The sequence below is a fragment of the Psittacula echo genome, assembly GCF_963264785.1.
Source record: "Psittacula echo genome assembly, chromosome: 4".
In the NCBI taxonomy this organism is placed as follows: Eukaryota; Metazoa; Chordata; class Aves; order Psittaciformes; family Psittacidae; genus Psittacula; species Psittacula echo.
In genome coordinates, this window is record NC_137738.1 from 12,570,873 (window position 1) to 12,859,230 (window position 288,358).

At 42.0% G+C, this 288,358-nt stretch overlaps 6 protein-coding genes across 20 annotated transcripts; 3 read left to right on the top strand and 3 right to left on the bottom strand.

Moving 5' to 3' along the window:
• Positions 1–7,878: 7,878 nt before the first annotated feature.
• DISP1 (dispatched RND transporter family member 1) lies at positions 7,879–64,672 on the bottom strand (the record flags this gene model as incomplete). Its single annotated transcript, XM_080616051.1, has 9 exons — positions 64,620–64,672; positions 40,783–41,319; positions 29,853–29,918; positions 25,084–25,113; positions 20,738–20,861; positions 19,354–19,481; positions 18,829–18,926; positions 16,300–16,397; positions 7,879–11,523 (listed from the first exon to the last, which is right to left on the bottom strand). Exons 1-9 carry the CDS (start codon positions 64,625–64,627, stop codon positions 7,879–7,881), a joined length of 4,734 nt encoding a protein of 1,577 aa, XP_080472177.1. The 5' UTR covers positions 64,628–64,672.
• Positions 64,673–105,151: 40,479 nt separating this feature from the next.
• On the bottom strand, positions 105,152–131,899 carry BROX (BRO1 domain and CAAX motif containing). 6 transcript variants are annotated; one of them, XR_013956751.1, is made up of 15 exons: positions 131,759–131,899; positions 130,149–130,280; positions 129,436–129,542; positions 127,891–127,987; positions 126,160–126,255; positions 125,444–125,516; positions 124,997–125,102; positions 124,469–124,558; positions 123,565–123,650; positions 118,427–118,508; positions 117,261–117,411; positions 115,841–116,000; positions 113,871–115,360; positions 111,087–112,450; positions 105,152–110,437 (listed from the first exon to the last, which is right to left on the bottom strand). XR_013956751.1 is itself a non-coding variant. In XM_080617042.1 (13 exons), the coding sequence occupies exons 2-13, from the start codon at positions 130,247–130,249 to the stop codon at positions 115,274–115,276; spliced, it is 1,236 nt and encodes a 411-aa protein (XP_080473168.1). In that variant the 5' UTR covers positions 130,250–130,280; positions 131,759–131,899; the 3' UTR covers positions 110,637–115,273. The 6 variants fall into 6 exon arrangements, 1 of the variants encoding a protein (XP_080473168.1); XR_013956752.1 differs by having other exon boundaries at positions 111,087–115,360; XR_013956753.1 differs by lacking the exon at positions 131,759–131,899 and adding an exon at positions 131,307–131,464 and having other exon boundaries at positions 111,087–115,360.
• Positions 131,900–132,098: 199 nt separating this feature from the next.
• Positions 132,099–160,803, top strand: AIDA (axin interactor, dorsalization associated). Of its 3 annotated transcripts, XM_080617043.1 has the most exons (11): positions 132,099–132,225; positions 136,058–136,127; positions 142,740–142,793; positions 144,942–144,996; positions 150,299–150,362; positions 150,791–150,897; positions 152,586–152,597; positions 155,525–155,647; positions 158,185–158,307; positions 158,773–158,890; positions 159,663–160,803. In XM_080617043.1, exons 1-11 carry the CDS (start codon positions 132,116–132,118, stop codon positions 159,757–159,759), a joined length of 933 nt encoding a protein of 310 aa, XP_080473169.1. In that variant the 5' UTR covers positions 132,099–132,115; the 3' UTR covers positions 159,760–160,803. The 3 variants fall into 3 exon arrangements, with proteins under 3 accessions (XP_080473169.1, XP_080473171.1, XP_080473170.1); XM_080617045.1 differs by lacking the exon at positions 158,185–158,307; XM_080617044.1 differs by lacking the exon at positions 152,586–152,597.
• On the bottom strand, positions 155,762–194,255 carry MIA3 (MIA SH3 domain ER export factor 3). 8 transcript variants are annotated; one of them, XM_080617040.1, is made up of 30 exons: positions 191,282–194,255; positions 191,146–191,204; positions 189,763–189,896; positions 184,558–184,644; positions 180,611–183,560; positions 179,402–179,686; positions 177,825–177,937; positions 176,569–176,700; positions 174,771–174,792; positions 172,569–172,657; positions 172,341–172,418; positions 172,135–172,245; positions 171,175–171,246; positions 170,875–170,979; positions 170,011–170,133; positions 169,774–169,897; positions 169,227–169,282; positions 168,521–168,611; positions 168,249–168,387; positions 166,626–166,727; positions 166,464–166,524; positions 166,305–166,340; positions 166,146–166,213; positions 165,774–165,871; positions 165,527–165,658; positions 165,351–165,419; positions 165,153–165,229; positions 164,938–165,009; positions 164,168–164,318; positions 163,221–163,794 (listed from the first exon to the last, which is right to left on the bottom strand). In XM_080617040.1, the coding sequence occupies exons 3-30, from the start codon at positions 189,889–189,891 to the stop codon at positions 163,487–163,489; spliced, it is 5,880 nt and encodes a 1,959-aa protein (XP_080473166.1). In that variant the 5' UTR covers positions 189,892–189,896; positions 191,146–191,204; positions 191,282–194,255; the 3' UTR covers positions 163,221–163,486. The 8 variants fall into 8 exon arrangements, 7 of the variants coding, with proteins under 7 accessions (XP_080473167.1, XP_080473165.1, XP_080473166.1 ...); XM_080617039.1 differs by lacking the exons at positions 191,146–191,204; positions 191,282–194,255 and adding an exon at positions 190,627–191,130 and having other exon boundaries at positions 161,701–163,361; XM_080617038.1 differs by having other exon boundaries at positions 191,146–194,255.
• Positions 194,256–194,409: 154 nt separating this feature from the next.
• On the top strand, positions 194,410–207,507 carry TAF1A (TATA-box binding protein associated factor, RNA polymerase I subunit A; the record flags this gene model as incomplete). The annotated part of the gene is given in 12 exon segments (XM_080615011.1): positions 194,410–194,605; positions 195,943–196,112; positions 197,309–197,422; positions 198,632–198,830; positions 199,566–199,696; positions 200,385–200,543; positions 201,602–201,668; positions 202,869–202,989; positions 204,680–204,840; positions 206,340–206,457; positions 206,459–206,479; positions 207,360–207,507. Coding segments are annotated over 12 exon segments (1,542 nt in total). The 5' UTR covers positions 194,410–194,472.
• A 3,866-nt stretch (positions 207,508–211,373) lies between these two features.
• Positions 211,374–225,158, top strand: HHIPL2 (HHIP like 2; the record flags this gene model as incomplete). Its single annotated transcript, XM_080615584.1, has 9 exons — positions 211,374–211,757; positions 214,660–215,312; positions 215,964–216,107; positions 216,776–217,107; positions 218,350–218,476; positions 219,118–219,263; positions 220,801–220,882; positions 223,811–223,893; positions 224,684–225,158. The coding sequence occupies 9 exons, from the start codon at positions 211,374–211,376 to the stop codon at positions 225,052–225,054; spliced, it is 2,322 nt and encodes a 773-aa protein (XP_080471710.1). The 3' UTR covers positions 225,055–225,158.
• Positions 225,159–288,358: the final 63,200 nt, after the last annotated feature.

The following is a 288,358-nucleotide window of genomic DNA, read 5'->3' on the forward strand; positions in this document are numbered from 1 at the left end:
ATCAAGTGTATTTTGCTTCTGTTTTACTATTACAAAGTGTTTTGCGGTTTTTCTTCCCCCAGTTATCTCAAACAGTTTTAAACCTAGCTGTAGGTACTTTGAATCATCTGTGCATCCAGGCCTAGCATTTCAAATTCATTATTTTAAAGGCATCATGAAATACTAAATATGATAAATGAAAAGAGAGTTAATATGTCCCTATTGTGTTGAACCATTTATAAAAAAATGGAAGTCATAACAGTATTAAACATCAGTTTATAATAATAGCAGTTTAAGACTTGGGCATATTATTCTAGATTTTATATATTTAAAATAAATATGAACTTAAACATAAGAGCATAGTGTTTCTTGGAGAGCACCAAAAAACAGAAGCAGATCAGGCTACTTTTTACACTTAACTTGGGTGAAGTGAAAGACCAAACAATCAGTTTGAATGTCAGTAACTTCATAGCTATAAAAATCCAAGGAGCTGCTGGAAGTGCTCACTGAAACACTTGCATCATTTATCAGCAGTTCTGGCTAACCAGGAAGGTCCCAGCTGACTGGAGGTTAGCAAATAGGATGCCCATCCACAAGAAAGGCTGGAAGGAGAATCTGGGGAACTATAGTCCTGTCATTCTGACTTCTATGCCAGGGAAGATTGTGGAGCAGATCATCTTGAGTGCCACCACATGTGGCACATACAAGACAACCAGGTGACCGGGTCCAGCTAGCATGGGTTTGCAAAAGGCAGTCCTGCTTGTCTAACGTGATCTCCTATGACAAGGTGACCCGTTCAGCGGATGAGTAAAACGCTGTGGATGTTGTCTGGCTAGACTTTAGTAAAGCCTTTGACACTGTTTCCCACAGCATCCTCCTGGAGAAACATGACTTGGACGGGTGTGCTGTTAGCAGGGTAAAAAACTGGCTGGTTGGCCAGGCCCAAAGAGTGGTGGTGAATGGACTGGACTTGATGATCTTACAGGTCTTTTCCAACCTAAACAGTTTCTATGATTCTATGATTTATTACAGCTTCATGGAATGTGTCCCTTTCAAAAACCACTGATTTCAAATACATGGAAGTTTACAATTCCCTAATTAAACATCAACCATCTTTTATATGCTATTGTTTGCAACTCTGTTTCATGCTCATTATTCTAAGATCACAAAAGTTATGGTAGTCTCAAATATTATGGTTTATACACATTTTCAAGACATTTACTCTGTCTGTATCATGTACAAGAGATATCAGAGGACAGTTTCATGAACTGTCAGTCAACAACACTGTGTTGTTCACCTGAGACATATTAAGCTAGGTGGATTTAGAAGTCCTTATAGAACTGAGAAAGTAGCAGAGCTTACCTCCTGGGAAGCCACTGTACTTTAGTTTTATGCTGTTTTGCTTAATACTTCCTGAATTATTTCTTCTTACATTTCATTGTGTGAAGTTAACGCTACACAAAAGAAGGTGAGAGTCAATCATTGTCTATCATTCATGTTACAAAATTCATAACACCCATCTTTGTAAAGATTACACTCTTCCAGTGCTACGCCAAATAAATACCTTCAATCATGTAACTACCTACATCTTGAAGTATTCAAACTAGTGACAGTGTAAAAGAGTACTTTCTGTTTCTGCCGTGTTAGTAGTGTAATACTGCTGTGAAGTGCTAAAAAGCCGACATATTATACCCCCCAAATGTTAATAAAGCTAATAAGAAAGGATCAAAGAGATTATGCTACAGAACTACACAAGCTGTATTTCAAAACCTTAAGACAAAGGGGAATCAACAAAAGGAGAGGAAAGCCTGCTATATGCAGTTTTATGACTACATGAAATGCAGAGAAAATTGGCTACCTCTAGTGTATATTAGTGTCAAATTAAGCTACATTTGGCACTTAACAGATCCAGTACTCTGTCAGGAAAGAAATCATGCTGTTAGGGCATCAAAGAAAAGCCCAGAATTTTAAGGTCAGATGGGACAAAACCCTACCTAAGAACAGAGTAGAAGAAAGGGTGAATAAGGGGTTTTGACAGCTTTGCTGCTAAGACAGCCATGAGTTCAAGTTCTGTCAGATTGAAAAGAGAGTATGTTAGGAAAAATGTTTGATGTTCAGCCAAGCCTGATCAGATCACTTGGAAAATATTTGGGAAAATACTATCCCATATTATAAAATAGATAATTAAAACATTTTTAAAAGATAGGTTTAAAATTATATATTTAAAAAGACTATTTTTGTAAGAAAAAGTGAGAGTACCTAACCTTTTACTTCAGGATGGCACCAACAGAACTTTCCACTCAAAGCACTGTTAAACTCATCTTTCTGTGCTGTCAATCTTTTCAGTGCTGAGTTCACTCAGCTCTCAGTTGCCAATTTCTGTTCATTTTTACCTGGGCTTTAAGGACATCCATGGCTTCTCTCTTTGAAAATGGATTTAGGGCCAAACACTAAAGCATACTAGGAATTATGAGCCAAGAATTCAGCAGTTGCGATATCCCTCTTATATCAACACAGCTCCAGTAATTCCAATTAACTTACTTTTGATTTATACCATTAGAGTTGAATTATTGTCCCAGTGAGCAACACACAGAAGGTGTTTTTTTAGTCCAAAATGAAGAACTTCACCAGTGAGGGAAAGGGAGAAGATGTGGCTGATGCAGCTACTGTCCTTTGTTCCCCGCATGCCACAGGTACCTGGCTGCTCCTCTGTCACCTTCTGAGCACTGCTGTTACAACAAGGTGATTTCAAGTGACCTGGTGCTAGGGGTGGGTGAGGGCAGACACCTCATCAGTCATCCAAAACCAAGCTGTCCTCACGAGTCTTTCATCTGACCTGAAAATGACTTCAAATACATATAAACTCACTAATAATCTCAGTACGTCATCCATCTTTAAACTATGACATTTCCTAACTAATACTTTAAAAATATTATTGTATGCAGAAGACATGGCTTAGGTAAGGGTCTGACATTAATCATTTTATATTTTAGTCACACTGTTTTCCAAGGATCAGGGGACTGTAATATCATCAGCTTTACTAAAGAGTCAGTTATGAATAATCTGCTCCTTTCCTAAGCCACAGAGAAATGTGCTACAATTGCTATTGAGATAAATCTACAGGCAATTTTGGTTAAGGCTTTACAAGGATTTAAGAAAGTTTGTTTAGGCCTCAAAGCAAAGCCACCCATCTGCTCTAAAGACTCATTGCTGGAAGAGTTCAGCTTCTAACACTACCATCATTGTAGCCAGCAAGAGAGCAAGTGTTATCCTTACTGCTTTTAAGACAACAAATCAGCACCAGTTTTAATTAACAGCTTGAGAACTAAACCTATGAAATATATCTATCCATTTGTGAGTAAAGTGACATTTATCAAACTCTAAACAAATGGAATCCAAACCCAAGTTGGATATATTATATTATATATACCTTTCATACTTTTCAGGAATTAATCAAAGTTCCATGTCTCCAGGAAGCACCTGAGTCTACGCAACCTTCTAAAGTGGAGACCTTAGAATACAAGCTGCCAAGTAAAGGGAAACAGCAAAGCCAAGAGTCTTTGGTGTGTAAGACTACTTAGTATTCAGAAGTTATAGCAAGGTAGGACCTAAAAACAGCAGCCTCTCTGAGCTGTGCATGATCTATTTTACAGCCTCCTCAGACCTTAGAGACCTTACTCTGATAGAGTGAACTGGTGAGATACAGAGGCGGGGTAACTGATGTCAGACTGATACAACATAGAGAATATAGAGCCAAAGGGTAACAACATTGAAGTGAAGGTAGCTCTGCAATAGCGACACTGGATCCAAATTGAGGAGTCTGTGGAGATCTTTTCTGAACTCAGTAAAGTTATTGCCTTTCTTCCAGCTTCTCTTACTTACGCAGACTGAGCTTTCTTTGCAAAGGCCAGTGTTTTGTCACACTGTGGGAATATGCAATACTTAGTAGGATGGTATCCCAATGTACCATTGTAAATCAAATCAAATGCTAGATGCATAGGCTCTTCAGATATTAACAGCAGAAGTAAAATTTAATATAGCTTGCCAGCATGTGGAAAGAATTTAAGGTCCAATTCAATGAAGTCAGTGTGATTTTGGCCTGAATCACCCATCTGCTCCCTATATTAAGTAGTATAACATTCTCTATATAAATAAAATAAATTTGATTTTGATGATGTTTGACATTTCTTACAGAGCTCAACTTTTTGTCATTTGTCAACCTGTATTTTTAGAGCTCTCTTGGACTGACTGCCAGGGCTCCATCTGGCAAAATTAGAAGTGTTCCTAACCCAAAGCATTTGAAAGGATTTCTCCTACATTAATTAAAAAAAGAAAAATTCAATTAAAATGATTGTAGGTGATTGGAAAAAGCCGGATTTTAATTTTCTTGTAACACACAATGAAACAGTACCTTAAAAAACCTTTTTACATTTACTATACCAGTTACCTACCCAACCACCAGTACCTTGTATGAGGTACCTGCATTCAGAGTGATTATATATTGAGCTTAGTGTAATATTTTAAAAGACTTTTTGTAAATTATTGTACTTTTTTTTGTTAAACTAATCACTGTATCACCCACACTATGTGATTGGAATCTGAAAAACACAAGCTGTAAGGACAATACAGACAGCCAAGGTATCTAATACATTAAATATAACTTCTTTTCCCTGGGTGAAGTGAATTTGAAGGAGTTCATTTCAGATGCAAGTCCCACTCCCAGAAGATTCTAGTTTGTATACTATATTCCTGAAGAAAACATACTAGCAACTTCAGAGCCACAAACAGATCTCTGTCTTCCTACATAAAGTCTTTCTTCCTTTGGATAATCAAAGAGGTGTCACCTTTAAGGCTCACTTCACATACAAGTCACAGTAAAGTCTTCCTTAGACCTTGAAAAGGCATAAAGCTCGTCTGTCATGTGCCAAGCTACAGGTTATCACTGCCAGAACAGTTACCAAACATCCTGCCCAATTTGGTAAATAACCCAGCATGGGTTATCCATAGAAATAAAGCTCTGCATCTTCTAAAGCCAGGACCATATCGCTTCATGAAGGAAGTACTAGCCAGCACCAGTGGTAGGGGCCCTTACCCTAAGTGGGCAGCCTACAAGAGAAGCGCTACACTTAGCACTACACAAGAAACACAAACACCCAGATTCACTATGTGAGTCCAGTGCAAGGGAGGACCTCAATGACAGCAAATCAGTTAATGGAAATTAGAGTATTCTAGAACCATCAGCTTCCCTTGGGACTTGGCAATCATTGGCAAGTCTCGGAGAGGCGTCTCAGTAGGATCTAATGATCCTTGTTAAAACTTCCTGGAATGGAACGGGATCCCGGCTCTTCACACTTCCTTCTACCATTAAATTGTATTTTTTTCCTCTCATGAGTTTTCTGGGGATAGAGTAATGTATAGCCTTACCAGCCTTCAACTGTCACTGGAACCATCTCCTCTTTTCCACTCTCCAGGAGCTGCATTGGTTTGGATTAGAGAGTCTCTGCATGACTGGACAGAGATGCAGCACACACTCGGTGCTACATACTAAGTATTAACTATTTCAATAATGGCTCCTTGTCCAGCTAAGTGATTTGGAAAGAATAAAGCAGTTAGCAGGGAAACAATGGCAAAAGTCTCAAAGAGCAAATACACCAGTGGTACTGTTCACTAGCCAAGTACGCTAGCCAAGTACTAGCTCATCTTAATCTTTTCTAGGAGTACATTACATCACAACTCCTTATCTGCCCCATTTTTTTTCCACTGTATCAACCTTTAAGAACATATAAATCATAATGAAAATACAATAGTAATCACTATCACTTACCTCAGCATAATAAAATCAGTTATTAATTTTAGCAGTCGAAAGGGGCTTCCTTATACAAAATGCAGTTATGGAAAACTGGCTTAGAAAAAACCTCACTTTTGAGCTCATCAGCTCAAAATGTCCTGTGCTCTGTAAATGTGTTAGCTGGGGACCTCCCCTAAGGCCCATGCCTCAAAGGCACAGCTGTGAATGACAGCTGATGTGCCAGGCACTACATAAGCATTACACATTGCTTTAGCAAGGTCTGACTGCAGGTCAATTAAACTATCATAACATCGCTTTTATTTCAGGAGGATTTATTGCTTAGTATGCTACACACACCCCTCACAGAAACTGCGCTCAAGCAGGTGCAGTGGTCAGGAAGAAAGTTGGACAACAGCAACAGCCCAGTTTCTTTCTTATGCCTTTTAATTTCTTTGGATTGCTAGCACTGCAAGTCTTAGCGCTTTATAATTAATGGCCTCTATGGTGTTGAAAGTAAAACCTTGACTCATTTACAAACATTTAGAAAGAAACTGGCTCTAAACTGAGTTATGAATTTTAAAAGAATTTAGTGAGTTTTATTTTGTATCTAAGAAAGAATGCTACTCTTCTGAAACCATGTAAAACTATTTTAGGCTTTTATATAGATTTCAACTTCTTACTCTACTCCAGTCACTGGGATATATAAGCACTAACATCACTACTTCCAGGGAAACCAAAATGGTTTGTTGTACGATACTAACCTACATCCCTTCAACATGGACATTACAACAGAAAAAGGCAGGCTGTTCCTCCAGTGATTCATAGGACACTGAGTACATGATACCACATCAGCCCATAAAATCTATCTTCTGTTATCTGTGTATTGTAAATCAACATAATCAGCATAACTAAAGGATTATATGAAGAGAGATTTGTCATTAGGGTGCATAGCAATTATGCCATACTACACAATTCCAGCTCTCAAATCCACTCTCCCTGAATGATGAGACCAGCAAGCGTTCCCACGACCAAACCATAGCTGTCATTTGACTAAACCCTGCAGTTAACACAAACACAATGTCAGAAATCCAATGTCTTGGTTACATAGTTTAGTTCAGGATTTTTAACTACATCTTGGAACTTCCGTGGGTAAGAAAACTCAGAGAACAATATTTTATGTATTTGAGGCTTTGAATTGACTTAATCTGATACTACTGACAGTAACTCTAGAACATGTGCTTTAACTATGCCTTCCTCCACAGCAGATTTACTTCTAATTTCCGTACTTTGTGGGGGAAATGTTCTGTGCTGCAAGGCCCAATTTTGTAACTCCTGATTTTATATACATACATGTGTCATACACATGAATTACACTTTTTATGTCATCACTGAGAAGTAAATAATGTTAACTTACTATGTTTCCACCTATATTCTCTGGTATTTAACGGTAAAGACTAGACAGGAACTGGCAGAAAGGGCAGTTTAAAATGTTTTACTGCACTATATACACAGATATGCAACAAGTACCCTTGACATCCAAAAGCTTTTCTTTAGATTTTGTTAGGCTAAATATTTGAAAGCAATTCCCCAAACAGGCTACCCTGCAGAGCTGGTCTTTCAGACAATCAGGATTGTCTGAACACAGTCACAGTCCTGCTGCTGGTTCAAGGCACGCACAAGCCTGCCAGGGCAGCGGTAGAATAAAGGTAAATAACGTACTCTGAAAAGGTGGCAATCTCAGCCCACCCCAAACATTATCAACCTCACAAGCCCTGGGGAAAAAGAAACGCTCCCTTTTCTGGGAGAGTTTCTTTGTCATGCTTTATTTCTTGAGATGGTTTATAAGGAGAACTCGAACTCTAACGCCCTGGGTCAAAAACTAAATTAAGCATAATCCATCTTATGAGCTACAGCAAAAAAAACATTTGGGACAACATGAGGTTTTACTACATGTAATGGCTTTATGAAATGTATAAATGTTACTGTTCTATAAAATACATGTTTCATTCCAAAATGCAAATTGTAATTCATATTTATTCAGGATTTGCCTTTTTGGTGTTTTAAACTTCCTTTTCAAAAGAAAGACACAGGATTCCCAAATTAAAGATTTATTATAGTGTTTTTATTAACAAACTTTCATTGGAAAGTTCTGGGCGCATTAACATAGGAGGCACATTGGCTTCGATGTTTGGCATTTGACAGTCAACAGAATTGCACTTCACTGTGATAGCCTTGCTACAGCAGTGGGGATTTTCACGGCAACCCTCGTAGCGAGCCTCTCTCACTGACCTGTTCAGCAGATGGTTTTTATCATTTTGGTCAGCCTTCAAAACCCGGTCATTCTGCAAAGAACACTGATCTGTCTTGCTCTCAGCTTTCTTTTTTTGCTTTGACAGAGAGGCTTTCTTGCTTTCAACCCCGTTCGCTTCTGTACCACCCTTTTCATCACACTTGTCTGCCTGCTGACAGAATCCCTTTTGGTTATTTAATACACTGTTCTCACATTCAGAGCAACGCACTATCAGAGGTCCTGCATTGTGGCAGACAAACTGGGAGGAGCTCATTACCTTTGGAACAGTTCTAAGGTTCTCCTCTGGGTTTGGATGAGCTTGTGACTCTGTCCTATTTATTCTTTGATGTGCCTGGAACTGTTGCATGGACTGGAGGAAAAAGTTTTTAGGCAGAGAGCTCTGCGTCATCGTTCTTTTGAGCCTTCCCTGAAGGCAACTGCAGTGGAGGACATGCTGGACCGGATGCACATAACCTTCAGCAGCCTGCTGTAAAGCATTTATAGGAGCTATGGAGCTTTGGATCTGTACAGATCCCTGTGAAGGAGAACACTGGTAACAGAAGGCATCGCTTAACTGTTGGCAGGAGTGTGGACTCCACTTCACTGCCACTTGCTTATATGCATCAGGACAGCTACACTGCCTGTTTTGAGAGAAAATTGGGCATATGGTGTGTTGGTCAATAGATGTCTGTAGCAGAGCTGAACTAGCAACATTTTTTATGCTTTTGCTCACTTCACTATTATAGGTTGAATGCATAGGCATACATGTGTTTTGGGGCCTGCTGCTGAAGAGCTCAGAGCAGATACGAGTTTCTTCATAGGCCACTTTCTCTGCAGGGTTACAAATACCAGTTTGTGATGCCAGAGGCTCAAGCTCATAGTGCTCATGCTCCATTTCTGGCTTTTGACTTCTGGAGTCCAGCTGATACTTGCTAATGGGATGTGATTTATTTTGCCCTCTGCCTCCTTGGCCTCCTGAAAAGGTCTGAGAGAAGGCATTACACCGCAGTTTTTTTGGTAGTGGGATCTGGCCACAAGTGCCCTGGGGTCCAAGGCATCGGCACATGCACTGGAAGAAAAACGTTGCGAAAGCCCAACTAATGCACATTATAAGCATCATGAAAGTGCCAAGTTGCGTGTACGCCAGCACTGTAGAGGGCATCATCATTGCTCCAGCTACAAATGTAGTCAATGCAGCCATTGCAATAGCAGAACCCATACGGCTTAAAGAAAAAATTACTTTTCCCTCTCGGTCAGGGTCAGGGGCTAAGCGATAAGCCACTCCATAATGAACAGCAAAGTCTACAGATAAGCCGACAGCCACCGAAATAGTGACGGATTCTAACACATTTAGCTCCCATCCAAGGAGAACCAGAGAACCTACAGTGACAAAAATAGTTCCAGCTATTGAAACTATTGCATAAAGGCTTATAATTACGTTCCAAGTTGTAAGAAGCATTACACTAAATGCAACAGCAACTGAAAGACCCATGGCAATCAGAGTACCATCAGAAAGACTGTCCTGAAGATCATAAAATTCAAGGTTACTCACAAACCAACCATTGCTAAGACCTTCTGGAGCAGAACTAAGCTCACTCGAAATCCACGAGTCCACCTCCTTGTAGAACTGATGCATTTTCTCATATGCCAGGGTGAAGAGGTAGGTGCTTTGGAACTCCAACACCACTGCCCTGATGGTGTCATTTAGGTCAAAACGAGGCCCTGGCGTTTTACTATCTAAGTGGTACCCTGTGCTTCTTTCTAGCTCCATTATAGCTCTCTTGATACATAATTCAAAAACTTCTTGTTTGTAAGGAAAGCTCCAGTGGCTGCAGCACGGGTAAAGAGATGGTTCATCGCAGTCTTGATTTTCCATCCACTGCTTAAATGTTTCGATGAAGCAGCTTGTGAAGTCTTGTTCTTCAGTCTGATAATAAAACGTTTGATTTCTTAGCTTCTGACAGAAACGCAAAATCCAAACCTGTGAAGCTGGGCTAGCAATATTAAAACTGCTATCTAGCTGCAGCTTTCCTTTACTTTTAGGGTTTAAAGGGTCACCATTATCCTCAGGGGTGACACCCCAGATTACTGTTATTGGCATGTGAAGCTCTTCTCCATGGTGGACACGTTCAAACATAAAAAGCTTTTTGTATTCTGCATCGTATCGTTCGAATGGGTGAGAAGATCTAAATACCTGAAACTCTGAGAGCTCCAGTGATGGTAATTTCATCTTTGGATTTACACACACAATATATGCTCCACCAATTGTTAAGGCAAGGAACCAGAAAAGCCAAATGTATCGAAATCTGATAACAATGCATGGCAAAACTTTCTCAAAAAATATCCTAGATGCTTCTGAAACTGAAAAAATAATCTTGTGGAACATTTGGCACAACACTGTCCAGCAGTTTTTGTTGTTGTATACCCTCTGCTGAGGTTTCTTAAAGCAACTGAAAATATTGAGAAGGTATCGTTCATGTAATACAACTACAGCAGGTAACCATGTAACCATCAGAACATAATTCACCAAAATAGCAGTGCCAGCATAAACACCAAAACACCTGATTGCTGTGATATTGCTGACATAATTAGCATAGAAGGCAGCAGCGGTAGTAAAACTCGTGACAAACATGGAAAGAGCAGCGTGCTGCAATGTGATGCTCACCGTCTCAGAGGTTCCAGCATGAGGTTTATCAAATTTTGTGTAGTTCCAAACGTCACATAAGACAAAAGCATCATCTGCTCCAATCCCAACAAGAATAATCAATGCCGTGAGATTCATGAATGGGAAAAACTCAAAATTAAATACTACCCGATAGAGAAAGTAAGAAATAATCAAGGAACTAATTATTGCAAACATAGTCATCAGAGTGATAAACATGGACTTCGTGTATACACACATAACTAATAAAACAATTACAATGGCTATAGCAGGATACACAGTATCCATCAACAGGTAATCTTGAAACAACCTATGTTTTATTCCAAACTCAATCCCTGTGACGGTTGTTACACCATCGGAAGCATTCCAGTTCTCAAAGTTATCTAGGTAAATGCTCATCATGCTTTCCCCTTTCTCAGTTGGAGAGAAGAGCATGCTGTATTTTAAAGCTGGTAAGACATAGTCAGCTGTCTTTGGGCTTAGAAAATCCTTGTCCACTAGGTAGTGAAGGATCTGGTAAACAGCGTTGTACTTGGTACATTTGCGAGGCACGTTTGTACACTTGAGTTGGTCCTTCCTTTTGGCATTCATATCCCAGCAGTCCGGCCCCAGAGTTCCATTGTAGTAGTATTTGGCACATGTGCGAAGCAGCTTTAGGGTGTGAGAGACATCCCGTTCTACTATTTTTTGACATGATGACCTGTTATTTAGAATAGCAATATAGTTGCCCAGTGTCCAGCTGGGACAGCATGAAGCAGCAGTGGCTCTCTGGCAGAGATCACCAAACTGGGAATGGGATCTGATCTGTATAAAGACAGGCAGGGCAAAAAAATCCAGTTTAAAGCAACAGTCTGAATTATTAGAAACATTCATCCACCAAGCAAATAAAACATTCCAAAGTGATGAAAATTCACCTTATGGTCCTTTTGTGTTAACATTTTAAGTTCTTACCTCCACCCACACTGGTTTTGATCAGTATCCTCTTGCATGCAGCAGACTAAAGCAGCAGTACCTCAGTACACTTACTTGTCACAGCAGCATAACATTGGCAGAAGCGTTAGGAATATTGTAATTCTTTTGTTTGAAGATGCACTGAGGTCTTGGGGTTTTTTCCCCAAGACTGAAGACTAGTAATTCTCTTTTATTATCTCATGTTGTAAGTCTGAAAATAAACAGCAATGAAGCTTCATTCTGCTTGGAATCATATACTGAACTACCTAGGACAGTCAGGGACTTACTATCCAGAAAGACGTGACGATTTTATAACAACTTCCTCATCTGACTTTAGGCACCCCAAAATAATCCCTACTGCACCACAACAACGGTCATGCCTCTGAAAACTACATCCACCATGGAACAAAGTCCCATGAGTTGACTCGGGAGCAAAGTGGAGGAATTCGCAGCAGCAGCAAGGCCAGAGGAGTCTCAGGGACAAGGGCAGGCAGGGAACAGAGCTGGGCCATGGGGAACAACTGCTTGTTGTCAGCTCAGGGGACTGCCCAAAGCCTAGGAACTCCTACCCGAGCTTTACAGAAATGACGGCAATTTTAACACTTTGGTTAAGGACTCTTCTTAGCTAAATGAGAGTTAATCCCTTACATGGATACTCTTCTTTCACAGATTCAGTTGAATATTCCAGATTCAACTGAAGCCAGTAGAGCATGACTTAAGTAAATACTCATAAGGCAAAACTGAAAGTATCTATAAAATCGAACTAAAACTCTTAAGTAACAAGGTTAGGTCAAGAAAGTTTTCCCAAGCTGGGAAAACTCAATCTTGATAGGGCACAGGGAATAGAAGCCTTAAAAGCCAGAACTTTTGGCTTTTTATACATGACAAATTAGAATTAATCCTTCAAATAGACGTGTGTAAAATTTCAGTCTTAATCAGGTTACATAGAATGAATACATATTAATACACTCACATTAATAAAGCCATGTGCTTAAGAGCTTACAGGAGTGAGCCCTGAAATCATTATCTATGTGTTTTAAATGTAGCTGGTTTAAAATATACCACTTTGGGGTTTTTTTGTTTGCTTGGGGTTGTTTTTTTGTTACAAAATTGCACAATCATTCATAATGCAGACAAAAAGCCTGCACTTAGGGATTCTCACAGCGGTTCTAAAAGCTTTAATATGGACTTGAATCTTGTCACCTGGTTTCTGAACAATAACAAACTGGCATTCCAAAAACACAGGATAATTCACATTTGATTGTTTCCAGATAAAAACACTAACACATGCAAGCTCAGGAAAAACTGAACAACCTACTAAATAAAAGGAAGCACTGGAATAGCGTATCTGTATTTTTCATGGCACATTTCCAGGTTAATCCTAGGAGGATATAATAGGCAAATTGGGAGGAAAGGATTGTATTGTCTTCTCTATGTATTCAAGTTCAAGATGGGACAATGAGGTTTATATGCTGTTCTCCAACACTTGCTGCAGGCCATAAACATTCACATTCATCAGTAAAGTAGCTGTTGCCAAAGATAAAGTAACATGAGCTGGCAGCTGGAAATTAGAAATTAAAATACAAAATTTAGCTCTGTATAGCTCATTAAAACACTATGTAAAATGCTAATATATTGTAGCACTGGGCTTTGTTGGTGATCCAAAGGAACTGAAAAGGCCATTTTGCTTTTGCCAGACTTGGCCTGCCACTGGCAACGTTTTCATTTATTTTGGATCCAGTAAGGAGAGTAAGTTGTGCAACCTGTGCACATGCTGGATCTGTGGGCAGCTCTGCCCAAATGGATCCACACTGTGTAAATCACAAACAACATGGGTTTGGGGAAGCAGTCAGAGATCATTTACAGTCTTTGAAGTTTATAAAATAACTGTTTACAGTTTATAGGGAAAACATTCTACAATTAACAGGAAGGAAAAAAAAGGGCTCTTCTTATCCAAGTAGTAAAAAATTAGAACACTTCCTTTAGCTATTTGGTATATAAAGTTTCCATGAAGATTATAGGACTACCATATGCTGAGCAGCTGCAGGATGGAGCCCCTAAGTGTCAGTAAAACCTACAGTTAAAGTAGTTACAAGCAGATGGGAATACAATTAACACACGTGGGATATACTGTTAGCTCATGCTAAAGCAAATACTAGTCGGTGCTGAAATCCTGTTTATCATCAGAAAAATGCTAAAATTCTATAGTTTATATTTCCAGAAAATAGCTTCTAATCTTCCTGGCTTGGAATACAGAAAGCTTTGTCACTTACTTCAACACAATAGGGTTCCTACACAGGCATGAATTTAACCACAAACTACAGCCAGAAGAGACTAGAGTGTCACCCAAGTCATCAGTTTCTTCTGATAGCTTCTGATTGCAGTGCAAGTCAGCATTCTCTCTAGGACTGGCTTCAAAAGAGGGGCACATCACAGCACTTCACAGAGTCATATGATCAATTAATGAGTTTAAAAAGTGTTAGAGGTGCTTAGGAATTGTTAGAAAGCGTGACAATTGTTTAAACATGGCACTTTGAAGTAACAAGCATTTAAAAAAAATTAATGAAAGAAGATTCAGCCCTTTCTTATCCCTGAGTATCTAATTTCTATTATAAATTTACATACACAGAACTACAAGTGAGAAACTTAACCATATCCATTTGCTTTGTCTACTAGCTAAAAATCAACACTGCTATCATGATGCACTGTCATTCTGCTCAGATGAGATGTTCAATTACTACGTTCTTAAGTCAATTCCAGGAAAGATCCACAGAAACATGTGCAACAATCCCCTCTATAAATATGCACAAAACTGTGGGTGTAGCTGAAGTAGCCAACACTTAATTTTCTGAAGTGTTCTTTTTTCAAAGTAAGAGCTATTTTTACGTCTACAAGAAGCGTGGTGCTTGGTTTGGTTTTTCTTTTCTCAAGAATTTTCATCCTTCCTCAGAAAATAACGTACTTCAAATGTATTTGAAAAAATACATCATTATCAAAATGTGCAAATAGGGAGGAAAATCCCCAAAATTCCTCAGGAGTAATGTATCCATTAAAAAGATGATTATTCAGAGGTAATTAACTCTTCATTCTGTTATAGAGAAGTATTTTATTATTCATTGCTTTGCAATGATCTATACTACCTGGGATTTACCTGCACCAGCTGTCTATGTGACTAAACTTCTATGGTCAAATGCAGAGATAACTCAATTTTTACCCTTGTAAAAGGTTATTCTCCACTGTATCTCCTGATTGAAGTGCCGATATGATTACCCCTCGTTCAGTTCATTCAAACTGAGCCGGGTTAGTTTAAATACTGTACTTTGCTCACCTGGCTCATTCTGACTGAAAGAGATGAAGGATAATCACATGAGCCATCCTGCCGGTGCAATAATCTCCGATGGGGAAATAAGGAACATTTCCTGAGCATGTGAGGACAAAAACACTTACAGCAACAGAGGCTAACCAGGACAAAATGCCTGTGAGCAGACTGCCAAGGGAAATCCGTTACAGAATGTTTCACTACAGCTCAACATTTTAAGCAAGCAAATGCCAGCTGTTAAGGAAAACAGTCTGGGAATTCGCTATATTAATACAGTTGTCTAAAAGGGCAATGATAAACAAAGCTGATAATGAAAATATTCAACATGAAATAAAAGTGGTATAATATGAAGCTGTTTCTTTTTGTTTGGGAGGAGAAAAAAACCTGGAAATAATCAGATCATTATTAATAGAAGAAAATGACATTGCTTTATCTCCATGCAAAGTCACCAGTTCACACAAATTTATGGTTACTCAGCAGCTCAAAGGAATTCATTCCAGCAAGTGACAAGCTTATATTTTATAAATACACTATCTGAATGCTTATTTTATTTTAACTTTTGTCAGTTAGCTTCCATCAGTTGAAACCAGACATTGATTTCAATCAGAGTACTCAACTATCTTCTAACACATGTAAGAGAAGCTACGTCAGCTCAGAAGCTGGCTATTACAATAGTTATTTTGACTACACAAGGTACTGAGTACAAGGAAAGCCAAGAAAAATAATAACAGGGCCAGACAGACACGGCCAAAATGTCTCCTTTAATTTTCTCAGTTTTAAAGAGAAAATTAATATTACCCTGAAAGTATCACTATTAACACATGATTAGCTGGGCTATATTTCTAGCTCCTATATCCATGTTCCTCTCATGTCCATCTGATAATCTATTCTCTTTCAACCTAAAGAAAAAGAAAATGCTGAGTGACCAACTGGGTATCAGAGAAAACTGCATGTGCTATGAGGATGCAGCATGAAAAGATGAATTATTTGCTGGGAAACAAGAAGAAAAATCCATGGAATAATATTCTAAGAGGGAACACACAGCACAAGTTAAGGCAGTTCTTCCTGCAACACTCTTCCACCTATTCTGGTTGTAATTAGTAGCAAAACCAAATAAATTCCCTTGTACAGTTTGTTTTACAATTGAAAGTTGTTTAACTTTGTCTGCATGCTGACTGACCATTCAAGAAGGATGTGAACAGTGTGAAGTCCTCTCATATGCTACCAGATGGCAACGGGCAACAAAACAAAGTTTCAAATATGCGCTTCATATCTGCAAGTTAAACAAATGAAATGCCATGTTCACTTACCCTCAAGTTATCTACATTGCACATTGACTTAATTGCATTCAGATTCCATAAATTCTCTCCTGCTGTTGATGTAAACACCACTCGTGAATAGCGATCACCTGCAATTACAGGATGGGGGGGTTACAAACTATTTGGGTGTGCCTGGCATCAAGGACTGAGACAAAATCCCACCATTCAAATGACACAGACAAAATCTTTGTCAGATCATGGGAATCCACCTCCTTTTCAAGACGAGCTGTTTATCTGCAAGACTCAGTCCACATGAAAGTTTCAGTTTCGTTAACATGCTTATAGTAAATATTGCATCTTCAATTCTTTATATCACTTAGGAGCTCTATTCAAGCCAACTATCTTCTGAAATATGACAGACAAATAAAAATCAAATGATCTAATCAGCGAACTATGAAATTCTTGGCACAGCATAATGGCAGCACACAGATAATAGTAATCAAAGGCTGATTTAGTAAGTCATTTAGGAATATAAATAATAATTATAAAGCTGTTTCTACAAGAATGCTTTTGCTTTAGAAGCAAATGACTGCAGTGGAAGTTGTGATATCCTTGAGGCGATTTTAAGGAATTCTACAGTTTAGATACATACAGCTTAAATTACAAATTAAATCACATTTATTGGAAGACAGCTTTTAGGAAAGGAAATAATTACTTAGTGGCTGTGAAATCTTTATGAATAGCTAACAGGGGAAACATATATACAAACACAACTATGCAGTACTATGTAACACAATATGGTACTTCGAGTTAAGAAATATTATCACATTAATTACAATATGCCCAAAAACCCAAAGGGCTGAATTTTTCCTCCTGCTGTGAATGTGCAGAATTTTTGCCTTTCACAAGACTGTAATGAAGACTCAAGGGAAGTGCTTTATGATCTCTGACCATGCTTTAGGATCAAGGAAACAGAAATCTACAGATTCTGGAGGCAGGCAAAGATAGATATCAAGAATGATAAAAATGGGTCAAGAGGAAATCAACTATTTTCCCTACATAAAGGACTGGCAAACTTTCCCCATAGAATCACAACTCCTTCATGACTGCCACAACTGAGACTACACAGAAACTGTAGTGGAAAGAATGAGAATGAGACTACACAGAAACAGCGGGCAGGAGAAAAAGGAGTTAATTCTGTGGCAAGTTTCTGTTAATGCTCAGTAGAGTTTCAAGTACATTTCCTCTTCCTCACATAAGATATGCTCAGTCTAATTTGGTTCTGCTCACAGGAGCACAAATTAGGACCTTGCTCACATCCTCTCACTTAGATTTAAGACTATACTGTAATCGAAAAAAAAAGAAAACCAACACCACCATAAATCTGTTTTCCACCCTTGTTTTTACTGGTCCTTGCTCATTCAGATCAAGTAATATAAACAAGTAATTCCACAATTATGTTTTTGTGCTGTTATCAGTCCTCACATATTGGAACAGCAGCAAAGGAGCCCAGGTCAATATATGAATAAAGGCAAGATCTCCATCTGTTAATGCATGCTCTCTGCCAGAACAGGACTTATCAAAGTTTTGCAGTATGCCTTGGAAAAAGGCAACAAAGACTTCTTTTTTTTGTCCTCTAGTTTAATTTAGACAGCTTCATAAGCCCTCACTAGTTTAAGGTGGTTTACTTTGTATTTATTCTTGGTTGTTTAAGGGTGTATGTTATTTGGGGGTTTTGTGCTTTTTTGGGGCTTTGTTTGCTCTTTTTTGCTAAATAAACTCCTCAATTCTGTGCAAGACATGACCTGGGGATGTCTTCTTATGTCTTTCCATATTCAGAAAAAGTATTTTGATTTAGGTTTTTTATAAGTAAGTTAATGGCAGAGATTTAACATGACTTCTTCCCTGGTGTGAATTAAGTGTATATACTGTATATAAATGTATATATATATATATATAATAATTATATATATATAATATATATATAATATATATTATATATAAAATATATATAATATATATAATAAATTATATATATAATATAAATGTGTATATGTATAATATATATTTAATATATTTATATTTAATAAATTTATAATTATATATAATAATATATAAATAATATATAATATAAATAATATAATAATTTATAATTATATTTAATAAATTTATATTTATATTTATAAATATTTATACATATATAATATGTATATAAATGTATATGTATATAATATATATATAAAAATATATATATAGTGTATATAAATGTATATACTACCTCTGTAGTCGTATACAAACATCCCTTTTACAACGATCACATTATCAGTAACTAATAAACGAATCTTTACAGGAAATGCAACCACTTAAAGGATGCATTTTCAGTTGCTTCCTCGGAAGACCCAACAGAACACTGCATTTCAACCCCATTTCTTCAGATTTTTGCACTCAGAAAGAAGGTGCTTGTTGTTTTACACTAAACATAAAATATTTTCCTAATAACATATACAATATACAGAAAAGTGCAGAAATCACTCAACTGATAGAAGTTTTTAGCCTTCCTTACATCCCTACTCCACTTACTTGGAATATCACAAAAAAACGTATCCTTGTGGAAGTTCCAGTCTGCTTGCCTTTTCTCTCTTTCATAGTGATCATCTGACCATCTGTCATCTTGATGACTGAAAAAAGAACAAATAGCAAAGGGATTATTAATAGAAAGAGGATCCAAACAAGTCACACATCTCAATAGTTCTTATATATGAGAAGATGTATTTTTACCAACATGACTTTGGTATACAACTACTGGAACATTCATAGCATTTTCTGTTTAAATTAGAGACTTCAAAGGAAATATGATTGAGCTCAGTAGTGAAAATACCCATAATTCAAAGAGAAAACTAAAGTAATACATTTTTTTTTAAGAGCTGACAACAGCACATATCTATTTCCATGTGAAAGGCTTTAAGAATTGTGGATTATCAGATTCAATATTTATTGAAATCAGTGGCAGTATATATATTAATGTCAGAGGGTTCTGGAGCAAGAACTACGTACACACCAAAAAACCCCAATAAAATAAAATACAGTTTTAATACAAATTCTTACCTCTTAGCTTGTTCATCTGCATACTTAAAAGGATAGTTTGCAAGTGTTGCTTTGTATCCTGTGTTTTTCACCATATTGTTCCATGTGACTAATCTCTGTCCTATGGCCGTCCCTCTTGGCTCAAAACCCTAAGAGAAGAGCATCACAAAATTCCATTAATACTTTTCATTCTTTAGCTCAAATGAGAAAGTGGAAACATGATCAAAGTGATGGATAGTTTTCATTATGAAGCATAGTTACTCCAGATGTCTACTTTCAAAGGTAAAATGCTTTCTGACAGGTCAGGAAAAATAATGACCAACTGTACAGGGTGACAAGGGATTAAGAATTCTTGCACGTACTGCTACTCTCCCTGAAAAGTAATGATGATTTAGTCTACCAAATGTTCAACACTTAGTTTTCAGAGCAAGGGCATTGTAGAGAGTCTTTTTCTGTATCTCAATTAGCAACCTTTAATGATTAAATATGATTAAAAGCACTCAAATATGTCTTCTCTATTTCTCTAAGAATAAGGCAAATCTTGAAGTAATTTTGAAAGTGACTGAAGCAATTTTAATAACTCCGCTGTTTTCAAGAAATATCCTTTACATATGGATATGTACAGATATACCCCACGATAATGTAAGTAACAGTAACTTATAGGGACAGTGTATTTTGATTTGAGGATAATAATTAAATACAGTATTTTCAATAAAAGTCCCAAAACCTACTCATGTGTAAGATAGCTCATGAAAAGAAATGAGCACAGTAGAATCTGATAAAAGAATCTGATAAAAGTCACTTTGAGTCTTTTAATATGGATATCATTTCATCCTCAGAAGGCACGCTGAATCCCCTTTTCCATAACAGATCCTGCCCTTCACTTTTTGAAACCTGATTTAGAACGTATTGTACTGTGTTATGTTGTACATCTAAAACTGGGATGAATTTGGATTACTTATCTACAGCAGCTCTGTTGAAGGACATATGACCTTTCAATAGCAAAATGCAGAAGGAATTTAAAACAATGGATAACATCCCCCTGATGGCAGCTGCATCTTCGTATCACAGTGAGCTGTTCCAATGTCAAGATTGAATACTTATTTTTTTAATTAGAAGAATTACAAGGCTCTTTAACAACTCATTTCTTTCATGGGTTCATTAGGCAGAACTTGCTTCTGCAAGCTTACTACTGGTTGAATGTCTCTGGAAATTCATTCCCAAACAGATTCACAGTGCAGGGAACCTTTTCAGGCATATTAATGATGAGTTATTTTCCTCAGGGCAGATATCAAGAGCACTGTACCAATTGCTGTACTTGCATCTACTGTTTACTGCTATCACTGAAGAAACAGCAAACCAGAAAATACTTATTTGACAGTACAATTCATTAGTATTTACCTACCAGCAATGGATCAGAGAAATCTGGAAGATCTGGAACTAATATTCCAACCAGTGCACACACCACTATTAACACAGTACACATGCCCAGGACCACCACCGGCCAGTCTGCTATCAGTGCAGCATAGCTACATGGAGAGGAACAGAGAAAGAGATGTTACACAACTAAGAGTTATACACAGAACTAATCCATGCCTGTCTAAAGAACCGTGTTGAAACACTGACCTGCTTTCTTTGTTATACTTCCAGGAAATTAAGCTAGCTATCATAAATGGATGGAAACCATTTGGAAACAATTTATTTCTACCCCTTTATTTTACTTCATAGAATCACAGAATAGTTTGGGTTGGAAAGGATCTTAAGATCATCTAGTTCCAACCCCCCTGCCATGGGCAGGGACACCTCCCACTAAACCATGTCACCCAATGCCTCATCCAACCTGGCCTTGAACACCACCAAGGATGGAGCATTCACAACCTCCCTGGGCAACCCATTCCAGTGCCTCACCACCCTAACAGTAAAGAATTTCAAAAGAACACCCCAACACTTTCAATCAAGTCTCCCTAATTAAACTTTCTATTGTGATATAGGAAAGCTTCTCATATCAGACTGTTCTTTTTCCCCCTAGGAATTCTGACAAAAATGTAGGCTTTATCCTAGATTTAATTTGTGCTGCTACTGAGATGATTAACTATGAGCTACTGAAACAGCTATTTCTGTTGTTTAGTGCATGTTCAGCATTTAAGACTGTCATAGCAGTGATTTACATAAAATGCTTTTACATTAAAAAATGGAAAAAAAAGGGCATACATATGTGAAGTGAAAAATGTTTAAGACTAAACACACTTTTTTGTATGAATACTTTTTCCTTAACTTTATACTTAGCTTTTAGGATGGATATTAACCATGGTTCTGGGTCACTAGAAAATAGACACTTTGTTCAAGATTTAATGATAGAAAACTTCAGTTTCTTCTTTGAAAGCTTAAGCTTAAGAATATCAAAGAGAAGAAAAAATCATTTTGAAAGTAGAGCCCAATAGAAAACATTTCTTCTATATTTAAAAGTCATTAAAAAAAAAACAACTCAAACCCTAAATACCAAAGGTCCATAAAATCCATCGTGTTCAAAGGCACAATGGAGTTGCGACATGATACATAAACTACTCAGCACTAATTTAATCTTCTAGTATAAGTCATATCCTTGGATTTTAACTCTTAGTTAATTTTAAACTTTAAGAGTGAAAGACTTTTTATATGTAAATCTAATTTTCATCATTCTCATAAAATATTTTTATTTTATAAAAATAAAATATTTATTTTATTAGTTAAATTGATAGCAAAGTAGCAGAAAATAAAAATGAAACCCAGAAATCTTAATTCCTGGATAATTCCTCTTACACTAAAGACTTGAATTCACAGAGTTCATGTTTCAAGGGCAACACTGTCTAATCTGGGGGGCAAAGAGAGTATAGAAAGTCCATCAAGTTTAAGAGGCATTAGCAAAATAATTACAGGCTATGAATCATTCAATACCGATACAGTGTGTCTCTGTACACACTAAATATAGAGCAAAAAGACCTATGCTCTTATTTCCTCCTCAACTCACATGCAACGTAACATGACAGTTTATAGCAGAGTGCTCCTGCACTTATTTCTACTGTCTTACAAGGTTATGGTTATTTTCTGTTCAGAGCAACTCATTATCTACACACAGTTGAATTATTGGCTGTACAGCAATTTTCTGTCCCATTGCTAAGAAGGGAGGTAATGCCCAGATCCTCACTGTAGCAACAGCGTCCTCATTTTCCAACTGTAAAAGCAACGGCAGTGAGCCAGCTTGTTGCTGACTTGCCCTTGCATGTGGAAACAGGTATGTCTAGGAGTCCAAGAACAGCTTTAAGGAGCAAGGAAATGCAAAGAGCTGGGTGCACCTCAATTTCCCATTAGGGTACATGTGGAATAATTCTTATGTTCTCACACAAGAGGTTAATTAGTAAAAGCTTGAAAAGTAATCTGAAGTGTAAGTTTTTATTAAACTGAATCACAAAGAGGCAACTTGCCAAATGAGCAATTGTACAAAGTAAAAGTGAAGGGAAGTAAATGACCTAATAGAATTTTCCTATTTATAGGACTAAATGTTTTCCTAAACACCAAGCTCGATGGGCTAGCTATTATAGACATTTGCTCTGAAGTCATAAAAATTACACCCAAAATATTTATTTTCCTATTCATCACTAGTGCCAGATTTATCACTTTGACATGTTGCCTCTACACCTCCATTTTCAGCTTGGCAGACCTTACACTGGTTAAATTCTTCACTATGTCCTAGGTGAGGTGTTTAAGATGTTAACAAAGCACAGACAGAAAATAGTGCTTGTTTACACCTGCACATTTGTCCTATTTCTTGTACCACATACTGCAAAGCCGACCTGGGCTAGATCACCAAAAAGGACTAAACATGGCACATTTTAATGTTGTCTGAGCATCATTTGGTGCTGCTGAGGGCTCTGGCTCAAACCAAGTTGCCTAGAGCCAGCCTCGACCCCAACTCACCGTAACAGGCAAAACAGATGGCAATGATTTGATTTTTCACCCATTAAAAAGCTATAAAACGAGTTCAGTTACTTTTTATTTTCTGTGAAAAGTAAGCCACTGCCCTGAGTCGGGTTCTGTGTAAATGACCACTTGCCTGAAAATGTCTTGAGTCCAAAGGAAAATGCTTAAATCACTTCCTCAGACAAGGAATCACATTCAGAAAGGGCATCCTTAGTGCTAAGCACTTTCCTAAATCAGGATAACACCCCCTGCTTTTTGGTGCCTAATTAAAACTACAGTTGGGTAATAAACTGGACATATGGCTACACAAACACATTATTTTCCTTTTTCCTCCAAACTGAATAATGAATTCTCAGTAACTATGACACTGACTGAAATCTCTTCTATTTCATTGCTTTCAATCCAGTTGTTATAATATTATGGTAACATTATTTCAAGCTGCCTTGTACCATTAAAATGCACATAGTTTTCATTCATTGCTTTCCTCCTGGTGTTTTTCACATACCTGAAAAAGGTTTGGGTTTGTTTTTTTCCTTTATCATGTTTTAAATAATTAAAAATGCTTAGGAGATACAGTAAGTGATTCAATCTATAGTTATCTCACCCATTTAGCACCACTAAAAGACTAGTTTCAAGAAATTTGCCCCAGGGTGATCTAAGACCTCAGATACCATCTTCAAAAGGAGAAGGTAAAAAAAAAGATAGTGTTTGCTTTTGCTTCCCAGGAAGGAACAGCATAACATGTGGATAGTGTTAAACTTTTCAATTCAGTACTTACATGCAGAAATATTCAGGTTAAACCACTACCTAGTGTCACATAAAGAGACAGAAACATACCGTATATTATGAAATGATTGCTATGATCTACAGTTATTTGTATGACTGAATTCATATTAACAAACAGATTTATGTAACTCAAAACAGTATTTAGCAAACAGGCCTGTTCCTTACTGAAAGCAAATCCTAAAGGTGGATTATGTTTCTAATGTATTTTCACTTGAAATGGTTTCCTATTGGTTGCTATTACTGATGCACTAATAGCTTCAGCTAAGTTGCTCTGTTTTCTATGACTCTGCTATTCTTCAGAGCATATACAGTCCAAGTCATTGCTCATGATTGCACGGGGTTTCTGGCTTTAGGAACGATGAACGACCATTTCAATGCAATCTTCTGAACTTTTCTGTAAGGTTGTATTATCATTACTAAAGACACAGCCAAGCTGCTTCTCAGAATAACCCCTAATCGAAAAGGTACTGAGTCACAGAGCTTTTACGCTTGTGCAGAAAGTGTACATGCACACAGAGAATGGGAGATTGTGATTAAAAATGTCGTAAACTATTTGAAAACAAGGAACACTGAAATCAGCGGAGATTTTAAAATCCTGTCACAGTGTGGACAGGATTTTATGGAGACATGTAGTCTCTTTGGCAACCTCCGACGCCCCCAGGAGTCACAGATGTGTGCTTAGGGATGTTAAAAGTGCTTGTCATCCCTGGCTCCTTCTTTCAGTGTTTATTTAGGGACCCCACTGCAGATCAAGTCTTCTAAATGTTGTTTGAACTTGCTGATGCTATCTGCCTCCACAATCTCCTGTGGCAGTTTCAGAAATCCACTACCCACTGCATAAGGAAATACATTCTCCTTTTTAAAACTGCTTTCTTTTGATTGCCTACTATCTCCCTCGAACGTTCCTTATTCTTGCATTGTGTGTAACACAAGTAACAGCTTTGCTATCAGCTCATTTACTGCCTTTATCATTCCAAAACCCTCACATGTGACAGTATTAGACCTCACCTTTTTGGTAACTTGAATGGTCTGGCTGGCCTGGAAGGAGGAAAAAAAAGAGAGTAATTGAAAATGCATGAAATATACATGCACATGATCAGTTAATTCTTCCCATACATGGATAAGCAAATAGATTATAAAAACCAGACACTTTAAGATGTGAATTAAATGGCATACACTAGTATTCAATTTAGCCTTTGTCCTCAAAAAGCTGGCAAGACAAACAGTTGTTGGGAAGGACTAATATGTGATCAATAAAGCTGTGGGGACAATGCAGGTGCTTTCTCAATGTATCTTCTTGTATATTCACTGTTTCCACAGCTCTCACAGCCCCTTCTGCATGCAAAAATCTTAGTAAATGGGTTTTAAATCTCTTCAAGCCTTACTGTCTTTCAATTATGCCTCTGTAACTATGTGACAAAACAAATATTCTCAGCACAATGTGAAACCTGGTTTACACAGAACTATCAAAAGTTAACTTTGACTAATTTGGATTACCCAAAAGGGGTAAAAATACCAAACACAACCATTCCCCATCCTCCCCTTTTCCCCATCAAACCCAAACTACATTTCCCTCTGCTTCCTCCACCTGCAAAATATATTCAGTGCTGAACAAATGATGATGATTAAGTTCTTCAAAGTTCGGGAGGGTTAAAGGTCACACCTGCTATCAAACTGTTTTGTTTCGCAAAGCATGCATTAAAAACCCCTGTGTACACCCAGCTGAATTCCAGCAGTGTAACCAATCCCTTGCAGCTGTTGTGATGACTCTATTATACTGGTCAATAGGAAAAAGTTATCCCTGAAAACTATGCACCCCCCCCAAATTCTTTAGTTATGCTCTAAAATACAGAAATGCATGGCAAAACCGGATCTTTCCCACTTAATTAATGCTGCTGTATCTAATTTTTGAAGTATTACACTTTCTTGTAGCCAGTTTAAATAACATCACACCAAAAATGTCTAGACCAGAATTAAAAACCATCCTCATCAGTTTTCATGAGAAAGAAATGGTGAATTCCATTATTTTGCTGGGACAAAAGCCAAGTTGATCTGGGTATTAAATTACCTCCATGCTTCGTTCTCACAAGTTTGATAGCGGAAAGTGACAATCATAGTTGTTTGTGATGGGACTAGCACAACCAAGTTATTACATAAATTACAGTCACTGATTAAAATCTAATCTATGCTCCAAGGGGGGAGAAGGGAAGGGGGAAGAAAAGGACAGGATCTATTCTTAAGCCATTTACTGCAAGTCTCAGTGCCTATTCAACAGATTCTTTGCTTTATCCCGTCCTTTCATAATAGCAGAGTTTAGACTGAGCATTGTACAATCAGGAACTACATAAAGAAAAGAGAAACAGACTGGTCAAAACCCCTAGATGTTTCTCTACACGTACCTGGTTGTCCAGCATCTTTCTATGCAATATGGTGAAAAGGAAAAGTGGTGTTTTTACAAAGTGTTGTTATAACACCTGAAAGTTTTCTGTAGGAAATAACAGTATCAGGAGGATGGACCAGGGCACTGGTTTGGACTGGACTATGATAGCTCTAACACACACCATTCCAGCCTAAATAAGCACTTACAACCTCAGCATTTCTACCAATATTTTGAACAACGAGGTAATAGAAAACATTTGTGCCTTTATGCAAATATCAACTTCAATAGAGGCAGTTCACATACATAAAAAATTCTTATTGTTTTACATATTTTCCAACCTGAGAAAGATGATGACTAGTGCTCTGGCTTCCTGAGGGAACACGCTGTGGCCATTCGGCCACATCCTGCCTTTAGGTTCTCAATGAAGACAAAGTTCCCTTTCAGTTACAGCACAGAAGGAGTTTTCTGATGAGAGTCAATAGATCGGCATGGGTGTAACACGGGAGTTTGCTGCTGATTTCAAGAATCACAGTGGAAAGCAAGTCCTACAACCTTCATGTCACCGGGACATTACATGGCACGAAGCCACGTTTCACGAACGTATTCCTCAGCATGGGATCATTCCAAATGAATTTAACAGTTAATAATAAAAATTTTGGATGGTTTACTGCTTTTGCAGTGCATTTGTTTCATTAACCTAATGCATTTCAGGGCAATACAAAGCTGAATGTGTCAGAGAACAATAAGAGTATCTAGATATTCCAAGACACTCTTTTGCAGTCTTTCTTCACAAACCTCATTTGTGAGAAAGGTAACTATCCCTATTCGCGTCACACTACAAGGAATAAATGCTAGCTGCTTCCTCAGCAGGTGCAAGAAACCCTGCAGAAGGTAGCCATGAAACAGGAAATTAGGAGAACAGGCCATGTTTCGGAGCATATTTTGAAGATTTCTCTACCTGTGTTAGCAGCTACCAATAACCTGAAAGGTTGAAAGAGATACCAATATGATTTTGAATAGGCATATTCCTGCCTACACCAATAGTAACTTCTTTTTTAAGTCTGTTAAAAATACACTCCAAAACATTTGTACTAACTTAACCAAAGAATACCTTCCTAAAACATTTTAAATTCCTATTGTTACTCCTTATATTGCCCTGTTTGATTTCTCATTTACTTCATGCTACTTATATGGAATTAATTTCTATATTTCACAGTGTGCAGATGTAGAGACTGGAGCTCAGATGTAGAAGTACTTTTCCCATCGTTTTCCCTGGAGGACCAACAAACCTGTTGAACTTTGGACTAAAATTACAGCCTCTGGGGTTACTGCCCTGACATCAGGCAGCACAGAAGCACTGCCTGGGACTGTTGTGCCCTGTTCTAAGGTGTAAGGAAATAACTAACAGCATCACGGATAAGTCTGACATTGTCATTACAGGTGCTTCTCCTGACAGGTGCCATCTCCCAGCTGGAACCAGCACTCATTGAGGAAGTGCTGCTCTTCCTCATGCCGTTGGTGCCACCGAGCTGTTTATTATGAACCCCCAGCTGACTGGACCAGAAGCATCTTAAAAAGACACGCACCACCCTTTGCAACCGTGTTCCCTACTTTGTTGCAGGAACTGGTCTCAGATGAAAACATACTTCTGATAAACATCATCCCTGAGCAAATCCAGTTGAGATCCAGGCTCACTGACATGAGAACATGAACAGTGAAACCAGCTAGAACTGCAGGGCTCAAACCCAGGTGCACTGAAATGGTCACAGACAGAAACTCGACAGAGTAGGAAAAGCCCAGTTTCCAAACAATCACTCAGAGAAAACTAACTGGTCAGGTGGCCAGTCTCCTGCATTTTGGCACTGAGCTGCACAAAACCTGAAAACCAATGCATTGCTCACAGCTGTTTATCGTAATGTACTTGTCATGGGGCTGTAAAGCAAACACTAACAGTACGGCAGATAAAGCAGCAGCAGAAGCAATTATGACAACTACTCCAGCAAAACAGGGGATGGAGTAAATGAGAACTGTAGATGTTGCAGCAGACCTGTAACACCTTCAGTTTCTGGCAGCATGGACAAACACTTGACAGTTGTGTATAATCTTAATTCTACTTTCCTCCTGCAGATATTCATAAGAGGGATGTATTATTTCTCTTGATACCAGTAACATTACATCCATAAAAAAACAGAGACTATTTGTGAAATAGTTTACTCTTTAGGACACAGACTGTATCTTCTTTCTGAAGCACTGTGTACGCCACAGGTGTCTAAACATACTGATACAAAAATAATATAGCAGAAAACCTTATTTTGCACTCTTACTTTTCACTTATTCACTGGAGTAAAAAATGTTAAATTACACTAAATACCTGTACTTACTGGGGAAGGGGGGAATCAATATAAAGACTCCCCTGTCGAAGGATTATGAGGTGTTTAACCTCAATGCTTTACTTTGCCAGAGGGAAACTATTCCCTTTGTTGGTGGATCTAGTTACAAGAAGCGATAAAACATAGCTTTTTGTCATTCTAACACTCAAGGGTAAGCTAAATCCCTGCAGCATAGAATGGGATACGCATCATACTGTACATCTTCCATTAGAACATACAATACAAACTAAATCCTTGGAGAGGAAGAAAATTCTCATGTTTTCAGAATGTCACTGACCCATAAGAACAGTTTGAATTGCTCTCAAATATCAAGCTAGCTTTTGCTGCTATATCGGATATAACACCCATGTACTTTATCGTTCTAACAATCACTGCAATCACTCAGACAAATCCAACAGATTAAGTTGCCAAAAAACCTTTTACAAGCCTCCCAACTTCATTTTTTTTTTTGCTATGTGTAGTTTTCCTTGATTCTTATCATAAGCTCTCTAGATGTTTTTAAACATAGTGTTTATTCTAGTTGTCTGCACTCAGCTTTACTTCTTTACATCTTTAAAGAACCAGACAACCCACAGCAGAAGGATGTTATAAAGATGACAGAAAATTCAATTTCATAAGTTGCCTTTTTTTAAGGTTTTATTGAAAGCAAGAAAAATGCAAAGAATTTTCTTGTTCTCTCCCACTTAAAATGTTAGGGAACAATCCAAAAGGAATTTTTTATCTCTAGATTATCAGGGTGAGATAATCTGGGACTAACTGCTATTTCATCCCATTACAGAGCGTGAAATCTCAGTGTTGCAGCTTTGCTTAACCTTATATTTAAGAATTATTTCTGCTAAGACTATTCTTTGGCATAAAATTAAGCAAAATGAAAGTCTTTGTAGTAGAAAGATCAAAAATCAGTATGCTATTTGACATATATATTATAGATGTCAATGCTCATTTTTATAGTTGAGATATCAAGCTTTAGAAAGGTTCTTGTCTGCTTTTCTTGTATTCTTACCTACCTCTTCAGTTCCACCTGAGGTTCTGCTCTATGTTCACAGGAAGTATGAGCAAATAACATTGCCTTTCTGCAAGGAAAACAATTGTAAGGAAGTTGTTAACAATAATAAAATCATTGTCCAAGTGATTCTTGCTCTATCTGATTTAAATGTAGCATGAAAGTGTATGCTTTATTGACCGACGGCATGCACACTGGGTAAGACCAGACTCCTTGAGCACCAGTGGCAAACTATACACTCAACTAAGCCAAGGTCTTGCTCACTTACTTTCTGCTCTGAAATCAATATTAAAAGAGGCAGTTTTGAAGTCTCCCAGTGACAGACTTCTGACTTGTGCCAGCATACAACAGGATAATATGTTTCCATCAAGTCAACAGAAAAGGTGAATGCAATCCTATTGACATCCTATACACAGGTATTTTCATTTGGAAGTTATTTTGATAAATTTAGTATCAGGGCTGGGAGGAAAGTCCATGAAAAGCAGCCAAGGATTTTGGCCTTGTCTAGTTTTGTACAGTCACAGAATGGTTTGGGTTGGAAGGGACCTTAAAGATCACCTAGTTCCAACCCCCAATTTAGTTTGGAGACAAAGAGGCTGAGGTGTGACCTCACTGTTCTCTACAGCTCAGGAGGGTACGTGGAAAGGAAGGTGCCGAGTTCTCTCCCTAGTATCCAGTGACAGGACATGCAGGAATGGTTTAAAGCTGTGCCACGGGAAGCTTAGACTGGACATTAGCAAGCATTTCTTTTCTGAGAGAGTGGTCAAACACTGGAACAGGCTTCTTAGAAAGCAGGTTGATGCCCTAAACCTGTCAGTGTTCAAGAGGTAACTGGACAATACCCTTAACATACTTCAACTTGGTCAACCCCAAATTGATAAGGCAGTTTGACTAGACAATAGGTCCCTTCCAACTGAAATAGGATTTTCTCTTCTATCCCAGTATAATTTACTATATGCTAAAATTAAAACTTCTGTAAATTTATAATATACAGATAATGAAATTGAAATGCTCCTATAAACATCTTCAGAATTTGTTGGGTTTCTTCCCCACCTCTCCTTTTCCTCACTGCTCCATATGGATGGTTTACATGCAGAAGCCCTGGATTTACTTGCCAAGTCTTCAGTTTAAGGTACCCTAGAAAACAATTTTCCCAATACTGACTCCTAATGCCTTCTCTCTCATCATCAACAACTGCCTAAATATTATTAACTATGAGGAAAGCTCTTTTTCTCAAGAGCACCTACTTGGTTCACTTGTCTTGAAGGGGAAGTAAATCATCTTCTTGGTACGAAGTATTGACAGTGTGTGTAGAAGCCAAGTAACATACACCCTAATTTTCTTGCATTCTTCTTTCCCTAAACTTTTCTTCAATGAGTGTAGCCACTTATAAACACAGTTTTCAAACTGTCAAATAAGAAAACTGCCATCACACATACTCAAATTGGATTGTCCCAGCTTTAAATGACAAAGTTTATACATAATATAAAATCTATTCTTCTTCAAAAAGCTTAACTGAAGCAAAATATATATATATATATTCCTTTAAGTTCTGAAGTACTGAGGGCAGGACCACTTATAGCACTGCTTGGCAAGTTAAACAAAAGTTCTGAACTATTCAAGACAATAAAAGAGGGTTAGTAAAATACCACCATGAATCATTACTTGAAAACAAGCCAACAGCTAATTTGGAGCAGACTAATATTATTTCAAGATCCTTTACAAGTCTAAAACTATCAGGCTTTTTTCTTTTCTTGGTAATTACAGTGAAATTAATAAATATGTTCTGGGATTTAAATGACGACTAGAGAAGTTTTCAGCATTTTTATTAGCAAAAAGTTCTTTCCTTAGAAATATTTTATTTCAAAGCTGTTTTATTACACTTCCCAGTTGAATGGAGCAACACAAGGTCATGGCCACATCTTGTATTTCTCTGACAGACAGGAAATTAACATGACCCAAGAAATCACAACATACACACCAGAAAACCTCCATCCCATGATACCAAAGAGAACAAAAGAGATATATGAAAGTGCCTACTTCTATCAAGGTATTTCGCCACAGAGGCTGAAATCCATGCTTTTATAGGCATTAATGATTGACATTAAGCATATGTAAGTTTTACTCTGGACTAGGGAGACTTCAGACTGTCATATATCATAATTCAAGTGGTACATGCTTCAGTCTTCCTTCCTGTGCAGATGTAAGAATTTGTGAATGTAAGTCACCAGGGGGTTTATTTTTGCTCTCAGAAAACCTCCTTTAACTAGAGGCCTTTTCCCGAAGCTAGACTACAAGCCCTTCCAATTGCTCCAAATTATTCTACTGACTATGGGGACAAACACTAGTTTTTATCTTTTTACATATTTAAACTCTTACAGCAAATGAAAACACAGTTACTTAAGCAATTTTGTTCTAAATTCAGCAAAGTGTTTCACTTCAAACCTATCTTTTGGTGTTGAGCTGCTGTTCCAATGCCTGTGAATGTAGTCATTTAGAATGTCACAATTTTTTAAATTATATAAACCAAGTGTATATTCAACACAATTAGAAGATTTAAAAGGATTTAGTCAGCAGCTGTGCAAAGAAGGTTCTCTAGTTTATGCTGACACCGATGAAAAACTACATATATAATGCAACATCACCCTCTGAACCTCTCAGATTAAATTTGTTGTGTTTGCTCGGTAAGCAAGCAAAAAAGGGAATATTTACTGAACATTTCAAGCTTTTCAGTGTTGTAGCTGAGGCACTAGACAGGCACTGTAAGATTAAACAGACCATTAAACAGATATAATAAAATCAAAACCGTAAACCAAAGTTCATCCATTTGACTGAATGAACTAAACAGCCTAAAAACTGCAAACGTAATGCAAGGATTTTGTGGAAAGGTATCCCATTAATATCACTGAAAGTACTGGAAAAGCCGAAGCAGTGATGCATGAGAGCTTTTCTAGTCCAGTACATTCAGCTCTTCATCATTTTATTAAAAACCAAAACCTAATTTCCAAATAGACAGACCAAGCCTTCTGAAACATGACCAGGATTTGTACCTGTAACTTCCCTCACCTGTACTGTTAGTGGTATCATCTCATTTCTATTTTCATTGATAGTCAAGTCTTTAAGAGACTTCTTTATTCAGCAGACACCCAGGGCAGAAATCTCACAGCAACCTTAGTGCAGCAAAATTAATGCCAAATTGCTCAGGCACCCTCTGTATTTCCCTCTTGCATTGTATTTAGGGTTTGTTTTGGTTTGCACATCAATTATTACTTACCAAGAGATGAAAACAACATTGAAATATCAGAAAGGAAGGATGAGTGATTTTGGAAGGAGCTAGAGACACGGATAACAACAGAAACTTACAAAGAGCTTTCCAAAGTTGACATCCCTCACTTTGCACTTTCCCCCCCGCCATCAAAAGGAAGACTGGAAACTTTTCAGAAGTAGGAATATCCAAATATTTCAAACCCCATCTAAGAGTGCTGAAACAGGTCACTGGCAACATTTCGTTCAGACATTTGATCTTTCTTCTCTAGTGTTGTCTTGTTTCACATTTGAACCTTATCACAACCTACTATTAAAAGTGTAAGAGAACAACTACTCATGGGCAAAACACTCAAACAAGCTGCCATCCTTTTGGCTGTTGTATGGGGGGGGTTTTGAGAAATACATGTATATAAATGCTCAGTTTTAAGTCATCTCAAACCTCACACGGATCAGACCTTTTCAAGAAGGAACACAGCTCATGCTGGTTTTCCAGTCAATTTAAGTACAAAAGAAAGGATGATGTTTTACCACTTCCCTCACATTATCAGCTTTAGCTCTTCTGAAGACTGTACTTCAAAGGCCCTGCAGATTGGTAGTTAAGTACTAGCTCTTCTGTTGTTCAAGGAAAGGTGAGGGATGCAGGGCATGGGAAATCCATCTTCAAGCACATGCAGAACCTGGACTTTGTAAGTGGCAGAGACTAAAGGTCAAAAGAGGGCCAGGCTGGTACTCAGCCACCCTCAGACCAGAGTAGGAACCTTCCAAGTCCCTTTTCCATATTGCAAAACTGCTTGCTTCAAAGCAATCTGAAGTCTAGACAACTATTAATGCTTAATGAGAACAATTAAAAGCCTGCAAAGATCCCCTGGACTGCTTAGTGACTGAGGTTGGGTTTAAGTGCACTTAATATTTTGCTAGGCACATTATTTTTAATTTGGCCAGCCACTGAATTATAAATAGCATTTTTTATTTGTATCCTGGTCTCTGCACATCAGCCCTTTACTTTCAGCTCTGTGCAAGACTAATGGAAAGTGCAGTGTGGTGTTTGCACAGCAAACAATGCACAATAATTACCATGGGAAGAGTAAATGATTTAATAAAACCAGAAGAAAATGCTGCTAAAGGTATCACACTGAGGGATAACACAAGACTAAAAGTAAAAAGGAAGCAAGATGACTAAAATTGCGAAAGCACAGCTCTAATTACTGACTGCCATGAAGAATTATTTCCAGGAATCAAAAAGAACCAGTTCATTTGTTTGGTCACGGGGAGAGCTCTTCCTCCACATCTGCGCAACAGAGAATCCCACATTTGGACTCAGATTGAGAAGGAAGCATAAGAATGTTACACATTCCCTTTCCTTAACTACATCAAAATCCCCAAGTATGACACCGGGCTGTTCATGTTGTGACACAAAAGGGACCATCTAGATTGTGATCATCTAGCGCCTCCAGCCTTGCCATTTCGGGAAGCTATTAGCTAAGGAATTCCTATTTTAGCAAGGAATATATAGCTTAAATGAGAATAGAGCCAGAATTTGTATTGTTTCCATACAAATTACCAATATGCAGGAACTCCTGCTCTACAGCACGAATCAAGATATCTGCAATATTCTGAACACTGAATCATAGAACACCAAGTTGGACGGGACCTCCAGGATCATCTGAACCAGCCCTGAAACCATAGTAACAGCTTTTGCCTTTTAGTGGCTCAAGGTTGATACAAAGTTTCAGAAACAACCTTCAAAAATCTGACCTAAGCAGTTTCGTTTTTAAAGATACCTACTTTTAATCCTCCTAGAGGAAGGAGCAAGTCTCTTATTTATAGCACAGTACATGCATGTGTTTCGTACAAAGGACATTAGGATACATTTCATATAAAAAGCAAACCCAAAAGTACCTTTTAATGCATCAAATACAGAAGAAGCTAACAACTTTCAAAAGAGAAAATATTGAGACAGGTGGGAACTGCTTTGTTTAAAAAACTCCACATAGTTCTTGTGGAGCTAATGTTGCTGAAATGAGAATATCTGAAAATATTACATACACGTGTATATGCATAATCAGCTCTGCAAGCCATGCAGAATGTACTAGATAACAGTTATCCTTTTCCTGGAATCAAGCAGGGAGCTGTTTCATAACAAAGTCTTGTTATTAGGATTGGTATTTGGCAAACATTCCCTTGCTTTTTGAAAAAAACAAGGGCTTTTTCTTTCTTACTGGTTCTAATCTTTATACCAAGTAACTAGAAGGAAAATATAAAGAAGCATCTATAATGTAAGAGGCAGCAATGATGCTGCCTTCACTTCACAGCTTTTCATTTCTGAAGATCTCCTTTTTGAAGTATTAATTAAAGTGTAAGCATTCAAGTCTATCTGCAATGCTGTTTAAACAGTCTGCGGCACAGAACTCTCTCTGAGATACAGCAGAACTCAGAATCCCAGAACCAGCAGATAAATCTGAAATGCCAAAACAGTTCAAAAGAAGGCTTAAATCTAACTGAAAGGAAGATGCACAGTAAGTCTGGATGTATTAATGCTTTACCAGACTCTACAGCACTAGGGGTTTTGCCTTGCATAGAAAAGAAATTGGTCTAGCGGGCAAAAACTTTGAATCCAGCAATTCAAACTATCAAAGCTTTAGGACATAAAACTTCCAAATGAGGCTGATGGGGGACGAGGAACAATTCACATATATCCTGAAATCTTAAATTTTAGTCAAGCTGATGGTTCTGTGAGGCTTTAAACTGATTGTGTTTCCGTGTTCTAGCTTGAGATGACGGCATGATCATGGTGAGATTATTCTATCCCACACGTCCTTTTGTTCTGTCCTTTTTACCAAAGATCATTCCAATGCTTTTCAGAACAGTTGTTTTTACTTATCTGCTTCAGCTAAAAGCATTAACAGCACAGTCTTGAAATGTAAATAATGGTAGGTGATACAGAGCAGGTCTCCTCTGAGCAAAGAGTATTTGTATGAATTTACTGGTTCGATACTGCAGCAGCACAAGCACTACAGGCGTTGGCAGTTTAGAGCAGCTTCCTTTTCAGCAGCAGCATCCACCGGTTCTTTCGCAGCTCCCTGACCTCTTTCTCCCCTACCTTTTGTCTCCAAGTCCGTGGGTCTAAATTGTATCACCAAAGAGAGATCCCAGAAGAGCTGGCACCAAGATTAGTAAGGACACAAGTAGCTTTTAACTGGTGTTTTCCCATTTCACATACAAGCCTGACAGAAGCAGTTCAATTTGGTACCACAGACAACAGCTATGCACAGCACTGTTACCCCATGCTTTCCACAACCCTGAGATGACTTACTAAAAAATGTCTGCACATTCTTCCTCTTCAAAATGCACTTATTATGCACAATGCTCTATTTACATGCATACATGCCTATATAAAGAACAGATTTTGAAAAATACCAGGAATGTTTTTAAGAGTTTTCTGGTTTTACATTTCTTTACTGCAGTATTCAGTTCTGCTAAAATATGCAGCCCTTCATTACTTGTTTTATCCTCCTTTCATCCCACTAAACATGCTGGTGGGCTGCACAGTTTTACTCTTCCCTAGTGACTCCGAACTTGGTGTTTCCAGTTGTCAAGCATCAGTCTTCATTCTTCTTCCACTTCTTCAGACTAACAGTCTTACTTGGTTCTCCTTTCTCATTTCCGCTGTCTACCTGGTGAAGGTTGCAGATGAACATAGAAGCAGACAGCAGCAAAGCAGGGATAATAACTACCACCTTCCAGTGCCTCTAAGCCCCACAGTTTTCTAGACACACATAAGTGCATTCAGACAAAAAGGGTTTCTTCAGCATGAGTCCTCCAAAGAGACAGGGTAGAAAAATAATCTTCCAATAGTACCTGAAAAGAAGAACTAATCATGCCATGCTCCAAACAGGTAAGTTTAGAAACTGAAGTAAGAGAGCAAATCAAGTCCCTGGATAATTACATTCTGATACGGAGAGACAGCTGGAGTTTCTCGAGGAGTATTTGTGAGGTCAAGATATTATGCCCACTAAAAAAAGAGGTATGAATATGTCTGAATGAACCACATCTTAAATACGTGCACAAAGCAACAGAGAGAACTTTGCTCAAGATCTTCCAGCCTTACAAAATCATCTACAGATGAATCTACATCAAAATCATTACAACCAACAGCTGATGTATTTTACCTACTTTTACAATAGAATTTCTTGCCACAATCACTTTGTAAACCACCAACCATTACAAATATTTTCTTTTGTGCTACAAAGCCCTTTTCACCAATCTAAAAAAGGTATCAGTTGCCCAGACATTCAAGCTATGGTGTGGAGATGACAGTTGCATATAATTTAGTTTAAACTTCAAAGCTGAACACATTGCAAAATTCCAGATCCAGCCAGCTTTAAGAGGATAGGACAAGTGTGGCATTATTTCAATCTGTCTTCTTTATATACGCCAATCTGCAATGATATACCAGAGCCACATTCCTTTAATATTAGGTCACTGACAAACGTTAAGCCTTGGGCTTCAAAACCTGACAAAACCTGTCGTGCTGAAACAATTGGTTACCTGCCCAGAGCTGTAAGCATTAGTGATACAGTTTGCAGAAAGCATTCACCCCCCTCTATCTAATCACATCTCCCCCCCCCCCTTAAACTTACAACAACATTTGAATGCATTTTTTAAAAACAAAGAACCAAAATGGAAGCCAGTTTCACTACACACTGAACTTCATGTATCGTATGAGAACCTGCATTTTAAATAACCCTGTTAAAACATGCACGTGTTAGAAAACTGGATGATTTCCAATCAGCCTCATAAGAAAAGTATCTGGAGAAGAAGCTGTTGTGCAGATTATAGGCTCAAAATGTAATAAAACTAGAGTGCGGAACAAAGATGATGTAAAAATATCACACCAGGAAGCTTTACTCTTTCTGTGTATAGAAAGTTACCTGAGCATGTAAAGAATTAATACATATTTATCACCTATTCTCTTCAGCACTGCAAAGTAACAGTGAGACAGTTTGCTTCTTCCTAAGCATGTATGAATTTACCTGCAAGCTACATCCACTCACTCCCTGTTTTTACCATCTACCAACATGTCTCATTGACAGTGGCACCTCAGACAAACTAGATTCACAATTGTCGTGGTTTAAGCCCCGGCTGTAAATTAGAACCACGCAGTCTACTTCCCCCCCACCCCCCAGAGGGACGGGGAGGAGAATCGAAAGAATGCAACTCCCACGGGTTGAGATAAGACCAGTTTAATAACTAAGGTATAACACAAATCACTACTGCTGCCACCAATAATAATAATGATAAAGGAAATAACAAGCAAGAGAATACAACCGCTCACCAACCAGTACCTCACCCCCACCCTGCCATGATCCAGCCCTTCTGGGAACTCTCAGTTCTACCTCCTGGGCATGACGTGCTGTGGTATGGAATACCTCTTTGGCTAGCCTGGGTCAGGTGTCCTGTCCCCGCTTCCTCCCGGCCCCCCCTCCTCCCTGGCAGAGCATGAGACTCACAAAGTCCTTGGTCAGGATAAACATTCTGACCAGCAACTGAAAACATCGGCTTTATCAGTATTATTCCCAGGCCAAAAGTCAAAACACAGCACTGCACCAGTAGAAAAAATGACTGCTACTGCTAAACCAGGACAACAATGCAACAGGACACCATTACATTAGACATGCCTTGTATACTATACAGAGGGGAAAAAAAAGATGTCTTTGGTTCCATGCTGATTACATAAGTGATACAGTCAAATGCATGCATTGTCCACTAATGCAGCCATGGCCAGTTTAAGGAGTTGAAAGTCCAGCTTCCCCAATGGGATCAGACTCCTATTTAATACATATTTAGAGCTAAAAGAACAAGTAATGGCTACCAGAAGCTGCGTGGCTTTTAGAAGAGGGACTTGTTTGATTTGCTGACCTATGAGCCATATTGCAAGTATCGTCTGACTGAGAAAATTCATGGCCTTATCTAGACGCAAGTCCAGAAATTAAACAGTAACCACTTGATAGGAATATGTAGAGTCACCTAATGCCTACAGTTGAGTAACTAAGTACAGATGCTTTAAAGGTGAGACTGTATCCTCATTTTGACTGCTAATAGTAAGATGAAGATTTATCATAAATCATTACTTAATTTCTGAACATTTATGTACAAATGCACACCATGGTAAGGAAGTGCAAGATGAAAAAAGGTGTCTTGGCTTAAGATCCCAGTTCAAACAAAGTCTTTGTATTTACGAAGTGCTATGGAAAATATTATTTTACTATATCTGTTCTTTTTTTCTAGAGTAAGCACAGAAATCCAGATTCTGGATCATATTTGTTCCCTCCCTTAAGATTGTGGAATACAGATGAAGTTTAACAGTCCTGGTGCACAGGGAATAAAACAGTGAAATCAGTGCACCCATTCTGACAGTCTGAAAAGCATGACTGATTCTGTAATGGCTCAACATCCTGCATACCTTTGCATGCAAAATTATATGAGAGTTATCATCTTTACTTAACATTTAAACAAGTATGGGGTAGAAAAAACATGTCTGATCATAAGCAGTTGCAGCAACTGAGAAGATTTTTTCCATTTTCTGGCAGAGAGAAGCTGATCTGCACATTGTATCATTATCCTTATTTTCATCTGCTTTCACCTCAAGGAAAAAGCTTTATTCGCTTTGACTTTTTCCACATTACATATTTGTCCCAGACTGATACCCTCAGAAGTTTAAAATTAGTTCATACATTTCATCAAGATAAAATGGTTAAAACTGACTAAGATATACTCAGAACTCCAAGGTTCCAGGCAAGGATGCAGATGTCGGCTGACAGGGAGAACGGTAGATTTTATTACCCTCATGAAAATTCATCCAGTTTGGCCCAATAGCAACCCAGGAAAAAATAACCCTGCATAAAAGCTTAGAAGTGTCTTACTGCAACAGGGAAATTTGGATTTTAGACATTGTCTCTTGAACTGACCGCTTTTGCCCAGGATCTGCTGGATGCAGAAGATTATGACTGTTACTCCTTATAGCTGGGACTACAGTCACTGGAACGCCAAAGGTAGCGAACAGATAAAAGAGGCAAGTTCATACAAAGTGGAGGATAGAAAGGATTAAAACCTGGAACAATCCAGAATTTCTCAATCTGAGCACAACTTTGAAGTTCAGCAGATACATACACTGAGAAGACATGGAGACAACTCACTGAACCAGCTGACCTGACAAAGAAAAACCACCTCATAATCAGAATTATTGGAAGTGTTTTTCAACACATCTTTTTGAGGAAGTATGAGGTTTGAATAGACTACACAGAAATAGCAGTTGTGCCAGAGTTTTCTCAGTTATCTCTGTATTGGTTTGTTTTACACAAATATAGATGCACCCTATGTCTTGTAAAAGAGTCACTGAGCTTCCAAACTACCCCCAAGAAGAAAAAACATCCTTCCCCCCCACCCCAAAAGAGCTGATTCACTTTAGGACTATTCATGTGGCCCAGCAGAACTAGTTCCCCGACCAGGTTTCTCCAGAAAAGAAAAAAGGTGGTAATACAGCACAGATTAACTTGTGAAAACACTGGGGAAGAAATTTGGTTCATCTTCTGCTTGGGGAAGAAAATGAAATAGTTCTGGAAAAGGTTACCCACACCGAGAACTAACAAATAAGACAGTCTGCTTACCTTATCCTGGCTACATGTTGCTGCACAGGCTGATGCTGAAAATGGTCAGGCCACTGATGGTGAAGGCAGAAGGATGGGGAAGGCTGAAGACAGCAGGCAGGCTGATATATGGGGGTGTGTTTTTGGCAAATAGATGCTGAATACTCAGTATGTGGCTGCATGCAGCATGAAGTCATAGGAGATGGTGCTGAGCTGCCAATCATTGAATGACATTCTTGCTTGTTATTATGGCTACTTAAAGAGTGATGGTATGGACAAGGGTGGCAGCACTGTGACAACATCTGCTGAGTTCTTTGGTTGTCTAAAGGCAGAAAGGATGGCTTGATTGTACCATTAAGTTGGAGGCAGCCATTTGGACTCGCTTTTGCTCTTGGTGTTTCCTTGGATGGGAGTTGTTGGGCCGTGATGTCTCCATCAGAAGCTGCAACAATACCTGGGCCAGTAGCGTTTGACAAGATGCTGCCATTACTCAGAACCACCGAGTCACTGACGTTGCTCATAGCCATGCTCCAAGTTCTCAATGGATACGCAGCGTTTCTGAAGAAACAAATAAAGCAAAGTTTACAGAACTGTGGTGTTTTCAGATGCTTAGAAATAACTTCAGATTAAAGTGAGTAAAGCTCCTCTCTCATCTTCACCTTTCACAAGACAAGGAAATAGAAAGGAGTCATTCACACACTGCCAGGAATGTTTTGAAGGACTTTCATTTGTTTAACAAAAAGTTAAGAGTGAAGTTGCATAAATGCTCAGTGAATAAACCAAGGCGTAAGTCAAATTAATAGACACTTGACAGTCTCTGGGTCACAGCTAACAAGTAATGACTGAGATGCATGGGAACAAGAGTTAGTAACAGCCTCTAGTTATGAAAACAGATTTTGATATAACCTGTGTACCCATCCACACCTTGCACTGCAATTTGCCTGTGTGCTTTGAAAGCCAGCAGGAGACAGGACCACACAGTAGAGGTTGTTTAATAATCATTAATGTGCTGGTTTCAGTAACCTCCCTTCCCATCTCAAATTTCTATTGAAAACGAGACATATTTGTATTTCGGAAGGAATTACTTTAAAATGCCTTATTTAAATAACTCAAGCCACTCCAGCAGACATCTGTCACAACTTCTGGAGGGTGGACTACGGTTTTAGCAGAAGCTCAAAATGAATTGTTACAAACACTAAACACAACCATGTTCTTCCCAAGCTTCAAAATAAATAAACTCAGGATTCAATGATGGCTGATCGAGAAACTCACGCTTCTGAGTGACACGTATTCCAAAGGTAGTTAAGAAATGCACTGTGCTGTAAATAAAGGATATTAAAGATTTTCTTCCAAAGGCTTGCCTTTTTCAAGCAGAATGTAAATATGTGAAAAACTATTAACACTGGAAGGGTGACTGAGGAGCTTGGCTCAAAATCAGAACTCATCTGAAGCGCTTGCAGCAGCAAATTTCCCCCCTGTTAATTGTAATCACGTTTTAATAAATAAGTTGGAGATTATTATTTTGATAAATAAGACGAAAGGTCAAACATCACGCTCAGATAGGAATTTACTTCCCAAGTTACATGGTGGGGGGGCAGGGAAGAGGAGAAAGAACACTAATTATGTGCTATTTAGAAGAATAAATTAACTCTTGCTTTAAAAAGTCAGTTAATTACAACTGCTTTGGCTAACTTAATGCTACCTTTTTAACACTGAATTTAAGCAATTTAATTGCTTACTGAATTTAATCATTCCTAGCCCAAATTGCAAGGCTTGCATTGCAGACACCAAACTTCACAGAAAGACAACATACAGATTAAAAGAGGTAAGCGAGGAAGTTTCTAACTCGTTTTCTTCCCCAATACCTTTGCTGAGTGCTCAGAGAGCTAAGCCTGCCCAGCCAGCTGAGCTATTTAATTACCTGAATGCCAATTCTGAGCAGAAAGTGCTTTGCAGAGAGGAATGCTGCCCCCGGCAGCACCCCTCTCCACGCAGCATCTCTCCTAGACATAGCTAAATCCTTCACTTCTGAAGTGAAGATTAATCCTCTGCTATTTGTTCCAGATCATGTGCAGAGCCAGATGCCCTGCATTTAGATAACTGCTCAGAACATGAGAATATGCTGCTCAACGAGTGTATTCTTTCCAGCCTTCAATTCCACACATTCCCGCCGGGTACCCCCTACCCTGGCCCAGGCAAGTCAAGCCCATGGAGGACTCTCTGCTGAGCACAGAGAGTGAATTCAAGTGGCTGGCTAAACTTTGCTTCAGTCTGAAGGACACATTAGTTGTGTGAAATACCACTGTGTTTGAACAGGCTGTTTCCCTGTCGCACTGTAGGCAGCTTCAAAGCCTGCTGAAGTGGACAGAGCAAGAGCTGGACATTAAGGCAGAGAAAGCTCCTCTTGAGGCATCTGGCAGCATTTTGGGAATTTCTGGCTGCTTGTTTCTATATTTGGGATAGACTGCACAGTGATGCTGTTACATTCTGGTTTCTAAGTTAGTCTGACACATCTGTATCACTTGAAACTGCTGTACACTCAAAGTTACTGTCCTGCAGACTACTATTGTACCTGAAAACTAGGTAGGGAAATACTCCAAATACCTCATCCCCTTCAAGAAGGCAGATGCACCATCCTTTTGCTTTAAGCCCAGGACATCTGCAGCGTGCAGCCATTGAGATAACAGGACATAATTTTTAGTAGCTGTTTCAAATCGGTTTATAAAGGAAACCACACATTTACATGCAAAGCACACATGTGCCGAACAGAGATGTAAGCACACAGAAGCTGGGCAATCCCAGCACAGACATAGAGGCTTGGGACCTTCAGTGCATCTGTGCCCCTCATGAACACCAACATGGGAATTAGAACTTCTGTTCCAGTCAGCCTCCATTTAATATGATCAAAGACAAAATGCTGTATTCCCAATAAATGCAGTATCTACCTACATGCCTTTTCAGTTTCAACAGAGCGTTCAGAAAGGCTCATCAGAAACTAGTAAATTCAAAGAAAAGCCAAGGATCATCATCATCCCTACCACAACATATAATTCTGCCTTTGTTCTCCTGCTGAACAAGGCTATTCATGAACAATTTCAAGCTACAAAAATATTAACAGATCAAGCTGATTCTCTCTTTCAAAGCCTTGAGAAACTATTGAGTTCTGTCTATTTTCATGGAGTCTTTGAGCAAGGCAATGGAAGCACATGCTTATCTTGAAGCTCTTTCAATGCCATATTAAAGATAGACAAACTACGCTGCGTACTTCAAGTAGCCATCTGATTCAGTATTTTATTCAGCCACCACTAAGAACTGGGACTCAAGCTAATTCTTAAGAATGAGTTGGGATGTACATTTGTGTTTGGTTTGGTAGCTTTCCTTTAAACAGATGCTAGATGAGATTCAGAGCAGCCCTGTGGAGAAGGACTTGGGGGTGTTGGTCAATGAAAAAATGAACATGAGCCGGCAGTGTGCACTCGCAGCCCAGAAAGCCAACCGTACCCGGGGCTGTGTCAAGAGGAGCGTGACCAGCAGGTCCAAGGAGGTGATCCTGCCCCTCTACTCTGCTCTCGTGAGACCTCACTTGGAGCATTGTGTGCAGTTCTGGTGTCCTCAACATAAAAAGGGCACGGAACTGCTGGAACAAGTGCAGAGGAGGGCCATGAGGATGATCAGGGGACTGGAGCACCTCCCGTATGGAGACAGGCTGAGAAAGTTGGGGCTGTTCAGCCTGGAGAAGAGAAGGCTGCGTGGAGACCTCATAGCAGCCTTCCAGTATCTGAAGGGGGCCTACAAGGATGCTGGGGATGGACTCTTCATCAGGGACTGTAGTGACAGGACAAGGGGTAAAGGGTTCAAACTGAAACAGGGGAAGTTTAGATTGGATATAAGGAAGAAATTCTTTACTGAGAGGGTGGTGAGGCACTGGAATGGGTTGCCCAGGGAGGTTGTGAATGCTCCATCCCTGGCAGTGTTCAAGGCCAGGTTGGATGAGGCCTTGGGTGACATGGTTTAGTGTGGGGTGTCCCTACCCAAGGCAGGGGGGTTGGAACTAGATGATCTCAAGGTTCCTTCCAACCCTAACTATTCTATGATTCTATGTCACTTGACAAGTCTAATGTCATCTGAGTTTTGTTTCACTCACATTTGAGGGTGTTAAAAATTAAGTACTTGTGTCTCTCTACAATCAACTGCAATTCCATTGACAGCAAAACTTCACCTGTAGCTGTTACACCAAAATACGTTCTTAGGTTATATTCTTATCTCTCTGCTGTATTTTGACTCCTCTGGCATAACTGCAGCGACTGGGAACTTGCTAAGAAATGTACTAATGGCCCAAGGCAATAACTGAGAATCCCTCCTCTAGAGGATGCACAAATAAGCTGGTTAAAATGCAACAAGTAAAAGCACAGATTTTAATAACACATGGATGTGGGAAATCAAAGAATTTTTTCATCATGAAAAAACATGATGAGAAACATCTAAAAATAAGAATATTTGAAAATACAGTCTTTGAGAATTCTGAATTCTTTCAGTGTTGACATTTATTTTTGCTGCATTCCTCAGCCTGTGTTAGTATCTGCTATTCTCCAATTGGGAACAGCAAACTCTCAATTGAGTGAGATTTTTCAGGCTTATACCAATTTCTACCTGAAGGCTTTGAAGAAGTGGACAGGTATTCTGAATAATGAGGCTGTAAATAATACAGGGTTTAATACAGGCAGCCCTACTAAACAGAAGTTTAAAAACAATTAGAAAAAGTACTCACCTACATGTTTAATACATCACACTTAGGTAGTTACCTCTCTAAGCTGGACACAAGGCATTTCAAACATTAACATCTATTTAGAAATGATGCCAGCTGGACTGCTAAGGAAACTAGCATCATCTTTCGTTATTGCATGCTTGTTAAGGGTAACTGCTAAGAACGCACATTAGCCACATGGTTCAAAATGACAGCTTGGAGGAGTGTCATATCTGGAAATTACCTTGGTCTGCAGAGGCAATGGTTTCATGGAGTAATCCCCCTATTGTTTGTGGGGCAAACAATGAACACAGCTTACTCAGCAGACATCTGCCATCTGCTGCAGCAAATAAAGTAATGCCGTACCACACTGAAACTATGATGGATTTGGTGTTCCCCAACTAGCCTGTTCTTCTTAGACTTGGATTAAGTTCACCTGGTCCTCTTGCTGCAACTGAAAGATTAAAAACCCCCATGTTAAAACCCCATTGGTTCAACAAATCCCATCTGGACTCATAAGGCCTGCAATTGCAACTCATTGAGGTGCAAATTCAAGAGGGAATGATGTAGTGGAAATTTAGTATAAACTAGTGTATTAGTACAGATAATCCATAGATCTTCGAAGATGACAGAGAACAGCTAACTGTTGAGGGGCCTTTTTACCATATAAGAAAACAAACAAACAAAAATCTATACCTTGCACTAAACCAAACCTAAGCTGGTTATAAGACTTCACATGTACCATTTAATAGAGGACAAAACTCACATTTCATTTAAAATGCTATCCTAAAGCATCACGCCACTCAGCCAGCTGAACCAGCTTTCCAGAGTCATGGTTCTGAGATGAACATGATGTCTGAAATAACAAAAGTCTTTTCATGTCAAAAGTTCATCTAAACCAGCTGGATTCTAAAAGTAGTGCATTCTTGAAATAAGCAACACTTAACAATCCCAGTGCTACCTATTAAGTCTCCTTCCAGATGAAATATTATAATGGCCTTGTAGTCCCTTAAGACGCTGAAGCTTTTCATCATGGCAAATGGTCTCAGCGTGTAAACTCAGTTAAATCCGCTCTGGGCTGTTTGCTGTGCCAACCAGTGCACAGCCACTCTTAAGGAGGGTTTTCTCCTCCTTCACATCACCGAAATTCTTTGCATCTTTGCTATTTCTCAGTGCTCGCAGGAGTAGCAGGTGGTGCCTGGTGGTTGATACTGGGTTTTATGGGAGACATCTAGTTATCTACCACTGCAATGGTCTTTAGCAAGTCAAACAGCTTTTTCATGTTTTATGGTTGTTGAGCTCTATTTTGGCTCTCAGCTAGGCATTTTTCAAATTCTCTACCTCTTACCCCTATGTGTTCGTATGCGGTGCTTGGTTTCTCTCAATAGCCTGGTTCCTGCTTTTCCATCTCAGCTCTTAACCACTGGGTCTTCCCTGAAAAGCTTTCACTACACAAAACACAGCTGCCTACCAGAACAAGCCTTCCCTGCCCTTTCCATTTCTTTTTCAGGTATTATAGTGTGTTTTAAATGTGTGTATTTCACCTCTAAGAAGATTCTAGAATTCTTACTTCATCAGCACAGAAGTTTACCTGATCTGTTTATTAATGCAGCCATTTTGCTTTGAGGACTGATGACATGTAGCTCCTGTTTTTGAGAAACGCCATGAGGGTCAGTTTATTTTCTGCACAGTCCATAAATACTCATTTTCCCAACTAATGTCATCCTATTAACAAGCAGATTTTCAGCAATCTAAGTACTTGCACCACACATTAGTAGTTAGAAGACAATTTAAGAAGCAGAAGAGGTTTGCAGAAGAGGAATTTCCCCCCTTCCTTCATTTTGTTCCTAGAGTTTCAAGAGCTGTTGTAGCCCCTCCATCCTTCTGAGCAGCCTCAGAACTTGAGCGGCTGCCCCATCCTGCACCCCAGACAACATGAGTTCATTTCCTGTGTCGCAGGCTTGCTGGGGAATTGCAGTTCCTGTGACAGGGAGTTTCCACATGTCACCATGCCAGGACCACAGCTCATGCTGCAGATGGGCACCAGTGAACCAGTGCTGCCAAAAGCTGGCACATGAACTGACCCACCAGCAGCAGCTGTGAGGTGAGGGAGCTGGGAAAGACTGAGAAGGGTGGGGAAAACAGAACATCAGAAATAGATTTTGCTTTGCTTTTAAGCTAAAGTTACTTCTGGCACAAACAGTAAAACAACAGCAGACCATTTGCAGGGCTTTGACTAAAGAAATCAATAGCAGTGCTTTAACTACAAAGTCTTTTCAAAGTCACAATTCCCAATAAGTAATTAAACTATAGATAGAAACAACAACAAGGAGCCCTGAAAATTCTCTTCCGGAAGTTTTGTACCAGCCTAAAATTCTATGAAAAGGCATCTATATATGTGGGGGAAATGGAAAGGAAAAAAAAAGAACAAACAACAAAAAGAGCTTCAAACACTCTGAATTTTGGAATGAGATACAGCTACAAGCAGAAGTGATTGAACAAAACATACTACAAGAAATAACATGCATGTCTCTTGGGAGCAGGTATATCTCGGCACAGTTTAAGAGCATGGAAAGCCGGTAAAAAAAAACCCAAACATTTCTTACAACTGCAACTGTCATCACACTAAATCTTATTTACACAACTTGCTGCCTTTCCATTATCATATGAAAGGCATTTAAGTTTCTGTAATTGCAAATATTCGGGTCCAAAATAGTTCTAATCCTGCTCACACAGAGGGAGGAAACCCAAAATATGTCTCTTACTGGATGTAAAAGGAGTTATTCGTATTGAAAGTTCCACAGACTTTGACTTCATCACACTGTGGGATGAACATCTAAAGTATTACAGTTGTAGAGGGACACACAAGCACTTCTTGAGGACACAGCTCCAGCTATGCCCACCATCATCCTGGCCATGTCAGCCTTATCAATGAGGTTAAGAAACCTCTGGACCAGTGTTTTGAATCAGATTTCTGGTTTCTGTCCAAATTTAAAAGCTACATTTGAACCTCTTTAAAGAATCTATTACTAATAATTGCACTTTTTTCTTCATATTTTAATAGAAGCCCTAACAATTTTACAACTACTGTATATTAAACAAGCAAAGCTCTTGGCGGGAACGCGGGCTCAAGTCAGGCAGCTCACACCTAGCTGGTAAGCAGAGCGTTCTTCACCTTGAGCTACAAAAGACACAGCAGAGCAGTTCACACGAGCAGCCCAACAATCATTTTCTTTGAAAGCTAAACATGCCATAACTGATTTCTTTCCCTCCCGCTTCATGTCTCATGTAGGTTTTACGTCCCCCGTCTGCTGAGCCAAAAGATAAACTTCATATACCACTTGAATAACAGCACATCTGTTGAAATAGCTGGCTTGCCACTCCGGGGGGTGTTTTTCTTTCTCACCAGGCTCTTCAGCTCAAGGAGGGTCCTGCTCTAAGCTCTCCGGCATTTCTACCCAGCTGCACTCTTTTACAAGCCCAGGACCCTCCTTGCATTACAAAGTAACATCTCAGTGTAAATAAATCGAAGGTACACAACAGTCTTAAACCCCGCAGCTAACGCTCGCTGAAAGCCTGAGCTGCTGCAGCTGTAACCTAAAGCACACCACGGGAGCGCACGGCCAGATTTGAAACGATCCAACACAAGGAACCTAGTTCTCAACGCTTACCAGAGATGATCAGCTCGAGGGAGAAAGCAGCCCCCTTCTCATCCAGGTATCCCCCCCACCCACTGGCGGGGGGAGCTGCCCGCTCTTCCCGCAGCCACCAGCAACCGGGCTCGCTTCGCCGCTCGCCCAACTCCGGCGCCGAGAGAGGAGCACTGAGCCGAGCCGAGCCCGCCCCTCCCCACGGCAGGTCAGGGAGCTGGCAGCGCCCCGCCGACTCCTCCCCACTGATGCGAGAGCCCCGAGGCGCTCCCCGCCCTCGGTTCCAGCCCTCTTTGATCCGCTTGGGTTGAGGCTGATGTGGAGATGAGCGCCGCGCTCTGCCCGCGCCCCCTGCCACTCACCATGCCTCAGCTTCACCGCGCATCCTTAGGCAGAAAGCGCAAGCAAGCGGCAGCACCTCGCCACCAGCGTTTGTGAAATATGAAGAGCTGAGGAAGGCGGGACACTCAAAACAGCACCAAGTGTCATTTGGAGCGTTTTTTAAACTCACCTCGGGCCTCGTTAGTTCCAGGCAACGCGTCTCGCTCCCCAATCCCAAGCTCTTCCTTCATCCTTTGGTTGTCAGGCATTTCTTACAGAATACCTCTGACACTCCAACAGCAACAAAGAAAATTAATTGAAAAAATCGGGCTTTTCCCCCATCAGGTTTTATGATATTTGTACCTTACATGCCTTTTCTTGAGCTTCCTTCACATTCAAGCACTTGAGAACCCAGTAGTCCAAAAGTAAACTTATCCACACACTCCTCTGATGCAAACTGAATTACTACAGACTGTTCATGCAAAAAGCTGAAAACTGCCTGGTCACTTACAAGCCAAAATGAAACAACAGATTGCCAAAGTCTGGGGATATGTGAACCATCAATTGTAGGACCCCAGAAATAAAGTGACAGGTTGAGTTTTGGAAGAGCTCAGTGTTAAGGTGGGGAATGCTGTCCTCACTCTGCTCACAAAGCTGTATTATGAGGAACTTACAAAACTATTAGCAGGGGAAATGCTACAAGCAGCTCTCGGTCTGCTCTGCCAGGGTATGCTCGAAGAAACTGCTAAAGGAACATGCTCACAAGCCTCGTGCCTTTGGAAGCTGACTCCTGGTTTTTCCTCAGCTCTGGGTACCTTAGATGCAAACCTCAGAACTGGCATCTTCCTGGGGCACATCTTATAAACCAGATCTGAAGCAGATCACAACCCACCTGAGATTGGCCTTTCAGAAGAGCTCTCCTTCCCCTCTGCTGAAACACAGGAGCTCTGATTTCAGGGTCAGGATGAACTTGTAGCAAAAGGAATCTCTCATCTACATGCATCCTTACTCCTTGTAAAGCAAAACAAGTCTTACCAAAGGGAACTCTGTTTCCCTCAGTGCGACCTTAGAATTATTCATCCTGACTCTGGTCTAAGTTTTTACGCACAGCAGCTCTTCCTGCTTACCGGATCTGGTCTCTAACAGGTGGTGAAGGACTGTGCTGCTTCTCCACATCTAAGGGGAAACATTACTTTATTAAACCACTGTTCCCTGCCTTTCCCACTTAGCTTCAACTGGAAAATGTCACTTTTCCAGGCATCGGCTGCCCTGTCTCCACCTCCCACATGCCATCGGCATCCTCCCTAGAACAACATTTTTCTAACACTGATAGGCTCTCTACCAGAAACCTTGCTTTCCATCCCACAGTTCTTACACAAGAAACTCAGATACATGCACTGAACAAACAGGAGTACTACAAAGCAGATAACGTTCAACCATAACTCAAAATGGAAGCAGGACTACAATATGATAACTCACTTTCTGAACAGCTGAAACACAGAATAAGCCCAGAAGTGTCACAACAACAATCTCAAAGCTACTTTTCCAAAGACACTCTACGTATATTTGAAAAACCTATCCACTAATAAAAGCGTTCATTAAATATGTAAATGTGACTGTATACCAGGTACTGCATCACTTCTATTTACTAACTACCTCAAAGAGGTGGCGAGAGGCATATACCTCACTGCTCTGATCCCTAGGAGGAAAACGGCTATCAAAAGCTAAAGGATTAGAGTTTATTAAAGCTCTCAGATTATATGCACTGCATAAAATAGTATTTCTCTGTCTTAGCACATCAACTTACTGGACGATAGTAAAATGAATGTATAATGTACATTCATAGGTTATGCTTAATAAAATGATTCCTGTGCAAATTATATAATGTATCATGTATTTGAGTTACAGATTTGTGTGAATTACCGCTTTTCAGTATCTGAGGGGCAATCTTGGCACTGTGAGTGCTACCCTCTGTCCGTGCACACTCCTGGTTTGGACACCTCCACCACGCAGCCTTTCACATCCCCTTCATTCAACTTTGAATGTTGCTACTCATCCCACTGTTTATCTCCAGCAGTATCAGTCAAATACTGATTTCTTTATTTGTAACTGATCAGGAAACAGGACTGAGCACTGCAGCACATGGAGCACAGGTACAGGAACAAGGGCAAGGCGGAAAAAAATGGAAGAATTTAGGCTGATTCAAGGCAGATCAGGATGTCAAATCTAATCTGTAGAAACCTCAAAGAGATAAATGAGTTAACATTCTGCTCTATCTACCACCTGGAAATGCACATGTGCAGAGAATCTGCAGGACAGCTGTGTTACTAATTCAGCCTTGGCTTAAGTCAGTACAATCCCTCATCCACCAGAAAGTTCCACCTACCTACGAATCTAGCAATGCATTTTCCAAGTGACAGTATTTCTATCATAAAGAAAACAAACTCTCAAAGCTTCATTAGGCATTAAAGGGGAAATGAGCAGAATAAAATTTGACCACTGTGAAGATTAATTATTATTTTTAGATTGCAGTGCTTACTGAAAAGTTTGTGATTTGAACTTCAAGGCCTTGAAGAGAGATGTGCTACTCTGGGCAAAAGTACTCTGCACGTTCTGATCAAAGAGGAATCCTTTGAACTTAGAGAAATCAGCAAAGCATCTTTGATCAACTTCTGACAATAAGCAGCTTTTTAAGTGAGATTTTAAAATATTTTTCATAATATACTTAATAAAACCAAGTAGTAGTAAAAATACTAATATAGTTTGCAGAATTCTATATACAATCCTTGAGGGGCAGGAGCCCAGAACACCTGTTATAGAATCATAGAATACGATAACTAAATCAGAGATTCAAGTAAATCAGTTTGTATAATGTTGTCATGGTTTAAGAAGATGAGACTAAAAAATTGAAGCTTATATTCATATTTACAAAGTACAACTGACATACTCTGTTGTAGTGTATGAAGTCTGACCATTCTCTTTCTTTAAGTGAGGTATCAAGAGTTGCAGCTCTTGGCCATGATCCTTTCATAGCCTTTCCTAAACTGGAGTTACCCCAGGCCATGCTATCAAGAGCCAACCACTTCTGCAGACTTTGGCTGCCCACCTTCAAGAGCTGCTCCCAAGCTACCACCCTTCCAATGATATCAGCATAACATTCTCTGAGCCTTTTCTTGGCTTGGACTCTCGGAGCTTAATATTATGTTAATCACAGATTCCTCTTGTCACAGCAGTGTCTTTTAAGGAGAAAGAGAGATTTAGAAGAAGCTGAAGGACTTTGACAGTGTTGAACACTAATGGGAGAGCTGGTGACAGGTTTGGTGCTCTAGGGACAGACTGATGCTGAAATACTATTCAAATGCTCAGGGAAGAAGTGCAGAGGCTTTTGAAACCCTTGAAGGCCAGACAGGGTACCAGAGGTGCTGCAGAAGTTCTGCTGAATTGTAATGAAATGGGGAGAATAAGGGAATATGGACTAGAAGTAAAGAGCTGAGAGGTTAAAATGACAGAATGAGTTCTGTACATGGCACGTTTTATAGCTACATTGAATTTTTATTACAATTCCTATCCACCTACAGAATTTCCTGACTGGTGGTTTTTCCTTGGACGCAATATTCTCTACTACATCTTAGCTGCTAGAGTGCCATACTCACAGTAGGAAATTTACCAAATGACATGCAAATGACATACAAATAATGCAGTAGGAGAAACATGCTAAGGACCAACCATTTATTTACTGCTTTTTGCACTACAGTGTAGTTTTGTGCTGCATTTCAGGTAATACTGAGATAGTGACAGCTACTTTAATTATTCAGGGGCACACAGGGCCCATAGTGGAATCTTCCAGATTCTAGTAGTACACGGGACATGCCAGGAGCACAGTATTGAGGAAGTTAATTGGATTGAATCAGCTTGATCCATCAGAGATTGCTAAGTCTAGACCACCACTGACTGTGTCACACCTGATAATTCTTCAAGAGACAGCCAAGTGCCTCTATGGTGCTCTTGGGTCCAGAAATACTTGTTTCCACTCATCCAGACTTTATCACAAAATCTTTCATAACAGATATCCTCAAGAAAGGCTGAGAGTTAAGTGCGTAGAGAGGCTGAAAAAAGCTTTAAGCCTTACAAAGCAGTTTCCTCCAGCACTAGTGAGAGGGGAAATGTTAAGACACTATTGCTGATCATGCTCTATTTGGAGTTTTTTAGATAAACAGAGGACTCCTGGCTTGCAATTGGGAAATTTTAACTCTCCACACTACATTCAATAAAACAGATACCAACACATTCTTTTAATATTCTGGAAAATGGATGTTTAAGGTCACATCATCTTAAATATCACTGAAAGTCAAAGCACAGAAATCAATTTCAGAGGGCAAAGAGGGTCTTTTATTGTTCATGAAGTGCCTAGAACAATGGCCTCTCAGTCCCAAGTGTAATTAAAGAGCCAGTTCACTATGATATCGCAAACAACTACATCAGGATTCTAAACTCTTTCCTTTATTGATTGCTTAAAAAGCTCTATGTATGATAGTGACATTTTCCAGTCTTCTCCCACAACTGAAGAGACACACTCCAGCAGTATTTGCCTAACTTTTTTCATTGAGGTTTAAACTAGGTCATGTGAAGGTTGAGGTGTATGAAATATAAGACCATCTTGGTTTATCTACTTACACAACAGAAATACTAACATCAATTTAATGATTTCTTTTCAGTGAAGATCTAATCCAGACAACATTTATTTCGCACGTTTCCAAAGCACATGTACTCTGAATTGAAATATATATTTTAAGGGTCCACAGTAACTCAAATCCCACATAAGACTCAAAAAGCTATTAAGTTTAAAAATCCCCCACATTGGAAGCAATTATTTACATTGCTAAAATAAAAAGTTATGTATTCATCATGAAAACCAGAAAAAAAACCCAGATGTGATACTCTGCAAAATACTTTAATATGGAAAGTTAAGATGGTTTTATTAGCATCTAAACCAGTTTTCAGATATTAATATGAAGAAAACCTGTTAAAAGTACAAATAAATGTGGAAGCAGAATTGAAGATACCTACTTTTGATTTAGCCACAGCTCGCAATGTTCTGAAGGAATGTTTAATAGCTTGTCTTCAGCTGTAGCAGTTTTATTCTTCTCCAAACCCAGCGCTCCAATAATAAGTTACATTAAAATGCAGCTGCATAAACATGTTTACACACAGTTACATTTTCTCATTCACATTCCTTTCTCACAGGTGTACCTTTTCCACTACGAATTAACTACACTTAAGTATATCTTATGTAAGCGCACACATGTATAATGTCACTTGTAAAATAGTCCAGACTGACCAGAGGGAAAAACTAACAGAATGCTTTATCTGAGCATAAAATAAACAAGTGACATAAAACCCAGTAATTCCATCACTTGCATAACACCAGCACTTAAATTACAACCACCATCCTGACGTTATAGTGAACGCAACTATTGCAGTCTATTTTTCTTCCAACTAAAGGAGAAATGCACTTTAACAACATGGATATAGGAACAACTATATTAACTCGTCTGTAATCAAAGAAACAGCAAAAAACTGCATTTCTACCATCATCTGGAGGAGTTCATCTAGCAAAAGTCCAGAAAACACAACTACCACTGTTTATTTCAACCAGAGAAGCAAAGAAAAAGTCAGTTTTTCAGATTCATATTCACAGCTCAGGAACAAAGTCTTGAAATGTAAGGGATTCTTTGAAAACACTAAGGTATCAATGACTTTTAAGGTAGGGACCATTGTTTTGCACCTCATTTCAGGGAAATTAATAATGTAATACCAATGTTTATTGCAACTGCTCAAATACTGCCATATAGTATGTTTGCAATATAAACAGTTATGTGCAAAATAAACATGTATGTTGCATGCATCAGGAAACCATTCATTTTGTTGTTCATTTCATTCATGTTCACAGTGAAGAAAGAAGGTTCTTGCTAGTCTTTTAAGAGCAAATTAAGCAACAACTGTAGTTCTGAAGCATTTGTTCTACCTATTGCAAGTTCAACCTTCAACCTGGTGCTATTCGTTTGGCTTAGTAAAAGTAACAGGAGAAAGCCCCCTAGCAGCTGCTTAATTATTCATTTTCCTAAAGGATTTTCAAAATTAACTGCTTTAAATCTTCAAATAATGCATGAAAGAGCTTCCCCCCTTTTGTGTACAACCCACATCACACCTTCACCTTTCTTCATTAGGATAGTGAAACAAGCACCAAAGCTAATCTTTTTTTCTTCAGAAAAAGAAAGACCCAAGTGTTTGGAGTAAGCAAGCAATGCTAGATCCCACAGAGGAGCTTTTATTTGGTGTGAGCTTTCCTGACACACTAAGGAAGGCCTGACAGACAAGGCAAGAGAAAATGCTATTTGAGCCCAAACTCAGTGTTTGCTCACTAGGCTGCCTGCCTGCCAGAGGGTTACCCAAACGCGGCTCCTGCAATGGGAAGTCAATCTTTTTTAGCTGTCTCTTAGCAAACAGATGCAAGCCTGGGAATTTCTCATACATTCAGATAAACCAAGAACCAGACCTTTCAGAGCATCAACCTCCACGGCCTTAGAAGATGGCAGATTTCTCTGGACCCTCTGATTTCACACTGTTTAGACTAAACTACAGTTATTGTGTCTCATAAGCAAGTCACATCATTTCCAAAGTTCTTCGCTAAAGTAAGCTTGATACGTGTCTGGTTTATGTGCTAGTCTAAGTCAAAAACCTTGACACAAGTCTAAACTATGAAACACCTATGTAGTATTCCCCATCATGTTTGGGTTTGGGGTTTAACACTATCACTGCCCTTTTTGTATTATGCCTACAGATACTGAAGTGTATTTTCTCAAAAACCTGATTTGGCATTTTCGGCCACATAGTTCTGAGCTATATTCTTGTTAGTACCAAACTGTGGCTCTATACCTTCCCGATCAGTTCTCAAATTAAAACAACCTTTGGAAAAGCACAGCAGATACAGAAACTGCATTACAGTTGTATTACAAACCCAGATACATTATTTCTCCACATGAGGTCCATTTAACAAACCGAAGTTTTATATTGAAGGTGTCCAGTATTGACCAAATGTCTAAGACTATGTACTTGAAGGCTTTTCAAATGTGATGAGATTTCCATTTAGTAAGTACAGTTGGATAGCTACTTAAAGATCAAATTCAAGACCAGACCTCAATCAGATTACTTCTGTTACAGTCTGTGACGTATGTAGCAAATTCAGTCAGACAATAACATCTTTTCCTGTCACTACAGCCTACCTATTTTGTATGTCCTATACATGCTGTTTCTAGGAGATCTGTTGGAACACAATTTCGTTCTCTACTGGTCACGTGAACTGTAGTATCAGGTTACTCTCTTCACATAAGAATTAAGGAACTTGAAGAGGCTCATGTGCTGTAATGTATTTAGGAGTACAGTTTCTTTCCATACCCAGGATTTGTGGATCATGAAGCATTCCAGGACTCTGAAGCAGCAGGACTGACACCAGTCTGCACAGGAAGCCAGGCTATGGGAACTGAGAGAACACTAGTCACTTTAGGTCATTACAGAGTAAAAGCATGAAGATATTTTTTCATATCCTGGCAAAGTGAGTGCCTGGGTAGATGCCAGCAGCACCCCAGCTGTACAGTTAGCACCAGTAAACCACCTCTGTATCAGGGACAGGCGTAGAGCAGCTGCAGAAGGCTTCTGGCAGCCCTGCGGCTGCAGCAGCTGCACAGCCATTCCATGGCTAGGAGAAAGCCATGGTTTGGTCCCTTCGCAATTCCCTCCCTTCCAACTCACTTAATTGGGCCGTGTACCTGTTCCAGGGCACGGGCACTGATAATTTTAATAAAGCTAAGAAATCGCTTTACTACCAGGCCATTGAACCTTTATAGCAGTGTTCAGATATTAAAAGCTGAATATTCTTTTTACTATTTTAAATCTTACTTAACAGAACAGCCTTGTTTAGTCTACAGTATTTAACAGTCACCAGCCAAATACTATTTTAATGAGCAATGCACACATAAGATACTGACCTTCCCAGCAAGAACTCGCAGCCCAATCAGCTATTGAAAGCAAAAAGCAGCCGCAGATAGATTGTTCTGTTTGTCAGAATATATTCATCCTTGCATATGCCCTTTCCAAAACAACTCTGATATAAATCTACCAGCAAGAAAATCTTCCCCAAAGAGTTTGCTTTAGAGACAAAGATAAATTAAAAATAAGCTAACCTTGAGGAAAGCATCCCAATCAATTTTGGATGACTGGTTCTTCATGCTTGCATGATGTATCTGCTACACTTTTTCCTCACAGTGAACAAAAAAGTATGCCATCGATCTGGTGGCAGTACTCAAAGCCAAATGCATACAACGTTATTGCTAGGCACTAGAAAAGACTAATATCCACCAGTGTTCTTCCTGCCTTTCCCGTACAACTGAGTGAGAGATGTGGGGCAGGAGCAGCAATAGCAGTATTTGTGCATGGTGAGTGGAAACTGGTGACCCTCAGCTCCTTGGTTACTGGCATATTACAAGCCAGGGGTGAGAGCAAGCTGTGCATTTCAAGGGGAAGGGGGCAGGGAAGAAGGAAGAGAAAGGAACCTGGAATGCTTGGCCGAGGTCAGAGGACAAGGCATTTCAAAGCTAGGCGATAATTTTAAGAGGCAAGTGTGTTGTCACGCGAGCATGTGCTAAAACGCTCACCCACACACTTCCTCCTCATACATTAGTTTTAATCCCAATAAAATTTCCCAACTTCAGCTCACCACATACCTGCACAAGCTTGTTTGCTGGCTGAAGGATGGCCACCATAACAGGCAAGAACAACCAGCAGGCATGTGGAGATGTGCTTCTTTTAGAGGCACTGATGATTTCACTCTGTTTAGGAGAGTGTATGTGCGTAATGTGTATATTATAACATACTGTAAAAGCAACAGGCTTTAAAGTTGATATTAGCACAAAGTAGAAGGTTATTAAAAATGTGCTTAAGAAAAAAAACATACTACATAGAACATAACTAAAATGTAAACTGCAAATCAAAGGGATAAGATGATGCATAATTTCTTGGTGTAAGTTTTCTATAAAAGAAGTTATTGCTGAGCTAGTTTAGAATTCTCACGAAATACCCAAAGCAGAAACAAAGGGCTGTGTTTGAAATGCTTACAAACTGAAATGCCAGTCTCCTACATACAGGAACTTCTTTCATTAGGACAAGATGGAGACGAACTCGGTGATTAGCATTCTAATTCAATACTAAAACATAGCAGGGTACAATTGGTAAAGCCATTGAAGGCACTTTCCCAGGTTTCTTGCTTTCTTGGTGAATGACTGCACTTCTTTCAGAGCTAAACAAGTCAACGCTTCCACAATGCCATTATCTTTTATGACTTTCTTCACAAGTACTGCATTACTAACCTACTTGGATGGCTACTGGAAATACTGAGCAGAGCATGACTGGAACGGTGATGCTTCTTGTGCACAGAGCACATCTAAAACATACCAGCCACCATGAGCTAGCTTGCAAAGTGCAGGTAAACACATGAGCAACAGCAAACAAAGCTGTACTCCATTCAAATGGCATGGGAGAAACGTGGCTGCCTTCAGATGGAGGGAAAGCAAGGAAAACTGCTGTGTATTACCGCATTCTGCACAGTACTTAGTAAAGCCTCCTGACTTCAAATATAAAAGAACAGCCAGATCCTGTTAAATATACTACTCACCCTCCTTACATTTAAAGATGGAAAGAAATACTTCCCTCAGGAAAGGGGGCCCCAGCTCATAATTTCTGGATTAAACCCATTACTATTAGCTACAGAATGAAATTATTAGTGACAGGTTCACTGAATTACCCCTTTACAGAGGTCACTAGAGCTTCCTAGAAACCTAAAACTGCCATTGTAAATTTAGCTAATAATAAGTGAGTTTTTTAAACCATCACAATTAGAGGTAAACACAATAAAGAACCTGGTTTAATACCCTAAATTTAGTCATACACTGAAGTACAATTCATTTGCATTTTCTTCACTTCGAAGTTATAAACTGGGCAGCACACGACTGCTGGCATGCACCACTATTGCATCAACCTTTTATATCCACAGATGTGGATGGAGAATTTCGATTGACTTTCAATATGCTCATTTCTGTTAAAACTGTAACAGAAACCAAGAATCATTTCTGGCAAGTACATAAACCCTAGCTGGATGAGCACATTTAAACTAAGATCAACCAGAGGCTTAAAATAGGATTAAACAGAAGCTTTCACCATGCGAAATTCTGATATGAAATTAACCAATTTCATAAATATGAAGGATCTGGGGAAAAGAAAAACAAACCAAACCAACCACCAAACAAGAAACTACATGCACAAAAATCTTACTTTCATTCCACGCTTATTACTGTCATTTTAAAGCTTCACTCAATTATTTACAAAGAACCTTAGACAGAAATTGCTTAAGCCACTATTTTATAGGCTATGTTTAGTTCTGTTTAAGCTTCCAAAACTGCTAATAAACTCTTGTACTGCTTAGTGTAAAATACACAGTCCTTGAAGTACAGCCTGTGTTTCCCCCCTCCCAGGTAAGTGACCTCATCATTGCATTACAAAGTCCTGTTTCTCTTGCTTGTGCTTTCCCTCACTCTGGTCCTGTAAAGTTTGTGTTCCTAGTTGTACAACGGATGCCTTTGATCCCAATCTAGTGAACAGTTGAGCAGTTAAGAGACCACTGCTTGGTGAGAAACCTGAGCCTGAAATCCTTCAGATGGATTTCAGCATAAAATCCAAGTCTTCCTTTCTTTGGAGTTATCATACAGTTGTTCAGCAATTACATCAAAGCATTGCAAGGCATTTGTAGACACTTCCTTCACTGCTATTGCAGAGGCACTTGGACACTGGGGCATACAGAACCTGCACTGGGCATAGCCTCTGCTCTACAACACACCAGTACACCTTGCTGCTTGGACTGGAGCAAGGACTGTTGGCCAGGCTCTCTCCACTCCTCCTCATGCATCCAGGGCCTTCATCCCTGTTGTCTCTCCTTAAGTTCTGATCTACTTTGTCAGATGTTACTCTAAGAACTTCTACAAGTAATGACACTCTACCCTAGCTAAAAACATTTTGGAATCTCTATTTTTAAACAGGGTAAAATAAACACTTTTAATTCTGCTGGTTCATAAGGAACAAACTGGTAAAATGGTGCTATTGCCAAATTACTGGAGGAGAAATGGAACATCCCACAAAATGGTCCTGGTGAATCTTCCGTGGGTGTCACTGGTCACAATTGAGCCATGTTCAGTAGTACTGTACAGTACTGTACTGTAGCACTGTACCTACCAAAGTTCTTATGGTCCCACAAGCCTTAAATAGATTTAAGCTGTGCTCTGTTATGATTTATTTTACCAGTAACAGACAATGATGTAAAACACTGGAAAAAAAGTGCTTGATTTATCAACTGTGAGATTCAATATCATCTGATATTGAAAAATATCAGGCACATCTGCTTCAGAACAATGCTGGCAAACACCTCTTCTCTGCTGCGCCAGCTCCTGCATCACTGTGCTACAGAGTTAGACCGCATTGTTCAGTTACCTCCTGGCATTGGGTTTGCCTCTTCAGATATCTAAGGTTGAACAGATAATCTTATTGAAATAAGATTTTCTTTGAATTGTTTGAATTTGCAGAGTACTCTCAGTAAGAGTAAGTGAAGAGGGGACAGGCACTTAAATACTGAAGTGTTTGCCACCCCACAAATGAAACTTCAAGATAACTAATATCCACATAGGTAGGTAACCAAAATACTGAGAAATTCACAAGAAAACTCAGGCACTCAAGTGCTGGAGTGGTCTAAATTATCTCCAAATACTCTTACACTATATTTCACTAGTACATTTCACTACAGTTCATATGTTCTGTGGGTCCCTTTGCAGCAACTGTCACCTAAATCTGAAGTTTCTGCCAGGCTGTGAGACACTAGGTGATCTGGAATGCAAACTGCGTCAAGGGCTGTGCTGAATTACCTGCCATCTGGAAGCCATAAAAATCAAAATTATATGAAGAGTAACAAAAAATACTATTAAAACATGATGGGGATGGTAAAGTTTGACAGCCTTCCAATAGAACTAACTGGAAACTTGCCTTGTCAGATGACCCATAGAGCAAGGTGAGAGTGAGCTGAGAGCCCTGAGGTATCAGATAAGGCTACCCAGCAGGGTCTCCTACCTGTGGAGATAAATGCCCTGGAGAGAAACTATTTCCTTCTACAATGAAATGCAGAATTTTGGGGTTTAACTTTTAAATGGGATTAAAAAGAAAAAAAATCACCTTTCAAACACTGAAATTCATTGAAAAGCACAGCTCCCTTTCTTCAGTCAACTCTATATGGTTCCTCTCTGAAGAACAAAGCACTGTTCAAAATTAAGTTAAAGGATTATTTGGAGATATCTTGCATAAACACAAGCCAAGTATCAGCTTAAGTTACTATAATGGTCTTTATATAGGCTCGTAAGTCACACGGCAAATTTTGGCAGAAACAGACTTCAGTCTTTGGAACATCCACATTTAGGTATTTGAACAGAGTGCCAAAAATCTCCCAAAGATAAGTGAAATCCATGAGGAAAACTGGTTTTAATATCCGAAGAGTTACTCAACCTGAACTGAATTTATCAAGATAAAGAATACATTTTCCTTACTATTCTGAGGACAGACATCTTTTTCTTCTCAATATCTAACAGCTGTTGCAAACAACAGATGCTGGAAGTTCTCCAAGAGATTCTACAAAAGAATCTTTTATAGATTAAACTATTTAGCAACCTGTACACCAGCATTTCTATAATGAAATCAATTTCTATGCCTTGGTCTTAATTTCAGTTTACTTTACATATGCATCCAACGCGGAGCCTCTAACCTTTACATTCAAGACGTTTTCATACCAGCAGCAGTCTTACGTAAAAAGACTTGCTCCCTTCAGAGTGCTAATCTTTGCTTAGTGAAATACCAGTTCCTGCAACCTGTCATAAACTGACTGAACAACAACATAGTCCAGTCTGGCAGAATAAGCAAAAACACCTAAACAAGAACTAAAAAGGCCACCTTTGCAAAACTGAGACTTCTTGTCTGTGAAACTGGGTAATTTATTCTACATCAAACAGTTCTGCTTATTCCTTAATCCAAAAACGAAAATTGTAACCTTTCACCAAATCACTAAAAACCTTTTATTTTTCTTTCCACTCACCAGTTTAAGCCAAGCATGTCTCAGTATTGAATCCCAAACTTTAATTTCCTTCTACTTCTGCTATTGTTATGCCAGCACTTCTAAATATTTACCCTTCCCAGATTCCTAACATGGAAGGAGCAGAGGTTCTTTTGTAGTGCAGATGATTTGCACAGACCCCAAGTAGTGGAGAAATTCTCACGCTTTCATGGCAGGGAACTGGATTTAAGGGACACTTCGGTCATGACAGGGTAAAGTAATCTTTACTAAATTTAAACTGAAGGGGCTTTCTAACACAGAGAGATTATGCACATGCCTTCCTCATGCACAATGATAAACATTAAAGGTACTACTAAACATTCCTTAGGAAACTGCAGATCTACATTTGTCATAAAGCACAGATGTGATTAAATTGCATCTCTATCTGGAAACATTTAGCACTAAGCTGTTGAAAAGCTATTTCACTGTATATGCCACTTCAGTTTATCTTCCAAAAAATTAGACTGCTGTTATAGATAAGGATTCAGTAAAAGCTTAATCAAAAAACCTAAGGAAACACAAACAAAATGCAAGCATTAAACAACATGAAAAAGGGAATTAAGTGCCGCTTTTATGGCTAGTGAATGTTTTGGAGTCTCCACAGGGAGAACTTAGCCACTAATACGTAGCAAAGGGGAAAAACCAGTTTGGCATCACATGCATTCAGCAAAGTATCAACAAGAGAAATGCTTCATATACTATTTATTTATCAAATCAACCATATAGTCTAAGAAGCCACAGAAAATCTAAAGGAAATGCAAACACAGAAGATAGTGTGGAGTGATCCGAGACAAAAGCAGTTTTCCTTTTCTCCTTTGTTTTGTAAGCACAGACTGAGTTCAAATTCTCCTACTTAACAGAAATCTGTTGCTAAGGCATTTATTCCTCCTATTGCAACAGAACAGCCAGAAGGCCAATTAAAACCTGCTAAAGCCATTGATCATGCTATCTCTAGCTGAAGCTGTGAAGAAAAGTATCATTGTAATAGTCTTTATTCTAAAGTTGTCAAATTATGTACTCTAACTAGAAGGAAATCCTTCCAGAAAAATCTTTTTGAGCACTGAGCCTCTTTTGTTATCAAAGCAAACATTCCTTTGTATGTATATTCCATCTGATAAAATGGGATTTCCCCCTTCTGGCTGCTGGAAACTTGGGGGATAAGAATCTAAATGAGATCATCATCCCCATATAGTGCAGAATTCTTTAAGAATCTGTACAAGTGTATGTAGTAATTGACAGAGGAATATAATGCAACTTCAAATAAGAACAGTTTCCTGCACAGTGGGGATGCACACCTCCTCATTATCCAGCTTGGAACGCTACACAGGCAAAGTGGAACCAAAAAAAAAAAAAGCAGAGGCTGCCAAAATCTGCTTTTCAGTCTAAGGCAGAAATATAATTACAAATAGTTCATAATTCCGATAAAAGCAGGAAAAAAATAAAGTACAATAATTCAAAAGGTTTGGTTGTTACCACCAAACCCATTTCACACAGCTTTGCCAGTCTATCAGTAACTCTTTATGCTCCAGTTAAACCATTTCTCTGTCTTTTATATGGACTTCTGCTTCTTTCTCATTTTCTGACTCTATTTTTATATTTATCTCTTCTTTTCCTGATTTTTCTTAATTACAAAATCTTCTGAATCAGCAGAACCAGAAACCCAGAAGATTAATTTCCAGAAGCAGCAGTCTAGATAGGAAAGGAGAAATGTCTGCCTCTGTCCTGTAGGCAGTCCTGCTGTGTGGAATACCTATCAGCATAAACACTATTCATCACTGCAAGAAGTTTAGATGTGCAGAACAGTTTTCGCATATAACCAAGAGGTTTCTGTGGGTACACAGGTTCTACAGACTCCATTAACCCAGTTTCACCTTTTAACCATAGCACTGACCTGCACATCTGCACTTCCCACAACCCTCAAGTGTCAGGCACCATAAAGATGAGTTTTCCAATTCAGGCTGAGGTTATTTCAAAGCTGTTTATCTCCTAAGGGAAATAGCTGGAAAATGAAATCAGAAATTTTGTTCATGAGATTAGTGAGAAACTGTAATATTCAGAGCTGTCATTAATTCGGTTTTACAGACTGACTTCACCAAGAAAATATTTCAGAAAACCCTTTCTAAATGATTCTTACTGGTAATTAACAATACAGTTACACTTCAGCCAACTACTTTAAAGTCTCAAAAGACCACTGAACAAACACCAGCTATTTATCACCAAAGGCCCTATCTTTACAAAAGAAAATGCTAAAAAACAGCGCTAGAACTTTAAACCCCTGGAAAATAACTGTGGATACTGACAAGTTGTAGGCACTTCTTTTCCTTAAACTTCTTTTTGTATCTATAAAAGCTGCTTTAGAAGTCATAAGAAGAAAAAGAATTTGAAAACAACTCTTTACCATTTAAAAATCTTAGCTGAACAGTTAGAGGCCTGTCCTACATGCTTCCTGAAGGGATGAGGGCATAATTACCCAACCCCATCTGCAATGGGATCTGTGGTAAGTCAAGAGCACCAGAATTCAAAACAACTGATGTTCATGAAACACTTCAAATGCTCTATCTCTTCTGATCATCTAAACCCCACATGCATCATGAAACTGGCTTACAAAGCAGGTAAGCCAAGGTGTGCTGTATGAATTTGGAATTGCCACATACTTTAACGTGTTTCTAACAGTATTTAAGAAACTATTCTATAAGCTTGACTTCATATTCTTTCAACTAGAAGTAGTGAGAAACAAAAAGGAGAATAAAATAAACCTTAATACCATCAACAGCCATACTACACATACTGTATATAATAGAGTGGGTGGTGTGTTTCCTGTAGCCTGGTTCTGGGATGTAAATACAACACATTGGTTACTATGTATTTGCCTGAAATCAGAAATTAAGACATTATTAGTATCTTGAAGAACAATGACAGAAAAGTGAAAGAAAACTAGCAGGAAAAACGATATCAAATATGGGCTCTCAATTTACCTAGTTCATGAGCAAGCTATAGAACGTAGTTGTTCTTATCAAAACTATAAGGAGAAAAAACCCCATGCTTCCTAATGGCATTACTGGATTTTGTCATTTTTTCTAAGCTGTTAATGAAACCAATACTAACCAGCTATAATGAATATGACGACTTTTCAGGGTTATAATGAGACTTCAGTATTTTTAGGCTTAACAGATACCAAACAATGGAAAATATTTCCAAAGATAAGTTTAATCACTACAATCACAGAATCAAAAATGGTTTGGCTTGGAAGACACCTTAATGATCACCTATTTCCAACCCCTGGCCATGGGCAAGGACACCTTCCACTAGAGCAGGTTGCTCCAAGCCCTGTCCAACCTGGCCTTGAACACTGCCAGGGATGGGGCAGCCAGAGCTTCTCTGGGCAACCTGTGCCAGCACCTCAGCACCCTCACAGGGAAGAATTTCTTCCTAATGTCTGATCTAAATCTCCTCTCTTCCAGATGCCCCAGGTAACACAGTTTCTGGCTTCAGAACTAGTAATAACCAGAAAGTTTTAAAAAGCTGAAAGAAATCTGACCTTTCCATAATCTCTTAACTGCAGTAACAAAAGGTTAAACACTACTGGAGACTGAGTCAAGCTCTTTCAAACTCTTTGTTTTACCAAATTCTGTGTTTTCCCATTTATCTGGTTTAAAAGATATATTTTAACTAAATCTGACTTAAAAGCAAAGAGATAAGGCAGCTAGTTAAGATGGAAAACTATAGTAGTGCCAACGCCACGTGGATATGCATCAAAGAAACACGTTGCTAACAGCATCCTTAAGCTAGAAAAGCAGTTCTAAAGAACAGACAAGGTTAATTTGCACAGTAAAGAAGTCTTGGAATGGGAAAAGTATATATATTTATATAGTTAGCAGTTCTGTATATAAGTAACATCCAGAAAACAAGCCATAGATACAAGCTGTTCCAAACAGTTAAATGCCTGATATTCTCATGAATCTTGTCCTCTCCAACACAGACTGTGTTATGTCAACTCTGAAGAGCAGAGGCAAAATGGAACAGGAGCAGAAAGGTACCTGGAAAGAGGTGATAGCCCAGCTCTAGGCAGAATGATGCCACTCCGAAAGGCACTGCATAAGGAGGAAAGCAAGTTGAAATAGCTTTGAGTTTCTCGTCAAGATAAGATTTTGGTGATGCTGAAAATAATTCTCAAAGGGAAACTGAAAAAAAAAAACCCACAAAACCAATCAACTCCAAACTAGATTAAAAAAAGAGAATGCGTTCACCAAAAAAGATGCAAATACTTACTGCACTTTTCTTCCATCCATCACTACAACACATGACACTATGTCCAGATTTCCTACAATCTAAATTTTAATCAATGCTTTAATTGTTACTAGCAGCTAGAAAAGATGGCACCTTCTGGACGTGGCCTAGTCACCTTGAACACAAATGAGCTGACAACTGTAACAGCAGCATTCCTAGTACAGAATGACTTAAAACCATGAATTCCCTGAGCCTGCACAAAGCAACCTTTTCCTTCCTTACCCAGCCAGTGTGACTCATGAGAAACAGCTGACTGAATGCAGAGTGAAGTCTCCACTGGAAACCAGGCCCATGTGTTAGATTTGATGTACTTCAGGGAAGTGAAAAACTTCATTATAACATTCCAAACAGGTTTCCAGGAACAGCGGCTCACTGAATTAGAGGCTAAAGGAAGAGGTGTTGTCAGTTGTAGCAGCATCAGAAAGAAAAACAGGAACATATTTCCTGGGGTTTTTTAAATTGCACTTCAAGAGCTATAGTTACTAATAGCTGCTCCAAGCTGTAAAAACTGCAACCTCAGAGGGCAGAAGTCAAAGCAACCCTGCTGATTTTCCCCGGATTACTCACACAATTAATAAGATCATTTGGGAGGCAGCCTTGAGGTTATCAGAAATCTCTCCTCATATGCCCACAGTAAACTTTTGCAGCATTTTTGTTTACAGCTCTTTAATGAACTGCAGCACTGAAGCAGAAATCCTCTTGCCTGCTAGGAGGTCGTGCTGGAATGCAGCCTGGGTATCTACATATGTCATGTTTGCAATAGCAAAGTTAGGAAAACATGAAGCGGATAAATCTTTAGTCATTTTTCAGTACACAGTTCTAAAGTATCTGTATAAAAATGTATTCACCACTAAAGAAATAAATCACAAAACTTATATACTAATATTATTACTGATAATATAAACAGATTTCCTAATTATTCATGAGGTAATTGAACAGAACATTGCCTTGACATGCCATAGAAACTGCTCCTTTTTAAACTACTTTGTAAAGCAATAGCTATAGAAACATAGCATGGTTAGGGTTGGAAAGCACATTAAGTTCACCTAGTTAAAAGCCCCTGCCATGGGCAGGGACATGCCACCCAAGGCTCTGTCCAACCTGGCCTTGAACACTGCCAGGAATGGAGCATTCACCACTTCTTTGGGCAACCTGAGCCAGAGCCTCACAACCCTCACAGTAAAGAACTTCTTCCTTATATCTGACCTGGACTTCGCCTGTTTCAGTTTAAACCCATCACCCCTTGTCCTATCGCTACAGTCTCTAATGAAGACTCTCTCTACAGCATCGTTATAGGCCCCTGTCCTGGTTTAGCAGTAGCAGTCATTTTTTCTCCTTCTTAGTAGCTGGTGCAGCTCTGTGGTTTTGACTTTCGGCCTGGGAATAGTACTGATAAAATCGATGTTTTCAGTTGTTGGTCAGAATGTTTACTCTGATCAAGGACTTTGTGAGTCTCATGCTCTGCCAAGGAGGGGGGGGAAGCCAGGAGGAAGCAGAGACAGGACACCTGACCCAAACTAGCCAAAGAGGTATTCCATACCACAGCACGTCATGCCCAGGAGGTAGAACTGAGAGTTCCCGGAAGGGCTAGATCGCTGCGGGGTGAGCGCGAGGTATCGGTCAGTGAGGTGTTGTATTCTCTTCCCTTGTTATTTCCTTTATCATTATTATTATTGATGGTAGCAGCAGTGGTTTGTGTTATACCTTAGTTACTAAACTGTTTTTATCTCAACCCGTGGGAGTTGCATTCTTTCGATTCTCCTCCCTGTCCCTCCAGGAGCTGGGGGAAGAAAGGCGGGGGGGGGGGGAAGTAGACCGCGTGGTTCTAATTTACGGCCTGGGCTTAAACCACGACAGCCTCCTTCAGATACTGGAAAGCTGCTATGGGGTCTCCACGCAGCCTTCTCTTCTCCAGGCTGAACAGCCCCAGCTTTCTCAGCCTATCTTCATACGGGAGGTAGAAATAGTCCAGACAATGAAAGTTCCATAGCTGAACTGAGCCCTGCTATTTTCATGTGCTTCAACACATGAAAAATCCTAAATCTCAGTGTAACTGAATGGAGGCTATGCTACAGATTCTTGTCAAGGAAAGAATCATAGGGTTTTAGCTACAGGCATGTCTTTACTACATTACATTTAGGGTTTTAGCCCAACCACTGCCACTATTTGTGCACAGGTATGTCAGATTCTGAGCACCTGGTTTGATGAAGTCCTCCACATTACCACCTATACAGAAACAAAACAGCCACCAATTTGGACACCACCTCTCTGCATCAAACATATGGCTTGACAGCCAGGAGCTCAGACATCGCTGTGAATTTGTGATGGAAAGTCAGCAGGAGACAACCAGAACTGGGACGCCAACTACAGCACAGTCTTTCAACATGGCCACAAGAATAAGTGGAACTGAATAGACATCAGCCAAATAAAAATGAAAATACTCATGACAAAGCAGGATCTCAACTTGCTCTTAATGTGACAGGCTCAGACAACCAACCAGTATTGCTGGAAGTGTGCATTAGGAAGTGTTATGCATTTGAAAGTAAATCTGGTTTTTTTGCCTTTTGTACAAATGTTCTGAGAAGGAAAGGACTTGAAGAGGGTGAATTGGCCAAAGAACCAGAGTAACACTACAGGAGAGCAGAGAGACCAAACATCATCATCAGGCTTAAGCCACAACATCTGGCAAAGATATAGGCTGGGAATAGTAACAATAAAATACCCAAAACTTACTGTCCTCCTTAAAAGAAAAGCCAAAAAGAGGCAAATTCCCCAAAGCAGCCTGCCATACATAAGAAGTTGACTTAACTTTGTTATCAACTTGAGAGAAATCACAGTATTTGTTGAAGGATTTTGCTCATTTAATCAGTGCAATCATTGGAGATTTAAGATTATCAGATATTCACTGTCACAGCTTGGAAGAGTGTTTTGCAATATTTGACTTCACACATCCCAGGCAATCCAAAATGGATTTCAAAGAAGCAGAAAAATTAAGGGTCTTTAGCCAGTTACATCTGTTCTACTTGAAAATGTAGGAGCAGAACAAATCCAGCACATCAAGAGATAGGGGTAGCACAGAGATACATGCAAATACGCTTAACTTCTGAAATGGAAAAGTTAAGTCTGACTATGCAGTGGGGTTGTGTGTATCAACTGCTGTACATGGAAGTTGCCTGTTAACATGGCAAACTTACTGACCATCTCAACACGCCTGTTTTTCTTCCATATTAGAAACAGCCTTAACACACTGAAACATCTTAATTCATGACTCTCCCCATAGGACATGTAGTTTTAAGAAACCCCAGGACATCACTGTGGTCTGCTATCTAGGTACTGCTGATTCACTGGTCACACGCATGTGTTGCAAAGACTGCTGTCACATGCAACATTCTGCATCCAAGTGCAGCAGCTTATTTGTGTTGGCATGAAGTTCTGCCCACTCTTGACTGATTATGCTTTTTGCACAGGAAAAGCTTAAGATGAGTTTTAGAAATTCCTTTGTCAGGACAGATTCTCCCTCCCCTTCCCCTTTTCCAACCAGTTTTGGGGAACAAGGGGAGAGAAGGAGAAAGAAAGCTTTTAATAAAGTCTGAGAACAGAGAAACATGGGCACATATAAGTCAAATTAACAGTTAACTACACAATTTGTCCCCAGAAATTTAAGAACAAAGGGTATCTGTTGCTTCGCCTGTAGTGCTACATCACCCAACTAGGAAAGGTTCACATCCTACCCTGGAAGCGACCCATTGATTTCAGTCCAATTCTAACAGCAGCTCTTGGCCCCATTCTTCTAACATGTTCTCTCTATCATTGGTAGCATGAACTGAATTTGCCATCTGAATAGGATGGGAACAGCAGTTTGCCTGCCTGCAGAACACTGCTGCCTTCAGCTACCTTTAGCTGTTCAGTACAGCCGTTCTTCTATTTGTATAGTGCTTTATAAGTTTGAGCAGCAAAGTGTCAGCTGGAACACCTAACTAGTGGGACAGATGTACACTGGCTTGTGGTATCAATCGCAGTAAGGATGAAGCTGATGAGTAGCTGGTTGTAAGTCACATAGGTTATGAAAGAAAACCACTGTCTTGGAGAAGTCACTTAAAGCAGTAAGATGAGAGGGTAACTTCCATTACCTGGAAATAACAGTCACGGCAATTGTCTCATCTGTCAACCTTGAGAAAACAGACAAAAAGATCTTAAACTATGAAAAGCAGGGTCTGTCCTGGAGTTACAGGGACTGGCATAACGGAAGCACAAGGTAGAAATGGGATTTTTCCTATCTCAAAAGCCTTATGGCTGGAAGCATCTGGAGGCATCTGTTAGCTTTATTACAGGGGATTTTGTTGGCCTGAAGTGCTTTTGAGCACTAGGTGCCTAGAAATAGCATAACTTCTCTCTGAAAGGAGGAGAGTTTGGGGTTGTAGTCATTTTCTTCACAAACTTAGTTAATTATTCACCCAAACCAGTCATATCAATAGAGTTTCAATGGAGAACTCCCATACTCTTCTGCTACTTTTGAGCCAGCCACAGAGCTACAAGTATAACTTCTCCCTCCTGTTATCCATGGAGTCCAACTACTATTAGCCCAGCATCTGTATCAGTCCTTGACATTTCCCTGCAATGCCCTCTACAAACAGAGCTTATAATGATTTTAGTACTACTTTATTGGCAACCCTCCCTTAGTTTGTCTGAAACAACTAAAATCTAACTTCTGCATTTCCCGGACGATGACTTGTCAGAATTAGGTTCAACTTCAGAGTTTCAGACCAAGATGTAATTTTTACATAACAAGATTAGTAGGAATTATCAACATTCTCTCCAAAATGTAACTGGTTTGTATTTATTATTTCATTTACAGTATATTTAAGGAACAATTTTCAAGTCTCATAAACAACAAAGCGAAAGAGAACAGTATTTACCCTCTGTATTTAAGTGTAGATATTACCGAAAAAACCAGAGCAGTTATCAACAAGTAGCTACTTAAATATTTAAAATTCTGAATATTAAAAACAAGAAAAAAATTAAAGTGGCTTTTTCACCTGAAAACAAGGATTGAGAATTTATAACAGACCAAAACACTAAACATACTGCATGCAGAATGGTTCAGAAAGTAACTATACAGCTTGGAGATTAGGAGTAAGGGATGAAGCTCTCTAACATGATCTAGTTGATAGCCAGCTTCAGGCAGCATCCACTAAAAAATAAAGTTACCAGACAACTTTTTCCCTGCTCATGTAAATCAAATGGACAGCTTAATTTCAGAACTGACAGTCTCAATGAGTCAAGAATTTGGAGGCACATGGGAGCCTCTTTCCATTGCACTAAACCATCAAGGGTTTATATATTTTTTATTAATAGAAGCCTCATTTCTCCAGTGTAGAGTGCTTTTACTCAGAAGAAACCTCAGGAGCAGTGGGAAGGAAGCAGACTTGCCTCTAAAAATGGCCTGCAGTTATTTCAGCATACCTTGAAGATTACCACCAGGTCAGAAGACTCCTGAGCATATCCCAAAGCCTCTACTACACATTTTGTGCTGGGTGCAGAAAGCTGTATGAATAAGCAGTGTGAGGAACTGTACGTGCCATGCTGACCTTGCCAACTACATGAATATAAAATACTTCACACTCAGTACCCAAAATGAACTTAAATCTGTACAAGGTAAGTAATCAAAAGGCACATGTGCAAGTTGATAGCGGATTTCTTACACTCTTAAAACCCGGTTTATGTCACGAATATGGTCTCACGTTTGTATATTCTTTAGGTAGAAAATTAACTAGTACAAACTATTTGCGCTCATTTGCAAAGATGACATTTCTGCAAAGGATATTTGGAGAAAGAGATCAGAACAAAGTTGCTCATTCTCAGTATCAGAATATCATGCCACTTAACGCTTTCTGAATTAAGAAAAATTTGGTTTCATAGAAGAATAAAGTTTGGATGAAAGTTAATAAGCAGGACCTGGACTCAAAATAGACTCTGAACTGATGAGCCTCACGAGGGAAGGAAGGAATCTCAGTGTAAATTTCTATGTGGCGCTGTGCTTGGAATTTCAAAAAGGTAATTGAGTATAGACCGCTTCAAAGTGGGACATGTCTATACTGATCACTGGAACTGGAGGGTTGCAGAAGGGGAAAGGCAGTACTTCAAACAGCATTTGAATAAAATATGGATTTTTTTAAAAGCTGTACCCTACAAGAAACATAACAACAGACTGACAGAATATTTGAGCAGGTCTGCTTTGCTTTTGTTTTCCAGTTAACATGATTTATGCCCATACACAAATATTTCTTTCAAGCAGAATTTAGCTGTTAGCTCCAAATACCTTAACATAATCAGAATGGTTTTAAACATTAGTTATGCCACGGTTCCTAATCCTTCTTGCAAACTATAAACCCAGTTTGTGTGCTCTCTAGGTGACCTGAACTTGTCCTGTTTGAATTCAGAAGTATCTAATCTCCCCTGCTCCTCACATCATACATGATACTGCCTTCGTTGATACATGTGTGCCGACATCTCAGCTTCTTTCCTCTGTCTGCTAATTTTCCACTCGCAAACTCCAAGCTTTTGTAGACAACCAAGAGAAAACACTGCTCTGTGCCACACATGTATTACATTGCCTGGATTGCCCTGAACATTGATTATTTCTAATAAACTCTTCCTTCACTGACTCCCTCAAAAAAGATTTCCAAGCCAAAACTCCTATTCACAAAAGCTAAGCTGTCAATGCATTAATTTCATCCAGTTTGTCTGGTGCAGACGTGAGACTTACACCATTCCTTCCCTTCAATGTGCAAGCACAAGTGAAACAAGTGTTTGATCACAGTATCAGAGAAAAGAATTGGCGACTGGGCTTCAAGTTACCTGATGTTGTAAAACAGTAGCTAACACAAGCAGTAGGGCAGCTGACCACTATTTTTGTCAAAAAGGAGTTGCAGTTATTATAGAAGATCCAGGTTGGTTTACAAGGAAAGGGAAAATTCAGTTGTCTTTAACCTAAAAATAAATTCCTACTTTTCAGGTTGTTGTTTTCAGGGGTTTTTAATAAACCTGCAATTCTTAATTTATAATTGACTATACCCCAATGCCCAAACAGATACATTTGCATTCAAAATACATTTTGTGGACTGGTGTGCACGGGCTCAGTGAACTGAAACTTTTCCTGAGATGATATCAGCCAGTTGCACATAAGATGCACTGTCAGAACTAGGAGTACCTGACGAAAGCCGTGGCTCCCTCTCTGGAGGCCTAGGCAGAAGGCAGTATTTCACTTGTAGGATAGAACACACATAAAGCAAAATAACAGACCTGTCTTTTACAACAGAAAGTGATTTTGATAGATGACCAAATAGGTCACACCTTCAAATAACCACACAAGATTCAGAGTGAGGGTTTTTTGTTTGTTTTTAAAATGCAAATATACACACTCCTTTACAGCCATAATTCAGTCAATGAGCTTCAGAGAAAATATGCCCTATTCTGCTGATTTGCAAACTGACAACACATGCTAGCATTATGCACACCACAATAAAAGAGCATGCTGCCTGCTCAGATGAACATCTCTTCCTGCACATGTACACATATGGAAGCAGCTGCTGCCACTAAATATCTTGTAGAGCTGAAACACATCTGAGAAACTGTTCCATTCCCCAGGCAGGATATGCTCTTATGGACTGCAAAGCTGGACAGGGTAGAAAGTAAATGCAAGTAGTGAGGTGGCATGTCATCTCCCCACCCCAGCCCATAAGCAGCTATGAAAGATACTCATACAACTTTGGGAAATTAAAGGACTAATACAAACATCACCTTCTCTTCTAACTGGTAAGCTAAGCAGCAATACTAAGTGCAAACTTTGATTTCACAGCACAGCACAGCACAAGCAAACACCGGGCTTCTTGCACTAAGCCATTAAAACATACAGTTTGCCCACCAGGCTGCTGTAGGAGTAGGCAAAAAAAAGTAGTGTTTGCAATGCTGGCTTATACTGAAAAAACAAGGAGGTGGAAGGATGAGGTAATGGAAAGAGGGAAAGCAGTTTATCACTCCACTCACTCTCCCCTTGTAGTAGAGGGCTTTGAGCACGTAGGAACAGCAGAGGACTATGTTCCTACTCATGACCTTGCTTTGAAAAAGTACAGTACAAAGTCCTGAAAAGTAACAGAGAAGCCGAGTGGAGGCAGAAATCTGGCATTCCAGCACTCCCACTTGCAGCTTCACGGCAGACTGATGGCTGTTTCACAGCCTGATCTGCTCTTCTTTCCATGAACCAAGAATGCTTAAAAAATTTTAACTTCATCTCTGCTTAATGTCTCAGGTTAAAATCTTGCTTCTGGAATCTTTAATGTCATCAATGACAGTAACAGACCATTGAAAGGGCATGTTTAATAAGAAAAAGAAAACCAAGAATCTCCTTGCTCCGGAAGATAAGCCAGAATTCATTTTCTTGGGCATTTTAGAGACAGTTTAGTTTGGTTTCTGTGGTTTTAGAAAGATGTGAATCCATAATAAGAGAAATTACATGTAAATCAGTGCAGATATTACATATTGCTGGTCGGCCCAGTGAAAGAAGCTGTGTGGAGACCTCAGAGCAGCTTCCAGTATCTGAAGAGGGCCTACGAGGATGTCAGAGAGGCAGTTTTCATCAGGGACTGTAACAACAGGACAAGGGATAAAGGGATAAAAACTTAAACAGGGGAAGTTCAAGTTACATATAAGGAAGAAGTTCTTCACTTGTGAGGGTGGTGAGGCACTGGAACAGGTTGCCCAAAGAAGTGATAAATGTTCCATCCCTGGCAGTGTTCAAGGCCAGGTCTAGTTTGAGGAATCCCTGCCTATGGCAAGGGATTCAACTAGACAATCTTCAGGTCCTCTCCAACCCAAACCATTCTACGATTTATCAGGTCATGAGAAACTACTAGCAACTGTACTAAAGCATACTTATTTATGGATTAGAAAAGGCACGACTGCTTTCTGTAGCTCATGAAATCATCTCTCCTGTAGAAATTGGCTACAATAATACACATTGCTGTATATATTGCTGTATATATAAGTGTAGGTATTTACATTTCTGTGACTGAAATATAAGAATGATTGTGCTGAACCAATCCCCACGATAATGGATTTCTCAATCTTCATAAGTGACAAAATACCTGAGTCTTCAAAGAGAAGTATGACTGCTACAAGGATGGACAACTCTGCAGGGAATGTTTTCCCTAGAAGTTATTTAAGTTCATAACTATGACAGGGGGTTTTATCATTCGAGTGAAGTTTCGCATTTGGAGCCCATGCTATATTTTTAAGTTAAGTTTCAGCTATGGCAGAGGCCCTGTTTTTCCAACATCAATTCTGCAGCCATATAGCCAAATTTTCTGATTTTATCTCAGAATCCATATCATAGTTCCAAGAACTGAAATGTCTGCATTACTATAAAGCAAGTAAATTTGTAGACGTGGTTCATGTTGGACACTGCCTTCCCTATCATAGTACTGCTTTGTGATTAAATGATTACAGCTGCCATAGCAGACACAAAGAACACACAGCATATCAACACAGATGGATATAGACAGGCAGTCTCTCTGCACAACCTGTGCCAGTATTTGATCATCCTAACAGTGAAAGTAGGGGGTTTTCCCTCACATTTAAATGGAATTTCTTGTATTTTAATTGGTGCCCACTGCCTCTTGTCCTTTCACTGGACTGGGATGAAAACAGCAAGAGAGCCAGAAATGAAAACTGCTATTCAGAAGGAGTTGTGAAACACAGTAAGCTGTCAGACCAGGGAGGGAAAAGATTGCTCTAATCGTAGGTACTATCGTATTGTTTTCTTTGGAAATGTAGAAGGTAAATATTTCTAGCCTGCAATTCAGTCACTGTCCCTTTAAAGATGTTAACTGGGTACTGTGATCATGCAAAGCAGGAAAGCACATACATGCAAGTCTTATTTGCAAGTTTTACGCCGTGTTCTGTCACCTAAAAACCCCATACGTTTTCCATTTCTCCAGAGAAACCCTGCCAGTATCTTCACTCACACAGCTGTGGTTTGCCTTTCAAAGGAAAAAAAGGTTTAATGCTAAATTTCAACTAAGTGTTCCTACAGCCATCTCCAGACTTCACTCCATTACTTACCCAAGTAACAAAGCAAATAGAAGAAGAAAAAAACACAAACAAGAAGCCAAATCAACAATTCCATGAATCACAGGGAAACTGCTTTGCTTCCAAGGACTTGATCAATGTTTAAATTAGGCACAGATATAAAGGCACACCCTCCGCTACTGCAGGACCTCATCCACCACAGCTTCTACCCAACTTCCATCCCACCCAAGGACATCCAGTAGATTTTCACCTCCGCAGTAGGGAGCATATACATTTGTACCTGTATTTTAAATCATTTAATTGTTCTACCTGCTTTGTAACAGATCAGATATGACAATTATTAAAAGAAAAATAAGACAAAAGATTCACTAAAAAAATAATTTGCTTCCTCACCTTTTAAATGTAATTAATTCAACTATTCTGCTTCCAGTTCTTTAGAGATACTAATGGCTCATTTGATCAGCTCTCATTTAGAGAGCCAATTACAATACTGGTAAAATGCATCTTTAATGCAACAGCCACCTGAGACATCTTCATTGTTGTTCTCGATTGATTCCTCAGGTCCTTCTCTCAAAGGAAAGTTCTTGTCAGTGTTGCAGCATCTTTCTCTAAGCTCCTGCTTTTATTCTTTCTGCCAGCATCCAAGAAACCAACTCCCAATCACAAAATTTCCATCTAACCTTCATCCCAACTCTCCCTAGTAAAATAACACTCTTGTCATTCTAAGACTTTCCCTGAAAGCACAGGGAGAGGAGGGGAACATCTATATCAAAAGACAATGAGGTTGCTGAAATTACATTCATTGCAAAGAAAAGGAGTGCATCATATGCATATGGATATATCATATATGGATATATGCATATGCATATATCATATGCATATGGAGAATAACTGCACAGGGAAGTTAGTCAGAATTGGGAATTTCAGTTTTCATTGTCTCAAAGAGTTAAGAAGTCTCACATGAATGTGAGAAGTCTCATGAATATGAGACTTGCATGTTATACTCCCACCTGATATTGTTTCCCCCTCAGCTGCCTGCTTCTTATGTGTTTGCATACAGCACCTTTAATTTCTTCCCCATACTTCATTCCCTATGAGCAAGATGCAGCTGGATGAAGCCATCAAGCACTTGGCATGTGGAAACCACAAAGAAGAGGAAAGACAGCAAAAAGCCTTATTACAGCCAGATGATATCGCTATTACTGGAGCTCCATGCTCAGGAGTCTCATTAGAAAGAATACTGTTCCCAGTTGCAACGTAACAGTGGAGAGAAATACAACAGAAGTAAAGCAAGTTGTCTGCTCGTGACAAGAGAACCTTCAATAAAAATCTAAATTGGGCATCATCACAAGTTTGAAATTAATCAGCCTTTAGGAATTTACTGCCACATGATGCTAAACAGGGAATACAGTAAGATTTAGTGCACTGCAAATTTTTATGGTTGACAAGAACATTTAGCTGCTCATAATATTAACACCAATGGAAAGACTATTGGAAGAGAGATAAAAATCTGATGCTTAAGACATTAAGCTTTTCATGTCTCTGGCTCAAACCATTACAAATAACTTCACCCTTTCTAAGGTTGTAAAATTCCTTATTATAAGATCCCTGCCCCATCAACTCTGGTACTCTTCAACCCCTGAACTTAGCTGCTTCTACTGGCAAAGATCACAGAAACACATTCTGACTCAAAGGTAGGCCTGACATGCCAGGGCTGGTGCAGAGACAAGGCTATTACACTGGCTCAGCTGTAGTGTGCAACTTCACCCCCAGCACAGAAAGCATTTGGCTGCTTGCTAAAACATTTGTCTTAATACTGTCTTTGAAAATGATTAGCACTGACTAGGTCCTTGACAATGTCAACAGCTAAACTTATCCATGGTGTGCCATTAAGCTGAGGCTGCCCCAGGAAATAGATTCTCCCAACGACCTATCATAGCACTTTCCACAGACCCTGAAGTTTCTAGCAGTAGCTGATGTGAGATGACACAGTAAGCAGCCAGACTACACGCCAAATTCAACCCAGCCATTTCTATATTGTTTAAATGCTGAGGACAGAACTTATTTTCTGTCTCTACTTCTCCCTAGACCTCATAGAAGGGTTTGGCTTGGAAGGGACCTTAAATCTCATCCAGTTCCAACCCCCCGCCATAGGCAGGGACACCTTCCACTAGACCAAGTTGCTCCAAGCCCCATTCCAACCTGGCCTTGAACACTACCAGGGATGGGGCAGCCACAGCTTCTCTGGGCAACCTGTGCCAGCGCCTCAGCAGCCTCACAGAGAAGAGTTTCTTCCTAATGTTTAATCTCAATCCCCTCTCTGTCAGCTTAAACCCATTTCCCCTTGTCCTGTTCCTAGAGGCCCTTGTCAATAGTCCCTCTGCAGATCTCTTCTCATCCCCTTTAGGCACTGGGAGCTGCTCTAAGGTCTTCCCGGAACCTTCTCTTCTCCAGGCTGAACAAGCCCAGCTCTCTCAGCCTGTCTCCAAAGCAGAGGTGCTCCAGCCCTTGCAGCATCTTCATGGCCTCCTCTGGACTTGCTTGAGCAGGTGCACATTCCTCTTGTGTTGGGCACCCCAGCGCAGAACACAGTATCCTATATACTTCATTTTTCCTAAACTTGCCTTTTCTCCAGCTTTTTAATGGTGCACTCTCTTTGTTCCTGCTTATTTTGTTCCTCTACACTTGCAAGACCATTGTTCCTCTTATACATGCCCAGCATTCTGACAGACCTTGTTCAATTAAGGATTTGACGTTTTTCAGCCTGCTCACTACTATTAATTCTTAGTTCTCTGCCATCTCTATCTCATCTCTACTCAAACTACCAGAATATGAAATCAAAGTAGTGAATAAATTGGTACAGCAAAGAGGTTACTGGACAGCTCTGTCCTGTACTAATAAGCCTTCTCATGCCCTAAGCTAGATCTGATGTTTCTTTTCATGTTAGTATCATCACTAACTTAATATGTACTTTCAGTATCAAGATCATGGTGCTACCAACATACAATTAGTGCTGCCAAAAATCTTCAGCTCAGGAAAGGTATCTGCAGTTTAAACAAGGAGAGAGTAAAAATCTTCATCTCTATTATGATCTTGTGGTCAGATAATTATTACACGCCCTAGCAAAAAGAACTTAAATTTGGATTTCTAACCAGTAGCTAAAGGTACCAAAGTAAACATGTAGCTGCAGCTATTTATATCTTTTGCTAGAAGTGCTAGTTCTCATTAGCCTAAATCCCTATCAATTTTTAGTAGCCCAAATGAAGTAATCTTGTCTTTTTCCAATTGCCACTTAACCCCAAATCACCTATAAGGGAATAAAAAGAAAAATAAACTCAAAATACAAACACCAAACCCTACGATTACTCTGATAAGCACCACTGTTGGCACTCATGTACCCAGGCCAAGCAGTGACCACAAGAATCCAGCTTGGACATGATGAAGGCCTGGATATCCAGTCCTTGGCTTCCCAGCTGACCCCTGATCTCCCAGAAGGTTTCAACAACTTCAGCAAGTTTTCCATTTTACACTATTGTGACTCCAGCACAATGCAGAATAAGCATTCCTTATCTTACAGCACTTCAACGGCCTCCAGCTTCACTCATGAATGTAAAGCTATGGATTGATAGTTTATTTGTCAAAGCTCAAGTCCATGTGCTAGGTTTTATCAGATTTCATTGCCAGCATCTCCCAAGACCAACTCAAATAGTTTCCCCAAAAAGTATTTTTTAAAATTAGATCTTTAAAGCAACATGTAACTTCTTTGCCTTAGAAGCAGGACCACTTTTTGTACAAGTTTAGGATACTAAAAACCCATCTAAAAGCACACCAATTCCTTGAGTGGTAGATTCTTTATTAATACAAGTTTTAAAGTTCCAAATTGTATCTTTTCCTAAATAAGTGCAACAGCTCTTTAACAAAGCAGCAAATCGCAGCACAGCATGAATACTTTTGCTGTCCCCTTTTAGCAGATAATTTGATTTTACTGTAACTACCTTTTCACTGCTGCTCCCCTCTCAAAGCTTTCCCGTTTCGTAACACTCTGGAAACCCAACATCTTGCTTTGCAACAGCCTCGAAAGCCTGGCCTATGGCCAACTTGCAACTGATACTACAGTTTAAATACCTTCCCAGCAAAGTTGCACAAACTTCAAAATACTCCGGGCTCAGTCATTAAAATGTTTTTGTTTCAGTTACAGCACTAATGAAAACCAAATGTCTACATTTATTTTAGTTAGCTTAATGGTCCAGGGGCTTTAATTTAAGAGAAAGGTCTGAACCAAGCCTCATTTACCCAACCAACCAGACTGGCAGTACAACATTGTTCAGAGATATGGGTAATACTTTAAAGGGATTTCATTATATATGAGTGTTTCGGCCACAGATTCAATTAAAGAGGCCCAATTAATTGCCTCAATTTGATCCTTCTTCTCTAAAGTCCTCAATTATAGTGCACCCAAGCCTATGCACTTTTAGCTGCAAGTTTACAAGGTTCAATTTGCAAACTGATTTGACACAAAATTAATGCTACACTACAGGATAAGCTACTGCAAACTGGATGGCTTTACTGCCCAGATCAGGTACACAATAGCAGATCCTGTCTGAAGTTTAAGGCTTCACAAAGTGCGTGCTTGTAAAGGATTTCACTGTGTTATGCAAGTGTATCTCTCAGTGAAGACATATGCCACATTCAGCGAACATAGGAATATTCTGGGTGGGAACTGTAGCATACTAAATGAAATGCTTCATACAAAGCTGTCTTTCAGCCAAGAGTCATGACATTCTGCTGCTGGTTTAATCCATACCCTCTACAATTAAGCCAGCAAATTCTTTGCTGGTTTTCTACAGGCTTAGCAATCTATAATGAACTGATGTTTCAGCAACATTTTACCCCTAAATTCATTTTAGAATGCTTTGTGCATACGTCTCCACAGCAAAAAATATCAGAGTTCTGCTAAAACATAATAAACACAGGCTGACACAAATATCTACATTTTCAATGACAACATTGTTGACCATAGTCTGTATCTCAAGATATTTGGAGTATGCACCACCTGTTTCCAACCAGCATTCAAACTGTTCAACTGCACCATTCATAGCAGCTGGTAAAAAGTCTAAAATATCAGGGAAAAGAAATAAAAGGTTAACAACAGCTCTGTAGGACTGAGGCAAGCCAGAATCTTGCTTAATATGAGTCATTATAATACATCCAATGCTCTAATAATGTGTATTTGCACTCCTCAGCATTCCCTTTAAGAACATTATAACTCAAAAGTTATCAGTTTCTGTCTGCAAGAATGCCAGCATCTGTAACAAGTATTCCTAGGGCAGGAGAGCAAGCAAGCTCTGTGCACGTCTTGTACACACTTCAGAAATCCGTAGCAAAAACTTCCAAAGTACTCATCCCCAACATGTATATTCATACTATTTAGCCAGGAACATATAAAACGGAGCAAATAACCTGCTTGAGAGGCAATACCAAGCACACAAATGCCAACTCAAAATGAAAAACTGAGATTCAGTCACTTAAAATCATTTATTCCCTAAAATATTTAAAAGCCTGATACATAGCAAGAAATTCAAGGTTATAGAGCATTGATCACCCAGGGAGTAGGCTTTATAACATCAATTCTAAAAACATTGCCACTTCTTTGGAAAATGTCAAGTTTACTTACGAGCACTGACATTCCTGCCATGCTTTCAAAAGTACGTAAACCTCTCCCTGTGTAGAAATCCTTCTTTCCAGCATCTCAAGACATAGAAAAGAGTAACTTTTCATACCTTTATTTTAGAGTTTCATGGAAACATCACACATTTACAGTCATTCAATCAATTTTGCTATTTAAGAGGTTCCTTCTACAGAAATTAGAGGAGAATTCTAGTACTAAAAAGCTGATAAATGGTTTTTCTGTTAATCCCTGAAGGAATACAGGAAAAAGTGATCCTGCAAACTGCCACACTGAAGTTTCACAAAAAACCACCCAACATAAAAGGCATTCAAGGCCTTGGTCACAACTTTGAGGTTTATAGAAGATTGACATCACATCAAGAGAACCAGAAGCAAAGAATTCTTTCTCTAAGTTTCAGCTAAACTATCTTTAAAAGCAACAGCCAACATGATTAAACAGTTCAGGTATTTAAACGTGAATGAAGAAGTACGAGAATAATAATTTCTTATTCCTCTATCTTTTGTAAATGCACACATCTGCTCTTCAGCACTTTAAGAAAGAATCAAAACATCATGTTTATCCCCGTAAAGGAAAGAACTATATAAGAGAGAAACGACTGAGCAGTATGAATTCAACCACGCCCTTCAAGAAACTAACTATAAAAATACCATTTCTCAGTATGAATTTTCTCAAACCTGGCAGCCTTACACAACAGTCACATACAGAGGTCTGGCCAGCAAAGAGGTCCTCTGTTGATATTTCAAAGACAAGAATGCCTTCGCTTATTAAACTGAGCCTACCTACACATCTTAATTCATCCTAGGCATCCAGCACAGGAGATTAATAAAGAGCATGTGGATCAAACAAGCAATACCCCCAGAGATCAAGAATAACAAAGCTCTGCAACAACACTGGAAAGAAATTCCCTTTATCATGTGCTGTTTGCACAAAGCAGCATAGAAGTATGAATTGTGAGCTCTCAGAAGACTCCCACATCCCATCTGCACACAAGGAGAACTTCTAAGTTTCAAATCTAACCCATGGTTTGAGACAACTCCTCAGAAGTGAACCTACTAAACAGTAATACACGTTCTTTCCTCTCTCAGGAAAATAATCACATCAAAAGCATATTAAGGAGAAACAACAATACTGAAGAATTAAAAGTTTCATAAATTAGAATATTAAGACTGATTTTTATGGCTCATAGAACAAGCATAAGAACAAGGTGGCCGCTCAGTATTAACGCACTCAAGAAGAGCAGTCCCTTGAATAAGGACTTTTGGAACAAGGGAACAACATTCTGGGGGGTGTTGTCCACATGCCCCCTTCCCCTTTTCCCTCCCCACGACACTAACATTGAGGCAATTTCTCCTTGTGCATTAAGGGTTAATCAAAAAACATTTAATAGGGATTGCTCCATGAATATTTAGGATCTTAATGTCAGTCTTGGAAGCTAGCTGTTGAGTGAGGCCAAGAGGATTGATGGAAAATGAGGTAATCCAGCAGATGTATATAGCGCTTTGGGCTGCCTTGGGCTGTTTTGCCTGTCACCAACCCAAGTGACTTTTCCGCCTACAGCAGAATTTCCAAGTATAGAAAACAAAGTGACTCTTACCTAGAAATCTACTTGGAAAGTAGGCTTGAACTACCATGAATACAGACCAACCCAAGAGCTTTTGGTCACTGATGATCACCAGCAGAGAAACAGTTTGGTATTGTTAGGAAAACCCCTGGTACAATGAAATAAGCACAGACTGCAAAAGGCATTCATCCCTGAGCAGTGGCATTTATACCATCCTGCTCAATTTGTGGTATATGGGCTATATTAGAGACAGCAAGACGAGCCATCTCAGGCCTCAAAACCCAAAGCTAGAAATATGTGTTTCTCAGTGATTCCAGTCATGATTCTCACAACTCCATTTAATCCCAGACCTGTAACAGTAGCCTCTTTAAATCCATGCTCACTTTCTTCCCAAAAACATTGAACTTATGTCGAAGACTAAAGCTTGCCTCACTGTCTTGCAAGATAAAGGTTCCCTCCGTAACACACTTGTGACTGCATGTCTGGCTACGAAGAACCACTCAACTGAACTGAACGGTTCAGCAAGTACAGGATGTCTGCTTCAGATTCTGAATGGAAAAACAAGATGTTTACTGGTGGTGGCTGCTAAGTGATATTTATCTTCCATGAACCATTCAAGATATTTTGCACTACATCTAGCAAAGCAATGAAAGAGCTCTTGTATTTCACAGGCATAGTTTGTAACATTAAATATAGAAGAAACTCCTTTGTAGAGACATTTCAGGTTTGTGAAACACAAGGCACAAGACTATCACACTTTTGTCAAAATACCTTTAATAAACTTTACATGTGAGAACTTTAAAACAAGGTTTGACAGTAGAGCTAGTAAGGGAAGTGACTGGTTCACAGCACTGTGCTACACAAGATATTCAGAAAGAAGATCATTCAGAAAGAAGTCTCTTCCCTGCTCAAGAAACCTGCCTTTGATTATGAAGTGGGAGGGGACAGAGCCATTGTGGCTGTGGAGTTCTAGGAGTAAGTTGATCTCAGCACGTACATAAGGCTTAGTTTTACCAAGAAAACTGCCAATTGTTTCTTTTGCCCCATTAAAAGTACTCATCTATCTTTTATGGAGCTGCTTCTTTTAACAGGTGTTTTCCTTCCTTACTCATCTTTCTCTTTCCACATGAGGATATTCACCTTTTCATTCTTTCCCATTATGTTGCCTCTTGACTTTTGGCTTATTTGACAAAAAAACTAACCATGTGTCCTGCAGCAGTTGTTTGCCTTGTCCATTAGGACTGCACAGTTTAAAATAAGACAGATAGGGTTCATTTTCTTCAGCTGTCAAATATGCCTACTCATGCTTCTTCCAATGTGCCCTGGGAAAAGAGTAAGTTAATGTTTGAATTCTTGCTTTAGCTGTATACTTTTTCTAGTGGTTACTTAACAGCAGAGTCAGGTGTGCTGTGCAGATAGTTCACATGAGCTTGAAAGTCAGCAGTCCATATATCTGAATTAAGATTTGAGAGGTTACATAAACATATTCATCTTTGTAATCCTTAGTTTAGAAGGGAAGAAAAGTAAATGAGTAGTTAGAAAGGAGCAAAGCAGATGGTTCAGAAGGCAGAGAACTGACAGAAACATACTTTAAGTGTTGTTTTCATGTAAGTAATCTCTCCTGGGCATTCGATCAATGTATGCAGAAGTTTTATGGTTTAATTTCCTTGTTATGACAGCCCTTAGCCAGCTAAAATTCACTATCCTCTTTTCCCAGCTCATGAGAAGTCAAGGATCTTTCCTTGCCTCATGAAGAGGCATAAAATGTAGCAGGTTTTGCAGTGGTAATGCTGCATTCCTCAATTCCTGGGTGCTGCAATAATGCATGTACATTGTCTACTTATTTGAATGCTGATTGACAGGACTCCAAAGTACTGTAGGGCACACAAATCAGCAGGGTCATTTTAATGCAGAGAAGGAAAACAACAGCAACCTGAACAACCAACAAGCTAGTATAAAGATATACACATGAACATCTCTGCATTAATTCATTCCAAAGTGACCTTAATCCATTTTGAAAGCAGAATTTACATCCACTGGCCAGTTAACTCCCAATGAGTACAGCATCATTTAGATGCAGAACATTCATTTGAACATAGCTAGTAGGAACCTTCTCTACCTCATTCCTCTGTAAACAAACATTAAAAACCTGACATATCCATGGCAACTTGTGCTGTGGAAACAAGAATTCAACACAACCTTCTCAAAAATTAAGCCAGTTCCTTAACCAAGAATTCACTGAAAGAACTATAAACCCTGTGGGGTGACACTGGAATAATAAATTTCAATGCAGACATCACTGGAGGCCTCACTTCAAACCCACACCTGCAGGAAGAAGCCTGCAGGGATTTCAGGCTGATGTTTATAAAAGGTATTTCATTGCCCTAAAGCCACCCCAAACCCTTTCACTCTTCAACACTGCTGGTTTGTGGGATCAGAACAACATCATAGTAGTGTGGCCCCCAGCCTCTTAAGGAACTTAAATCCATCGGCTAGGTGTGTTGCTATAACAATGCTAAAAACCAAATCAGTTTACACTGATGAAGTCTCATTTAGAGGAGCTATATAGTAAACTGAACTGGGATTCCAATAGAATTCAATCTCTGCAAGCTTTTCGAACTCTTATAACAAGCAGAGCCAAACAACTACACCAGCCATCTGAAATCTTTAGGGAAGGAGCTATCTTCAGTAGTAGTGGGGAAGGAAAAAAAGGCAAAAGAAGAAAACAAGAGGCTGCATTTTCCATATACACGCACCAGGGAAAATATGACAGTACATTCTACTGTGATCAGGATTTTTAACCTGTCAAAATTTTAAATGGTTGTTCTTTAACCTGAACATACTGTACAAGAAGTCCAACACAACCTAAAAATCCACAAATTTAAACCTTGGGCTTACATACTAACTTTTAATGCAGAAAGATACATATCTGAGAATTTTCATCTCTGTAGCTAAAGACAAAAATTACTCCTTACAACATTACATTCTGCGTGTGGAAAAGAGGGCTAGGAATTCAACATGCCCTTCAGCAAATCATTAATTCAACATCATATCTAAGATTCAGATGCTGGCAGTTCTGTCTTCCAGGCCCAAATTCCTGCTACCAGACTACATTGCCTCTTCCTCATGCATCTTAATCGCCAGGTTTAAGAGCATGCAAGATAAAGGCTGGTATCTGCTAATGCAGGAATGTTTGATTTTATATCTTCATTCTAACTTGGAGTCATGAGCAAAGCAGTCTCAAATCTCAGAATCTGATCTGAAATTTACCGTGGTGTTGAAGAATCCAATTTCTCCCTTGTCCCCAAAGCAATTTAAATGAAGCTGTGAAAGAAAGATGACTCTGGATTCGTAGCCACCAGTATACACTCAATGTATACCAACTGGAAGATATTTACAGTCATGAAATAAAAATGAGCCAGAAGGCATATAAAGGTATTTCTCCCTTCTCCACTGCAATATTACTTCCCTTTGAAGAGCAGGGAGTGGAAATGAGTACAGATGTGCAATTCAGATAGCAAGACTCATTAGCACAAAATGAGAAGGTGATTAACATGGGCCCAATGCTATTAACAGCTTTGATACCTTTTTAATTTGTATGCCTCTGCTTTCTACAAACCCTTCTAGGATTTTCTAATATTCTAATGCCTGGAAAGGAGCTCCACAAATCAGCTAATACTGCCCCTAAGGACTGGGAGAGAAAAGCACAGTCTAGACACAGTTAATCTGTGCCTTGTACAGCATTCTAAAAACGGAAATATCACAGTCTTCCCAAGCAACCTGTTTCAGTGGTTCAGAGTTTTAATCCAGTGCCCATTTACATCATCTTTGTTGCAATTTAAGCAAGTTACCAGTGATTCTGTCAGAGCAGCTAGAGCTAAAAACTCTCTCCTCTCTATCTCACCTGAAGTCAACTCTTTTTTCTCCCTGTAACCTTCTGCTCTTTAAGGCAAACAGTTCTAAATCTTTCTATAAATAAAATAATCACTTTCCTCTGGACTCTCTCAAAGTACTTGCAGCAATTCCTATCTTGGTACCTTCTGCTGCTAATATTGCATAGCCTTAACCTTTCACTTAAGTCAAAATTAGTGACAGAACCCTGGGAAGCCCATTCAGACCATGCATCCTCTAATCTAACAGTGATTCACAAAAGTGTTTAAGGTTTTTCCACCAACTTGATGGTGTTTAGAGGAATAATTCCTTGCTTTTCATACAGGAAAAAGTCATTATAATAGCTCATTAAACTAGGAACCTATTTATTTCTCCCAAATAAGACTGGATATCATGTCATGAAAGGAGATTTGACTGCTTGTGAATTTCATTTTGAGAAAACCCACGTTTATGTTTATTCAACACCTTTGTACTTGAATAGCTTACAAATAGTTTGTACTGGTTACAATGCTTTTGCACATGGTCTCCAGTTCTCTAGTGGTTCTTTTCCACCTGCCCCCAGACACAGTTACTGGTTTGGCTTCTTCCCCTCTTTTAAGAGCTTTATCTGTTTACACAAAAACTGATAACAGTTCTGAGACAAGGAACCAAGTGAAGCAAAATAATCTGCTTCTCAAATTAGCACTTTTATAAGTGTTCTTCACTATTTTCCTTATCTAAAGAAAGTCCCTACACTTCTTTTTCTGGGGTCAGGTATAACTGCAGCTTATCCTGCAGTAAAGATAAATCTGAAGCAACAAGCGCACTAAACAGTTTTCTCGGCACCGTTCACCATACATAAACTCTTCTAGAAGTACAGTATCTTAATTGTAGTAGGCATAAAAAGATGCTTTTAGTATCAAACGTGCACGAACAGAGAGAGGAAGAGCTGGCCCTGTAGAAAAACCTCTTGAGACAGAAGCACACTAATGTGAACAGCTTGCTGTACAGTATAACACCTTTGTATCCTGCATTGCTACTACTTAACCATATTTGCCTTTTAATCTTTATTCTACAATTGTTTAACATAACTTTGTCTCAGTGACATAAGTTTGTCTCAGTGTAAATCTTAACCAAATTTACAGAAAGAAAGCCATCCCTTAATCAAAGTGTGAAGACAAGAATGTTAACTATTTTCCTCAGAAAAGGTTTATCCAAATCTTGTCCCAAAAGGTTGCAACAAATGATTTCTTTCAATATTTTCACCAATCAGCTCTTTTGTTAGTTGTCTGCACCCTAATTTACTAAACACATTCAACAGCCCAGTTTGGTAAACTTGGGAAGCTAGCTAAGCAAGTAGTTTTCTGCTGGCATAGCACTTTGTGTAGTCTTATGCCATGAACTCATAGGCAGAAAGCAGGCCCCCGTTACTGGGTTTGCAATGCTGTAGTATTAAGTTCTGATTCCTCTTTCCCAACAAGTGCCATCACCCTCATCTAGAGCATTACCCACAGTGAGAGCACAGCTGCTGCATGTGGCAGGCACATCTAACTAAAACTACTTGATACCATTAATTATAGACAGTCTCTCAGGAAGCTGGTATATACAAGTCTAAGCCCCCCAAAAGAAGGTAACTGAGAAAGGAAACTAAGCTGTGAAATAAAGTTGCTGCACCAGTTCCAACCACCCCACCTGCTGTTCTCCATGCGATAACCACAAGTGCTTGTTTTGGTCCATGTTTTACTACACTAAATAGTATATTGACAGATGACCCAGAAGCAGCTCACACATAAGAGATAACTCCATCTTATTGAGAACTACCAAATATTTACTTTGTTCAATCACTTACTGCATTTCTGTTCCCTACTCTGCCCCAGTCATTCTGCTTAGAGCTGTAACACAATGGAGAAAACGCAAACATGAATACAAGTTTCCAGTAAAGGAAAAAAAGATACCACAGAACATCCTCTTAACAGGGTTGACAAAAGAGCTGGCATTAAGCCCTGAAGAGCAACACAGTCTAATCATTTTGGGATATCATTCAGACCCACTGTTACCAGTTTACTTACCTTGGAACCTCTGATACTAAGGCAGTGACCACCAGACCCTTTCCTGCAACGGAGAGTGAAATACTGAAAGGTCAAGTAGACAAGAGAGAGCTCTGCTAATTACTGTTGGACCTTAAAAGCAGGAAGAAGCCTCAGTGTCTCCTAATCCCATTATTACAGCTTCAGTTTGTGGGTTTGACAGATTTAGCAGCCTAAGTTCTAAATGCAGCAAGGAACTCTGAACAGTAATCAAATTGGTTTGGGGGTTAGAGGAAAAGATGCCAGTTTAAGAAAAACCAAAGACATGTTTGGCACAAGCAAATGGATGCTAGTTTCTCCTGCCTAGATAGTAAATAAATAGAAATTCATATACTTCTGAAAGTCTGTAACTTCTTTATTGTATGTTACTGATAAATCCATGGCAAAGATTAGTTAGAGCTTTGCAAAGATTTTGAAAAGCTATGAAGAGAGGGATAAGCCTACCCTAATCCATCCACCATCACACATCAGTGATCAAAATCTATTTGCAAAAGAAATCATATTAAAATCTCTCCATTCCCCCAGAAAGCTGTTTGGGTTGTAGAACTCAACCATATCCAAGGCAGTAACAAACAGCCATGTGACCCTCTCGTGGAAAGGCCATGGAAAGAAAATAAATCTGTCTGGAGTTTGTGTTGGCCAAGGCAAATCAATATACTTAGTCATAACTCACCAGCACCACTTACAAAGCAAGTAATTGTTTTCCCACTAACGCCATCTCTACCAGTTTTTAACAGAGAACAAGGTGCCAAAGCACTGAGTTTGCAGCAGATCTTAAACTGGCTTTACTTGACATCAGATGAAGCAGAGAAAAACTTTACTGATGCAACAGTTCAGCAGCTACATGATAAGAAAAAGCCAGTTACGGTTCACAGTCAATCACAACACTGCTTTCTTCAGCTGTCTTCATGTATAAACGTTATTACCCAATGGCACATTTACAAATATTACACTCCAAACCCCTTGATACAAATCTTATTCATTTTGTAAAGTTTCACTGGCAAAGAAAACCCATGACGACTAATTCATGCCCCAAAAATTTCTAGCACTATTCAGGATATTAGACTTTATTGTCTCAGAAGTGAGTTCTAAACTATGTTAATGATCTTATTTTTAGTTTTAATAATGATTTGGGGTTTAATTCCATTATGTTTTTATAAAGGTACCAGCATGACATACATTTCACATGATTTAACTTCAAAGGGATCAGATTAAGTTACTGAATTCTTGCAATACCTACTCCAGTTTTTTTATGGTATTAAAAGAAGCTATCAACAATAAGTGAGAACATATGTTTAAGACTAGGGTAAAGTTTATTCCAAGAGGCAAAAATTCCCTTCAGTTTTATAGAATTATTTTGAACAGCATACGTATTAAAGAAAGTATTTTAGCTTACTTACATATTCAAACTCTGTGGCCCAGCACTCTGGAATTTTCTAAGCCCAAAACATCATAACTGCAGCAATCTTTAATTAATTACTTAGTTCTCAAAATCCCCCTCTTCCTTCCTCCAATGAAAAGATATCTCTGCATCACCCAGTGTTGTATGCAACTTCAACAACTCCCGCCCAACAAGGGTGTTTTAATATTTGGTACTTTTACCTTTAGAAATGGATCCTCTCTGCTCTGTTATGGAGCATACTAAACCTTTCTGTTTACTTCCAGCAAAGACAAAGGGCAGAAAATTCCTCAGAAAGGCTTTTAAGTTCACATCAAGCCTAGAAGAACCTTCAGTCCAAGTCTCTCAAGCACCTACCGTGTGCTTATTACGACTAATAGGAAAGTTCAAAACTCTGAAGATCACAAATGAGGCCTTGCACATAAAAGGAACCAGACTCCCAATCCCCCAGCTTTAATTCCAGCACTACCCTGAAGCACAAGTGTAATCTGAGCTGTATCATTCCACTCACATTCCAGGTAGAATGGATTTTGTGTTTACAAAATGTGTCTTCTCAAACCTCACTACTGATGGTCCATCCATAAATGTTTAATCATGAAAGGCAGCCTGAACACGTACCAATGGCGAATGCATCTTCCTTAAGCTAAAACATAGAAAAATCCTTATGTTACACATACAACTAAATATGCCATTTTAAAGAAGTCTTAAAGAGAAGTGCCTTGAAAGAACCAATTTCTTAAGTTACTCATTTTAATGTCTAAAATACTTTTAAAGTATGCTCATTGATTAGACAGGTCCAAGTCACAGGAAGATGATACTGCTGTACTTATTCAAACCTGAAACAATGCTCATCCATACTCTCTTCAAGCATTAGGAAAAACAACAAATGTGATGCTTCAAAAAAGCAAGCCAGAAGCATGATATTAGCTGTGGTAATAAACCTTACTGCCTTTGAGATTTACTCCTTGGTACAGCTCCAACAGGCATGTCTTATCACATGTGAGGATGGCAACGGCATAGAGAAATACCAGGAAGTCTAAAACAAGGCTGTTTACAGCCCTTGACCAACCTTGGTTAAATAAAGGCAGAAGATAAGGAATTAAAGCTCTAGGGGAGGCAGAGATTCTGGACAATCCAGAAATAACAATAGTTTAACTTCTAAACACTACGGCTCTGCACAAGAAAGCAATACTGCTGAGCATGCAGGCTTCACCCAGGAAAAATAAACTGTTTCCAGATGCCAAGGCAAACATTTTCTCCTATTAAAGCACTTCCCATTTTATCTGCATGTCAAGCTCATTAACAAAGAGATACTATACAAGACTCAAACACAATATCCATTTGCTAATAGTTATGGCTTAAATTAGTAATTGTTATTAATTTGTGCTCTACAGCACAAGTTATGTTATAGTATAGACAGCACAAGAGTGTTTTTATCATGCTGCATTTGTCTGTTTCTACAAAACCAACAATGCTACCAATTAAGATACACAGCAAGATCATTCTTCAGAGACTTGATCACAGAAAGCTAATGTTGTTTCAAGTCATATGTTGACTGTACCAACCCACCAGAAAGCAAGTTTTTCACCTCTCCCACATAGGATAAAGATGGGAGGTAGGAACAAAACCAGGGAGTGCAGAAGTGTGTTTAATTCACAGCTTCTGCAAACTGAGCATCCTGTGACCACCACTCTGGGTTCTGCACCACTGAGGACAACCAGCATGTCACTTTTCCATGTCCCACATGAGGCTACCTGTACCTCTCACTGTGGGCTACGTGCCTTAAGCGGTCTCCCTACCACAAGTCCCCCAGTTCCCTACCTCAGCACCCAGGTTTTCCCCTCCCAGGGACAGGCTTCACATGCTTTGATACTCATTTCCATCCAACAAACAAAAAACCAACCAAAACGCCTTTCACCTTTATAAAACTGCTTCACACACCGCTCAGGGTTTCCCAACCAAGGAATCCTCACTGTTATTGGAGCTTTCATCAACTCAGCTGGACTGTGCTCTTTGCTGCCCAGAACATTCCTCAAAAGCTCTTAACTTATTGGATTGGCTGTTCCAAAAAATTACATGGGGCAGAGGGGAATCACTTTTTTGACTACTACAAGCCTCAAAAATCAGAATTCATATGGAAAACTCATGTGGCTGTTCTATTAAAGCCAAGCCACATGCAACAGCAGCACTGGTGTATCACACCTCAAGAAGAGATCCCCTTACAAGGGTAAGTTACTGTAACAGGGATCTCATTTGTACAGGAAAGCTAAAAAGTATTTTGCTTTCAACAAAACACTCATCTGTTAATAGCAATTTGCATTAAAAACTTCAGGATCAGACAAGCAATAGTTACAGATTTTGACTAGTCTAGCATTAGCCTCACTGAATGTATGATTTAGAGGCTACAGCCTACTCTTACACCAAAATGAAAGCAACCTGCTTTCTTAGGGCAGAAAAGCAACCTGCTTTTCTTCCTTTAAATATAAGAACATTTTCACACCTTCCAATATTGTTTAATTTTTGCTGCACTTCACACCAAAGCCCAGATGACTTTGTAAAAACCATTCACAGGAAGTCACACTAAACTCAGAAATACCATATGGTCGCTGAACAAGAAAATAGCCAAAGCAAATAAATGCCATTGATCACTTTCAAGAGAGATAGTTGTAAGGCTTGCTAATTATTTGAGGTGCTTATTATGGATTTCAAAGTTTGGAAGTAATTCTATACTTCTATCCAAGCCAGTAAATCAATCATCTCTGTTAAAGGCTTAGAGAAAAAGTAAAGCTTATTGCTCAAATCTACGGTCAACATATGAGAAACATTACTATGAAAGCCATTTAGAAAGCCTCCTCATGGGAAAGGGTAACATTATGAGAACTAAGTGTTTTCACATGTTCTTTTACCTTTGTTCTTTTATAGTCTTATTTTTCACCTCTTCTACGGCAAGATTTTTTTGGAGGCTACTAATCTGAATTCCATCTCTTTCTTCTCCAGGCCCCTTAGGACTGCTCTCCCCCATCAATGTCTTTTGTTCCTGCTACAGTAATTCTCCAATCAGTCAAAAATAGTTTCACATGGCATTCTCCAACAGAGTTGGAATCTGCAGTGGTAGCAGATTTGGAAAGGAGTGAGAAAGAAATAATTTGAAGGGGGAAACCCCTCTGTTCTCAGCAGTGTTGTAAGCTTGTCTGATGAAAAATGGAGAACAAACTTTATCCTGAAGTCGTAACTCTCACATATTACTAAGCAAGAGAAGGCTTCAAACTGAAGCTAAGGTGCTGCTCTATATACAGGAAAGCCCAGACACCGACACTGTTCTCTCCCATGTTCCATGAAGGCAAACAGTCGCCACTGCCGCCCTATGTATTCTAAACAACCTCAACTCTGCTACAATGAGTTCAAAAGCAGGGTAAAAAAAATTGCAATGACTGGGGCTTCCATTTATTCCCTACACACAGACAATGCCCTCCAAAAGGGGGAAAAAAATCCCTTCATCTCAAGTTATGCTACAAAGTCTCAGACCCTAACGGAGTCTTCCATATTTTGCACCACTAAACTACCCAGTCCCAATTTCAACATCCACCTGCTTTTAACTGACATACACGTTTAAGCTTCTAATCTCACAGTAACTGACTGTGTCCTCAACCTAGGCTATTATATTACTACAGGATATTACTCACTTCGCTGTAAAGGAGGAAATAAATCTTTCTGCAGAATTTGATTTTCCTTTCTATTTAATGACTTCAAAAATATCTCTTACTACAATCATGGTGCAGTTCAACCATTCTATGTCTGAACACTAGAATATTAGTGTTAAAGGCTGTTCTGTTTTGTTACTGCAAGCTTAACATTTAAAGATCACTACTTATGCAAACGAAAAAAAAAGACTCTGGATGTTTGTCTGCCTCTTTAATTTATATCTCAGTTCACTTGTACATTCAGCACAGCAGCATCCCAATACTAGCTGCAGTTTCTGGGAGCTACTGAAAAACTGAAAAAGTACAAGTAATTTATTTTACATTCATGGTAAAATAAATAGAACTTGTCAACATTATAAACATTGTAACATACTGTGAATGTTTATAAGCATTGCTGTTTGAGTCAACAATTTAGTGATTACAAACATAAATATTTGCCACAAGAGTCTATAAAAGCCAATGTTTTAAGTATTTATATTTTCCTAATACACATTTCGCCATTACAAACATTTTCACACCCCCTTGTATGTTTCACACTATATCTCTTCCACTTCCATCACTGCAGGCTACTCGCTTCAGACTCTTACCCTCTGCACCATAAAGAAATCCCATCTTCCTCCCAGTCTTTATCTGTCCCAGCTGCTATCTTGCACCTTTATTCCCATGCAATTCCACTAGACAACACTTCTAAAGCTGAGCACATTTGTAAGCCCACTGACAATCTGGATGCCTTATCCTAAGTTACAGGTTTAGATAGTCTATAACAAGCTGCTTGCAATTCTGATCAGACCGCTTTTGTTCATTTAAAGCACGCATACACTACAGACACGCTTTGAGTAACTATAGGTTTTCATCCCTCCCTTGAAAAGAGCTGGCTCTCTTTTGCTGACATACAACGTGAACCATCAAACCATTCTGCAAAACCCTATTTTTCACTCTTATCCAGAAGCTGAGAACACAGACAGAGTGCCCTACTGCCTTCCTCACGGAAGTGTTTCCAATTAAACTTCTAATATCCTCTCCTCTTCTACTGGGAAAAGGATGGGAAGAGACCAGCAACTGAGCTATCTGGAAGCAGGTACAGTGACAACTGGCTGCAAAGGCTGCAGATGCCATCACTAGAAACACGGTAACTTTATTTGCACTGAATCCAGAAAACTGAAGGTTTGTACACTACTCATCACATACATGCCTCCGGACAGACCTCTGCCTTAAGGGTCTCACCAATGCACCTCCAGTGTTTGCCACCACCACCACTGGAAGCAAGGCTTCAGCAGCTATCAGAGTACTGGTTGTGCAGGCAGAAGTCAGGAGTTAACCACCTCTCAATTTGTTGAGACAAAGGGTGCCACAAGTTCGACTGCCTGTGAACCTTATGGTCTCACAATCTTTGCTCTTAACAGTTAAACTAGGCAACTACAAAAAGTGTATGCCTGAACAAAGACCAAAAGCCGATGAAAGGCTGGTCATGATTCAGAACTAAAAAAGTTGAGTATCTGAACACCTTTTTTAAGAAACAAAGAAAGAAAGACCCCAGCTCCCACTGAAATAAACACAAAAATCAGAAGTGGAGGTAAATAATTATTTTTTACATATTTTACATAATGTTTTAAAACAAAGCTCAGAGGACAGAAGGGCATCGCCGGCTGCCCAGCGGCTAAGGCGCCGTGACCGGCCGCTCAGCTCCGCCCCAACGAGAGCTCATCCCTCCACCGCGGAGAGGACGCCGGAACCCGGGGGTCCGCACCCTCGGGAGCAATACCCGAGACGAGGGGATTTCTCTCCTGTGCACAACCACCTCCTCCCCCGACCTGCTCCAAAGCGCAGGAGGCAGGGGGCCACCTCCCGCACAGAGACGGGGCGGGGGCCCGCCTGCCCTATGGGGCTGCAGGCGGCGAGGAGCCGTTCCGGCGTGAGCCCGGCGGAGGAGAGGCGAAAGGGCAGCCGGCCGTGCTGAGGGGCCCGCCTGCCCGCCGGAGCCGGCTGCGGCTGACGCGGCCGGTACCGCCCTCCCGCCGCGGGGGCCGCACACCTCAGCGGCGGCAGCGCGGAGAGACCGCCCCGCTGGGCCCGCCCGCCCCGGCGGGCTCCTCTCACCTCACGACCTGGGGCGGGCGTGGAAAGCTGCTGTCCCGCCCCGCGGTGCGTACCTGACGACTGCTGCCGGCGGCGCGGTCCCGGAGGCGGCTGCCCGTTGTTGTGGCCCGGCTGGCGGCAGGAAGCGAGCAGCCCCCGCAACGGCGGCGTCTCCACCGTGGCGCAGTTACCATGGGACGGACGCCCTCTCCCTCCGGAAGTCACCGCCGGGAGGGCGGGGAGCGGCGCCATCTTGAGTGCGGCGAGCGGCGTCTGACTTCCGCCATCTTGAGCGTGGCGCGGCCACAGGGCTCTGACGCCTTGTCTCTTGTCAGTCCCTGTCTTCCTGGGTGCAGGGTCCATCCCTGGGCTCTATACCAGTGAGCTCCGGAGGTGCTACGAATGGAGGTTGTCTAAAACTCACCGAAGAACGACAGCCTAAACACATAGTTTCAAAGAGGTATAAACAGAGGAAAAGTCGTATCTGGGGTTGAAATGACTCTCTTCAGTGTGAGAAAATCACAGTATGGAAAAGTGGAATGAGCGTAATGCTACCAGTGGAAAATACGTGGTGTTTTTACCTGGAGGAATTAAGTAAAGAAACTCAATATGGCTCACTCAGCAGCCATCCTGTAGCTTGAGGTGGCCATAGAGGGTCTGTGGCACCACAGCGGGACAGGGAGCATGGTGGAGGGAGAGGAGCACAATGGCAGCCCAGTTTGGCTCCTCAGCCTCACCATGGCTCCAGCAGCCAGGAAAACCTTGATCTTAAAAAGAAATGTTACTACTGTATATAAAATTACACATACAAAACAATATTATATCTGGGTGGATAAATCCAGCGCTGAAATTCTAGGAAAACCTTGCTACGGCCGTAACTGTACCATCTTGTGCATATGCTTTAGCTTTTAGTTACATGACTGCATACCATTTTGTGCCAAAGGACCTGTGCCTCATTAGTGCACAGAATGGGCTGAAATATGGTTGTGTTGTTACTCAGAGACATGGTTTCCTCACCTTTGAGCACTTGCTTTTGTTGTTAGAATAAAAGTGCAACTTTAAAAACTAGAATAAAACACTGGATAATCTGCAGTGATCCCTTTTACAAGCCAAACTGTTACACTTTCATGCCATTACAAGGGTAATTCGCTCTGTAAAAGTCACTCTGAAGCACATTAAGCACTGATGGGTCAGGCTATCGGAAGTTTGAAAGTCAGAGCCTGCAGCCTGAGTCAGAGACCAGCCCCCTCCCTTCCTCCTCATTCTTCCTCTAGGGTTCACTTGGCATGGTTTTTATTAAAGGCTTGCTTTAATCTTGAGCTCTGACTCAGACCTCATCCTAAACGCTAGCGGCATGTCTCCTGTATCAGCACAAGAGCTTGCGTTTGGTCAGACAGGGGTAGGATCAGAGCATGAAGTGCTCTGAAGTTGATGTTTTTAACTCCGTCAAATCCGGCACTAGAGACACACTTGGGGAGCACAGTGGTGAATGGGAAAGAGCACACGAACTTTATAGGAGGTTTCTCTTCTACAACGCAGCATAAGCAAGCGTTAGTGAAGCTCCAGCCCATCTGGCTGCAGAGGGACTTTGCTTCCAGGCCTTGTTGCTTTGTATCATGTTCTGCCACCTCATTTCTAATTGTGCCGATTTCTTCTATCGGCTCAAGCAACTACTGAGTCATGTAATATAGACTCTGTAATTCCTGTGAAACTTCCTAGTTTTTTTCACAAAATACATCTTCATATATCATTTATATATCATATAAATATATATCATTTATGCTTCAGTGATCCTCCACTGAAGCACACGAACCACAAGAAATGTAAAGTACCTGTGTTGCCACGCCACAGCTCCTGTCTTCCAGTGCCATCTAGTGCTCTCGGGTGGAAGAGATGCTGTAACTAACGGAATTTCTCTTCATCAGATCGATTTTATATAGAATCATAGAATAGTTAGGGTTGGAAAGGACATAATTAACACCTTTTGGAATTGATAGATGCCACTGATAGAAGGTATATTTGTAAATTAATAAAATAGTTCTTTATAAAAAAATCTAGAGATACAGCAGTTCCTGTTTTCATTTTATAGCATTAAATTCCAACACAGATCTCTCATGTTATAGAATCATAGAATACTTTTGGTTTGAAAGCACATTAAGATCATTCCGTTCCAACCCTCTGCCATGGTCAGGTTAAAGACCCTCATGTTTGTCTCTTTAAGTTTACTACTTTGCTAGAACCTGTTGCCCACGACTCTGGGGCAACATTGAAAGCAACAGCACTCACAAATAAAACATATACATATGTATATCTCAGTGATTATGGTTATGCTGTTCTCTGTAACTAATTAGATTGCTTCAGAAAGTAGTGGTCACCAAAAAAATAAATAGTACTGAAATATTTTATCACCGTGCTTCATTTTCACCTCTCCCAAAAAAGGAGTGACCATCCGGATCACAGTCCAGTCAAAGTTACACTTGCAAAGTAAAACTGCAAGGCTTGGAGCAAGAGATCTTTCAGTCCAACTACAAAAAGGAGCAAGGTCACTTTTGAAACAAGAGACCAAAAATGGGGGATTATCCAGAGAAAATCTGCCTTCAGTTTCTTATCTTTTCTCCCTTGATGACTGTCTTTGCAGTAACTTCTAGTTCTTATTCTCATTCCCAGTCCACGATCAGCAATTAAATAGCTCATAACCATTGAAACACCCTTGGCTGGCTGTTACTACTTAAAAGTAGTAAACTTAAGAGACAAACATGAGGGTCTTTAAAGATCTCCCTATATTACTGTGAAGAAAGTGTTTAGTGCTAGTACAGATAATTCTCCCTTGAAGATCTGAGATTCTAAGTTAACATACAAACACTGAGCAGCAAATACAATAAAAGGAATATGAATACTGAATTTTATGCAGTGGCTTTGTGTGTACTCAGGTGCTTCTACGTTTAACAAGCCTTATCCTCCTTACCTGGTCATGCAAATTGGAAACTCACTATTCTCTGAATTAGTGCAGCTCAAAAGGGAACAAAGCAAGCTGCTCAGCTGCTTTCATTCCAGGGAAATTTTAATTTAATTAGAGCAATTTCAGCTCACACTTCTGGCAGCTGTGTTTATCACACTTGCTTCAAAGGATAGGAATTGGCATTGACTGACATTAGCATCAAAGCTCATTTATTCACCCGCCCACATCCTACCAGCGCTTCTGAGTTTGCCTGTTTATTTATCACTGTAATAACACCACAGTAAATAAGATTTCATTTCAGAGCATAAATGGTTTTTGTCAAAGCATTTAGCACAGACTTCTTATAATGTCACAGTAGAGCCCCTCATTGCAGGTTTGATGAAAAAGCAGCTAGCTCTTCTTCAGAAGAGATGTTTTAAATGTTGAACAAGGACATAGACTGGGATCCAGAATTTCTTTCTTTTTTGTTAACAACTAGGAAATATGTGTCTTTCAGCAGGGAGAGGAAGTGCTGGAAACTACCTGTCATCCCTTACGCTGCAGAAGACTACCCGAGTCCAAAGCCAGATGGGTCAGGGGGGTTTTGGCCTTGGGGGTTAGGGGAAACCATCCGGTACTGAAGACTCAGCTCTCTGTTTCACAGCTGCTTTGTCCTTGCCAGCTCATACAGAGGCATGAGTGCTGCCTGTTCAGGAGCATACAACTTTCTATCATCTCTGGTGAAGTACAAGTACGTTCTTGCTATTAAAAAACACCTTTTATTTCATATTTTTGCAGCACCTGGCAAAACAAGACTTGATCCCCACTTGGAACTGATGGAGCACAGGAATGAGGTAGACAGATCATGGCTCAGTTGCCTCTTTTGGAGGTACATCAAACCAGACACCAGAGGCATCGGCTACGAAGAATCTGCTGCCTACATTGCAACCTCAGCCCTGGGGTGACAGAGAGAAGTCGTTAGGCTGTGGCCCCATGGGCTTACTCTATAGTTATCATCAGTAGTTTGCATAGAGTCATGCTTGTTCATGGGTGACAAAATACAAGTAAGAGCAGCACTGCAAGCAAAGGGACGGTGTGGGCATTTTCTGCCTTGTGGCGGTGAAACATCAAAACTGGTGATGGAAATGGTTGTTCCTTCCCAAAGGTTTATCGTGCTACAAGCAGAACAGTAGTCTCCCCTAGACAGTGTTACCAGCACTGGCCACAGCTGACAGAAAAAGATCAGAGCCCTCACTTAAAGACATCATTCAGAACGTGAACAAGGAACTATAAGTTGTCTCTCCAGTAGGAGAACTCGAATTTCAAAAACCAAGGAAAACAGATGAGAGAATGACTAATGGGAATAAATTTCACTGCTTTCACTCCAGCATTAGTTTATCAAATCCTGGGGCTTAATAGCAGAATTCTCGTCAGACAACAGTTTTGTATAATGGAAATCATTTAAGTTTCGGTATTTCATTCAGCAGTGCGGAGAAGCCTGTAGAGTTTGCCATCTTAGCTGGAACATTTATTGATGCTGACCACAGGTTTATACAGGAGGAGTTGAAAGGTGAAGAATTCAACTCTCCAGTGATGAAATTAGGAAGAAACAGAAATGCCAATGAAATGAGACACTCGGCAGCCTGTGAGAAAGTGATGGAAAATTCACAGCTTTCAATCACCTTCAGCACTCGTTATGCAGAAAGAGGCTGAGCTCCCAGTTTTGCTCGGAGGTTATGTCACTTCCAATCTTCACTGTGAGACTCAAGCGTGGTTTACAGTGGCAATTTGCATGTAGATGAATGAAACATCTGCTTTCAGTGATTGTTTTTCTGAAAGTTGGTTTTCACTAGTTGAGAAAGAAAACAGCTTTTGGGGGGAGAATATTACTCCTGTAAAAAATTCTCATGCTCTCAACCATTTCAATCAGTCTAACCTTTTTCTTTTTAAAAGGAAAATAAAATTAGGGTATCACACACAACAGAGCAGCCCTGATTGCATTTTCAACTGACAGCCCAGGGACTGGAAAACTTTGTTTGTTCCATTTAGCCATCCAGAAACCACACAGGCCCATGCAAAACCAGATTTTGGACATGCTTTTTCTCAACTGTCAGGAAACTCTTAGGGAAAAGCATAATTTAGACATCTCTTCAAAAGTATTGTCCAGAAAACATGTCTTGCATAGTACTTTCTATAATCCATTCTTCCAGATGTTCTTCTCTCTTTCTTCATTTGTACAAGTAATCGAAGGAGTGCAACAAAGAGTAGCTTAGGACAATACTCAATACCTCATAAGGAGATTACTGAAGCAGAATAACAAATAGGGTAAATAGATTCTTCTTTTATTAGCTTGGTTGATCTATAAAGCCAGTTTACCTTCTTATGAATACCGACTGACACTTTGCAAGACTATTTATAAATACCAGAGTATTCCACTATAATTACCCAAGCAGTAAGTTTTCCATATTCAGAAATGACCAGCTAATAACAGATCCATCAGAAAATAAGAGCTTCAGTTAAATGAGAACCAGATGACAGAAGCTCCAACTATCTCCTTAGCTCATATAAAGGAGAAGATGCCATAAAGGCCATGTTCTTCCTCACAAAACTCCTTTTTCTCTTCAGTGACTTTGTTTCTTATTCTCCAGTGAGCATTAAAATCCTGCTGTGCTGGGCAAAGGGAGGAGATGTGTTACACCGTGGCCTGATAGCAGTTCGTTCATAGCCTTAAATTACTTTAATCAGAGATACATTGGAACAGCAACATTAACTATTTAGTAGTTGAGACATTTTGGATCACAATCTGAAACTTCATTAATATTTGCAAAAGCACTTTGGGAGAAACCCACTGTATCCTTAACTGATCTGTCTTCAACACCCTAAGGTAGCTTTTTAAAATAAGAATCCATGTAATTTCTCTGAGAGGTCTCTCCACCATCTCCATGGTCCTGAAGACAACACAGTTAAACATGCATTGGCTAAAAGGCAACTAATTTAGGTTACCTTCTGTTAGGAGCACTTAAAAAATCATAGTTGTCCCAGTGCTTCTAGTTACCTTGAGCATAGAGGCTCCATCACATACAGCTGATTTATGGCTGTAGCTTATGTGGTGAAGTAATAACAAGACATTTGCAATACCAGAAGCCACAAAACATAGCTCAAATAAATCCTGAAAAGCAACAATGTGGAAACACCATCCGTAAATCTGCTGTTATGTTTTAGAAATGGAACAGTTTTGCTGTAGCAGCAGAAGGCTGCAAGAAGTCAGTGTTAGAGCAGGATGGGTGAGCTGCATTCACCTCTGGCTCATGTTTCAAGCAGAGTCCCAACTGCAAAGCTTCCTGTGCTACTCTTTTCCTCTCTTGCTCCTTCCCCTATGCAAGCATGACAAAATGCTATTAAATAGGTTTATGTATCAAAAAAATCAAATTTAAAACTGTTAAAGAGAAATAAGAATAGCATTTGATGAGCAAGAATCAAGCTCAAATAGAAGAGCTCGGAATATGCTGCCAGGGCTGCACTACCATTTTTCCGTATCCCTTCTTAAAGTAGACAGTCACTTTAAAGAACAAACTGGCACAAGCTGGTACTTCAGCCCTTCAGGGAAGTTGCGTTGCGCCTAAATTGCAAGAGCTCATGCCTGGTTAATCCCTAAAGTTAAAATTCTGTGTAAAACTAACTAATTAGAACTTGAAATACAAGTTTAGACAGTTTCAACCACTTTTGTGGTCCCTTCACTTATAGGCATTCTTCAGCAATGTGGAGTGAATTTAAAATGAGTTTGCAATCTTCTAGCCTCACATTTAAACAAATCCCGTCTTTTCTGTAGAATTTTATTACTAGAAAAACTCGACTTCCTCACAGTTCTCATCCGTCCTTAGTTACAAATTTCACCTGGTTGATATCTCTGCAGGGTTTCCTCAAGAAGCACTGGGGCATGGCTTTCATCAGCTAAATGTCCAGTACAAGAACCATTGTCACCTCCATCAATAACCTGTCTTTCTGCATAACAAAACAGGGCAGGTTATTTTCTTCTTGGCAGGAATTAGTAAGGGATAATTGGAGTTACATTACATTGTTCAGCTGGATCACCCAACAGCCAGCAACACTAATAAAACCAGGAGCGCTGCAACAGAGCGATGCACTTTAGAGACCTTCAATGAGCTGGTGACAGAAAAACACCTTATAAGTTGGTTTTGGGGAGGGGTTTTGTATCACTCATAATTCCCAAGATTTTTCTGTGGTTAGACAAAGTTTTGTAAGGTGCTCCTCTATTTCAAAAGATTTTAAGATTCTCTATTTCTTAAAATTTTTCCTTAGGAGGCACTGCTAACCCAATACTCTGGCTCCAGAACTGGGGCCAGTATTTGTCCCCAAAGCCTAGACCAACATTGATTTCTGGTTCTGCTCCTGAACTGACAGAAGTCAACAATCTGGCCGTGCACCCACATCATTTTTGCCATGCACCTCCGCCTCATCAGTTTGGGGAATAAAATTCCTAAGGTTGTCTTGACTTCTTGATTGTTCACTTTCATATATCATTTACAATCAAAATCCAGCTTAAACGTGGCAACTTCACAATGTACAGTCCAGGAGGACTGGTGTGTGTAATAGGACACATAAACTAACAATCATACACAAAACTTTACTAAAGCTTTCAAATAGCTTTAAGTAAAACAGTAAATAAAGTATTACAGAGCCAAATTTGGTTCAACAGTAGATTGTTCAGGGCTGAAATCAGCTTTTAACATCTTCTGTGGCATAAAGCATAATAGCAGAGTTAAAATAAGGCCTGATGAAGCATATCCTCTCCATTCTCCTAAGCAAGATACAGAATCACAGAATCCCAAGGGTTGGAAGGGACCTCAAAAGATCATCTAGTCCAACCCCCCTGCAAGAGCAGGGTAACCTAGAGTACATCACACAGGAACTTGTCCAGCCGGGCCTTGAATATCTCCAGATCTTATTTAGCTGGTGACAAAGAGGTGGTCACTGGTTCAGCTTTTGCTGTACCTCTGAACATTTGCCCAGGACCCAAATACACAAGTTCAAAGTTAGGACACATGCTTTGGAGGTTTCTTCATTATATTTTTTCATTAAATGCACTATTTATGTTGAATAATTGAAAAGGGATGGTATACACTGTGCTCATGTATCATTTTCCCCCTGTAAGTACCCTTCTTATTAGTCGGAGAGAGAGGACTTTGGAGCATTGCCTGTGGAGCTGGTCAGGATTGCAGGGCAAGGAAAGCTGTTGTCTATAGGACCCCATCCTCAGTCATGGAGAGCTTGGAATATGTGAATGAGGAGTCTGAGGAATGAGAAGGAACAAAAGATGGGTTTACAACAAATGCAGCTGAAGGGTGACACAGAGAGTTCGACACCATGGCAGCCCCTGCCTTACAGCTTCCATAGGATGCCTGTGTGAATCCTGGCAGCTCATAGCTGCATGATGGGTGCTTGCTGTGCTCTGGTTCCAAACACTTGCCATCCTTTGGCAAGAGTGTTGACCATTCTCAGTCTCTACAGACGCACGCAATAGGAACACTACCCACAGTGTAGCATGCTAAGTATCCCGTGATGTTTCCAGCTGGATACTCTAAGTTAGTCTGCTGACAATCTTGACTCCTGTCTTTATTCTGTAAAAAATTACATTGCAGAGCATTCAAATACTTATCTATCAGCTCTCCTCAAGAACCCAGGAGATGAACAAGTCCCCATTCTGTACTACATTCCCATGTTGCGCAGCAAATAAAGGAGGACAGACTGCACAGATATATCAAATACACTGAAAATAGACCATGCTGTCTTGAATGAGTAAATATTCCATGTGTGAAGTCTTCTAGAAAAGTGGTGCATGACCTTGTAATTAAAGCCTGTCATGCTGCATAAGGACAGGGGACTGAATTAAGCCTTTATGGAGCTATTCATACTTTTTTGCTTAACTGATTTTGCCACCATAAGTTGCTTTTTGATGTCTAACTGCAATGTAATAATTTTTATTTATAATCAATACATCACACAGTACTAAACAAAAATTAACCTAAGCATCTGACATAATGCTGTATATGGAGATGTGATGTTTATGTGATGTTTACGTGATGTTTAACACCACTGGCAGCAAAAAGTACATTTAATGTGAGAGGATGGAATAGCATCAAGTAGCTTCATGTTCTTCAAAATCAGAAAGGTCAGCCATGGCTCTGATCTTTCTTAGGAAATTAACTACTATTTCACTCTCAGCACAGGGGGAAAAACTGAGCAGGGCTCTGCCTTGGACATTTATACTTAGTATTTTCATCAGTGAATGTGTTGGTGCAATACATGTATCTGCAAATATATTTTTGCAAACAGCTAAGAGTATCATAGAAAATAAGAATAAACTCAAAAGAATTTCTATAAAACTAATAGAATCATAGAATAGTTAGGGTGGAAAGGACCTTAAGATCATCTAGTTCCAACTCCCCTGCCAGGATGTAAGGAAATCTGCCCTTAGACAAGATGGGAAACAGCTGCTTAGGTAGCAGATCTGCACTACTCTGTCTTGGTGAGGCCCAGCTGGAGGCTTCTGTTCTGTTTTGGCCATGACAGCATTTGAAAAGCGTGTGGAGAAATGAGAGAAAGTCCAGAGGACAGTAGTAAGAATAAGTAAATAGCTCAGGAACTAAGACTAAGGCAGAAAGATGCAAAGGAGTGGTGGTGTTTAGTCTACAGATGGAAAAACTAAGGGGAGGCACAGCAACAGTCAAGTACAGGAAAAGGTCATGAAAGACAAAAGGATAGCTTGTCAATAGGGTAAGAGAGGAACCTGAAATGCAGACAGCATAGTCTATATGAAATAAAGAAAACTCTATTAGTGAAAGGATTCAGGAACATTACAACCACTACCTGAGGAGCTGATGCAGTTACCATTACAAAATGGTCCATCCTCAATTAGAACCATCCTATTCTGATTCTTCTGCAAGTGCTCTCTGCCACACTGGTCTAACTGTGAAGGTTGCACAAAATTCATAACATACCCGATATACTACGCCCTGGTTGTTACTGACCTGTGTGATAATCAGGTTTTTCTGTTGCTTTCAAATTGCTCTTTTGCTCACACTAAGGCTGGCTCTAGGTATTCAAAACCAAAGGGAGATGCTCTGGAACAGAGCAGCTGCTGGGACAAAAGGCAAGAGATTGTCTGAGTTTACCAGTGTTCCATGGCCTTGGCAGTGACCTTTATGGAAAGGTAGTTGCTCACCTGGTCTCAGAGCATGCATGGGCTCCTAGATGTCCCCATTTAAGTAATGACAAAGATGTCCTTTTCAGCATAACCTCATTAAATTATGTACCTTGTTACAGCTCTTCCCATTGTAAAGCTGCAATACCACTACTGGGAGCACACTCTTTGTGCTCTGCAGCCATCCAGAGAGCTGCTGCCTGGACCAACTTCACGTTGTTGACCAAAAACCATAAACTTGCAGCAAAATATAAACCCTGCTGACCCTTAGTGGCCATAACTTCACTATATACTATGGGATTTTATTGTTTTCTTTATAAATTCAAGAGTACTCTTGTCCTGGTGCTGTTATGCACCGTATTATAGTTTTGTGGGGTGGAGGAAAGGTATTGACTAACCTGCTGAGGGCAAAAACTGAGGAAGTACTGTCAGCAGAGAACAGGATCTGGGTATCACAAACAAAATACCTGACCTTAAGATTTTGCAGCAATTCAACAGAGCAAGTGCAATCTTAGATCTAGGAGCTACCAAAATTGACACTGTAAACTGAAGGTGAGTCATTCCTTGGGACAGAAAGATTGGAGGCATGAAGCAAAATGATTAGAGACCACTACATGGCTCTAACAGACAGATGTGATCCTTGGAGACACCAGAAGGTGCATGTCTGGTTCTGACAGGGAAGACTCAACACGCTCTGCTAGTGAGGCTTCATCTAGAATATTAGAGACAAGTCTGGCTTTGAGAGCCAGGCAACAGGAATTTGAATATGCAAGTAATGCTGCAGGGTGACCAGGGGAACTGAAACCCTCTTTTATGAGAGGAACTTAAAGATTGACAGGAGCTGCCACAAAGCTGACTGGGTAAACACACTGACCAAGAAGGATACCCCCTTAGCCAGAGTCCTGAGACATCCCTGAGAAGCTCAGTGGACACCTCTATGATGAGAAATAGTTGGCTGGAGAGAAGAAACGCTGACTGGTGCAGGACAAAGAAATTGTGATCATGAACTGACCTTCCAGGAAAGCAGGAGTCAGCAACAGCTATTCTGGGAACTGATATTCTGCGCCCACTTAGATATCGACACCAAAAAAGTACAGTAACTCACTCATTACCTACCTAAAATGAGCTTATCTGCAAGAGATCTCCCAGACTGCAGTCAGATCACGCTAAATGCTACAAAACACAGACCAGAATGACAGCTTTTCACCCAAATGGTTCATGTTTCCATTATAAGCCAACTGACAGTAAACAGATGTTCACCACCACAGCAGAAGACAAGCAGAAGACAAGACAACTCTAAGGCTGACTCCACAGCTCTCAAAAGCACAGGCCCATCTCACACGCTCCTGACACTCCTCAGGCCACCCCAGCAGCAGCAGTGGATCTCTGTCAGTCAATCCCACTGAACCACTCTGGCCTCTGCCAGGACATCAGTAGCTCTGTCCTAACTGGCATTCAGTTGCTTGAAGATTCCATATGCTGCAACAGTAATGAACAGCCATCCCACCACTTGTCTTCATCTGAACTTCCAAACTACTGTGCATTTTACAGCTCTGCTTCTACATTACCTGTTTATTAAACAATCAACAGACCACATTTGGTATCCCTGTGCTTCTTCAAACTGTTTCTTCACAGAAAACTTAATCCAGGTTTTCTAAAATGCTCACTACCAGGTATGTCTGGTGAGGTGGAAAGTTGAGCTGCGTAAGACAGAATCTTCTGTGTGTATGTTTATACCAGCTGCCTGTGAGAACTAAGGCAAAAGAATAAGGTTTGCTGTGGTTTTAGAAAGGCAAGTCATTTAAGACAGAAAGCCTGTGCTGTCAGAGGAGTTCCCACACCCCCCACACAGCTGAAAAGTGCAAGAATGCCAGCTTGCATCAATCTCAGGAAAAAGCGCTGTAAGATTTGAGATTGAGTTCGAAATCTGAGCAACATCATCAGCCCAGATGACATGAATGTGCTTGTCACAGAAGTGTGAGACAAACAACTTATCTAGGCTTCCCATCAGCTTTGATCTGTCTGAACTCACAGTTTAGAGAAAAAATCCTGCAGACTTTTCCTCCAACAGGATAACACCACTGAGCCTTGCATTTTCCAAAGCTACCGATAACAAATGAGTATAGGACTTGCTACTCGGAATCTGTTTTCACCGTCAGAAAGCCAAATCTCGCTTTGTTATGGCTTCAACAGAAAACTTGCAGGCACAAACCAAAGCAAGCCGTGTGCAGACATCTATATACAATCTGTAAAGGCAGTTATAAAACTGGTCTGAAGTGTCCACTCATCCTCTTTATTCCAATGCTGTTAGCTATAAGCATCATTGGTGGTTATTTCACTCTCATTCAAATGCACAAGAAAATAAGGAAAGCAATAAAGCACGGAATTCTAGGGGTTTTTCCGTGTCACTTAGAAAGTGAAGGCATAAAAAGCAGCCTGCAAGGGACTAGAAAAAGCCCACAATAAGATAGATAGGTCTTTTTCAAGGAGTTGGTTGGCTTCCTTAAGTCCAAAGTGTTCCAAGGAACTCATCAGCTGTTTTCAAACCAACATGAGGGAAACTGTGGGTCTTCAGGAGTTCCCAACAGACAACAATGACTTTGTGTGAATTGGTAACCTGTTTCAGAGTAAATCTGTTTCAGCAGAGACTGCTGCTGCTAAGATTACTGTCTTTATGGAGGAAAGAAAAACAAGAATCCAGTCCAGCAGCTACATGCTAAAATCGTGAACCCTCTCCAGATGCTTGGTTGGCTCCATGGTTGAAGGGATGAGTCTGGTGTCAGGCAAAAAATCCTGTGAATTAGAAACACTTTAGTTTCTAAACTGGTGAGGAAAATGTGTCAGAAAGTTGCTATCCAGGACATTGTCAGATTCCCAATTCTATGCTCAAATTGTCCAGTCTTCACATCCCTATAACATGATTTGGAATGATCAAAATTAAGGAAAAGATAGTTTTAGACAGCCAAACTACTGTACTCTGAGGTCTATGTATAAACTGAAATCCTTTAAATCACTAGGAAGGAGCAAAAGTATCACAGAATTAGTTACAGACTTCTACTGAAGTCACAACCTGCATGAATGAAACACCTCCTCTGTAACTTTTTTCAATGGACCTTGTTGAGGGAGAAAGATTTATTTTAGAAAGAAACAGTTATCAGAGTCCAACAGAGGCTATTTATTTCTGCTAGAAACTGTGCTAAAGTTTGAGGGGCTAAAAGACATTACATGTATTGTATTTACACTACAAATGGAACAAGTCAACCAAGCACCTGAATATGGAAAGAGATGTTTCCAACAAATCCTATGTTCCCACTTGCTGGCAATGTAGAGGAGTGATCAGCAAGTAACTTCCCAAATAACCCCTTCACGGAGCATACAGACTATCTCAGTGTCACAGAGCTTTGGAAGCACTAGGAGTTTGTACAGGCACAGGAAATCATACCTAAGTACTTTAAAAACCAGAAGTTTGGAAATTCCATCTTTTCTCCTCCTGCTCCATGACTTGAAGTGCTTCGTTGTAGCTACTACTTCCATATGCACTCAATTCACATATCTTCCTCACTTAAGTCCTCCTTTGGCATACTGCAAGGACAGAGTACTCTATAATCATTAAATTTGCATTAAATTGGAGAAAGCAACATTCAAGATAAACCCTTTTATGTTAAATTTAAATGACAAAACTAAACCCGAGACATTGAGATTGTTTATTTTAAGTGGTATTCTGAAACTCGTGGTTAAACACAAATTTGCAAACTATGAAGCTTAAGATTGCATGGTGACTGCACAAAATAAGGCTGCGTGGTCAGTCTTGGAGCCGATACCACTGAAGTCTGATTATTGGGAGCACAGGATGGCTTCAAGGTTGTAATCCATGAAGGCAGCAAAAGAGGCAGGCCTTCCTACATCAAAAGCTAATCAAGGGTCCCCTTAGTTACCATGAGACGTTTGTTGAAGCTGAGAGCACCAGCATCAGGGAAAGATCTGAATGAAAGCAGAGGTCATTGTGGAAAAGCTTTTCTTTATACTGCACTCAGAACCTGGAGACAGGTACCCACTGCAGGGGCTCTTCCATGCCAGTCATACTCGCTGTGCTTTATTCCTCACTCAACTGGGCCAGTTAGAAGGAAAAAGAAAGAAGAAACCCCAAAGCAGCTCATGCTGCTATGACAATTTAGCAATGATCTTTAGAGGCAGATTACTTTTTTTTTGGAGATAATTAATAAGCATGAGCAGGATTTGTGTTAATGCTGAAACAGTTTAGACACAGGGACGGGATGAAATCTATCACCCCAGAGACAGAAAACTTCCATTTCTGTGCATTGACATGGAAGGCAGATGAACTATGGCCTCCTCTCGTGTTCCCCCAATACTAAAGGTAAAGATCTGCTTCATGAGTTTGTTCTATACACAGACAATTAACAGTACATTTTAGTAATGTTTCCCATAAAAAGTCTTACCAATAGCACAGTACTGAAATCAGTGCAACAAAATCAAAATGACAGGAAGGAATATTTACAACCACATTGTATCGTTCCAAAACTGCAAGACCAGAACTCTCTAAAGTGCAAAGTTGTCTATATTCTACACAGATACAGGGATCTGCTTTCTTGCTTATAGTATGAACCACCACCACCATTACAGACACACCACATATGCATGCTGAACACTGAAGTGACCAAACGTCATCCTTAGGCTGACAGGCAAAAACTCCTCTACTGCATCCAGTGGGAGGCAGACATCAGCATCCAAGGGGCAAATTTAGTCCCTCCATTGTTGGAGTGTCACATGCTGGATGGAGATCAACTACTGTAAACCAGGAACACGAAACAAGGAGGAAGTATATTTAAATACATGAAGAAAGGTTATTTGAATAGAAAACTTACAAAGACCTCAATAGTTTGTTTTATAGCAGATTAAAAGGCAATCACTGCATTTTTTTAAAGCACAAAATAGAGGGCCCAGCACTCCGTAATTTATTTAGCTGCAGTTTTGTCCTAGTTCAGACTGGACACAAATCTTTAAGGACTATTTATACCAACAAGATTTGCAGGTTTAGCCATGAGAGCCTCTGAAACCAGAGAGAGGCCATAAAACCAGGCTCTTGCAGCATTAGAGCATTAAAAAGTCACCATTCAAAATACCTAATTTTTAAAGATTAGTAAAGGAAATCATAACAGAAGGAATATGGCTGTTACATTTCCAGATTAGCTGGAACTTCCAGTCTATTCACCCATATTCCTAAATATATTGGGCAGTTAATCTACATAGTATTTACAATTACTCTTGCCACTAACCAACAAAACCCAAAGAGAAAACTGCTCATTGACACACAGCTCTCTATACTTTGCAAACTAAACTGTCTCCAGTTTCTTATTTTGGGACAAAATTATCCAATGTTTGCTATAGGACTTTACCTACAAGTAAACAAAGTTTGCCTTGAAAAGCAACACATGTCAAGTGAGTTAGTTTGTTCCATTAGTCTATTTTTAAACTACTACATCATATTTACTGAAACAGCTACGGCATAAGAGGTTACACAGCTAGGCTTAAGTAATGCCATAATCTGACATAATCCACTTGGTTATGTCCCAAACTATTTACAATGAACTTGATTCAAACAAACCACTTGGTTCAAAAAAGAGTCCAAAGAATTAGAAGTCCATAAAACTAACCTTTCCTAAGAAGTTGTTTGGGAATGATTTAGACATGATCAGTTCATTTTGTTTTAAGATATTCATATATTGAATTATACCCATGGGCAAAAGCCTCATTGGAAATGAGTCGCAGGACCTACATGTGTAGCAGACGGGAGGGAAAATGAGGGGAGGAGGGAAACTGGCATCTTAGTCTACCTAGAGGAAATTAATTACATTGAGACAGGTACACATTAACATGTATAAGCATTTGAAAAACAGTGAGCAACTATAAAATCATGATTATGAAACTGAGTTAACTGTATCTTGAGCCTTAAAGGGGGCAGGCTAAGCAAATGGTGATGACTACAGCTTTAAACGTTTTCAGAACTGAAATCTGTATAAGCAAAGTAGCTCCACTTTCCATTCTGGCAAAACCTAAGCTGGTCTCTTAACAATACAAGAAGACTAAAAAGTCAGTGGATGAAGCTATGAACAGAGATAAATAACTCTTCATAAACCATATTCCAGGGCCCTGTGCAGCATCAGAAGAAATGGATCAATTTTAGATATAAATTCTTCTTGATACTCACCATCTTCTACCCACCCAAGCCCTTGCAGAACAGAAACTTCTTCCAAAGCAATCCAGCTGATTTTACACTTATTTTGTGTGCAAAACTGGCTGGAAGAAAAATCCATCACTGGACACAATGAGTTCTGCATTTGGTTCACCTATGCCAGGCAGCATTAAGAGCCTCTGTGCCTTTTGCAGCAACAAATTCTGCATTTTGGTCCATTATCTCATGAAGAGTCTTGAGTTTCCTATTAATCTCCTCAAATGCTTTTGTTCCATGTGCCTTCAAGGAGCTACAATCCTGGCTGCTAAGCTAACTTACTCTAAGTCCTATAAAGGATTTCAAACAGAATTACACCACAGTGGAAGATGAACCAAGCCAAACAGCACCAAGAGAGGAATGTGTTTACAGTATAGTTCCTGGTAAGTGCATATGCTGTCATGTTTTGTTGAAACAGGAGCATTTGCAGGCTGTTCAGTTTCTTTCTCAGGTAAAGTGAAGTGCAGCAACTGCTACCCGAGACTGCAAGGTCCCACTTCAATGCATGCATCAGTCATTTGTGTTTGCAGCACACCAGAAAGCTGTGTTTTTGTTGACATGGGTGTTTTGCAGTGCTCAGCACTAAAGAATGTTATCACATTTTCCACAGAAGGCAGAAATGGAAGAAGAAAGTTCTACAAAACACTTTCTTTCTCAGTCTTGACTGAGCTTTGCCTTTAAGCACATTCATATTACTCGCTGCATCACTTTCATATACACTTTGATATGAAAGGATTTTAACTTAAGGACAGACAAGCTAAAGTACCTTACTACAAATTCTCATACAAGAACCCTAATCTGTAGAGGAAAGAACAGATACTAATCATTTCAGAAGAATATAAATTGTGCTCCACTTACACAGAACTTAAGGCTAAGTCCTGTGAAATACTACAGGGGTGTTACAAATCAAACCCGGATTTTCTTCCCTCACTCCAATTAAGTGAATCTGAACATGACAGTGTGATGAGCTTGAATGGCAAAACCTGGACAAATAGAACTGTTCATGCAAACTTTTGTTTGCACAATTTAACATTATATAGCATATAATTTAATGGAAACATCCTCAAGTGTTACAATCGTGATACTTCCTTTGTTATTTGTGGGTAGAAACTAAACCCACAAAAAGAAACTCTCTAGAGGCACAATAGGAACATTTAAGCCCATTCATTCAATGATATCCCACTAAACCCCAAAATATGTCAGATATAAATAAACTCCTAGAAATCCACCACATTCTCAAGCAAGATCGATGCACACTAACAAAAGTAAATTAAATTAGTCTTCTAAATTAAAAAAGAAGGATCAGAAAAAGGGAGATCAGAACTAAAGCCCCAGAGTCCCATTAATACAGCTTCAAAGTGAATTCATAGCACTTATGGCACTTAAGAAATCTGGCATCCACTGTCTTTTTGAGGCTTTATATCTGGTTCCTTCAGAGGTTTTACTTCTTCATCTGGTTTTGGTTTAGCCTGCAAACAAGAATAAAAAAGCCCTAAATACCACAAGTACAAACCACTGTGCCTGCTCAGTATTTATGCACAGCTAACTTTACATATTCTAATTTAATAGCTGCCTCTATTTTCGAGGCTGAAGGCTTTGAGCAAGCCTTGAAAAAGACACATATTCTCTATTTCAGCATCCTTACATGAATCTTTTTCTAAAACAGAACCTTCTATAGCACTCACTCCCGTAACATTCCAGCATCTTATACACCTTTAAGAATTTCCTCCTATTCAGGACTTAGAAAACAATGACCCCTCATTTCCAGATGCTGACAGTGTGGCAGAAGTTAACTGACTTGTCTCCTGGCACAGTGAAAATGTGAGCTCAGGTGGTTGCCTTGTGTTTATACCCGTAGCTGGGGAATGTTGCTGAAAAGCAAACCAGTAAAACTCTGTGTTAGACACAGAATAAAGGTAACAAGAAAACAGTACATGAGATTATCTTACAGCGTCATCCTTTGGCCTCTTGGTGAGATCAAATGCCGCGAGTGTTTCAGGAGTCCAGTGTGCGTTCAAGGCAGGGAATTCAAAAGGAACAGGCTCTACTAAGCCGTAGTTTGCTTTCAGTTCCAGCTGGGGAGCTTCTGCTGGCACCTTCTGAAAATAGCTGTCATAGAACACAGCAGTATAGTTGAAACACAGTGCACCATCTCTGCAAGCCTTGTCTGCAGTTCTAAAGAAGAACAATCTGGGTTTTTACAGTGACCATCACTGTCGCTTTCTTTCTTTAGTAAGGTACTGTCCAACATGCATTCTGTCAGCGAGATTCAGAAGAACAAAAGCAATCCCTTCTTGGTATTGTTCATCCCCTCATAACCACGTGGGGTTTTTCCTACTTGATAACCATTATTCCCAGCATTTTGATGAGAAAAACACCTTTTGTTCCAAAAGACCTTAAAAAACATAAGAGTCATATAACACCAGGTTGGAAGGAACCGCAAGGATCATCTGGTCCAGCCTTTTGAGGCAAAGCACGACCTAGACCTGATGTCCCAGCACCCTGAGCAGCTGAATGTTAAAAGGAGGATTTAAAATACTTCCCAAGGAAGATGAAGAGGATGGTTCTTTCCCTCAACCACCCTTAATGTGCCAAAGCGCATAATAGCAACACCACTGCAACACCCACAAAGACTTGGTACAACACAAAGACTGAATGAGGGTATAAAATTCAATACTTAACAACTATTTTTGTTTAGTCAATTTCCCTATTATGCAGGTCTTTAAATACCATAACAAGGGAAATAACAAAACTATTACGGAATACTAAATCACAAGAGGAGGGGAAGGGAGAAAGAAATGAGCAAAAGAATTCTAAAGCCAAGCTAATCTTGCTATTTTAAACTGCTTCCAAACTCTTTTTGGAAAGGGTATTAACTAACAGAAAGCCCTATTCACAATAGTAATTATACTTAGCCTAGTAAAGCTCCTAGCATCCTAAAGCATGTTCTTCACTGAAAGCATGTGTTTGCTTCCCTATAGCAAAGCAGAAGCAGCTAAGTCTCTTCTTCATTTCCTTTCTGTCCTCTTTTGCCTGCTAGGTCCCAGCAGCTGGGAAGAGAACATTAGAGCAACACAACAACCTCTGCAGGACTCTCTCTGGTGTAGAAGGAAATGAACCAAAGCAGCTGAGGAATGAAGGAAGAAAACCACTTAACCTCTCTGTGTCAGTCCAACCTACCCTGCTGAACTGGCACAGAACACAGAAAGTGACAACACAGACCCATAGCAAATCTGCTTTAAGTTACATGTCATGCCCTAAAGAAATGTAAGAACTGGAGAGTAGAATTTACCATCCTATCTTGACATAAAGGCAAATGAGGTAATAGCAGTTCATATAGAGCCCTGCACCAAACCATAAATTACTTACATGAACCCATTCTCTCTCTGGCATTTTTCTAGTGTGTTCTTAATCAAACTTCCCAGTTTCCTAAAGAAGAGATGTCCAGAAGGTTTGGCAGTAGTCCCAGGCCCTTTGGTTTCTCCATACTCTTTGCACAATGCTTCAGCCTTGGCAAAAACTTTGCAAGAAAGAAATGTAATAAAAATCATTTACATGACTCTATTAAATCAGGGGTCTGATCTACAGTGCTTCAGTTTTAGGAGATACCAGAATCCATTTAGGCTTTTTGCTTCTTAGAAACAAAAATAAACTAGCTCAAAGGCAGCACTTTCAGCCAAGGTTTACTGTGTCCAAAAAGCGACCAGGAACAGGAAAAAACAAGAGATAGCTTTTTGGGTAGGAAGATGCAGGAAAGCATTCTTCCACATGAGGCAAAATGCAACAATAAGCCCAAGAACTGTGCCACATGGTAGGGAAAAAGAGAGGGAATGAAGGTGATGCCCCAAAATAAACAGCACTCAATATGGAGTGGGCAAGGAAACACTCTACTGTGAAGAACAGGCATAGTAAAACCCACGCTATTTGGTTTACTGCAAGTAATCCAACTTAACTGCTTCTAATAAATTCTTTATTTATTTTTAAGATTAATATTAAAGGTTTCTCATGTGATGATTTGAGCATTTTTTATACAACATGGTAAAGCTATGCAGTGCAGGCTGTTGGGGTAGCAACAGCTTTGAAAAGACATTGAGCTACTGCTAACTTCTCTTAATCTACCTTTCAAAGAAACAGAAAGGAAGTAAGCTACTGAAACCTGTTTAAAACCAAATAATCATGATCTAGATTTACTATTTAATGTAAGACAGAGCAACTTCCACAGCAGAAAAGGCTGCAGTAACTTAACAACCATCAATACCAGACAAGTGATTCTCATGCTGCACTGCAGGCAGCTCAGAGCCAGTCTCTAACAGGCTGAGAAGTGAAGATGATATTTTCTGGAGCACTGTTATGAACAACAGTCTTTGGCAAGACACACGAAAGAATACATTGTCTCCATTCAAAATCATGCTGGATTTTCATCAGGTGATAGATAAAAACCTTAAGTTTATAGGAGACCAAAATAAACATGATACAGCAAAATAAACCAGGCATGTCACCATTAGATCCTATAATCCAGTCTCAATCACACTTACATTTCTCTGATTCCTGCAGAGATCTGATTGCTTCCCCGCATTTATCACTCGCCAGTAGAGTTTGACCATGGTAACAATATGCCTAATGGGAGAGGACAAAATCATTACCAGCACTACAAGGTACTTCCTGCACTGATTCACTTCTGCTCTTTACTTCAGAGTTGCAACTCTTTGAAGCTGCCATTCCCTGCAGATAGCTGACAATTTGGGATTGCAAATCAAAGCAGCATTCACTGAACAATGCATTCAACATAAACACCATGAGGTAGGTATGGAGCAAGCCGTGTCAAGTCTAGATGAGAGTCTTTGAGCTGTTTTCACAGTATCACAGTATGCTAGAGATTGGAAGGGACCTCAAGAGATCATCTAGTCCAATCCCCCTGCCAGAGCAGGAACACCTAGATGAGGTTACACAGGAATGTGTCCAGGCAGGTTTTGAATGTCTCCAGAGAAGGAGACTCCACAACCCCCCCGGGCAGCCTGTTCCAGTGTTCTGTCACCCTCACTGAGAAGAAGTTTCTTCTCAAGTTTAAGTGGAACCTCTTGTGTTCCAGTTTGTACCCATTACCCCTTGTCCTATCATTGTTTGCCACTGAGAAGAGCCTGGCTCCATCCTCATGACACTCCCCCTTTATATATTTATATACACTAATAAGGTCCCCCCGCAGTCTCCTCTTCTCCAAACTATAGAGACCCAGCTCCCTCAGCCTTTCCTCATAAGGGAGATGCTCCACTCCCTTAATCATCTTTGTTGCCCTGCGCTGGACTCTCTCCAGCAGGTCCCTGTCCTTCTTGAACTGAGGGGCCCAGAACTGGACACAATATTCCAGGTGCGGTCTCACCAGGGCAGAGTAGAGGGGAAGGAGGACCTCTCTCGACCTACTGACCACCCCCCTTCTAATACACCCCAGGATGCCATTGGCCTTCTTGGCCACAAGGGCACAGTGTTGGCTCATGGTCATGCTGCCGTCCACCAGGACCCCCAGGTCCCTCTCCCCTACACTGCTCTCTAACAGGTTGTTCCCCAACCTATACTGGAACCTGGGGTTGTTCCTGCCCAGATGCAGGACTCTACACTTTCCCTTGTTATATTTCATCAAGTTACTCCCTGCCCAACTCTCCAGCCTGTCCAGGTCCCGCTGGATGGCAGCACAGCCTTCTGGCGTGTCAGCCACTCCTCCCAGCTTAGTGTCATCAGCAAACTTGCTGACAGTACACTCAATTCCCTCATCTAGGTCATTGATGAATATATTAAATAATACTGGTCCCAGTACTGACCCTTGAGGCACTCCACTAGATACAGGCCTCCAACTGGACTCCGCCCCATTGACCACAACTCTCTGGCTTCTCTCCTTCAGCCAGTTTGCAATCCACCTCACCACCTGATCATCCAGACCACACTTCCTCAATTTAGCTGTGAGGATGCTGTGGGAGACTGTGTCAAATGCTTTGCTGAAGTCAAGGTAGACCACATCCACCTCTCTGCCATCATCCATCCACCGTGTTATTTCCTCATAAAAGGCTATGAGGTTGGTCAAGCATGACTTCCCCTTGGTAAAACCATGTTGACTGCCCCTAATGACCCTCTTATCCTTGATATGCCTTGAGATGGCACCAAGGATAAGGTGCTCCATCACTTTCCCAGGGATGGAGGTGAGGCTGACCGGTCTATAGTTACCCGGGTCCTCCTTCTTGCCCTTTTTGAAGACTGGAGTGACATTTGCTTTCCTCCAGTCCTCAGGCACCTCTCCCATTTCCCAAGACTTGGTAAAGATGATGGAGAGTGGTCCAGCAATGACTTCAGCCAGCTCCCTCAGTACCCGGGGGTGCATCCCATCTGGACCCATGGATTTATGGATGTCCAGATTACTCAACTGGTCTCTAACCCATTCCTCATCGACTAAGGCAAACTGCTCCTTTGACCTGACTTCATCTGAGGTCTCAGGGGTACAGGGCTCTTCAGGACTGCCTCTGGCAGAGTAGACAGAGACAAAGAAGGCATTCAGTAACTCTGCCATCTCTGTATCTTCTGTCACCAGGGCCCCCATCCTGTTCATCAGTGGGCCTACATTGCCTCTGGTGTTAGTTTTATCTGCCATGCATTTGAAAAAGCTCTTTCTGCTGTCTTTGATCCCTCTCACCAGATTTAATTCTAAGGAGGCCTTAGCCATCCTAGCTGCCTTCCTACATCCTCTTAGCAGCAGCCTTACATTCCTCCCAAGTGGCCAGCCCCATCTTCCATGATCTGTAAACTCTCCTCTTCCATTTGAGCATACCCAGCAGTTCCTTATTTAGCCACGCAGGTCTCCTGGCCCTCTTCCTTGACTGTCGGGATGCTCTGCTCTTGAGCTTGGAATAAGCAATTCTTGAATGTCAACCAACTATCTTGGGCCCCTTTACCTTCAAGCAGCCTTGCCCATGGGATTTCCCCTAGCAATTGCTTGAAAAGGTCAAAGTTTGCCCTGCTAAAGTCCAGGGTTGCAATTCTACTTGCTATTCTACTGGTCCTAGCACACAAGATCCTGAATTCCACTATCTCGTGGTCGCTGCAACTAAGGCAGCCCTCAACCTTTACTGCTTCGACCAGACCCTCCTTGTTAGTGAGGATGAGATCCAGCAGCGCTCCTCTCCTGGTTGGCTCTTCCACCATTTGCATGAGGAAGTTATCATCCATACACTGGAGGAACCTCCTGGACTGTGGCTGGGTTGCTGAGTATCCTTCCAGCAAACATCAGGGAAGTTAAAATCCCTCACGACGACCACGGCCTGTGACTGTGAGCCCGCTCTCAGCTGCCTGTAGAAGGCCTCGTCAACTTCCTCACCCTGATCTGGTGGCCTGTAACAGACACCCACAACAGTATCACCCCTGCCAGCCTGCCCCTTAATTTTCACCCACAGACTCTCAACTCACTCATCATCTGTCCCTGGACAGAACTCAGTACACTGCAGCTGCTCTCGCACATAAAGAGCAACCCCACCACCCCGCCTGGCTGGCCTGTCTTTCCTGAAAAGGACATAGCCATCTATGACCACGTTCCAGTCATGTGAGCTGTCCCACCACGTCTCTGTAATTGCCACCAAATCATAATCTACTGACCGAACACAGGTTTCTAACTCCTCCTGCTTATTTCCCATGCTGCACGCATTGGTGTATAGGCATTTCAAGGAGCGAGCTGAGCTCACCGATTCCACCCTAGGATTATAGGAGGCCTCCCAGTCTTCATCAGTTCTAGAGTGCTGCCCCACTGGGGCAAGCCCAGTTACAACCCCATGCCCCTTCGAATCTAGTTTAAAGCTCTCCAAATGAGCCCTGCTAATTCATGCCCCAGCATCCTTTTGCCTCTGTGAGTTAAACCTTTCCCACGTGCCATCATCCGGACTGGAGCCTTATAAAACCAGCTGTTATCAAAGAACCCAAAGCCCTGCCTAAAGCACCAGTCTCGTAGCCAATTGTTTACGGACTGAATTTTCCCATCCCGTCCCACATCATCACTGGAAGATGGAAGGAGTGAGGAGAAGATCACTTGAGCCCCAGACTCTTTCACCATTCGCCCCAAGGCCCTGTAGTCTTTCTTCATCCCCCTCAGGCTGCGGGAAGCAGCTTCCCCCCCACCTGTCTGGAAGACCAGCAGCAGGTAGTAGTCTGTCGGGTGCACCAGGCTGGGGAGCGCCCTGGTGATATCCCTGATCCGGGCTCCAGGCAGACTACACACTTCCCTATGATGAGGGTCAACTCTGCATATCGGGCTCTCTGTTCCTCTCAGAAGGGAATCGCCCACTACAATGACCCTTCTTACTTTCTTATCAGAGGCAGTCTTGAGGTGCGAAGTCGACCGCCTTTTCCTATGTGACCTTGTAGGCGGGCCTTGCACCACATCCTCACTTACCTCTCCTTCAAGATCCAGGGCCTCAAACCTATTACAGAGGGGCACCTGGGGAAGCAGGGCAGGAAGGGAGGAGGGTTGCCCACGATGCCGAACTGGAACTTGCTTCCAACCCTCATCGTCTTTTTGGTCCCCTACCTCTATCAAAAACCACTAGTATACGGTCTAGTTCAAACCTCCTTCTTGTTGTATCAATGTGCACCATAATCCTGGTGTAACAGTTGGACTTGATGATCTCAAAGGTATTTCCAACCTAGTTGATTCTATGGTTCTATCAAGCCCCATCCCAGAAAGAGGATGAACCCCACTCAAGTTTATAAAGCAAAGACTAAAAACAACCTGAACAGTCAAAAACCAAACCTGCAACAAACATCACTGATCCAGAAGCAATGAAGCATACTGCTGCTTGAGATATTTTGCCACAGTCCAAATAACTTTTCCAGCCCAAAAAGTCCCATTCCTTTATACTTACACTTGAATATAGTACTGTATTCCAGTGAGAACAGAACTGCCTTTTTTCTATTATCAGGAATTGTTGAATTTAAATACTAAATACCATTGGTAAAGGAACAATTCCATGAACTAATGCCTACCTTGCATTCCTTCCTTTAATTAGTCTGTTCTCACAGTATTGCAAGTGTTACCTAAACCTACCATCACCCATATTATAAATTGAAAAGAAAGGAAAAGTACCACAGCTCTGAGCCTCCCTCACCTCTCAAACTTGCTAGTAAGGCAAGCAGCTTTGAGCTACAGGTTCAGTTATGTAAGAAAAAGACAACTGTGTTAACAGCTTGGTTTGGGCCTTTATTACAGCATGAAAGAGTTGGGTTACAGGTTGTGGCAGGCAACAAGAAATAAAAGGCAAACTGAGCAGCTGATGATCCCAGGAGAGGCACTGCACTTGCTAAGAGATCAGTCACTCTCATAGGGACAGCACTTGGAATGGTACCTAACATTGCTTAATGCATTTTCATTCAGGGCATTCAAAAAATGATCAGTTAGATTGTGATGCAGACAATGGAACAGCAGTATTACACTCAACCTGAACTGCTTCACTTAACAATATGGGATCACAATTAATTCCACATTGCAGTAACTTCACTTGGTTCCACAAACCACTTCAAAGGCCATCAACACTGCCTCATCTCCCTTCACAGCATAGAAAGTCAAGGCAACACTTCAGCCCCCATTCCCTATCCAGTCCTTAGGACAACATCAAAAGCTGTGACAGCCATCAAGCAAAGTACTTACATAGGCCATATAGAAACTGTTCTTCAAGTTTAAGTACTTCCTCCATTTTCCTGCATAGGTAGCATCCAAAGTGGATAATGTTTGATCTATAACACAAATGTCAAGTTATTCTTTAAGACATTTCCAAAAAGAAAAAAATCACACACACCCCCAAAGACCAGAATTCTTTAACTCAGCAACAGATCTTAACTATAAAGTTGCCAGCAACAAGTGACATAAATTACTTCTGCAAAAACACCGAGAAGCTATATGAAAAACCAAAGGCATGCAGTTTGTTGAGCTACCATGCAGTTGTCCTTATAATCTCTGAAACTGCCATCTACTAAGTTTGGAAGGCTAATTCTCCTAAGTATTTTTAGGCAGCATTTCAAAGCTTGCTCCTAGTTTAATTTCAAGTAGTGACTTATAAAAGCCTACATATGCTACAATATTCCATCTCTTATATTGACTCCCATATTTCTGCACTGTTCCTACTTGCCTCAGTAAGGCCACAGATCAGCTCACTCACCTGGAAGTATGTACATAATTAACCTGCTTTACACACACTTTACAGTCTGCATCATCATGTGCTGCCCAAAGGTAGCTGAAACACACTCCATTTACATCAAGCCACTTGTTCACAGCTATTACATATCCTCAAGACATTACTCAGTCTTCTGTCTCCCCTCACTAACATTTCCTGCCACAGGCTACAGAAAAGGATTTCCCTAAAACCAAAATGCCTTATCAAGATATATCTGTTACACTGATAACTGAAGCCTTAAATGGGCTAAATAGAAGCTAAATACACAAAGCATGTCCACTGAGAAACAGTGTTCATATCACAACTGATGGGCGGGTAAAGTATGTCTGCTGGCAACAATGCATAAACCAGGTCACTAAGGATACAAACCAAGGGACTCACCAGCTTTTTGGTAGAAGTTAGCTGTTTCATAAGCAAGAGCAGCTATTAGTCCTGGATTATGCTTCAGTTCAATAGCCCGAGCAATTGTCACTGAAAAAAGAAGTTTCATAGCAGAGTATTAAAGTTTAATTGAAGATGTCACATCAGAGCAGAGGTATTCAGTGTTTTAAACCCCCTGCACAAGCAGAAAACAAGTATTGTGCAGTCAAGCAAACTGCAGAATAAAGACAGATTGTTTCTTGGATAGAATGGTGGTGAAGAAACTGCAGGAAAGGAAAAACGAAGAGGGAAGGAATGTCACACACAAGTTCTTCCAAACTGGTTACATGTGTAATATCAGACTGATTTTTGGCAGCTTCCTCCTATAATTGTAACTGAAGTTTCTTTAAAAGCAACCCACCCCACTAAGCCACAGTACTTCAGGAGAATTAAAAACAGGCATTGCTGCCAAGCAGACTTCATGAGACACCAAAGTAACCCACAAAGACTGTCACTTCCCATCCCCAACAAATGCAGATTTGAAGATACCTTCTTGAGCTTCAGCTTGGCATTGGATGATGTATGAGTCAATAAGTCGAGCTTCTAAATCTCTTCCCTTTTCTACAGGTGTAATCAGTTTTGGAATGTGACTTTCCTAAGGACAAAGCAAGTCCCAAGGTTAGTTTAGGCTTAATACCACAGCTGCCAATGCAAAGCAAGTCCCTTATTCCTGCACGGATGTGACACTGAGTGAAGGTCCCAAGAGAGATGGCTGCACTGTGTATGTGCTATTGGGCATTACTCTTCCACTGCCATTGGGAAAGAGTAGCAAGGCATGCTGTGCAACCACTCAATCCTTTTTTTTCTTGTATCATTCAGACAGTCTGAGCTATTTGTTTATTCTGTAACCTTGTCAGAAGAGCAAATGCTTTTCTAAGACAAAGTCAAGTACTTGGAAACAACTTACAGAACAGACAGCAAAGACAGTTTTTCTACCTTCAAGTGTTTAAAGATCCCAGCTGCTATCTTCAGGCTTCTGTGAACATCTTTTGCTTCATCTTCTGTTATACTAAGAACACAGAATAAATGGATGCAATCTTAGTTAGAAAGGACCTCTAGGTGCCATTTAGTCCCACCTCCCACTTTTGGAGAACTACAGACAACAGTAGATCAGGTCAGTTATGGCTTTGGCTAGATGAATCCCTCACAAATGGAGAGCCCACTGACTCTCCAAGTAACCTGTCCTGCTGCTGCGCTACCCTCATGGTAAAGAAGTTTTTTTACAGTGTCCCATCACTAAATAATCAAATAGAACTCACTTGAAAAAAGAAATGTAAGACCTTCTAATGACTTTCAAGTTAAAGGTAACCTCAAGTGTTAAAAAGCAAAAGCTTTAGAACTCTGTAGGGCTAAAAGTCAGCAGAGCTGTAATTCTGAGAATCCTTATTTTGTGCCTGGACACTCACAGCGGGACTGATGAAGGGTTTACTCACAACTGACGCTTTCTCTATACCACAGTCACTTTGTTCACAGATGCAAGAAGGGATAGAAGTGCACTTGGACATTACAGCACATGAATGAAGGCCAGCTGCCTCCTCGAACTCCTACTGTTTCAGACAGACTTGCACTACAACAGTCAAAACTCAGAACCTGCTAATTTTTGGGGTGGAATATTGCTGCAATGGAATTACTAAGAAAAGAAAAACACTTACTCTTCTTTTCCAGCGAGTCTTGATGCATATTTTGTGTACCACAGAGCCACATTAAATCCCATGGAAACCAGTTCAAACACTGCATCCTGCTGGGCACTACAGAAAGACAACACCCCCCCCCCCCAAACAATTAAATGCTTTCCATTTTGTTCTGACAAGCTCTCTCTGCTGATAGGTCACACAAACATAAATCAATGTTTCTCTCCATAAAACACTTTCCACTTACAAAGTCAACAGTTTTGCACTTGCTGAACTGCCTAAAAGGGACTTCAGTTTTTACTTATTCCCTTTAAGAGCTCAATCTCCCACATTCAGATGCCTCCCCTTCCCATTTGGGAACTTTTACTTTAAAACAGTAACTTGAGAGTGCTTAGCTTTGGGTGTGGCTGACATTTTTCCATTATTTTTTTCCTTAAATTGCACATTCTGTGGAAAGCCTTGCTCTGGAATGTCTCCTTTAAACTTGCAGCTCCTGAGCTAATAAGTCAGTCTATTACATCTCCCTCGAATGAATGTTACTGCAAGTATTTATGTAACTGCAGTCGAACAGCATGTGCAAATAGCAGGGAGTTTCAGAAGCTAAAAACATGGTCTGTGGAAAGAGTGAACTTCCAATCACAAGCTCAGGATAGCTTAGGAACTAGTAAACTTTAAAAAGAAAGGTGTGGGAGTGGGAAGAATCATGCTGGCAAAAGGACAAGTGCATGTGGCGATGAGAAAATCAGGAGAGAGCCCTAATCAACAGATTGTCTTTCAAAGGGAATGAAAGCTTTGAGGAAGTTGAGCATTTATTCTAGATAAAGCTTGACAAATTTGTAAGTGTGGTTACACAACACACTTGCCTACAATAGCAAGAGTGAACTGAATAACCCAGGAGGTTATAGATCTGTATCCCTACTTAAAACAGAAGCTCTGTGTGTTTGTACCAGGAGCACATGTACTATGAGCTTCAGAGGACAAGAACAAAATGAGATCTTTGGCAATGTACTTAAAAAAAACTCAGCAGATAATGGTCAGGCAATAGTGCCAAATGGAAGTTTTAAACTGTAGTAATCTGTGTTACCATATACAATTCACTAATACTCTTAAGGTCGTTTTTTGTACTGCTCTAGCTATCTGTAGATATAGTTTGTAGATCAACTGAGACACAACAGACCCTTCTATCACAATCACATATCACCAAAATCTTTATTTTATTATTATCATGCATTTGGGGCCTATAAGGATGCTGGAGAGGACTTCATCAGGGACTGCAGTAATCAGGGACAATGGGTAACAGGTTTAAACTTAAACAGGGGAGATTTAGGTTACATATAAGGAAGAAATTCTTCCATGTGAGGGTGGTGAGGCATCGGCACAGGTTGCCCAGAGAAGCTGTGGCTGCCCTATCCCTGGCAGTGTTCAAGGCCAAGTTGGACGGGGCTTGGAGCAACCTCATCTAGTGGAAAGTGTCCGCTAGAAGGGTTGGAACCATGTGATCTTAAGGTCCCTTCCAACCCAATCCAATTCTATGATTCTATGATCACACCTTTACATAAAGGCAGCACATGCTTCAGAGCACCTAATGCAGTACAGCAACTATCAAAACCACACACCAACAAGGTTTTGGAAACCACTTTGCTACACTTCTACATTTTGCTACACTTCTAGGTCTTCTTTTACACATGTACATACACATAACAGACCAAAAGAAAACAGATGCATACCCTGTAACCATAACAGTGTATGTACCTTGGAACTTGTCCTTGCAGTGTGTCTGTCCACTTGAAGTTCTGAATATATCTCAACTTGCATTCTTGGGAAGAGTCATCCAGTGAAAGGATAAAACCTGTAGGATCAAAAAAATGTACCAATAGGCAATGTCAAGGTAAGAAACAGAAACAAGTAATACAGGAATGGGGATCAATGAGAACACAGATATAGATAAAACAGTGTTTCTTGCTGCACTGCTCAAAAACCTGTTACTTCCTGAGGCTTCTATTCCTCAGTATCTTCAGAACAAGATGTGTAAAAAAACCCAAACTAGCTACAAGAAACTCCTTGCCCAGCAGGTCTCCAACTTAACCTTGTGAGTCCTGACTGCTCAAGGCAAACCTTGCAGGTATCTACATGTCCTCTGTGGTAACTAGTTCGGAGTTGGGCTGACCCAGGTACAGGATGACTGAGACTGCTCAAGGTGAGTGACTCCCTGCCACCATAGTGGCTATTGGGAAATTCCAGGAAGAGCTGCCTGGTCAACAGGAAAAGGGCTTATGACTTACTCACCTACTCATTATTCTTTTTGTCTCCAGGGCTACAGGAAATTGGTCCTTTACATCCAGCAGCCCAGAAAGCAGCAGTCAGTGGATTGAAGCTCATGCTACGGGATGTTCAAATCCTAACACATGCAGGCCCAAGGAATTCTTCAGGGACGAGAAAGCCTGGCCTTGGTCTGATCAGGTCTTACAAACCTCAAGAACTCAAGACTTGCAACAGCAGCTATTTGAGCTATAGCTGTAGGTGCTGACACATTTATAAACTCAGGAAATACTTTCTCCTTTCACATGCAGCAGGTTTTAGCGATCAAGAGTGATGCTTTCCTAAAGAAACTCTCCAAATCTTCTCCGCAGCAACACGGACTGCTATTTTACCTTTATGTCACATTGGTTTACACCCTCTCAGGGACTGAGGGAACTAAACCAACATGAGCTGCTTCACTTCCCACAGACTGAAGGATCACAGTTTCCATGAATCAGCTGATTCCTGACAACTCAGTCCTAAAAATCTTGCCTGAGCACCTGACTGCTAAGAGAGAGTTATCAAAATACTGGCAGGAGGAAGGTCTCAAGGGAATGCATCATCATAGGTGACCATCTATTGATAATATAGATACTGTTCTAACGAGCACCTATATATACAACTAAGATAAGCAGCAGAAGAAGCTCACAAGTCTATTAACCAGCATTAGACAAACCAGAAGTTTATATCAAAGAGTGAAGTTTACACCAAAGAGTAACTCCTAAACATTTTCTCCTCCAGCAGGAAGCACAAAGAGGTTAAAAGCAAGAGGACAGAACTGCCAACACCTAGTACTGGCCGGGCCACAAAGAACACTGGAACTCGTAGAAATACCCATGAGTGGTATCAAGCTTACAACCCATGAAGATACTCTCCTTCCTGAGAAATGCAAAGCTTCTTTATGGAAGATAAGCACAATACACATTCTGGGAAGTGTCATTAAGATTCAAATTCTACACCTTTTGATGTATTAGCAGTATTGCTAATTAATGTTCCTACCTTGCAAGAGTGAGAAGTACAGGTCAGTTGCATTCTTCATCATCTCTGGATTACAACTTGAGTCTGTGAACAGCTCCAACAGTCGGGATCGAGATAACCTCAGATCACTATATGGAGGGGAAGAAACACAAAACAAAGATCTCTAAGAAATTCTACCCAGAAATGTACTACTAAGAATGTACCTACCCATGTATATCACCACCTTTTTGGACAGAGAGCAATGGATAATCAGTACTTATTATTAATCTAAAGTAAAATGACTATGCCTTTATCTACTGAGATCTTGGGTGCAGGCGAAGGGAAGTAACAAGCAGAAACATTCTTCAACATTAGAACGGGATGACCATCTGAAGAGATAAGCACAGATCTACCAAATAAGCTGAGATCTCTTTTCATTCTATTCCTATCTACAATAGAACATTCATGCCTTATTCCCTTATAGAAATGACTTTAAGTAATCTTTTGCAGAAGAATGCACAGTCATCAGAAAGACAATGAAATGTTCACTCTTTCGCCTCCGCATTATTATAATAGGCCTTGCCACACACTCAGAAACTTGAAAACTGGATAATTCATTCTTTGTAACCAAACACTCGTCTCCCAGCCTACATATTTCTTGTCATCTTCAGAACAAAACCTGAAGAGTAACCATTACTTTTAAGAATGCCCCCCAAACTGAGAGACAGTGTGAAGTTAACCACAAGCACACTTACTTGCAAACCTTTGCTGCAGCTGGAGTGGTGGCTACCCCATAAAAATTAAATGAAACGGGAGCTGTAGCCTTCAAAGGGTTGCGGTGAAACCAGTGGGTCATTTTCTTTCTGTTGTGTTGTTTGATGCCAAATCTAAAGCGTGGATAGAAATGAACAAGAACAGCTGAGATGCTGCAATGATATGTAATATGTCATGCTCCTTGGCTCACAAAAATATATTCCAAATGTAAACAGTTATAAAAGAAATTAATTTGCAAAGTTATATAGAATCATGCAGGAGCAATTACATTTCTTTATTTTTCCCATTTGAAACACTGAGTTTCCATACACCTTGTCTGCATCATCCACGTGCTTAGCTTGAGAATGCCATTCCCTTGAAATTCCCTCTTTGCTTTCTGAGGCAACTATTTTAAGTTGGGCAAAAAGCTGTAACCTACTTTACTCTGCATTACTGCATACTTTCCTACTCAAAACCCCCTGCTCATTTGTTGCCTCCTGCATAAGGCTGAATATTTCCCACGTAATTTCCATTCACTGAGGTCATTCTACTGTCTCTGGTCAATCTATTAGTAGCCTTATTGATACCATTAGTAGCCTTACCGGCACCATTGATATCAATGAAACTGCAATTATACACAGCAACCCTTGCTGAAAACATGGATGTATTGACATATACGTAACAGACCTAGAAGTTTGACAGAGTACAGCTAAAACACACCATCTTTTTATCTTCCACCTCAATGTCAGCAACCATACAACATCAGCATTCCTATGAGCTTTCAACGGCAGGAGGATGAAAGATAATGGGTGCACACTGAGATCCGTGCTGGACAGAAACTTCAGCTGTGAGGCCAGCGAAACCAAAGAACAAGCTGCCCAAAGAGCTGGTGTGGTCTCTCCATCCTCAAGGGCTTTGAAGACCTCATGGGATAAGGCCCTGACCTCAGAGGTGATGTTGCTCTGAGCGGGACCGTGGACCCTGAGCTCCCTCCATCACCTCACAATCCTCCCCGAACCTTCCTCCATCGCTACCAAACGTTTCGTGGCTCTGCTGACAAAAACGAGTAAGGCAGCGACCTTCTCCCACCGGCCGAGTGTTCCTGACCCAGCAGGTGACTCGTTTATCGTATCGGCGTCCATCACGACATCCCCACACACCTGCGCAGCGGCCTGCAGACCGGAGCGGTGCCGCCGCACTGACAAGAGCTCCTCCGTGTCTAACCCGCCTCAGCAGCACGCCGCGAGCAAGCGGCACACACTGACCGAGCCCGCCCGGCCCTCAGAGCCCCGCGCAGGCACCGAGACCTCCGCTACGGGCCCGCCGCCACCTCCGGCCCTGCCCGGCGTCAAGCACCCGCCGCAGGCAGCGCCAGCGGACAGCCGATGGCATCGTCCCGGCCCTACCGCATCGATCGCGCCGGTTACCCCCCTCCTCGCCGGGTGCCCCCGGCTCGTCGCCGTCAGCCCCGCGGCGGGGTCTGACCCGAGACAGCCGACAGAGGCGCGGCCAGGCCCCGCAGCCCCGGTAGCGACCCCTCAGCACCACAGACAGAGGCGGAAGCGGCACCGACACCCTCCTGAACGGGTGACGTGCCTGCAGTGCTGCTTACCGGGGAGAAGGGAACAGGACCCCCGCGGCGGCACGGCCAGGAGCGGCGAAGAGCGCACGGGAGGAGCGGGGCGGTTCTCGTCCGGTCCCTGCCGCCGGGCCTCAGCTGAGGGCGGGCTCCCTGAGGAGGAGCCATGTGACAGCCGCCATGACACGTATGGAGGCGGAAGCCGCTGCTCCTCGGTAGCGATGGCGCTGGCGGGCGCGGCCGGCGCAGCCTCCCTCGCTGGGCGGCGCTCGCCGCGTTTGGTTGTCGCGGCGGCTGGGCAGGGCCGGCGGCGGGCGCGGGGCTGGCGGGAGCGGCTGCCCGGTGCGGTGCCCCGGCCCGGGGTGAGCATGGTGCCCTAGTGCTGGGGCTATGTCGGAGGCGGCCCGGAGCCTCCTGCAGCGCTGGGGCGCCAGCTTCAGGAAGGGCACCGACTTCGACTCCTGGGGGCAGCTGGTGGAGGCGATCGACGAATACCAGATGTGAGTGAGGGACGGGCGGATCCCGCTGCTGCCCCGGCGGGCCTCGGGCGAGGGGATGGGGGACGGGAGCAGCCCCAGGGCGGGACAGAACGGGGCAGGGCGGGGGGGGTCCGCTGGGCCTAGGCCGCGGCCCCTCACCCCTCGGGCGGGGCCACGGGTCCCCCGCCGTGCTGAGGGCCGCGGGTCGGGCGTCCCCTGAGGCGGGGCAGGAGCGGGGGGGGGGTATAGCACGAACCCACCCGGGAGCCGCCCCGCCGAGACCGGCATTTGGTGGCGAGTGCTCGGCTGGGCGCTGCCCCCGGGCCGGGGGGCGAGGCGGTAGCGGCCCTTCCTTGTGTGAGGGTTAGGGTTAGTGTTGGGCTGTTAGTTAGGGCCGGTGTTAGGCCGCGGGGCTGGTTGGTGGAGCCCCAGGGCGACGGGTGCCCAGGTATCCGCGATGTCCCATGGCCCTGTACCCCAGGCACCATGCTGGTGGGGAAGGGGGGACCCTGCTGTGGCAAATGGGCTGCTGAAGTATCAGCCTTACCCCCCAAAACGCCAAAGAACTCACCAGTGTGAAAACTGGTCCATTGCACGCTGTGTGTTCCACGCCTGAGGAAACCAGGGTGGGAGAGTGAGGATCTGGGCAGCCCCTGTTAGACTGGCTTGTGCCGGGTGGGACCGCACTGTCCATGAATCCTTTGGTATCGATGGAGTATGGGCACTGTAGAGTTCATGGTATCCTTAGAAACACACCTGGTAGCTTTAGTCAAATGCTGCCCTCTACTACTGTGTTGACTAGGAAGATGGAAGTTACTCCCTTGTGAAGTTTCTTACGGTGAATTTTCTGGAAGAATTCTAGAGGGTTTGCATGTATTCCCCAAGAGAGTTAGCTGAAGAGACATGCTCGCCCTTCTAGCACTGTCCAGGACTGTTCAAGTTATGGGCTGGGCTGTGACCACACTGGCTACCAGTTCAGTTGCTGTTCAGAGTAGCTGGGCTGCTGGCTGTGTACAGCATAGTCATGAGATGCTATAATCTCACCATTTCATTCACTCACCAGACAGGATGATGCAAGTTCAGTTGTTTGCAGTTTGTTGATGGTCTTTAGAGTAGGGCAAGCTGTTACTACAAACCTTGGCACAGGGATGAAAAGTAGCTCTCTTCCAGATCTGTATCTTGGAAGAAAAGGAAACTAATTATAGGAAAGTAAAAGAAGATATTTTTATGTGGATGGCTGCGAGGAGTCCAGTAGGATCCTAATGCAGATCTTAAGTTTAAAACTTTAATCCTAAATGTAAAACTGTCCTGGCAGTCTCAGCAGTCAGTTTCATGTCATAATGTTTCTTCAGAATGAAGGCTTTTCAGGCTTCTCATTCTGAGCTCACTTTGTTGAGAATTAAAGTCCCTAAATGTCTGCAGACAGTCCAGTTTGAGAGTTGAAGTATAACTTTTCCTTCCTCCCAGCATCACTGGTGTCTGGTGAGAAGTAAGGAAATCTCCGTGCTCTTGCTGTATTCTGACTTTGGAGCAGTGTGATATCTTTGTAAGAGAGCTCCTCTTGGGTAGTAGTACTGTAAGCTGCTCTTACAGACCTTATCAGTGAGTTTCTGCTGAATAGAGTAGTCAGTAGATGAACTCTATGGTTCCAGGAGGGAGGAGATCAAAGGATTGCAGGGAGATATTTCATAGGGAGGAGCAGAACCTTTTCAGCGTGCATATCTGCTTCTTGTAGATACAGCAGGTAAAATCAATAACAATTTTAATCTATAAAGTGGATGTTGCAAATAAGAAGCACAGGGCAAGATACCTGTACCTCTGAAGAGACATAACACCATGGCTTGATGCTGTTGTCCCTGAGATGGGATGCACAAGCGTGTTGCTGATGCTGAAGAGGTCTGTTCTGATCAGCACGAGGAGGCTGGGGAGAAGCTGCTTGCTGACACAGAAAGGTATTCCTGAATCCATGTTAGTTCATTCCATGGATTTAATGGCTGTTGATGTAAAACACTATTATTTGCCTCCTGTGTCCAGGGGACCTGCACCTCCTCAGGTCTTTATGTTGCTCCTGGAAGTGCAGGAAGCTTGGTGCAAGGATTGGCCCTTGTTTATTCAAGTGCTTGCTCGCACAGGAGCCCACCGAGCTGCCAGCAGTGCTTCCCTGTTGAATGTCCCCATCTATGGAACTTGGTCTGATCCAGCTTTGAACAAGGTTCAAGTGAGATGCCAGATGTGCGTGTGGATTAGTGTGGGTTTTCTTTGCATTAGTGACAAATGGAAAGTGAGTTGTGTTGCTGATGCTTGCAGAAAAGTTAATACCATGATGCTGCCTGTTGCAGGTGACATGTTGCTGCTATGGTGATGTGTTTTCTTAAGTTGTTACTATTAAATAACCTTTCTATGTGTCCTGTATATCATATGGCAGGGTGGTAGGGACTGTGTCCATTTGGGTTCCAGCATGTTTGTGTATTTTGTCTTAGCCACCATTGTTTCCCCCTATATGAAGGGAGGCAGTGCCACTGAATTGTCCTGTTTGATTGTGTTTCACTGGTGCTACAGTGACCTCAATCCTTATGGCTTTTTAAGAGCGCTTACTTTGAGGAAAAGCGAAGAAATAATCAAGTTCTGATTTTTGCTTCTGGCAGGCTTTGCTGATAACCCGTTTTGGTGGATACATTTTACACAGGCTAATGCCCACTGCAGTGGTGGCAAGAAGCTGAATCCATTTAACAGTGCAAACTTGGGAGGTTCCAAACAGAAGTGTCCTGTGATGCCCCAGTACTGCTGTTGTCCCTGGGTTTGCCTCCCTCCCTGCTTTGAAAAGGATAATGTTTTGCAGGGAATGGCAACAATTGCCCAGAGGTTTTGCTTGTTTAATGTTCTCCTTCCTCCCCAGTCGGAAACTGTAACTCTTCCCATAGCTTCCTTTCGCTTTCTGGAGCTGTTTGCTTACTGTTACTTTCCAAACCTCTCGGTGATCCTGTTTCCGTGGTGAGCAGGGGTGGGGGCTCTGCTCCACATGTGATGCTGACAGGCACAAATGTGAGCTGATACACCCTGGCCTCGCCCTGTGCCTGGCTCTCAACAGCCATCGCCTCCTGGAGCCACACTGGCCTCAAACACCTGCTGAGAAGTGGACGTGGGCTTGTACCACAGTGAATCCCCACAGGGGTTATAGGTGGCTGTTATAAAGGGATGGGCAGAGGAAAATGGTCAGTGCTTTCAGGGTGTTGGCTAGAAGGACCTTCTTACCTGTTCTTTCTTCGTGATACATTCTATATGTAGTCTTCATCAGGGACTGTAGTGATAGGACAAGGGGTGATGGGTTTGAATATAAACATGGGAAGTTCAGGTTAGATCTAAGGAAGAAGTTCTTTATTGTGAGGATGGTGAGGCACTGGCACAGGGTGCCCAGGGAAGTGGTGAATGCTCCATCCCTGGCAGTGCTCAAGGCCAGGATGGGCAGAGTCTTGGGTAACATGGTCTAGTGTGAGGTGTCCCTGCCCATGGCAGGGGGTTGGAACGGGGTGATCTTAAGGTCCTTTCCAAACCAAACCATTCTATGATTTTCTGCCTAATATAGTTGCATACTTTGTCCGTCTTCTGGGCATTTTTTTTAGTTTGGCCTACTATGGTTATAGACACCTTTGTATTAAAGAAAACCCCAAATCCCCTAAAAACCAAAACAATAACAAAAAACAGCCACCAAAGAAACAAACCAAAAAAAAAAGCCACACCAAGAACTATTTGGAGCAGCAGACTGTGGACCTTTTGGCTGACACGTTTCCTGGAGACTGGGGTGTGTGTGTTTGTGTTGTGTTCCCACTCTACAACTTTCTTTCCCCACATCCAGATTAGCAAGGCATCTACAGAAGGAGGCACAGTCTCAGCACAACAACTCGGAATTCACGGAAGATCAAAAGGTGAGTATTTGCGCAGTCAAAGAGCTTGATGGTGATGTGTGTTACGGTGTTTTTTATTGCACAGACAAGAACCTTATGAGACCTTTCCTCCCTCAGTATACGCAAACAGAATCTGAGCCCAGCATGGCTAAAACAGTTGCTGTCATTAGATGTGGCAGATGCTCTGCTGTGTAATATTGAGTGTCATGTGTGCTGGCCAGAGCCCTTCATAACCTGGGTGGTTCTTTTTTGGGTGACCTTTTGATAACTTGCTTATACAACATTAGCACGATTTATGGTGTGAAGGCTGAACATGAAATGTCTCGAACTGCAGACATGATGGGTGTGTGAGGAGGATGTTCACTTAACATGTAACACCTGATGGGAAAGGGTCTTGGCAGAATAGTGCTTAGCAGTCTCTTAGAATGTGATTTGTTTATAATCCTTCAGAATACTGAAATTACTTTACTCCTTCCTCCCTGCCTTCAATTGAAAAGGCTGTTTCTTGTCTTAACATATTCATGCAATTCTGTGACAGGATTTAAGTGGAAAATGCTAGCTGAAGTTTCACATACTTCGGAATTTCAGCAAAATAAAATCTGGTGAGATGCAAGGTCCCGCTCATTTTTCATGTCTTGTATAAAGGCACGTTTTTCTTGGGAATACCAATTTAGAAAATCCCTGTATTTCCAGATTCCCAAGTCATAAAATCACTTGTTTGAGCAACAGCATTGCCTGAAAGTTGTCATTTTCTAGCCCAGAATCTTGCCTATGGTAAAAGGGTGCTAGAGTAATGGGATCTGTTTTTGGAAATGTTGGTCCTGAAAACAAGTCCTGGCTACAGGAATTGGAGATGAGCTTCATCTGTTTGAAGAAACTCATTGCGAAGAAATATACATTTGTACAGAGTGTGGCAGAGGCTTGTAACTGCCTCCTCGATATGTACCAATGAGAAAAGCAAAGAGCCAATCTTCCATGTTCTGTTTATCTTCCACAAAGAGGAGGATCAGGCTTGTGATCATCCTAAACAGAGTCATAATCTTGGAGAAGGATTTGATCCACCTTTCCTGAACTGAAGGCTTTAGAGCCTTGTTAATGTTGGACAGCTGTTTGATCTTTGATTGCTCGTACTCTCCATCCCTTGTTAGTGGCTTCCTCCACCATTCTCAGCTACAGGCATCTTTACAGCATGTTTCCCCTCTGTGGATGCTTTTGAAAATATGGTTACTTCATGGAAGTGAAGCTATTAATCTCACTGCTGGAGGCATCATCTCCTGTGAATATGGGAACCAGAACCGCACAGGGCTTTGCTTCCAGATGTTCGCTGAATCTTGTGGAAAGAACCTTGGGCCAAATTGTGGAAGTGAGTGAGATCAGCCGTGAGGGAAGGCCTGGGGGGCTCAGGAAGCAGAGATAACTGACCTCAGATGTTACATGTGCAACTGTGATCATGTCTTAAGGTGACAGTCTTCTGTAAAGAAAAAATGAGTGGCTGCTTTGAATCCTTGCAGGGCTATACGTGGTTCTAAAGCTGATACAGAAGAGGCTGACATTTCTATCTCTTGCTTATTTGCAGATCAATGAGGCGCCGATGCACTCAAACTTTGTGCCTGGTTATCAAATGGTGGTGCCTATTTCATTAGCCGCATACACAGCCAGATTACCCAACATTTTGTTGAGAGAATATTCTTTCTCTTTGCTGCCATGAGGAATTCTAGTCACCACAAAAATAAGAGTCTTGCTATTGCTTTGAAAGGAGCACTTGAAATTCATTACAGAAAAACCTTTTGGTTTGATGTTAAGCTCCTTGCTGTTCTGGGTTTCCCTATTTCTGCAGGAGCTCAGCCATTCATTGCAAGTATCATTCACTTGACACATAGGAGTGAAGTTTAGCACGCTTCTGGGTTTTCAAGCAGTTTGGTTCAATAGAAGTGTATCTTCTGTCACTACCCTTCAAAAGCATCTACATACCAAACCCCAAAGCTACCTTTGCTCAACTAAGTTCCTGCCAATGCATGCTATTCCAGCATGCTATTTCCTTCTGGTTCCTAATGTCTTGTCTTTCTGAGGTTCTGTATGTCATATAAGAGCCACCTCTTGATTTTAATCAGTGTAAAAGTGCGTGTCAGCTTCAAGGTTTGCTTATCTGGTATTACTGGCCAGGACTGCGCACAGAATTCCACAGACTGGAGAAGGCAAGGCTGTGAGGCTAAATATGTTTTCCAGCTGCTTGATCTACCCTTATTCCAGTCTCTGTGTAGATTTAGAGCTAGCTGTTATCCAGAGGACCATACATATGGCTGAGAATTACTGTGACACTGTCGTTGTTTCTTTTACTTGACATACTCTGTGGAGAAGACGGATTTTCAGCAGTGTACCAAGGGAAAACTACTACTTTACAGCTACAGAGACAGGACAAGGCTAGGTTCAGATCCTCAGCCCCATCTGTCTGTATAAACTTTTACCATGTTTGGGTTTATTTCATGCATCGCAGGTGGTGTTCCAGTACAGATATGGCCACACCATAATTGATGGTATGTTACTTGCTAATGTAATCGTACCGTGTGTTAATCTAACAACACTTGACAGATACCACCAATTTCTTTCATAGGCATACTGTGAGCCAGTTACCATTTGTCTTATAATAAATGTGTTGTTTATGGTAAGAATTCAGTCTTCTAAATATTCATATCTTGCCTTTTTGCTCTCTATCTGAAGGGTCTGTTTTGAAACACTGTATGCTGCTTCCCTTGGTAGAGCAGTCTCCGGAATTGCTGTTCATTCCTGGATTTTCATTTTCTTTTGTCTTATATCTATTGCTGGACATAATTCTGGAGTTCTAGTCCTTAGGGAAGGCTCTGTCTTGACTTGGATAACTGACAGTGCTGGAGTAATCCTTAGTGATTGTGAATTTTGTTGAAGAATTTCTCTGCAGATAAATACTGTGAAGAACAAATGATTGTGTTTAAATGTAGTCACCCTTTCAGGAGGCTGTGCAACAGTTTCACTACCTTGAAGTTGCATGTATGAAATACTGATACAGTTACTGGTGGATTTACCCCAGTCTCACCCTCTGCATCCTGCTGTTATTTTACCTTAATTCTCTAACAAAATCCCACCTTCATTCATGATCAACCACTGTGTTTTGCTACTTGAATTGTTCCAGTTAGGTTTGGCTATGTTTTCCGCTTGCCTCCTGCTATAGTTAGTCTCACCCAGTTCTCTATGCAGTAAATTTGACCTTTCAAGCCCTCTTCTAACCGCAGTTGTTGCTTCTCGTGTAAATGTTTTTGTGCTGGGCTGCATTTTCTTTGGTATTAGAAAACTATGCGCTGCTTTATGCAATGGTAACTCACTGAAATAAGAGCACTGTTGAACACTCTTAGCATGATTCATTAAACTACTGGTCTCCCAACAGCCTAGACCTCTCTTTAAAGCCAAACTCCACTCTGGCTCTGTATTTATGCAAACATCTTTGCCTGCATTACAGTTAGCACAGTCATTACTCACACGACTGCACTGAAGAAACCTTGACTATGAGATCAACTGACTTTTTTCCCTTTCTAATCACGAGTTTACATAAAACTGAATCTTACCTATTGTAAACTAGCAATGTTAATTATGGCTTCAGTCTTTCTAATGAGATGCAGGATGTTTTCCCTGCTTCAAAACGGAGCCTTTGCATGGGACAGTTGCAGCTGAAAATGATAGCAGTGTTCAGCTGCAGTTTTAACTTTTGGGCTGGGTGTGGTCCCTTAAAAAAATAGTTATGAATAATGCCTGCTGGGAGCTTGCCATGTTTCAATAGATTCCATATAAAACCTATTCTTTACTATTTTAAGACTTCCAAACTCTCTTCAATTAATCTGTTTCTAGAGGCGTTATTGCCCTTCAGCCCCCAGGAGCCAGAGAACACACATTTTGTATTGCTGTTTGTCCTAATAGGAGGTACCTAGTTCAGGCAGTTTTAGGAATACACAGTTATGAGTCTGCAGGATAGGGAGCAGGGGTGTTGCTGAGCTTGTTGGTGAATTGACAAAGGAGATAGGGGTTGAACAGTGCTTCTTGAGACCTCATTTATGGTGTGGGCTTAATGCTCTGCATGTGAGACCAGGAGGGCAAGAGCCACTTGAAAATCTGTTTCCATGTTCTGATTCCATGCTGGGGCACCCTGGGAGCTCGTGGGCCTCTGTGTGGTGCAGTCGGAGGAGAAATGGGCATGCTCTTTGCTCAGCAGTCAACACCCAAACCATCCAAACAGCTGGGCTTTAGCAAATGTTAGAGCTGTAGTCAAACCTCTGAGATTTCCCCTCCCTTCCCAAGGGAACCGGTGGATTCCTTTCTTTTACCCATTACTTCACACCTTCCTCTTTAAGATTCTACCTTTGCTGCAAACATATCTTTCCAGATGTTCTCAAATGTAAAAAGGAATTCCTTTTGTTACACTGCAGCTGATGAGACAGGCATAGTGCATTCTCACCCTACTGACTGAGAATCTGCTTCTGTAGTACTACCTGGTGTCCTCCCATCCAGCTTGAAGATACATGTAAATCCACAACACCCGTGTGTGGGTCTGAAAGTGTCAAAATGAATCCAGAACTGTACATACTCCTTTGTCTTCCAAAAGTCTGTGGGTTTCCAAGCTGTGCTGGAGATCCAGCCATGAATCTCTGTTATGCAGCAGGATTTATTTTGGAGCGGTAGCAGTTCATTGACTGAACCTAGACTACAAAATGGAAATGGAGCTGTAGTATGGGAGCTGTAGTATTTTTACTCTGCCATGCTGCTTGCAAGTATACAGTCATGGTGCTCTGTAGTATAATTCCCAAACAGCACACTGTAGCTGCATCCCAGGCAGAGGAGAAAACAGTATGTGTCCTGTGCTGGTAAGCATCACTCACTGGTTTGCTGGAAGGTGCTCAAACGAGCTAGATTTCTTTTAAGACCTCCATGCAATGAACAGCATATAAACTGTGAGGATGTAACGTCTGGGCTAATGTCATGTTGCACCAGAGTGTTTAAGAGAAGAGGGGATACCAGCTGGGGAGAAATGGCTTTGAAAGCTGTGAGGAGCCTGGGGTAGAGGTGGAAATCAGGTGTCTGAGGCTTTTACACACTTCAGCTGTTGGCTTTGCCCTTGAGGTATTGGTGTCTGACCTGCTCATGATTCAGCTCCTGAACTCTTTCAACTGGCATAAGGTGAACTGCAACTGGAGCCACTTAGCTTTTAGCACAGCCTGTTGGAACTAGGGGTGGCTGACTGAGAAGAGAGTTGGGGCATCCCTGCAAGGAGAGTCAGGGCAGATGGCTGGGAAAGCATGTCACTTTTTTTATCTGCTGCTACAAATCTCTTGGAGCCCTAAAATGTAACCCTCTTTTAAAGGGATGTTTTGGCTTTTGACTGGTATCTCACAACTTGCCAGATGCCTATACTCTTGTATTCTTTGATGCTAGAGTTGTGCTCTAGGAAATCTTCCCCTCCCTTTGCATCCAGCCTGGGCGGAAGCTGGTTTTATACTGCCTGATTTAAAAGGAGAGAATGATTTACAGTTGTGTATTTCAACTTTAATCTTCCTCCTGGGGGGAAAACTCATTTTGGAAATAAGCTGCTTTTCTTTGTAGCTGCACTGTTGGTGTTTTTCTTGCCCTATAAATGTTCCACAGAGCATTTTGAATTATATCTGGCCCTTATCTCTGCAGATAGTTGCAGTTTTTCTTCACTAAAACCTTTCAGTTGATGAACAAACACATGATGGTCAGGCAAGGTAAAATATGCCTTGCAGTTGTGCCCACTTGATGTCCATTATGGAAGTCTTAACTCCTCCTTTCAGCTGGTAGTATTAGAAACAAATGTGGCTGTTGCTGGAGCTTCTTATTTTGTGAGAAATAAAAGCTGAAGTAGCACTGTCTTCAAAGTAAAGCTGCTAGCAACAGGCTATTTTGAAGCCCTTCCCTCTTCTACATCTTTAAATGAAAACAAGAAATGACTTCCCAGTTCTACTCAGTGATATTTTAGGTAATGACAAGTGTGGATCAGTAGATCTCATGCTTCACTCAGATCTCTTTAAAACTGCAAAAATAGAAAGTTGGAAAAATAATCTGTCTTTTTACTTCCTCTCCCACCAAAACTCACAACAGTGGCTGTGTTTCAGTGCTGAGATACTGGCTTCTGAAACTTCTGAGGAGGCGTTGACTTGGTCTGCTCTGGGCCCGATAGAGCAACTATAGGTATAACTCCTGTAAGGGCAAATTAGGACACACCACTCAGGTTCTCAGAAGGTAATACACTGGTTAGTTTGGTGGTTGTAGTTTTAATCTTCCCTTTCACTTCAGAACAGTTGAGTTTATGAATGATTTATGCTGTGGTAGGCATCCTTACAGGGTTTGCTGGGTGAATGACCCCTGTCTGTGGTGATGGGCTGTGGGGAGGGAGTTAAATGGCAGATGTGATGTTTCACCTCTTGTGCTTTTCTTTTTGCTTGTGTATAAAAAAGCTTTTGATACTGAATAATAGAGCTGAAACATTTGCAAGAAAAAGCTGTTGTTTGTGTTTATATTTGTTTATAAAATGTGAATATGGAAGAATACAGTTTCTGTACTGAATTAGTAATATATTTGTGTTTTTCCTTTCAGAAAACCATAGCTAAAATTGCAACATGCTTGGAACTGAGAAGTGCAGCTTTACAGGTACAGCTCTTTTTTCCTATGTGACTTCATACTTCAGTGATAGGTAACTGTAGAGCTGTTGAAAGCTAGTTTAGGGTATTCAGACATAGCCCGAACTTCTGAAAACAGAGTGAGCAAACTGTTGAGCACTTGGACTTTTCAGATTGTCACCGTGATTCCCCAGGTGGCTGCCTTAAAACCTTTTTAAGTGCTTACATGAGTATGTATTGGGGTTTGTACAGGAATTTAATCACAGGTTTTGTGTCTTTGGTTCTTTGCCTTGTTTTCCTCCTTCAGAATGGATCACAGTTTATCTTCCTGACCTGTGTGCAAGGGTAAAAAGATCCCCAGAGTCATCATTGCACTAATTCAGCTGCTTCACAAATGATAATAGAGCATGAGGACGAATGTGTGTGTAGGATAAAAATTACTTCTGTAACAGTCATGAAAACAGACAGGTCTGTAGGCAGATGTGTGAAAGTAATGATTTAGAGGCTACTTCTTGGTCTCCTTTTTCTGGACTGAAAGACCTCGTGGAAGTGAATTTCTTTTTCTCTCAACACAATCTTATCCCCGAAACAAAAGGGAAGTGAGTCAAATTTCCAGAAGAGTGTGGATGGGGAGGGATGAATCAGCTGAAGCAATATTTGGTTTACTGGATTACCTCTTTACCAACAAAGAGTGGTGGCAGGCAAATTTTAAATCAGATTATTCACAGCAGTGCTCCTGAGTTCCTCACGTTGCTGTACGAGGTGCAGCAGCTACGTTGTGCTGCTGTCAGTTGCCCAAGAGGCTGGAGTACAGTGGTGATTTAGGCAGGATGCTGGAGCTGGACTGATGAGGTGGGGCTGAGCAGTCTCGAGGCTGTGCAGAGTTTTGAAGGATTATTTGGGTAGCTTTACTTGTCTTTCTATTTTGACCTAACCTGGGGTGTTGGAGCAGCATTGCACTTGTTCTGAGTCACTGTGACAAGGGCAGACGTGTTCCATTGTGGGACATCTCAGAGCAACAGTAGAATATGCAGCAACGTCATAACCTGCACAAGTGAAGAGATGATGTCTTGCAAGAGCAGCCTTCCTTGCTGTTGGTTCCTCAGCAGTAACTAGAGGATTTTATAACCTTGTGTGAGGATACTAGAACTTCTCATCCATTTCACTTTGGCAAGTATTTTACTTGCTGAAATATGTTATGGTTTCTTAGCAGAGATTAAAGCAGTTGAGTGTGATCATCTTTTCCCATTCTTCTAACAGTATGGGTATAGCTGCTTTAGTGTCCTTCTGGAGTCTTGCACTACGTCCCCAGTGGCACTTGGGCAAAATCAAGCGGAAAAAAACCCATTAGGTCTTAAAGAAATATTGACAACAATGGGTAATCTTAAGAGATGCCAAGGGTGCAATGACACAATAGGTAAGACCTGATTCTCTGCCTAAAGGAGGACGTCCAGTCAATCCGCTAACTTGCAGCACTTCTCTGATGCCAGCTCTGCCACTTTTCATCTCAGAATAGGCTACTCCAGCTTTCCAAACTGTCAGTGAACTACCTCAGAATAATAGGTTACAGACTTCTCTGTGGAGTTAGTCAGACAGGCTCACTGAGAGGCAGACATGTGCTACAGACAGTGAGGAAACTGCATCCTCAGAGTTGGAGAAAGGAGAGATGGTAAGCCCTCTTCCATTTGCAGTGAGCTCTTAGCCAGGTGTTTCGTCAAGCTCATCCTATATACTGTACCTTTTACCAGTGTTATGCTGTTGGACATGTCTTGAACTGTGAATGGTCCTGTTGGAGTGTCACTTTGCAGTCCAGTCTTACAGCTGATCTTGCTTCAGAACAATTTGGGGAAGAATTAAAACAAGTCCCTCTGTCTTAATGTTCCTCTGTGTAGTAAATATGAAAGAGCAACAAGTTGCTTTAAAAACATTTACCTTGCATTAGAGCTTGAAACATGGGATAGGTTTGTTCTCACTAAATGAGAAATAATGTACTTTTTGTCTCACCTGTGAACCTAGCCTGTGTTGAGGAGATGTTTGGGACTCTTCTAGGATGTAGCTTCGAAGTAACGTGGTACACTTGAACAACAGAAGCACCTTGCATGCTTGTTCTAACATATGGGAGCTCTGTCTGAGGGGAAGGTGCACACTAAGATCTAACTCTTTCTTTGTAATGTCCTAGTCCACCCAGTCACAGGATGAATTTAAGCTCGAGGATCTGAAGAAGCTGGAACCAAGTAAGTAGTATCTTTGTATTTTAAGTGAATGGCATTTATCATTACAGTGGAAAATACAACAGCACTGTGAATACCAACTGCCCACAGTGTGGTTTGACAGTAATGCTGGTTTAGGTGTGTCTTCCAAATACCTGTTGCCATGTAGACAAAGCTTGACGTATAGCAAAGAATGTAATGTGGGTAACTTCAAAGTATAGTAGTCCTAATGTTTCAGATAATATATTCTCAAATCAGTAATTCTTTGGGTGCTGCTCAGTTCGCACAAAGTAGTAATTTCAGCTCTCAGTAGTACAGTACCATCAGCTGGGAAATTGACCTGCAAGTTTCTTATTTGAGCTGAATTTCAAGACTATGTGGTCTTCTTCCCTGCAGCATGAAACTTGTTTTTTCATCTGAAAAGATTTAACTTGTGCTCAGGGCAGCCAATCACCCATCACCTACCACTGCCATGCCAGCAGACTAACCAGGTTAAGAGGATGTGAGTCAGTCTTCGAGGGGGTTTGTGTGATGTTGTTTTTTCCCAACTGATCCTTGGTCAGTTCTTGCTATGTCAATCCAGAAATAGCTTTTTCATGTAGGAAGTATCTATTTATCTGCTACATTTTCCTTTCCGTAACACTGGCTGCTTTGTTCTCAAAAGCATCCGTATGATCAGAACTTCCACATCTTTATCAATATTATCCTGAACCTTAATGTTTCCCCAATTTTGGGGGACCAGGACATGTGGAAAAGCTGCTTTCATCCTGGTAAAGCTGGTTTTATTTTGCCTCTGTAACAATTGTATCACTAAGGGGGATGTTGGTGATAAATGTGGTGGGCAGGCAAGTGTTTCCACTTCATGAATAAGCCGAGCTTCTCTGCACTTCCATTCTCTAAGTAACTGGCACAGGATCCTACAGGATCAAGAAGCAGGCATTGAACTGAGCTTCCTAATGTCTCTACCAAAACAGAGTCCAAATACTTTCAAACTATCCCCTGAAAACGTGAAAGTACATTACAAGATGGCTATGTCAGTGAAGGCCATAACTCAGGAAAGGGTTTAACAATGTGTTGGAAGTGTTAGGTCTTTCTCAGTCTACATATTGCATGTCTGGCCTCTGCATCTCTGGTTTGGCATTATTTTCTATAGATACTCCTGCTCTCTGTTTGCAAAGTATTTAAGATGTTGTCATTATTTGATGACTGTGGATTTCAGACTCCATTGTGCACATGCCCTGCGAGTGACTGAATGATGGAAGGGGGAGAAGGAATCGTGTTTTAATCAATCAAACTGTTCTACAAATCGAAAGTGACTGTTGAAGGCTTCAGTCAGAGTTTACGTTCTGCCAACAGACACAAAGCTTCCCTTGAAATGCTCCTTTTCTTAAAAGCCAGAATGTCTATTACAGAGCAACAGTCCTGTTGCTTCTCTTGCCCTTCATCAGAGAATTCATAGTTACCTGTCAAAAAACCTGCTGAACAGTGTGAAGTGCATTCAGCCCATGCCTCATACAACAGGAAACTGTATTAAAACTGAGGCAGAGTGTGAGGCCATCGGTTTTCGAAGACACTGAGTTATTTTCCTTGGAGGAGAACGGGTGCTTCTACAACAACAATTGAACATTGATGCTCTTAATGCTGCTTCTGACTGGGATTGTTCTGGCCTCTTTCTCTCTGAATCACGCCTTTGTTTTGTGGATTTTAAGTATATCTTGAATAGAGTAAATCTTAATGAAGCCAACACCAACCATCTCATAAAATACACTGTGAAGTGTTTTCGTTTGTGCGTTGTCAATTTGCTCTTGTGTTCCACTAGAAAAAGCTTAAAAATAAATCTGGGTTGGCAATGCAAAGAAGTGATTCCTTTGTTAGGGCAGACCATTCTGTTAGGGTGGAACGAAAACAGCTATTCAGACAATTTGGCTTGTTTTAATTACTTTTGTGCCCGAAGCTGTCAAAATGCTGAGAAATTTGGTTTGGGTGGTGTTATAACAACCACAGCCCTTAGTTTTAACTTTCTTTTTATATCTTAGGTTGTCAAGTTCTAACTTTTCCTATTAAGTTGCATTTCACACTGCTTGGAACGTGAAGCAGTTGGGTAGTTCTGTTTGTTTAGAGGATTTGTCACTGAATCTTGTGTGCTAGAATAGAATATAGGAGGATCTGTACATGCAAACAGTTCTTTTCAGACTACACTGTGTGAAACCATGGCTAACACACTAGATCCCACAAATCCTGTTGTGAAAGCTTATACCAGTGTTGTTACACACATTACAGATGGGTAGGCTGGGACATGCCATGGGCCTGTGTTTAACTGTAGGCACTAAGGTACTAGTTTCAAACTCAGTGTATATGTGTTATAAGAGAAACAGATACTGGGTTGTTGTCGTGTTTTAAGCTCAGCCAGCAACCCAGAACCAGGCAGCCCCTCACTCACTCCCCCTCCCAAGTCATTTTTTCTCCTTCTTAGTAGCTGGTGCAGTGCTGTGCTTTTGACTTTCCGCCTGGGAACAACGCTGATAACACCAATGGTTTTAGTTGTTGCTCAGTAATGTTTACTCTGACCAAGGACAGTTGTACTGGGGAGCCTGTGTCTGACTTGTTTTGTTTTGTCTATTTAAGAAAGAATAAATCAAGATATACAAGTATTATTTAGGCTGTCACTAAAAATATAAGTGGACAGTGGTCTTCATTGAATTAGCATGTAGTGGTGTTGATAATTTCAGTTAACATCTTTCAAGAGCTGATAAATGTGATGTCCACTGCTGCTAAAGAACAGGCTTAAGAGCCTGCGGAACAGTATTTGAACTAGATTCCTGTTGAAGAAGCAACATAACTGGAGGCCACGGTGCTGGAATCTGCCCATTAGTTACACACATGGAGAACTCCGTGAATCACATTCTCAGCAGCAGCACAGAGGGGAAGTGCTCTTTCTCCTAGAGGTGATGTGTAGTTTTAAAACAAAAGGCAAAAAAGCCCAAACCAACCTCTTAACGCTTGGGTGTCTTAGACAGCATTGGAAGGGAGATTCCTGTTCTTTGTAACCTAATGGGTTTTTTCTGTGATCTGGTTATTTTTATTTAAACCAGCTGAAACTCTCCCCTGTGATAGATGCAGAGGATTTTCCTTTTCCTCAAAGGAAGATTGTTATGTTGCTTTTTTATTGCTTTGCTTTTCCTTAGTGACTTTAAAGAAGCATTTCACCAGGCTGAGTTCTGTAGATCCACTTCTTACCATGATGATATTTAAAGCAGCACTTTAGTAAATCGCTGTATAACAACCTGGCAAAACGATTTGGTATTGGTGACGACACAGAGTTAAAGCCCCTTTAATAACATGATCCACAGCTTTCTGTGGCAAAAGGCAGGAGATACTGGATGGTGTTTCCAGAGGCGTTTCCGAGCATCCCCTCCATTACCAAGCCCGAGGGATGCCCGAAAGCAGCGGCTGCCGTGGGCAGGGCGGGTACCAAGGCCCGTGGGCAGGGCTTGGCTCCATGGCAAGAGGGTGGGTGCTTAGCAATGCCTCCGGGCAGCACCAGCAGCAGCAAGAGTTTAGGTGCTGTAAAAGCTGTTTTCCTCTTTCCTGCACTCAGTGGAGTATTTTGTGCCCTCTAGCGATGGCTGAAATGTATCACTGGAAGCTTTTACTCGGTGGTGGTTCATTCATGTAGTGAGAGAAACTGGTTGCTGGGAAGAGAGGAACGTAGTGCTTACCGACCTTTGGAAGATGGGAGAAGAACTACTGTGATTCCTATTGCTTCTGTGTATCATGCCTGTGATTTGGAAGAGATCTTGCTCTACTGAGATTTCTCTGCCTGGGCAGTTTCACTTTCTGTCTCTGGTCTGATGTAGCTTTCCAAGAGCTGGGGAATTCTGAGTAATAAAAATCCCCTTCTTTCCCTGGACCTCAGCTGTGCTGGAAGGTGACTGGCTGCTATTAGTTGGCTGCTTTTCTGTTGGGAAGCGGCTGTGATTCTTGGCCGCCATGTTGAGATCTGCAATACCAATTCCTCAGAGCAGAAGTCTTTAGAGAGAGAAAAAGACTTGGCATCAGTTTTGTCTGTCACCTCTCTGACTGAAGGGAGCTTAAAGCTTTCTGTGTGTTTAGGTGTTGTGTCCGGCTGGAATCAGGCAGTACCTCTCAGGTAGTGGTATAGAAATCAGAAACAAAATCAGAATGAGCAAAGGCTGGAAAGACTTTCTGGATTCTTTATAGTTTCCTGGAGGATTATTTATCCATTGTAGCACGCAGATGGTGTCTGGTAAATTACTGAGTGCTGTGCTTAGCAAGACAGGCAGGAGCTCTCCTACACTGCCTGAACCGCAGTGTGTAGAAGCACAGTGTACAGAGGGGCAGTGGCTGCTTCAACATAACTGGTATTTAAGTACCTCTGGGTATTTGTGTAACTTTAACATTGTTTGTTCTCAGTAGTCCGAAGGGGAGATTTTCTGTGGTCTGAGAGGGCTCATTGCAAAGTGAAGCTCAGTGAGAGGACTCAGTTTTCTACCTGCTCTGCCCCTGCCCAGTCTGGGATATTCCTTCTCTGGTAGGAGAGTGCCTCTCCCTGCAGGCATTCCCTTGTAAATGTGTAGGCCCTTGTACTGTCATGAAATGCTGATTTCTTTCACGTGCTTTTACAAGTTTTGACTTTACTCATCTCTTGGAAATAACAGCTTGAGTCGCAATTGCTAAAACTTGAGTAAGTTTCCAATACAAACGGCAAAGTCATGCTCCACTAGGTGCTGGAGACTATGGTGGGTGTCTCTGGGGCTTGATGCTCAGATGTTGCACTGTGTCTCTTCTGAATTTTGCCAATCTACAAAAATCCGAGGGCAGACCAAAAAGTAAAACCAGACCAAAATCCCCACTGACAAGCCCCCTTTTAAACCCCATGCATGAAAGAGTAGGAAATTGCAACTAAGCAATGTCTTACCAGCACAGTGGGACTCCACAAATCCAAGCCTATGTTCCATGCCTACAAAAGCACCACCCTCCTACCCTCCTTTCAACAGCCACCAAAGATTGCTACCATGACATTACAGTTTCTCCATGCTGCTTTTGGTTATCTTGTTTAAGTGTGGTGGTGGTTATGTGTTGGAGTCGCCGTTAGCCTGTCTGAATGTTACTGTGGCACAGCTCTGGTCAGGACTGTACTGGTGTTTACAATGACAGATGGGGGGTTTTGTATGATCTGGTTATGTTTTTAAATGCTAATACTGTTTGTGTGAGGATGCTATGAGAATGGACGTAGCTGTGCAGAGCAATAGAGTTAATGCTTGTTTTATGGGTTTGGATTCTTGTTTTTTTTCCCTTTCTGCAGTCTTAAAGAATATCCTCACTTACAATAAGGAGTTCCCCTTTGATGTTCAGCCTGTCCCACTCAGGTAAGAGGGAACTGGGTCACTTCATGTACAGATATATGTCTGAATGGGAGCATAGCCTGGGACCTGGTGTACACCTGAAACACTACAATTCCCAGAGCCACCTACTTGCTGCACTGCTTTGGGTGATCTGGTTAATAAAAGTACTTTTGAACTGTGTCTGTCTGGGTGCCACCAGAAATCGCACCCATGCTTTTGGTAAAATCAGGATGTGGCACATCCCTACATCTCTCCGTATTGTCTCTTGGGTTTCTGTTGCTTTCTGTTGGGCTGAGCTCCTGCAGTCTCTTTGAGGCTGTGGGTACAGGTTAATAAGTATGAAATGACATTGAAGCATGTTGCCCCTGCTCTACATTCAGATACTGAGCTGTGAGTTGAAAGCCAGATGATGAATGATCTTTGGTCTCATCCTTCTTTCTCATGTTTTACAGGAAGATTTTAGCACCTGGAGAAGAGGAACACTTAGAGTTTGAGGAGGATGATGAGGAAGGAGGAGCCGGAGCAGGGTCTCCAGACTCTTTTCCTGCTAGAGTTCCAGGTAGGGGCACTAGCCTTGCCATGCCAGCCTGTGTAGCATGTGTAAGTTGTGTCTCTAAGAAGCCTGTTTCCCCACCTGTGATTTGCAAAGTTTGGGTGAGGAGCAGCAGGCTAATGTAAACTCTGATGCTGTATTAGAGAACCACAGAGGTGGCTCAGCAAACAATATCTTACTGCAGAACAGACGTATGGATAACCTGGGAGGGTGGTACCATCTATCTCGAATAATTTGCTTTAATTCCTGTTGAAACTCAGTATTCTAATTCTATGGACTTTCTTAACTGTGCTACATTAAGTGTTTCAAATGCATTCAAATGTAAATTGTGGCACTGTTTCTCCTGCAAGGAGTATCACATCCTGCTAGAGAGATGATAAGGTGTTGCTGGTTATTTGTATTGCATCCTCTGGCGAGACTAAAACCAAGCTCTGAGAAGATAAAAGAGCTTTGATTTTGATAGCTGAAGCCCTTGTCAGTGTGAAAGCACTCATGGAACTGGGTATACCTACAGATCCTAAAGGTCTTCCTGTAACTTCAGCTTTTGGCAGTTTACCAGGTAAAGGAGTAGGATGTTTCAACAAAGGTTCTTTTGGTTGGTGTAGTTTCTTTGCAGAGAAACAAGTTTCTAGTTTCAGAGCATGTTAGCAAACTTTGTGTTTCAGGAAGGAGACAACAAGTAGGGAAACTAGTACTGGAATTAGAGTTGAAAGAGCTGGATTGGAAGAATGCTGCATTACTTATGCCTCGAGAAAGCATATTTTTGTCCTTGGATCTGAGCCAAAGCATGCTATAGAATAAGATCCCTGCAGGCTGTACTGATGTAGGGATGCACAGCCTACAGTTGTTTATGCTAAATTCACAAGTAGGCTGTCATATATTGTGATATTTTATTGCTGACATTTACTATTTAAATCCTTGTTATTCACCATGATAAATCCATTTATAAAAATGCATTCTGTGTATCCAAAGTACAGCAGAGAGACCTTGAGTAGCTCTTGGTATAGTGGTGAAGGCTGTGATCATTACCGTAGTGTCAACAGTTACCTCTGTGCCACTCACAGCTGTATGTATATAGTGGACGCGGAGTGTGTGTGCTTAAGAAAGGCTCTAAGTTGATGATAGATCGAGTTTACAGTCACATCGTTTTCCAAGTGGTAGCCAAATCAGAAAGAGGAGAAGTTTGGGGCATTTACTTTCTTACAGAATTATTCCTCAGTAAGACTATGCTTTTACGAGAAGGTGAGAGCAATGCCAGAATTTACTGATATTTTACACTGTCATCTACTTAATAGACTGCAAATCTAACCTTTCTGTTGATGTTTTTTTTGCATTAAGGTAGATTTCCCCATAGCCACAATAATCCAAACTGTAAGGAGGTCTTGTACTACTTGACCACAGATCTCATTTTCCCACTGAGTGTAAATGAATGTGGTATTTCTTACCTGGCTGGAGGTTGGTCTGTTGCTCTTTCTCTGGATTATAAGGGTTAAACAAAAGCAGTTTGCAGCTCTCTAGGGTGAGCCTTATGAGTCAAGTGGACTTGCCATGTTGAATTGATAGAACTGCGTTCACTCTTTGCTTCTATATGCCTTTAATCCATAGTGCATAACTGTATTGTCTAACTGATCATGGTCTTGTCTTCTACATGCATGGCTTCATCGTTATCACATTGCACCATTCATCTAACCCAGGAGCCAATGAAGGTATGAAAACCTTTTAGTATATACACTTATTTCTTTGGTCATATTTATGTAGCTGTGGTGTTCTTCATTCAGTTCTTAGTTTCAACCCTCAAGATACAATCCTTAGTAACAATCCTAGTACATCTGTGGTGTTGGCATCTTGGTGTTGGTTTGCGTTTGCTGTCTGTACAAGAAAGAGTGATGGTTGTGTTCTTTGACCCACCTTTCATAGCTCTCTAGAAGTTCTACTCTGCTCATAAAGACAGTCTAGTCTGACTTGCAGTGTAGCCAAAGGTAGGTGTAGCTAGATTTTCTTTAGTGGAACACACATTTTATGGGAAATCTTGCACAAAGAGTATTTCTGTAGTTAGACTTCTGAGCTGTGCAGACCTGAACTGACCAATGGCTTGTTGCCTCTAACAGCAACGGTTTCCTGCCTTTCTCCTGGTTATATACTTCTTTATTCCAGTGCTGTGCTGGCAATGGATCCTTCTGTGAACCATTTCCATTTGTGAACCCAGCAGACTTGTCACTTTTTCCCCTTTCTGTGAATCGGGCTTTGGGAAGGGAGAGACTGAACTCAGCCTGTGTTGGTGGCTCTTGGGTTGGCTCACCTTTGTGTATCTGAAATGCTCTCGTAGGAGGTCACTCATTTCACTTGTAGATGCTCCCTTCCCCCTCTGGCAGTGATGCCCTGTGGTTATGTCTGAGGTGGTTGTCAGTTTGCTCATGAAAGCCTCAGTGTGAGCCTGCTGAAGGTGAGTGGGCCCAGGCTGTGGTTGGCAGCCTGGCGGTGAGATGCCCAGCCCTAGCACAGTTCACAGTATCACAGTATGTTAGAGATTGGAAGGGACCTCAAAAGATCATCTAGTCCAATCCCCCTGCCAGAGCAGGAACACCTAGATAAGGTTACACAGGAATGTGTCCAGGCGGGTTTTGAATGTCTCCAGAGAAGGAGACTCCACAACCCCCCTGGGCAGCCTGTTCCAGTGTTCTGTCACCCTCACTGAGAAGAAGTTTCTTCACAGTTATATCATAGGGAGCTACTATCAGCCAGTGGCTCCTCTGTGGGATGACTACAGAAGCTTCAGCAAAAGACCTGCTTGGGTGGTTGTTGCTCACAGGCAGGCTACAGTCCTTGGTCTTGAGTGCTCCTCCTGCTGAGGCAGAAAGGAAACTGTTCCTTGGAGACCATCTGTCCTTCTGTTCCCTTACCAGCTGGAAGTGAGCTGGACTTTTCTGTTTGTTGCAATTTCACACATTCTGGAAAGCATTTTTCAAGAACAGAATAACTTCTGCCGCTGTTTTTATAATAGATGCCAGTCTGATGCATCTGTCAAATGATTTATCTGTCAAGTATCCCATCACTTAGTCCTTTGAAGTGATGGATAGGAAAACTGAAGGGTACAGTTGTTCTTGGCTCCTGGGGCCATTTAGGAGACAACAGAAAGATGGCAGAGCAGAGAGTTTTGTGCCTACAAGGATGGGTTTGCTTCTACCTTCATTTAGATAGAAATAAGAACAACTCTGTCCTTGAACATCTGGTCAAGAGAGACAGCAGGATTAACTGGAGTGCGGATGCTGCTTTGCAGAAGTGGCTGCTCTCTAATAAGTTTCCCTTCTAACATTTCTCATTCTATAGTCAGAAGTCTGTTGCATTAGTTCAGAATGGTGGGTTAAATTCTGCCATAATATGTTGTGACATGCCTGCAGATGCAGTACCTTGGAGGTTGTGAGCCTGCTAGCAGCCAAGACAGGGAATATGGACATGTACTGCATCCTAGGTGTGAATTCAAGCCTTGCTGGTGATCCTGAAGGAGGGACTGGGTGTGGGAATGCTCACAAAATCTTCCTGAAGCTGTGGCTCTACTTCCAAGTACAGAATATGTGGTCCCCTTTTGCAAAGCCGCTCTCTCTAACAGGACAGAAACTCCTTGCTGCTTCAGTTCCTCAAGCAGATCAAGAGGGAAAAAAAGTATCAAGGAAAGCCCATATTGGACTTGTGAAAGGAAACTATTACTTTGATTCGCAAGCCTTGGAATAATGTTTATTTTGTTTTAATTAGAAAACCAACGCTTTAAATCAAACTCACTTTTGAATCTAAGCATTTTCTGGCTTGGTGCTTATTCATCTAATACTGGAGAGAGGCCTGAAGCCGCAGTTGTCATTAAAAGCAGTATGAAGAAACCCACTCCATTGTTGATGACAATCTGATGGCTTTTAATGAACAGTTTGGCTTTCTTGCCAGCTCCATGCTCTTCCTCAGTGCTGTAGATGATTTATGCTGACCATGAAGTGTTGATACTAAATGTTCCTGATGCAGAGCTGAGAGCTCCTTCCTTAAGGCAGAAGGGAACTCGGGAGGTGCAAATGCTCTTTGTTCCTTATTTTTCCTTTAAGTAGAGGGCAGGAGAATTTGAGTAATTAAGAATTTCTCTTCTGATTCCCTTCTGTCCAATGGGATTTGCAGCAATGCCATTTTCCTCCGTACTCTCCCAGGCTAAGCCAAGTCATGTTCAGTGGGGTGGGACTCCTGATTAAGTGTCTGAACTTCCTGCAACTGTAGATTGAATCCAGCCTTCCCAATTTAATCCTTGAAACTACATGAAGTGAGTTCCATGAATGAGTTATTCTGCATGAGAGCAAGAAAGAACACTTGAAACAAAGCTACTCTCTGTTCTTATGCATTAAGTTGTTATGAATTCATTTGACTTGTGGCAGTTCTGTTTTGTTGGTTTTGGTGTGGGCTTCGAAACCTGTCAAAAGCTGTACAGACTTTCCTGTAGTGCTGTGTACTCTTGGGATATGAATCCTTGGGCTTTGAACCTCCTACAGAGAACAGCATCTTCCATGAGAGCTGGTGGGATAAGCAAAGCCTCTGCTGTAAGATGATACAAAGGGTTAACAGTTAATAATTAATAACACTACTACTACTTTGCTCTTTGCAGGTACTTTATTACCCAGATTGCCATCTGAACCCGGGATGACATTACTCACCATAACCATAGAGAAAATCGGTCTGAAAGATGCTGGGCAGTGCATTGATCCTTACATCACAGTCAGTGTGAAGGGTAATGATTCCTGTTTCTTGCTCCTCATTTCTACTTTGGAGGGAATGTGTTTTCTAAAAGCTGTATTGATTTTTCAACCTGCTGGGAAAAATACTCCCTGATACTTGCATTTCCTGTTGTGGACTTAAGGCTTCTGCTTTAATCAAGAGTGGAAACATTCTGTAGTTGAGAGATCCTGGGAGGTGAATCCCTGCAGGAAACACACTAAGCTGTGCGCTCTGGGGTGCATTCACTGTGCAGGGAACGGAGCATCAGTGACTCTTCATCAGTGACAGAAGCACTGTACTCCTCTATTCCAGCTTCTTCAGCTGACTATTAAGCACAGATCTGTTTGGACTGCTTGTACTCCCCAGCCAAATACTGGGCTTTCTGGAACCACAGCCCATTGACTCTATTTTTGCTCTGGTATTGAACTAATTTTTAGTAAAACAAAGATCATCTTACCAAGGCTTAAGGTTTAGAGGAATGGGTATGAAGCAAAGCTTGCAAGTGAGATAACATATAACATTTGTTTTAGCCTTGGCAGTGAAATATTTCAGCTAAAGCCTGGTAGGCTAAGAGCTTCCCTCGACTGACAAGACTGAGAAAGAACCTCTCAGTCAGTCCATGATAGACAACATTAGGATGTCTCACTCTTTCACATGACAGCTTTTGCTTGAGGCTGAGATTGTTGGGATTCAGGCTCTTTCTAGTGAGATCATCTGCCTCTTCTCTTAGCAGGAAGCCCCTGTAGTCAGAACTGCTTTCCATAGCCTGCCTTGCTGACTTCTGCTTATCTGTAAAGTCTTTTAAGGTATATGATTTTTTTGCTTATCATATAGAAATCTGTAGCGGAGCCAACAGCCTCTTGCTATTTTCAGCTGCCATAGTGACCTTGTACGTGTCCTCTTCCAGTGTGCTTCTGGATACCAAACGTCAGGATAAAATACTTGTTAGATGTGTGATCAAGTGCTTCCTCCAGCAGACAACCTCTTTGGCAGAAACAAGGGTCACAGTATTGAATGTCACTTGAATCCCAGTGATGTTCTCAAGTGTTACCTACCCAAATACACAGATAGAAAGCTTTAATTCTGTTTCCTCTGATTCTCCCTAGACCTTTGAGGAGTTCACCTGGTTGGGGTGGAAGCTGAAGCATGACTCTTACTTCTCCCCCAGAAGATACAACTGCCTTCTTGTGTTTTCTGTCTTGGAAACATGCAATATTTCTTTGTTTATGCTGTGTTGCCTGAGGTTTGCTGCATTGCTTTTAGGTTGTGTAACTATTCTTTGGGCTCCATTTCTCTAGTCACTTGTGGATCCTGCTTTGCCTCTTGTATGTCAGAGAGCTGAGGGATGGGTGACTTCAGTGGTGGGGATGGCTACATGGGCGTGGGTTTAATCAAATGTAATTCTTCCATGCTGAGTTTCTCTTGGCCAGCAGGAAGGTACCAGCCCCCTGACAGGGCTTTAGCATTGTATCCTGGAACTCATCAGAACTTGTAACACAAGCATTCGTTGTTCCCTGCCACTGGAGTGTTTGTCTGTCTTAACTTATTACATGTTGTTAAAACTGGTGCTTGCCTTCAGAGCTAGCTCTCCTTTCTGGAGCTAAGGCAGACTGTATATTGCCAGGCTTACTTTCCCAACAGGTCTTTCTGTTAACTTGTGGTGCTCTATTTGCAACCTCCTATAAATGATGGCTGCCATTAGGACTGGTGACTTTTTATACTTTATTTTTTGAGATTTTTGGTGAGGAAAAGTAACTCTGAAAAGTCTTTCTGTCCCTATTAGGAGTCTGAGGGCACTTGGTAGCTGTTTTCCTTCATTCTATACCAGGCTGCTCCTCTGCAGGTCTGGGGAGAGGTCTGTTCCTGATGCCACATTGGTGGTCCCAGCCCACTCCTGGGACAAAGCGCATCAGTGGTGCTCCATGGCCTCAGCTTGTACCCCAAGCACACTGCATGTGCTCTGTACTTAGGAGTCTTGGCCTTCTCAGTAGCAACTTTGCTCCACCTGAGGGAAAGGGATCACTAGTGAGAGAAGGAGTAAGAGGACAAATGTACTTGTGTAAGCAATGGAGGCTTCGTGAGAAACAATGTTATCTGTGGTGGCTGTGCCCAAGCAATACAACCTGTGGCCACACCATGCCTCTGCCAGTACAGAAACCAAGAGGAGTCCTGCATGTTGAGCCCAGGCAGCAATGCTGGGTGTACACATCATGTCTGAGCTGTGCCCACAGACCCTATGTGCAGGGCAGCCTTTGGTGCTTATCTTGTTCTGCTGGCTTTCTGGTGCAGAAAGAAATGTGCTCTTAAAAGAGGAATAATTCCAAGCTTTCATCTTAGACATTGTCAGAACTTTACTTGTTGTCATGTTGCAATCCAAAAGAAAACTCACTCACTGGAGGAGCAGGATTGCCCCTTTCCTGGGCATAGGGAGAAAATCCAGATGGGCATGAACTTTTTGTGGCAGTATTAGGAGTGATTTATACATGTTTTAAAGCAGTAGCTTGAAGTTGAAGAAGCTTCTGCAATTCTCATGCTGTTCCTTTCCTGCAGATTTGAATGGGATAGATCTGACTCCTGTACAAGACACTCCTGTGGCTGTGAGGAAGGAGGACATGTATGTCCATTTTAATGTGGACATTGAGATTCAGAAACACATTGAAAGACTAACAAAAGGTATGTGGCATCGGAGACCAGAAACAGGGTCCAGGAACTCTGCAGGCATAGACAGACACCAGCCTGCTCCTGATCTAATAACCAGGCTGTGCCCGAGCTGCTGCTGCAGGGCTCTAGATCCAGACAAGGATAAAAATAGACCTTTGCATCCTGTCTCTTGCAAATTGGTCACTGTGATGACTTGCAGACAGGGGAGGAATGAAGAGAGATAAATGCAGCAGTCTGCTTTACTCCAGATAATTGAGCTGCCTTATCACCTTCTTAGTCATTGGAAATACTGTTACCTGGATATGAGTCATTGAGTGAAGAGCAGAAGCTCTTGTGAGCCTTCTAAGAACATGGTACAGCTTTTGAGTAAATAACACAAGTGCTGGAGGTAATTCCCTCCAATGTATGTAGAGCATCTTAATGGCAAACCACTGGCCATAATTGCTAACTTCTCTGTTAAACCATTTTCCTCTCTAGGTGCAGCTATTTTCTTTGAATTCAAACACTACAAGCCTAAGAAGAGGTTTACCAGCACCAAGTGCTTTGCTTTCATGGAGATGGATGAAATTAAACCTGGGGCAATTGTTATAGAACTGTAAGTGTCGTGTGATTATAGATGCCAATGACAGAGGAAATGACCTAGACTTCAGTTACAGTGTGTGGCTTGTTGCATTCTTGGAGTCGTTAGATGGACTTCCATAAGGAATATTCTGCTTTTAATAAAAAAGGGAAGATAGAATGGTTTTAGGCAAATAAAAATGCTGGAGGCCCTTCTCAACCTAGACTTTTTGCAAATAAAATGCTGGTATTTGTAACTACATTTTAGATGAAGTTAACAAATTCTGTATGGCACACTTTCATTTTGACCTTAGCTTGAGCATCAGATCAGCTGTAAGTTAAAAGAAAATCAACTCACAGAGTCTTTTGGTACAGAACTTCTGTAGAGGAAATGTGATTCGAGACTTGGGACACTGCTTTGTAGTTGAATGTTATGAACATTTCAAAGCACTGTTGGGTAGTTGTTACACAAACCAATAGCTGAGGCAGTTAGGTGGCTGTGATGTGCATCCTGCCCTTGCTGTGCGGCTGAAGGGCTGAGTTTGTTTTTGGGAAGAGAGTGAAGCTTGCAGTTCTGGGTGCTCAGGCTGTGCTAGCAGGAGGGCTTCATTTGAAAACAGAAATCTTTGTGTTGTTAAAATAAGAATCTGGAGAAAATAGTGGTTTTGAGTGTCTTCCTGTAAAGCTGCTCACTGTTGTAGCTTCCAGTGAGTCTTGTCAGATGTATTTAAAAGATTAAGGTAATCTGTACAGGAGGCGCTTTTCATCTCCCCTCGCAGCCAGGTTAACTCACTTTCATGTGGTTACAGGTACAAAAAACCCACTGACTTTAAAAGGAAGAAACTGCAACTGTTGACCAAGAAACCACTTTACCTTCACCTCCATCAAACACTGCACAAGGAATGACCCGCCCTAGTTGTGAGACTTCTGTGAACTGCACCACCGGTCGCGGTAGCTATGTGTAGTAGCCTTCGCAGGGCAGGAGAACGACTAATCATGCCAGTAGGTCAGAAGGGACCATCACACACTGCACAATACTACTTCAGGGTCAGGGGCAAGCCACCATTCCAGTGCAAGATTAGTTTCTCAGTATCTTCCAGATCCAGGTTTTTCTGAGAGCCCTGAAATAGACTGCTTTCCCTAATTTTTGCTGTTCATCACTTTTTATCTTAACCGTTATCCTTTTGCCTCAAACTCCACCTAAGGATGGAGACTGCCCCTTTGCCAAACCTGTAGCAATAAAGATGTGGCAGGCCTACTAACTGTTTACACTTGCTGTGCTATTGTAGTTCCTCTCATCTGCATTTCGGAGTCCTCTGTAGCGGGCTGGGTGGGGGAAGACCAAAAGAAAGATGAGGTAGGGTGGGAAAAGGAGCTTGAGGTGCCGCATGTGGTTAAAGATGAGAGAGAGGAGGATGCTGGTCCAAGGGGAGTGGCCACAGAGGAGCTCCACAGGCAGTGGTTCTGCTTTGGTCAGGCCAGGAGGACAACTGCAGATGAGAACAAACAACTGCAATTGAACAGCCTTGCCTGATCCACTCGTGCTGAGCTCTGGATACCTGTTACAGTCCTTTAATTCACTGTTACTCCCTCATAGAGCTGATTTTTTCTGTATCTTGTCACAGATTTTCAAAGGTGGCGGGGGATGGAGAGAGGCGGTCACCAGTTCAGTGCCAGCAGCAGAGCTTTTGGTACAGCAGGTCTGGCTGGCAGGTGGTCCCACCTTTGACATGAAACTGCTGTTCTTGGGGAAACTCTACACAGTTTTCTGTCTATTTTGTGCAAGTCTGGAAACTTAACTCTAAAAATTACCCTTTTAGGGAAGTAGACAGGATTATCATTTATTTTCTATATTTTGGATTTGGTGTGTAATAAGCTGCAGGCCATTGGCTTATTATGACACACTTGCATTCAGTTTTTGACCTAATAAAGGGACAGAAGTAGAACCCAGTCAAATCTTTCCTATATTTGTGTGGATATTTAATACAATAAGGTTTGAAATACTTCTTGCATATCTAACTAGTGCCTAAATACTCTGCTATGCTAACTAAAGACCCAGCCCCCAGAATAGTGTCCATTATTGGTTTTATTTGCAAGTTTGGATGCAGCTGCAACACCAGTTCCTCTTTTCTGTCCTGTAATCCTGATATGTTACATGATGCTTTAATGGAAGGGATGTTACTTTTCCTTGTGGTATTTGTCTGGCTGCAGGCAGGTGTTCAGCAGTTTTGCCTTTACCCTGTTGATTAGGATAAAAAGCTATTTTTGAATGTCTTAATCTTGCCTTCCCCCTGTTCTGGTATAACTAGGGCTGATGTTAGTTAGGTGTGATGACACAAGTCAGCAACACTTCCTCACATTCCACTACTGGCTGGAAGGGGGCGAAAAGTGCAATTGAATTTTCCTGTTTACGGGTCTTTTACAATACCCCAGTGGTGTTACATCAGATACATTGAATATCAAGCCCTGAAATGCCATCGCTCCGAGTTACAGAAGTACCTCTGAATGCAGTGTTCTGGATACCGGACAAAAGGAGGATACCTACATTCCTAAAAAAGTAAAATCATCCTTTGAACCCTGCAAAAAGATGGAGAGGAGCATTGGGCTGTGGTGGCACATAAACCCCAGCTTGATCAGCAGCTGTGTTACCTGAAGTGTTCCTTGGTTTTGGGTCTCTCTGACCTTCGAAGAAGCTGCAGCATGGAGTGTCCCTGCAGCGCGTTCAGGCCATGTTCTCAGTCAGGGATGATGCTGGGGCTCCATCCGGCTTTGCTGTCCTCCATGTCTGCTGGTGCTGCTCATGGCCGGCTGGTCCTGTGTCCCCATGAGCCACAGCACCTGGGGTAGGCAAGGGAGGGGACACTGAACATCACCCAGCTTTGTCCTGGGCAAGGAGCAATCCTGGACTCAGAGAAGCCACCTCTTCAACACGGATGTTGATAACTGTGCGTGTTGACAGCCACCACAGAAACAGAACACTTGCGCTTGAATTGCAAACCCCTTGTTCCAGCTGCTCACCTCTTCCCAGCTTGTAGATGTATGTATTAACTCCTGTTATAGCAAATGGCAACTCTGAAGTATTTTTGTTAAATACACAAGTAGAGCTTTGTATTTAACTAATTGTGAACTGATGGCTGTAGAGTGTGAAATACCAGTTTTGAAGTTGCTTCTATCCTTTGCGCTTTTTTCCATGACCTCTCTTTTACTGACAGGACTACTTCCTGCTCCCACCACCGCTGCCTCCTCCATTGCTTTATGCTGCAGTGCCCTTCTACCTTGTCTTTCACCTCAAATCTAAAGCTTAGTACTTGTACTGTAAGAATGCAACACCGAGATGGTGAGTTTAAAGGCTGCTTGTGCTCTGGCAGTAAAGCTGTGATGGCCTTTCAGTGGCGTTGTTTATTATTTCAGGTTGTTTTCCCCTTTTTTTCCTTCCCTAAAGCTTACTTTAGTACGGAGCACTTCTGAAAAACCTCAGTGTTAGATAAGCCATGGACCAACTAACATTCAGGGACTTTTTGAGCATCTACAAACACAGGGTGTGCTTTTAAAGCTATTCTGTGTCTGCAGACCTATTTAAATCACTGCAGCTGAATACAGCTCATACACACTCACTCCACCTACTTAAAAAAGGAAAGAAAACAGTAGTTCTCCATAAGTAAAAAAGGCTGTAAAAATACAGACTTACTGCTAAGGAAGATGAATTGAGCTTAAATACTGAGTAAAAGGAAAACTTATCTCTCAAACCATGCTTAATGCTGCAAGCCAGTCATGAAAGCCAAAAGCCACCATTAAATTTTGTAGTTTCTGGAATCCTGGAGCATTCGGCTGCATTTCCCAACTAACTACACAACATGGTAAAGATTTCCAGCTCCGCACTGCCCTTCAGCTGAGGAGAGATTCCCCCCATTGTCCTCATTGACCTGAAGCAAGACCAGTTCAGGGTGAGTGTAACAGAGTCATTAACCTCACAGCAGCAGCCGTTGTTCAGTCTTGATTCAAATCTCTGGTTCCATTACTGAACTAATATCCTTCCTGGACAAAAAACGGCACTGAACCAAAGCCTTCAGGGTTTAGCAAAAGGAATTTCGCTTTTTATTATGACCTTCCTTTGCATACAGCGTCATCTGTGCTTCTGAGCTCAGACCAGGCATCTTTTTTTCCTCTTAAAAAAGCCCCAACAGACCTCCCAGGCCTGATGTAAACCCCTGGCCGACACCAACTGCAGCTCAATGATGTGGTGGAGAAGGCAGGTAGGACAGCATTTTACTTAAAAAATTATTTCCACAGGAAATGATTTGATTTACATTTTGTCACAGAATTAGTTCATTCACCAACTGGTTACAGAGGCTACATTTAATTAAAACTAGCCACACAGGTACTTCCTTTCTATTGCACGTTTAGAGGAGGTTCAAGTCCATCACAAAAAGGTTCTTGCAGGCCAAGAGGATGGATGAGTTTAAGGTGATCGTAAATGCACGTCTGTAGCAACTGGATAAAAATTAATCCTGCAAAAGCCAAAATATACTGAAATGAGACAAACGGCCTTGACCAGAGAGCCATTTCCTAAAATCCTGACTGCAGGAAGTGTGCTCCAAGTCCCATTCTGCTGAGCTGCTGCCCAGGCACTGCATCAGGGGTTCTGCGCTGGAGGCTGTGCGTAGTCCTTTGGGGCTGCGGGGCAGTCCCTGGCTCCCGAGGGAGGCAAGTCTCTGCTGGGAGAAGGTGCATAGTCTCTGGAGCCAGGCGGGGGGAGCCGTGGGCCTGGAGGATAATCTCTGGGGCCAGGAGGACCTAGGGGTCGAAAAGGAGGGTGCCCACGTCCATAGCCCCTGGGGTCTGGAGGCAGCGGGAGTGGGCCAGGAGGCAGATCTCTCATCCCTAAGGGTGGGCCAGGTAAGAAATCTCTCGCAGCTGGAGGTGGCAAGGGAGCACCACGAACTGGAAGGGAAGGAAAACACAGAGTTAAATGAAATCTGTCTTTAACCTAATCAGTGAAGCGCCAGGCTCGCTCCTCATTCCTTCATTTTCCAGAGCAGCTCTGGAGTGGGTCACTGTCACATGCAGACTTCACAGGTCATGAATTATATTCCAGCGACTGTTGGCTGCTGGTTTCCACTTTAGACTCAACAAGGAGTACCCTGGCACTAAGGAGCACCTTGGCACTAAGGAGCCTGGAAAAGCCCACTTGTCCCAGCTTACTGAGCAAGGCAGCAGACCCCGTGAAGCATGGGGATGGCAGGTCTCAGCTCTGCAGGAGGCTCCCAAGGAGCACAGTGGGTGTGAGTTTCAGCACACAGCAATGTGACCATACCTACGGGCACAGAGAGAGGGCGAGGCCCAAAGTGCCCACGGAGAGGAGCTGGTGGTGGTCCGTAGCGAACAGGCGGTGGAGGTCCCATCACTGGGGAGGTCATGATAGGTGTTGCAGGGAAAGAAGGTGGGCCTTTGGTACTGGCATTAGCCTGTGTGAGATGAGGTTATACTTGAGTGTGTTACTTACTGCACCAGAGAAGCATGGACAGTGCTGCACACCAAAACCACTCACCCAAAGGCCAAGAGGTGGAAGAGAGAGAAAGAAGAAAAACACACACACCCAAAACACATTAAACAGGAAAAGTTGTGCACCACCACTGGCCCTTCACCAAGAGCACTGCTTGCACTACCTAGGAGTGCCTAGTGTACCGCCTGAGATGACAGGTTTTCTTTAGCTAAAGTTGTCCTAAAGAAAAATTTGATCCCTTTTGAAGTGTCCTCAGCAGACACCCCTTTGGAAAAAGGCCTGGCACCTGGAATTACATACGGAATTGTGCTTAAATACCACAGTTAAGTCAGCTGCTTAGGATTACTGGTGTAGTCACTCCAAAGTGTTTGCCGGCAGTCCTTAACAAGAAAGATTCCTTTCCACAATTCCATAAAAACCAGACAGCAACCGTTCATCATTAGAGAAAACTTTTGAGACAGAAGTGTAAGCCCTGGGTTAGTTTTGTAGAGCATTATGTTATTTAGCAGCTCAGAACACCAAGCCTGTTATTCCGCTCCATCAAAGCAGAGTAACGCCATGTGCAGCCTCTCAATACTCACTGTAGCTGGCTCAAGAGATGAAGGTGAATCAGCAGCTGCCCAGGGGGCTTCAGACTCTTTGGGAGAGGGTTGCTTTTGGGGTTTTTTGGACAGCAAATAAGGATAGTGACAGGGTATGGACAAGACAGAAGATGATACAGTTAAAGAAGCAGCAGGAAGTACACCAAATCATGTCTCAGAAGCGCTTCCTGAAGGTCAGGGTGTTTTCAGCTTACCAATCCATCCATTGCTGAGGAAGGGGAGGAAGTTCTTGGCCCACTACTGATGAGGGACGCTACAGCAGGCCCAAGGTCTGCAAAGAGAGACACAAATGCATGTCCTGCCGCACTTGGGGTAAGGAATTTTTAGTTTACATTTATGAAGTGAAAGACTACTGAGTAAGTTGAGTTGGTTGCAAGTCCCATGTAACTTACCCGGAACAGACATCCTTCCAGCTAACTCTGGTGGCCTTCGTGGAGCAGGGGGACCATCTACCGCTGTACCTTAAGGGAAACAAGAACCTAATCAATATATGCCTGAGCTATTTCTGCTTTTCCTGAGTCTATAGTGGAAAAGACAGCTATCACAGCAGGGAAGCCTCGCTGCTTACCAAATTCACTTCTTGAGCCTTCCCTGCGAGGAGCAGAAAGGGGCCGGGCAGGAACTTCAATCATCTGTGTGGGTGACGGATTTCCTCCACTCACAGGTGATGGGCCAAAAGAGCCATCTCTGCTTAAGGGCCCTATGCCAAAGAATTAAAACCACTTGATTTCCTTTTCTATACTATATCATAGCCCTATTTTTCTAGGATATTCTGGCTCAAAGACCAAAGTTTTGGGAGAAAAAGCAGGATTTACCTCGCCGTGGTGGGACCTGACGGTCGGGTCTGCCTGGAGTTGGCTTTACAATTAATGGTCTTTGAAGCATGACGATTTTTTGGTTTACTTCTATTAATCTAATTAAAAAAAAAGAAGTAAAGCTTTTATTATTCAAATAATACAAGTTATATTTGTTATCGTGTAACAAGGCAAACTGCCCTGTAAAATGTTACAGCTTTCACCAAGAAGCCTTACTTTAACCCTAATAGTTTAAAAGTAGTAACTCAAAGATTCATTACCCACTGTGAGCAAGCAGGCTGCCTGAGCACCTCACACTGTTGGAGCTCCTTCTCTCCTGAGCAACAGGCAGCACGTTCAAAGAGCAGTAACAGTGGTCTGTACTGTACTTACTTTTGCCTCAGGTTGGCAGCTTCTCTCTTTTCTTCAGCCAGAGCTCTCTCGGCAGAGCGGGCAATAAGCTGTTAGGAAAAGTTCAGCCAACTGCATTAACTGCACCAACCTGGAGTCAAATATAAGCTGTCTGGGTTGGAAAAGGAAGAATGTTCTTACCCAATTGTCATGTGCCTTTTTCTCATGAGCAGCAATCTGAGAAGACAAGAAGTGGTAGGGTTTATTTTGTGCAACTCCTAAGACTTCCAGTAACTCACTACGGAGCATTGGAAAAATGCAGTAAAAGGTGATACAATACCCAGGAAGCAAGAAGTTTACCTGGTTTTTGTAAGATCTCTCTGTTTTTTGCAATTCTTCTTCCATATCTTGGATCCTTTGCCTGTACAAAGGGGAAAAAGAGAGGAAGGAGAAAGCTTTAAATGAATTTTCTTCAACAGCTGAAATAAAGAAAAACAAGGGGTCTTTAGAAACCGAAGTTACTTGTAAACTTTCACTTCCTCGATGGCCAGCACTGCTTTTTCATCAGCAGCAGACAGCTTCTGCTCCTTCTCCTGACGCTCATACTCTTCCTGAGTTAGTTTTCTGCATGGAAAAACAAAACAAAGCACCATCTGTTCCACCATCCTACATCTACTACATCTCAAAACCAAAGTATTCCCCTGCTAACAACACTGATAAGCAGAATGTATAAAAATGAGTGAGACTACAAAAAGAATAAAAAGAGGTTTGGGGCTTTTTAAGAGACAGAAATACTGTCTTGTGACACCAACAGACAAACCCATTATGTATAACACCTGAAAATTAAGGAGGCAGAGTTGACTGGAAAGTTCTGTCAGCAACTAAGTTTTGCCAGAATCTAACAATTGCAAGACAGTTCATCTCTTTTCATCCTGTAGTTTACTTCCCTGTTCTACAGGTGGTAATTCAGCTTTACAAAGGTACAAACAAGGAAACACAGAGAACTAACATCCAACTAAGGGAGACGAAGAAACGAATGTGTAGTGAAAAGGGAGAAATTTAGGACCCAGGTGATACACACATTCCATAGTCATCAACCATGTGGAAAGAAGCTTATTTCTAAGTTCTCTCTGTGGCAATGTATTACACGACACATTTCCACAGTCTTTTTGTAACTCCTCAGTTCATTAACTTTGTAATTTTTCACCTGTTTCTGAAAGTGTTTAAGAGGTTCTTACATGATCCTAACTTACAAGAGCTATCCCACGTAACTGAAACCATTAACCTAGTAGGAAGTTAACTATTGCTAATAACCATTCCTTGTCTACATGGACACACACAGCAAAGAAGTAGTAACAGGCAGGGTAACTTCCTAAGAGTTTTGGAAGCTATAAAAACTCTTCAGAGGTCAAGAGGAAGTTTTCCTTGAAAGGTGGGCTACTCTTTACCGCTCCATTATGTGTTTACTACATCTGGATCCTGAAGTTATTAGGTCAGGAAGTTTCACTACTTAGCTTGTTCCAACCCTGTGCTTCTGCCCAACCTACACACCTGAACCCTAGAACTCTCAGTTGCTTCTCCACCACAATTTCAGCCTTCCTACGGAATTCAGCTGAAAATGTCCCTGAATCTGTTCTCAATTTTTCCCCCCAAAATTCAGACAGTATTACAGACATTTCAGTAAGTAAATAAATAAGGAATGAACACAGATACACAACTAGTTCTCCACTGCTGGCAATTCATTCATCTCGGCTGCACCACAAACTCAGCCTTCATTAATCCCTTTAAGAATGCACAAAGCTCCCACAGCTAAAATACCAAGTCTTCTGCAGGATGAGAATTAGACTTCACTGAACTGAGGTCAGAGTAACTGAAACAAATCTCAATGGCCACTATATTCTTCTGGACAAAGCACAGAATTTGCAGACCAAGCCACACATCCCCCCTTCTCCAGAACAGCAGAAGGCAATATTGCGTGAAACAGTGGAAAACAAAGGAGTACTAGCTTCAACCATGCTGAAACAGTAGCCAGCACCTTTCATTCCAAATACAACTTCAAGTAATTTGATCACTCTGAGCAAAGACCATTTGGATAGTGCCTTTGATATAACACGTTCTGCTGTGGAACAGTACTCAAAGGCTTACTTCTGGAGTGCCATCTCCTTCTGCTGGTAAAGCTCCCCAAGAATCTCCACTTTCTGCTGTAGCGTTTTGCATTCATTTTCTAGCCGAGCTTTGGCCGACTGGAGCGAACAGGAGTCATGTTCTAATTTTTTTATTTGCTCTGTTGGAGAAGCAAAGGTAAGGGAGGAAGGTGAAAGAAGTTGCAATGAGAACCAATATGCCCCATAAATGCTCCTTTTCTTTTTAAACCACTAACAACGTTTCATCTTAAACAATTCTTTTGCTAAGCCTACCTTCCAGCTCATGTCTTGCTGTTACTTCATCACTCAGTTTGGATTGCAGAAGATTTCTGTCTTCTTCAACTATGGATAACATAGTTTTTACCTGAAAAGAGGAGCAGAAAGTTATCATCTTAGGCATAGCAGCAACACGGCTGCATTTATTAGATAATACTCTGCTCCCATGAGACCACATTTGGAGCACTGTGTGCAGCTCTTGTGTCCTCAACATGCTGCAGCTGGAGCAAGTCCAGAGGAGGCCACAAGGATGATCAGGGGCTGGAGCACCTCCCATGTGAAGAGAGGCTGAGAAAGTTGGGGCTGTTCAGCCTGGAGAAGAGAAGGCTGCGTGGAGACCTCATAGCAGCCTTCCAGTATCTGAAGGGGGCCTACAAGGATGCTGGAAAGGGACTCTTCATCAGGGACTGTAGTGATAGGATGAAGGGGTGATGGGTTTAAACTTAAACACAGAAAGTTCAGTTTAGATATGAGGAAGAAGTTCTTCTCTGTGAGGGTGCTGAGGCACTGGAACAGGCTGCCCAAGGAAGTGGTAAACGCTCCATTCCTGGCAGTGTTCAAGGCCAGGTTGGACAGAGCCTTGGGTGACATGGTCTAGTGTGAGGTGTCCCTGCCCATGGCAGGGGGTTGGAACTAGATGATCTTAAGGCCCTTTCCAATCCAAACCATTCTATGATTCTATAAGATATCTTGTGCAGCATACCCTGGATACATCCATCATCTGCTTAATCTGAGTCTTCATCTTCTCGCTCTCATTATCTAGAAGAGAAAAATATATTTGTGTTCCCTGTTTTTTATAACCAATTCCCTGGACTCTGCAGCTGTTAAAAATAACAATCCCCACACTTTAGTCTGGGTTAGGTCTCCTTACTTGGTAAAAAACCCAAACCAAACCAAAAACCATGGGGAACAATGCACAACTGCAATTCCACAACCAGCACAACAGAACTATTAGATTTACTCCAAAAAGCATTCAGAAGATTCCTTCTTGTCACTACTTCTAGCCGCTATACTAATATTAATTTGGATGCACTACTTGCTACTGGACATAGCATCTAAAAATTAAAACATGGGAATTTGGAGCCCACATACATATCTATTTGTGTTGGAGGATTGAAGCTGGCAGTCTCTTAATCCACAGGCAGCTATAAATATGGATTCCCCTTGTTCACTGTATGAAATAACATGAGCATACCACTGCATATGCTTTAACCACTGGGCATATCAGCCAGGAGGTAGACTAACTGTACCTGGCAGCTCTCCATTGGCCAGGTCCTCTCCTGTGCTCCATTCATGCCCTTCGCCATCCTTCTTGGCTTCAGATGCCGAATCCGTGTCGAGCTGCTTCAGCTGCATAATGCAGTTAGTTAAAACCTAGTAACGAAAACAAAGTTTCACTGAAGAAGAATCACTCTGTGTTTTGTAAAGTATTTCAAAGTAATTTATGATGTGTAATATTTAAAGCAAGCATGTTATAGAGAACCTACTTCAATTTCATTTTCCTTGTAGGCAAGTGCTTCTTCTATGTCCTTCTGAGATTTCTGATACAGTTTGATCTGCTCACTGAGCTCAGTATGCCTCTCACTCCAACCTTCAGCTTCTTTTAGCAGCTGTATGAAGCACCAAGGCAAGATGATTACTTTTTCTATTTTTAGCACAGGGTGTATATCAGCTCTGCTGATAACCAACCACCACAGGTGACAGAAGAAGAGTAAACTTCATAGTTTCCACACTCATCACTAGCCCATTGGTAGAACTGGATGCTCAAAATCTTTCTGCAGTTTATATTATTAGGTGATCTTACAAATTTTATGTTTTCTCAGCTAATATCCTAACATCAGAACCAAAGTGCTCACACACTTCAAAATACGAAGATTTAGTTGCAGTCCAGAGGTAATTAAACTACATTCTCTAAGAAGCCATCTACTTCTCATACAGAGAAAAAAACTAGACAGATATTTACAATTATAAGTAAAAGAACTGTGATGACATTTTAGGGCTAAAGGCCTCCCCTGTTTAGCTTAGCTTCAGAATTGCTTTTTGGCAATCCTTTACCACAACTTCCTTCAGTCCTGATCCCAAGTAGCTATCTCCTGACCACAGAATGTCTGTGAAGTTGCTGACAAAAACTGAATCACTGGAACTGACAATGCCTTCATGCTAAAGACATGTGACTCACCTGTACAAAAAGCTGTGCAGGCAGGCACGAGGGGCTTAAGGTTTATCTTGATATGAAATTTGGAATTAAGAAAAGAGGGACATACTGAAGCTATACTCAAGAAAAGTAAGAATAAAGCCAAAATACTTCATTCAAAAGATGAACAAAGTTGCCTGGCCTGGGCATAACTTACTTGCTCCTTGCTCTTTTTCAGCCTGGCATTCTCTTCCTGCACATGATGAAGCTCAGATTTCACCTTTTCTTCACTTAGTTTAGCTTCATTAAGGGCTATCTGCACCTACACATGAAACAAAAAGACAAAGTCGAACTGCAATGGAACAAGAGCTATGTCTTACCTGATAAAATGGAAAACAGCTATATATGCACAAACAACCTGGAATCTGCCAATCAAGTGTTTTCTGTTGCATCCCAGATATGAATTTTCCTGGTACAAGAACTCGTGACTGTTGAGAGGGTGTAGATAATGCCTTACCTCTGAAAGCTCTACAGAATGTACATTCATAGTCTCTTGTAGTTTCTCCAAGGACTTCTGAGTTTCCAAGATCTATATAAGAAAATCACTTTGGATTAGTCTGATACATGCCTTAGCCTAAGTGATTTGGAAGCATAAATGGAAAGTCAAAATATCACCAAATTCCCATTTAAAGCAGCTGTTAGATGAGCAGCAACGTACTGCTGCCTTATCACCAAGGTAAGGAACAGCACATTAGAACCAACTTCCCCCTGTGCCTCTGCCTGTTCATGGCTGGGAAAGCTCCCTGTACACCTGCGCAGTCTAGAATGAAAGTAACACATGCTCCTGTCATTAGCAACAACCTTTGATCAAAACAAGACCAAAGAACCTATTGAAGCTTATCATTAATAGCAGAAAATCAGGCTTTACAAAGAAAGGGAAAAAAACTCACCATCTATACCCTCGGCACTATATCCTCGGCCAACAAGAATGAAGGACAGCTTAGAGACCTTCACACTTCCAACAGATGTAGATGCTTCCTCTAAGTACAGGAAAACATCTAAACATCTCTTACCAACCTGAAACCTTCAGTTTCTATTGTTAAGGAGCTTCCTGGCTCCAGCTAGGAAGTATTAGACTAGCCCACTAGCCCATTACTTGAATATATCTGTTTGTGTGTGAAAGCAGGTAACCACACAAGTACATCAGATCTTACAAAACACAAAAGCCAACTACCATCCCCCCAAAAAACCCCCACAAAACCAAAAATTAACAAAACCCAAAACAAACAATACAACAACAACAAAACCAAATGATTCTCCCCCTTGAGCTTGGGATGAACCTGAAATTTCATTTCAGTTCTCCTTTTGAGGTGTTTCATCTTGTTTGCTCTACCTCTTTTTACTCATGAGGTTGTGTTCAGCTTTTAGAGGACATCAAGTTAAGGACAATACAAGACACAAGTGTGATTGATCCTACCTTGTTCTGTTTCTTTTCATTCTTCTTTCTCTCCGTTTCAAGCATTGTGTGCAGATTTTTTACTTTGTCATCTAACTGACGATTTGCTTCTTCCAGTTCTTTGACAGTATCCTAACAAAGAAAAAAAGATAAAACCACCAACTAAAGCAAGTTATTTTACTGATGTTCTTGCTTTTGGCACACACAAGCAGTTAATTGTTCCTTACCTTAAGCTCTGCAGTTTCATCGGAGAGAACATCTTTTTGTTCTTGGGCTACCTTCACAGATTCCTTTGCTTCCTTTATCTAAGCAAAGAAACAACCACACAGAACTGAGGAGATCATCAACATAATAGTAAGAACAGAAAAGAAAAATGTACTAACTGTTGCATGGACTGTGTCATTAAACCAGTAACAGAAAATTAGGGAGCAAGGGATGATAACCTAGAACAATACCTTTTGATCATATTCTGATATCTTTTGTAAGATTTCTGTTTTTTCTTGCAGGAGGTTTTTAATCTTTTCAGCAAGTTGCTTTTCAGTCACTAGGAAGAAAAAGAAAGCTTACAGTAACTGTATTTTATACCCTGGGTGAGGGGAAATAAAAGAAAATCAGAGCTATCATTACCACCACTTTAGCGAACATTTCCTAGTAAGAGCTAAAATGTAAACCAGGATAGTGTCAATTCCATGGTAGTCAGCCCTTTCTGCAGAAGTCTGACCATCTTCAACTTTCAGTGCAAGTTACAATTGAAAACAAAACAGTAAAGTACTGAAGAGTGATGCAAAGCATACAGCTCTTGCATGCACTTCACAGAAGCTGGTCACAGAACACAGTGGAGCAGAGTAAGGTGCTGGCTATACACAGATGTGGTATGCCCAAGGGAAGAATTGCCAGCGAGGATGTCAGACCAGTCTCAGACTGCTGCTGTGACACTCAGGGAGGCACAACACCTTCCCTAACAACCGCCTCTTTTTGCTCTATTGAAACCACACGTTTGGTCGGCAAAGATAATGGGTTGAAAGCTCTGGAAGACCTACTGGGAACAGAAAAAAGCCTCAGCTAGCAGATGGCATCATTAAGCCTCAAGGAAATGCACCACTTTCTAACAGACTTCAAAAGGGCTGTGACTGAGCAACAGTTCTTTAGGCATGCATTTGTTTCTCAGCCTGAACAAGTTGTCAACCAACCCTTAGGATTCAACAAAAATCATTAACATACTTGAATTACTTTATTGTAAACTAATATAAAGAACATCCAACTGTGCTTTTTCAAGTCCTAAACCACCCCCGTATTTGAACACCCCAAGTCCCATTTGCTTCACAGCAAATCCTGCAGCACAAACGGGAAACACTGGTTGTTCCAACCGCATCCCACAGCATGCAATGGCAACTGCTGCTCCTCCTTCCCCTCCCACATAAGGGCTCCTGGGCCAGGAGATCCCCAGCCCTTCCTGCTCTGCGAAGAAGAGCCAACAACTGCTGAGGTACCATGCAGTCCTTCAGCAGTTTAAGGAGGGGCAGGAATCCCTGCGTTAGCTTGGTCTTCCAGTTTCACTACTGTAGTGAAGAGTGGATAGTAGATTTTATCTTTGGGATTCCAAACATAATCAACCTTTTTAAAGCATTTTTGTCACTTAATATTCCCCTATTTTAGATAAAGACTTTAAAAATAACATCACCTTTATCATGCTTTAACAATATCTGTTTGCCCTTAGATTTAGTAGTTTCTATACAGTGTCATACAGAAGAATATCTGGGGAGGTTGAGGAGGCGAAAGAGGATGAGACCCATGTTCCTCACTTTTTTGGGGGTGTGCTGCTAAGTAATTTCTGCACCACCAATACCAACTCTTCTTGCCCTCCAATAACAGTAATTCTTTTGCAGCATAGAAATCATCTTAAAGATTCAAGATGAACTTTTTCCAGCTCACCAATTTTGCATTAATTGCATAGAAGGAAACTGCTGTATAACTACAATTAAACTAGAGAGGAATGACTGACAAATAGTATGGTTTGTGAGGAAGAAAGAGGCAGAGTTCACGTGAAGACAATTCTTTTGTATTTTCATTTTGTATTCAACTACGGATTTCAGCAAACACCCTACTTTAAAGTATACTGAATGGAGAAGAAGTAGAATTCAGTTGTATTTACTTGAAGCTGGAGAAATGCTCTTGTACGAAAGGATGTGCTAGCCACAGGTGTATCTCACATCTAGGTCTACATTTAGAAGGTCTCTTTGCAACTGCACAGCAGTCAGTTTCAGGCTCCCCTCAATCCAAAAAGGCAAGAGAAACTAGCTAATGCTTTTTGTGAGAAGCAACAAGCAAAGTCAGATCCACTTCTAGTCAGAAGACCAAACCAAACTGCTCTACTACCATCATATCAGTACGGATCACATTTACATTGAACAAGGTGGAGCTTTTCCTTGCCCTTTAGTTTGCAGGTGCAAGCTCCATTGTTTCTCCTAATAAAGGCATTATCAAAACCAAACCTGAAATCTTCAAGATTCGGTATCTACCAGCCTAGCTTACACAGTAACCTTAGACTGAGCATTCTCCTTGAAAAAGAGTGAAAATGAATACCTGGTTGTCTAAAACAAACTTCAAAACATTTACATGCGTAAGCATCAAGTACACTGAAAAGCAGAGAAACTTACCTTGATATATTCTACTCTTTACCTACAGAACAGGAAAAGAAAAACAAAATTAGGCATAAAAACTGGTAAGCTAAAAAAGTCACCACATATACACAGGTTAAAGCAGCATATGGAAAACATATCCCTCACTGCCAATAAGAGTGTTGAATAATGCTGCAAACAAGATTAAGCTGTTCTCTAATAAAAGCTTCTAGGTTAATGCCCTGTTCTAGAGCCCTGCTAAACATCTGTAACCATCACTACAAGGGTAGCAGTAACTGCCCACATCCAATTTGCAATAAGGAATATGAAGCCATTTTGCATAAACCAGTCATGAACTTGCAAACACAAAACACACCTGCACCCCAGTTCATGACAGTTGCTTATCTTGAAATCAACACCCTTGAAGAGTTTCAGAAGCTTTCTTTTTATGTCACTTTATGAACGTTATTTTGCATTTGAAACTGAGCTGGTATATTCAATGTTAAAACTAAGCAAGTTAAAAACTACCATAGAATCATAGAACAGTTAGGGTTGGAAAGGACCTTAAGATCATCTAGTTTCAATCTCCCTGCCATGGGCAGGGACACCCCACACTAAACCATGCTACTCAATGCTTCATCCAACCTGGCCTTGAACACCGCCAAGGATGGAGCATTCACAACCTCCCTGGGCAACCCATTCCAGTGTCTCACCACCCTCACAGTAAAGAATTGCTTCCTTATATCCAATCTAAACTTCCCCTGTTTAAGTTTGAACCCGTTACCCCTTGTCCTGTCACTACAGTCCCTGATGAAGAGTCCATCCCCAGCATCACCATAGCACCCCTTCAGATACTGGAAGGCTGCTATGGGGTCTCCATGCAGCCTTCTCTTCTCCAGGCTGAACAGCCCCAACTTTCTCAACCTGTCTTCATGTAGGAGGTGCTCCAGTCCCCTGATCATCCTCATTGCCTCCTCTGGACTTGTTCCAACAGTTCCATGCCCTTTTTATGTTGAGGACACCAGAACTGCACACAATGCTCCAAGTGAGGTCTCATGAGAGCAGAGCAGAGGGGCAGGATCACCTCCTTCGACCTGCTGGTCACGCTCCTCTTGATGCAGCCCAGGATCCCAGTATTGTTACCGATAATATTTAAATTTTTTTGATAAAGTATTTCACAGCCTTCCAGAGTATATCACCACTGAGCTGGCCAGCTGTGAAATAAACTGCCCTGTTGGATTTTAATCCATCAGTTCCCAAGGAGATGCACTGCTATACTTGAGACCTGGTGATAGTATTTTTCTCACACAGAAAATTATCTGTGTAGGAAAGGGGAGGACAAATGCAGAGCGAGGAAAAGAGTGGGAAAGGGGCTCTCCAGTGAGAATTATGATCAGGTTTTAGGTTTCTAAATGCAGTGCCTGCAAGCTGGACAACAGGAAGGGGAGAGGATTAACTGCTTGTTTTGGAGGCAGGACATAGTCAGCAACAGGCTCAAGCACATGGAAGGCTTCTCATTTCAAAGATACGATGACCCTTAACTCATACTCCTTTATTTACATCATACTCTCCAATCTGCTTTTGAAACTGCCTCTTACTAAGCCATCTTCAACTAATAGCTTAGAGGAATTGCTTCTTAACTTGAAGGAAGATACAACTTACTTTAGCCACCAAGCCCAGCATTTAGTTCACATTAATGCTCTAAACAGTTGAACGCTCTAAAACATGAAAAACTACATATTGCTACAACCCTAGTAATGCTGAAACAGTTGAACCATACAAAAGACCACTCAGCAAGTGAAATATCAGCAGGCTTGCAAGCATGAAGTATACTCACTGAAAGGCAGGTTCTCCAGAAAATTATAGCAAGTGTGGCAATTCCCACTAATGCAGTGATAATAATAGGCTCCCATGGAAGTCCATGGAAATCCGGCCCAGGCCGAATTTCCTCAGGCAGGGTAGCAACCAGCTGAAAACCAACAGCATTGACAACTATGAATATGTGTTTGTTAAATACTCAGGCAAAATAAGCATAAGCCAAAGGCTTTTATTCCTTTCATAAAACCAGAGAACTACCTAGATCCTTCTGGCACTTTTTAATGTAAACTGGAACTGAAACTGAAAAACCACAGAGCAGCTTGATGCCTGCACTTCAACTGTAAAGGCTGAATACGTGAAAGACACCTGACAGTAACAACCTGCTGACAAGGAACAGCTACACCAAAATAAGTCTATACACACATTTTGTGTTACACAGCACTAGCAGTTATTTGATTAGATTCCAAATAAAGCTGTGAGGATGGAAAAATATAGGAAAACAGTTTTATATCAAGATGTTGCAACAACGGTTTAGATCTCTTCCCAGCTGCCACCCTGGTCACAGGGTCATATGTTATGTGCCTCGTCATACGGCTCTGAGGGCCAGAGAGCACCGAACGCCTGGAAAAGGTGTGAGCGCCTTGGTACAGCTTACAGGACTGGTACATACACTCGCAATACAAGCCGTACGAGCCCCGCAGAAAGCCGCCACAGACTGAACGTGACACTGAAACGACGGCACACACCCTTCTACCCACAAAGCCCACCCTAGGGGCTTTGTCAGGCCCCCCGTCCCCAGAGCGCGGCGGAGGCCAGGCAGCCGTCCCTGCCCGTGTCTCTTCCGGCAGACACCTCCGCTCCCGCGGGACCGCCCCACGTCGCGGAGCCCCATTCCCCGAGGGCGCGGGGCAGGCGGGCGGCACGGCTGAAACCTCTCGGTGTGGCGGCGCAATTCGCGCCTCGGCCCGTCTCCCTCAGCGGGAAAGGGGCCGGGGGGGGGGCATCTGTCACTCGGGGCGCTGCTTCCGCCGCTCGTCACGTCTGACCCAGCGGCCGTTAACGTTTCGCAACGCCCGTTAACGGCTCCCAACGGCCGGCGCGCCACAACTCCCCCCTCCCGCCGCGCACCTGGTCCATGGCGGCGCGAGCCAGCCGCCGGTGTCACACGTCAGCCCGGAGTGACCCCACACATACACACACACACACACCGCCCCGTCCCGGACGTCATCGCCCCGCGCCGCACGCATGCGCACCCGCCGCCTCCACCGCACTCACCCGGCGCAGCAGCTCCCGGGCGGCCGGGCCGGCTCCGAACGCGGTTCCCTCCTGTGAGGCGGCGGCCTCCTCCGACCCGCGTCCTAGGGGCAGCCCGGTGGCCTCCTCGGTGTCTGCGGGGACAGAGAGACATGTGTTACCTCACATCTCAGCGTGAGGCGCTGACAGGACAACCCGCTTCTGTATGTCCCCCACCCGCAGTCTCGGAGTCGAGATTTCAAATTACGGTGCTCACGGCCAGTGAAAAACCAGGCAAAAATCCTTAGAAAAGGTGGTTGATGCTCCACAGGCTGATTTAGGAACGACGGACACAAGTACACAGTGACTTTGCCAAGCCTGCCTCAGAGCATGTACAGCTCCTTCAGCAGCAAGTCAGCAACAGATAAGCACATACTCACGTTCTAATCAATAAACCTACATCTTCTAGTAAGCTTACAGCACTGTTAGTACAGCATGAGCTTTAAACTGTCTTTACTTCTACCCTGATCTGCAGCCTACCTCCTCTCACTGCTACTGTTGCCGTGATTTCAAGTTAGCAGCTAAAACTAACCAGCGTGTTGTTACACTATGGAACAGCAGTTCTACAAACATCCACCTTTTGTCTTCTCAGCACCACAACAGGAACTCCTAGCAAACAGCATTCAACAACCATTTAGGAAGGAATGGAAGATGGCCTAAAATACAGCAGGATATTCAACTGCTTAACCACGTAAGTAATCCATCAGCCATTTAAAATCCATAGGTATCTCTGCATTCAACCTAGAGTTTCCTTCAGAAGCTGATCAAAAGCACGTGGCTATGGGGATGGTACAGTACCTCGGCAGTGTATGAAAGCTAAGCAAAATGTGCCTGAAGTTCTTCTATATGCTCCGTTAAGATGGATGTATTAAACATAATCAGAGGTGAATGTAGAATAGCAAAGCTGAGCTTAGCACTGAGAATGGAGTCAAAGGTAGTTTCATGCCAAAACAGAGCTGGGGAATATGATGGTACAAAGTTCCCTCCTTGGCATATTGATGAGTTGGCACACTTGTTCCAAGGGGAGAAGGCCTCAGCAAAACAGAGACAAACAGTTCTCCTACTTCCACAAAAAAAAGCCAGAAATTATTGAACTGATAAAGGGAAGCTACAGTCCATCTTCCCTAGAAATACAGCTTAGAGTCACAGGTTAAAATGAATGAGAGCACATGATTACATAGCCTAATAGACTGTCAGTCCATCTGCAAGGAGGAGAAAACCTGAGCTGGTGGTATGCTTCCAGAGATTTCTGCCCTTTGGCCACTACCATCCTGACACACAGTCCAGCAGCCCCAGCTCAGAGCTCTGACTGTGGAACTTACAGGAGACCTTTTCTGATTGCTATAGTGCAAAAAGGTAGTAGAAAAACTGCTCTGCTGAGATGAATGGTAGCACTACAATACTGCCACTAGAGGACTGTCACGCGTTAGTGAAAACCAGTAGGATTACAGCAGCATACAATAAAAACATTAGTGAAAAACCTTAGTATTTGCCTAAAGGCCATTCCACCAGGCTCCTCCCTAAAAGCAGAACAAAATAACCCAATTCTAAAAGGTTACCTGCAGTGATATCTTCCCTGGTAGCCTCTCCTGAATCATTTGACCCAAAGGAAGTATCTTCCAGCAGCAATCTTCCTTCACTATCATTCTCTTCTTCAGCTTCTTCTTCTTCTGAGAAGCTGGTCTCTTCATGCTCAGGTAGAACATTAACAGCACTCTCCTCCTGCTCCTCAGTAAGCTGTTCTGGCCTCTTATTCTCAAGATGCTGAAATTCCTGATTACTCTCATCAATGGCATTTGGGTTTCTGATGGAAACTCCATCATATTTCATCTCTTCTGCACCATCTGTGACAGACAGGGAGACATGAATTGAGGACTGTGCTAACATGTGTTTCTTATCCACAGCTGTCTCCAGTGAAATACTGCATTGACAAAGCTTCCCTGGCACTTTTTAAACACTTCCGCTTGTGTATTGCTCCCAGTGTACTCTCAATCAACGTTTAGTAACATCTAATTAAATGTTTACATGGAATTTATGCAAGGTATTAAACACTGACCTTGCAACGAGATACTGTAAGGTGAAATACTGTCATCATTCATGACTTTATCATAAATCATATATTTAACATCTACTACTGGAAAAGGAGTCTTGATAAGAGTATATCTTACCACCCTGCACATTAACTAGAAAAACCAGCAAGTTTGCAGCAGACTCTACCACTGGTTCTTCCCCATTAAACGACCTGTTTGTTCAGTATTTGTACTTATGCATTCTTTTATGAATGGGGGCAAAAACATGATAGGGACATCTGAGATCCGAGGTGCATGGATTTAGTGCCTGAACTTTGCATTAATCACTGAATCTTTCATAATTAGGTGCTAGAGTTTGGAGGGAAAAAAAAAAAAAAGACTGCTCTACACCTTCCAGAAAATGCAGCCCATTGGTATATGTGAATCCCTATTTCTTGAAAGGAGGTACGTGACCTGAAAGTCTTCTTCTACCCACATCTATATACTTACTTTTACACAGAACCTGGCCCATAATAACAGACATGCTAAGCTCAACACTTTCTCTCAGGATTTATCCCTGGGCCACCCATCACAATGCAAAAATACACATTAAAAATAAGCACATTCCCAGCAGGCTGCACAGGGCCTCTTTCAATTCTCCCTCACCCTCTTCTTAAAGCTCCTCTGGGTTACACAGTGTTGTCTGGGATAGGGCTTTCCTTCCGTTTCATCTATTTATTAACCAGTTTAACATCCTACCTTGGATGTGCAGCTGATCATCTTCCAATTCTGGAATAGATGCAAGTGGGACACTCTCACTAGCAGACGAGTATTTACTCCTTAAAGAATATATTAATTCTTGAATATCATCCATCAGTGCGCTCTCCTCATCATACAAATCCATCTCTTTCACCACCTCCTCTTTATTTTCTGCCACTCTGGAATCCAGAACTTTTCCTACAAAATCCATAATGCTTGTTTCCGAAAACTCAAGTATCTGGTCCAAAGTTTTTTCTATATCTTCATTATTATGGCTTGCCTTCTGAGCCAGCTCCATCTCTATCTTCATGTCCTGAAACATGGCTTCTATCCTCACCACATGCTGGAGCCCAAGGTACTTTTGTAGACGTGTTATGCGTTTTTCATCAAGGAAATCTCTCATTATTGTGAGCCGCTTCACAGACTCACTGAAGTCTGTTGCAGTGTCATTGGGGGCTGCTGAGCTGTCAGCAGGGCTGTAGAAATGCACAGAGTGATGGAGGTAATTTCTTGTATGCTCCGAATTTTGCATCTCTTCTGAGTCTTTCTGTGAAATGTCCTCTGGGAGATGATTTTTCCTTCGGTTAAAGTCACTGTTGTCTTCTACGTCAGGAGATGGGAAATTATGCTCTTCCCCAGCTGATGGTTCGTTAGCTTCAAAAAACTCATCATCATCATTGTCCATGACATGTTCCATCTCATCCAATTTAGCATCTTCACTCACTGGTATGTCAACCTCTCCCTTCACAGTCTTGCTGGCATCTTGCATGCTGGTATGTTTTTCAGCCTCCATAGAAAATGAGTTAATTTCCTCTCCTGTTTCATAAGTAGGGCTTGTGGTTCCCAAGACAGCTTCACTTGGCACTTGTAATTCAGGATGTGTACCTTTAATATTTTGCATATTACCCTGTACATTTGCAGCCCTTGCTTGTGACAGCTTTGCACTTGCAGCATTCTCATCTTCTAATAGCTCTTCCACTGCTTGTTTCAGGTCAGGGTCATCTTCAGCACCTGGCTCTTCAGATGGCAATTCTGATCTCAGTGTTCTCTCTATAGCTAAATTTGTGCCAAGATTTGTGTCTTTATCTGCACTCCCAGCACGAGCAGTTCTTTGCTGAGTAAGATTCTCTGTATTAGTATTCTGTATAGTGCTTTTTGAGTTTGATTCAGGGGAACGTTTCTCAATGCTTTCTTCAAGTAGTGTTGTCTTGCCAAGTTTTCTTGAAAGCTCTTCTTCCACACCTGCCTCTGAATACTCAGTTTCGTTTTCCCATGGCCTAGGTTGCTCAACAGCTCCTCTATGGCTTGGATCCCCCTCCCCTGCAGGGGTTTCTTTCATGTTTCTCCTTTTCATTTCAGGTTCTTTGTTAAGGGAGATTGGGTTTTGATTTTCAGGATAGGTTTCCTCTGTTTGTTTCAAATCTTCTTCATGTCTTAGAAGTTCTTTCTCCACAGCAAGCACTCCATGCTCCAGTTGCTCCTTCAAGAGGTCAGCATCTCTTAAGTCACTTTGAGATGCATTTTTTACCTCTTCCACTGGTTTGGCTGGAACATCAACAGAAGGCTTGTCCTCAGCAATTCCTTTCTCCTCTGTTTTCTCCCATAACTTTCTATGCTTTAAATTGCTTTCGAAGACCTCTTCCAAGTTGTCATCTTCAAACCTGTTCTCATCTTCCTCTGTCTGAGCAAGTAGCACTCTTCCTGAACTTTCGCTGATATCACCAACAGGTGGTTTTAAAGCATCTTCGTTGCTTTTAACAAATGATTTGGATTCCACAACATCTCTTTGACTAGGCAAAACATGAGGATCAGGCACAGCTGTACTCTTCAGCTCTTCAGTATGTGACTCAGCTCCACCAACTGTGAGCTGCTCTTCAAACTGCTCAGTTTTGTTTGGTTTTTCTTTTGAGCCCAGATCACCTGTACCTACAGGTTCCTTTCTATGGAGTTCTTTGGAGAGATCCTCACGTTGAGTTATTGCTGGTGCTTCTCTTTTACTTATTAGCATCACCTCATCCTGTTTCTCTTCTGTTTGTTTGGATTCAGACCTGTCCGTGATTATATCATCACCCAAACTCTTGCTCATACTGAAGGCATCCTTATGAACAAACGCATCTGAATCAGGTTCTTCCTCATTGTCTCTTTGGTTATTTAGCTCTGCAGCACCTTTTGCATCTTCATCAGGTTCATGATTTTGTGACTCAATGTCATCATTTTCATAATCTTCTAAATCCACCTGGGACAGAATTTCATCCTCTGCCATAAAAGACAGCAAAGGAATTTCATCAGACTGATCTGCAAAGTCTGATTCCTTCTCTGCATCATGAGCATTAATGCTCAAATCTTCATTAAAATCATCTTCCAGAGATGTAACAAGGCCAGTCACTTCATCATCTGATACAACAGCATCACCAGTTGAGCCAAATTTTGTTTTCAAGTTCACAGAGAGCTCTCTGTTTAAAAGCGTGTAGGCATTGATGTCTTCACTCTCTTTGTCAAGTTGACTGGTTTCACCCTGAGGAATACTAGTGTTTTTGGTATTTTCACTTTCTAGCCCTTTTAGTTTCCCATGTAGCATTCCTTTCAAGTGCTCTTGTGCAATTTGATCTCCCTGAGAGTTTTCTTTGTGACTATTGACACTGGAGTCTCCCCCAGTATTTTCAGTTCCTTCTGTAAGAGAGCTGTCTAATTCCTCTGTCATGGAAGGAGCTTCTTCGTCTTCTGTGCTTAGCTCAAGATTGTCTGTCTCCAAAGCATCAAAGGACTTTACTGAATCAACCCGATCCATCTCCCCATCCCTTTCAGTTACTTCAGCTGGATTTGTCCCTGGATCACTTGATTCAGTTTCCTCTTCATTTGCTATCGTCTCTTGCAATGACTTCAAAAGTTCATCCACATTGTAATTATCAAAATCATCCCTTCCGCCATCAAAGCAAATGAAGTCTGTTTCCTGAAATGAAAAACAGTATGCAGTCACAAATATTATTTGCTTTATTACAGTGATGACAGTCAATCCATTTGGTTGGGTAAGAGAGAGATGCAGCAGCAAAGGAAATTCTATTCATCATGCAGAATTAACCCCTGGAGTCCTTAACCAAAACTGTCTTTGAAATAAGTAGAAATTTTGCCCAAGAACTCTTGAAAAACCTAAATACAAAGCCATCCCTTAGCCCCATCAAAGTCCTGGCAAGGAACAAACTGGAAGGAGGCAATGGATTTGACTCATCACGTCTATCTTAAATTGAGAACAAGTCTATTGCCAAGTGCCAGAGAGGAGAAAAAAGCAAACATTGTTTAACTCCTTTGTTACAATTTATTTTAGCTGGTCTCTTCTTAAATGCTCAAGTCCTCCAAGCAGGAGCTGCCTGTCACACAGCCTCTGAAAATTACACAGCAGCACAAGGCACCAAGCACAATTTCATCAGGGTCTGAAGCTGCATCCACAAACTGGCCTTACTCACACAACTCTGAAGTTACTCACTATTAGCGTGTGAGAGCCTTTTATGTGTGTAAAAGTTGAAGGACTAGAATCAAAGGGCTAGTGTATCAGGTTTTGTTTGTTTCTGATAGTACTTTAAACTTCCAAAGTTTGGGTAAAGAAACAATCCTGAATATATCCCAAAGCGCCTACATGCGAGCAGCTAGCAGCTTCTCTAGAGCTCAATCCAAGCAGATTTTGTTAGAAGAAAACCAGAATAGTCAAGAAAAGAAACATCAATGCCCACATTTTGGGCTGAAGCTTACACATATGTTGCTGCACAAACATCCCATCCGTGACACATGTGCATCTCTGCACATATGCAGCTGCTTACTAACAAAAGGTAACTATGGATGACATATTCCCATTTTCCTCCTCAGGGATTTTTATTAATTATATTAATAATTATATTATTGCCAAGGTAAGAAATAGGAAGAAGCCCAATTAAAAAATAACAAATAAGACTTACATCTGTTGGTAATTCTAGCTCCTCATTGGAATAATTATGATTTATTTCAAGTAAATCCTTTGGAAAATATCCAAAATCGCTTCCAACCTGCCAGAAAGCAAACACAAGCAAACAAAAAGCAATGAAGAATCTTTCAAAATCATGCGACTATGTTAGAATCCTCATTACAGCCACTAGTAGCAAACACATCAAACTCAACTATTTCTAAATGAAGGTTAACACAGCAAATAAAACAAAAAGATGAGCAATACCTTGTTCATGCAAGAGCTGTCATTGAGGTTTTATACTTATATTTCACAACACCCTTGCAAAGCTGGTGAGTTTCACTGTTCATTTCTTTAAAGCCTGATTTGTAACAGATTATTAGGAGCTGGGAGTGAAGCCCAGGAGCTCAGGCTTATCTGTTTTAACTGCTACGGAGCGCTCTCACTGGCACCACACATGCCTCAGGTAATTTTCACAAGTAGTAAGCAAAGAGGATCTTTGACTGCACGATATTATAGCCTGAAATATGCACACTTTGCATCTTAAGGAAAAAAAAAAATCTTATTTTTTTTTAGGAAAATGCAGAATTGCACCTGAGGTAATCCTCTACTTTACAGCCTGAGTGGAAAATATAGTCCCTCTGCAAATGCATTTCTGCTCTTCAGTGACTAATACACACAAAAATCAGTCACAGATGGCTATTTTCAAGCAAGTCAATGTGCTAAGCCAAGGCAAAAATGGTGGAAGAAAAGAATCTCATCACTCACCAGATAAGATCTACATAGTAATGCTATCACTTGAGAGTTCTGACAACAGCTGTCTAGAAGCCAATATTAATAGAATGCTGTCAACTATGCAGATTAGATAACCCAGGCAGTTATAGCCTGGTGAACACACCTCAAGAGGTACAGACTTTCCTAGACAACCAAAATATCTGGGGGGGATAAAAAGTGTTGGTCATTTCCTCAGGAACTGTTACTCTTCTTCAGTAAGAGCACTCAGTAGAAGACCAGATTCAAAAGGAAACCACTCATGTCACAACAATCAGGGATGTATCAATATATGCTTTGTTACACTGGTATCACTGAAATAGGTTAACCTGAGATGAAGTTTTCTGGATTTACAATGGCATAACAGAAAAAATAAGGAGGGAAATTATACCCAGTAAATAACATGTATTAAAACTTTTGGGGTTTTGTTATGCAAGCAAAGTAAGCACTAATACATTAAAGGGCTTCCTTTCTTAACTACTTCTCATTCAAATCTTGAGATATCAACCTTCCATAATTGATATCTCTGTAGTTACACATATATTGGGAAAACAAATAAATAAATCAATCTATTGCCATCTGGCAAAGACAGAACGTGGGGTTATTACTCGGAATTGCTGGGAATGGGAAGTTAAACTAGACTAGCCAAATCAAGCGCTTGTCCCTGTGGGGTATACTATACTTCTATACTAAATTGGCCTGTTTCTCTCTACAAACTTCTATTCCAGTTTTAAATGATCTTTCCGCAAACAAAGGCAAAAGATTCCAAGTTGTCTCCTTATGCCCTAATCTCCGTGACTACCATTATAATTAGGCACCACAATTTGAAACTCATTTAGCATAATCCAAGCTGCTGACCATACTAGTCCTCTGCAGTGACCCAGTTTGCCACTTATGTGGTTTATGAGCCATACGGGACCTGCATGCCCAAAATCTCATCTGATCCTCTCCTTACAAGTCCTCTCTTGTAAGGGAGAAAATGCCTCATTGTGCAAATAAAGGAAACATTCTTCATTCACTATAGACATGATAGAGGAAAGGCATTATGAATGCCAAGTAAATAAGGCAAAAACAAAGTGCATCCCTCATTTCCACTCTATTCCCAGCTAAAATGCTCTGGGTGGATGAACCACGTAGCTGTGCAAACAGCACCCATCCCCACCAGTGCCCACAGGTAAGAGCACATTCACTGACCACCACCAAGAAGCCAGACCCTCACACCACCTACCTCAGAGACAGAAAACAGACAGCTGGGAAAGAAGATGTTCAAATGTTTTTAAGCTTACAGCCCACATCCCTAAATCACAGGCATCATGGGTACCTCAAATTGCAGAACATTGGTGAAAGAAGAGTTGGGTTGATCTACCCTTGCTGAACTCCTGAGTTGCTAAGAAAACCAGAAACAATAGGAAAAAAAATCCCTCATCCTCTGGGTCCTCCAGACATATCCTGTCTTCCCATTTTCCCCTAAACTTGTCCTTTGACTTCCTTCTTATTACCTTATGTGTAAGATATGAAAACAAAAACTACTCCAAAAAAGCCACAATCTGCAGCCAAGTCCACTTCTTGTAATGCAAAGCCAGACAGTTTTCTCAAGCTTGAATTAAAGGGATAAAGATCAGCCCTTTGCAGAAGATTGTTATTTTATCTTATGGCTGCCATAACTGCTGAAGCATTTTCTTACAAAGCAGCAGGGTTTACTCGGAATTATCTGAAATAGTTTTGGAGTTCTGGACCCTGCTAAAGATGAGGGCAGAGTGCAGGAGAAAGGCATGTGAGGCAAGTCTACATAACACAAATTGATGGTATAAGCAATGAGAGTGGGACGCTGAAGAGGAGACTAATTTTAGAGCAGGACGCAGTGCACTGGACAATGAGAGTACCCAATGTTCTTCACTTTTCAATCTGGGGTAAAAAAAATAAAATCAAGTATTTTCCTGGAACTGAAGTATCCATGAAATTCATAGCATAAAATCACTGTTAAATAATGGTCAGAGAATACTGACCAAGCACTTGGCTTTGCTTTATTAATGAGGTTTAGCCAGCTCTGCTAAAACTACACGCCATATAATGTATAGAGTAGATATTATAGCTGGGTTCCAGAGGTTTTTCACATGCTAAATGCTCACTGAGCTCAATGGGAGTTCCACAAGCAATGAAGTGTACAAGACTGGGATCATAAAATACTCAACAATGGCTTGGGAAGGGTGGAGTGAATTAGAAAAGGAAAGGCAAATAAATCACACACCCAACTGCTATAGATTCTTTCAGCCTTGGCAAAAGGCTCCTTTCTTATGATATTAACCCCCTTCAGGTCCGAAATTCTACTGTATTTCTCATTGCTCCTCAAAATCGATTTCAAGATTAGTCTGTATTTCCAGCTTGTTTGAAATAAGCCCCAGGCTGCAGTAGTTGAAGTTTCTCAAACATATTCCCCTAGCCTCTGCCCCCATCTGAAGATGAGAATACCAGTTATCCCTTGATCTCATACTTTCTACTAAAATACTTTCCTAATACTTTTCCCTAAAACTTTGGGAAAAGGGAAAAAACAGCAGGGCAGATGCATGGGATCAAATGACACGCATGAACACAAAAAGTGCTGTGCCAGAAGGTAACATGCCTTCCACTGTGATCTGTCTGATCACAGACCTCACCAGTAACCTGGTTTTAATTAGCAAGCAGCAGCCTCCCCCAGCTCCAAGGCTGCTCGCCGCAGCACGCCTGGTCTGCATAAATCAAGTTGCCTGGCCAATTGTGGCATGGGAAGTCACGCTGCACGAGAGAGACCGCAGCACTATCTGCAAGTCAGAGACAGGGTCACACATGCCAGGGAAAGCACCTCTGACCCTGCTGCAGCGTTTGCACACTGGTTGTTGCAGCATTATTGATTAACACAGAAGTAGTCAATCAAACCAGGGAAAAAAGAAATACATTATAGTCACCAACTGAAAGGAAACAGTCTGTCATCACCGCCCTAAAAAGAACACAGAAAACACTGTAACGCAATTAAAAACCAACAACAAACAGAGTTTGGCAATTCTGCAACTTCAGCTTTTACTTTTTCAACTCAAAGCAAACATCCTTTTAACTTGGAGACACACCTAATAGTTGCATGAGCTTCTCTATCAGTGAAGAGTTAAGAGTGAATATTAACTCAGCAATTACCTAAACGCTGCTGTCTGATCTTGCAGCCTCTATTACACCTTGTTAGAAGATGCAAAATTGGCCCGTGCTGCTACTCCGTGTCTCAAGAACTGGCAGCCCTGGAAACCTGCACTGGCTAATTAACCAGATTATTTATGGTACAGTTCATGTCAGAAGGGAATTACCAGCATGATACAATTATAATTCCTTCTTTAACCATGTGCTGCAGTTTTCGGCTCTCTTCTGTACCATTCTAATAGGATCCATCTCCTGCTGAGAGCTTGGCTGTCCACACCCAGCCTGAACAGGTTGGAGAAAGTGATACATCCTGCTTTTCACTAAACCACTAGTCCCACAGTCAACACCCTGGTGTGGCTTTGAGCAGCCCAGTTGTGGGCAACTGTCTACCCCCTGTAGAAGCCCAGAGTAAGAAAGCAGGTTTGATGCAAATGATTCTAATACAAAAAGGTATGTTGGGGAAGCATGGAGAGGGGTCAACAGGGACTAGGTCTAAGCAACCTCCAGACTGAGCATTTTCAGGGGAAATCCACAAAAACTTCTCTTTCTCCAGGGAATCTCAGTTCTACTTCTGTCAGGCAAACAAGGTCCTTATCATGAAAGGTAAGAGGAGTTTTCTATGAAATAACTGCAAGGATGGAGACCCTCCTTTCCCATTAGTAGCAGTCTCTCATTGCCCAAACGAGACAAAAACTCAGACAAGGCCACAACTCTGCAAGCTTCTACAACACAGCTGAGAGATAACCCTTTTTAAACCCAAATTTTCCTTCATTCTTTTTAGTTTCATTGCTTTTTCCTCCATTCTTTTTAGTTTCATTGCTTTTTCCTCCAACTCTGCTTCTAGCTCAGACAAAAAGCGGAAGACAGCAGCTCGATACTAAGAAGAGAAGCACAATTAAAACATATACATGGAACAATCTTTAGCAGGATTACAGAGCAGAGGATGAGACCATGTCACGGGTAAACACAAGGGAAGTGAGGCTCAGCTTCCAGGCAGGCTCATGGACCAACGCTTACAGTGCTGCAATGGGAGGTTTTCAGCACAAAGGCAGTTTTCTAACAGTTTTTAGCACACATTAGCATTGCCCATTTTCCACAGCACTTAGTGTTTTAGGTTTGATCAAACCACATCCCATTTCACACAGGTCTCAAGACAAAATGGCATTCATTATGCTATTTAGCTATGCTCAAAACCTTACGCATTTCCCTACAAGGCAAAAGGAAGGAAAAGAAGATGACCAGAAAACACCAAGGAGAGCAAGTAGAACAAATGCTTTACAGTACTTACACTTCCAGCCCAAAGCTCGGTTGATTCTCCTATGAGTTTGTAATATACATAAACCGCTTCTCCCTTCTTAAAATTTACAAAGCGACAATCTGGACCTTTAAAATCCTGCACTGCCTTCCCTCGGCACATTAACACTGCATAAGAATGCGAAAAAGAACAGTATTACTTCAAAATAACAACAATAATAAAACCATTTAGTGAAAAGGGTCTTTGCCAAGTGGCAGAAAACCAGATCTCCCCACACGCAGTGTTTTCCTATTTTCCAGATTAGGTGAAGAGATAAGAAAGTATAACTAAACCAGAAGATTATTAAAAACAAGAGGTTATTCAAAAAATAAGGCAAACTCACTGATCAAGACAAGTGTTTGACAAAGTACTTGAAGATTACATTGCAGAAGCACATTATGAAGCTAATTATTAATATTAAATTAAACGGGCTGAAAGATGGCATCGGTGTCCTAGAGAATCAGCCCTGAAATGACCCCTGAAACGCATAACCACCACCCACAGAGCGGGTTTATTACAAAAGGGTTCTGCAGGAAGAAGAATAAAAAGCCCGAAGGAGCTGCGGGGATCTGAAAACTTGGTCGGAAGGAGAGAGAGGGACGAGGCGTCTTTCCATTTCCCCGATTCTCCCCAATTTCCGTGCCAAAGCCGGGGCGGAGGGGGGGGAGCTTTGGGAAGCGCCTCCACGAAGCATGCGGCGTCTGCATCGATTCCCGTAACAGCTTCCCGGCGGCGGGGCCCGGGCCGAGCGCCGGGGATCGGGCAGGTGTTATCCGCACTTCGGCCGGGGTCTCCGCCCTCCCCGGGATACCCCTCAGCCCTCCCCGGCGGCGGCGCGGCCTCGCTGTCCCCACTCACTGCTGCACTCGGGGTCAGCGCAGCGCTTGCGCTCGGCGAAGCGGCGGCCCAGGCCGGGCCCAGCGGCGGCGGTGTAAGGCAGGAGCAGCAGCAGGGCGAGCAGCAGCCGGGGGTCCGGCGGCGCGGCTGCAGCCATGTTGGCGGGCGCCGGCGGTGGGGAGGGAGCAGACACGTCAGCAGCGCCGGCGGGAGGGCGATGTGGCGGGGGAGGGACGGGCCAAAGCCGGCCCCGCCGCCGCGGAGGGAGGAGGGCAGCGCACGGACCCTCCCCTCTCCCCTCCCTCCCGGCGGAGACCGGACCCCTTGCCGCCTGCGCCCAGCTCTGATCCAGCAGAGGGGCTGTCCCCGCCCGGAGGGGTGGGGAGAAAGGCCCTGCCCCTCGCTCTTGCTCTTTCATGTCGGCTTTCTCCAGCAGAGAGTCGCTGGAGCAACAAGAACAGCCCAGCGGTGCAGCAAAGGTGTCATTGCACACCCCTCACCACACGCAAGGGTGAGGATGATACAGACCCAAACACCCACCTTGCTGCGCTCCCGCTGCCACGCCAAGAAGTTCAGATCTCCCTGTGAAAGGACGGATGCTACCAAGCAAGATGTCATCTCTTCCCGCCATGCCCAGGTAAACCAGTAGTAAGGTGGGTGTTACAGCCTCACTCACCTGCCGAGCACCAAGGAAAGCAGAGGCAAACGAAGGGCTGCACACCCAACTAAGGAAACCCAGCGTCCAACAGGCTTGCTCTTGCTCTGCTGAACCGTCAGCTCCCACTTGCTGCTGTTTTAATGTTTGCAAAGCAAATGAACTGCTCCTTCCAAGCATGACTGCACTTATAGTTACCTCTTCTCCACACCCACCTTACCTATATTGCTTTAGAGATCTGAAATGGGAGAAAATGGTCACACACAGGAGAAAACCAGACAAAACTTCTCTGTTCTCTTTTTCAGACCCATGTTATTTATGCAGCACAGGCACTGACCAGACAAAGCGAATAGAAGGTGCAGCCAAGAAAGGATAGGTAACATAGGAGCCTTCCTGATGGTTTATCAAATGGCCAAAATTTAACTTTTCCACCCTTCAAAGGGCAAACGCTGAAGCTGCTCCCAAAACCAACAGTCACTTGGCAGAACGGATAGTCAAGGTGAAGGATCCTGCTTTTTCATGCATGTCAAAGGACAACTGCAGACAGCTCAGGTTTTGTTTTAAAGAGCCCTTTTAATGATCTATCACAAGAGTTAGTGATCAACCACTGCTAATTGCATTAGAGGCACTGCTTGTGTTCTTGTGATTATTGATTTCTGTGCTACATACTCTCACTTCCACATCCCAATTGTACAGGGCCCAAGATCCAAAGTTAGTTACTGCTACATAACCTCTGAAATATACATAAGCATTTCATTTCAACCCCCATCTAGAGGGCTTCATTTTAATCATATGATGAAAAAGCATCAAGGTAGGAACAGGTATCTTTCTCAGCGCTGCAATGAACAGCTCTTGTACCTCACCAACCCATGGACCTTGGACATCCCACCGTTTCCTACAGCCCACTCCTATTAGTATGTTATCCAGATTATGTTTATTAAAAGACCAAGATAAAAAGTAACAGTGTCTATGGTCATAAAGATGAAGGCAAGAAAGGGAGATGTGAAGAGATATAAGATCACATAGTTCTTGCATAAGTCACTGCCTTTATTGTGCAATAACAAGTAGCTTGCAGTCAATACATATACATGAGTTTACCACTGCAACTGTCCAGCATCCCCTACAATTCAAGCGTTTCATAATAATAATATACCCACTTACTAACCTAGCTTTCGCAGGGTGTGACATAGAAGAGAAATACTTGCTTAGTTCAATTTAGGAGTTTCAGACAAAATGTTCTTCAGTCTTCAACTCCAATCTTGGAAACAGGTGTATTCAAGTATGAGAGTAGTCCTGCTGCACATGAGGAATCAATGTTTCATGTGTGTCTACAGTTACAAAACTGTTCTCCCACCTCTCCTATCTACTAAAGAAACTGACATCCATTAGCACCATCACTTGGCTAAGTTTACCTAAGAATCAGCAAAGACTCTCACTCATGCATGCTATAGGAAGATAAAAATAACAAGGCAAATGTAAATGTGCTTCTGAGAAAACACGAGGGCTTTACAAAAATAAAGTGGGGTGAGCTGGGTATCAGTGAGATCAAGGCACTGACCTAACAAAAAGTCAGAAATGCAGGAATTGACACCACACTTGGGGAACACCACTGATCAATGAGACACTCATGGGGTACAAAATTATAAAGGACAGATAAGGAAGATGATGCTGTTAGAGAAGTGGTGACATATAACAGTTTATCATCAAGTTGACTAAGTTAACATTCAATTAATAATGTAGAATAGTTATGAACTCATCATATACTAGAAGAACACAGGATTAGTAACAAAACAAAAAGGGAGACTTCCAGTATCCTCACATAGAATTATTAAATGTCATATTAAAGTATGATACTGAGGTTAAGCGTTTAGATGCTACAAAGAACTGTTCTGCCTTGTACTATTCCCCTGACACTCATTATCGATTACAGTTGAACCAGGACAGTGGATTACATGAACCTTTAATCTGAGCCAGTTTATTATTTACTCACCCTCACACAGCAGAGCCATTCTGAAAAAAAAAAAAAACCAAAACAAAAAACCAAACCCAATTGTAAACTCTTGCTCCAGACCCTGGACTTCACACACACCAAAGCACTCCATGGCTAAGTCAGTTGCCAAAAGTGATTTAAAGAAACATGTTCAGTACAGTTTGGTACAAAACAGATTCTGTGGTTGAGGCAGATTTCCAGGATCCAAGTGGGAGGACAGGCAATATTGTTGTTCTGCAATGCACAAGATTTTGGTTCAGAATCCTTTCCTTCTGTTAACATGATGTTTTAAGTCACAAACGAAAAGTACCAACCCAGCTAATGGGAAGAATGATCACAGGATCTGGTTAACTACTACTTTCAGTGACCACTGCATTACTCACAGCTGTAGTAACCCTCTGATCATGCTACCTGTAGAATTAAGCAGCTCTGCCTCACTAGTGAGCACACGCAGATAAGCCTCCCATGCTTCTGATTCCTCCTGCCTCACCCTTCGCTACCACTTCCCATTCCACACGCGGAGCAGTGCCAGCGAATCTCGTCTACACCAGCGGCAGAGGAGCTAGCTCCCCGCTGTGCGTCCTCGGCTTGGAGAGCTCCAGCCCCTCCGCTCTGACACTCTTATCCTTCGAGAGCTTGCATCCTCCTCACCACCCTCAGCCCCGCTCCAGCCGGGTGCGGACAAAGCCATGCGCACCATCAATTTACTACAGACCAAAGTGCGCCCAGCTTCACCAGCCGCTCGGGTCACACCGACCCTGAGAGCACCCCCATCAGCCTGTGCACACCAGCGGCCCCCCCACGGCCTGCACGGAAGGCGAACGCCGCCTTTACTGAGGCAGAAACCAAATACGGAGAGGCGGAGCGGCAGCACCGCCCGGCCCAGCGTGACTCGACCAGAGCTACTACAGCGGCCCAGCCCGCCATTCGACCCCTTCGCGCTCACGTCACCCCCTCCCTCCGCCGCGCAGGCGCCTGCAGAGACGTTCCTCTTCCTTCATAGCGGCGACGTTGCCCGTTTCCCTCCCCCTTCGTTTTATAGCAGGGGCGCGCCTACACAAGGCCGCATGCGCCTCCTGAGAGCTCCTCCTACCAGCTTGTGCGGGGTGGGCGCTGTTAAGCCGAGCTCTGTTAGGGGTTGGCTGGCTGTTGGTGCTCGGCTGTGATAGCTCAGGATAGCCGGCGGCTTCCCCGGTGGCGAGGTCTGATACCCGGGTCAAAGATGGCCGCTGCCTCAAAGGTGAACGGCCTCCTGCAGGAGGATGGGGTGGTGAAAAGTCCTGCCATGCCTGCCAGGAGAGCCCTGCTGCCGCCTCTGCAGCTGCCCTTCCTGTCGCCGCACTTCGACCAGCCGGGTAAGTGCGGCCCCGACGGCTCCCGCTTGCCCCCGCACTGCCGGGGCTCCCCATCTTCTTCCCGCCCTGCTTCGGCTCTGAGGGAGGAGCGCTCCGCTGTGGTTGACCTGCTCCCCGCCCTTCGCGCTACCCATCGGTCTGCTGCTGAGGAAGGGGTTGGGGTGCCCGGTGCGAGATGCTTGGAGGCGGCATGAACGCTACTAGTAAAGTAAGGGCTGATGAGGTGGCTGATGACAGGAGCTTTGTGGCTGCAAAGCCTTTGGAGAAGGTGTTTCAAAATGGCTTTGTAGTGAAGCTTTACTTCAATCCTATCCACATCGTGTCACTTCTCAGCAACTTGCTACTAAGGAGGCATTCAAAGCCAGATTGGACGGGGCTTGACGCAGCCTGGTTTGGAGGACGGTGTCCCTGCCCGTGGCAGGAGGTTGGAACTGGATGAGCTTTAAGGTCCCTTCCAACCCAAACCAGTCTGGGATTCTGACTTACCTGTAGTAGCCATGCTCCTTGTATTTAATCTTATGGTATTTACCGTCGGGTTTATTTTCTTAGCGCTATGAAACTTTTGAGGTTAGAAATAGGTATGAAGACTAAACTTGTAGGTAGGTTGGTTACAGGTAGTTTTGTAGAATGCACTGCAATAAAACTACTCCAAACCAGTGTTTAAGTTATCCTTTGCCTATAGCATCTAGGTGATTCAGTGAGCCTTGCATGGCCTTTGCTGAACGCTCTTAAGGCTTGAGCACTGTAGGGGGCACGTTGGACCATGGCATACAGATGTGAAAAGAGGTTTCAGTTTTGTGCTATAACACACATTTGAACCAGTATCTGTGTAAAAAGGTCAAGTGGTTTCTTTCCAGCCTTGAACTCAAATGAGAATAATTCTCTGCATTTATGTAGTGGGAGCTGCTTAGCCTTTGGTACTGGAGTAGCCTGTTTGTATGTGTGCATGCAAATCTTCAGCACATTTAGATCAAGATTAGTAACAGAAGAGAGTGGTCCCCAAAATAAAACAAACTGCTGTGACGTTATCAAACCATCATGGTCTTCTGTGGTAGGGCAATAGTGTATAATATTTGGCTCTTCACTGTTTCAAGTGTCTGCAGCTGTGTGCTGCTCATGGAAAATGCCTTTTCATATTATATTTTCAGCTCTAACCGTAATTGTGCTGCCCCTGGAGATTAGTAGGTGTCCTTAATTCAAAAGCCAGGTAGCTGAAGTTCACTTTCTGTAGTGGCTGAGAAAAATGGTACAAGAGGGAGACTGAAATGATAGGTGCATTGTTATCTGAATAAGGGCTGTGATAGTTGTGGACTTGATTGATTTGTTTGTTTGTTTAGCATCTTCTCATGAACACAAGTTAAACTTCAAGAAGAGCAAGAAAGTGTGTTTAAGTTACATTCAGGATGCCATGCTACAGAAGCAATGGAAAAGGGCTGCAGAGTTTCTGACCTCCTATATTGAGTCACTAGAGAAAGACTATTCCACAGAATACATGGGTCCATCAGAGGTAAGCCAATGTCCTTACCAGATTTCTTTTGCAGTTGGAGAAATACTTGCAAGAATCTTCTGTAATACTTCAGGACTAACATTTATCTGAATTAGCTAATCTCAGGCTCATTTTTTTTCTGTTTTAAAAAGTATTAGAAATAAAGCCAGAAAAGTTGGGCAACTTTTATAAACTAAGCTATTTTCTTAAAAAAAAATAAAATAAAATAAAAAAAAAAAAAAATAGAAGCTTCCAAACCCAAATAAGCAATTATTCAGGTGCTGATGTAGAAACTTGTGGATGGCAGGCTGCAGAAAGTCCTCCAGCCCTCATCCCCAGTAGTGTTCCAGGCACCATGCTGTCAACTCCCCACAAGTCTGCCTCTGCACAGGCCTGCTTCTGCTGTGAGATTAACCAGTCGAGCTGGAGTTCTGAGGTCTCACTTTTAGGTGTGCTAAGAATCTGCAGTGCTGTCTGATGTCTTTTCTGACAGAGGGGAAAAAAATCCTGACTTCGCTTGATATAAGTTACCTCCATCAGGAGCATATCTGTGAGAAGTCATTTTAAAGGAGTCCTCTGAACCAGAAAAGCAGTAAATGTGTTTGCCATTGGCATGCCATCAGACAGAATCTGTTGGAAAGTTAGTGGCTTATTTAGGACTTTACCAGCTCCTACAGTACTTGCAAAACAGGTGGCAGATACTGAGATAAGAGCAGGAGGAAAGGGATCAGAGCCTTAAACAGACTGAGTACTTGAATATGGCTAATCTGCTGTAATATTTGGTTACATTGTCTAGGCAGACCTTAAAAATACAAATGCATGTGGATGGGAAATTACATCTAATTGGAAATAATCTTTATTACTAAGTTCAGAGAGTTATGTATACCTCATGTCTCAGTGGAATCATATCAAAAGAAAATATAACTTCCTTAGTAACAGCAGGGGAACCTTCTGACAGCTGCAGTTCTCATAAGCTTTGCTGGAGAGCTGCATTTGTAATGAGCAACTGTGAAGCGCCCTCTGAATGACTGTAAAAGTCCTACTGGTGAGTATGTAGGTTACTATAGCAGTAGATAATACTTAGTATTTTTTATTTGCAATTCAAATGCGCATCTTTTTTGTGTGCTACAGTAACTATAAATTTGATAACACTGTGTATGTGGTGACTTGCCAGTTTTGTACCAAGATTGTTTCTGAATCTCTCTTCTCATTCATAGATGATTTGGAGAATAGGAACTGAAATTTTGTGCCATCATTCCAATAGCAGCATGAAAGAGTTCAACTCTTTCATGGAACAGATGAAGGTTTTAGGAGTAAAAAGGTATTTGAAGGTGAGTGTAGTTAATACAGGCATGTTGATTTTCCACGTTTAGCTGGTCACTTAATTGAGTATTAGTTTCTGAATCTCTCTTTTGAAATATATTGCTGACAATAGCATCAAAACCAAAAGATAACACATTTGAGTTACCAATTGTATGATATTTTAAGGGTTATTCTGTACCTAACTGTATTTCATTTGGTCTGTGTGTTTGATCACAGATGTGTATTGTCAGTCGTTAGAAGTGCCTAGATCCTTTAATCTTTGAATTTGAAACAGTTAAATTCTTTCATGTGTGCCCCAGTAACATCAAATTATACTTTAATACTTGGTAAGCTTAGCTTCTTGTCCTTAATTTGGTCATTGTGATGCTGACTAAACAGCTATGCTTAATTTTTGCTTTTGTTACCCATTAACTTTTCAAGTAGCTAATCTGTGTACAAAACAATAGGCCTTATACTGTGGAGCCTGTGTCACCCACGGGTGACACCGTGTGGTGGTGCCTTCAAACCTGTATTGTTTTGGTTTCCTTGACTGTTTCTTGCTTGGGATGAATCTTCTGTCTTTCATTCTATCGTATTTGTTCAAGAGCTTCAACTGAAGCTCTGTGCTAGAGTTTATTAGAGTTAACTAGAGGTTTAGACTTATATCCAGTGCCGAATGAGCATGATAGGGTGGTAGGACACCCCTCTTTCAGGTGTTCTGCAGTTGGGTAACCACATGGAAGATCAGCAAAGGTAACTGGATTCCCTCAAGTAATTTCTGGGCCATCTTAAATAGGTACAGCACTTGTTAGCAACAAGTAGGTTTTAGAGGCAACTGCTTTCTGCTGCCTTGCCAAGTGTCATTATCTACCGCCTCATGGATCTTAATCTATGAAGCAGAAATTATCTGTATATAAAATATGCCTTTAATTACTAATGTTTCTCCAACATCTTCAGACAGGAAGCATTACGTAGGTTCTTGGCTCATTTCCCTGCCCCCAGTGACACTTGTATTCTCCTATTCCTGCATTTTTCTCCAAAATTCCTTATAAAGATAATGTTTGGATAAAAAGTGTAGAATGCTTTTCTAATTAAAATACTTTACTGCCCATGTTTGCAATAGTTTATATGCATGTCAGTAATGAGTCTCACCTTTCCCTGCACAGCTGTGTAAATCTTTGCTGTATTGCTGAGAATTGCATTTGTGCTGTGAAATGCTGTGTCTGTTTGAATTGCAGGTTTGCCTAGAGCATGCCTTTCACCTCCTTTGTAATGGATTCATAGATGAAGCTTACCAAAACCTGTCCCTGGCAGAAAGCTGGAGGTATGGAGAACAAACAGTCATTCAGGATAAAGAAATGAAACTGATTCAGGCTTACAGGGGACTGTTGGACTACTACAAGTGGTCTAAGCAGAAGAACATCTTATTAGAGCATGGTAAGTGTTATTGCTTTGAGCTGTAAACTTGCTTGCATATGCAGACACTATAGCTTGCAATACCTTTTCCTTTACTAGACTTCAGAATTGGATGGTAAATAATCCTGTATCATAAATGGTGGTGCTGAAATGGCACAAAGACCTGCACTTTCCTGAAATGTCCTGAAATGCTGCTCTGAAGCATTTTCTTTCCCCCACTGAATCACATTTCTTATATCCAACCACCATCACCCGAAGTAATGATCAAAGGAATGTATTTACTTACAGCAGTGGCTTAATAAGTGTGTAAGCGCTTGACTGCTGCTAGAATTTTGAGTGCTAGGAAAGAACCCCCATAACTTGTGTTTGAATTTCAGTTTCTTAAAGGCATGTGAGTTGCTACTTGTGTGTGGCATCTAATTCTGCATATACCTGCTGACTGTGTGTTATCAGTTACCTGGATCTCTACTTGTTTCTGTGAAAACTAAGTACTGGATTTGGTTTATTGACCTTGTGCTGGTAGCATCTTGTCTTCAGATACTACCTGTCATGTCCCATAAGTTGAAATTGGGTGATAATAAATTTGAATGGAGAGCAGTGACAATTTCTTGCTTCAGTACTGAGGAAACTGTGGCCTCTCTTCTTAAAAGCTGACTGTAGTCCTTGCTTAGCAAAATGTCATGATCTTAAGTGCACCACTTCAAGGTCCCTTTGGATTAGCAGAGCTAATGGTGGCATTCTTCCATGTTTTGGTAGGTGAGGATGGATTTGAAAACTTGTCTGTTGAACAGGAAATGCACAGTTGCTTTCGGAACGCAGCAGTGAACTTAAAGGAGATTATTAAAATACCTGGAGTCTGGGATCAATTTGTGAAATGCTATGTGGATGTAAGGGCATGTTTTACACTTACCTTCCTTTTGTGTTTCCTTGCCTAACTTTTATAAAGATGTGTGTGGATGACACCAAATGTGTACATGTATCTTACTGGCTTTGATTTAGAGCACAGTTTACTCCTGGTAGAACTGCAGAGCCTGTACAGTGTACAGAAAGGACTATCTGTGCATTGCCAAGAAAAAGAAATAGCTAGACAGCTTGCATATTTTGGTTTTGTGATGCTAGGATAGAAAATAACTGCTTAGAATTTGTAATTAAGAAATAAAGTTAATCTTGAATTATCTTTGAAATTATTTACTCCTTGTAAATGTTGGTAAGTGCTGACTGCTCTAAGCACACCTTACAGGATTTTGCTCAGTGCTGCCAAGTTCTCTCACTGAGCATTCTTTAAAGATGTGGCTACTTCAGTGTATTTCCAGTGAGCAAGTGCTGGTAATTCTTTGACAATTAAGTACGTGCTCAAGGAATTTTCTCCTGTAGCAGCTTCTATGTGTGAATTTCCATCCATGTGGGATGAGAGTAGCAAGTAAAATGAAAATACACTACTCATATTCTTACCTAATATGCTGCACTCTTAAATCCAGGCCGTGCTATTGGATTGTTCTGTGGCAGCCCAAAATGTGTTATGAGAGTTTGATTGCTAATATGTGGTAAACTAACAATAGACTTAACTTCCCTTAGTTGTTGGAGTTCTACGGAGACCATAATGAAGCCTGCCAAGTATTACATGACTATGCCTACAACTCCAAGTTTCCTGCTAATCCCAATGCTCATGTTTACCTCTATCAGTTCCTGAAGAGACAAGGTGAATCAAAGAAATCACTCATATCTGCACTGAAGGTATATGTTCTATAGTAGATGCAGTCCATGGTCACTCCTGTTGCATGCTGGTCTGAGAGTTTGGTTCAGTTGTAATGTTATTTACCCTCTTAAATTCTTTTTGGGAAACAGAGGGTTAGAGGGGAGTTAGTGGTAGGGATGCAAATAATGAACAATATCCTTTGCTGTCTTTGAATTCAAGTCTTTGTTTTGCCTTTAAGTGATGCATTATATAACTTCTTAAAGTCAGTAAGTAAGCTCAGAGTGTGTTTACACGGTTCCAGAAGTCTGTATGAGCAGGTTTGTATATAACATGCACTGATTTCTGTTGCAGCTTGATCTTTGCAATGCTGAAGAAGTTATTAGATGCCTGCTCTTCCACACATTGCAATTAGTTTCTCTGCTTCTGTTCACTGAGCTGTGCACTTAAGCTAAAGTAGAAGTCAGTGTCTGCTGATGTTGGCAGACAAGGTCTTCCTGTATTAAGCTTTTCTACAGTTGCTTTTAAACTCCTGCTTTCCTTGCCCTTGCTCACTGATCTTAGTAGCTTCTTACAAACAATGTTTTGCAGTCTTGTTTTGCCACTTGATGGCACTAAGGTGCTTTTGTTAGGGCAAAGCTTTTAAAACTGCTTCATAACGTTTAGACTTTTAAACTTTAGCATAAGGAATTGTGATATCTTATATCACCTACAAGATAGTGACAAATCAAAGAAGTGATCTGTGATCAAATGCACAGAGCAGTATACAGGGGAGCTAGAACTGGCCTAGGAAGGAAATACTTTTGCCTCCCAAAATGGGGACACTGGATATGGATTTGGGCTGTTCCTTGAGCATGTTGTATTTGTCACATGCAGTCATCAAGGTATTTCATCCATTGTATCAGAGTAGGGGCACAGATGTGCAAGATGAACCTAGATATTCATTCTTTATATTAAGGCACTAAGGTACGAGGTTGCTTATTTTTCCTCACTAGAACCCCCAGAGCACTGGAGCCTGTGCTTCTCTTGAGTGGGAAGAAGTCTGCAAAAGTTTTCACATTAAAATAATGCATCTGGGTTTTGTGGTTTTCTTTTTCAGAACTTGTATGATACTGTTCCTTCTCATGAACTGATGATAGATTTTAATCTCATGCTTCAAAAATCAAGTAAGGCTTCAAATATCTTTGTTCTTTTATGTTAATCTGAAATTATTTTGCAGCCTCCTTTTTGCCTTTTGAAGTAGTTTTGTTTGTTAAAACCAACCCAAACGCCCAACTTTCCAATCACAGGAACCTATAAGTTGGATGTGTGAGCAGGCATTTACAAACTTATTTAAACAAGTGCCTTTTTCATTTTAAAGGTTGATCAAAGCAAACTGTCATAAGGCACAGCCAGGAGTTCAAAAATAGAATCATAGAATGGTTTGGGTTGGAAAGGACCTTAAGATCACCTATTTCCAACACCTTGCCAGGGTCCTGTTCTCTTTCTGGAATCTCCAATGTATTGATTTCTTTCTCTTCTGAAGGAAATGAGATGGATCTGTGCTTTAGTTCATTGTTGCTGATCAAAGAACAAACTCTTCCTCCTCTTTAAGAGAGTTTTATCTTTGAGCTGGTAGAAAAGTCATCACAGTTGGAGACTGTTTTTTCCATGCTGATCAGTTGTAATCCATGCTGTCTGCTTGTGACCTGGTATGCAGGTCAGCAGATTGGTCCTTGAATGAAGATTTTTCTCTTCTCTGCTTTTTTCTTTGGGAGGGGAAAACCCAACCTCCTGGCTGAAACCTCCCTTTTTCTGTTCACTCATGACACATTTGCCAACTTTTCGTAGCTAATGAGTTCAACCTGAATTTTTTTGAAGAAATTTATACTGATGAATGCAACTTTTCCTACTTTTACCTGTTGTGGTACAGCTCAAGTGTTGTTTTAAGAACTCTGCTGATATGTAACTACTGCTGTGAAATACCTGGTTTTATTGCTCCCAGATCTGATCTTTGGCACCTCAGATTTGAAGTGCTCCAGAGGCACTGTTTGCTTCCTGTGGGAATAACATGTTGATTAGAAGCACTGGGCAGTGAGCTTTGGAAACAGTGACTGTTGTAAACAAGGCAGTGTGAGATAAGTGAGCAGTCCTGTGTGTGCCTCTTTGAGTCGGCAGGATGGGAGTAGGGACAGAGTGTCTCTGATACGAGTTATGCTCTAGAGCTGGGATGTATTCCTTCTTTTTTGCAAGAGAGAAAGCAATGTTGGGAGCCCTCAGTGTTAGGGACAGTAGGAGGCAGGATGGAGAACTTTCACTTGTTGCCTACTGATGAGTTAGTTTAGCCTGATGTAAGTAACTTATTATTCAGCCTGATCTTTTTCTAGAGAAGAGGAAAAAACGTCGACTGGGGCTAGAAGTTATTTTTGCAGCCTTGGATTATGCAGGCTGGAAGGAGAATGTAAAAGCATGGAGCTGTTTGGCAAAGCAGCTGAAACGAATTGCAATGTAAGTACCTCTGATGCAATGTTCTAATACCAGTGTGCCAAGTCTCTGTGTTTGTGCAATTGATATAGTGACACTCTGTAGCCTTTCTCTTGCTGCTGGTGATGGGCAGACTCGTGCCCCATACTGAGTTCAGTGGCGGTGCTTGGCTGCAGTGTGCTTTCATTGAGAAAAAGAATTGGAAATTAGAAATTATTGAGGAGAATTCCAAATTTCCACTATTGTGATTGGCTGAAAACTGTTAGTTCAGGTTTGGGGTTGGTTTTTTTACCAGGTTAAGTGTTTATGCAGGAAGAGTTACTCAGATGGTTGGGTAGCATTTTTTGCCCATCACTAATGTCCCTCTTTTGGGGAGGGGGGAATAAGTTATTGAGCCTTCTGCTCTGTTACTGTGTATGCATTATTTGAAGCTGGTTGGGGAATTGCTGGACAACAGTAAGAGCATGGCTGGTACCATAGAGACTGGTGTGTTGTGTGATGCTGGTAACTGTTACAGAATGCAGCCAGTGTAATTAAAAGCTGAACCAACGTGCCTGGGGATTGATGTATCTTGCCAACACTGACAGTCATGGCCTCTGGCTTCAGAAGCCATCTTGGGCAATCTGTGCCTAGAAGGCCTACAACATCTAAACTTTATTCTGACCAATGAGCAGGGTGTTGTGTTTTTTTCAGCTCTATATATTTTCATTAAATTAATTCAGAGCTTAATTTGACCCATTTTGCTGTTTTATTACTACGTCCACTTCAGCATAGAATCACAGAATGATTTGAGTTGGAAGGGGCCTTAAAGCCCATCCAGTTCCAACCCCCTGCCATGGGCAGGGACACCATCTGCTAGAGCAGGATGCTACAAGCCCTGCCCAACCTGGCCTTGAACACTGCCAGGGATGGGGCAGCCACAGCTTCTTTGGGCACCCTGTGCCAGTGCCTCAGCACCCTCATAAAAAGAATTTCTTCCTGAGATCTCATCTCACTCTCCTCTTTGTAAGGTTAAAGCCGTTCCCCCTTGTCCTATCTCTACATGCCCTTGTGCCATCATCAGTTTGTCTACTGTTAAGGTCCAGAAGCTAGTGAATTACAGCTAGGAGTGTTGTTGCACAGAGCTAGTAAAACCAGTATGATTCTCTATCTTTGCCTGCAGTTTTGTTTTTGAAGAGACAACTTCAGATGATCTTGAAATACACTGGACGTGTTGATAATTTTATGGGAATACCACTTCCCTGTTATAGGTAGTTTCTATTTCAAAACGCTTGGTTTAAGGTCTTTATTGCCTAACAAGTCTTGAAATAAGTATTTGGGATAAGTTAGTCTTTGAGTATGCATAGAGTAACACAAACCTTTTCTTAAAAACAAGCCAACCCCTTCATACTACTAATCTGTTGACAAACTTGAAGAAACTTTCTCATTAATATTGACAAACTGGCACACAAGTAAAGGCTGGCTTCATTTCACACCATAATCTGTGTTATTGCCAAGTCTAAAGAAGATTGCTGGAGTTCACCTTCTGCCTCATTAGTGCTGCCAGGGATTATATAAAGTTGTTTCTGTTTGGTGGTTGTCTGCAGTATAAGGTCTGTGTGCCTGTGCTGGCAACTTATGACACTTGTAGCAAGTTGATTATAAAATTCAGTGTCTCCTAATCATCTTTTGATCCCAATTTAGGCTTTTCTGTAATTTTTTTACCTTTTCCCAGGTCTGAGAAACATTTTGACTGGCTCAAGCAAGAGTGGAGCTCCAGAAAGGACTGGTGGCCAGCCTTCCATTTTAGCCGTTACTTGGGAAAAAGGAATTGGCAGGAAAATCAAAGCCTTTCCTATGAAAAAGCTCTGGTGGCTGGAATCTTATTGGGCAAGGGTAATACTAAATGTTCTTTCCTTTTCACTGCATAGAACAGAACTAATGTCTAGTTCTAGCCCTAATCAGATGGCATGCAGCTGATCTACTTCTTGGAAGAAATGCAGTTTCTTCCTTCTAGGAAAGATTGTCTTTGAAGCATGAAGAACATGAGAAAAATATTCAGAGTGGTTTGATACTTGACAGTGAGGCATATTTTGCATCCTGGTTTAGAATTCTGTTTTATCTGTCCTTGTTGAGCAGCCACAATACTATTTATCATGTTTTACCTTCAAACCACAATGTCAAACATGCACAACAAGTTCCTGAGTGAATGTTGTTAGGGTTTGCTTTGCTGGACACAGCTTTGGCAGTTTCTCAGCAAACACTGGGGTCAGTAAGGACCATGGAGGTGGCATAATGTAGGAGGAAAGGGGTGGTGGTGTCTTGAGTGAAAACCACCAGCAGTTTGGTAAGATCATGACCTCTTTAGTAGCATTCTTTTGAAGTGCTGCGAAACCCAAGTGGAGTATCAGGCCAAAAAGCAGCTGCTACACTGAGAATAAGAGTATGGTGTGGAGATGATGGTTTGTTCCCTGGTGTGAACTTCTGGTTGATAGGCAACTTGCTTGTCACCTTTTCTGGAACTTTGTCTTCTGGGCTTCATAAAACGATCTCACCTATTGGAAGTTTTTTGTTTTGTTTTTTTTTTTTTTTCTTTCAGTAATTTGTTATCAAATGTCCCCCAGTTTTTATTTCCAGATGGTTAATTGTTCCAGCTGTAATTTTCTTTAATGCAGTTTCTATGCTTACTGGTGTCAACACAAGCTTCTATTTTCCTTCTCCAACAAAATAAGTTCATGTAAGAAATCAGTGCTGCTTTACATTGTTGATTTTACTTTCTTATCTACGTGAAGAGCAAAAATTAAAGAGAAGAAAATATTCTGTAAGATGCAGCATATGGTTATATAGAATCACAGACTGGTTAGGGTTGGAAAAAACCTTAAGATATTCTAGTTCCAAACCCCTGCCATGGGTAGGGACACCTCACACCAGACCATGTCGCCCAAGGCTCTGTCCAACCTGGCCTTCAACACTGCCAGGGATGGAGCCTTCACCACTTCTTTGGGCAACCTGTTCCAGTGGCTCACCACCCTCATGGTAGTGAACTTCTTCCTTAGATCTAACCTGAACTTTCCCTGATCCAGTTTAAACCCATCACCCCTTGTCCTATAAATGCAGAATGTTTTCTGGGTCAAATGAGGATAGGTTATTTAAAGCTGCAATTATGCTCCAGTGTGCATAGAACCCTGTAATGGTTTGTGTTGGAAAGGACCTTAAGATCATCTAGTTCCAACCCCCTGCCATGGGAATGTATTGGATTATTTTATTACCTTTCATTATTGAAATCATTACTGAAAACTTCCTGAAATGCTTGCATGTTATTTAAACAATGACTGCATTTTGTATTTGCTTATATCATGCTATAACTTACAATGCCTTTCTGTTTTTCCCCTTAGATGACAAGTACTTTAAATACATATCCCATCAAGGCTGCAAAGCTCAGATAAAAAGGTTTCGGATACTGAAGAAGTTTGTGAATAAGCACAATCCTGTCTACATGAGAATATCTGATCTTTGAGTCTTCTGTACAACCTTGGTTAGAAGGCATTCTTAAGGTTCTTGTGCTTTTTCATCTTTGTGAAACTGACTTCTGTAGCTGGCATTGTAGAACTTCTAGACAGCACCTATTGACTCAGGACTAGACTTTAATATATATCTGTAAAAAAATGCTTTAGTTTTTATTTATTTTATAATAAAATGAATATAAATCAACTGACAAGGTTGGGGAATTTCTTTAAGATTAGTCCCATATTTCTGTATGAAATGCAGACAGTATTGATTTCCAATACATACTGAAAAATATTTAGCTGCATGGTGTGGAGTTTGTGTGTCAGCAGTATTGTAGGCCTGATCCTCACGTTTAGGTGCTTAGGTAGTGATTTAAATAACTGCTGAGATGTAGCTTAAAATCCATTCAGGACTAGCAGTAGCATTCATAGGTGTAGTGTCTTAACCTAGGAGCATTAAGCATGTGATGCACTCTGAAAACACCTCACCCTTCAAAGGTTACATAGGTTGCTGCTTATAACTGATTGTTTCCTGAAATCTGTGAAAAATTGAGAGGTTTTTTTGTTCATTGTATATAAGAATTCCATGTTGTGAAGATCTCCTGCAGCATCTTTAAAGAGATGATGCACTTCAACGTATCCAAAGGCAATTTTCCATGTGTCCAGTTAAGGGCTTGTTTTCATATGACTGGTAGGAGAGTTAAAGGTTGCTGTAGCTGCATGGCTGCATAGGGAAGCTAGTGTTGCAGTGATTTGAAAGAGCAAAGGCACAGAACTACTGCAGACTTCTCTACCTGGTGGGAAGAGACTTACTGAATCTTTTTGCAGTCTTGCCTATGAGGTGAAATATGCAGTGTTGGTGTGTTTGGAAAGCAAATGTTAATGTGTTATCACAAACTGATGTTCCAGGTTGCTTGAAAACAACAACAAAATGGTTTCCAAATACTACTTCTGTTTTAATGACAGGTCTGTAGAACTCTGGTGGATGAACTGCTTGAATTATTTCTGGAAGTCAAATAAAGCTGTCTTTAATAGTGTGGTGGTAGTATACGGATAAGTACAGCTCTGCTTCTAAAAGCTGAGTGTTTATCTGGGATTTTAGGCTGGGTTAATATGGGTCTCATGAAATGTGCCTTAAGACAAAGCGTCTTAAACATTGAGCTATTTGCCATACCTGTATGTTGTACCAAAAAAGGCTATTATTCCTTGATCCTGACTTGTGCTGTTGTGGTGTTTGCAGTTTTGACTCCCTAAGACAGCTTTATTCTATCATAGTTGGGTTTTTTTTTTCCTGGAGATCTTCAACAGAGCTTTGACTGTTTTAATGTTGATTGTGAGGTTTCAGAACACTATTGCCAGCATCCTATAAGGTGTCCAACACCCCTGAGAAGCAGTGGCTTCCCCTGAGTCTGAAAGGTGATCCACATTGTTGCTCCCAGTGACTCACCTTGATGGGTTTTCTGCCTGGACAGTGCAGCTAAAGCTGTCCTGGGAGGCAACCAGGCAGGGTATCCCTTCCCTGGAGTTCTTATTTGTCTCCCTGCCTTCCTGCTCTGCTCCTTGACCTGTAAAGATGGACCTTTGGTGGGCTGGTGACACTCATATGATGGGCTTGGAGCATCCCAGCAGGGTGGTATTTGGGTTTCCCCTTCCATTGTATCTTTGTGTTCCTTCATCGGCATGCAGAGGAGCTTTTATCATAAAACCTAACACAAATAGTATAAAAATGGAATGCTAGAGCCCCTGCTGCTTGTTGAGAGCTCTTGTGTCATTTCCCTTCTGTCCCTTAAGCTGCTTGTAGGAGATGTCTGCCTTGCAGCAGCTCAGAAACCATCTATCGAGGAAGAAAAGTGAAACAAAGCAGCAGAAATTGAGGTGGAGGTAAGAAGGATGCTGTAAGGAGAATAAGAGGACAAAGAGAAGCTTTATGTCTTTGTAAAAGCTGTTAATCCTTTGTGCTCACAGCTTTCTCCTGTGACCTCTGAAAGCAGGATTGCTGCCAGGGATCCAGTTCTCTCCTGGTGCCAGAACTACTCTACCACAGTCAGCAAACAGAAGAGCAGCACAGTCCCAGCTTTCATGTATCTATCTTTAATACTGCTCATTGCTTTCATGTCCTGCGAGAAACTTGCTCTTTCCTGACATCACAGTACTTAACACGTGAGACAAACCTGCACATCACAAGTCCTGAGTGAAGTTTCTTGTGCAAACTATTCAGAGCATACTGGGTTTTCAAGCCTGTGTGTTGTACTTGGAATATGGTAACTCTGAGTGGATCAGAGTATTCTGCTTTGGCTCCAAATTCTGCTCTAGGTTGGGGTTTCTGACAAATTGTGGTCTTTATCCTCTGAAGTGTAAAACTTCTGTGAGGATTTTCAACCCCCTTCCATGAAACAAATAGCATGTCTTTTCTTTGCTGTTCTACTTTATGCTGAGGCAAGGAACTTGTTCAGAGAATCCCATTTTCTGCGCAGACCCGGTATCTGGTCTGTTGTCCCTCCATTTTCCCACCTCTTGTTCTGGTATTTTTAATATTAAAACCTAATGTAATAAGAAGACAAAATTACGATTCACTTCAGCTCTACTCTGCTTTCCCTGTCATGTCTTCCGTGCTCCTGCTTGTGCTTCCCTGTTTCAAGAGTGTCTTTACTGATGTTCAAGAAAAGCAAGCTGATGAAGTGTCAGCTGCTTTTTAGACCATGCCAACCCCATGTGCTCTATCCCTCTTGCTTTCCCCCACCAGGTTCTCAGGCTCTCTGTATTCTGAGCAGCTGCCTCATTCTGGAGACCGTGGCAGGACTTGCCTCAGCCTTCAGAGCAGTGTAAACACATTGTCAGCACAGAACAAGTGTCTACCTTACCCTTGGAGTACTCCCTGTGGAATCGGAGGATTGATGTGTTATGAGCTGGTTTGAATTTACCATTCTTCAGGGATTTCTGTTACTGGTGTTCTGATCTGCAATAGTAAATGAGAAGTTCCACTTAGTCTTTTGTTGCATTTAAAGAATGGCTGGAGGTGGTTTGTTGGCCAAGCAAAACCAGACTGCCCACTGCAAGGAGCCCTTGGATAATGTAAGCAGTAAACTCTGTCTGTTCTCTCATTGTCAGAATGTGCTTAAGGCTATGCTGGCATTTCTGCCCTCATCAAGAGTGCAGCAAGGAGTGTTCTTGCCTCCTGGTCAGAAATATCCAGTAACTAGTAATGTCAATTACCCCAAATTGCTCTGTAATGCTAAAGGAATTAAAAGTATAGGGAATTCTCAGGCTGCAGTTACAAATGAGGAGTAAACAAATATCCTCACTGATCCTGTTTGTTGTGGCTTCAATATAAAACAATTGCTACAGGACACTAATGCCTTAACTTCAGTGATTGTTTGCAAGGTATGAGAGCAATAACTGAGATATGCTTATGCTTCAGCAGATTTAAATACTCGGATTTAAAATGCTTTATCTCGTGACAGTGCTGAGTCTTGTGATTGGTGTGTTTCCAGTTCATTGAAGTCTAAGCAGAGACAGGATTATTGGCAGTGCCGTTAGAGCCACAGCAAAAGAGAAGCATGTTAAAACCCCAGAGGTTTTTAAAACAAGTGTTTCCCAATAATGACTCCATAAACACAGAGTAGTCTCAGCTGTCATGTTACACGGGTGGTTGCATTTTGAAACTAGGACTGAGAGTTATGACTTCTTTGGGCTACATACAGGTGGATCCTGTATGCATATCTGTGCATTGGCTGTAGTAGTTTCTCCTAGGATTTGCAGGGAGGAGAGACTCTAATTGCCTTTTTAAAAATTGCTTTATTCCTCACTGATGTCTCAGAAGCAATAGAACAGATCACAAAGCCTTGCTCTCTAGTAACTTTGGTTGTATGGAAATGTCTAGTGAGTGTGTGCATGCTAAAGCCTCTTCCTAGCAGCATCAGGCAGAGTGAAGATACTGGTCTTCATTGAGTCACTGAACTCATGTGGTGCAGCAGAGTGGTGAGGAGTGCTCTGTTGCCTTGTTCTAAGTAGTGATGTCACTGTCAAAGGAAAACATTTGGTTTTGGTGAAGTGATAAAGGAGCTTGGTTGTGATTAAACTGGGAAAGCAGAGTTGGGGAAGTGTCATTCTCAAATACAGGCTGGGTACAATGTGTACACACATGATTGTCCTGCGCACAGAGCTGATGCTGTGCTTCACTAACTGCAGGGCTTGCTTGAGCATCCTTCACCAGAGGGGAAAGTGGGCAAGAATCTTATGTGTCCTTAAATCGGTTAAACATCAGCTGTGATCAAACCCACTAAAATCAATCAGCTTAAGTACAGGGTCAACACTGAACATCAGAGTCAACTGCAGGTTATGCTGGTGCCTTAAATGTGTGTTTACTCCTTCACTCTTTCTGAATTTCTTCTTATTTTGACCGTGAATGTGTACCTGGATTTGTGGGTAATAGCAATATCTCTGTAAAACTTCTTGTCCTGAAGTTACTTGTACTTCAGGTTAACTGCTGCCTTAATTTGGTTGTATTTTACGACCTTTCTTCAGTCCATATGAAACCAGCCGCAGGTTTGGTGCATCTTAAAAGCTGAGTAAAATGGTAGTTAGCAATTGAAAACTTGTCACTCATGTTTGTAAATGGGGAGGGAGTAGAGTGTTCTGTATATAGGTATCATAGTTCATTTTTTTGTTATTTGTATTTCTTGGTGAAGGATTTCTCAGCCAGTTTAAACCAAGACATAAGGATTAGACCTGTGAGCGCTTCCAAGCATCTAAGAGATGCCCAGAGGGGAGGGTTCAGCTATGTGACGTGTGAAATACCAGAGAGGCAGCCTGGAGGGTTTCTCTCCTGCCAAGTAGTAAACTTCAGAGAGAAAAAGGGAGAGAATGTAAGCAAACCTGAGTGAATGCTGAGCTCTGTGGCTGGCAGTTAATAAAACACAGAGGATGAATGAACCATACTATGAAGAGGTCCAGGATTTCTATACATCTGACCCCAAGAAACCTGCACTGAAGGAAGTGAATGTTTGGCCATGCACTGGAAGGAGCAGCAGCAGCTCTGGAGTTTCCCTTTCTTGCCCACATGTTTTGCTTTACCTCTCCTTATTATGCCTCATAAACTGTCTGCTGGCACATCCTCAGTGTCTGGATTATGGACCACCCTTCCAGCCCCCTTTTCATCTGGAATTCTGCTCTGCCTATGAGAATTTTGGCTGCTGTGACCAGGAGAGAGACAACAGCATTGCAGCAAAATACTGGGACATCATGGATTATATTGATCCCCGGGGGCATAAGCTGTGTGGAACATACATCAAAGATATCCTCTGTCAGGTAGAGCAGAAAAACAGTATCTGTATCCTATGCTTTGGGCTGACTTGGAGGTCAGTTGTGGTTCTGATAGTCTCTTACAGCTAGCTGTGTTGCTGTGGGAAGAGGTGTTGGGAGCAAGGGAAAAGTGGGCTGACAGGGTAATGGTACCTAATCCTTGGCATGCATTTTGCAAAGTGCTTTGTGCCAGGTACATCCCTTTGTGGTATCTGGCAATAGCTGGTCACATTGATGTGGCTCATGATGGCAATCAGGCTGCTCTGCTCACTTTCTCATAATGAAGGGGAGTTACAGATCAATATTTATTTGCTTCTTTTAGCTGCTAGGTGCTAGATTACAAAGTCTACAGGATCAAATGACAGCTGGGAATTATCAGGCTGAGTATTTGGATCCCTGGAGTGTCTGAAGGATGTATGTCGATTCTGTTCCTGGCGAGGATGCTCCAAATGGTGTGGTGGCTAAAGTCGAACAAACCTTACCAGGCAGTGGTTTCACACAGCTGAGGCTTCAGTCACTGCATTTCCATCAGTGCTCTATCTCCACTGTCCAACAAACTCAGGGGAACAGGCATTATGGAATGAGAAAAGATCAAAGACACTGTTTTCCCTGAGCCTCCCTGGAGTTAGAGGGCAGAACTGACCCGCCTTTTTAACAACCGGTAGTCATGCAGAGCTGGAGTTACTACATGCCAAAACACACAGCAGCCGAAAGACACATTTAATCTTATCAAGAACATGTAAATCTTTTCTAATGAATATTTCCTTAGCCCTAAAATATTGTCTGTATACCAAAATATTTCCACTCTTTTTGGATGCTGGCAAGATTGTGGCATCCCCTCAGGGTAGGTGGGACACTCTGTCAGCACCAGGGTTGGAAAAAGCAGCATCAGGGTTGGTTGTTACTTTGCAGTTAGTAAACCAGAAAAAGACAGGTTAGAGCTCCTGGCAGAACCACCAGTGTTGGTTTTATGAAGAGTTTTCTACATGTTGTAAGTAGAAAAATCTCTCTATGGAAACGACTATTGCTGCATTGCTCATTTTGCAGGATACAATGTCTTTAACATTTGTGGTATATTTTGTAGCAGGAAAACCCTAAACTACCCTTATATTTTCATCTAGACTTTTCAAAGAAATAAGTTATTGCTCTTTTCATATCTTTTAGAGTCTGATTGCTGTTAGGATTTGGAGCTTGTGATTGTGTTGGGTGTTGCTCTTCATGTTCAGGTTGGTGACAATGAGGTTGGGTTCTCTGGCAAATCTTATTTGGCTGTTAAATCAGTGGAGGAGCAAAGATCTACCAAGTATTTCTGCTTTAGTGAAGTTGCTTTGCTCAGTCAAATTCCTACTGAAGGGATGGAAAATGACATCTCTGTTCTATCACCTCCACAGTATCCTGGTAGTTTGTAGTCACTAAGTACATGTGTATATGTCAAATACAAGAAGGCAGATGTTGATATGTAATCAGGCTATAACTGTGCCAAGTGCTTTTCTGCTGTGTATGGCAGGACTTCAGATAAACTGCTGCTGTAACAAGTGCTTTTGTTGCTATTAATCACATGGAACTTGGGACACAAAGATTAGTCTCAGAAGCAGTGGTAGACAAAATAATAGTAACAGCTTTTGTCTTTTGACCAAAATGAGCTTCAAGAAAGAGGAGGCTTTTTGATAAGCCAGAGTTATTAGCTGATGCTCTAATTTAGCAAGAACAGCATTCCGTCACACCTTTGGATGAGATCAGAGCAGTAGCAATGCATTGTAACAAAGCAGCTGATTCAGTTAGGTAGTCCTTCAGTGCCAAAACCAGCAGACCATAAACCCAGACAACTTCCTAGCCCTCCTGGTGGGCAGTGAGTGGTGCTGAGCCTTGCACAGAGGAACCTGGTTTTGGGAACTGCAGCTAATCCTGCAGAGCACAAGAAGGATGCTGTGGAGCGCACCTCACCTTGGCACTCCAAGTGTGTTTCTTAACAAAATAGAAGATGATTAAGTGGGGATGTGTTCTGAGCCATGGATTTTCTGCTGTTCAGTATAAACCAGATATGTTTCTGCTGAAAACTGACACACCGGAAGAAGCATCTAAAGCATTCTGGCCCTGCTGGTAGAGCTGCATCTGTTTGCATCAGGCAAGATCTGGGTTTATTTTTGCTAGCTACACTTGTTCTAAGCATTTGCAGGTTAGAGTCTGACCTTCAGCTGAGCCGTTCTAGGATTTAGCCTAAAAACTGAATACTGAACTCTGAATACTGCCTGTAATGCTCTTAAGGAGGTGCTGTACAAGTTGTGTGGCTATAGAAGTTCCCTGGGTGCAAACCTTGCTGCATGCACTAGAACAGCTCTTTGGCTGATGGCTGAGAGGATGCTTCTCTGTTCAGGAAACTGTTACAAGAGAGGCTTAAAAACCCAAAAAGGCCAATTAAACCTTGTTCAAGCCGATTGAAAGCCATAATATTAGCATGGGATAGGAACTAGTGCAGTGGAAGTAACATACTTGTTCAACTGCTTTAACCTGAGCCCTGTGATTGCTGAATGCACGCTCTTTTTGGGGATAAACAATTATAAACCAGCACAAAAGTATCATCTTGATCTTAGCAGCTTCTGCTGCTTCTGCTCTATAAAGTAGTAGGATTGTGTTGTTTCATGCACAATGAAATGAAAGCAGACAACAGTGACTGGCAAGGCCATGTCATCCTGGGAGTTTATGTAGATTCTGAGGAATGGCCACCATGCCCTGCTAGGTCTGTGTGCTGCAGGCGTTGTTTGCCAGGCAAACACCATGTGTGGAGGTGACTGATGTTCTCTGCTTTACTGAGTTTTCATTTTAGTAATCAGTTTGCTTCCATGAACGTGCCTTGGCTTCTCCCAGATGTTTGTACACAGCCACATACTCCATTTCTTTTACTTCCCAGGAATGTTCTCCATATGCTGCACATCTCTATGATGCAGAAAACCCTCGGACACCTCTGAGAAACATCCCAGGGCTTTGTTTTGACTACTGCTCTGAGTTTCATTTCAACTGCCACTCTGCCATCAGCCTGCTGACCAGCGATAGGCACATCCAGGAATGCTGCGAGACAAACAGGACACGCTTTTGCAACCTCCTTCACCTCCACGATGAGGACTACTGCTTCCCTAACGTGCTGAAGAACACAGCCCTCAACACCAACCTGGGCTCAGTGGTGGAGGACCACAAAGGCTGCCTCCAGCTTTGCCTAACAGAGGTTGCCAATGGCCTGAGGAATCCAGTGCTCATGGTGCATGCAAATGACCATACCCACCGCATGTTCATAGCGGAGCAAGTGGGGGTCATCTGGGTCTACCTACCTGGTGGTAGTCGGCTGGAGGAGCCCTTTCTGGACATTAGAAGCCTAGTGCTGGCTACACCATGGCTAGGGGATGAGAGGGGCTTTTTAGGGATGGCTTTCCACCCCAAGTACAAGGACAATGGCAAGTTTTATATCTATTACTCATACATGGATAAGAACAGAGTGGAAAAGATCAGGATCAGTGAATTGAAGGTTTTGGTATCTGATGCCAACAAAGCAGATCCACGCTCAGAAAGGTAAAGTTCACGTTGAATGCTACTGCATGCCACCAGGAGAAAGTATTTTTCCCTGTCCTTTCCACTTGCAGAGCCTGCACATTCCCAGTTACCCTGGTACAGCTGCATGGCGCTATCAGAGACAAGGTTGGCTCAAGGTCACACAGCAAGCTAGAGATGGAACTGAAAAGAGGATTCAGGATCTAGGATTCCAGGTTGTCTTCTCTCCATCTTGTACCTTTGCTTCTAAAGAGCAGTAATAGGCTTAAGCCTGTTGTGGAATTAACACCTGCTCTAAAAGTCTTTTGGACAGTAAGAGAACAGGGGTGCTTCACTAAAAATAAATGTACTATACGTTCATTTAATCTGACACGTACACCTGCCCCATCTCCCCAGGAAGAAGCTAAACCTCAGTTATGGGGAGGAATTTGTTAATAGCAGACTTATTTCCTTTTGAGTTTCACAGTCACCACAAGATGGTTCTGAAGCCCTCAAATTCACCAACTGCTTCTCATATAAGAAAGCAGAACCCCCCTGCTGCAATCAAAGATCTATACAGCTGGGAAGTCTTGCTTTCTTCCGTAGAAGCAATGCAGTATTTCTGCAGGCTGCCTGAATATTCAGTCCTTTCCAGTAGCTACATCTGGACTTATTTCTCCCTCTTTTTTTAAGGAGTCTCCTGGAGCTTGAGGAACCAGCTGCAAATCATAATGGTGGGCAGCTGCTCTTTGGAGTGGATGGCTACATGTATCTGTTCACAGGGGATGGAGGGAAAGCAGGAGACCCTTTTGGAACATTTGGGAATGCTCAGAACAAGTAAGTAGAAGGGGCAGGTAAGAGCTTTGAACTTGTTCACCAAGATACAGGGTCTTGCAAATGAGACAATGTGGAAGAGTGCTTCCTGAAAGTGCTTGTGCATCTGCCAGTCTGGTCAATGCAGTAGTTCAACAATTAACATTCTACCTTTTGAAAGCTGAGGGAATCCAAGATGTCAGAGCAGCTTCCAGTGTCTGAAGGGAGCTACAAGGATGTTGGAGAGGGACTCTTCATCAGGGACTGTAGCAATAGGACACAGGGTGATGGGTTTAAGCTGAAACAGGGAAAGTTCAGGTTAGATCTAAGGAAGTTCTTTACTATGAGGGTGGTGAGGCACTGGAACAGGCTGCCCAAAGAAGTGGTGAATGCTCCATCCCTGGCAGTGTTCAAGGCCAGGTTGGACAGAGCCTTGGGTGACATGGTCTAGAGTAAGGCATCCCTGCCTATGGCAGGGGGTTGGAACTGGATGATCTTAAGGTCCTTTCCAACCCAAACCACTCTATAATTCTATGTTTAGAGAGGAGAGAGTCTTGTGGGACTTGAGCAGTTACAAGACATACCAGCCACTGGTTGCTTTATTTGGAGAGAGAACTTTCCCTTTGGAAAAGGGGAACTGTGTTTTCAGTTGGCTCTCATGCTGGGGTTTCTTTTTCTGTCATTCTCCTCAGGAGTACTTTGTTGGGGAAAGTCCTGAGAATTGATGTGGATGGAAGAAGCCCTGATGGAAAGCCTTATCGCATCCCTCCTGATAATCCATTTGTGTCTGATCCTGAGGCCCGCCCTGAGGTTTATGCATATGGGGTCAGGAATATGTGGCGCTGTGCAGTTGACAGAGGGGACCCTGTCACGAAGAAGGGAAGAGGGAGGATATTCTGTGGAGATGTTGGGCAGAACAGGTTTGAAGAAATTGACATCATTGTTAAAGGAGGGAACTACGGCTGGAGAGCAAAGGAGGGATTTGAATGCTACGACACAAAGCTTTGCCACAATTCCTCTTTGGGTAAGGAAGAAGTGTCTCATAGAAGATTACTTTATAATACAAATGTATTTAGTGGGCTATCGCACCATTCTTCCGGTGAAGCTAAATAATCCAGAGTTGTGTGTTAAATGGAGATTGTTCACTTCTCAAGAGCAGAAATCCCTTCTCCCCATCCCTGCAGTGCTGGCATAAAATGATGCCCTGCTTATTTGGGGAATTCCATTCCATACACTGCACTGGGCAAGGTGTTTAGGTCAAAGCCCATGCTTTTACAGACAGACAGAGCCTTCCCAATGAAGTCAGGAAGGCAATGGATTTGGTGTAAGTAGGGAAGCAACACTGTGTTTTCTTCAGAAGCTCTGAGCCATGGCTATGTTTTTTTCAAAGGCCCAATCCTCATTTACCAACAAATCTGAATTAGCTTTTGCTGTCAATCTACAGTTGGTAATGAATTGTATTTGTGATCTTTGTCCTCGTTATTAAGGATCATAAACTACTTGATCCACAGGAAATAAGTGAGGACAACTAGAATTTTGTGGGATCTGATATTCAGCCCAAGAAAGGGTTTGATTTGATTTGAACACTGATTTGAACACGGATTTGAACATTGCGAGAGTCAAAGCCTTTTATTTTATGAGTCTCATGAGTTACGAGACATAAAATGGAGGTCAAACACGTGTCCTGTGCTGAGAATGTCAGCAAACCTATAAAAATGTTAACTTGTAGTTGTTTAATGTTATTCCTTTTCTAACAATACTGGAATTTGTAAAGACAATCCCTGCTAAAATGATTAGTGCAATAACGAACCTCTAATATTGACTTCCTGCAGGCCGATGCCTTTCTACATTGCTGGCTTGATGCAGAGAATCTTGGTCCTATGTGTTATGAAAGCTCATCATGGACAAGTCTTGATAAGAGAGCTCCTTAAAGCCCCTGGGTCTTTCTGTCCTGGAGTAAATGGCTGTATTCCCACTGATATTTAACTAGAATCCTAGAACACCAGGTTGGAAAGGACCTCAAGGGTCATCTGGTCCAACCTTTCTGGCCAAAGCACGACCTAGACCTGATGTCCCAGCATCCTATCCGGCCAAATCTTAAATGTGTCCAGTGTTGGGGGATCCACTAGTTCCTTGGGAATACTGTTTGTGCATCTGTACTAGCCCATCTAGCAGTGTTTATGCTTGTCAGTGTCATTGACCAATTGGTTTTTGATGCTGGATTTATATCCATACATTTTCTCATTTCTTCTTCTATGTTTAACAGATGACATTCTTCCAATATTTGCATATGGCCGCAGCGTGGGGAAGTCAGTTACTGGAGGTTATGTGTACAGAGGATGTGAATCGCCCAACTTGAATGGTCTTTACATCTTTGGTGATTTCATGAATGGGTGAGACTGTCTTCTCTGCAGCTCCCATTCTGTACCCACGTTTGCCTTATCTGGGCAAATAAGGATATCAGAGTATCCCAAAACCTTCTGATCTGGAGTAAATCAGACTCTTGGATGTCTATGTATTAGATTAAGTTCTCTATTTGACTGTTATAACAGTATGTTCATTGGAATCCACATTTCATTGAATCATAGAATGGTTTGGGTTGGAAAGGACCTTAAGATCATCCAGTTCCAACCCCCTGCCATGGGCAGGGATGCCTCACACTAGACCATAGTAGACCCAAGGCTCTGTCCAACCTAGCCTTAAACACTATCCCGGATGGAGCATTCACCACTTCTTTGGGCAACCTATGCCAGTGCCTCACCACCCTCACAGTAAAGAACTTCTTCCTTATATCTAACCTGAACTTCCCCTGTTTCAGTTTGAAACCATCACCTTCTGTCCTATTGCTACAGTCCCTGCTGAAGAGTCCCTCTCACTCCAGTTTAGAGTTCTAAGGATAAGTTTGCTTTTGTTCATGTCTATTTTTCCAAAAGCCAACCATTAAAACCAATCACCTCACTTTTTTCAGAAATAATTTTGACAGGAACTAATCTTGATAATGGAAACGTAAAACACGGTTTTATTTTTCATCTAGTCGACTTATGGCTTTACAGGAAGATGAGATGAGAAATAAATGGAAGAAGCAAGATATCTGCATTGGCAGCACAAGAACTTGTGCTTTCCCCAGAATGATCAGTTCTTACAGTAAATTCATCATCTCATTTGCTGAGGATGAAGCAGGTAGGTATTGTGCAAGCCATACTTTTACTGGAAACTGTACTGTCAGTTCTTATTGTAGGGCAAATATATAGGATTATATTGCTCCTCACATACTGGAAAACAGGCACTGCAAACAGGTTTGTGTCTAACTCAGCACTGCAGGTAGGTTCGGTATGAAGTTCAGAGAGGTCTCCTGCCCTGTGAGGCTATTGCAGACAGGCTTGATGGAGAGCTCAGCAGACAGATCCTCATGTAAACTTGCAGTCTGAGCACTCCAGGTCCTTTTAGGAGTCTGAGCTCCTGTTTCATCCTTTCCCTGTCCTTTTGCTGTTGTTTGTTTATGCTATTTCATTAATGAAAACACTGTATTGATGCAGTTTGTTCTTTAACTGTAACAGCTCATCCTCACTTGAGTTCTTACAGCTTATCTGAATTTCCCCTACTTGACTAATATAAATTCCTCAGTCTTACAACAGCAGCACTTCACACTGTGGATGACTGACCAGGGCTTTTTGGGGGGGAGGGGATGAGGAAAACCACTCATTTTAAAATGCAGTGGAAATGTCTCAGTACATGGGATTATTGCTGTGGTCTGGATGACCAGATCTCTCACCAAAGTAAAAGGACCAAAGCGCACACTTGGTTCACTTCTGTGCAGTCTCCTGACAGACCTATGTAACACAAAAAGCAGCTGCTAGGGTTTTAAGAACACAAGTGCTTTAGTGAGCTCTCTGATGCTTCATGATTCTGCAGAAAAGAGATTTGAATGTAGTAAGATCCTGGATCACCTGGCCAGCATATCCCATCAGAGATGTGGGAGATGCAGGCTTCCTTGTGAAATACATAGTTTTTAACTGTTCTAACAACATGGGGAATGGGTGCATGGTAAATGTCTCTTCTACTGGGTTGTTCTTTTAGAAACCACTATGGTGGTGTCATGTAACCTGAAAGACAACAACTGTTTCGCCTCTTTTGCAATCCACTATAGTTTGCCTGGATATTGTTCTAGTGGGTGCTGAAGGGAAGGCATGAACTGTAGTTGCTCTCCTTAGCAACCATACAGGAATAAGAAGCTTCTGTCTTCTACGGATTAGCCAGTTTGGCTCTTGTGGGATTTTTTTGGATGACTGAGATGGCTAAATATTTGATGTGTGATCTTCCTCTCTATTTGTAGCTTCTGGCTGCTGCTTTGGTACAAACAAGTTTTAAAGAATACATATTTATACAGAGGAAAGTAACCTTTTGGAGGGCCACTCATATGAGGTAATGGAGGTCCTGCTCAGGTGCTCTGCTTCATTGAGAGCTGCTGGTTCTGTGTGGAACCCTGCTGCAGCCGAGAGATCATTTAGTGCCCCTGAGAGTCCACTTGCATAGGCCAGAGGGAGACCAAATCCCACTTTTTGGAAGTAAGACATGACTGATGGAGTGACTGAAGGAGCTTCCTGGTTTTCTGACCATGTGAATTAGCGAAGAGCCAGGCAAGAAGGAAATGGAGAACTGTGATTTTTCTTGGGCACTTGAACCTGAGGCTGGATTTTATTTTTTCACTTCCATTTAGGTGAGCTGTATTTTCTGTCTACTTCTTATCCCAGTGCCTATGCACCACATGGATCACTCTACAAGTTTATTGATCCTGCAAGGTTAGTAAAGATGTTTTTCCATGCTAAATTATTCTATAGTCACCATACATTCTCCAGCTATTGCAGCAGAAAGAATAAGTACTACTGATAATCTCACTGACCTCCACATCCAGTCCTTGTTTTCTGTTCATACACCTGGTGCAACTTCAGTCAGTTTAGTGAATTTATTCCTCACTCATCATATTTGTGCACCCAGAAACAGACATAATTCAGATAGCTTAAAAGTCTGGGACAATAAGGATCAAAATAACATCTAAAGTATAGCACAGAGGTGTTCTAAAAATGGCAGTCTTTAGCCTTCAGGATGATGACATCAAATATCTGTGATGCACTTTTATATACATAATCTGCAGTCTATAGTTTAGTTTTCACAGAGTGAACCTTAGTGCTTTATGCAGCGTTCAAATAATAATTGGAGCCTGAAGCAGAGTTTTTTCCAAGCAAAATGTTTTCTTTCCCCATTGAGCAGTTATCCCTGCTAAGGTCTGTTTTTCCAATAATAAGCATGCTTATGCAAGTGTTTCCCCTCCCCAAGCTTTTGGGTCTTGCTTAAAAAGCATTAAATGAATTTTAAATCACCCTGTAATGTAGCTACAGTACTCATGTGTGTGTCTGTGCTGTTGCTGAGATCTTGGGCACTAACAAAATAAGGAAAACCGGTTCTGTTTTCTTGGGAAGCTAAATCCAAAGCTACATGTTTAACTCAGTCCTTGTACCAAGGTGATGGGAATAGGAGATCGGGTCTTTTACTTGCTGCAACTACTTGAGGAGACTCCTGCTTTTAACAGCTTATTGTCTGCCAGGAAGCTTTTGAACTGCACTAACTGGGGCTGCCAAAATGCACTATTTCCAACTACAAAAAATAAAATTGTGATCTTAAGCATCCTCTGTGTCACAAAAACCTCAAAACAAAACCCCCAAGCCCTCTGCAGTCCCTCTGCCGCTCCTTAATGTGCTGTGAAGACTATTGGGGTGATAAATCCTCTCATTTCTCACTGTAAAGAGAGAAGTGCAGCTTTCTCTGTCACAAGCAGCCATGGGAGCCTTTCCTGGAGCCTGCCTACCTGAGGACTGATGTGCAGCAATGCACTACATCACAGTGACTCCTGCCAGGAGTGCGATGGCTCCAATGCACAAAGGGCCTTTGTGGAAAGGAGCCAGCTCATCCCAGTGCTTTTGGAGCTTCATATCCTTCAGTTCCAGAGCAGGACCAGGCATTTATTCCCTTGGCTGTTTGGAATTTATTCTTTGGTTCTCCTTGCTTACCTTAGCCTGGATGCTGCTCTGTTCAGCTCTACCCTTGTCTGCTCGCTGAAGCACTTTGCAAGCTTGTCCAGGGTGTGCAAAGCACTGAGTGCTCCTCTGAGGCTGAGCTTGCTTGGCCCAGGAGCAAGATCCTAAACCCTCCAGATCCAGGGTTGTATTCTGGCCTCTCCCTGTTGTATTATAAGCAGAGACTTTTCCTTTCTCCTTTGCTTTTTAATGCTGTTTATAGGATTCTTCCATTCTGTCTTGCTGTGAGCCTAGACACTCCCTGCTTCCTGCTTACACTTCAGCAAGCATGCTGGCAAGGACAGCAAGCCACCCAATAACATCCTTCAAAATGCTGGCAGGGCTACTGCCATCTACCTAATGGCAACTCAGACTTTCCTAGGAACCTCCCTGGAAAACTGATGGCAGCAGTGCCCTGTGTCCCCACTTCAGCTTGCCTTGGAGACAGCAGAATGCCCCCTGACTGGATTAGCACCAAATCCCTTCTGTCAGAGAGTGAAGAAAGTCCTTTAAAAGTTAGAGAGGAGAGAGACGAACATTCCCCCTTGCCCAAGCATCAGAAGCAGTGCCAATAACCCTGTTTTGGTAACCTTTTTAATTGAAATGGTACGGAGGACCCACTTGGGTGTTGCTGCTGTCTGAAGGAGAATGCTTAATCACAAGAAAATGTGATGCCTTAAGTCATGCTTTGCTCTGTGCTGTTGAGCATCACAAACTGGAAGAGCCTTTTCCTATTTGTCCTACAGCAGTTTCCTTGGTGGGTAACAAAAAGCACAGGTCTGTTACTCTTCTTTGTACCCCCCTTCCTGTCATTTAACACATGACAGCTTTACCTCAGGGATAATGCGCTGCTCTTTGGATGCTTTTGTACTATGGGAAGTTGTCAGGGAACAGCAGGAGAGGAATGTGGATACATTTCCTCTGCAGTTGTTGCTTCCTCACTTTTAGCCCGTTCCTTTCCTATCTCACTATTCTTGCTGCAGTACTGTGTTGTGTTCAAAGCAGCACCCTCTGAAGGTCATGCTAACATTTGTGGGGCTGTGTGGGAATATTCCGTTGCGTGTACAGGGATCCTCACACTGCACCCTGAGTGAGCAGAAAGCGCTGTCACTGACAAGCCTTATGGGCAGGAATGAGACCCCTCCACTTCAAAGTGGGATGCCTGAGCCAGTACTGGTGAGACAACCAATAGTCTGAAGTTCACCCAATGCATCCACTAGTTTTCTAGAAGCAGCATTGTGCTGTGCCTCCAGCAGCAGGACATGTAGCTGAACACACCTATCAGCACCCCTGAATTTGGTGGTGGGCTGCAAGTTCATGCAGGCAAGCTCGCATGCCCCGCACAAACAAACCAGCTATCCCTGTTGGATCAAGGCATTCTGGCCAACTTTCCTGATGGCAGGAAGTTGGCCAGAAGGGTGAGGAAAGAGAAGGTGCAGCCTCCCAGATGCTACTGCTAATCAGACAAGGATTTTATGGCTTGCAGCCCTGAGTTAGGCTTTTGAATTCCACCTGTGTTACACTCTGTGTGCCTAAAATGCTTTCATGCCTCTTCCAGCAGAGGCAAAGGACAATGGGGGATTTATGTGTGCCTCTGGAATAAACAAACTTCCTTAACAATCTCTGATATCTGCATATGGCTTTCTGTTTTTGAAGGAGAGCTCCACCAGGGAAATGTAAATACAAGCCCATTCCAGTGAAAACAAAGAGTAAACGGATACCATTTGTTCCACGTGCAAGTAAGTTGCTAGGCTTTGATTTTACTGAGAAGCAAAACGCAGAACCATCTTAGAGGCATGTGTCTAAAGTCTTTAGCAGAAGACTAAGGCACTGAGCAGGAGTAATGTTGAAGTTAGATTATCACATTTAATGTGGACTTGTGTCATCTACTACAAGCCATGCTTTTTTTAATCCCAGCCTCTGATTATCTCTTTTTCCCCCAAAGTGTTGCCAAGCAATAGCATAAATGGGTACACAAGGGACCTGATGGCTTTGATTCAGGCATTGGATTTGGTCTGGGAAGTTTTGAGTGCCTGTCCCTGGCTCTGTGATAAGCTCCTTGAGTCACCTGATCCCTGTACACCTAGGGGACTAAATCTTCCATTCTCCAGGCCTTTTTCTGTCTCATGGTGTCTAAAGCAACTAGAGCAGGGGCTGCATCTTATTATGGAGTAGACACAGTGTTTAGCAGGTTGAAGTTGTCTTGTATGGCATTTCCAGATATTAGTGTAACATGAAAAGTTCATATTGTTCAGTGTGCCAAAAGTGTGTGAGCTTTTGTCATATTCTGTCTGCATTTATTTCCCATAAATACTCATTAATCACTTCTAAAATTAAACAAATTTTATTTCCAAGAAACCCAGGTCTCTGTTGATGGAAGGGGTTTATACAGCGTGTATTCCTTCTTTCAGAATGTCAGCTACTTCTCCTAACTGCAGCTCTAATAAATGTTTATATCAATAATATCTTTGAATGAGCCTTCTGCCTTAAAGCATGGGGATGCTGAACCATGTTAATTGTTTTCCTCAGAGACTGTTCTTGAGCTGCTTAATGAACCTTCAACAACCAAGCCTCTGAAGAAGTCTTCTACCCCCACTGCAGCCACCCCAGCAGCTGCTCCTCAGAAAGGTAAAAAACTCTCATCCACCAAAATAAAAGCATCAACAGCGAAACCAGCTCCGTCTGGTAAAAAGAGACAGAAAACCAAAGCTGAGGCTAAGCCTCACAAGCCAAAGCAGAAGAAGGTTGCACATGTTGACAGAACCACATCAGCACCGCCTTCACCAAGGAAGAGCAGCTCCCACCTAACCAGAACCAAGAACCTTCTTCCACCGAAAGCAGCATTCGTGAAGGAAAAACAGGAGAGGAGGAAGGAGGGCAGGTTCAGAAGCAGCTCTTGAAGCTCAGTGATGTCACAGTGAAAGCAAGCCACTTTTAATAAGATGGTGAGACAAATGTTTTGAATAGTGACCAAATAAAAGAGAATCATCTGACTTGTGCCAGTGCTCCCAGGGCTGGCTCCATCCACGTCAGTGTTAGCAGTCCCTGTGTATGTTTTAGTAAACCTCAACAGCACCAGCCTCCCACTATTGAGTGTCTTTGCAGATCCTGCTCTGATGTTCTCTTCTCATGTAAGTAGTTATGAGAGTCTAGGGTGGACATTCACAGGTAGGATTTGGCTGTGTATGACTGCCTAATAAATACAAGTGCCTCCAACTTTCAGGACTTGCATCTTTTTATCTGAGAATACAGGATGGGCATGCCAGTGACCTCACTTTCTTCTTGTGCCTTCTAACTCAAACACAGCGAAGAGTGTATTTTAAGCGTAGCTGTCTTTCAGACAATCAAATTACCATTCTTTTAAGCATTGTGTTTTTCCAAGGTATGGGTGATGGGCACGTTCCAAAGGATGCTGGAAAGCATCTCTTGGCCTGCACGTGGGGGATGGGTGAGGCCTCTTCTTTTCCCTAGGATTATTGTGGGTTTGGAGCTGAACTGGAGGGGTGCTCCTTCATATACTGTGGAATTAACATGCCATAGGCTGCTGCTGCTGCATGGAGAATTGGGGAGCGAGGACCAGGGGTTGCATTATCTATGCTGGAAAAAGGCAGTAACAGCCCTCAAATGTTCTTTTCCAGAGAGGTGGATTTCTTTGTATAGCAGAGCCAGGCCCTGGCTTGGCTTCCCACCCTTGCTCTAAGCGGGAGCCAAAGCACATGCCGTCCTTTTGCAGCGCACATTAACGTTTTCCAACGTCCGGTAACGTTTGTCTCGTACCGCCACCGTCCGGACGCAGCGTTTTGGGATGCAAAAAGCAGCGGCCTCCTATCGCAGCTGAGACTTTCAGCTGGCGGGGAAGGATCCCCGGCTGGCCGCTGTCTCCTCCCCTCTATCCATCACGCTTCCTCAGCCAGGAAAAAGGGAAAAAAGAAATAAAATCGGAAAAGTTCAAGAGGCCCCAGCGAGGATCGAACTCGCGACCCCTGGTTTACAAGACCAGTGCTCTAACCACTGAGCTATGGAGCCACCTATCATTTGCAGTCTTGCCGATGGCCCGTGTCCCTCTGCCGCCGGAGCCGCCTCACAGAGGCTGCGGGTGGCGGTGCCGGTTCGGCCGCCACCGCCTCACGGGGGCTGCGGGTCGCGGTGGCGCCGCCGCCGCCTCACAGGGTCTGCGGGTGGCGGTGCAGATGGCGCTGCCGCCGCCTCACAGGGGCTGCAGGTGGCGGTGCCGCCGGTGCCCGTGGGGCTCATCAGCCCTCTTAAGGCACGAACGTGCCATGGCGGCCCCCGGCGGGCGGTTGTCCTGTGCCTCGCCAGGCCTCGGGCCGCGCCTCGGGCCTTCAGTTAGTGAAACTAACGCAGCTGGGGCACCGCCCCGGCGGGCACCAGCCGCGCGTCCCGCTCTCCGCCCGCCTCGGGGCGACGCCAGCCGCGTTTTCTCGCTCCGGTGCAGCGGAGGGCAGGGGCGGCAGGCCCCAACAGGTCTCCTGCCCCGTGCGGCTGTGAAGGCCGCTTCACCTGCAGCACCTCCGGCTCAGAGCCCGTCCTCTGGAGCTTCCCCCACACACCGTTTCCTCCATGGGAGAAGCCACACCGATGGCCGAGGCACGTGTGGATCCAAATTCTAGCTCGCCTGTATGTTTCCCTCATTGTAAGGGGTGAGCGCACCTGAGGGGAAAACTGCCACTGCACTGAGAAGTGTTTCAGTGGCCACTTGAGGCTCATGAGAGGATTGCTTCAAGGATTGCTGCCGTGCTCTCCACCCGTTTAGCAGTGTCTGCAGCAGTTGCTCCCTGTGGTAGGATTCAGGATTTGGGGAGGTAAGGCTGTACAACGTAGGGTTTTGCACCAAGCGTTTAAAAATAAGTCGGTTTAAACGGAGCGATTATGGTCAAATTGGTAAATCTTCTCAGGTTTTGTGAAATAAGCGTTCCAGAATGGGTATAATTAAGTTGAAAAGAGTAGGCTGACTGGGATGTAAACCCAATGGCAGGATAGGCAGTGTGTAGCCTTAGTTTCCCATTATAAAGTAAGGAGGTTTGAAACCAGCAAAGATTTCCTCCTTTTTTTCTGTATAAAAGAGCCAGTCTGTCCCATGCAGCCCCCTTTAAAGCTTAGGTGAAGGTGAAGAGGTAAGCTAAGAGGAAACCGAGGCAGTTGTAAATCAGAGCTGTTCGGCTGCACGCTGCAGTCACGTTCTAGCCAAGCAGGCATGATTTGCTGGGTGTAAGCCTCCAGCTGTGTGCGAGCGGGAGGAGAGCTCCTTCAAATGAGAATGGACAGCAAAAGCTGCATTAAGGAGTTAAAGACCTTTCATCCAGCCCACACTCAACAAATCATGAACTGAGGCAACTTTCTCTTGTTTTATGGCTTATTTCACCTTCTCTTTAAATGGATGTGATCTCTCTGAACAAAGTAGGCTGGTTCTGGTGAGCTCTGTCTTATTGTTTATGTAAAACACTAAAATGACTTTAAAATACCTGCTTTTGACCCTAATGTGGCAGCTGATAAACTCACATTTCTTTGGTTGCCTTTTTCCCCCCCTTTGCTTTGAAGATGGTGACTCTTCAGAGCCCTTCCTAAAGGGCTAAAATGTCTGTGGCAGTGTTGTGCTAGTGCCTCAGGGAACTGAAATACAAGTGTAGCTTGTTCTGTAAGCTTAAAGTAGGCAGGAGCAGAACTGTCTATGAAATAAACCTACCCTGGTCATTTTCATAGGGCTGAACACAACAGGGTGAAATGTTTTCTGAGAACGTTCTTGAATTCAAGCTCTCTGTGGTCGTAGCTGTACCTGTTGCTGCTGCTTTTTAACTTAGGTGCACTCTAACTGCTGTGGTTGCTTCCAGAGGCCTGCTGCCTGCTTAGAGCTCACTGCAAGGTGGGCTACACTGTGTAGCGTGGTATTAAGTTCTACACCTTGGGTGGGATTCAAGGCGGAGGCACTGTGCTGTCAGCAAGCGCTATAACTTCTGTTTGTAATGGAAGTGAGGAAGGGAGACGCTTCTAGGGTGCAATTCATCTTGTTTGAAGTTAAACCTCTAAAATAACTCATCTGAATCACGGTCTACAAGTGCTTGTTTCTCAGTTGACTGTGAAAGGACTAGATGCTGAGTACGTCAGTGGTTAAGTGAGATGTGTCTCACTTGGTTTGTACCAACCAGGTTCTGGTATTGAGCAGATACCTTGCTGGGATCTGGCTGCAGAGGAACCAGCCGCTGCTTTAACAGCTACATCAGCACTGCTTATTGCTTGACTGCAAGCTCCTGATGCTCTTAGCTAGCCCATACTTGTGATGCCATTTGCACAACAATAAGCTTTAATTAAACTTAATACCTGTGTGCTTTAGATGTTTAAACTAGAGTAACTGTTGCTGGAAAAGTCCCATCGGAGGGCCAAGAGAATTTCTGGGGGGATAGCAAGAGAAATTCTATATCTAAAGGAGACTGTGATTCTTTCTGCAGCTAGACACACAGATTTGAAAATGAAGTGTTTAGGCAATAAAATGCCTATCTAGTCTGCTGTTCATTGCTGTTGAAAGCCACGAGGTGGAACCTAAGTACTGCGTGAAGAGATGAGGAAAACCCAGCCTTCAGATGCTGGAAAGAGTGGATTTTTACCTCACTGGTTGAATAAATCTAAAAATCTGTAGGATGATTCACCTTTAAAGATAGGCCAGACATATAGGGATCCACGTTTCTCTATGCTGTGTAGGATTCCTGCTGATTTGCAGTAAGATTACACTTGTGTAGTGTGTCCCCCTTGATAAACTAAGGCTTTCTCCAGTACATGTTCTTTTCACCTGGTTCTCCACTGGTAAAAGTGGAGAACTAACAGCAGCTGTTTAGTAAAACCCGTGTGCAAGTAAGTGCCCTTTGCAAGCTGCCCTGCTGATACAACCCGTTGGGCTTTTTATTGTAGTTTTGCAAGACGTGCTTCCAAGGTAGTAGGAATGCTGAAGGTTGTCAGGAGCAGCATGCAGGAAAGTTTCCCTTTCCTGAGGAAAGTTGTTAAAAAGGAGCAGGATTTGAAAGATATATCCCAGACCACCTCCACACCAAGGATAGGCATCAAGTTAGAGAGCAGGGTGGCTGCTGGAAGAACAGATACAGCCTTGCACTCAGTGTGGACCAAGGCTGTTAGAACAGGACTTAGTTGTTCCTCAGTGGCTCCTTGCCTGACCTTACCAGCCCCACTGAACAAATATGTGTGTAACTGTATGTAAAGCTGATGTCAGGCCACGGATGTCATAGAATCATAGAATAGTTAGAGTTGGAAAGGACCTTAAGATCATCTAGTTCCAACCCACTTGCCATAGGTGGGGACACCTCACACTAGACCATGTCACCCAAGGCTCTGTCCAACCTGGCCGTGAACACTGTGAGGGATGAAGCATTTACAACTTCCCTGGGCACCCTGTGTCCATACCTCACCACCCTCACAGTAAAGAACTTCTTCCTTATATTTAACTTAAACTTACTCTGTTTAAGTTTGAACCCATTACCCCTTGTGCTATCACTACAGTCCCTGATGAAGAGTCCCCCTTCAGCATCCATGTAGGCCCCCTTCAGATACTGGAATATAGCCCATTCTAACTTACAAATGATTTTGTACTGACTTAGGGGGTTCATCAGCCACTGCACAACTGAGCTGGTCTCAATGTCTTCTTGTGCAGCATCACTTCAAATCTGAATAAATAACTTGAGAACTAGGATCAACTGTGTTACTCTGAATCCACATCGGTCTTAAGAGCAGTGAGCTAATCTCATGCATATTCCATATGATCTTGTTGCCATATCTTGCATTCAAATGCTAACACGAGAAGCAAACCAAGGGAATGACTCTTCAGGCAGCTGGTTTGTGTATTAACCCTAGAAATTCTCTTACACCACAGCTTTCTCTTTTCTAAATGCCATTGCCCGCCTAGACACCCAGTTCCCTGCTCAATTCAGTTGTGCTGATGTTTTTCAGGGTTCAGTTTTGTTGCACAAACCAGCTACCAGCTTTGGGCTACAGTGTAGGAAATGAATAGCAGTGCTAGGTGTCTCCTAACAGGTTGTTGGGGCTTGCCTACCTCTGTCTTCTTCACGTCTGATCCCTGATCACTGCAGCCCAGTGCACCTGGGGTTACCTCTGCACAAGTACAGAGCATCAGAATGGGCTTTTCCTTGTCAGCCTCTGAGAGAAAGGACTTGCAGCACAGCTCCAAGCCTCTCATGAATCAGGATGTTCTGTGGGGTTTGTTTGACAGGTTCAGTACTGTTGGGTTTATTTTCTAAAGAAACTCTGTAGTAACAAAAGGTGTCTTGAGTTTAATGTATTCATTTTAATTAGAAAGTTAGATGGGTTAATTTGTACAAATGCAATGTTTTCTTTTGAGTGAAAGGTTACTAAAATCAGGGGGATGCTTCCTGCTGAGTTTGGGTGGCTTTTGGAGCTGGTCCTTGGGGTATTTTAGTCATGGAAGGCTCTTGACATGTGATTGAGGCCTGCCTTCTCTTCTGCATGTGAAGCTTTAAGTCCTGTGTGATTGAGATATGCCTGAGGAAATGTCCTGTTGTTCTGAAGTTTTGACCCAATCAGTCCTTGTAAAACCACTGGTTTTGAATTGCACAGGAATGATCCACTTGTCCTTGAAACATTGGATACAAATTGTGAGCTGGAACTAGATTAAAAATCAGCATAAATAACCTGCTGTGACTTTTCCACTAGCTATTGCCATTTGTAACAGAGGCTGGAGAAGGTGCCATTCAGGCTGATTCCAGGTTTGAGTTTGCATCCCTAGTCCATCCTAGCCTGAGATACTGGTGTGCACCCTCCCCTTGCTCTGATACTCTGCTTTCCAGAGGAAAAAGTTCAAACATGCTATAGATTCAGTCCCTTTCAGAATGATTTTGGTAGTCTCAGTGCTGTTTTGGACAAACATGCATTAGCACATGAAGCTAACATGCATCCTGTGTAGTTTTCATAATGTGAGGGATCCAAGCAGAAGGGATGTTGTCTTTACTGCTTTATGATTTGATCTTTCTGAAACAAGAAAGAAATAATCTAATTTTGTTTGCGTCAGAGTTATTTCTTCAATCCAGATCAGATTTGAAGCTATGTATTATAATGAAGTGTGTCTGATTGTGATAATAAGGTAGCTGGTGTTCCTTTGGATCTTTGCAAAATCAAGATACTATTGGCTGCAAGTGAAAAATGTTTTCATGTCTGGGAAAGAGCTGGAATATTTCTTCTTTGTTGTCCTGGGTTAAATAAGTTGTGCCTATCTGTGTTACTATCAAAAAGATCATCCCCTTGTTGAACACATTTAGGAGGCCTGTGTCTTAGCTGAAGGAGACAGTGTTCTTTAAAGCATCTCTGTAAAAGTCCACAAGGAAGGAAGGAAGCTGACCTGTGCGTGTGCTCATCGGTTTGTCACTAAACATGCATGTTGACGTATGTATGTACACAGGTATGTACATTGGTGCTGCCAAGCAGAGTGTAGAGCAGCTGCGTTCTCCTTCTCTGGAGACACTAACCTGAAGGCCTCTGCTCAATTGCTGGTTTCCAAAAGTGCAGGAATATAGGACCGGCTTTGAGGCCATTAATCCTTTCAAATTTGGCTGAAACCAGTTAGCAGATTTGAAAGTTCCTTAGGGTTGGCAACCAGTGTGGTGACATGAACCATTTTCCAAGGAAAACCAAGCTGAAAATGTACTGATCACATTTTCCAAGCAAGTTTTTTAAGTTCCTCGGAAAACAGACCATTCAAGAATGAGTGTGAGGCAGAGGAACCGAGAGATCCAAAATGCCCATCCTTACTCTGCTATGGACTCTGCCACTTCACCCTGTGCCCTGTTTCCACGGCTATCCAGCACTTCCTTCCCAGACTCCAAGAGGAATGATGGATGTGTGTGTTTGTAGCATGCTCTATAAATGCAAAGTTTTATTATTATCAGCATAAAAATAAAAGATTGCATGTGGGCTGGAATGGAATAAAACCTCTCTGCCTCTGGGGAATAAAACCCAAACAGGTTCATTTCTGTTGCTGCTTAATAGGCATCAGAATGCTTGTTCTAAATAAACTTTCTGTGATGGTTTCTTCCAAGCTGTAGGTACTAAGTTCCTTTAGGAACTCGGTGGGAGGTAGGGAAATGGGAATGTGTCCCCATGTGGTCAGCCCTGCTGTCCATGGGAGGCTGTTGTCTTGCCAAAGGTTTGACTATTTGGCTCACTGAGGGTGCAGCTACCCAAGTGATCACAAATGCTTGGCTCTGCTCTGGGTTTCAATTCCTGGGAAAGGCAAAAGACCTGTCACAGCTATCAGGATCCCTCCTCAAGTGCTCACATTCCCTTTCCTGGGAAACGCATCCAAGTCCCAAAGGCAGACAGTCTCTATGCTAATCAGGGAATACATTGTTCTTTGTTCTGGAGCTCTCTTCAGGTAGATGGAGGAATGATGCATGTATGATAATTAGTACATAAACTGTGTGTTGTGCTGGGCATGATAACTGGACCTGGGTGATTTGTACTTTTCCTCCTGGGATAGGTCAATGAACTGAAAGTATGGGTTTGTTCCCAGCTCTATTTCTGATTTTGTCGTACATTTGCTGGTAGAGACAACAGTTTGTGGGTTAGAGGTGCAAAAGTGGCCATGTATTACTCTTCTGTGCTGTTAGTTCAGAGTATCCTGCCCCCATTTCCTATGTGCTCATGATCTGAGCTCCAGGTGTTTGGAGACCTGTCCTCATCACCCCAGGATGGGCAGCCTGGGGTACCTCTGCTGAAGTGGAAACGTGCTCTGGAGCAGTAACTGGGACCAGGCGCTTCTGGCCCCAGGTAAGGAGGCCCTGGAAACCAAATGAGAATGGGAATTTACACATTCCCTTCTCTGATTTTAGGTTTAAACTGGATAGACTTGCATGGTCCTATCTACACATAGGCTTAACAGTTGTTCTGTGGGTGAAATGTGTTGCTCAGCAGCTCTCTTCTGTCCCGGGAGAGCGCATTCATCTTCCCACTTATTGGACCGGACCAACATATGTCACAGAACAAGCTGAAATGAGAGAACGTTGGATGGAAGGTTTCTGTGTACTTTCCCACTTGTGAATTGTTGTGTTGTATCAAAGCCCTCCTCTGCAACCCGTTCCCTTGCTTCCCATTGCTGGTTGGGGTTTGGAATGTGGATTGCACAGGCAGCTCTGCATGCTCTGGGTGTGTTGTCCTCAGCTGCCAAACTGCTGAGGGCCCTGTGTACAATCTGACCAAGTTATGAATGTCTGCAGTTTATGAGGTGAACAAAGATAGCAACCAGTAATGCCAGGTTTTCAAAGGGGGAGTAACTGGCTGTTCCAAGTCCTTCCTTTGCTTCTGAAGGGCCAAACTGTCTGCAGGCCCTTGAACTTCCACTCTTCTGAGTACGCCTGGACCCAGAGTTCAGCTTTGGGATTGGGTTTGGGTTTGTGTCTCCTCTGTCATTTTTCCCGCCTGTGATTGCATTGGAAATACTGAGAGTACAGCCTTCTTTGGGGTACTGACCATTGTCTTTGGCTTTCCTGATGTAACACATCATGCAGAGCTGAAAATGAATGGGAAGAGAATGAATGAAAATATTTTGGATCTTGAGGGTTTGGATTAAGCTTTGTGTAAAGCTTTTAGTTTGAGGCTTGTCTCTTTTAAATTAGCTCACTATATAATAGTCCTGATCAGCTAATGACGGCTAACACAGGTGATACTACATCCTTCAGACACTGGCATCCAGCCTGCACTCTAATGGCTTTGACAAATCCCCTCAAGCAGAATTACCAAGATGACTCCATGATCAAATGTGCCCAAAAGCTTTAAAAGCACCACTGAGAATGTCAGACAAGACTGATGAGGTTAAGCTCACATCTGCATGAGGGGATAAATTGTTCCTGAGTGTAATTCACAAATCAGAGCATTAGACTATTGTAATCAAACTCCAAGAGAGCCTCTCTGTAGGGCATAAATATCAGCAGCTGTTCTTCATACATGACAGATCTCTTTCAAAGCTTATACATGTGTATTAATTCTTCTTCCAACCAAACTTTAATAGAAGGATAGCTCACCTTGCCATAGGGCACAGAAGGTGCATCTTAATTCGCTGAGGTAGCTGGTGTATTAATGCTTTTAGTGTGTTGGGAAATGCTTGTCTCAGTTTACTTTGCTATTATATGAGCAAATTTAGAAGTGACTCATTTGTAACCTGCAGACAGGACTGGGTGAAGGGCAGTGCATTTATCAAGCCCATGAGTTCTGCAATGTGGAGTGGAACTGATTCAACCCCTGTGGAAAGACCGGGTCAGGATGTGATTAGGGTCACAGTGCAGAGGTGCTTCTGCCAGATATACGATGAACAAATCAGTCTACAAGTTAGATTAGTAGATATGTGGACTTATCTATCCAATGAGATTGAAAGAAGGCAATAGGCACCTGATCTAGTTGAAGATGTCCCTGCTCACTGGACTAGATGATACTTAAAGGTCCCTGCCAACCCCAGCTTATGCTCTGATTCTATGAGTAGTTTGTCTATATGAATTGAAGCCTGTTTAGAATGCAGAGCAGCAAAATACTAAAGCGTTGTCACTTTCAGTAGTGTTCATAAGTGTCCTGAAATGTCTGCCTTGTACCAGTCCATAGTCCTTTTCTATGCCTTCTAGTGTGTCTTCATTTGAGTGGTGTAAAGTCTTGGTGCTCTTCAGGAATTTTATTGTACTGGTTGGTTTTCCTTTTTCTTGTAGTCCCCCATTGAGGAAGGAGCCACTCCTTTCACTGAAATACAGGCTGTAAAACAGACTCGGGTCATCCTCTGTGACCCAGAGCATGAAACCAGTGTGTTAAGACTACATTCCTTATCAGCAGGGCAGTTTGAATGTAGATTATGTGGAATATCCTTTATCTGGTGTTTGTTAGGTTGCTTTATACTTTCTGGGCTATCAAACACATCTTACCTTACAAAGTAGGGAATAATTTAGCAGTTTATCTATGAAATAGAATCAACTGGGTTGGAAAAGACCTTTAAGATCATCAAGTCCAACCATTATCCCAGGACTGCCAAGACCACCACTAAACCGTGTCACTGAGTTCTTAGTCTTCCAGTTAAGACATTACTGAATTGTGGGATTGTGCTGTGTTGTTGTTGTTTTCCTGAAAAAATACTAGTTTTCATTTAGTTCTACAGTTGGGGCAGAATTGCTTCAGGATTGAAGGCACTGGTGCCTATTGATATGGTACAAGAGATTACAGTTTGGAAATAGCTCTTCCAAACAGTTCTGGAAAGAAAATGGTCACATTTTCAAGAAAATAAAAATTGATCCATTCCATTTTATGGTAAATAAATAAGTACTCTATGAAGGAAACAAAGCTAAAAAGAGAAATGCTTTTAAAGACTGACTCAGCTATTATGGTTTTATAGGACAAGTGAATGAAAGTTGTTTGGATTCTTCCCAGAGTAAATATACACACTTTTAAAGTCCTCTGGAGAATACAAGCAGCAGCAGTAATACAGAAGCACTAGTTTATTCTCTAATCCACCAGATACTTCTGTATTAATATGGAGTGCACATGGCCAGTCCTAAACCATTCTTTTGCCTTGCACATCTGGGGTCCTTGAACGTGTCTACGAAGCAAAAGGAGAGACCCACATTGTTTTTAGTGCACTAAGTTGGAAGGGAAAGGCAAAGAAGCTTGGGTTTGCTTGTACCCATCCCCTTAGATGTGTCCTTGGGCTCAGAGTTCTCTGTAAGGAGAATTCTTGGTATATATTGTGGGATCTCTGGAAAATAGATAGTAATAAATACATCATTTTATATGGAAGATGGATAATGCAGTGCCTAAGAATGTGAACTGGAGAATAAATCAATGCAAAGAGACTTTCTGTTCTTCGGTGTTCATTTCTCTCTTTTCTTTCCCCAGTGAATGTTCGTCAGCAGTCCCAGCAAAAGGATGGCTTTACAAATACCTTGCTGAAGATCTCAGCTATTACTGCCTTTACTCATGGGAATTGAGACTTGCAGACCGGAAAGCAGAGCGTCGCAACTCATATTCAAAGCAGCGAGTAGCAAGTCAAGGTAATTTGAAGACTTAAGTTGTTGTTTTGAGCTGAACTGATGGTCACTTGTAAATCACTCAGATGTGCTTAGTGAGAAGTAACAGCACACTGCTGGCTCCTCTGAGCTCCTGAATTTACAGGGATAATTGTGCAACGTGAATCTAGTTTTAAGTTAATTTCTCTCTACCTCTTCCATTTTCATTTTATGCTTGCTTGCTCTGCAATGACCCCCTTTAGACTGCTGGTTCTATAAATCTTTGTCACAGAGGGTCACCAGGTTTGAGGAGAAGGAGTTAAAAACTGTGAACAAAAAGAAGCCTTATGTTTTTTCCATTAGATACTATGCTGGAGGTAGGTGTGCTTGCACCAGGCTGATTTAGCTTGTCCATATGCCATGCTAAATGTATAAACTAAATACAGTCTAGTAGGGCTTTGTTTGTTAGTTTTTTTGCAGAAGCACTTACAGAAACAATTTCATACAGCAAGAGCTGATCAATCAAACTCTAGCTGAAGAAACCCTAGAATGATCAGTATCTGAAGGGGGGCCTATCGGGATGCTGGAGGGGGACTCTTCATCGGGAACTGTAGCGATAGGACAAGGGGTGATGGGCTTAAACTGAAACAGCGGAAGTTCAGGTTAGATCTAAGGAAGAAGTTGTTTACTGTGAAGGTGGTGAGGCACTGGCTCAGGTTGCCCAAAGAAGTGGTGAAGGCTCTATCTCTGGCAATGTTCAAGGCCAGGTTGGACAGAGCCTTGGGTGACATGGTCTAGGGTGAGGCATCCCTGTCCATGGCAGGGGGTTGGAACTGGATGATCTTAAGGTCCTTTCCAAACCAAACCAGTCTGTGATGATATGACCCTTTCCACCTGACCTTCTGGGAGACAGGTTAGAAAACATCAATAGCACCAGCTATTGGCTGCTGCAGTGTACATGCAGTGTACTCCATGTGTGTCTGGGGAAAGCAGGGAAGGACTGCATTTTCTACCTTAGTTGTAATACTTCTCCTTTTACAAACACACCTTTGCCAAGAGAAAAAAAAAAGGCAAACCCTGAAAACTCCCCAGTCTAATAAATTTGAATGTTATGTAGATGAAAATCCCAAAGCCCATGGGCCCTGACCACAGCAATGTTTAGATGAATTAGCAGTCTGAAAACCTTTATCTCATCCCTCTGACCTAGGGTTAGTCCCTTCAATGCCTTCTCCAGGCTCATCCTTCCAGTTTTCATTTTAGCATTCCTCCTGTGGTGCAGTAGAATGAAGCTTGAAGTTGATGTTCTCTTTAATTGTTGTTTGGAAAAGGAGCATCAGAGGCTGATACTCTTTCTGCGGATGAGTATGTTGTGGTCCAGGCTGGGGTGATGTGTAGATGTTTTGGTACATAGCACCCAAATACAAAGCCTCAGAGGCTGGAACAGTGTTTCCAGGAGTGCATGTCCACCTCCCAGTTGTTTTGAATGCTGTATCATTAGTTCTACTCATGTTGGTGGGCACTGCTTGGTGTAAGGAGTCCCACATTCATGGTATCAGTCCTCACCCGTGGAACACTGCAAAACTTTGTCCTTCACCTTTCTGCCTTGAGTGCTCCTTATCATAGAATGGTTTGAGTTAGGAAGGATCTTAAGATCACTGAGTTCCAACCCCCTGCCATGGACATGGATGCCTCACACTAGATCATGTCACCCAAGGCCCTGTCCAACCTGGCCTTGAACACTGCCAGGGATGGAGCATTCACCACTTACCCCGGGGAAACCTATGCCAGTGCCTCACCACCCTCACAGTAAAGAACTTATGCTGGATTGTAGCTGTCGTATGTTAGATGATCACTGTATGTGACCGTGTCTGCCTTGCAGGTCCCTGTGGGTGTACCCTAGATTCCAGGTTTTCCTATGACTGGCACAGGTGAAGGCACTTTGTACTTTTGGCAGCATGAATTATGCTGCATTGTGGAATCTTGGACTCAATTAACTTTAGAGGTTGAGCTGTGCAAAGCTCTTCCAGCTGATCATGAGTTACCTACCACCTGTATTGGACACAGAGCTGTGGTACATCCGATTGATGTACTTCATGGAGGAGGAGCAATTTATGGAAGTTGCACAGCAGGTCGGAATAGAAGTGAAGAACATGGAGTTTCTTTCTTCTATAAGCAAACTGGAGCAAGTTGCCTAGTGTGTTTACACTGTGAAGCCCAGATCCTGCCTTATACTGTGCTGTCCTAATCTAGGCTAGATGATAATAGGCTAGAGTCTGTGACATATAAGATGATGACTTTAAATGACAATTTGAGCCATGTAATTCAGTATCTGGACATGCTTTTGAGGTGCTCGTATTTCAAACTAGACTCCTTATGTTTAACATCCTTTCTGTGTCTCAGAGCTGCTGTTGGACGGAAAAAATCATCTGGCTTGTGGGATGCTGCTAATAAAAATAATTCTTTATGTCTGAATTTATACGCTGTGATCAGTCCCAATGAGGAAAATTGGAGGTGAACCCATCAGCAGAATCTTCATCGGATGCTCCCCTCTGGTTTTCATTTTGCCTCAGGAGCATGTGGATGAAAGTGAGATCTTTTTCAGAGCTCTCATCTGCAAGTGTCCAGTGAAATGATGAGATCCTAATTATGTGCGAAGGTTGAAATGTCATTGTTGTGTGGGAAAGGACATCTTCTGAAACTGTCAGAGTTGGAATATATAAAACCACACACGCAATAATTTGTCCAAAGTTGCTATCAGAAAGAGAATGTCAGCCAAAATGTCCCACCTTGCAGGTTTAGAGCAGAATGAAGTGATTTTCTGACCCCCCTAGTACTCACAGGGGCAGAGTAAGTCTTTCTCCTGTATAATCCCACCTGCCTTTCTCTGACAGTCCATCCAGGGCCTGGATGCTAATGTACAGTGTCACTAATCCTCTGGGTTACATACAGAATGAAGCTCAGTGATTGCAGGCTGCTGTCAACACAACACATGATGACTTTATTTGCCTTTTACTATTTGTCTTATCATCCCACTGACTTTCATCAGTAGTTCTGCTGAGTAATAGCAGTAAGAAAACATTATGGAACTGTACCAGGGGACCCTATCTCTGAATCGCCAGTTATGCTACCTGATAGATGTATCCTTCTGGTAACACAGACTGTTTATCAAAGCATCTGTAGGCATGAATTTCTTTGAAGCAGCTGTCTAGAGAAGGTGTTTTTCATGAGCTTGGGGCCAGAGGGAGTGTAGCAGGTTGAGAGTGGACCTGGAGCTGTGTGTAGGGGGTTTTGGCAGATGTTACATGCAGGATGAGATCCTGTGAAACAGGATAAGGTTGCAAGTATGTATTGGAGAAATGGGAGAATTTATCTTAGACTCTGCCAAGCTTTGTGCAACTGCCAGTGTAACACCAAAGTTCAGTATCTCTTGAACTCATTTGCAAATAATCTGCAGGTAAACTGTAATGTAACATTGCTTGACAGCTCTAAAGAGCTGCATCATTGCTCAGCTATAACGTTATAACAGGTCACTTCTCACCCCTTTAAACCTGCCAGCCTAGTACAGCAGTGATTCGAGGAGAAGCATGGGAATGTCTTCTGGTGGGAACAGTGATGCTTCAACTGGTATGGCTTCTGCATTTCTTGTGTCTGCTGCATCTGCCAGCTTGAGCAAAGTGTTGTGGATTTGTGGTGTAGGAACTGGAAGGGAGCTTGTATTATATAATCTTTGAACTATATAATCTGAGTTTTAAACTATATAATCTGGGACACCTTGGAACTTGTTTGAGCAGGTGAAGTTTCCAACTAGTGACATCCTTGCGGGCTCACTGCAGCATCATGCAAGGAGGCATGCAGTGTCCCTGTAGATGCTCCTCTTGTGTCCCTGTGCACTTGCCTTGCACTCAACAATAAGTGTAGCACCCTAAACACTGGAAGTTCTGTCATATCCTCCCAGCATTCTGGAAGAGCTATAAAACATTAAATCAGTAATGTGTGTGATCATTCCTGTTTTGATGTGCCACAACCCCCTGTTTTTTTTAGGGCTGAAAGGTACCCTTCACTAGCTTTTTCAGGCTTGGCTGTCCTGTTTTGGTAAGGTTATACTGACTGAACTGCTTTGTGACCTTCAGGACATTTGGCAGATGGGGTCTTCCACCCTGAAATACATTCTGTATTTGTTTGCTCTTCGATTGTACTCTACCATCAGATTCCACCCTCTATTCTTACAGGCATAATTTCCATTTATTATACGTAATAAGATATGTAGTAGAAGGTTTTCACTTGCTTTTAGGTATGCTGTCACATACCTGAAGTGTAGTGCGCAGCCATTTACCCAGGCATAGCTACGTCAGGAATCTTGGCCAATGAAAAAGGATATTCTGTGTATCACAAAGGAAAACCTGAAACAGAAAAAATGTATGAAAGCAAACAACAGGAGATTGGTGGTGCAGGAGCTGAAGCTTATCTGCAAGGTGTTAGTTTGTCCATCTGAGCTTGTGCAACCAGTACAGTTCTCAATAGTGTTCTCAATTGCCCAGGCACATGGGTTTTTCTTCTCTGGTTATTGAGCACTGGTAAGTGTGGTACTTGTGTGGCTGCACAACAGCCTCTTTCATGAGCTGCGGGGTCAAAAGGAAGTGTTCTATGCTGTGAAGCTCAGCCTAGAGAGGAGCCCATGGGTCTTGGCAGAAGAACCTGCACCTTCTTGGCAGGATGAATCAGACCTGTTGCCCTCACGGTGAGTGTGCGGGGTGGAAAGTCACATGTATCTTTTAAAGGCAGATGAGTTTTATTTGGGATGACAATGCCACAATCATTTCCAGCTTTTCGCTCTCATCTCTGCTTCTCCAGTCCTGCTACTGGTGCTGACACAAGCATGAACCAATACAGCCTGGTGCAGCTCCCAGTTGCTGGTGTGAATGGGAAGGAGTGACAGGAATGGGAAGTGGGAGAGTTGCTTTTTGGCAGTAGCTGGTGGTTCTATTGGCTTATGGAACCACAGCATATGACTCTAAGTGCTCACAGGTTGTAGTTGTAGCCATGCAGTTACTATCTGTTCTTTCGATATTCTTTAAATTGAATATTCTGGATTTTCACTGCTTGTTTTGGAAACACATGTAATATGCTTTCTGTACAATGCACCTCAAGTTACTGGAAGGACTCTTAAGTTCTTCATGTATTTGTATTTGGAGATCAAAGAGGACAAATCCTTACCTGGAGTGCAGGGGTTGATTTGACCTGCCCTGCTATGTCATTGTGGTCATCGCCCTGCTGCCCTTTAGCAGATCACAAAGCACACGTGGAAGCAGGCGATCACCCGTGGGTGCTAGTTTTCATCTTTGACCTATAGCAGCTCAGCCATTCCTCAGCTCCATCCATTTCCTTTCCTTTTTCTGTCTCTGTAGGCTTATGTTTTAGGGAGTATGTCTCTCCACAATAGACAAAATACATATCAGAGGTGTCACAAGTGGGATAGTTGCTACCAGGTACCGAGAGCCTCTTGTTGGTGTGATGATTTGAGGAAGGGTACTTAGGACTATGTGTTGGTGTGCTTCACAGTCACTCCTCAGTGACTCACTTGCAGTGAGAAGTGTGAGCTTGTCCCCTCCACTGGGAGTCCTCTGTCTCTCCTGGTGTCAAAGGCAAGCCGTCTTCCTGAGCTTGGGAAGTTGTCAGGGCTTTGAGAACTGCTCCCTTACACTGATGATGGTACAGATGGAAAACAAAGAAAGGGAGAAGAGGGTGAGTAAAAAGGAAAATGCAGGCAGACCCAGTATGTGCTGTTCTCTCACCATCTTCTGGATGGAGACAAGGTATGTAGGGATGTGCCTCACATAGGATGTTTCCTATTTGCACATCAGGTATAATTGCAAGTCTTTGAAGAGCATAGAGAGAATTAATGTTTCTGTTGCTTGGATGAGAAGCATTATGCACACAAAGCGTTTGCTATTGAGAAACTGATCCTATTTCATGATGTTTATCAGCAATCGATGTTCTGTTCCTCTTGCCCATTACAGGGGTGAGAAGGCATTAGCAAGCAGGGTTCTGTTTGCTTCCCTTACTGGCTGATTCCCTTGCTGTTGGCTAAGAAATAATGAAGCTTGTTCAGAAGGAGCCTGTGCAGATTTATTTCTGAAATCTTCATAGAAATGTGTGGACAAATTGTCTGAGCCTGGGGCATTTCCAGATTGCATATTCTTAATTGTATTAAACACTTCAGAGCCATCTGATGCACTGTCTCACAGCTCAACCATCTGCTCTGGAAATGTAGGCAAGCTTTGCTTCATGGAGAAACTCTGAGTCACTCATGCTGGAGTGTCATTAGATGGCCCCTGGGCTGCTCTTTGATGGAGAAGGCTGCTATAGTGTCACTGTTGATAGTGCGCTGATTGAGAGAAACATAAGGATTATGGGGCTCATTAGTTTTGATTTATCAGGCTAAAAATGTAGCTCTCTTGCCTTTGTCTTTGCCAAAAGACTAGTTACCCCCCCCAGTCTAAGCCATTACAAGTGGCATTGTTGTTTTAGTTGAATTGTATTTGTTGTTATAAACCTACAAAGCCCACTCTGCTTTCAGAACATATTCTTGTGGACTTTTAAGGTAAGACGTTTTTACTTGATTACAGCACTTAGAAGCTTTGATGCTTTCCCTCTTGCAACACCCACATCAGGTTGGGAATATTGTTACCCTCATAAGAGTAATGGGAGGATGTACAGAGAGATAAGGTTAGGTAGGAGAAGGTGCCTTGCAGTAAGGACTACACCAGCTGCGACTTCAGTGCTGGTTTTATATCTGCTGCTTCCTGTGTGCTCACTCTCTTTCAACAAGACAGAGAAACTCTGTAAGTAACTTGCTAAGAGATTCCCTGGAGGAGATGGGGTGTTTTGGACATTATTTTGGCCAATAAACCAAGTATTTATATTTATTTGCAGATTATTTGTGTGTTTTTCAGTTGTTAGGCTCAAGAATACGTATTTCCCAGAAATGCTGTGGGTCACAGAGGGTTCTACAGGCCTAAGGTTCAAGAGTGTCACACTTACATTTACAGGAGAAGTCTAACTTTGATTTGGTTAGAAATAAAATCCTGACCCGTCCCTGTCTTTGAACCTGAAACCGTGTCTGGAGGCCACCCCATTCCTTCCAATTTGAATATAGGAAGTGAGTCCAAATGAGGAATTAACTGTGCTAAGTTAGAACTTGTGCTCCATCGTCAGCCATTCAACAGTGGCAGGAGGGAGTGCTTTTCTCCCTTCTGGGTTTGCCAAAGTCTTTCACTGGCAGGGCTGAGAATCCAGGAGACTCTTACAGCTTGTGTGGGGCACAGGAGACTTTGCAGCTTCCTGCTTCAGCTCCTGCATGTGCACTGTGTCACAGGACAAATGTCTAATTGTTTTTTTCCTTCTCTCACCCCTTTTCCAGCTCTTCCAATTGAGAGCATTTATTAAGGAAAAACAGTTTCCTTTACACAACCAATCTAATCTATTGGGCATGGGCAGGCAGTGTGCTGTGCTTGAGTAAGGTTCATTACTTGTAAGAGGAATTCTTTGGTTGTTACCTCTTTAACCCTCTTCCTCTGACTAGTCAAAGTCCCAGAGTGATTGCTCTGACTGTCTGGGCTGGTCCCAAGATCACAACTCAAATTGTGATCTGTTCTATATGCTAAGAGGGGCTGACTGCTCCTGGTTTCCTAGGGGTAATTCAAAAGCAATGCCATGGAAATGAAATGACATTAGTCAGGAGCAGAGCTGGGATAAACATGATGAGAAGCCCTCATTTCCCTCTTCCTCATCTTTATTTAGGTGTCACAGCAAGCAGTGCGAGCTTGCAGCAGGGCTGCGGCTTTGGGAGTGGTTTTGGTGTCTGTTAAAGGAACTTTGTTGGGTGAAGAGGCTTTGTTCTGCCCAGCTTCATTCCTGGCTCTCTTACAGTCTGCTGTTCTTTTCTGCTGTGCTTCAGACGATGCAGTTTCGGGAAGAGAGAGTACAACAGTGGCTTGAGGCCATCTTCGCTTCTATTCCTCAGCTTCTCAGCTGCTCAGGGGCCAGTTTAAATTAGAGCAGCCCTCGTGGGGGCTCAGAGCTGGCTCTTGCAGACCCGGCTGCTTCTGTTTCTGGAGCACAGAATGCTTCCATCACACCCCCAGTCCTGGCACTGCCCTTGTGCCAAGGACAGGGATGGTGGCACTGTACAAATACATGCAGGCCCTGTGCTGCTCTGTTGCTGCTGTTGTACTGCTGGAGCAGTGTGGGAAGACTGAAATGGGTCTACATTAGTTCTATACAATGCTTCTATTATTTCTTTGGGGTGTTGCAGGAGTTGGAGTATATGAATTTTGGTGTCACAGAATCCGCATTAATATATTAGGAGGCAAGATTTGCTGTCTGTCAGTGGTAGAAAAAGCAGGGTGGAGGCATTCCAGCTATGCTTGAATCTCCTGTGCATTTGTACAGCTCAGTATATAACTAAGTCCAGCCTTTTTTTGCAATAGCTGCATTCTTCCTCCTTTCTCATTATATTGCGAGAGTGAATGCCTGGGAAAATGGATGAAAAGATGGCTCCTGAGCCACACTGCTGTTAGGGTGAGATCCTGTTAGACCTTGCCCCTTGTATGGGGTTAGCTGAAGAGCACATCAGAACAGTAGCTGGGGTTAACACACTGCAGTGATTGCCAAGCAAATCTATAGCGGCAGTGCATGCCTGAGGTTGAGTCAGGATCCAGACTAGTGAGGTACATGGCTGGACATGGCTATGTGCAGCATAGCTCTGGCAGGGCCAAGGGTGAAAGCTCTGCCTTAAAAGGGGCTCCTATGAGAAAGATGGTTTATACTTCATGATGACGCTAATCATAGAATCACAGAATAGTTTGGGTTGGAGAGGACCTTAAGATCAACCCCCTGCCATGGGCAGGGACACCTCAGACTAAACCATGTCACCCAAGGCTTTGTCCAGCCTGGCCTTGAACACTGCCAGGAATGGAGCATTCACCACTTCCTTGATCAACCTGTATTTCCTTGGCTCATACATAATCATGGAAAGGGGCACATTAAAAAGAAACAGGACCATTGGCTCTACCAAAACAAAGTGCCTCACCACTCTCACAGTAAAGAATTTCTTACGAAGCTCATGGGGAAAAGAGGGCCTTTTGGTTCTCTGACCAAAAGCAAAGAAAAGGTGGGAAATGGAAAGAAGAGACAGACTTTCCTGGAAGTCTTTATTAAATTAGAGAAGCCTGAAGCCTTATTTCCTTTCCCTCTCCTTTGGTGTCTCCATTTTGCAGTGCTCTGATGCTCTCCTGCTCAGACACCTCTTACTTCGCTGCCCGCAAAACAGCTATGGGCAGGGAGTAGTAGCAAGGCTACAGGAAAGCTTTTGCTTCCTTATACAACTCCTAAGAATAAAGTTGTGTTTGAGTCCTGATTCCTTGTTTTCTGTTAGAAATGCACAATCTCATGCCAGTGTTTAAAATAGCTGATGGTCCGGAAGTGCAGAATTCAGGTTCCAGTTGCAGGTCTGACTCAGTCCCATTGCATACTCACTTGTTTCAGTGTATAAATGGATGGTACAGCATACGCCTATTTTGGGATTTCTTCTTCCAGTTCCAATGCCAGAAGTGGAATAGAAGTTAGAAATAATTAAAATTAGAATTAATAGAAACAACACCACTGACTATGTCTAAAGTTTGGCATGCTTGAGTCCAAATCTGGAGCTGAGTTTGGCTGCAACCCAACGTGAATGAATATTCTATGAACATCTTTTATATTACATTGTTGTATCAGTTCCTCCATATCTTTAAAAAGCACTTAAATAAAACCAGAGTTTGAGCTGCTCTTTGGACCCATTGCTGGTAAGCTCTAAAGAAAAAAGAAAATTACTACATTGCTCCAGTGGAAACATTTGGTTTAGTTTGTTCTGATTTGTACATGACCTTTTCATCCCCGTCAGCTGAGCTGCTGTTTGTCCTTGACACTGATGTTTTCAGGGGCTTCAGTCTATATTTTCCTTTTTGCCCTAGCACATGAAATACTTTATGTGACAAGAAAACGCATCAAGCATTGCTGTGCATTCATTCTGTAAACTGCATGCATTTGTGATGTCCATTTTTTGTTGCAGAGGGATAAGCCTGCTTTTAAACTTAAACCTCAAAGTCAGAATTCCGTTTGAGGGCACTTTTCTTAACCTGTGAGGGTGACAATCCAGTGGATGCTAGGTTTCATTCCTGATGGAAAAAGTGAACTTCTTCAAAAGATGCCTTTGCTGTTGTTACAGAATCGTAGAAGGGTTTGGGTATGTCCTACAGATCAAAAGATTTACAATGTTGGGAGTTCTCAAAAGGATGAATATGACCTTTAGACTGAGTTTGACCACATTTACAAGTGCAGAGCTGAGAGCAGAGGTGGCCCTGTGTAACTCTAGGATGCACTCCAGGCAAATGCTGTTCCCTGTCATTTTTCAGCTGAGCACTACATTAGAGCTTTTGAGGATTTTGCTGCGATAATTGACATAATTTGTGTCTGTGGAAGAGTAAGATAGTACCTGGAAAACATCTCACAAAGAGCTATTTCAGTGCCCAGTGCCTGCGCAGGGTATTAGGAAGCACTCAGCTAGTCAGCACCATCTGAGCTGGCCATAGCTCAGTGCCGTAGATGGATGTGTCTGCACTAGCACATTCATATGTTATCATGAGTTGTCCTGGTTCACCACAGGAAAGACAGTGCTCAGAGTGAACTCAGCCTGTGAGCATAGAAGAGCACGTGGTTTGTAAACTCACTCCCTGTGTCTGGCCCTGTCCTGAGTTTCACAGGCCTACCCTAACTGTCCATCTGATGATGTCCCTGATCTTCTGTATAACTCTTACAGGCTAGCTTGCTTGCTACTCCAACATGCATTTCCTTGGCTTGAGGTTCTTTCTGGACCTGAAGGCAAGGACAAACCATGGGAGGGTAAATTTGGCACTAGCGAGGAAGGGCATAGATGCTATAGCAATGACAGTTGCGTAATGGCTCTTCTATGCTCTTGTTATTCTGTACTCAAATTCTACCATGGACTGTGCTGGTGTAGTTACACCAGTGTAAAGGCTGTTGTGGAGCAAGCTGAGGACCAAAGGCCTCTGAGCTCCTGAAAAGACTACCTGAGCAACTTGAGAACCCTTAGGCCAGTCCACTGGTGCTCTGGGAAGAGCTCAAGAGAGTGGAGCTGGTGCTGAGAGCAGCTTTTCCTTATGTGGAGCTTCAGCATGGAGCTGTGAGAGGAAGGTGTTTGAGAGGGGCTCACTGATTGTGTACGTCTGTCTGGTATCTAGGGTTTTTCTGGGGCATAGATGACCATACTCTCATTACAGGGTTCTCAGAAAGCAGAATAATGCACACTGACTGGGGATCCTTTCTACCTTTTCTTACAAAGTGTTCTCCACCCTTGTTCCACCCGGCTGGATTTGGAGATCACACCGTTGGTAATAGCAATGAAAGATTAAAAATGACCGAAGTACAACAGTGGGAAAGAGCCATGTGATTCATTAGAAATGCAAATGTAGTGTTTAGAAGGCATAAAAAGGGAATCAACAACTCCTCGCAGAAGGAGAAGACATTCTGAGAGTGCTTTTAGGAGTAAGGGAATGAGGCAAAGGAAAGGAAAGCTTCAGCTGAGGAAGTAGGAATTTGGTGTAGCTGTGGGATTAATTAGACCAGCAGATACTTTCCCAGGACATGAGGTGGAAGAATCCATCGCTTGAGTAATTGGAAGCTGATGGTGGATAAGCCCAGGGGAATTATCCTTCTTGTGGGAGATGGACTTGGACTTTCCCATCTCTCGTTTCAAGGACTCTGTGTTTGAGTGAAGAGAGTAACAGGACTCTTTCTCTGTGCCAGAAGGTCTTGGCTGTGTTCTGAGGTTCTCACACCCACAGAATACCAGGCTCTGGCGTGTGAAGGTGCTTTGGTGGCTGCTTTTAACTGTTTTGTAAGTATTTTAAGAACTTTTAGGACAGTCATAAATCGCCTCAGTGTGGGCTGACTACATGGAATATTTCAAACAAGGTCAGAAGTTGGGCACACCACATACTAAAGATTTTCAGCACACTGAGAAGTCTTCCCTCACATGGCTGTTTGAAGGGGGTGATTGAGCATTTTGAGCAGCATTTCTTGCCTGACCTGTCATGTACAGGGGAGAGAGGTGGGACTTAATAGTTGCAAATTTGTTGAATCTGGAATGAGTATCAAGGACCTTGCTCTCAGTTACTGTCTCAGATGGTGCCTTACAGTTGTAATCAGGCAGAACATGATGATTTTGGGGAAGAGGAAGAAGGTTTTAGTATCAGCCTGTCTGTGACTGGTGATTTCGGATCAGGATAGACATTTTGAGCTGTCCCAAGCAACATAGAACATCTTTAGTGTAGATGTTCAGGAAGCATAGAAGAAAACCCCCCACTAACGTTTAGAACTATAAGGAAATAGATGAGGGGAGATGGTGAGAAGACCAAAATACCTATGAATGTGAAGTTGTCTCTGTGGAAATTTCCCTATATGTTCATTATTTATCACTTCTCCTTTTTCAGACTGAAGGCTACAATTTCAAATTTGAGGACTAGAGTGAATTCCATTTTTTCTAGCATTTCTGATCCAGGATAGCTGCTCAAACGTTTTGAGAGGCAAGAAAGAACAGAGTGATTGCCAGTGAGCAAACTTTTTATACTTAGCACCTAACCAGAAAATTAGTAGTCCCTTTGAAAGTGATACTTCTGAGCTTTGCTTTCCCTACACTACTGTGGAAGGGGTGCAGGGGACATGGCCTAGGGTGCAGGAATGAAGTGATATTCCAGTCCGTGGCTGCTGTTTGCCATTCCTACATGGTGGGCATGAATGATGCTGAGGACATCTACTGACAAATGCAAATGTGACATGTTCATGTTTGGTTTTTGAAACAAGGTGTTCATGTCTACACTTTGATGCATTTCGTCTGCAGTTTTACGTACCTAAATTTATCATGCATAACACTAACTTTTCCTGACCAGAGGCAGTATTTCATACTTCCATTTAGGTACCATTACCTTGAGCTGTCTACATCTGGGCAGCTGAGTGCAATAGCTGCAAAATGGGGAGAGCTGCTATAAGCCTCAGCTGTGTCTGGCTTTTGCTGCAGCCCAAGCCTGGAGCCGGAACTGCTCAGACATGGCAGTTATATTTCAGTGGAGATGGATTATTTATGGATTCCTGGTTGTCCCCATATTTAAAAACATGTGAAATCTGTTGGTGTGCAGAAAATAAGTCTGGGAGAGGTCAGCCAAGATAGCAAAGTGTGCAAAAACCATGGCAGACTTCCACTTAGTGCTGTAAATCAAGCACTTTCCCTGCTTTTCAGGCAGATACTTGATTCTGCAGGATTTGTCATATGATGGCCTCTTAATCAAATAGGAATTTGAAGCCATCCTATATAGCTCATTCTTATCAGAACCACATGTGCTGTTTTATTATTATCGTTACTTATTATTAGGGGAAACAAATTTTTCTTATGAGGGTGCTGAGGCACTGGCACAGGGTGCCCAGAGAAGCTGTGGCTGCCCCATCCCTGGCAGTGTTCAAGGCCGGGTTGGACGGGGCTTAGAGCAACCTGGTCTAGTGGAAGCTGTCCCTGCCTGTGGCAGGGGGTTGGAACTGAATGAGCTTTAAGGTCTCTTCCAAACCAAACCACTCTGTGATGCTATAGCGAAAGCAAAGGCATGCTTTGCCAGAAGTTAATTTCTTCATCAGGAATGACACCCAGCATCCACAGGGGTGTCTGTAGTGGATTTCTGATGATTCTGTGGATTACTGAGGCAGTTTGGATTGGAGGAATCTTGGGTCTCTCTAAACGAGCTGAGTTTGAGAGTTCACTCTGTTGAACAAACAGGCAAATGTGTCTGAGTCTCTTCAATTTAAATGTCAGTTTATTACATTTCTTCATGTAACAAACTTATCATGCCGTGAACTCTTTGTACGTGATCATGTACTCACTGGAGGGTAACAATCATTTGGCCAAATACAGTTTCAGATAAAACCAATCCCAGAGTTCAGAGGTGTTCAGATGAAGGGGATTGATTTGGCTCATCACGTTATATAGTTGTATAGTTGTCTGTAGCTGTGGTGAAGGAATCTGGCTCCCAGCTAAATGTAATGTTTTGCATGTGCTTATTTTTAACACACTCTGAGGAGCTCTGATGCAACTTTGAAAGTATTTCAGTAAATATTAGTTTTTAATATGGAACATCTGTACCCAATTACAAGAAGGAATGTCACAGACTTTATCTCGCTCAGTTCTCTTTCACCCCATGTGAAAATGTTGTCCGACCTGAACAGCACAGTTCCCTTTCAGACTGTACAAGGGAGGAAAACTGAGGGAGATCTGGATTCACCCTGCCTGATTTTAGGCATTAAATGGACATTAGGATTTCATGGGTACTTTAACCAGGGAGGAAGCCAGCATGACTACTGATAGAAGCAGCTGGACCCCTCCACATCATTCCTGCCCATCCAGCCCCCTGCCTTGTGGCAGTGCAAGCGTAATGAACAGAGTTGTTTTAACCCTGCTCTCCCCTCTGGTTCCCCATGTGTGAGCAAAGCCTGTACTATCATCACAGGAATGAGATGAGTACCTGGGGCAGGGGGCACAGAGTGAGAAATGCTGCCAGCCTAAAGCTCCAAGATTTCTTTTGAGCTTTCTCTGTAGTCAACCCACTGTCTTATTCCTGGTATCTTCCACATTGCTTTTTACTTAGGGTTGGTCCTCACAAGTGGAGCAACCAGCAAGTGCTAACCAAGTACCAGCTAAGCTGAATCCTGTTTCCCATCTGAGAGCCATTAAGACCATGGGGGAAAGTTTAAGATAAATGTGCTCAAAACCAGCACTATTGATCTAGCACCTTTCAACAGTGCTGAACTTCACCGGAAATCCAATGGAAACACAAACCAAACTTAAACCATTAATGCATTTAGCTAGTATATTATCCTCCAAAGTGTTAGCAGCCTGAACTAAAACTGCCAAGAAGTTTACAGTAGGCCTATGTCTCAATGTAAAGGCCATATATTACTTTACCAGATCAGGCCTTTATTTATGCTGCTTTTTGTTACATTAGGGTTTGTGGGATGGAACTGCTTAATAAACTGTAACATTAATGTTTCCACTTAGCTTATTGCTAGCAATACTTGCCTTTCGACAGCAATGTTAATGTTAGAATGACATTGAACAGGCAGACAAAAATCCTGGGTGTAAATTAGGCTTTTTAGAACTCACTGCTTATATAGGATGGACTGGAGGTGAGTGTGTTTTACCAAGGCACAAGTTCTAAACCTTTGCCTTTGTCTGAACCAAGTCACATAAAATGAAAACTCTTTAGAAGATGGATTTTTGAAGATCCCAAGGGAAAATTTCTATCAGTTTGACACATGCTGGGAATAATGCCTAGAACAAATGGTCTCTTAGATGAAGACAATACTGAAGCAACAGAATAAATAAAAGGAACTGGAAGTTTTGATATGTGCTAAACAGTATGATTTACTTTCCGATCTGAGACTCTTGGGAGAGCTTTATGTGAATCGGGATAAAAAGGAACGTCACTTGCTTAGAAAAGTGAGATGTGACAAAAGAGGAGGCTTTCCCCTTTTTATCAACAGTATGTATACTTTGAAATCCAAAATATGAAAGGAGTTAGTCTCATGGGTATGGAAAGAGAGAAGAGCATGGATGCTTTGAGATGAGGACCTAGTCCAGTTTACCACACCAGGAAGATCAGGTAGAGGGAGATCTGTGGGATTTTTTCAACAATGAGGAGAATGCTCTGAAACATAGGGTTGGTGGAAAGGGAATTTGAGGGAATCAGAGCTATTCAGATATCTGTTGAGAAAGGGGTGAAGGGAGGGCATAAGCCATCTGTGTACTGAGGAAATAATGACACTCCTAAGAGAATAATATCTTCTCTACATCATTTGGCTTATCCTGCAGTAAGAAAGATTTAGGACAGATACTAGATAACCTGGAAAATGGAGCAGACAGATACTGCACGAAGAGGCAGTGAGGGCCAGTGGAAGACAAATTCGCTAGACAAACGTTTGTCAAAAAGGACAAAGGTACAGCTGATTTTTCCTTGGGGCAGAATGTGGATTAGATGGTCTCTTCAGGTTGTTCCCAGATGCATTTTATGGTGACTGTTACTATTGCAGGATCTTGCTATAAAATAAATGCATATTAGACAGCATCGGCTAATTTGAGAACAGTACTGGCTTCTTCCACCACTTTGAAGATTGCTCTCCCGAGCAGTGCACTCTGATCTACGTGCTCCTTTCCCCTAGGAAGTGAAGGAGGGGGAAAAAGCAATTGATGGTAACAATTGTGAATGCACTACTCTATGGTACTTGGACCTTAGATGTGTGAGTACAATGTGAAAACCCAAAAATGACAGAATTACATACTGTTATCACCAAAAATAGTCAAGACATCCTTCTACAATAGCTACTTCTTTGGAACAGTAAAAGAAACCAAATAAGAAAACTAAATTAAAGCAATGAATCCATATTTGAACCTGCATCTGCCATGGAGAAAAAAAGTCTTGACATTTACTGAAATACAATGTTGAGGCATAAATGGTCCTCTCTGAGATGCCTCTCTGAGATCATGTGATGCAGCTTGAAATCTCTTGAAATCTATGGCCATACTCTGAAGAAAATGAAAAGCTCATTTCCCCTGCAGGGTATTAGATAGGAAGATAAAGGTGCATCTGCAGAAAACCTACTATTCACTGCTTGAGTGGTGAGTAGGGTTAGCTGAGAAAATGATTGTGAGTAACATACTGTTTGTCCGCTTCGAGCTGGGTGTTGTGTAGCACTCCGAGGGCAGTCAATCTCCCCATTTAGAAGAGATTTATTTTCATACACATTTTGCCTGGGCAATGTAGGTTTTTTCCCTGGTATTGTTAGACAAGCGGTTATTTTCTGTTGAGCACAAGGTTGTTTCTGGTGCGTTTTATAATATATATATATTATATATATACATGGGAAATATGTATGTGGAAAAAGATCTTAAATGTTTATTCTTTGAAATGATTGGGAACATTCAGTGATTCACGAGTCCAAATTCAGTGAGAAATTCCAAAATCAGAAATCCTCAGTAAGACACTAAATAATTAATTCTTACTGAGTTTGAATTAGTGATGATATTTAATTACACCTGAGCATTAAAAATATTCTGAGTATCTGTGGCTAAGGGCCATGTCTGAGTGAAAGGCTAGAGCTGAAACTCCAGTGGAATCACAGAGCCTTGGAGGAGCAGCTTTCTAGGTACTTGGTGGTGTAATGTGCTGCAAATATGTGTGTGATAAAGCTCTTTGCTTATTCTAGCAGGTTGTTAGCAAAGACCAACCCATAACCCCCTGTAATAGCATTCACATTGCTTATAGGATTGAGTCAAACTTCAGTTTTTATTGCTGCTTTTCATTTAGTACTTCTCACTTTCTCTACCCATGTGCTTGTGTCTGGGTTTGAATGACGGGGGACTTTGGAGGTGTTGAGAATGAGAGGCGAGTTGGGATTGTCAGGATGCTGGTGATGGTGTTCAAGGCGAAGTTGGGCAGAGCCTTGGGTGACGTGATCTAGTGTGAGGTGTCCCTGCCTATGGCACAGGGGGTTGGAACTGGATGATCTTAAGGGCCTTTCCAACCCAAACCATTCTATAATTCTATGATGAAGAGCAGGCAAAGCATCTTACTGCTGAGGGATTTCCTGCTACATAGAATTGCACTTTGCAAGTTGAGCATCTTAGAAGATTCTTTTCCACCCTTCCAACCTGACATCGCAGTCATTCAGGAGCGGAAATGGCACTAAAATAAAATAGCAAATTTAAAGTCTTTGTATCATAATAGGATAACATATAGAGTACTGTTTACTTCAGCAAGGCTAGGAATCTATGGAGTTCTTACTATAATTATATCATCTCTCCTGTTAAATATTCAGAGTGCTGAAATGCTGTGTTAGTGCTGGGCACTGATGATAACTCTGTGCTCTGGTTCCAGGGGACTTGGACAATGATAGATAAGTGGATAGAGTGATGCTACAGTCTGCTGATCCGAGCAGTCGCTGCCAGGCTCTGCATTTGCATATGTAGGATGAGAATATAGATCTTCCCTTTTTTCCAGAGAGGATGACTAAAAATGCAGTTTTTACTTCCATCACTAATCCACAGTAATTGTCCCTTAGGAAAAGGGGTTTCTTCCCACTTCCCCTCCTGCTGTTTCCTTCTTTTTCACCAACAAGAGCAAATGTTTGTCCTCCAACAACTTTACTACATGGACTCTTTAGATTAAGTGATGCCCAAATGCCTCCTTAGGAGCAAAATGTTGGATGGCAACAGCAAAACTAGCATGATATTGGATGGCAAGTATGTATTTTAAGGAAAGGGGTTTCTACATTCTGTGGCTTCTTGATCTGATCTAAAGCCTATTTACTATGCTGAAAGAAGAGGCTTCCTATCTTGGGTAATCATTCCAGTGTGGTACTCTACATTGTGCTGCCTGCAAGTCGTGTTCCCCTTTTCAGTTCTCTTTTCCTGACTGTTCCCAGATGACTGATGTGTGCAGAGATTTCCACCACCTTGCAGGCTAGGGCTCCTCATGAACAGCTTCTTATTGGTGGGAAATCTACATTTACACTTTGAACCCATGAAATCAACAGTGAATGCAACTTCTAGAACCAATGTAGTTAAACTGTGACATCTGTTACAGATTTGTATGGCTGTCTTGTGGAAGTCTGGGCCTTTGGATAGAATCAGAAACCCTGTAAAACACTGGTGAATTTGAGCTTTGACAGTTAATGAGACTTCATTCTTCCAGCACCTCCATGCTAAACATCAGTGCTGGGTTACAGCAGGAACCCCAAAGCTTCTCTGTATCTTTCCAGTGTTCAGATCCAACCAGTCAGAGCTGAAGAAAAATTTGTATGGCATCCTAAAAGTAAGGGAAAAGGCTTGTGTGCTTACTGCCATTTCTGTTTTAATTCATCAGCAAGCGGATTATGAAAGCCTCATATTTACCAAAGTGAGGGTTGTGTCTATGGATAAGAGAGAGGCTGTAGAAGGAGAAGGCAGGACAAAAGCTGTGGCAGGAACAGATACAGACTTGAGAGGTGAAGCATTACAAGATCAATTCTGTGTTTCCAGAACTGTTCCTACTTAGTGCTGGAGAGGCTGTCAGAGGTACCTGCATGTTGTGGCACTGGGGTTTTGGAGGATCTTTTTTCTAGGAGATGTGAAACTGGAGATGCTTTCACAGCAGACACCAGTGAGTGTGTTGTGTCACATCAGCTCTGGATGTAAAGACTGATCAAGTGCCTGTAGGAGCTAGAAATGGACATGACAGCAGGAACTGCTGGGGGCTTGGGATTGATTATGAAAGAAATTAAATTCATCATTGCAAATCTGTGTGGGTTTTGTTTCCTCCTTGGGAGGTAATTACAGAGCCAGGCTTCATAACTGAGATGTCTTTAAGCAGTGCATAAATCCATAGTATTTATCTGTATCCTAAGTCCTGTTCTCTTTTTCATGATTTCAATAACTTCAGCCTGTGATTCATCTCATACCAGAATTCCTCACCTACTGATGTTGAGTATTTTGCCCCAATTCCAGACAAGATGTCAGTGAACGCTGATGATGAAACTGAGAAGAGGGCTGTCAGCTGAGGACATTTGTATCTCCAGCAGCTGGTCAATAAGCCAAGCTGCTGCAAACCCAGTGGTTCATCAGTTGGGGGGAATCTGCACATCTTGTTTGCCTAAGTCAGCTACCTAAAGGAGTTGCTAATGGCTAAAAGTTTGCCTGAATCATTGGGCTGCTGGGTGCAGTAACCATCTGTTCACAACCTGCCTGCTGTAATTAAAGAGACAGGGATGTGCTATTTAAAAAGCAGAGGCAGCAGTGCATTGCTGGACTGAGGATAATTTTGTTTCAGTGTTGTTAATGTTGCCTCTTGTTTGTCCTAGGGTCAAGGCCATTAGTTGTGACTGTCCATTATGTATATAGCTGTGTTTGGGGGATTTCTAGCTCTCAGATCTGCTTCTTCAGGTTTTAGTGGACAGAGGACTAACGATGTGATGGATAATAGTTGTCATCAGTGTGAGAACAGGGCCTGCCGAAGTGAACCACGGAGGGGACTGTTCAGTACTGAGGATCATCAACTTGGGGTGCAGGTGAATGAAGTTCAAATTGTAGCAGTTCTATAGATCTCAGGTGTCTTTAGGTTGATCAGTCATCTCTGCCTCAATGCCATATACCTGCAAACTAGGAATGACAGTATATCCCCAGTCTCACAGAGATAAGTTATATTCAGAGAGATTTCTGAACTGCTTGCTTATTCAGTACTGGGACTGTAGCTTGGCAGATGGAAGCTGCAGGGTAAAGTGGCCTCTTCTCTCAGTGTATGTATAATGTACAGTTATTTGTATGTTAATGGAAATATCTGCCGCTGATAACAGATTGGCTCTCTTAATCTGTTCTGGAAAAAGCAGTTAAACCAGCTGTGTTATCTGTTGTCATATTTGAAAACTTTAAAAGTACACTTCGCTCATAAACCTAGTATTGTTGGGTAGTTCTGAGTTCCGTGGAAAGCAAATACCTTTGCTGAAGTGCAAATGGCACGTTAAGCCTTCCAGAGTATGGCTCCGTTTATTTCTCCTTTCTAAAAGGAAACATGTCCATGAAGTCAGATTCTCAGTGTTGGTAAGATGCTAAGTTATTCAGAAGATAGCGTTCTTGTAGCTTGGATATCCTCAGGGTATGAGGCAGATAAAGCTTTCTTAGGTCCACTGATCTAGCTTGAACAAAATAGATCCTGTAGAAGGCCTAAAGCTTTTCTGTTCTTTCTGACTATCATTTGGTCTTACATAAGCCATTAAATCTTCCTACCCTGAGCTATTAAGAATCACCATTGTCAGCTCTGGTGGGGAAAAAAACCCAAAACATTTAACCAGCCTCAAAATGTTTAAAAATCCACTCAGAAATATTCTGATGCTATTTTTAATTGCTTCTTTCCTACTGAGAGATGAAAAACCCTAATGAATTTGGGCTCCTGGTTTTGTGCTGCTTTGCCAATGCGTTGCTGGGGCTGCATTTCAAGCAGGCTAGACAAAAGCACAAGCAGTGTGACAGCCCCAGCCTGTCCAGTTGTTCTCAATAGAGCTTGATCCAGTTGTTCTCAATAGAGAAATCCATCCCCAGACTGCAGTGTGTTTTGGATGAAGGCAGTTTGCTTTCATTTGAACTGGTTCCAGAGCACGTGTGGGGAGTTAACTTAGACTGGAGGATGACACATTACCTAATCCAGTTACCATGTTGGTCTCTGGGGAGAGATGGCTCTTATGTGGAAATGATCTGCAGATTTGAGTTTGTCTCAGCGTGGGTAACATATCTGTCTGTGTCTGAGGTGAAAAAGCAGCTTGAACTGGGAGTGTGCACAGCTGGCAGATAACTGGGCCTCTGTGTTTCAGTGTCTGAAACTGAACTTTCGAACTCTCAAGCAGAAGCCTGCTACTTGCAAGCTGTGATTGAGACGGGCTGGCTGCCAGTGTTGGTAACGTGTGGACTAAAAGGTAGTGACACATCCCAAATCCTCCCATTAATGTCCCAAACCCTCTGATTAGTAATCAGGCTTAAGAAAGAACCAACAGTGTGGTGCTTTTGTATTAGACTGTTCAGATCTGGAAAGTCAGGGGCTTAGGCTGCTGGAAAGATAAGGAAGTAAAAAAGGTGGCTTCCCAAAAAGAAGTGGTCTTGAAAAGAAGAGGACCTGGAAAGAAGGTGGTGAAGATCCTGGCTGGAGAGAGCTGCATCAGAGAGCTGCATGGGCCCACATGCCTGGGGATGTGCAGGGGTGTTGGCCAATTGTGGGTGAGGCTGGTGACTGCAAACAGCACAGCAAGAACCAGAAGAACTTTCTGACTTACCTTCTCAGGGTAGCAGTGATCTTCCTCTGGGGAGGGGCAGGCAAGACTTAGTGAATGTGTAAAGCTTGGAGGAGAGAAAATGAATGCACATGAAGAGAACCAGGCAGGGTAAAAGCTCTCTCTCTTTGATTCTTAAATACATTTCAGTACTCAGTTCTGCTACTAGTTTTAGGGTTTTTCACTTTGTTTTGTGTGTGACAGTCTGCTGCACTATATCCTTATGGGAAAGAAGTGGTCCTCTCTCATGGAGTGAGAAGAAAGGACAAGCACCATTCAGGATTGGCATCTTTTCTTGGCGTTGTGAAGTTCTGAAGAAACCCATGAATGCAGTTTATTTTAATGTCTGGGCAACGTGATTGACAGTAGAAGGGGGAACAGTCTCTGTCATTTACCACTGTAGCTATGTCTTGGTGAGAGGCTCACTAACTTTGTGGAGTTTACTTGCTGTAAGGACTGTTAATAGGTGTTAATTGCCACAGCATTCCTTGTAATGTAGAGCTTTCTTCTAGGATGAGACAAGACACAAGCCCATAAAAGTTTTGGAGAGCCATTCAGGATTGCTCATGTGTGAGCAATTTGAAGTGAGAAGCTGGAGAAGAGGAAAAGCAAGGGGATGTATTGAGGTAGCTTCTTAAGACTTTCAGTTCTTAGGGTAGGACTCCAATTTGCAAAACGTTGAGGATCTTTGGAAATGGTAGGTTGTATGGGGGGGGGGGAAAGCCCAACTCTTCCTGTTCATATGCAGCTTTCACAGCAACCTGGAATTCTTTTAAATCAATCCATGACAAGTGCAAAACACAACCCACTTTGCTGAGTGGAAATACACTTGTGTACTATTTGTACTGTCTGTATCTAAGCATGCCAGCAAGGCTGAAGCCGGAGCCCAGCTTAGCTGTATTGAAACTGATCACAAGATCCTTAAGTTGCTGTACATAAGATCAGTGGGACCACTGGGAAGCAGGGAATAATGTTGGCACTTCGCTGCTCCCTTCATCCAGGTTTGACCTCATACTGCCTGTGTGTTACAATGGAGTGTTTCTTCCAGGTTTTGCTGGAATCCCCTTTTCCAAGCAATTCCTCATCCATAGCTGTGTATTTTGGACAGTAACACACAGGGGGAAGTACTAAGAGCTGGTGTTTAATGCTGGAATAAAGTTATCAAGAGAGCTGCTAATTGGAGTTTAGATGCAGATGAAAACCCCTCATGGATCCTTTGCATGGTTGAATACTGAAGTGTAACTTACTGCTGGCAGCCATCCCTCAGAGGTTTTGGCCTTTGTTGAAGGCTTCAGTGAAATAGGTTGTTGTTGCAGAAGATTAATATTGCTTAAAAATGACTTGCAGCTCATTCACCTGCAGATTTCAAAATCTTTACAGAAGTGGATACACCACATGTTTTCCCCCATTCCCTCCCTCCTCCTCCTGGAAGTGGAGAGATGGAAAAGTTCGCTGGATTGCCCACATTTCTGCAGTCTGCCAGAGGCAAAGCCAGCAAGGTAATCCAAGAGTCTTGGATTTTGGTGGGTCATTTGCTTCATATATAATTTAGGAAACTGAAGCCTTTTTATAGGTTAGTTTTCAACATCTCTCTCCGATGGGACCTTCTTCAAACACCTTTCTTAGATCTCTTGTCTTTAATTACTGCTTATTTCAGAGTCATTTTAGGATCTGCATCTGGATCAGTTATGTCTGTGCTTGAATCTGCTGTAATTCTATCATTGATACAGCTACCTTTATGCCTCATGTCTTGTCTGGGATAAATAGGAATACCCCCTATCTTCTGCCCACATGGCTGCCATTCACAGCATAAGGTGATCTGAGCAAGCATTCCCAATGGTGTCCTAGCCTGCCTGCTCTAACCTGCTCTGCTTGCAGCTCTGCCTTCACATTTGCTGTCCATGCAGCAGGTGGGTTTGCTTTCAAGACTGAAGTTGTGACAGCTTTCAGAAGATAGTGTGGGCATGTATTTCTCTTTCTTTCCTGTTAACCTGATCTTTGACTTTCTACACAAAAGAAATAAAGGAGCATTAATCCAGCTGCTTTTCAAGGGAATATTCGATTAGATGCCTCTCTACGGGCTGATAGGGAACAGGGATAATAAGAGAAACAGATTTCTCTGAAGTGGGCGAGCACTGGGATAAAGAACGTGACACAAAAAGAAACATCAGTATAGCTGGAGTTTATTGTGAGAGCTCATCAATGATTAGTTTATTTTTGCTCTTATTTATTATTTTCATTAACAACCTTGCCATAAAAAATAGACTGTGTTAATGAAACTTCCTGGTGACACTCCACTGGGAGACAAGTCAGAACTTCAGCCTATCGTCATGGTGCAATGAAAAGCTCAGCTGTCTTTTCTGAGCCTTTATTTGTATCTGTGTTTTTTATTTACTGTCAGTGGTAAAGCCCCTCATATTCCATGTGCACATTCCCTTTTTTCTCTCATTGGACATATTAAAGGTTTACTTTGGCCCAACTACTTGAAAAACTTAGCATTTTTTAAGGTGTCTGTCAAGTTGGTATTCATTTATTTCCACTGCCAAAAGCCCTATGAATAATGTAACATGAAGCAAAAGCTCCAAATGAGGGTTACAGATAATTATTCATGCTCAAGACTTTGGCTATGAATCATTTCTACTGTGCAGCCTGTGTAGCACCACCACTTCCACATTCCGTTGTTTCTGATGTAAATAATTGTCAGCAATATGAAATGCGAGAGGGAACACGTTTGCCTTGAACACAGGTATAACCACGACTAAAGGAAACGAAACCCTTTAAACCCAGAGTTATAGGGACATCTAAATGGCAATTAGAATCCTTGAAAAATTCATTCAGATCCAGTGGAATGTCGCTGGCAGTCATTCAGGAAAGTAATTGCCCTGTGCACATGAAACATTTACATGTAGTAATTTAGTAATGAATATGAGCTGTCAGAAGGCATTTTATGGGTAATCAGCCATTCCTGCAGGCATAGCAGTGACTGAAACATTGAAAAATAACTTTGTGGAGGCAAGATTATCTGAAATAAGTGTTTTCTCTGGAAGCAAACAAAGAGCCCTATGATTTTTAGGAAGGCAGTATACTGTAAGTTGACAAGGGCAGCCACTGGGAGCAAATAATCAATTGTGTTCTTATTATTGATTTAGATTAGTCATTTTAAGTAGTGGGGTTTTTTTTGAGGAGTACTTCTAGATTCCTCGCTACTCTGTGTGCAGATGTATTATCCAGCTGCCAGTAAAGGGAAAAGCAGGATTTCTCCATTCCAGCTTGCAAATCACATTGTCAGTTTTGAAAGGAGAAGCTCAGTTCTCCTTTCACTTTACTTGGATGAAAGTGCTGACTGTCCTGGAATAAGGGAGGGTAAAGGTGGCAACGTGCTGTTGTAGGGCACCTTAGGGACAGGCAAACTTGAGCCATTCAGGAAGTTTAGTTGGAGCCACTGGTGCATAAGGAAGGTCAATCCAAACCATTGCCCTTGGATATGGTGTAGTTCACTCTCACTCTGTATGGGTGTTCACAACTTGAAAATGGATGAGAGAACTTCTGAATCTCTTTTACCCCTCTAAATCACCCTGGGGGAAGATCTCATGATGTTTGTCTCAGTTGCGTTACTGCTGTTGCTTTTGCTCTTGTCCAGGTATCTCTGAGGGATTTAAGGACTATTTGGAAATAAAACCTTGCCTAAGGTCAGCTCCAGTTGCGGTCGCTGCTCCATTCAAATACCTTTTTGCTAGAACTGATTTGCCAACTGATCTTTTCATAAAGAGTATTTTGGGGTTTTCATCTTCTGCAGTGTCAGAATACTGTAAGACACTCCTGTATTCCAATTTACAGAGGGATTGTTTAAAATTGCTTATTTTGGATGCTATTTCAAGCATTAAAATAAATAACATTAGGCATCAACTTTACTTGTTGCTGTTTATGCAGCTGGTATTCCTTTCTCTGTGTTTTGTTGTTTTCTGGGTTTATTGAATGCCGGAAGGGGCAGCTCAACTCCTGTTTCTGGTTTGCTTTATTGTGTAGTGGAAGGAAGTTTTCAGAAACCAAAGGTTTGTTTTTTGCAGAACTGAAATTAAAACCTATATCTGTTGATCTGTGGGGTGGTTTTAAACCTATTTGTGCCCTCTCTGATTGCTGCAAAGCTTAAATATGGGCTGAGATCAACACAACAGGTTCTCTTCAATGCTGTGAGAATGAATGTAAAATCTATTGAAAAAATTCTACCCTAAAAATTCGTTAGACATAATTAACAAAATACAGCTCCCCTGAGAAATGAGGAGATGAAATACATCAGCTGGCAAGAAGTAACTCCAGTGTTAAAGCTTTTCAATATTGTCTCCTTTTCCCATAGATCACTTAGAAGTTAGATCTCACTTGGAAGGAGCCACGCTATGGAGTCTATGTTCTTATTCTGCGCTCTGGCCCTGCTCCTTCATCCTGGTAAGTGTCTCCACTCCAGGCAAGCAAATGGAAGATACTGCTGAGAGAAGAGCACCTTGAAGATAATCCCCTTTCTTCTCAGAGTGAGTTACCTAAATATTACTGCTGTGGTGTTTGGCTGTTTCAAGGTTTGCAGGGCTATAAAACATGTGATCGTCCCAGGGGTAGGGGAGGAGCTGAAGGACATCTTTTCTTTTTGATGGAGCACTGAAGAGAAAGAACTGAGTAACGGAAAGACTATTTATAGAGGCTGCTTGCCAAATCAAAGCCCAAGCTTTAATTACATCTGCACACACTGTAGCCGTGTTTAATAAAGCCCTAAATGCAGTGTCATCTGCCAGTTTGACTTGCTAGCATTTTTATCTTCCTTTCTGCAAAACCTGGCTCCTGTCAATTTGATCAACTATTGAATAGGAGTGTGGATTGGGGGGCTGAAAATCAGTTGATGACCTGAGCTCATTTAACATGACCTTTTAAAAGTTGTGGTTTTGTCTGCTTGTGAAGCATTCACTGATGGTTACAGATTGTTTTGTGTCTTAACACTGCTATGATCAGATAGGACCTCAGTAACTGAAGAGACTGGGGAATGGGCGGAAGCTTTTTGAGGGTGTATGGGAATTGAAGGATTGCTCTTGGTGTGTTCTGTTTGTTTGGGGTTTGATTTCCATAGAGGCTGTCTATTTAGGCAGAACGATCAACACCAGCTCTTTACAAACCCAGTTGAACCTTGTAAGTTGCCTTGTAACTTCAACAGAGACTCCAAGGCAGTCCAGCCGGGCTTGAATTCCTGTTTCTTTTAGATAGTCTCTATCTAGGTCAGGGTTGAAGTTCTTGCTTAGAGCACTGCAAGATGCTTGTGCTTTCCTATCATTGCTGTTGAATTGACAGAGACAGATTTCCCAGTTTCTAGCCCCCAAATGCTACAAGACAGTGGTGCCCTGTAGGATTTCTGTCAGATCTGGCAGCAGCCTCTGGTCCTGCTTTCAGTCCATGTACAGGGAGATTAATAGAGAACTCCTTGCTCCAGACTTAGGCCTTTCATTTTTCACTCTTTTCTGTCAATATTATATTGCCTCAGCAAGTGCCTCTTTGACCTCACTTCTCGCCTCCTTCCCCACTATTAATTTTGATCAGGACTGAAATCTAGTGCCAATTATTGATGCATTGCTGCATTGAAAAATGACTCCCTGGATGGCAGCACTCACAGCTGTGCTCATGGCACAAAGAGCTGGGTGCAGGAGTTCAGTAAGAAGGATGGTGGGGTTCCACACATTGCCATCCTCTCTTGGACACTGACGGCTAAATGGGGACCATGGGGAGTCAGAGAGCCCTGAACTCATAGAACATAGAGCCCTCCCCATCAAAGACTCCACTCTGAAGTTAAACTGTCTGTAGGTTTTCTTTCTTTTCAATGTTAGAATCATAGAATCAACTAGGTTGGAAAAGACCTTTAAGATCATCAAGTCCAAGGATGCACTTTCTGTCCCATGGCTATTCACTGTCAGCTGAAAAGGTGGCAGGGCATTAGCAAGGGTGCTTCTTTCTTAATGCTCAGCAAAGTCTGTACCCTGATTTTGGGGAGCAAACATGCAAGTTTCAAACTCAATTAGAAATTAAAACCTTTATTCAGGAATAAGGGCCAAATGACTGTTGTTAGAATTGAAGCTGGTTTGTGTGGCTTTCCTCAGAGAAATGCTTCTGTTCTGGGTTGGGTTTTTTTATCCCTTTGCTGGCACATCTTTTTATTTGTGTTGCATTGGGAACTGGCTATGTTATGAAGCTAAGTCTTCCCTACCAAGCAGCAGCTCTGGCTCAGCTTTGGGGGTTATTTAAAAGCTTAGAAGAGAATCATCAGCTGCTCCACTTGGACATTGGAACACAGAAGGTGATATGCTAATGGAGCTTTCATTAGTGTGCCTGACGTCACTACCAGAGTGGAAAGCAAAGAGGCTGAGCAGCTGAGGTACTTTTCCACTGTTGAGCTGGTACTGATGCAGTTCTGTACTAGAGCTGCTGCTTTTCTCTTTCATTTGGAGCAGTTCTAATTTTCTGTGTGACTGCATCTGTGCACTGTAGCTTTCAAACGTTGCCCTGGTGGATTACGCTCAGAGCTGAGCTTTTTATGAGACAGGGAACAGAGGCTGTGAAATTCTTTTTCCTTTAGTGTTATTACTGTCTGGGATAGATGCAATTAGGTTAGACAAGGAAAATTTTGTGATGCAACTCATCAGTGCTGCTCACATAGGAGTACATATCTGTGTATTCAGGAAATCTGTCTTCTCTGAGACATGTAGACACCATGGATAATAAACAGCTGCATGTCATTTCATGTGCAAGCAAGAGGCACAGCCCTTTTTTTCCAGAGGGTTTCCACTATAGCAGCTAAAGCAGAAATTGTAGCGGAATTGAAACAGAATCTGTTCTTTTTTTGCCAGTACCTTTGCAAAATGAGCAGCTTTTATGTGGGTATAGCAAGCAGCTTTAGCAATACAGTACATGATGGATGGATGTCACATCGTGGTGTATGGTACTGCATATGGGCCACAGAGCTGTGTTCGATTCCTGTTTTCTCCTCCAGAGGTGAAATACTTCATCTCTTTGTGCCTCAGCTACCCCATCACTTGTGCAATAGCAGTAATACCTTCCTTTATACAGTGTTTTGCTAGAACAAGTCTAAGATGAGCCAAGTCTGCATCTTCAAGAATTAAAAAATCAAAATGCATTTTGGTCATGATAATGACTAAATGTGGCCTAAACCCGAGCAGATTTGCTTGATAGGAAACAGTTTTACTCAGCACTAAATGAACTAAGTTGATACTGGAATTAATTAAATACAATTGGTATTGCAAGTGGATGGTTGTGAGTTGGAGAAATAGCTTTGTCCTGTAATAAATTAACTCCAATGTAATAAAAAGGATAAAGACAGAAGGGAACTCTGAGGTTGAAAAAGCCATAGCAATGCTACTGGGATTGTTTCTTTTCAAATCAGAAATCAAGAGTGCAGAACTATTTATTGCTTTAACTTCAGCAGGAATATAATGACAGCAGGGACCTTGTTAAACTGGGACACATATTTCAGTGACTAGAAACTTATTGTAATCACAATTACAGAGATACAGTCTTGGGCTTTAGTCCATATGTCTGTCTTAAAGAGAGCTATTAATGTCCTTGGTTTGCATCCAGCTTGCAGCCAAAGGTACTTAACTAAGCATTTTCTTTTTGCTTCTATCATTAGCTGGGGTGCACAGACAAAGTAGCTGGGGCTGCCTTGTTCCTTAGTTCCATTAACAGACCTCTGTTGTTTCTCAAGTATAAAAGTCTGACAACACAGGATGAAAAATTACTCCAGAGCCTGTCAGTGGATGAGCAAACGAAATCCATCATGAATTTAAATGGAGACATGTATTATAACCTGCTGCCTTTCATTGCACCATGGATCTTTTTCCTGTGTAATGTATATGGGGGTTTTGTTGAGATGCAAGGACAAGGACACCTTCAAGGAGTTGCTGTATTCTTTGTCACGAGCTCCTATTACAGTTCATTTACTTGTTGGAGAAGAGGTAAGGTAAGGTCTCTGTTGAGGAAACATACACAATGGGGGTGCAATTTGTAACTCCTTCCACTCTTCCAAGCAGAATCAAATCTCTGGGTGGTAAGCGAAGAAACTGAGCACAGGGACTCCGCTGCGGTTATGCACAGTAGTAGCAGCAGACAGTTGTCTTGTAGGAAGTGCGTGTTTGCTCCATTTCTGCCTAGGAGTTGTTTGTGAATTGCTTGATGGTTGCTATCACCAGGGTACTTTGAGTCCCAAGAGTGGTGGTTGTAAATATATACTGGTTTTTAGGAATGCAGTTTCACTTGTGTGGGACCTGTGAAGGTAAACTGCTCTATAACTGAAATATGTGGAAGTAGAAAGAGACACACAGGAAATAATCCCAGCCAGCAGTGATGTATTTTACTCTTTATGAATTGAGTTCTTCACAGGAGACACAAAGTTGGTGTTAATGAAGACAGTCTTACTTCATAATCTGTTTTTCTCATGAAAGCAGTGACTTCTCAAGAGGGGCTGGGTGACTGTGGCCCAAAAGCACCTTGTTTGCCCACCAGGTGGAGCCAAGTAAAGCTGTCCAGGCTCTCCAGGCTCTAGTGAGCGCTCCATGATCGCCTAACCTGAAGCCCTGCAGCACAGTTAGTGCAAGGATTGATTGCCAGCAGCTTCAGATGGGACCCCTACTGCAGCTCCCTGCTCAGGGGCAAGGACCAGCAGCCTGTGCTGTCCCAGGAGGTGCTGCAGGGACACAGAAGCTGTAGGGTCAGTGCCTGTGTTCACTCTGCCGTGCTTCAGTCCATCAGCATTCCTGTTCTAGTTTATACTTTTTCTTTCCTGTTATTAGCAGTAAAATTTGCTGAGAGAATAGGCATGGGAGGTCCACTTAGTACAGCAGAGGAGAGGTGCTGTGTCAAGGATGTTGGTGGCGCTGAGCCTTGCAGGAGGGCATTGGGAAGGTACCTTTGACACTACCTTTGAAAAAGTACTTTACAGAGGCCTTGGTCCTCTGATGTGTGCTGTGTCTCCTCTGAGGTGACAGCAAGCATCGCTGTTGATGGGAAACCATGAGAGCTAAAGGCCAGCCCCCCAAAGGCAAACACCCCTTTATCTTTTAAAAGCAACCTGCTACTAATGGCTTACACACAAGGTCAGTAACTGTGTCCGTCCTTGAGTCCTAAAGTGCTCCTAAAGGCTGATACCCAGCTGTGAACACAAGTAAGGAGGATTAAATAACTGTGGGAAAGGAGGGCAAAGGTAGTTACACCAAACACCAAGGTATTTAACTTCTTTAGCTCTTTTTTCTTGTAAAACTTAGTGGCTGTTTGCTTAGCTTTGGTGAAGAATTTCTTTTCTGTCATCATTGGTGTCGGGATTGTTGGTTAAATCAGATAGGTGTTACAGGGAGGCTTTGAAAGCCTTTCACTTTTTCAGGGTTAAAATGGAGTGGAGAGAAAGTTTAATGGGAAGCAATTTCTTGTATTCTATTTAAAAATACTTTTAATTTTGTAATTAAACTAATTCTGACAAATCTGCTCATTATTAAACACTACAGATAAGGAAACATAACAAGGAAGAATGCAGTTTATGTACTCTTTTGTAGGAGATTTCATGGAGTATAATCAGGATTGGAGTAATAGGACTTAAATCGCAATGCTGGAGGGGAGTTAAAGTAGATGAATTAAGTTCTGGCTCCTAAAAACCCTACTTTGTGTAGGGATTTTGTTCTAGAAGTGATTTTTTTTCTCTCGAAGCTCGTTGCCTCCAGCAGGAGGACCTGAGCATTTTTCTATGCAGTCATAAGTATGGCTTAATTACTCATAGCGGAGATTGAGTGGGATAAATCCCATGGCTGGCTGATACTGTGAAAGGAAGCAGCACAGGGGGAAGAGGCAGATTAGGGAGCCCATGGGGCTGTTCATGGAACTATGGTGTGGTGGGAGCTGGGCCAGCAGAAAGCCTCAGGGCGAAGAAGAAAGGTGGGGGTGTATTGTCTAGAGATGGCTGGCAAATCAGAGTAAAGCTTCTAGCTGAACAGCAAGCTGATACCAGGGAAAACTGGTTTGTGTTTCTTTTTCTTTTGTCCCTAAGATTTGTTTTAACAAAAAATCTTAGCTGTGTTAGGCAGGTGCTATAGGTAACCTTGGAGAGAAAGGATAACAGCCCAGGGGAATAGCACATTGGAGGAGTTAGAATTGAAAGGGGAATGCCTGACTCGGTTAAGAGCCATCAGGAATTGCTTCTCAGAGCTGGTGAAGGATGGGTGAGCTTTCAGAGAGGCCCAGCATTGGAAATAGCTTTGAAAGTGAAGGCAGTGGGCTGGAGGGAGAAGCAGGGATATTCAGATTTTAGCAGAACAATGGGACAAAAAGTTGAAGACAAACCATCTTGAACGTGATGAGGTGTTACTAAACACCCAGTGGTGTTAAATCGTGACAACAATCTTCATTTCCTTCCACATTAGGATAGCAGACCATGTCAATAAGGAAGAGGCAACTTCTGTCTTCAGTGCAGGAGGGCTTCCTGATACCATTTTGAATGACATTTTCATAAACTAAAGACACAACAGTGGCATGAAGTGAGAGTAGTATAGTGTGGTGAGTTGAAGAGTAGCTATATGTGTCTATCAAATGGGGAGGATGCAAAGTGTGGGATTCCTTGGGAAGGTGTGGTGGGTCTGGTGCATGTCAGTGCTTAGAGCAGTAACTTGTGTGAGGACCTAGAAAAGCTGCACATTGCATTTCTAGGCCGTGCTCAGCTGGAAAGGCTGCAAGCATGTGGATGGAAGGATTAACATTCCAAAGGATCTTGACAATTAGAACAACTCATTTGAATTAAGTGGGATTCAGTTCAAGGACAGGCACAGAGTCCTATGATGAGGTATAAGTTATTTGTGAGATGGCTGGCAGTCTCTCAAGGGGCTCTAGTGGAAAGCAGACTGAACACCAGTCGAGGCTATCACAGTGATGCAAGGAAACATAAACACCACCGTACCACACAGAACCACTGGAAACAACCTTTGTGCTGTGTTTGGCACTGGTACGGCCACAGCTGGAGCATTTTGTCTTATTCTGGGCCCCACACGGAGACTTGGAGTGGATGGAGATCAGAGATCTGGAGAACACAGGCACTGAGGCAAGGCTGGAAGAATTAATTTGTTTAATCTAGAGGCAAGATAAGTACAGAGCTGTGAGAGTTCATAAAATCAAACAGCTGCCTCGGAGAAAGAGGTGTGCTCCGTGTGTGGTACAGACAGCACAAGGAGTAGAAGGCTTAAACTCCACTGGAGGAAATCTGTATTAGACAGTGGGAAAGGCTTTCTACCAGCAGGACTACATAAACTGCTGACATAGAGGGTTTTAGAAACAGGGAAGAGAAATTTCTAAGGGAAAATGAGTGAATGCTGTTGCTATTGGAAGGGGACAAAGAATGAGTAAGACTGCCCTTTGTGCTTTTTTTGAGCTTGTTTTCTATAGGTGTTTAGTAAAAGAGACAAGATGCCTGTTCGGGCACAACAGGCACATGAGACCACCCAGTTCTTGTGGTTGGTTTTGGTCAAAAAAGGCAGTAATGACCAGGAAAGGGGTCCCTAAGCTGGTAGGAGACATTCAACCTTCCTGCAAAGCTTATTGCAGTAAAGTGGTGGTGAGGAAAAGGACTTCCTCCTACGCGTCCTGTCACTACATGCCCTTATTAAAAGCCCCCATCCAGGTTTCTTGTAGCCCCTTTAGGCACTGGAGCTGCTCTAAGGTCTCCCTTGAGCCTTCTCTTCTCCAGGCTGAACCAGCCCAGCTCTCTCAGCCTGGCTGCAGAGCAGAGCTGCTCCAGCCCTCGCAGCATCTCTGTGTCTTCCTCTGGACTCGCTCCAACAGCTCCGTGTCTCTCTTGTGTTGTTGCCCTAGAGCTGGATGCAGGACTGCAGAGAGGAGTCTCACCAGAGTGGAGGAGAGGGGAAGAATAAATTTGGTAGCTTGTTAGTATTTCTCTGGGTCGAGGCCTTTCTTACAGTATCTCATGCAATTGGCTTCTGGCATGGTAAGTCAATGGACTTGTACCATTGTATGACTAGGATATGAAAAGCATAGAAATGATGGGGAAAGGGTAGCATGGAGATAGGAAAAGCCCACCAATTTTATGACTCACCAAACTGTCATTCACAGTTTGCTCACAATTATGCCTGTATGCACCCACAATTTTCCGTGCTATTTTGTATGTCCATATGACACAAATGGCAAAGTGTCAGGAAATACAGAGCTGTCTTTATTATATACTATGTGCAGGAGCTACTGTCTCAAGTGAATGAGAAGCAGAACTGTCTTTCTGTACATTTTCATGGGTCCTTCTTTGTATTTAAGATGCAGCCTATGCTATCAGAGGGAGATAAAAGAGCTGCTAATTGCATATGTGTTCAAGTATGGCTTGGAAATGCCAAGTAAACTGGTTGATTTTAAATGAAATGCAGCAAACGATTTGAAATGTAAATTGAGAGGTGGAAAAAATGTGGTGGGGTCTATTCCAAAATGGATTCCGTAAATGAGGAAGTGGTTAGAAGCTGGGAGGACTGCAGCTCTGGAGAGCTGGGTTTGGGTCCTGGCTCTGCTACACACTGGCTGCGTGGCAGATCACTTCTTAACTTGCTCATGCACTTCACCCTTCATTTTGACTAAATCCCAGTGTACGGATTTTGGTGTGGAGCCCAGTGAGAGCTCTTTTCATCTGAGGTCTCTTGAGTGCAAAGATAGTTTGGAGGATAAATGGTGACAACAGTCAGAGTGTCTGAATTTCCTTCAAGAAATCCTACTGAGTGTTTGGGGCTACAAGGAAGGATGATGTGGGAAAGAATTTTCCAGTGAAGGAAACTTGTATTTGTCCTATGCCATCTAACTAAGCAGCAAGAAGTTAGTGCTATCTGAAAGAAAAGGGGTAAAAGTGGAGTTGGAGTGATTTATGGTAGTGGCTGGAGAGAAAAAGGCATTGTCCATCCCTATCTGCTCTCAGCAGCTTCCTGCACTGCAGCTAAAAATGGTTCTCTCGATGTGTTATCCTTAAGTTATCACATAAACCTGGATGAATAAACACCACGAAGAGGCACAGTGTTTTCTGCCTTTGAAGCTGGTTGAGGAAGGAAGGACAAGACTAGCTACTTTGATAAGGTACAGCCAAAGCATGAATAACTGAGAGGGAAAGCTAAGAGGACGTGCTTAGCCAAAGCCTTACTGTGAGCTAAGGCAATACAAATACAGTCCAGAAGGTCAACAAAGTAGTTGGGTGAAATCTGCAATCACTTAAATGTTGCTGCTTCAAAAAGGTCTGAATGGGAACACAAAATCATTCCAGATCATTCCCACTCCGGAACACTGAGGAAGTTTGGAGGATGGTATTAAATTTGCATCCAAATTAGATGCTTAGAGATTTCTGTTTCCTGGCCCTAGCTGTGATCCTGAATGTGAATGTCCATGAAGTATTCTGTCTTGACTGCATATATAATCTCAGTATGCATTCACACAACAGCATGGATGATAAAGGATCATTCTATTCCACCTATGTGGAATGTTTCATAGTTGTGAATGATTCTTGGAAATCTCATGTGATAATGGTTTTTCTCATTCTCTGTGGAATACAAGTAGATGGGCGAACAAACTGAACTGGTGTGCTGGAAATCATTCATATTCTGAATCGGGGATGGTGCAAATGTCTCCTATTCTGGCATGGAGAAGGATAAGAATACTTCTTTCCTGAATCTTGTGTCTAAAAGATGTTTTCTGAGATCCATACTGCACACTTGGATTGTAGTACACTGACTGGCACATGGCAGAACCCTTCCTCTGCCGTACCACTGCTTCTCAGGCATATTTGATTTGCAAAGATGTAGTTCTCTGTCACTCCTAATCTAAGATGGCCTGTTCACAGTATCACAGCTCATGCTGGAGTAAGTAATCAGGCCAAGACCAAGGCTGTTCAGCACAAAAGATTAAAGATAATGGAGAAGAGAATGGTGCCTAAAACATCAGTTTTAACTGTAGGAGGTAGGAACATGCTTCTGATCTCTGCTCAGCAAGACACTTTCCTGCTTAGATATATTGAGTAGTCTAAGAAAGGAGATTTCTAATTACAGGATTGAAAGTAGCTTAATGTCTGTCCATAAATCATCTGTACTCTCAAATTACTCTAGTCTTTTTCAAATAAGGAGTTGATACTAGTCTGGAAATAGTATGTCTTTCCTTATAGATTGTAATTTATGTATTACTTTACTTTGGGATTCTAGCTTGAAGTTGTCACACAAGAGTTATCGGGGGAGGAATTGGGTAAATGAGATGATATTATCTAGATATGTGCCTGGTCCAATCTAACATGGGTAGGTAATAATTGATAATGTACTTATCTTTTTAGTGTCTTGTGTTTGTTTGGAGTTAGTGTTATGACTTGGTATTACCCAGTCTGATTTCTACATAAAGTTAATGAAGTTATTTTAATGAGAGCCTAGAGGATTAGCTAATACAGAAGGACTTAAGAAGAAAGCTCATGATAAAGTGTGTAACTCAGCCTCTGACACTGAAACGGCGATGACCCTGTTGATCCTACATTCATGAAGAATTATAGTAGCTTACTCTTGGATGGATAATTGAATTTTAACAATGGGGCTGCAGTGGTTCTTTAGAGTGCTGGGGACTATTTCACAGAGAGATTAATGAAGGCACTAATCCAAGCTGTAACTAAAATGTCCAAACCTGACTGAGGCTTTGTAGTGAATCTGTGGCTGTGAGGTTTCTTACCTCCTCAATGTCTGTTATTCTGGGACCAAGCAATAAAGGATGCTGGGATAACAATCTTTTTTCTGGCCCCTTAGCCTGCTGTAGTCCTCTGAACATACAGGAATTTACAGCATATCCATACTTGTGTCTTTGAGGTTGATTGATGAGGTTTGGATAGATTTATCATTAGAAATAGAGCAATATAAATTCCACCCTGTCAATATGTAGTTACATTTATTTGACTGGTTCTGTAATTACATGGATTTATGGACAAATGACTTTAAGAAGTGACAAGGAGATGGCTAGTTAAAGCTGAATTATATCACAAGCTTAGTGGCATGTTACGAGCTGCTCTGTGAAACCAAGCCACAGGTTAAGATGTGAAAAGTGGCCTTGACAGCAATTGGGTTCTTCTAGCAATTGTAACTGCTGAAGGGTTTGCCCTGGAAAAACCTGCCTTTGTTCAGGCATCTAGCTCGGAATTGGAGAGTCTACACTTGGCACACATTTATGACAAGAAACAGTCAAAACTGAGGAGAATTAAGAAAGGTTAATTTTAAAGAGAAAGTGTGGAGCTTGAGGTTAAAGAAGGCTCAAGAAAATAGGTAAAAGGGGCAGAAACTGTCAAGGAAGCCAAGAATGACCAGTGCTTTTAAGAGGCACTAGATTTTATGTCTAGATCTCTTAAAACTGAATGATAGAATCATAGAATCAACCAGATTGGAAAAGACCCATAAGATCATCAAGTCCAAGAAAAGACCGATAAGATCATCAAGTCCAACCATTACCCCAGGACTGCCAAGACCAACACTAAACCATGGCACTGAGGGCCTAAAATATAATGAACAGCAATGCGTGCAGGTTTTAAATATATTGTCTAAGTTTTTTGGTGCTATGTGTACTATTGATTAAATGGATTCAACTCCAGCTAGGCTTGAAATGATGAGTCCAGTGGTATCCTGTTTTATTGTCTGTGGCAGGTTGGTTCAGAGCATATATCTCTTCCCTGTCCCTGGGGAACTGTCTGTTGAAGTACACACATTCTTTCTTCCAAGAATGCTCTGAAATATGTGGGTTTTTTTCCAGCATGGGCACCTTCCACAGTGTTGGTTTGATTTCTTGCTAAGATCAGTCTCGCTGGTGAATCAGATCGGAGAAAATCATGATGTAGAGAAATATAGTGATAGAAAACAGATCTGCAGGAAGATGAAAGGCTTGAGGAGCTGTTTGAGTACACTTGAGGAGCTTGAGTACAGCTGTTTGCTGTACTGATAACCAAACAGCTTTTAATTCCCAGATTTAAATAGGATAAGTATGTTACAGCCACACCTGCATCAGAAGATTATTTTCTTTCCAGCATGTGAACTAGAAACACAGTTCTGTAGGGCTGAAAACTAAAATACTCTCCTTATCAACAACTTACATTTCACTATTGCATATTTATACTTTGACCCAATTTGCTGTCTTACCTGAACAGCTGAAGGGCTGGTGTCAGGCAAAAGCAGGGTTTAATCTCAAACTATGGCTTCAGATAGGTTTCACTTCTATAAACTGATCACCACACAATCAGTCTGGTCACTGATGTACTCTGGTGGAATTAAAAGGCAACTTGCACTTGGCTGTGGGTGAGTTCAGGCTGGATGTGAGGAAGAAATTCTTTATGATGAGGGTGGTGAAACACTGGCACAGGTTGCCCACAGAGGTGGTGGATGTGCCATTGCTGGAGACATTCAAGGCCAGACTGGATGTGGTTCTGGGCAACTTAATCTAGCTGAAGATGTCCCTGCTCATTTCAAGGAGTTGGACTGGATGAGCTTTGAAGGTCCCTTCCAACCCAGACCATTATATGAGGGAGATGCTGCTACCCATGGTGCTTTCAGTTGTTTGTACAGCTTATACAGTGTGATCAGTTGTACACCTCAGGTCTACCCCTCACTACTACTGAGTGGGCAGGTGGCTTAAAAGGGAATTGCAAGTACCTGGCATGTATTAGAGTTTGTCCATGTTGAAATCTGTGAAATCATTTCATAATGTGACCTACCACTACATCATCTTCATTTTTCATCATCAGCTCGAGGCTTCGTAGTTCTTTGAGCCACCTAGAGTGTGGACCAGGATTTAATCCATGTGTCTTTCTCTCCTGGTTCTCTGAGCTATGTTCTTCTATTTTAATTAAATACTTCATTTATAACATTGAAAAATAACAATATCAAAAGAAAATAGGTTCCCTGGAGGTTTTGCTGCTGCTGCCAAAGCTATCATTGGGAGAGCAGTGCCAGAATGATGTATGGAGCTAATACATCCGCATGATGAGGTGGAGCTGGAAAAGCAACGATTGGGTTTTTAAGACTATCTGTCTTACTACATTCTAAGTTAATTTCTTGCCAGTGTGGTCAAATTTATACATGGCACTTGGGAGGACAAAATATTTCAAGTGATTGGGTTAGTATGAGAGATTCTTGTGTGAATTTTTCCACAGCTCTTGAGATGGCTTTAGGATCCTTTCGCTCCATTCTCAGCAGTGGTAAAGGAACTCAGTTTTCTGGCCTGACATCATTGCACATCATTTTAAGCTCATAATAATTTAACTTATGAGAATGGTACATAGAAACTCCTAAGTGCTTATGAAAATTTGATGATAATTCTCACTGAAAGGCAACAGGACTTAGAATTTAAAATGGCAAAGTGACTTATGAAAATTGTATGTTACTACTTGACGTATTCAGGAAGAGATGTCTTATTTGTCAACCTGGTTTCACACTAAGAAGATCAGAAGGGTTTTTTTTCTCAGAGGACTAGTCATACCAGCCCTCATCTGTTGCCAGGTTTCACACATGAGGATGAAATGTGAACATCCAGCCAAATGTGGGTTTTATAGTCAGTGAAGTCTTATTTTAGTGCAAGTAACAAAGCCCAGTTTGGCCATGTGTTTTCTCAGATCACAGGTGTTGTTCATACTGCTGGGTCTGCCAACCATCAGAAATCTCCCAGGAATCACAGCACTCCTTTATCGTTACTGTTGTAATCAAATGTAAACCATAATGTTCGTTGTGGCTTGAAGGACCAGCTACAGACCACTTCTCATTCTCACTTCTTATCATGCAGGTCCAATCTTAATTGTTTTGGCTGAGATTTTGTGGCTGTTTGTGCAAGAAGAGCTTGCTTTGTGTTTTCATGCACCGGAGGGTGCCAGATGAAACACACAGATTGCAGGAGGAGAGTGCACACACATGGAAAAGGTTTTCTGAGCAAATGTGATGATGCTGATTCTATGGTATGGTGGTACCCCATTGGAAGAGGATTCCAATAAGCAGATAATATAAAATACTCCTCTTGCTTTTATATTGGGATTAATCAGTAAGGGGCTTTTCAACTTGAGGATGCCTTTCTCATGAGCTTTTCATGAACCCAAATCCTGGAGCCTTAAGAAAGCTCACTGTAGCCAATAACAGCTTTGGAGCATGAACAAGTCTACACAGGAGATACGATTAACTGATTAAGCTGATAAAACAAAGGTCCTGTTACTGTAAAAACTTGTCATGGTTGATTTTTGAAGATCACTTTCTGTTATGGCAACAGGGAAGCATTCCTTGTGAAAGGAAGGATCATAACTGAACCAATGTAGAGAACACACAGAGGCAAGGAGAAGCTGCACTGGCATTTGCTGAAGATACGAGCAATCCTTTTAGAGGGTATACAAGATGGGCTCTTCTTTCCTACCTTATCTAACTGGTGTATTTCACTTGGTTTTTTTTCTGTTGAAGTTGAGCTGTTGCTCAAGATAAGCCTGAAATAACCAGTTAGTCTGAGGCAGTTGAAGTATTTCTAAAGCAAGTGGATATACTGTGTTTCCTATTCTTGGTGAAATACATGAGCAATCTGAAACCACAGTGCTTTGTCCTGTCAAGTTGAGATGGGTTGAATGAAAGGGAGAGAGCTGTCTGTTGAAGTACCAGGGCTTTCATGGTACCTCTGCTAATCACATTCATGCCCAGAACAGGTTAAAAGCTGAAGGCCTATAGCAAAATGATTACTATATATTATTTTAAAATATCATAAATAACACATTTTCCTTATATTTGCCACCTGATCTGACTACTCAGTTAAGGCCAAGTGACAATCTTGCATTTAAGAACAGTTTCCTATGTGAAAGCTGAGAGCTGGTGCATAACCTAAACCCCATGTTAAAGTTCACTGCTAAAAGCGTTATTCCTCTGACAATTTACAGCATGTGATTGCTTCACAAAGTAGTGAAAGTCTATTTGCAGTGCGTTATTTTGTATTACGTGCTGCCAGCCATCTGTAAAGTGTACTGCAGCTTCTTATCACCTCCTTATGGGCATTAAAAAGACTGATGGACCCGATTCTCCTTCGCAGAAAAGTCCCTTTATGTCACTCAGAGTAGTTTAAAGGGACTCTGAACTGCAAGTAATAAAATCTGTTCCTACCTTATTGTACATCTGTACTCCTGTGTTGTGTAAGGGACCCCGGCATAATGAAGATGAGGTCATTTGGAATCTGGTCGTGTTCAGCTGCTAGGTGGACAATGGTTCTGTAAGAATAGTAATAGTAACTCCTTTGTCTTTCCATTACTATGAATGCCAGTCAGTAAGTTAATAACCTTTGTCTGATGCTTCTTGCCTGCCTTGCAGATGGGGAACCAGCACCCAGAGAGAACAGGTGATTTACCTGCAGTGCAGAGCACAGCTTGGGTCCTGTCACCAGAACCAAGTGGGAAGGTTTAAAGCCACTCAGGACTAAGGTGTGTGGGCAGAAAGCAGGGTTTTTTTGGGGACAGAAAGCAGATGTTTTTTTCTGTCCAGAATTCCCTTCAGATGGAGGTAAATCCCCTCACAGTGCACAATGGGACCACCTGGGCACAGAGCTCTGGGAGGCCACAGGATAATCCCTTTGCCTGCCTCTTGCTGGGTGCCTGGCACTGCAGCCTCTGATGTCTGTATGGGTAGTTGGAAATGGGTTCCCAAAGCCTGACCTCCCAAGCAGCAGGGAGTGTAGAGGCTGTCAGGGGAAATGCTGGAACACCAGGCTTTTGAAAGAATGTTGCCTGTCAGCTGTGGCAAAACAGGTCCATTTCTGCAAAGGATTCATTACTTTGCTGAAGTCTGATGAAACAAGATGTTTCTCACATTGTCCTATTGGAGCTGCTCTCATCATTGCCTGGACTTCATCACCCAAGGGTGTTTCTTCTCTGTGTGTCTTTGTCTCTTGCTTTTGGCTCCTATATGCACTAAGGGGAGATGCTTCAGCATGTAACTGTTTTATTCTGTCAGTTGCTTCTTTATCTCTTTTATTAGGTTGTTTCTGCATTGCCGGATTTTAGCACTCATTGATCATGGCTCAATCATATCCCTCAGCTGCAGGAAACTAAATCCACACTGTAATGATATGGAAGGTTGTAAATGAAATGTACTGGCATAGCATTGACTTGTCTGGAAATTGTCGCATGCCTTGGTCACTGTGACTCTTGGGGAATGACAGCAGTATAAGTGGTGTAAACCCATTTATAGTTAACCATGCATGGTATGGAGTCTTCTCTGTGATGCTGCTGATAGATCATACTCTGCAGTGTTTCACACAGTCAGGAGGCTTGGGAATATTACTGTGACCATTTCTGTTATTTTCTTCATAGAATCATAACATGGTTTGAGTTGGAAGGGATCTTAAAGCTCCAGCCCCCTGCCACAGGCAGAGACACCTTCCACTAGACCAGGGTGCTTCAAGCCCTGTTCAACCTGGCCTTGAACACTGCCAGGGATGGGGCAGCCACAGCTTCTCTGGGCACCCTGTGCCAGGGCTTCAGCACCCTCATAGGGAAGAATTCCTTCCTTATATCTAACCTGAACTTCCCCTGTTTCAGTTTGAATTCATTACCCTTTGTCCCATCACTACAGTCCCTAGCTATGTGCCACATTTCTGATCTGACCTGCCTGTGCTGTAACTGACCTGTGTCACAGCTCTGCTGTTCAGAGTAAGGCACTGGGGGTATCAGCATGGAGAAGGGCAGAGGATGGGGCAAACCAGTGACGTGCACTGAATGAAGCCCTACCACACCTCAGTTTTGTGCTTTGACTTCCATTAGTGATGCAAGTTCCAACTGCCTGTTCACACCACCCCTCTGTCCTCAGAAGTTCTAACTTAATGCCAGGGCTAGAGAGCTGAGGCTCTTCTGGTATTTTTCCTTGTTGCGCTTGGCATGCTCTAATTAATATGTCTGTTGTCTCTTTATACTCAAAGCCAAAGAGAGGGAGAAAAATACCTCTGTGGAAACGTTCCTTTTTGTGAAATAATAACACTCTTCTGCAGCGTTGCCCATGGTGAGCTCTAAGAGTTACATAGAAGAGAACTTTTCACACCACTCATTTGGGGATACCTGTATCTCAGCAGCGGTTGAAGAGGCAAATCAAATGTTTGCAATGAGTGGGAAAGGAATAGACAGCAAAATTGAAAATGTCTCTATGCCACTGTATTCACTGTGATTCACCCACACTTTGATAACAGTGTGCTGTTCCCCTCATTTCTAAAGGATATATTAAAGCTGAAAAGGTTCAGAGAAGGGCAGCAAGTATGAAAGTGTTACCGTAGATATGGAATAGTTTCTGTGACAGGAGTGACTCAGAAAACTGTATCTTTTCAGCCTGGAAGAGAGAAGTGGGTACCCAATGTCTGTACCTCTGGGGCACCTGGGCAAGCTGCCTGTTCTCTGCTGGCAATACATGAAGCCAGAATATACCAGCTCTGGATCAAGTAGGTGACTTGACTGATTTCTTTCTTGTCTGCATCTAAAGTGCTGTAGTCCAGCTTGGGTGCTGTAGGAGCTGGAGTACAGTTCATGTTGTTGCAGAACTCCTATAGAAGTGCATGGCCTCCTACTGTTATAATTTGCTCCTTGGCTGCTCAGACAGGGAGGTTATGAATACGAATTGTATGGCTGGCTGGTGGCAGCATGACCATTTCCTTTCTTCGCCTGCCAGTTCTTTCTCCTTTTTGTTTTAAATGGTGCTGACTAGTCCCCACAAGCACCTACACCTGTGTGTGGCTAGTGTGAATAAAATGGAACATCAGTGAGGTGGAACATAAGGTCAGCAGAGACACAGGTATTTTTTCTGCATCTTACAGATATTATTGCCTCTGGTTCACAAGGGAGATTAGTTGATGCTGTAATCAGCAGTGAGCTCCTCATTGTGTTCTATTACCTGTCCTTCCCAACAAAGATTTCCTTGCTTATTTCTCTTTTTATTATTATCATCTGTATTCTTCAGGTTGTGGCTTGGGATGTTTGAATCTCCAAAGGTCCCTGATTGCTTTTGCAGTGTGACCTGCCTCTCCAAAGGGCTGAGATTTAGCAGCTGCTCTTGAGTTCAGTAGGAAGTGTTGTTGCCCACTGTTTCTGAAATGTTATTTTACAGAAGCTGTGATGCCTTCTGCCACTGCAGCGTGCTCTGTTTATGAAACAGCATCTTTCCCACAGGGAATATATGTAGCAGTTATTCACAGACCTGCATCTCATGCTATAGCAAACACCATGCATCAATTCAGTGTTCTGGTCTCGCTTCTATTCAGGCACATGTTAAAAGCCTGAGAAATGTGTCTTGAATTTCCCTTAATTTGAGGTACCTCTCTATTCTAGAGAAGATCAGGGCAGATGGCTCTGTAAAAATAAATGACATGGGAAAGGATGCGTATCTCCTTTGTAGCAGCAGCTTTCTGTGGAGTGCTGCATAGCTTATAGGGTAAGTCCAGAGCCTTTGTGATAGTTGTAGCAGAGGTAATGTTACTGTCAGGATCCATCACGGGGGTTGATGCTGTGCTTGGGTCCCCCTCCACCCTGCTGTGCTCAAGTAACGAGAGAAGCATCTCAGAGAGCAGAAAGTCCAACGAAACTGAAAGGCAGCTGGCCCCAGTGCTATCTGCTTGCTCTAAGTAACAGCATAGCTTAGGGACACCACATGCCTGCCACTGGGCAGAAACAGCAGCCTGCACCATCCTGAGTGTCCCGTATTTTGCCATCTCTCCTCTTGGCTGGAATAAATAGCTCTTGCCCTGATTAATAAATATCCGCCTGAACAGTTAGGGGGAAAAAAGTATCTATTTTTCCTTCCATTCCTCCTGCTGCATCCCTGCTGCTTAACAGCTTCCCTGAGCCGCATCATGTCCTTCCCCTTGCCTGTGTCTGTAACAGCTCGCCCTGGGTAGCTGCAAGCTCCTCTCTCCGCATCAGATGAATAAAACATCCCGGCCTCACGTCACCAGAAAACCTGCTGGGCTTTGCTTTTTTTAATCTTCTCTTTATTTATTTATCCATAGTGTGTGTCACTAATATAATTTAAATGGTATATTCATAACTGATGTTATGAAGGTAAAAATGTGTTGGGTTTTTTTTCTCCCCTTATTGACTGTCTTCAGAGTGCCACTGGGAAATATTAGGGCATGTATTTCGTTATCGAAGATGACGCTGATGTAGGAGTTTCTGACTCATCTTTCCCTGTTTCTCTGACACTCAAGGAATTTCTTGCCTGCAGGCAGTATGGTACACCTTCGAGAATTATTGTTCCAATGTATTAGATTAAATAAATGTGTTATTGTAAACAAGGGTATTTTGTTGGTCAGTAACTTAACTCATGGTCACTATCAGAGTGGGTGAGTCTGTGCTTTTAGGCTTTGGAGTTCTGAGCATCATCCTTCAAAATTAGACTGTTTTCCTGAAAGAAATAAAAGTATACTTAAGATACAGAAGTGCCTTCCTCCTTTTCCTATTTGAGCTAATATGAGATTCTTACATATAGTCTAATAGGAAGAGAATATAGTCTAATAGAATAATATAGTCTAATATAGAATATAGTCTAATGGGAAGAGAATGGATGATAAGTGACTAGACAGACTTTTGCAGCCACCTAGCTTTATATTCATGGAAGGCCATGAAGTTTCTGAGGAGAACTACCTCACTTATGTCTCTGTTGAAAACATTTCATCTTGGATGTGATGAATGAATTAGTGGGTTTCTCAGGATGTGCTTGTTCTCATCATCAAAAGGAAACCATGCCTTATCATGGGAAAGGTGTCTGACCCTAGAGCCCATAGCTGAAAGCAGGATGATAAGTCTGGTAGATAGTTGAGATATGTTTTAATGAGGGAGTATGGCTAATGTGAGGTGGGATCTTCTCTGGTTCCTGAATGCAGGAAGTATATGCGCTGTTAAAGGTTTGGGGTAGAGTGTTTGGATCTTTGACTGGAAAACTGTCCTTTTTGGTGGGATTTTTTCTACTCTCCAAATTTTATCTTCAGCTCCGCTTCTCTTCACATGTGTCCCAGTCATGACAAAATGCAGAGAATGAGCTCCTGACCTCATGAAAACATCCTGTTGCCTGCAAGGATACAGATATTTCGCTTATGCTTATCTATATATTATCCTAAGTAATCGCAAGGTTTGGTCAACTGTCGTCTGTAGTTTGCTTGTCTCTGGATCTTTTCCCAGTTTTTTGTTATACTCTCCAATTTGATCAGTCCTAAAAGTAGGTTTATACATTTTATAGCCTGTCCTCTGTCTTTGCAGGGGCTTCCTAGTCCAGCTTTGACCCAGACAGTGTAGGATTTAGGTAGGAGATCCAGTTTCAGAAACAAGCTCAATTAGTAAAGGTGCAGGTTACCCATCTTCCAACCTGTGGGGAGAGTAGATCCTACAGAGATGTTTATAGGGCTGGAGAAAATGTGATGGTGCTGTTCAGGTTTCGATCTGTCCTCTTGCAGTCTTCCAAAAGGTGCTTTGTGCTGCTTTTGATACCATAAATATGTGTATATACACGTGATGGCTCCAGAGGAAGATTCCCAAATAGTGGTGCCAAAGTTAGGACAAAGGCAACCAGAACCCTGCCCTTTTTGCTGGGTGCAAGCCTTGCTCTTTATGTATATATGAAGTATTTATTAATGTATATATGTATTAATGTATTAAGGTATTTATTAATGTTAGGCTTTGAAAGCACATGGACTGGCAATGCTGTTTTATAAGCTGTAGAGGTGTTCAAAATGAGGTCAAGCAAACAAGCCAAGTGCCATGATGGTTTTGTGGAACCAGGTCCAATTTGATAAGGAGAATGAAATGACTAAGCGTGTGCTAAGCTTTATTGCTACTCAGTGCATTATCATTTCAGTTGTGTCAATGTTTCCGTTCTAAATGCCTCTTCTCAGGGGATCTCAGCTGTACATCTCATTTGGGGCTGGAAAATTCCATTTAGAGAATGCTATTAATTATTTAAAAATACACATTTGCTTTTTAGGTCAAGATTTTCAAAGTAGTGATTTGCAATAGTTGGCATGAGACAGTTCAGAGGCCTGATTTTCAGCTGATCACTGGAGATAGGCAACTAATAGAACAATCCTCCCTCTCTGTTCATCCCATTTCCAGATGTACCTGCTCTAGTTGCATTATGGAAATAGTCGTATCTGCGTTCTACTTTTTCTTCCTCTCTTATCTTTTGATGATGACCAGAAGCTCAAAACAGGTGGTTTGATTTATTTCTCATAAAGAAATAAAAGGCCTAAAGATCAGAATGTGTCCTGGAGTAATGTTTGTACCTCCTCACCCATTTACATGCCAGACCAAAAGGACAAGCTGGAGCCCAGAAGAAGGGAGGTGAATTGCATAAGCACTTGCTTCTGGCAGCACAGCAGGTAGCTGTGCAGTTGGAAGGTGTTGCTAAATATCAGTATCTGGTGAAACCATTACAGCTGGTTATGTTACCACACCAGATGTAACTGGAGAACCATTTCACTGGCTGTTGGTGAGCAGGAAACCCCCTGGCAGACAGTGGCACTGTGGGATAAACTACAAAGAACCCACTGTAACTGACTTTATGGTATGTGTTGCATACTTCTCTTGACCAGCAGAGAAAGGCCGTAACCTCAAACCATCAGACACAGTGCATGCAGTGGCTCTTTGTGTGCAGCAGAAGCAGATTAGCAGATGGCATTTTTTGTCCTTAATCTATGAAGCACGTTGAAAATAGCGTCAGATCTACGTGCTTTTACAAAGATAATGTTGTGCCTGGTAAAGAATCAGTCTGTTGCCTAAACTCAATAGCATTTGCTTAAATGAAGATGCTAGAAGAAGCTATTAGCCAATCTTCTTCTGAGCAGGCCCATACACAAGTTCAGTATACTAGAATGAGGAAAAGCTCTTCTTCAGGGTATCTATAAAGTATGTGCAGCTTGACAGATAACTGTAGGATGTTATTCTGCAATGAGCTTTGAGACCAGAGCAGTTGCTTGTATAGTCCTTACTGTGAACATCATGCCAAAGCACTGACACACAGCTGTCCCCCATCATTCTGGTTTTTATGGCTTTAGCAGGCTATTATAAAACTAACAGTGAGATTTTGTCAATTCTGATAATAAAAAGAACACATATGTTTTCACAGTGTGCTTTTCTTGTCTCCAGTGTGCATTCTGGAAATTTTATCTATAGCAGTATCCCTTGAGAATTGTGGTCAGGGAGCGTTCTGAGGCTACTGAAAGTAAAAGATGATGGGTAACGTATGGTGTTTTTCTTGGCCAGTAGCTGAATTAGCTTGCTATCTTTTCCAAATCCAAAGGTTTCCTGTATTTCAAGATAAAAACTGACAGATAGAAAATGTTCATCATGGGCATTACGGTGCATTTTCTTAAGCAGCGTACTAGTGAAGTGCAGTATATCACTCTTTGGAAGAGTAAGGGGCAAAAACTGTCTCAGCTTTAGAGCCAAGGGGAAGGTTGAACAAAGATGACTGAGGTCAACCGCATGTGTGAGGGAAGAGGTTTAAAATCTGCTCCAAGGAGACAGGAAACTATAAGGAATGTCTCTTGTATGCTGGGTCAACATCCCAAGAAGTCCTAATATCAAGACCATCCCTTTCTTCTGTTCTGGGTACCTACAAGTCTGAGCCATGCAAAATGGTGAAGAATGCAGTCTGAAAATGCTGTTGCATTTTATAGTGTTGTTACTATATAGACTGTAATTGTTGCTTGAGTTCATTGTCTCAAACAGCAAAACCAGTTGAAGCAGAATCCTGAAGCTAACACTATCTAAACTCTTAATGGTTCTTACGAGCCTGTCTCCCTTAAATCTGGAATAGCATTTCTCCTGTTTGCTTGCAGCCAATACAGTGCGCTTTTCAGTTATTCCTGAGAATAGTTGTCTATATTTAGGAGACAACTCTGTGTTTTAACTCTGCAATAGGAACTGGGTTTGGCATTGGAATGATGGGTCTCGACATTTTGCTTCAAGGACATTCCAGTCTCTGTTTTTCCAGATGTAACCCAATGCACATAGAGCTGGAAAAACTTATTTTTATCTTCAGCGCCAGAGGTTTAGCTCATCAGTGCAGGTTTCAAATTGCTTTACTCATGCACATGTTCTGCAGGACCTGATGGCTTGAACTCTCCTCGGTTTGATTTTGATGAGTTGTGTGTTTTATCATCAGCTACTTGATGATTTTTCTTCTGATGACCAGTTTGGGATTAGTCCCGTAAGATGATGTAAAGAGGGAATATTTGTATGCTCTAAAGCATATAAAGGGATGAAGATGTCTTGGTGGAGCGAGGCCCATGTTTGCATTCAGAATTGTCAGCATATATGCTTTATTGCTTAGATGAATGCCATATTTAAGACTGAAACATGGTTCTTGTGGTTTAAAGGTCCATTTGCTTACATGGTGCATTCATATTGTAACCTACAAGAACCCAGAGGGAGGAGCATCATGCACTAGAAAGAGGATGGAAGCATCTCCATGATGCTGGTAGAGATGTAGCTCCTGACCAAGACCTTTGCCTAAGGCAGGCAACAGGGGAAACAATCACTGGGTCTGGGTACTGAGCTGGCCATCCAAGCCAAGATGAAGAACTAAACATGAAGCCTGTTTTATTCTCTTCCTCAGAAAATGGATGAGAGTGGAATCAATGCCTGGAGAGTGGAGAGGACATTGAAAACTTACTACTCTTGTGATCCTGAACAGAACAAGACTGTGTAAGTGGGTTTGTGTGGTTTTGACTTACCAGATAAAGGGGATAGCTAACTTCGCCAAGCTTGCCACTGATCGTCTTGCAGTTTTGGTATACTAGAGAGGTTTTAAGCAGAGAAAAAGGCAACCCTAAGGAAGTGCCTTTAAAGAGCAAGGTGGTCAGAGTACCCCAAGAAAGGCTAAACCAACCATATACGCAATACCAAATGCTCAAGTACAAGTGAAACTAATCTAGGAGGCAAGTGGGGATGGTGGGGTCCTGATCTTGGCATTCAACAATAAAACCAGCACAAAGGGTAGGCAAAACCCCACAAACTGTCAGTTTTACTTACCCAGACAATGCTGTTTCGTTTCAAGTGCCAGGAGAGCTCCCCAGGGAAGGTAGCACAGAGCACCAGAGTATCTTCCAGTGTCACACAGCCCCAGCAGCACTGGTACGCAGTCACTGTGGGCTGGTGAGGTGTCATCAAGTATGGTGGCCACCACACAGGATGGCAAACTGGAGAGCTAGCAGTGCTCCACAGAGCACCCCCCACAGAGACCTCCATGGGGAACATCCACAGGGCTCCTGGGGGCAAATCCCTTGGGAAGTTCTAAGGGGAATTTGCATTTGTGAAGTATTGCAAGTCGCTGAATCTATTCAGTGTCTTGTTTCCCTTCTCTTTAATGAAGGGAAAGATGCATGTTATTTTGGCATGTTCTTGTCACGTTTGTGATAGATATAATCTGAATCTTAAAAGATGAGCATAAGAGGAAAGGGGATTAGAATTAATTCTGAATTCTGCTTCTGGTAGTGGCTTTCTAGGTGACCGCGAATGAGCAATTCCATATGCAATTTCCATAGAAATAAGTAGGAGAATTCAGACCCTCATCACTCAGAATGAATGTGGGAATAATGCTTTCCTTCCACACTATTTAGCTTAGTCATGCCTCAGGGCAGAGAGGAACCATCTCACAGCACATGTTTGTCAAGGGTACTCTTATGTGTTTTTATAGCGTCCTGGATGTGGTCTGGAGGCTGCAGAATATGCAGCAATAAAAATGAACCTTTATTAATAATAAAAAGGGATTCTGCTGCAACTAAAGCATTCATTAAAGATTAAGCTGGCATTAGCAGAGGGGGAGTGTCTGTGTTTTATGTGCATGATCCATGTAGACCCCCTCCCTAGAAATACATGTTATTTATTCCTAACCTTTCCCCCGAAGGTTTCCCAAAGGTTTGTTTTGCTGCTTTGTGATAAAACTCAAGGTCATGGAAGAGACACTTTTAGTGCTGCTCTTACAACAAGGATTGTAAAGTTTTATGTCTTAGTGAGGTGCTGCTCGTGGAAAGGCTGGTAAACTTTAATTTCTATTTCATATCAGCACATTGGCTATAACTGTCTAATGCACAACACTATTGACAAGCTTGCTAATGGGTTGAAGAGAGCTGATGTCATGATAGCCACAGAGTTGCGATACAAGCAGAAGACCACTTGCCAGAAATTGCAATGAAATCTGAAGAGTGCAGCAGTCTGATTGTGTGTCACACACGTTTCCCTGCTTTCAGCACAAAGGGACCTGATCCTGTGAGAAACAGGAGGACTGTGATGGAGCTGATGGCTGCATCAGAGGCACCCAGGGAGCTGTTTAAAGGTATAACAGGGGCAGCCAGGGAGAGCAGTCATGGAAAGCAAGAGAAAATAAGATTTCAGGCAAGGGAGTGGGGCTGGTTGTGTGCTGGGAGGTGAGCAGCTTGAGGAGGATGGAAGTGAGCTGCTGGTCCTGACCTTTGAGACAGGGATGAGTGGCTTCCATGAGCTGCTTTAGCACAGTGCAAGCGCTGGGAGTTGCTCGGGGTGCATTTCCAGAAGAGAAAGTCCAGGAAACTGCAAGTATAGACCCTGTGTCTGTCTAACCACAAACAGCAGTTTGGGGGAGAGGAGGGTGTGTCCTTCCCCCTTTTTTTATATGCTTTTTTTCCTCTTAATGCAGTAATGTACGAAAAGCGATTGAACTCTCTTGTAAAGAAGCATAGGACTTGGAGATGCAGAACTGAGGTTGTTCAGCCTGGATCCTGGAGAAGGCTCCAGGAAGAATCTAGAGCAGTTTCTAGTGCCTAAAGGGGCTACAAGAAACCTGGAGAGGGGCTTTGGACAAGGGCCTGTAGGGACAGGACAAGAGGGAATGGCTTTAACCTGACAGAGGGGAGATTGGAATGAGCTCTTAGGCAGAAATTCTTCCCTGTGAGGGTGCTGAGGCGCTGGCACAGAGTGTCCACAGAAGCTATGGCTGCCCCATCCCTGGCAGTGTTCAAGGCCAGGTTGGACACAGGGGCTTGGAGCAAGCTGGTCTAGTGGAAGGTGTCCCTGCCTGTGGCAGGGGCTTGGAACTCTATTAGCTTTAAGGTCCTTTTGCAACCCAACTAGTGTAGGATACGATTCTGTGCTATGACTTCAGTTTTACAAGCTGTGATAGATGATTTGCTGGGAGAATGT

Coding starts and splice junctions, on each gene's coding strand:
- AIDA (XM_080617043.1), top strand. CDS start 132,116: ATGTCGGAGGCGGCCCGGAGCCTCCTGCAGCGCTGGGGCGCCAGCTTC. Junction 158,308..158,772: donor CATTGAAAGACTAACAAAAG/GTATGTGGCATC, acceptor TTTCCTCTCTAG/GTGCAGCTATTTTCTTTGAA. Junction 158,891..159,662: donor GGGGCAATTGTTATAGAACT/GTAAGTGTCGTG, acceptor ATGTGGTTACAG/GTACAAAAAACCCACTGACT.
- BROX (XM_080617042.1), bottom strand. CDS start 130,249: ATGACCCACTGGTTTCACCGCAACCCTTTGAAGGCTACAGCTCCCGTT. Junction 127,988..129,435: donor GTACTTCTCACTCTTGCAAG/GTAGGAACATTA, acceptor TTGATCCTACAG/GTTTTATCCTTTCACTGGAT. Junction 115,361..115,840: donor AGAGGCCAAAGGATGACGCT/GTAAGATAATCT, acceptor TCTTGTTTGCAG/GCTAAACCAAAACCAGATGA.
- MIA3 (XM_080617035.1), bottom strand. CDS start 191,023: ATGAAAGAGCAAGAGCGAGGGGCAGGGCCTTTCTCCCCACCCCTCCGG. Junction 169,283..169,773: donor GGCCAATGGAGAGCTGCCAG/GTACAGTTAGTC, acceptor TTTCTCTTCTAG/ATAATGAGAGCGAGAAGATG. Junction 166,525..166,625: donor GAGGAAGTGAAAGTTTACAA/GTAACTTCGGTT, acceptor CCCTTTGTACAG/GCAAAGGATCCAAGATATGG.